Genomic DNA, 242500 nt, shown 5'->3' with positions numbered 1-242500 from the left:
TACAAACTTATCTTCCTTTATGTTTCCCTTTTGTATTTTGTTGATTTTTGAGAGAACAAAGACATTGATACAGGTTTGGAACTACTTGAGGGTGAGTAAATGATGACAGAATCCAACTATCCCTTAAAGTGCACTGCATTGTGGGACTTCCATGTCGTGTGTTTTGTTGTATAGGACTGTGGATGATTGGAGCAAAAAATAAAAAGTTCATTTTTGGCTCAAAATTCACTCTTTTTTTTTTCTTTTCTTTTTTTTGGAGAATTGAGAAGGGTTTTTTAAACCTAGACTTTTTTTCCAGTTATAAATTCAGAATTATGAAATTTAAATTTTTGCGAAACTTAAAAAGCATGTTCTATATAGTATGAATGTAATCAAAACATACTACATTCGTCATGTCTAGGGATCCACAGAATTTTCGGCCGTCGATAATTTTCTGCCGTAAATGGCGTTATTGATTTTTGGCCGAAAGAAAAAGGATGAAAATACAAACCGAAAGTATATGTCGTCTTGCCGCTTGTCCTCAGCGTTAAAATTGAACTCTGCTGCCTGCTTTCAATAAAAAAAATTCAATGTGGGATTATTTGATTGGTTTGTGGTTTTTCATTTCAGATTTGTTAAATTTCATGAAATTAAAAAGCCTGATATTAATACAATCAATTATACAAAAAGTGTTTTAAAAATAATATTTTTTTTTTTTTTTTTTTTGGGCCAAGTGCATACTGATGTTTTGATTTTGGCCCAGAAATTTCATTTCAGTGCATCCGTAGTCACGTCATTGTCAGTTGCAGCGTTTCACTGCAATATTTATTTTTTTTGACTACTATGAAATTGGACGTACTGCTCTTTGCACTGCCTACTATATAGTAAGGAATATTCAGATGCAGCCTAAAGCTTTGTCTCCTGTGCATAGTACTTATGGTGTATATGGTGCACTAGTTTGCACTAGGGCATACTGGTGTTGTCATAACTGTTGCCTCATACACATCACTGTGGTTAGCGTTTGGTAACTTTTGCTGGTTTGTTTTTCTTTTTTCGATTGTGAAAGAAAGGTAGTCAACCACACCTTCACTAACAGATATGCTTGTGTTTACATTCCCAGCTCTCAATTCAGCTGTGTTTATCCCGAAGTATCTGCAGCGACCAGATGTATCTCCTTCTGAGCGATCTGTTGTGGCTGCTGTAGTTTGAGCAGGTGGTCTAACAAGGTCTCTCTCTCTCTGGAGTTGGTAGTAGTGTGATTTGATTGTACCAAGTGCATGTCTAGGACAAGTGTCCCCTTTGGATCTCTCATACGATGTATAGCTTCAGTGACAGATGAAGGAGTCAGAGAGGTCTGCTTTTAACCTTCTGATCTCATTCTGTGATAACATTAGGACCGAGAGCAGCCAGGGACGGCTAAAGCTTGCATGCTGTGAAAATATCCACATGTTGACCAGCCGTCGGCTGTGCTTTAGTCTCATGAAGCTAGCCGTTTGATAGTCTCATCTAGATTTAGCTTATTTTGGTAGCTTATAAACATGTTTCCACGGCCTTCGGTGAGTGTGTTGCATTCGTTGCATCTCGTGCATCTTTGACAAACACAAGTGACATGCTGTTGTGGTAGTAAAACCAAAGGGACAAAAACATGAATTAAACAGTGAAACTGTTACCTAGTTACGGTGGTAAACAGCTGTTGCTAGTACTCAGTGTTACTCACCATGCAAACCTATCGCAAGTCAGAACCAAGCCATCAAACCAAGCGAGAAAACGGCACCGGTGACATTTTCGAGTGTTTGTTGCTATTCTCAGAGCGGTCTCCACATTACAGTGCTGCGTGGAACAAAGTGAGTGTGATTCGCTCTAGCAGCTTCTGTGTGTATTCTCCATTTGTCTCTGTCCCTTTCTGCTCATCGCTGACCTGGTTTATTGTGAGCGTGCCGTGTGTTGGTGAGATGGTTCTCTGTGGGCTTGTTCTGCACCTGCTTATTCCCACTGGAGCAGCAGAAATCATTTGCAGAGAGGCTGGATATGACACTCTGGCTGTGTCAACTTAGCGGGCTGCCTGCTAGAAATGGACAATCACAACAACTGTCAATTGTTTTCGTTGATATTGTAATCATGCTTGTAATTTACATGATAATACCTTTGTGGGCCAACTGAACGCTGTATTATTTATCTAGCCTACACATCAAAAACAAGATGAAACGTGTTTAAATTGGTGTATTGCAGTTTTATGCATTATTAAATCAAGACGGCGACTTAACAACTTCTCATTGGTCCTGCTAGCTTGATTAACAGAAGTGTTATTAAACAAGGCAAGAATTTGTATTTAGAAATTGACAGTGTAACAGTATTATAATTACTGACTGCAGGCCCAAAATAGGGTTGCATTTAAAGTTGCTTGCCAAAATTTTGTGAAATCCACATGTAGGTAAAAATTTCTCAATGCATATTTCATATCGGTTCAATGTAATTTCACCACTTTGACCAACAGAAAGCTGCTTTGTTCAAAAGTTGCATCATGCATCACTCTGCTGTTGAGCATGGACCTTTTTTTTTTCTGTGTAACTTCAAAAATGTGGCCATATGTTCATTCTGCACACAGTTCAGACTCTCATGAATGATTTATACCTCGTCTAGTCTTTATTGATTACAATAGGATTGTTCTAGATTTTTTCCACATTGCTTCCAGTGTATTTACAGTGTGGCCTACATGTGACATGTAACAAATTGATTCCAATAATGATTCCAGATTATCCCTGATTCTTTTCGCTTTGGTTTTTAAAGATTTTTGAATGTTGAGTGAATATAATTCTATCAGTCAATCAGACGGCTGTTGCATTGTTCAACAGAAATGTCTGTGATTGGTTACAGTGGAAAAACATGATGTAGCCTACGTAGAAAAGTTTGGAGCAATGAGATTAAATCTAAATATGTGACCCTTGACCACAAAACCAGTCATAAGGGTCAATTTTTAGAAATTGATACATCATCTGAAAGCTGAATAAACAAGCTTTTCATTGATGTATGGTTTGTTAGGACAATATTTGGCTGAGATACAATTATTTGAAAATCTGGAATCTGAGGGTGCAAAAAAATCCAAATATTGAGAAAATCGCCTTTAAAGTTGTTCAAATTAAGTTCCTAGCAATGCATATTACTAATCAGAAATTAAGTTTTGATATATAACCTTTCTGCACAGTCCACATAATGACTTCTGCAAAGAGTTAATATGCATATGCACAAGAATTTACTTCATATCAGAATGACTTTCAAAGATTAAATCTTCTGAACATCCAGATCCAGCGACTAAAATTTCCACTGGGAAGCACATTGTTATAACCTGGAAATTGTGTGCCAGACCAATGTAAACCTTTCAACACCTGATTCCTAGAAATCCTAGCCAATCAGTGTAGAGCTTTCAAATTTTTCGGGAGCTGCTGGCTAGGGGTCGACCGATATGGAGTATTACAGATCAAGTAGACCCTTATTTTGAACCTTGTGTAAAATGAAAATTAATGTCAAAATTAAGAATAACGAGGACTCTGACAAAAACTCTCTTTAAATACTCTTAAATAATTTTATCAGCAAAACTGTTTTGAATATTACCGACACCGATAACCATAAAAATGCTTCATAACGGCACCGATAATCTGCCAGGCCGATAATCAGTCGACCCCTACTGTTGGCCAGCTTTCTGTGCAATATGCATCAGAAAGTGAGCAAATGATCCAATATTACCCTATCTTGGATGGGTAGCTCACCACTGTCACAAGCTGGCCTGTGTGTATTATTTAGCTGTTCACCTCAGGATAGACTCATTGTTAGTGCGGATGCCAGGTTGAGGAAGCCTCCTTTAGCAGTCAGTGCCAGCGTTAACACAATACAGATGCTCTGAGGTACAAGCGAGCGTTGTTTAGAGCCATAACCATGTGTGCAGTAGGAAATGAGCAATAGTCGAACAACAGTCTCCTTACACATGACAGTGTTTGGGTGAGGGACGGAGAAGATCTGATGACAAAGAACTCTGTGGTTCTGTAGCAGCGGGAACAATGGCGGATTGGCGAGTTCATCTTGATATGTGTGTCACGTCAAGCCGCAGACATTCCTGCACTCGCCGTGGCTGTTGTTAAACAAAACGAGAGAGCAGGAGAAAGACCGATAAAGACAGAAGAGGGGGAAGGGGCCAGACGGGGGAAGAGAGAGCTCACTGAGGGAAATGTTACCAGACGAGGGGTTGAGCGAGAGAACGTCAGACACACATGTGTTGGGCAATATTTTGACTGTATGTTGAGTTCAGAGAAGCACTGAACATGTGAATCATTGTCAAGTCATATTCTGAAACCGTTTTAAAATGATAGTCTACTCTTAAATGGGCCATTTACATGACACTATTTTTTCACCCCAAATCTAAGCGTTAATTTGAGATAGATTAGTAATTAATGCATGGACCTTTTTCACATGCATTAAAGTGGAAGTCATCATGGTGTAACTTCAATATTAGTAAATGGTAACTACAACAAATGTTTGTTTGTTTTGCATTTCAATTTGCATAAGAAATAATACCATTCCACCATAAACTTTCCAAAAGAGGGAAAAAAAATCGGGAAATTGATTATGTTGGTCAGAAGAGAGAAAAATTACCAGTTTCCTCAGCCATTGTATTAGAAACAGTCATGCAGGAGCTGTAACTAGCTTTCTGTAATTCCAGTGTAATATAATTCAAAGTTTAGAGTTATAAATATACATTAATTAAAAAAAGATGATTTTTTTTTATTTAACAGTATTAATAATTGTGATAAACACTTCATAGTCTGTTAAAAGGCTCCATTTGTTTGCATACTGTTTGAAAAAAAAATTAGTTTTTTTTTTTTTTTTTAAGTAAAAAAGGTCATAATGTTACAATTACAGCTGTCCTGATATCATAATAAAGGAAGAAGCTTCAAAATTATGTTTAAAAAATCTTGAGAAGAAAACCATATTCTTTGGCATACATTTTTATTATCAAACACTAAACCTTTTGTTAAATTATTAATAAAGAAATATATAAATGAGTATTTAAAAACATTTTGTCTTCTAAATCAAATGTGGTGCAACCCAGCAGAAGAAAAAAGTCATAAAACAGGAAATTATGTCTATAAGTGTTGTAGTACGAGATAATAAAATATCAGATTAAGTCAAGGTTAGTTCAGGTAAAATGTCATGTGGTGCGACTCCACAAAAAATGTGATGTGATATTAATTGATTAAATACAATTTTTAGGGCTCGTCTGTGCAAAATATAGCAATGTGTTGTTTAGTATGTTGCAGTTTGTGGTTGCTAAGGTATTTTGGGTGGATGCTTAAGTTCTGAAATATTTGTATGCGTTTTTCTTTTTTTATGTATTTATTTACAGTGACTCCTTCACTGTAAATCTATTTTTGCTCCATTTATCATCCACTAGACTCAGATCTCCTCAAAAGCTGCACAATATGCGGCATCATTAATTTCAGATGCACAAAAGTCTTTGTGTATTTTCCACTCTGTATCTGTATTTCTGTATCGCTGAGCCTGCATAGTGTATTAATTCCTAGAATCCTGCACAGATTGCATGAGAGTTTAGAAACCCTCATTTAGATGGCAGAGTGCTTGGACTGGTTGACCCGCGCCCATCACAGTCAGGGAGCCGTTTCCAAACCAGAGTTGTTCTGCTCATTCATGTTGTAACACAGATCCCTCCAGCTTATCCCCATCTCTTTCTCTCTCTCTCTTTCCGCAGACGGCTCTGAGCTCCTTTTTCCAGGAGGCCAACATCCCCAGTCATCACCAGATGGTAAGTGTGCTTAATTTGGAGACAGAAGGAAAAAGAGCAGCGCTGTGTTCAGCATCCTGTCATTGTCATCAGGCAATATAGCATCTGAGAGAATAATGAGGGGCTGGACTTCCTGAAGGCCACAGATATTATTAAAGAGCCTGAAATACAGTTATCATGCTAGTCAGGGCTTCTTAGAAACAGTCCGAATGGTTTTTCATGCCCAGATTCCAGCATCACTCTGACTCTCAGATGAAATCTGACGTCATATACAGGGCAATTTCTGGATGAGTTGATTTCGCTACACAGTTTCAGTAAATGGTCTTAGTCAACTCGGAATGAAGTTTTGAATTGTTTGTATTTGCGCTGGATCGTTCTTTCTTTCTTTTATGAATAAATACTATTAAAGCAAATGCAATATGGAGAATATTATACTGCCATACTAGTTATATCTAGCCAAATTCAAAGCATTGCATATATACTTTCAGGCTGAGGCAATCCCAGAATGTTTGTTGTTAACTGAAACCATTAAAAACATTTTTGTTAATTGAAATAAAGTTGAAAAACTTCAAGAAAAATTAGAAACGTTGCCTTGGCAACTGGCAAGTAACTGATACATGTGAATAAGTTACTAATTGAAATAATAGTAAAACTGTAATAAAAGTAAAACTATTCAGAAATATGTATTTTGAACACACAACGTGTGTGTGTGTGTGTATGCATTATTACTTTATTTATAAATGACAAAACACAACAAAATTATAAAAAATTCTACTGAAAATTAATTTCAATTTCAATTAAACCTGGAAATATAAAAATAAAGTACCTTCAAATATGAATTAAAAATTATAATAGTATGTAAATAAATCTAAAATAACACTGATTGCGACAAACATATTGCTAATAAACAAGACCAAGCAAGCCGATTATCATTGTAATAAAAATATTAAAAATTACAATGTTTATGTGCACTGTAAAATATCATGGTATTAGCTTCAGCAACATATCAAAATACTAAAGTCTCACATGTTTGATACAATAGCACCATTTGTGTGTCTTGTGAAGTTGCAGCCTATGTAGAGCATTTTGAATCTGTTATTTCACTTTATTGTTCAAAAACAGCTAGATGGAGCACAAAGAGATGCTTGTTACTATTTTTAACTTGCCAACTGTCTTTATGAACACTTATGATGCCAAACTCTGGGGGGAAAAGGGCTATGTGACGCAATGACCTAAGAATTTAGATGACTGTAGCATCGATGCTTTAAAGGGGCTGAATTTAAGAACTCCGGGTTTTAACATGCTGACAGTTTCATCCCCTTTTAAGCAGTCTGGGACGAATAGACTAGTCGAGTGTCAGAGATTCTTCTACAGTCTAAACATCTCCCAGCCGTGACTCCCACTCATGTGTCCACATCCTGTCTTCCTGGATATGTAGCCTCATAAATCAGCAATTTGAAGATGTGCTGGACAAAACCCTCAGTGATAGGAGCTGACCAGCCGTTGACCGTTCGATCAGTCATGTGCTCTGGGGCTTGATGAAGGGATTTTTCAGACACGCAGCTGTTTTTGAACTTCATCAGACGGCTAAAACACGCGCTGTTCGTCAGTCTGCTGAGGGTTATGCAATCCGTTTTTCTTCTCACAAAACCAGTCCCCGTGTACAAGCCGCGATATGATTCTTGCTGCATTTTAAAAGATTGACGTCAGCCTCCACCCAAGACATGTGCGTTCCTGAATCTGTGTGTGTGTGTTTTTCTCTCTGACTGTATGTGAGGGGAGTGTGTTTGAGAGAGGCAGAGGCAGGAAGTCTATCTGTGTTTGTTTTGATTTTGAGAGCAGCCATTACATCATGCAGCTGGAGACCATATATGGGCAAATGGGCGGAGCAAAGACAAGAGCAGGATCTGATTGGATCAGAAGCGCATGCGTGTATGATATAGATGCAGTCAACAATGAAGTCATTTATAAACACATGGGACCCATATCCTGAGGGCCGCAGATGCACATGCTTACGAGTCACTTCCGTTTTGTTCTCCACACAAAATAAATAAATAATATACACGTGTTATTTTTATCTTAAGTAGACTGTTCGTATCTTTTTCTGTTTTTAAAGATTTGCTTGAATAATTTATTTTCCTTCTGAAGGAATAATTTGAAAAATTTTCATATTAAGCCATCAATATACACATTTTACAAATAATTTATATAATAGTTTCCTGAGAATTACAAAATATTTATTTCTGCTAAATTGGGTGGGTTAGTCAGGTTTTGTAGTTATTTGATGAATGCCAGTTATGTTTATCTGAATTTCCATTAAGAAGAATATTCATAAGAACAGTTTTCGATATAAAATGTAGTTTTTCCACAGTATTTATGTTTAATAATTCCAATAAATGACTATTGTTAATGTAATGCAAAATGAATCAGAACAAACAACATAAGACATACAATACAGTTTAATAGTTAGATTAGCATTAAAGTTAAATAAACATTTACATAATGACTGTTTGTTGTCAAATTACAACATGGTGTGAATGCAAAACTTTCAAAAAGGTAGGTGGATGCATTAAAACCACTAAAAGAAAAGTCTGACTTTAGAATTATGTAAACATTGAATTGATGCTAATAGATTTGTGTTTGGTCTAGTCCTGTCACAATGTTCTAAATAGAACAGAGACAATATATATACGTTCTTACTTGCCATTTATTTGTGGAATTTACTAGCAATTTCTGAGTGAAATTTTTTTTTAAGTTAATCCCACACCATATTTTCCAGTGTTCGAGGTCTGTAGTCAGATCAGCTGTGGCAGTAGGGCCCAAAGTCACGAGTCTGGACCTGTCTTCCTGTAGAGGAACCTGCTGAACTAGGCTGCCCCCTCTTCTCGGCAGCGCTGGGCCTGTTATTGGTACACGTCTGCTTTGACTCTCTCGAGGCGGTGCAGGGCGCCACAGAAAGTCCCGCGGGCTTCAAACCAGTCCTCTGAGCTCCTTGCTGGGCCCAGCGCACACTGTTTTGACTGTCCTTGAAAAGAGAGTCACGTAGCAAAACACTCCACCCTCCGCCAGCCTGCGCAGTTTAAACCGCTCGCTGAAGCCTGTAAACATTCATGCTGTTCGTCAGCGTAAATCATACATTTACTGCACTGTAACAAAAATACAAGCTACACGTTACTGCTTTTACTGAGAATCGGCCCAGTTAACTTCCATTTGTGACATTATCGCTTGACTTGTATTGAATCTGGAACATTCCTTTATTATCTGCGATCTCTGTCAAGACTATTTGAAACATCATAAATCTTCATGCAATCTTCTCAGAGTTTTTAATGTTTCCATGTTGGTTTTACCATAATTGTCAGATTCCAACTTGTATAAAGCATTCACGTCTTCATAGAACCCGTAATTACAATTTACAAACTCTGAATTTTCAGACTTGAAACATTCAGAATGTTTTCAGGAGGAAAATATAGTTGGTCATAATATAAAATGGATTTTAATGTAAAATGTAGTTAAATAGTATATTAAAATTAGTATGTTATAACATTTAGTAACATATAAATGTTACTTGAAATAAAAAATAAATAAATTAAAACTATTTTATTTCAGCTAGTTTCCAAGATAATATTTCTTGATGTACTAAAATAACTTAAACTAAAACTGAAATAAAAATGAATAAGAACTGTACCGGCAACTTATGAATGACAAAAACATACAACAAAATGACTAAATCTTCAACCAAAATGAAAATGGAAAATATAACACACAAAAGTTCAAAATATTATTAAAACACTGACCCGTTCACACCAAGAGCGATAGCTATAAAGATATGGTTCTAAAAATCGTTCTCAATATTAAAGAATAGCAGAGTCCACTCCACAGCTATAACGATAAAGACACAGAAACGATATCGTTGGAATCACTTTCAGAACGATTATTTCCTGCTGATGAACGATAAAAACATTGACACCCAATCAAAATCCATCCTGCCATAACGAGCTTGAGAAATTAAAGCGGCAGATGAGCGTGCGCTTAGAAGAAACAGACGATATCGTTCGCTGGTGTGGACGCTAATATCGTTATCTTTATAGTTATCGTTCTTGGTGTGAACGGGGATTAACATAGAGTTAGATATTCTGCTAAAACTGCTTCATTTATAAGTTTTATTAAGAAGGCATTTGCAAAACAACTGTAACTTGCTTAAATGTGTTTTCGTCTATTGATTACTCAACTTTTTTTGTAATTGTACAAATTCCGGTATTTTCGTTCAACGCCACTATTTGTGGGGAAAATAGCTCATTACAGGAAAGAACTACATTATTTTGAAAATGGCTGATATGCTAATTTACTTAGCGGTGTTATTACCTTTTAACAAGTAACGAGGTATACACTGAGTGATTGTGAAATGGCCAGCGGATACAGAAACATAAATCAAAATACAGGGTGTTGCTTCAGTGAGTGTAGTTCAGCTGTGTTTTTCCAGACGCTGTGTTGATGTGAACACTGAGGAGGATGAAGATGTGACCTTTGAGAGTGTTTATATCCGCACTGAAGCTGCTGTCTGGATGACCTACTTAACAGACGGATGTGTGTTTGTCCCTTTGACCGGCATCAGAGCTGCTCCACCGAAATAAAACTTAATAAACTCTTCCTGCTCTTATATCAGTCACCTGATCTGTGTGTGTGTGTGTGTGTGTGTGTGTGTGTGTGTGTGTGTGGTGGTTATTAAAGGAGCTGTTATCAGGAGCTGAAACTGCTGTCAATTATGTGGCCTACTTTTCCTTCATAACACACGAATGGCAGAGAGAGGCTGAGAGCTCCTGTGCAAACGAATCTCACGCTTTATGGGAATCATGGGACTGATGCTCAGCACAGTGTTGTTCAGTCTGTTGTGCAGCGAACACATCCTTTTAAGATCTCATCTGTAGCTGACATATGCATCTGTGTGTGATATAATTATAAACCTCACATGGGACATACTGTGAGGCTACTATTATATTATGTCGTTCACATATTGTAATGTAGCACAAACTGCCCTTTTCAGACCACTTGTGGAAAACTTCATTTTCATTATGTAGAGGTTGTCCAGTCAGTCATGAAAGCAATTAAAGTACAGGAAGCCATCCTGTTTATTATTAAGGGTCAGAGGCTGAGATGCCATGCACCAAAAACAATCTTGTTTCACAAGTAACCTTGACTAACATAAGACATATCTGCCCTTACATGGGTCAATAATGTGACTTATCTGTTCATTTTATTCAAATATAATTCATACACATGATCACCTTGAATGCACCATGTGCATATGTTAATTTCTCTATTACAATTCGTTTTGACATTTCAATTAAAATTGATAATGATTCAGCTGTCCCGAAATAACAGCGAAAAGCCTTATTAAAAAACTAGTTCTTCAAAAGATGTTGTTTGGCATAACCTTTTAGTAGTTTTTCTTAGAAATAACATTTTTGTTTTTAAGGTAAACAAATATGTATTTAAAGTCTTAAGGCTAGATTAATCTGAAAACGCATAATCCAAGTCATATTTTAACAAAACTGCTTATTAATATTTGGACAGACGTTTATCCACCAAGTAAAAATCATGTGGTGTGACCAGCATGCATTAACAAAAAAACTAACAAAAAACAGGGAAAGATACAGACCTTTATGACTCTGTTTGAGTTTCTTCAAATATTTGTATATAAATAATTATTATCAGCTCAAGGTTAGTTCAGGTTGTAAAATATCATTTGGTGAAAATCCCTAAAAATAATTATATTTATGCATTCATAATATTTGATATAAAAAGCATTTATTTATTATTTTAACAGTATGGTGTAAGGAAAATGTTATTACTTTTTATTTGTTGATTTATCATATGACATTTTTAGGTATTAAATTAAAACATTACTTGAAAATAGTGTCATTTTTAAAACCATAAGAAACCAATATAGCAGTATATACCATATGAATACAGAGTAGTCACATTTAATAAAATTTTATTTTGGTATTTTCCCTTTTGATTTTTTTATAGTAATTTTCTGTGTAGTCATTTTTATATATATATGTATATGTGTATATATATGTTCCTTCTGTTTTTTTTTTTGTTTTTTAATCTATTGTTATCTAACTAACATAGTATCAAATTAACTGAGCTGTTTTTGTTTGTGTGCAGATGTGCACTCCACGCAACACTCCCGCTACGCCGCCCAACTTCCCCGACGCCATCACTATGTTCTCCAAGCTGCGGACGTCTGAATGTACGGGCGGCAGTGGAGCCGGCGCTTCAGCCCAGGTGTCTATGACGTGTTCTCCTCCTCCCCACTCCTCAGCACAGGGATTCGGCTCTTTCTGGGCCTCCTCGCCCCCCAACCACCAGCCTGTCTGGCTGCCACCGTCCTCTCCCACAGGCCACCACGCGCTCCATCACCACCACCATCACATGCACCAGCCGCCCATGTGGCCGCCTGTCTCCCAGCCCGCCAACGGCCAGCAGACGCCCGTCATTTCAGCCCTGCACGGCCAGAGATGAGACTCTGCGGCGGGGAGACGCGGGGAGGGCCGGAGGTGTAAATTGGGGTGAGGATACACAGTTTAACGGGGTGGGAATATACTCACTGAGACTTTGGATGGCGAAGGGGGAAAGACGTGGTACTCTTTCTTTCAATTTTCTAAAGATGAACAATCTCTCTTCTTTCGGAGATCTCGTTTTGAGCTTTTACCTATTGTCGATTTAATTTCTGTCCAAACCTGGGAAGAACCACTATGAGAAAAAAAAATGATGGACGTTATTAAGAGGTGTTAGAGTCCCAAAGAAGCCTCTTTTGTTTCATTATCCAACAGCGAAAGAAAGCCACGGAGTCGTCGGCAGTGGCCGATCAGGACGAATGTGTGTGTGTGTGTGAATCTTCGTTCGTTCGACATATTCGGACTCTCTCCTTCTTTATAGCGCTGTGTCGGCAACACGCACTCGCAATAAAACGGCTGACAAACAATAAGACTGAATCACATATCATGGTGGTCGTGCCGTTCTGCATCCCAGGAAGCATCAGGAGGATGTTTCTGTAGAACTAGTGTCTGAGTTCTTAACAGAGCCTGTTATGAGATGATTAATCACCTTTTATTTGTTCGAAATGCACATTTTCAACTGTGTTGAGTTGAATTTATTCAGAATCAACAAAAACTATTGGTCCAGATATTAATGGAAAAATCAGGAAGCGTTTGCAATAATCCTGGTTAGAAAGTTTATTCTTGTTTGATAAATTCGCAAGTTTTAGCATGTTTGTGGTTAAATCAGGAAAGCTTGTTGTGTTTAAACTAAACTCGTCATGGAGGAATATAGACTAGAGTTAAAAAAAAAGTGTTTTTTGTTTGTTTTTTCCACCCCCAAGAACTAAAAATGCTAGCAGACTGTTGTGAAGGCCTGAGCGGTCTGATGTTTGGAGGTCCAGCACAGCCGGCGTAGTAAAGCTCAGCTCCACCTACCTCAGCTCCAGCCGTGGCCTGATCCTACCTCCGGCGGCTGAATGGGCTCTCTGTGTGAGCTGCTGCGACCGAGGGCTCAAATACCTCACGCTCCCTGCCAAACGCGCTGTGTGAAAGCAATGAGACGTCTCCGTGGACTAGGACTGATCTGGTATCACATATTGGCGTTTGTGTTGTACTGATTATAATGTAATCGAGCGGGAAGGCTAACCCTAGACATTGATTGGCAGTGGTTTTCTGAGATGACGTGTTTCTTTAGTTTCGCATGATGTCACCTTCCCTTCATTCGTTCATCTTAGACAATCACTTTTGCCGTCTTGCGGTTTGAATATGGACCTCAGTCAGGCTGGACACCACATTTAATGAGAAGCGACTGTAAACGAGACTCTGAGGAGACAAATGTAAAAAAAAATTCAACATCGTTCTGTTACATCAGTTGTTTAGTTGATGAAACATGCCCCAAAAACTTTTTGGTTTTGGTCAAAATTACTATGTGAATTATTCATAGCAATTAAGCAATATTGCATAAATTTAAATTTCAGTTTAAGCAAGAATGGATCAATGAACAATGCACACAGGAATTTTTGTTCATAAATAAGGCAAATAGTTAAATTATTTTGTCATTTATTGCGGTGAATTAAATAGTCGCAGATTTTGCCAAATATTTATTTGTGAACCATTTACACATTCTTAGTTAAATTGTCATTATATAGATAACTAAAAAACAAAGAAATCCATTCTCTGTTAAATCAACGCTATCTCATGACTAATTCGTATGTATTTTACAAGGTGGCTAATTTGTACGATTTTCGTATGATGTTGTTTGATTTCTGAGGGGTAGGGGTGGTCATTCATACGAAATCCTACAAATTTGCGATTTTTCACAAAACGTAGAAATTTGTGCGAGTGAGGTTGTATGAATTTTTATAAATTAGCCACCTAGTAAAATATATACGAATTGGCGTGAGATCGGGTTGGTTAAATTGTACCGATGAGCTGAAATGCAAAGAAAACAATTGTGAACTATTTACTAAACTGTTAATTTTACCCAAATTCATCTTGCTTGCGTTTGTTCATGATTTAAACGTGACTGAATTTACAAACTATTTGTACATTCTCAAATACATAGTTGCGTTCAATTTAAGCGCATACAGAATGAATTTGCCAATCTCTACAAAACCATACTTTTGTAAATTTTCATATAACTTAAACACAACCATAACGAATTTGTGCGCACAATTTGTAAACGCATTGTTAAATTGTACCATTGAACTTAAATGCAAAATTTTTTTTTTTTTACGAATTCATTCTGCTTGCGTTTAAGTTCTTTTAATCGTGACTGGATTTATGAACTTTTTGTACGTTTTCTGATAAATCATCGCTTTAATTTTAAGCGCATACAGAAGGCAAATGTTCATAAATCCGAGCTTGTGTAAATTTTCGTGATAAAATACATCTGTTTGTTCTGCTCCTTGTTTACGAAACTACGTCCACTGAATAAACTCACAGCTTCCTTCAGTTGTACCAAACTAAATATGGTGTCTAATTCTAACTCTGGTTTATTTTAAGCATTAGCCATTTTGATTTAATCATAGATGGCTACGTGATCATTCAGCTTCTGTTTTGGCCCAGAAAATGCATGTGAAATGCGAAAAGCACTCTTGGTTTTGGAAAACGCCACTAGAACGATTATTGTTTGGTCTTCCGCCACATCTGGTGGCTGTTGTTTGCTGTGTAGAAAGAAACCTAGCATGTTGGTCTCCAAAGGTTGACAATAAATGTTTTGTAGCCATCTGGGCAGTAGGTCATTCCTGCGAAGATGATTTCTGTTGAAGTTGCGCAGGAGATGCGAGTCTGAAGTCAACGGCGGTGGCTCTGATGTCAGTGTCTGGAGTTTGTCTGACCAGTGCCTTGTGATCTTTGAAGTGTCTCCATTTTATTCAGCTGTCGCTCGGTTGGATTCCCATAGCAACAGGGCCAATACTCTCAAATGTCATTCTCTGGAGCGCTGAAAGGCACAAGCATTGATTATTTGAACCGTTGCGCTGCCGTAGGTCTCAGATCTCAGACTGTCGTGATTCAGTTCTTCGGGGACGTGTCTGTTTACACTGCGGTTGTGATGATCAACATACGCCGCTCGTGAGTCATCGAGAGGCAGGAAGACTGACCAGTTCCTTCATCAAGAAAACAAATTCGTTAGCGAACAACCTTTTATATCGATTTCCCTCCTGTGCGGTTTGTTCTTTTCCCTTGTTGAGATTTCTATTTATATGACAAAAAAAGCGAAGATCTGAAACCATTTTGAGGTCATTGTGTTTTTATTAAGGTCATAATAAATGATTTAATGACTAGTGTGGTTTGTGTGATTTGTCTTGAACTTGTAACAACTGTGGATTTCTTGCATGCAACAGCAACCCATTTCCGATAATAACAATTCTGTTTTGTAACTGTCTAGGTATGTTAACACACTCCAGCCGCTCGCTTAACAATCACACGATTGCACGACTGAAACTGGGACATCATTACACAATTTCACACGCTAGCAAGTGTTGATGCAAGCATAATGTCAGCCAAACATGACACCGTTAAGAACACTTATGACTTGCTTCTGAAGAACACAAAAGCAGATGTTTTGAAGAATGTTCTTTGCCATGCAGTGAAAGTTAATGCGGCTGAAACTCTGAAAAGGGAAATTACATTCGTAGAAGTAATGTTGCGTAAAAAGTCAATGCAACAGTTTATACAAGAATGGATCCATGATGTACACATGAACACATTTCTAACAAACATTCATAAATCTATCATTTTGTAACTGAATTTGTGTAAATTTGCACACATTTAAGTTGTTTACACTTAGTTAAATTGTCATATGTGTAACTTCAGAACAGAAATGTATACATGGTTTGTAAATCCATTCTCTGTAAAACTGTACCATTGAACTTAAACAATTTATCCAAATTCATTCTGCTCTCACATTCTTGGTTACATTTTCAGATTTTAAGCTCGAGCACAATGAAATTGTAAATGTTCATAAAACCATAATACATTACTTGATGGTTTATGAGAATAAGAAATACAATATTTTATCAAAATTTGGTAAATGAGATTTGAGAGATATGCTGTGGACAACTTTTGATTTATGACTTCAGAAGACTTTTATGGTGGTTTATTTGATATTATTTATTGTGCTTGACAGTGCCCAGTATCCGCCCCACATTCACTTTGTATAACACAAAGCATTTCTTTTTTTTACATTTTGCACTTAGTATCTTTGTTAAATTAATTTAAACTAAAATTCCATGAAAGAATCGGATTTTGGATCGGAATTACGTTGGGAGAACGTTGTCATTTCTGCATAAACCTATACAATTACATACATTACTGTCCTTGGTATAGTACCATGGTGTATATATCATCACCGTTATTTGATCTGTACCATATATTACCATTTTGCATCAGAATAATATCATTGCTCATTAATTACAATGTTTTTAAAATTACCTTGTCAGTATTTTGACAACCATATGGGATTTTTTTTCTCTCTCTCTCTCTCGATGAAACCCTGTATCAGTAATTTGGAAATGACGTCTTTGATGCGCTACAGGAAGTGTGTGGTCTGCACATGGTAAAATTGTACACTGTGTACCTTTGTATCTGTGACCTCAGATTGTTCTAAAAACTAAATCCAAATTGGAAATGGGGTGACGATGAAGCTAAATGCACAAGGTCGTGAAATGAGTCATTAGTCGCTCCAAACAAAACTTAAAACATCAGCATTTACATCACTTTAACGCAAGACCTCAATTACGCTTATGATACATTTTTTGTAAATTGACATACGTGTAAGATTCAGTGTGACTTGCAGACCTTCAAACTCATCACCAAACACCAATGACTTGTATAGACACTATATGGACAAAAGTATTGGGACACCCCCTTCTTTAGAACAGAAAAAGGCACTTCCAAAACTGTCAAAAATTATGGAAACATATATTTAAAAACTATATTTCCATCTCTGCGGCAACAGTTTTGGAAGTGTCTAAAATGACTGTACCCATATGTACAATCCATATTTGGTCTGCATTTAAAGTCACACCAGAGGTGTTCAGCTGGCTTTCTGCAGACCAGTCAAATTCGTCCACACTGACTCAATCAATCATTTCTTTTTGAACCGTGTCTTATAAACAGAGGCACTGTCATGTTAGAATAGAAAAGGGTCCTGACCAAACTGTTGCAATAAAACTAGAAGCACACAATTCACTAGAATATCATTATATGCTTAAACATTTTGGCAATATAGTGTATTTCCAACACCGCTGCATCACTGGAACAGATTATCACCATTAATACTTCAACGGAGTAATACATCTGACAGATATAATTGCTGTTTATTAAAGCAGTAGCTGTATGCTGTAAGAGGTAGATTTGAGGTGAAACAGACATTAATCTATTCCAGATACTTTGTACTGGTTTGAACTGATTGAAAATGTTCACCAACAAGTACTGGGTCAAATTCAGATCAACACTGCAAGAGAGTTTAGAATGTAAAAGTGAATTAATAATCACATTGGATGACAAACAATGTTTTGCATATTTAATATGACTGACGCTTTCGCAAAAAACATTTATTAAATCTTATATAGATATAAGATATTCTCAATATTACAGAGGCACCTTCTGTTTCTCATATATAGTCTGTGTTGCGCACTGCTGTAAACATTTCATTCAGACAATGGAGCGGCTCCTATTGGAAGATCTCTAGAGTGATGTCACCGGCTCCTCTTCTGATTGGTTGAGTTCTTTGTGGAGCTACAGTGCTTCTTTCGGCTCTGTGGTGGTGTCATGGAATGAGGTCTGAAGCGGGACGTCCTGGGAAAGGCAGTTCATAGAGGACAGGGGCCGGTCTTTCATCGAGGTGCTGGATGCTGTGGGAGTCGGGGGAGGGGGGTCAGAGTTCAAATGTTAAAGAGCATTCAAGTGTGAGTTACGATCACAACTGCATCACGTACAACTCGTGAACTGACAAACATGTGAGGCATCTGTCAGACACTTACAGAATGACTTAAAAACATCTCCTTTAAAGGGCCTTATGAAAGAGAAGTGTACTTGAATGTGCACATTTTATCTTTTAAAAAACTGTATTGGCAGATTATATCAAATAACTGAAATAAAATGAAAATGTTGTCATTAATTACTCACCCTCATGTCGTTCCAAACCTGTTAATCAAAACTCAAAATCTTTTGTGTTCCGAAGATGAACTGAGGTCTTATGGATTTGGAACGACATGAGGGTGAGTAATTAATAACAACATTTTCATGTTGGGGTTTCATTTTTCTAAAAACAAGAAACAGTTTAGCAACCTTAGCAAACACCACTGATCATTTCACACATGCTAACTCGGGAGCCGCCCAGAAAAACAGCCTGTCTTTGTTTACCACTGAATATTTTGACTCCTCTATTAGCTCAGGCATGGATAAGATATACACACAGGTCATAACCTGGCAAGCCTCAACTTGAACATAGCCAGGGTATTTCAAGTTCAAAGGTCAAGAGCAGCACCTTAGTGTTTGCAGCTCTTAAACACCGTTAGCCTTGTAACTAAAATAGGTTGCGTAGTAAACAGCCAGTGTTCATTTACAGCCAACTTTAATGGCTTTATTCTCATCTGCTGTGAGTGTGTTTAAGGTCAGCTCCTCATAACCCACCTGAGCGGCTGTGGTGAGTCTTGGCACTCTGTGGCCGTGTGGGACTTCCACGGCCAGCATCCACTCCACTGGACCTCTGGGACTGTGAACGGCTGACCTTGTCTTTGCTCTTCCAGTTGCCTGCAAGAGCATCAACGATTCGAATGGCAGACATGAGAACATTGACAGCAATTCATTCACTACATGGCACAAGCTGATTGGCCTCTGCTGATTCTGCAGTCAGTGAGCTGCTCGTTCAACATTTAAATAGTCTGGTTCAGAGTTCCTGCAGCATGCTATAGAGTTCCTCTGAAACCCTCCACCTCCCCCAGCACCACCTGTCCAAATCTGGCACAGGATTTAGGTATATACTGTATGAAGGGGTGAACATAAGTTTTTTAGTCTGGTTCTCATGAGAGCACCAGGTGATTTAGTTTGGTGCTCACACTTCACGTAGTGTGACCTATTAAATATAACTACTAACTAGTGCTGTCAATTGATTAAAAATTAACTAATTAATCCTGAAACTAATCGCGATTAATCCCACCTAACATTAAAGTTTTTAAATATAATTTAATATTGCAATAATTTCACATTCAATCTTCAAATGAATGTAGAAACAGTAGAAACAACATAAAGACAGTATATTTTTAATTTCTTTTTTATGACTGAAGGTAAGTCATTTGGGACAGGGCCTATCTCTGATACCAATACTACTGATGTCTCTAGGAAATTGTTATTTTTTCCCTAATATTTAACCATTGACTGACTATATGCAATGTTGACTATACTAACATTACTGTATAATTGACAGCTATCGATTTAAACTTTTATTAGACTTTAAAATATAACTTCTAATTTAAGTAAACTTAAAACAATCTTCACATAAACCCATTGTAATAAATGTCATATTTACCTGTGCCCTTCAGCAAGTACGAAATATACAGAAATTAAATAAAGTTATTATCAAACACTAACTTTTTTAAATTAAATTAAAAATAATTTAAAATAGTAATAGTAGTATTATTGCACTTAGATGATAAACAAAATAATAAAGTGTGATAATACTATCATATTTTAAATTAAAAAGCGAGTATTAAATAAAAATACAATTCTTATATAGTAGGCTTAAAATATAGATATGCCTATTCATGCAGCAGTAGACATAAACTTTTGTCTGACAAACCGTTATTACTATTTCTTAGTGAAGAAAACATACAGTTCACTCATGAATCTCTAGATGGCACAGACTAAAGGTCCAATCACATCATTCATTGCATGGCGCATGCTTGACTGCTGATTCTGCAGCCAATGAGATTGCTTGTTCAATATTTAAATAGTCTGGTTTAGAGCTCACTGTAAACTGGTCCTGCAGCACGCTATAGTGTTCCTCTGAGACTCTCCACCTCCCCCAGCACCACCTGTCTAGATTTATGAATGACTATTCATGCAGCAGCATATCGTACATGCTTACAGCAGCATATCGGTGTATCTATTGGCAGTAGCAAGTCCTTCAAGGCCAAATCAAGCTCAAATCAACATCAAAAAGCAAACAATATCAGAGTGTCAATTTCAATAATCTCTTAAATTATCAGATAATTTGAACATTTTATGACACGGCTTAGGTTATAAAATGTCATGTGGTCTAATTTCCCAAAAATGATATTCATGAATTACTGTAATTATATTTGTAGAAAAAAGTCTAGTAATAATAATAATATTATATATTATTATAATATATATATATATATATATATATATAAAATATATTATTATTCAAGGTGCAGGGAAAATATATTCTAGATGTATTACATTTTGCATGATGGTTCCACCTCATTTTTAGTCATTAAACTTCTGAAAAAGGTATAAAAGTTTTTTTTTGAAACCAGCATAAATACAAAGAGTACATTTCCAAGAACTTGGCACATGTTTTAAACTAGATTTGAAAAAGATTTGTCCTTTTCTTTGACCCACATTTGTTTTCCTGAAGAGAATTAAAACGCTTTTTCAGTCAAATTTACAACAAAATCAGAGAAATGTCAATGGTAAGAGACTGTGAGGACATTTTTTACGAGGCGATGGATTGCTCACTACATGAATCATTGACAAAAATGTAATTGAATCCGAAACAACGGTATAATGGTCTCATGGTAGGTCTGTCTGGAACGGTTTCTACATCATTGCTCCTCTGTGGAGATATTTTCTTCAAGAATGTGACTGTTGTGCTTTGTTTGGAAACAGCAACTTCTGACCTTCAACACTAGACTCGTTTTCTCATAAATCATCTCTTTACTGCATGGCATGGATAAGCTTTTTGTTTGCTCGGTCAAGCATGATATGGCTCATCTGCCAAGCAACTGTCTTTTGTTTGACTTTCAACCGTTTTCCTTTGATTTGGTGATACAACGAAGGGCTAGGTCTGAGACCAATTTTCCTCCAGGTCTGTTGTCCCTTCCAGATGGTTTCTCGTTGCTGCTCTGCTATTATGTAACACAGAAATGTTAGGTTCTTTCCAGCAAGCAACATTAAACTAGGCCCCCTACCAAGTCCAATCTCAAGCCCTACTGTTCTTCCTTCAGTCCAATTTTCCTCAGTCCTGAATAAAACGGCACCACAACCAACCACTCTACATAACTCTAAATCAAAGTTTCAGTAATCTTCTCTGTCTGCTACCAGGGAGCTCTTCTTCTCCCCCGTCGTCCACTGCGAGATAAGCAAAAAGTGGGTCAAGTGTGCAGATGGATATTATGATGCTATCATATTAACATGCGTTGCGTAACGAGTCGTGAGGGGAAGCATATTAGGGTTGTGAGCCCCTGTATAGACTTCAGTCTGGACGTTTTCCTGAACACGACAGAAGTTCCTACCATCAATGAACAGCTTACAGCTCCAGAATCAGTCATTCATGAGCTCAACTGTTCCAGATCTGGACCGAACAAACACAACGTTTCTTAGGGGAACGCAGTACTTTTGTAAGAGAATGTAAAAGATTGGCAAGCAAACAAAGTTTTTAGAGGGAACACAATATTTTTGAAAGAGAACGTAAAGGTTCATTAGGGAATGCAATACTTTTGCAAGAGAACACAAAAGTTGCAACGAAAAAGCATTGAAATACAATACGAAATATGCCTAAGGGGCTCCATACACTTCCATAACCAGTCCTCTCAAATTCATGATATTTCTATTTCTAGGTGCTCAAAAAATAATAATGTTATTGAGAAATCAATGAAGGTAAATGGACACTGAGGTGGAGCTTCACCATAAAGCACCATGAAAGATGTCTATGTAACTCGTGTGCTTTATTCCAAGTCTTCTGAAGAATTAGCATATGCAAAATTGAGATTTGAGAGCTACAGTGGAGAAGAAAGCTTGTTCATATGATTTCAGAATGCTTAAAATATTGCACAGAAATCATATGGACAATGCATGGTCAATAAAACAAAATAGCAGTATGCAGGTTTGGAACATTATGAGGGTGAGTAAATAATGACAGAACTCTCATGAACTTTTAAAGCTTTCATTACAGTAAATGGAGGCTTTATAAATGTTTAGAAGTGATGGGAATGGATACTGTGTCATACAGGATATAATGATGACCGAAATTGATGTCTAGGAAAACAGACATTTTTCCTATTTTGAGATTTCAGTTGTGATTATGAAACATGCCGAATCGTGCAGACCTTAATTTTTGGCCAAAGTTAACATACAAAGCTTGCTCTCATTATTCCCATCCTATAATTGAATCCATCACTATGGCAGGTGTTAGCCATACTGATTGTGTCATTTCTAACACAATAATCCCAAGCACACCACATACACAATGCAAGCGAGCAGCGAGAGTGTTACTTAATCCCATTGAAAACCTTTGGGAAATTCATAGCTTTGGGAGGAATTTAAGGAGGCTTTGCAAGAAATTAAGCATGATACATGCACAAAACTTACTGAGTAATGCCTAGGAGGATCAAAAACAATGGTGAACCAATGAAATATACTATAGTCAAAGTGTGCTTTATTTCCTGTGAGTTACTTGTAACTTGCATTTGCATAGTTAAACAAAACCCATATTTCATGATTGGCTGTCTCTGTGTTTTATTCTTCCCAATATAACACACTTCTCATAATTTGATGGTTTAATAAAACTTGTAAGGTCATTATTGTGCAAATATTCCCTCTGGCTATTACTGTGTGTGGAGGCATGTGTGACGCGTGATATTACCTTCTCGAGGAGAGATGGTGGGGAATTTTGTCTCAGAGAGTCTCAATGCTCTGCTGCTCATCCGGCCCTTGTAGACCTGTCCATCCAAACCCAAGATGTCCACCTCTGCTGCCTGAAGAAACACAGCTCACGGTCCATACATACTCACTGTTTATGACATTTTCAAAGGATTCTGTGGCAGACCTTTGTGGGCAATCCAGAGGACACGGGCCGATTCTCCTCTTCGCTCTGGATCAGATGGGTGATGTGCTGAAGGCGGGTGTAGCGGCGGCTGGGGTAGGTGAGGGTGTGGCTGCCCCCACAGTTACGGGACAGGTAACTGTAATCGGCCATTTCTGGGATCCTCTCACTGCACAACATACAATAAAACATCACTCAACGCTCTTAAAGGAATAGTTCACCCAAAAATGATAATTCTGTCATTAATTACTCACACTCGTTCCAAACCCATAAGACCTTTGTTTATCTTCAGAACACAAATTAAGATATTTTTTATGAAATCCGAAGGCTTTCTGACCCTCCATAGACAGCAAGGGTACTACCACGATCAAGACCCAGAAAGGTAGTACGGACATCGTTAAAATAGTCCGCATCAGTGGTTCAAAGATATACACTATGCACTTAGGCACTATGTACTCATCCATATAGGATATGAATTATATAAGGTTATTTTGTGATTCATAATTAGAGTTTGATAGCCCTTCCTCCTTCGCTACATAATTAAAGCTGCGACAGTTGAGTGCATGAAGTGTCCAACATTCCACACTTTTTTTGGGGGTTATTTAAGTGCACTTTTTATTTTTGCAATTTTCAGTGTGAACAGACTACTCGCACTATTTATACTCCAAAACGTCATAGAATAGTGCATAAGTACGCGATATGGGATGTACCTGTTGAACTATCCCTTTAAAAAGATTCCATAAAGGGGTTTTCTGTTTCCCCAGAGAACCTTTCAGTGATTAGTTCTTAAAAGAACCATTTTTTCTTTAGTGTAAAGAACATTTATTCACTATAAAGAACCTTTAATGCAATGGAAGGTTTCCATGGATGTTGAAGGTTCTTCATGGAGCCATCAAAGCCGATAAAGAACCTTTATTCTGAAGGATATATGAGAGTTTTAAAATATACATTTTCTCTAGATATCTGTGGCTCTGTAAAACTGACATCTACCTAAGAAAGCTTTGCTTTGTGTGTCACGAGTCTAACTCACTGCTTGCTCATGGTCCGACTGCTGCTCCTCTTTGCTGGACCCAGGTTGGGCCGGTAGCGGGTCCGTGAAATTTCTTGCAGACCCTGGCTGTATGGGAGATTTGGGGTCCTTGATTTGGGACACTGACTGGGCTCTTGATCTATCTGCCTGCATATTAAAACGTGGCTATGCTCTTCCTGCGCCGAGCCTCTGTCAAAACAAGCCATCTTAAAGTTATCCTGTTTAGTACCTGGTTCCAGGCTGAGACAAATAAATTTGACTTGATATTTTGGATCGAGTAAAATAATAAATATTTTATGGAAATATAAATAATAAATATAAATAGGTAATAAATATTTATTCTGATAATGACTTAATATTTACTCTATGCTATTCCACCCTAAAACTGACTTATTGCTATAAACTACAATACTATAACCTTGAACATGTAAAGCATACTTCAATAGGCTTTTCTCTTAAGTATATCTTGATGAAAGGATTAAGAACATGAATAGTCCAAATATAAATATAGACTTTCTGTGGATGTTCTTGCTAGAAAAAGTGTGCTGGTGTGATTTTATTCTTAACAAGAAATGCCACCTGTTTTGATATTTTGTTATATTACACAAAGAGCTGATACATTTTTAAGCGTGTCCAAATACTTTCTGTTAGTTTCTCAAACACTGTCCTAAAATACAAAAGTTTTTGTACATGCAGAACAACAAGATATACTGTGGAGCAAGTTTGGGTTGTGATTCCCCCTGCTGGACAAGCACAGTAAAAGCTGCAGGGGGATGTGTCTCACCTCCTGCAGTGCTGTCGCACCTGCTCCAGCTCATACACAGTGTAGGGCCGGCTGGACTTGTGAGGGGGCAGTCCTGGGGCAGAGGGCAGAGTCACCAAGTTCCTGTGAAAACAACTGAGATTGTGAGAGACGTTACTATTGTGTTTACAAGGATATCTAATGATTACACTGACAAGTGACACAGGCTAGTCTTAGAAAAGTGAAATTGCACTCATCTTTTTATTGTGCTTTCATATGCCCTTTTGTTGTTTTATAGTTTTATCGTCATCACATTGTTGTCAACTAGCCTCCTGCATTTTGACCACACCACACTGACTAATATCTCAACCAAACTTTGCTTTACTGCTTATAAAAAACATAGACATCTTTCAAATGCACCCAGGGTTATTAAACTAATTAAAACCATGAAAAACACATTTGTTATTTATAAAATAAATTAAACTAAATGTTAACTCAAAAAAAGGTAACTTTTTTATGTATTTTTAAATACCTTTAATACATTTTGACAAATGTATTAATGCTGATGTTACAACTGTTCATTGTTAGTTCATGTTAGCTCAGGTTCATTAAATAAAATTTGATTTGAATAATGTATTAGTAAATGTTGAAATTAACATGACCTAATATTAATGCATGCTTTACAAGTATTTTTCTTAGTTGTCATATTATCTAATGTAGTTAACTAGTGTTAACAAATGAAACCTTACTGTAAAGTGTTACCAAAAAGTGTCATGTCAGTTGTCCTTTATAATATTTACGTACTGTCCTGGTGTCATCATATCCACGGGACGATCACAGGAGATGCAGTGAAACCGGGACACTAATTGTCTTTGACACAGAGTAAGAAAGACACAAAGACAGTGAGGCTTGTTTCCATACAACCACCATCGTGTTTGTCAAATAGAGGTTCTTCGGTGACTAATGTAACATTACAGAAACATACGCAATGATGCACATGCTTGGCAAACGCATTCCCAGCATGTGCACCTTTTCTGGCTTTGCATCATGAATTCAGCTCTAAATGCAACAACAGATGTTTTGACATACTTGTGTAGAGGACTTCAGGCATTAGTGTTCAGACAAAACTTAATAATAGACAAAAATAAAATTACACTTAAATTATAAATCAAATTAAAAGTGTTAGTGTTGATTGTCAGTATATATATATAAAATAATTATATATAATATATTAATTAGAAAAAGTGAATCTGGTGCCTCACTTTCTGAGTCCAGCAGCGTCGTCCTGCTCAGGGATCGGAGGTGTCTGCAGATGCTTATGAATGGTCCTCCAGCTATCATCAAGCTGTTTCTTCAGAGGATCCAGCTCAATCCGGTTCAACTACAGTACATGACACACAAAATCATAATCATGATGGAAGTGCAGGGATTTATGAGATTGTAACAAACAGCCAATTTAAATTATTATTTAAAAAAATTTAATGTAATTAAATTTACAAATACAAATACAAATGAATGTGTATTTGGGTAAATCTCACAAAAACATGTCCAGGTCACATTTCACCCCAAATGAAAAGCAAATTTAAAAAAGAAATGCCTTTTTTAAGATCCTTTTCATTACATTTTATGTGAAACATGATCATCATGCTTAGCTCCAAAATGAGTCGCTATATTTATGGAAAAGATAGAACAGTGGGAAATTTAAGTTATACGAGTTCATAAAGGTTTGAAGAAGTTTCAAAGATGGTCTGTCTGTCTCTCACCTTGCAGTCCATCTCAGTGGCGATCTTCTCGATCACCTTGTTCCAGTCCTGCTCCTGACCGCTGATCTTACTCAGCAGATCCTGTAACATGTTATTGAGCTGCTCTGTCATGCTGTCGAACTGCATGCGGCTCACCTTGTTCTCCAGAGCCCGCTTGTCTGCTTTCTGAGGAGCAACGAGATGACATCCATTGACTGGGAGTGACATTTTGGTCTGATGGGGACCACAAAGAGTTGATGAATTTGGATTGTTTATGAATATCTGTCTTTCGGATATATCTGTCTTTCGGATGAGACGTTAAACCGAGGTCCTGACTCTCTGTGGTCATTAAAAATCCCATGGCACTTCTCGTAAAGAGTAGGGGTATTACCCCGGTGTCCTGGCCAAATTCCCTCTACTGGCCCTTGTCTATCATGGCCTCCTAATAATCCCCATACACTTGATTGGCTCTATTACTCTCTCCTCTCCACCTGTAGCTGGTGTGTGGTGAGCGCACTGGCGCCGTTGTGCTGTGGCTGCCGTCGCATCATCCAAGTGGATGCTGCACACTGGTGGTGGTTGAGGAGAGACCCCCCACATGATTGTAAAGCGCTTTGGGTGTACAGCAATACACAATAAGGCGCTATATAAATGCATCATTCATTCATTCATTCATTCATTCATTCATGAACTGTATAAAGAAACAACTCACAAATTCAACCTCCATTTCCACCACTTGCTTGTCAGCTTTCTTTTCATCCAGTTCCTCCACTATCTTGAACAGACGCTGGAAAAACCACAAGCTAAGTAAACAATGGAATTAAATGATGTCTTATTTCACAAATCTGCCATGAGGCTCTCTGGTTACTCACATCGATGTGTGTTTGTTTCTTGCTGTGTTCCTCCATCAGGTGTTTGGATGTTCTGTGGAGTTCCTTACACTCGGACTGAAGCTGAATTATGGCTCGCTCTAAGTCGCTCACCAGATCAGTGCTCTTCAGCAAAACAACATCACACACTCATACAAGAACATTTCAGTGATCTTTTGGAACTCAGGAGACTTGAACATCTCAGTAAGTTTCATTTAAGTACTAGCTTTGTCTCAGATGTTTCCTAAAATCTCATCTCTCTCTGTCATGTACCTTGTTCCTGTCCTTGTGTCCCTGGTTCATGAGGTGAGAGGTCTTGTCCTCAGGTTTGTTGTAAGACTGGGACAACTGACTGACCTCCTGTTCCAGACCCTGACCTTCTGTCTGCTGTTGACCCTGATCCTGACCTGTACTCTGAGCCTGATCCTGACCCGAGCTTTGAGCCTGTTTGTCTGCTTTGCTGAAGCTTACTGTCTCCTGCTGTCCACTTTGTGAGAGTAGAGCGGATGAGGAGGACCTCATGTCCTCCATCATAGCCCTGGGGCTGTTTAACTACAGGTGAACCGTAAAAATGAAAAGAATGGTCATGAAAAATAATAATACAGTGGTCGGATATCAGGCCGATAAGGGTGGGTGATATACAGTATAGATTATTGCAAGATATTAGTTTAATGTGAAAAATGTATGCAGGGAAGAAATCATTTGTAATCTTTTGTAATTAATATGCAATTAATATGTAACTAATATTTGTGGCCTGTATGTTTTATTTTTTTTGCTTATCAAGGTTGCATTTATTTGATCAAAAATACAGCAAAAATATGAATATTGTTAAATATTATTACAATTTAAAATAACTGTTTTCTATTTGAATATATTTGATTTTATTTCTGTAATGTCAAAGCTGTATTTCCAGCGTCATTACTCCAGTTCTCAGTGTCACGATTCTTCAGAAATCATTCTAATATACTGATTCGCTGCTCAAGAAACATTTCTTAATATTATCAATGTTGAAAACAGTTGAAATCAGGATTATTTGATGAATAGAACGTTCAAAAGGCCGTATTTTCTTAATATAAATCTTTTGTAACATTATCATGTCTTTACTGTCAAAATATTTTAATATATAAAAATATACAAGGAACTGTGCATGCATGTAATATATTTTATATGAGTCACATTTAAGGACATGTCCTGGAACAGCCCAGCACTGTCTCCCTCATCTAACACACCTGATTTAACTCGTCAGCTCATTAATAGACTTTAAGACCTGAAGTGGGTCAGAAAAGGTAAAAAGGGTTGCGAGAAAATACGATGCATGTCAGATCCGCGTCATGTTCAGCAGTAGCTCTTAAAGAAATAACAGCCAAAAAAACCTAATAACCAGCTGCTGTGATGTCTGTTAATCAAAGGACAAAGAAAAAAAAGAGGTAAAAACTTTTATAGATTTAAGGATTCATCTAGATTTAATTTAGAATTTATAACTTCAATATCAATTTCTGTATTTCTGCTGAAAGCCACAGGTAAATATGACATTTATTATAATGGGTTTATGTGAAGATTGTTTTAAGTTCACTTAAATTAGAAGTTATTTTTTTAAAGTCTAATAAATGTTAAAACTGATAGCTCTCAATTATAGTCAGTGGTTAAATATGGTTTGTACTGATCCCAATCAGTCGTATTGGGATCATTGATACTGACCTTCAGTCATAAAAAAGATGCCATTAAACAAATATTTTTAAATATACTGTCTTTATGTTGTTTGTACATTAAATTGAAGATTGAATGTGAAATTACTGCTATATAAAAGTATATTTAAAAACTTTAATGTTAGATGGGATTAATCGCGATTAATTTCAGAAAAATGTGCAATTAATTCGTTTTTTTTTTAATCGATTGACAGCACTAATATACACACATATATATATATATATATATATATATATATATAACTAATTTATGATGAATGTTTGACATATGACCCAGACGTGTTCTGTCTGTCTGACCTGCTCTTGTATGTGTATGTCTTCACTGTATCTCCCTTCTGCTCTGTCATGCATCCTCTCTCTTATCAGCTCCTGCACTTTCTCATCCAGCTTCAGTACTGCAATCCTGCATGAGTGTGTGTGTGTGTGAGACATACAGTAAAAATACTTCTATTGTGCTTTCTTTTCTAATTTATTAACTGCTAATACAAGAATAAGTGGGATGACTTCCTCCAGAAAACTGAGGAACAATTTGATTCGGACATATTGTCAGTCTAAAATGTTCTAGATGTGTTTGTGCATCTTTCTTCTGATGCTGCATTCTCATTACTGTGACTAATGCAACATTTATATAACACAATGACCAATTTTGACCTCTAAATGCAAATGTTGCTGTTTCAAAATTGTGGGATATATTTTGTCCCATGTCTCTAATGAGTGACTGGTAGACTTGAGATGATTAGTACCTGATGTGAGCCGTCTGCAGGTTCAGCTGCTCTATCTGTGAGGAGTGTGTGTCCTGATCGCTGGCTGAACTGGCTGTGCTCTGTCCTTCAGTGTCTGAACTCTCACACACCTGTACTGTCCTCATGTCCATCAACACACTCTCCACGTCTGACACCTACAGGAGTCATCTAGACTGTAACATGCTGCTTATGCTCCTGCTTGAGTGTGTCTCTGTGTGTTGAACCTACATAAAACTTCCCCAGAAGTAAACTGAATCTGATCAAAAAACTCATTTTGGGGACGTCATTAAGGAAAAAAGTGGTTCAGAATTGAACTGAGAACTGAATTATTTTTAATTGAGGTAAAAAACAACAATTTGGAACTGAACTTGAAGCAGCATTAAAAATGCAAAAGAAAAATCAAAGAAATGCATATGCTTTTTAATTTAATAGTGTAAATGTAATAGAGTGCAACAGTTGTGTTCCGGTAGGGAAATGGATTTTGAACAATAAATTAGTATTTAAATTGTTAATTGATAGTTTAAATAATCAGTTCACATTATTTCAACCTATTTTTCAAAGAATCATGTTTAACAGTATATATATATATATATATATATATATATATATATATGTGTGTGCTCATAAGTTTGCATACCTCTTGCAGAATTTGCAAAATGTTAATAAATGAAACAAAATAAGAGGGATCATGAAAATTGCATGTTATTTTTTATTTATTACTGTCCTAAATAAGCTATTTTACATAACATGTTTACATATACTCCACAAGACAAAATAATAACTGAATTTATAAAAATGACCCCATTCAAAAGCGAATCTTAATACTGTGTGTCGTTTCCTGGATGATCCATGACTGTTTTTTTATTTTGTGATAGTTGTTCATGAGTCCCTCGTTGGTCCTGAGCAGTTCAGAACAATCCTCCAGCTCCTGCACATTCTTTGGTTTTCCAGCATCTTCTGCATATTTGAACCCTTTCCAAAAGTGACTGTATGATTTTGAGATCCATATTTTCATACTGAGGACTATTACAAAAGGTGAAAACATGTACTGATGCTCAAGAAGGCAACACAATGCATTAAGAGCCAGGGGGTGTAAACTTTTGAACAGGATGATGATGTGTGAATTCTTCTCATTTTGTTTAACGATCATATATTTTCATTTAGTAATGGACTTCAGAAGCTACATAATTACTTACATGTTTCCCAGAAGACAAAATAAGTGCAATTTAGCCTGATCATCCCATTTAAAAAGTTTACACCCCCCATCTCTTAATGCATTGTGTTGCCTTCTTGAGCATCAGTACATGTTTTCACCTTTTTTTAAATAGTTATGCATGAGTCCCTCAATTGTCCTCAATGTTAACAGATGGACTTCAAAAATAAAGGTTCAAATATGCAGAAGATGCTGGAAAACCAAAGAATGTGCAGGAGCTGGAGGATTTTTCTGAAGAACAGCAGGCAGTTGAACTGCTCAGGACCAACGAGGGACTCATGAACAACCATCACAAAATATAAAAACAGTCACGGATCATCCAGGAAACGACACACAGTATTAAGACTCAAGGGTATGTAAACTTTTGAACGGGGTCATTTTTATAAATTAAATTATTATTTTGTCTTGTGGCGTATATATAAACATCTGTTATGTGAAATAGCTTATTCAGGACAGTACTAAGTAAAAATAACATACAATTTTCATGATCCCTCTTATTTTGTTTTAATTTAATCAACATTGTGCATATTCTTCAAGGGGTATGTAAACTTATGAGCACAACTGTACATATATATATATATATATATATATATATATATATATATATATATACAGTGCCCTACAAAAGTATTGGAACAGTAAAGACAAAATTGCTCTGTTGGCTGTGGAGTCAAGACATTTACAAATATGATTAAAAGATGAATATGAGACAAAACTACAGAATGTCACATTTTATTATTGGGTGAATCAACACAGATGTTTTACCAGCTAAGAAGTTCAGCACTTTCAGAGTTTCATCCCTCTATCTGATGTGAGCATAAGTATTGGAACAGTTCCCTCACAGGTCTTTCTAAGTGATCAGCTGTGTCCTGTTGCATTAATTCTTCAGATATTAAAAGCAGGGAACGTGTCGTATCAGTTATATTCATTACTTCTGCATTCTGAATCTTGCATTCGATGATGACACACACAAACCAGGATGAAGATGAGGGAGCTGACTTTGAGAGAAAAGCAAGCAATTTGGATGCTAAAAGAAAAGAGGAAGTCAGTTAGAGCTCTAGCAAAAACAAAGGGCATGGAGAAATCAAGAGTTTGGAAACCACCAGCGACACCAGCAACCAACAACGACCTGATCGGCTGAGAAAACAACAGTAGTTGATGACAGACAAATCATAAAAGCTGTGAAAATGAACCATAAAAGACGTGTCTGTAAAATCACAAACAACTTCCAGAAAGCTGGGGTGATGCTCTGACAATTTACTGTCCTCAGCAGGCTTTGACACAGAATTACAGATGCTACACAGCAAGATGCAAACCTCTGACCAGCACCAAAAATAGAAAGGCAAGACTAGAGTTTGCAAAAGTTGTTTTTACAAGTTTTTACAAAGGTGAGCCAGAAAAGTCTTGGAACTGTGTTTATGGACCGATGAGACAGATGAACCTTTATCTAAGTGATGGGAAAGCAAAAATGTGGAGAAAAAAAGGGAACTGCAATGATCCCAAGCATACAGCCTCATCTGTAAAGCATGGAGGAGGTGATGTCGTGACATGGGCATGCATGGCTGCCTCTGGAACAGGCCCTCTCAACTTTATTAATGACTTAATGAATGATGACAATAGCAGAATGAATTTGGAAGGGTACAAAACCTTCTTGCCTACCAATATTCAAGAAAATGCCACCAGATTAATTGGGAAGTGCTTCATATTGCATCAGGACAATGACCCAAAAAACCCTGCCAGTTCAGTCAAGGAATTTATAAGGGCAAAGAAATGGAAAGTCTTAGATTGCCCAAGTCAATCTCCAGATTTAAATCCGATTGAACATGAATTTCACCAGCTGAAGAGGAGAGTAAAGGAAGAAACTCCCCAAAACAAGCAACAATTGGAATTGGCTGCATTAAAGGCTGGGAAAAGTATTTCAAAGGATGAGACCAAGAGTCTGGTGATGTCTATGGGTCACAGACTCACTGCTGTGTGTGTGCAAGGGATCTGCATCTAAATAATAGCTTTTAATCTTTTATATCTGCCTTATGTTCAACTGTCCCAATACTTATGCTCACATCAATGAGTGGGAAGAACTCTAAAAGTGCTGTTCTTTTTATTTGGTAAAACATGTATGTGTTGAAATGGCTATAAAATAATAAAATAATAAAATGTGACATTCTGTAGTTTTGTCTCATATTCATCTTTTAATCATATTTGCAAATGTCTTGACTCCACAGCCAACAGAGCAATTTTGTCTTTACTGTTCCAATACTTATGGAGGGCACTGTATATAGCCCGGCACTGGTTTCTTAGTCACCGGCATGAGTCTGTTTGACTGACACAAATAACACACTTCACTTATAAGAACAATATAAGTCTAGGTGAGGCTCTGTTTAGATAATTACAGATATTTTATAAGATAAAATCAGCTTCTTAAAGGATTGTCAAATCTGATACAATAACAAAATGAAAAGACAGGTTTAAAGGACAGTTTAGGGTAGGGATGTAACGATTCACTCAACTCACGATTCAATTCGATTTACGATTATTATTATTTTTTTCTAAATGAGATTTAAGAATTATATATATAAATTATAAATAAAATGTGTCCTTTTATTATTGCTTGGACAAAATGCTGCACGGTTCTTTGTGAAATTGAAATATAACACTATAATAATATACTAATATAGCACTTGCACGTTGTTGCTCTTATGTTGGTTTTGATTGCTTCTATTGTCCTCATTTGTAAGTCGCTTTGGATAAAAGCCTCTGCTAAATAACAAAAAAGGAAATATAATGTAAATGTAAATAACAAAACTAAACTGAAATTTTAAAACAAGCTCCAAATCAAATAAATAAGTAACAGAAATATAAAGAAATCTCTTCATATAAACAAAATAAAGCTTTGTCTGTGCTCTTTCCATTTAAAATTAGAGGCAACCACTGCATTTTAATCATGATCCAAACAAAGATGCTGCATACATGCAACATGAGCAGTTTTTAATCTAATTTAGATTGTATAATTTAGAAATTTGAAGCAAAAACAGAATGGTCTGACTTCAGTTTTGTGAAACTACTATATACATAAAAAATATCAGCATGAAATGAAACAGAAGACGAGCTGAATGAGATGCAGAGTCACTGTAAACAAAGCAGCGCTGCACTTATGAACTTTAATATGCATTATACAGAGGCAAGATGAAAAGAAAACTTTTCTAAGGACAGTAAGTTCCCCTCAGACATACATTATTTAGCATCTCAACCGATTTGAATCGTTAAATATATGAATCGATTTTCAACCGGTTCACGGTTAATCGTTACATCCCTACTTTAGGGTGTAGTAGTTATTAATTTGATTTTAAAATCATAGTCAGTGTGAGTGTTTCTGTCATACCTTCTCTTTATCGGCTAGCAGACAGTCCACAAGAGGCCTCAGATGATTCAGCTGCTTTGGCACATGGTCAGGAATCTGCCTCTCTTCTACAGAAATCACAAAACATATTAAGCAAAATGTCAAAAACACACTTAAACACACACAAGCTTAATAGTAACTACTGTGAATAAAAATTGTATTATAAAAGTATTCTTAACACATGCAAAATGCAAACATGCAATATTAAGTACCGGTAAATATGTTTCTTGGTAACTATAAACTACAGTTTATCTAATGACATAATATGGGAAATTGTTTCTTCCAATGGTCACATTAAAGAGATCCCTTGTGAAAATTAGTACAATTTAATATACTGTTAAAAACACATAATATGCTTTAAAATAATGTACTTGTGTGAACTGAATGAAATTGCAATTAAATGAAAATGTAATATATTGTTTAAATGTATATTAAATGCAATAAACTGAACTTTAGAGTGCTTTTTAAAGGTAATTACTTCGCTTATCTATTGAAATATGGCTAAAGTGTACTGATGAATGTACTGACACGCATTTATGGTAAACTAAAATATAATCTCATAAATATGTCATTTCTATTATAACTTGTATTTCATGCTTCTTAATATATTTCTCATTATAAATAGAAGCTGCAATTTAGTACATTAAAACATTTAATAAATTAATCAAATGAACTTAAACACACACAACACAGTAAATTTAATATTGAATAACACGCTACAGTTACATTATAATCAAATACTTTACATGTGCATATTTGTCAAACGATTAATAAAAGTTTTTGTTTACATAATATATGTGTGTGTACTGTGTTTATTTATTATGTATATATAAATGCACACATATACAGTATATATTTGGAAAATATTTACATGTATTTACATGCATATATTTATATTCATGTAATTTATATTATATATAAATATATTTAATATACAAACAACATATTTCTTTTTAATATATACGTGTGTGTATTTATATATACATAATAAATATACACAGCATACACACATATTACGTTAACAAAAACTTTTATTTTGGATGCGATTAATCGTTTGACAGCACTAATTTAAAGCATGGCAAAAGATTATTGAAACAGTGATTTAAAATGTGATTTAAAGTACAAACTTTTAATCTAACATTATTACAATGTAGAAAAGTGTCATAAAAATGTACTCTATTTAAATACACTTAAGCGGGCTCTAATTTCATTAATAGAAAAAAATTACTTTTACCCACCATCATGTTGTTTCAAACCTGTATGACTTACGTTCATCTGTAGAGCACAAAAGAATATATTTTGAGAAGTGTTTTATGTCCATACAATCAAAGTTTTAAATTTTAGTTTTGGACCCCATTGTCTTTCATTGTATGAAAAAAAAAAAAGCTTGATACATTCAAATATCTCATGTTCCACAGATGAAAAAGTCAAATGGGTTTGGAATGACATGAACAAATTATGACAGAACTATCCTTTTAATAAATGTAATTTATAACATTGGCACTTTTTCAAGCCACTTGAGGCTATTCTGCTTTCTGTGCGCACCATCAATATAAACATGAATATGTAAGTATTATAATGTATCATGACTGTGGTTAGAGTTATTTTTGAATAACAGAGACATAATGCATATCAAGCATGTTGCTGTCTGTGTCGTACCCATGGCATTGAGAAGATCAAGCAGATGTTGAAGCTGGGTCTGATCAGCCTTGTTCGCCTCCAGCTGCCCCACGCGGGCCTCCAGACTTTCGTGCCTGTCTCTCAGTCCGCCCACCTCCATCAGAGCCTCTACGGTCTCCGGGTAGCGCTCAGCCCCAATGCTGACCCGGGACAGTCGGCGGCCCATCACAGTGCACAGAGCCCCATCAGACAGGGACTGCTGGGGAGGAGAAACCCGCCGAGAGAGATCTACACCAGCTGTGCCACCTGTACCTGCTCTGTTGTCTTTGAATGGGATACCCAGGTTCAAAGGGTGAACGGGTGCAATGTTTTTAGCGGTGGAGAGGGTGTCCTGCAACCCCTGGGAATGCAAGAGGGAATGTCATTTACAAAAAGCATCTCATGAATGAGAATCAGCTTTTCCTTCAGCATATATTGTGCTTTGCTATAACACTGAGATGAATGACTTTGTTTTTGGCCTCGGTTTGTGTTTGTAGATGTTGGTTATGCATTTACATTTAGCAAATCATTCATTCTGGTCAATGTTTGCCTCAGCTGCAGCTGCTGCCTGCTCTAACCAAACAATGACTGGGATAAGAACCTGTGAGATTTAGTGTGGCTGTGAAAGGTTATTGGCTTCTGAAAGCTGCAGGACACACTAAACTGACTTCATGCTGTGTATGGAGTGATTACAGCTGGACGTGCCTCCTGAATCTTCTGCCTCTCGCTGATGAGCGCAGCCTGCATCACTTCCCATGTGACACACTGCGTGAGCTCCTCTGGAACGGGGTACTGGGCCATCTTGTCCTTTAGCTCTTTCTGAGAGAGAGAGGAAAAATGTAATGTGTTTGTGTGTTTTTTAAAGAAACACGTCACAACCATTTTCTGATGTCAGATAAAGGCAGCAAAGTTTCTCCATCCACTGAACGTCCATGTTATTGTTTGAGCACAAATCTTGAACATTTTAAAGGGATAGTTCACCTTATTTGGAACATTATGTCATGTTTTACTCATCAACATGTCATTCAGACTAGAGTAATGATGCTGAAAATCCAGCTTTGCGTCACAGGAATTTTAAATAATATTCAAAAAGTAAAATGGTTATTTTAAATTGTAATAATATGTTTACAGGTGTCTGTTCACTGTTCAGCTTCAGTTCACTGCGTATTTAGTGTTTTGCAATCGATTACGACATGCCCAAAAACTGATGCCATTTCGTGTGACTGGCTAGAAAACTGGTGTAAATGTGTGGTTAAATTTGCAGTTTCTTGGAAAAGTTTTCATTTTAATAAGAATCTACACAATCTGGAGTTCAATTGAAGTGCAGATTTAGCTTGAATTCACGCTGACCAATGGAAAGCTGCTTGGTTGGATATTGACTTCTATGTAAGAGATGCTTCATACATCGCTAAACTTTAGACAATGGACCTTCTTGCCAGTGAAATTTTGATGAAATGTTGCTGATGTCTCTGTGCTTCAACATCTTCACAAGCTAAGATTTTAAATGAAAAACAATGTAAATTTCAGTCTGCTCCCCACACAAAGCACATGACTTCAGAGAATTTGGAATATAGCAATTAAGTCATATGGACCATGTTTTTTGCAACTTTTTGGTACTTGACAGTCACCGGTTACTATATGCTTATGGAATAGAGCCCTGCATGGGCCACAAATGTAGGCCCTAGCCCGGCCCGTGTCCGACAGCTTATCAGAATTATCGGCCCGAGCCCGTCTTTTTTCCCCCTTCTCCCAAAACAGCTTATACTACTGTTTCAGCTATTAAAATAGTTCAGTTTGTATGAAATGGGAAAGTTAATATATTTTGTTTTGTTTTTAATGAAGTTAATTTAGAAAAATGTTTGGAGCTTTCTTTGTTCGTTAAATATAAGTTTTTGTTTTTTAAAGTAATGACCAAGCGGCCAGCGGCAGACAGAGCTGATCATAGCCTATGTTTGATCAATTTAGCCTTCTAAAATCATCACGACTTGCCTAAAATATAGATATAAAACAGTTTAAGAATATAACAATGTTGAAACGTTAACGTTTCTGCGGAGAGTGTAAGCTAAAGCGTGTCGGAGGACATGGAGGCGCCAGCACGATCACTTAGGTAAGAGTAATACATCATTCGGAACTGTAAAGGGTCTACTTTTATTTGTGCGCATTCACAATATCAATAAAACATTGTGCTTTCATAAAATAAAGAAAACAAACATGATGCGCTTTCTGCCGTCTCGTCTTGAACAGGAGCGCTTCTCAAAAATGAACTGAAACTCAACGAATACGTGCCTCACAGACATGATAAATATATCTATAGAAAGCTTTAAATTGCTACTTAACGAAATAAAACAAATCAAAAACTAAAACTATTTCATCACTTCTCTCTAAAGGCGTCTAATGAGGAGATGGCGAGTCAGGATCGGCAACTTCATCCTTGCGGCACGGACTCAGAAAACACTAGTTTATTAGTAAATAATTCAAATATCTCCTTACTATTTCCCCCTGACACATTCATGGTAATTACTTTTGCCGGTGCTTTGCGGCAAGCTTTAGCCTATTGCATGCATTTGAACGCAGAACTCTTGAGCTGCGCTGACGGCACGCTTGCTGCGGGACACTAAACACCATCGAGCCGCTCGCAGTAGCACGGTCTCATGTTGTTTCTATCTGCGCGACAATTTTTTTCATCACTAATTGATGGATATCTAAAATATAAAAATAAGGAGAAGCCTAAAACAGGCCCGAGGCCCGGCCCGCGTCTGAACTATGATGTGAAAATTGGCCCGAGGCCCGGCCATAGGGGCGTAAAAAAGTCGGAGCCCATCGGGTCCCAGCTTAAATGCAGGGCTGTAATATGGAAAACATCTGCTCAGACATTCTGCTAAATACCTACTTTTCTGTTCCATGAAAAAAAAAAACTTCTATTGGTTTGGAACTATATGAGGGTGAGTAAAAGTTTCAGTTTTGGTTGTACTCTAACAGCAATACTCACCGTGGTGTTGTCCAAATCTTCCACTTGGTGGCAATACTGCTCCATAGCCATGATACGGTCTACCAACTCATTCATGTTCAGCTGAAGATGACAACGTGTTATCAAGTCACACAAGTGCTAAATATTTATTAGCAGAATTGTTTGATTAATGATATTGGTGTGCATGTGCGGTCACCTGGCTGAGCTTATCGTTCAGAGCATCAACTACCAGTCTCAGATCGTCTCTGGACTCTTTGAGTTCCTGGATTTCCTTCAGCAGGTCTTGGATTAAGGCCATACACTGAGGAAGAAAACAGGATTTGAAATAACTTCAGTCTTTGAAGATTTAGAGGGTTTCATTTAATACCCCTCCTACTGGGCAACAGTAACTGGGAAATCAACACGCTCCTAAGAGGAAAAAAAGCCCATAATCCCTTTTGCCTGGGCTTTGAGGAGGGCTAAATCTCTAAAAGAGCACAGCTGAATCAGTTAAGCACATCCTCTCTGTGTCTCTTTATTTGAAAGGTGTGTAATATACTCTTTGTGAGAGCATAGAGAACTTCTGACCTTTAACCTCAACAGAGGTTACCATGACAAGGCCTGGGAATCACTCCTGAATCAAACAGAATGTGGTATTGCTGTCCACCCGCTTACTGATATGTTTGCATGACCCCTGATGTCTAACCTCTGTTACTCTTAGTGCTGTTTGTCTCCCTGTGAGACAATGTTAGATGAATTAATTTGTCTTGGGTTTCCCTTATTAGTTTGAAGGGATGACTAGTGTATGGAAAGAGAGGCGAAGATGACAAACATATGAAATAGATGATTACACTGCCTATCAAGACTGTTACTGAATGTCCACACACAGAGAGAGACAGTGTTGTGGATACCTGTGGATACATCCATAAAAAATGTCTTGTTAATGAATATACAACACCAGCAAAAAAGTACCTATTATCTGCTGTTAACCTGTTTTAAACAAAGTACCATAGTAATACAGAGTTTTTGGACACATACCGTGGTTATTTGGAGTATTGGGGAGTAACTATTTACATATGAAGGAATTATACAATTTAATTACAAAATAAATGTAGCTGTAATTTGTTACAGTTACTGAGAAAAATGTGTAATTAAATGAGTTACTTATGAAAATGTAAACGATTGCAATGGAGGGTTACATCTGAATATTTTCACACACATACACATTTAATTGATTCCTATCCCAAATTGCTGCTCTAAAATATGTGGCACCAGTGTTTTAGGAGTTTAGGACACAGAATAGGACACTTATTCGATAACTGTTTGATTTCCAATTAGGGTTTATGTATTTGCTTGATTTTTTGAAGATTAAGGTTAACCCGGCTTGTTTTAAATGTTTTAAAATTATTAACAGTTGAAAACATTCATTACAAATTTCCAAAAGTAATCAAATGCAATCAGTTACATTACTTTAATAAAGTAATTGAAATAGTTAAACTACTTATTATATTTTAGACAGGGTAACTTGTAATCTGTAACCTATTACATTTCCAAAGTAACCTTCCCAACAGTGAAAAAGTGTTAGTAAAGACATTTAAAATGTTACAAATGATTTATATTTCATATAAATGCTGTGGTTTTGAACTTTCTACCTATCAAAGTATCCTGGAAAATATATAACAGTTTGTGTAAAAATATTAAGCAAGTGTTTTCAATAGTGCTGTCAAACGATTAATCGTGATTAATCGCATCCAAAATGAAAGTTTTTGTTTACATAATATATGTGTGTGTACTGTGTATATTTATTATGTATATATAAATACACCCACATGCATTTATAGATTTAAGAAAAATTTTATATTTGTATATTAAATATATTTATATATAATATATATTATATAAATATAAATATATGCATGTAAATACATGTAAATATTTTCAAAATAATGTATATACTGTATGAGTGTGTATTTATATATATACATAATAAATATACACAGTACACACACATATATTATGTAAACAAAAACTTTCATTTTGGATGCGATTAATCGTGAATAATCATTTGACAGTACAAGTTTTCAACAATTATGGTAAAAATAATAAATGTTTCTTAAGCATCAAATAAGCATATTAGAATGATTTGAGATCATGTGACACTGAAGACTTGAATAACGATGCAAAAAATTTGTATAAATTACATTTGAAAATATATTAAAATATAAAAGTTATTTTAAATTGTAATAATATTTCGCAATATTGCTGTTTTAACTGCATTTGATCAAATAAATGCAGCCATTACTCTTAAAAGTAAAGGTGCTTCGAAAGGTTCTCCAAGCGATGTCATAGAAGAACCATTTTTGGTTCCACAAAGAACCATTCAGTCAAAGGTCCTTTAAAGAACGATCTCTTTCTTACCTTTTTATAATCTGAAGAACCTTCTTTCACCACAAAGAACACTTTGTGAAACAGAAAGGTATCAGTGTATCAGAAAACACATCAGGTACCATGTTCCCGCCACAGTTCTTTTTGTAAAGGACAGTTTTTTACCATGAACCTGACAGCCCATTTGCTTATGGTAATTAGGAATGATAAGAATCTAGTCCAGCCGCTCACGGCAAATTCAAACAATACACACAATCTGTTTAACAAGTCAGACATAATTTGTTCTTTAATGACATGAGTCATTTCTCTTCAGATATTTGCCTTGGCACAGCTTATCACCACACAGCCAAACAGTCCTGTGTCCCGTATAATTCTTGGGTCACTTTGTAACGGTGCCACGGTATCAGGGCACAGTGCCCGTCTCTAACCCACACCCTGCGATCAGTTGCTACAAGTAACTGACAGTCAAAACAACAGAAGTGAATATATAGTAGGGAACACCCCAATTTCATCAGACCTTGGAAAGAGCGTGAAACTGATCCATCGGTTTGAGTGGTATGCTACCGCACAACCTGCTCTAAAACACCTGGTCAATCATTCCCATCTGGACCCCCCTCAACGTCCCTCACTGAGCCGGAGTTTCCTGCGCGGTCACTGTGACACACTATGTCTCATCTTTGACGCCAGAATTACTGTGGATAACCTGCACAATGTGTAAGGTTCCGCTCCTGAACTCCATGTACAGCTGGCAGCTGGGCGGCAGGGGTCATCCGAGGGCGCTGGCGGATAACCATGGATGACTCCAAACATGTCCAAACGAAACATTAATGATTAAGAAGATGAGCAGGACCTCCCCGCGCACTCGTGTCACTGGACTGCTTGTGAAACAAATAACCTCTGCGGGAGGTTAATTACTGACGGCTTATCGGAGGATGGAGAAAGACGTGGAGGGGAGGTGATCACCGCTCAGGACAGACTGAATGTCATGTGAGATGTGTCATTAGTGTCATACTCGCTATTAGTGCTACAATAGTACTGTAGTTGACTTTCCTATTAAAGTTAAGATAGATGGGCTAAACTGTATGTAGTTACAGTGTATACACTGAAACAATTTTCACTTGCTTGTAAATTTCACAAATAAATACAAAGATACGCATAACGAGTTAAGCCCCGTTCACACCAAGAACGACAACTATAACGATAACGATATTAGCGTCCACACCAGCGGTCTGTTTATTCTAAGCGCGTGCTCGTCGGCCGCTTTAAATTCTGATTGGGTGTCAATGTTTTTATCGTTCATCAGCAGGAAAAAATCGTTCTGAAAGTGATTCCAACGATATCGTTTCTCTGTGCCTTTATCGTTATAGCTGTGGAGTGGACTCTGCTATTCTTTAATTCTGAGATTTTTAGAACTATATCTTTATCGTTATCTTTATAGTTATGATTCTTGGTGTGAACGGGCTTAAGACAACTTATGGACTGAACTTTTAAATAAATATGACGTCATTGTTTTCACAAATTTTGCATTTTTGTAGTTTACACAGACGATAACAATATAGTTTTCAAAAACTTGCACTTTGAAACCCTTTTTCCAAAGTCCTAAAATCCTAAATTTTAGTTGAAAATGCTCATGTAAATGCTCCGTAAAGTACTAATATGCACCCTTTAGGAGTAATTAAGGTACAAAGGCAAGCATACAGCAGAGAGTGTTTTGTGTGCACAACAAATTGATTTATCCTCCAGATTTTTCTTAATGCCTCATCATACGCTATATAATCTTCATATGGTAACAAGATGTGTTGAGCAGAACTGTGTTTGGACTAAAATTAGCATGCTGCACTTCTGAAATGCATCCATGTGGTGAACAGGAACTGTTAGTTTACGTCCTTCACTGATATTTAAGTATCTCAGGGGTTTGGGGAGTGTGACAAACGTGTAGTTTCTGGAACACGAGACACAGATGGTGTTATTTGAGAATGGAGCTCAGTGTCTGACGCTCATTGTTCTGTGGTCTGTCATCTACAGCTGAGACACATGATGAAACATTCAGCCTCCTGCAGACCCCCAACAGAGGAGCAGCTCACCGGCACTGAGACTTTTAAAATGAAGGGATTTTACATATTGATTTGTAAAGGGTGTTTTACCTGTATTTTGAATATTTCACTTCATTGCGTTGTGTTTAGGGTTAACAGAAATGGTCATTTTATAGACCATATTGAAAGAACTATTCATTTTCCAGAATGATGTATCAGGAAATAATTACAAAATAAAATTATATAATTCATATATTCAAATTTACAGGTTAATATTTGTTTAATTTTATCATTGTAATCTGAGAAAAGTGTAGGCTATTTTACATATCAGCATAATTATTCACAATTAATGTTCAGCTATTCATGTTTTGAAATGACTTCTCTTCTTGTCATTACAATCCAAACTAACATCCTGTGGGTGTGGCCATTTCAAATGAACCAATACTTCATATGCTAATTTAATTAACTGAAGTATTTAGATGATCTAAGTAACTACCAACACTTACATTACTTGAATTGTGCTCAGTCCTGTTTAACAAGTGTTTGATTTTAAAACAAAACAAAAAAAGAATAAGGAATGCGGATAAATTCACAACCTTCTTATTAGTTTTTTGGTTGCCAAAAAGTAGGAAATATGCTATCAGTAAGGTTATGGTTATCATTCACATACAGTGGTGGCCGAAATTATTAGAGCACTAGTATTTCCAGCAGCTAAAAAATGTTTTAAATCAGTTATTTCTATCTTTTGCTGTAGTGTGTCTGTAGGAAATATCAGTTTACATTTCCAAACATTGTCATGAATTGTAATAATCGAGTGAGATTTTTGTGCTCCACACAGAGATCTGATAATCATCATCCAGTCTGTCTGGAGAGACATGAAGAAACACAACAAACTGAGACAGACTCAATCCAGAAGAACTGTGGAGAACAAGATGCTTCAAGAAACATACCTGCAAAGTTCACTGTACTGTTAAAAGTTTTAGGCACTTGTGGAAAAATGCTGTAAAATGGACGCTGTCAAAAATAATGTCATGAATAGACTTTCTTTATCAATTAACTTCTATAAGTTAAATTAAATCAACATTTGTTGTGAGCATCCTTTGCGTTTAAAGTCCTTTGCACTTGAGCTTTGCAGGTATGTTTCTTGAAGCATCTTGTTCTCCACAGTTCTTCTGGATTGAGTCTGTCTCAGTTTGTTGTGTTTCTTCATGTCTCTCCAGACAGACTGGATGATGATGATCAGATCTCTGTGTGGAGCACAAAAATCTCACTGGATTATTAGAATTCATGGCAATGTTTGGAAATGTAAACTGATATTTCCTACAGACACACTACAGCAAAATATAGAAATAACTGACTTAAAACCATTTTTTAGCTGCTGGAAATACTAGTGCTCTTTGGACACCACTGTACAGTTTACAGTACCTTGCTTCATGTCCAAAAACATATTTAGATTTTTTGCACCCTCAGATTCCAGATTTTTTAATAGTTGTATCTCGGCCAGATATTGTCCAATCCTAACAATGCATCCATACATCAGTGGAACGCTTATTTATTCAGCTTTCATTTTATGTATAAATCTCAATTTCCAAAAATCGACCCTTATGGTTTTGTGGTCCAGGGTCACAAATGAGTATCATTCACCTACAGTACCTTGCTTCATGTCCAAAAACATAATGCTTCCATTCAATATGCCCTATGAAACATGGTGTAATCACAGTAAATGTCCAGAAAATATGGTGTTACCATGTTAACCATAACAATATACCACAATAAGCATGGCAGTGTTCTGTGGCGTTACCGTAGTTTTTTTTAAATATAGGCCTACTATGGTACTTTTTTGTTGTTTCCTCCTGCCTGCAGAGGTGACTCTTACCTTGGACACCCCGTCCTCGTTGGCCTGCGCCTTTCTGCGGAGCTGTATGAGCGTCCACATGTCGCTGAGCGCGGCGTCGGACCTCATGAGCTCCGCGGCGCTGGGCAGAGCCTCCAGCGCGCACATCTGCTCCTCCATCCGCCGCAGCTTCTCCTCCATCACCCGGTAGGGGCTCGAACTGTCCAGCAGCAAGGCTTTAGTCTGGGCTAGGCTGTCATGGTCGTGGTCCACCTCCTTCCAGGTAGTCGTGACCCTCTCAATCTTCAGATGTCCCAGGATGGCGTGGAGTAAAGTGTGCAGCGCGTTGAAATTGACAGCTCCAACGTCTGGGGTTCCTATGGAGAGCTCCAGCAGCTCATGCAGGCTTATGTCGGTCGACATGGTCGTCGACTGTTTAGTCCGGTTTAAACGACGATGAATAAGGTGCTGTCAATCACAGATCTGTCTGTTTGAGTTACATCTCTCCAAAGAGGCACGCGAGTTCCAATTCCGTCGGTTTTCAAACATAATCACCGAGTTTTAACGCTCTACGCTGTTTTCTCAGTTCTGTGAACATCGTGAAATTATACTAAGTTCTTTAGTCATGGCGTCTAAAATCTGTAGGTGTTTGTTCATCCTTTAATTCGCACGTTACCGGCAGCTTTGCTTTGGTAAATTGCATCAACATTGCTCTTCTATTTGCGCTCCCCCCGCCCACCGACGATGCTGATTGGTTAAAGTGCCTAGCGTCACTTGTCTTCTCAATCCTCATTGGATAACGTCTCTGTCGATCAAAAGAAATTACCTTGTGTTGTGGGCCGAGGCGTCTTGGTTGCTCAGCAACCGATTCAGTGACAGCATCTGTAGTGCACGTGAGAGCGGAGAGCGATGAACAACTGTTATGCAGATTTACATTAGATATATTTCTAAGGGAAATTATGCACGATAAAAGTAACAAACAGCCAGTGTGTACAAAACATGCATTCATAAATAAAACAAAACTAAACTAAATAATGCCGTTTTCTAAACTGGCGATGTTTTTTTTTTTTTTTTATAATAATAATAAAATATGTCAATTGACCTCATAAGCCAGTCAACCTAAAAAAAAAAAAAAGGTTTTCCTTCATATTCAAATTTTCCATGTTAAAACTTGTTACTTCTGTTTTTGTCTAAAAGGTGTCACAAATGCTTTGCTGCAGTTTATATTTACAGATTTGTCCATAATAGTTTTTTATAAGCAGCTGTTTAACCTTAATCAAGATTTTTAAACATGATTCTTACACCATTTATTAGTTCATCTATTTTTTATTTAGTTTATATATATATACAGTGGGTACGGAAAGTATTCAGACCCCCTTAAATGTTTCACTCTTTGTTATATTGCAGCCATTTGCTAAAATCATTTAAGTTCATTTTTTTCCTCATTAATGTACACACAGCACCCCATATTGACAGAAAAACACAGAATTGTTGACATTTTTGAAGATTTATTAAAAAAGAAAAACTGAAATATCACATGGTCCTAAGTATTCAGACCCTTTGCTGTGACACTCATATATTTAACTCAGGTGCTGTCCATTTCTTCTGATCATCCTTGAGATGGTTCTACACCTTCATTTGAGTCCAGCTGTGTTTGATTATACTGATTGGACTTGATTAGGAAAGCCACACACCTGTCTATATAAGACCTTACAGCTCACAGTGCATGTCGGAGCAAATGAGAATCATGAGGTCAAAGGAACTGCCTGAAGAGCTCAGAGACAGAATTGTGGCAAGGCACAGATCTGGCCAAGGTTACAAAAACATTTCTGCTGCACTTAAGGTTCCTAAGAGCACAGTGGCCTCCATAATCCTTAAATGGAAGACGTTTGGGATGACCAGAACCCTTCTTAGAGCTGGCCATCCGGCCAAACTGAGCTATCGGGGGAGAAGAGCCTTGGTGAGAGAGGTAAAGAAGAACCCAAAGATCACTGTGGCTGAGCTCCAGAGATGCAGTCGGGAGATGGGAGAAAGTTGTAGAAAGTCAACCATCACTGCAGCCCTCCACCAGTTGGGGCTTTATGGCAGAGTGGCCCGACGGAAGCCTCTCCTCAGTGCAAGACACAAAAAAACACCTGAAGGACCACAAGATGGTGAGAGATAAGATTCTCTGGTCTGATGAGACCAAGATAGAACTTTTTGGCCTTAATTCTAAGTGGTATGTGTGGAGAAAACCAGGCACTGCTCATCACCTGTCCAATACAGTCCCAACAGTGAAGCATGGTGGTGGCAGCATCATGCTGTGGGGGTGTTTTTCAGCTGCAGGGACAGGACAACTGGTTGCAATCGAGGGAAAGATGAATGCGGCCAAGTACAGGGATATCCTGGACGAAAACCTTCTCCAGAGTGCTCAGGACCTCAGACTGGGCCGAAGCTTTACCTTCCAACAAGACAATGACTCTAAGCACACAACTAAAATAACGAAGGAGGGGCTTCACAACAACTCCGTGACTGTTCTTGAATGGCCCAGCCAGAGCCCTGACTTAAACCCAATTGAGAATCTCCGGAGAGACCTAAAAATGTCTGTCCACCAACGTTTACCATCCAACCTGACAGAACTGGAGAGGATCTGCAAGGAGGAATGGCAGAGGATCCCCAAATCCAGGTGTGAAAAACTCGTTGCATCTTTCCCAAAGGGTCTGAATACTTAGGACCATGTGACATTTCAGTTTTTCTTTTTTAATAAATCTCCAAAAATGTCAACAATTCTGTGTTTTTCTGTCAATATGGGGAGCTGTGTGTACATTAATGAGGAAAAAAAAAAAAAAACTTAAATGATTTTAGCAAATGGCTGCAATATAACAGTGAAAAATTTAAGGGGGTCTGAATACTTTCCGTACCCACTGTATATATAAAACCAGTGTAAATACAAGTATTATATATATTTTTTAAATCCTTCTGAAAAGCTTTCATATTCTTTAACATCCTCATGTGTCATTGTCCCACACCAAAACACTTATTGAAAAAAAAAATAAAAGAAAAAAAGGTATCATATAGCTTGCAAAAAGACATGGGCAAGAGTCAAAGGCTCAAAAAGGACTTTAATCCCATATATACACACATTTATAAAAAAAAACAGAATATCCAGGCGCCATTACCATTTTTACAGTATGATACATTCAAGTATATGACCAGATATTCATGTCACATTTTCCCTCATCATCCTATAGATTGCTCTGAACGAAATGAAGCCGAACCGTTTACGCCGTAATGACGTACATGTAGCTCCTACTCCCAAGCAAATGAGCTCGTAACATATGTATTGTGAATGTCTTTCTGAGCTCCTTCTCAATGCATTATTATTTACAATGACATGTTGACTTAAGCCCAGCTTGATATTAGTATAGTTGCAATTACAAAAAATGATTCCCAAGTCATTCTTTCTCCATTTTCTATCGATTACATCAGAAATCGGTTTCATTGACATATTTGCTCACTTCACACAAATAAGGACAAACCTAAAAAAAATAAAGCAAATTTCTACAGAGTGCTTCAATCTTTGGCAAAATTGCTTTCTTAAAAAAAAGGCAACTGGCAAAATAATTCAAATAAGCAAGACAATCTAATTTAACTACTGACTGTGCATTGAGTGTTTCATGCTGATACTGATTTTGTAGTTGTGAACAAATAAAATAGTCTTTAATCATATTTCTCATCCATAGTCTCACAGTGTAGTGTACATTTAAGTGATTTACTGCATTTGCACTAAGACTTCTTTACAATAACAGAGTTTAAGTAGTAATAATAACTACTTAAAAGGAGTAATTCACCAGAAAAAAAAAATGCAGTCTTCATTTACATAACCTCATTTTTGGTTTTCATGGAACAAAAAAAGCAGAATTTTAGAGGACTCATTACACATCTCTTTTCCACACAAAATTCAAAGTGACCACATCTGACAAGCTCCAAAATGGACCAATAAATATGTCTAATGCACTATATTCCAAGACGTCTGATATCATATAATAGTTTTCTTTGAGGATCAGATTGAAATTTAGGTCAATTAATGCCGCAGCTTGCAAATCTCATTCCCCGTATTCAAACCGGTAAGTTGCATTTGCTTGTTTGTTTAAAAGGCATTCGTTCTTCAAAAAATTCCTCTCATGTTCCACAAAACAACACCCTACAAACCTGAGGGTGAGTAAATCATGACAGATGTTTAATTTTGGGGTGAATTATGTATAAAAAAAATAAGCATTGTTGGAAAGATAATTAGACCGCAGTGGTTTCTAGCATTGCACAGTATAATGCTATATGAAAACTTCAAAATTTGAACAAACATTTTATTGCATTACAGAACTTCATCCTATATCCCACATGAGGAGTAAACATATTTTAAGTGCAAGTAAAGAAAAGAGTCTATACAGCCAATTCGCTTGAAAAGGAGAATGGATACATGGCCTAAACCAAAGAGCTAAACCAGAGATGATAATGGCCATTGAAGATGGCTTGTAGATCTGCTCACTGAGGCTGATGGCTGGAGATGAGACGGTAGTTCTGGCACTTCAGTCCTTTTAACTCATCCTGTCAGATACTGTCATAATCAGAATCCCGTCGTCTGCTGATAACGCCCCACTCCACCACAAAGAAAGTAATGGTACCCAGAAAGCCCGTCAGCACCATGATGAGCAGCTGCCAGTGCAGGAGAAGATAGTTGCTGTAGAAGAAGGCCACGGCAGCTGTGATGGACTGCAGAGACAGTAGGAAGAAATATAGCATCATGGGCCATAAACACATACTACTCATACACATACATTTTCCTAATGTTTCATTCATTCTGACTAATAAACTAAAATAATAATGGACTTAAATTTTTTAAGAAAAATCTAAGTTTCATGTTGCATTTTTTGGATATTTGAATGAAATATGACCCAACCATTTTACGATAGGATTTTTACATTAAACTATTTAAATACTTCTGATGCTAACATTTAAAACACTTTAAATGAAGGTTCAAACCTGTACAAATTTAAAGACTGCGAATGCTGGAGCACTGTCCTCCCGGAACAAGAAGCCCACAATGCTGATGAGCTGAGTGTTGAAACAACTATCCCCCAGACCCAGCAGGAAACTGCATATCAGTGCCACAGTCACACTGACAAAACAAGCCAGAAAAGTGTTAATAAACAATTAAAGCATCTTTATGTCTGACTCTATTCTCACTGCTCATCCTTGTTGGAAAGTCCAGTACTGTAACTGCTGTCTCTTACCTAGGTTGGATAAAAGCTTGCATTTGTGTGCCTTCCTCTGGGGCCACGGGAGCATCACTGGCTATGTTGAGGAAGATGAGGTAGAATGCCACAATATGGATGAACAGGCCAAAAAACACCACCGGGTTTCTGCCGAAACGATGACACTTATCCAGGAACCCAAATACTCCCCCTCCTGGTCAAGCAGAGAAAACAGTTTATAGCATTTGCCATGTCAACAAAGAACTGAAACACAATAATTGTAATGCACTGACTTACCAAGTATTTCACCAACACCTATCAAAATTCCAGAGAGGCCGATAAGACCCTTGGCATCGTCTCCAAACTGAGTCATGGCCCCTAAACATGTCCCATACACCCCACTGTAAAAGGTGAGCTCGAGACCTGGACAGATAGGCAACCACATTGTCTCAACATTACAGTTCAGGTAGTCATCTACATCACTATAATGGTACATATCACAAGTTTTATAGTTTTTTTTTTTTTTATCCATGTATTGTAGTAATGCCTATGTTTGGATAATCCAGTGAACAACATGCTTTTAAAACAAAAAGGTGCTTATTTTGTTAATTTTATGTGTAACTTGGACACAAACAAAAGGAAAAGACACTTTTTGTTAATAATAATTCTTGTAAAAAAAAAAAAAAAAAAAAGACTCAAAACAGTAAAACTTACACTTCATATATTATTATATAGCATATAATAATATATGCTTATTCTTATTAGTATCTAGAAGAACAAATCCCCCTGCTACTAAAGGGATCCCCCAGGGTTCTGTTTTGGGCCCTCTTCTTTTTATAATCTGCTTTCTTTAGCCGTCATTATGGTGTGAATTACCGCTGCTACCAAACTGATTTTCCTTTGAGAGACTGAACTTACCAGAGTACGCAAAGGGTAGGCTCAGTAAAAGCATCTCTTTGGTCATAGCTAGCTGTATGGATTTCTCTGATGAAAAGAGATAATAGATTTTATAAATGAAACAAGAAAGTTAATAATGTGCTTTAAACCACAATTTTAAATCTTTGAATATATTTTAGATAATTTAGTACCACTTACTGAATGCCTCGAATGCTTGAGACCGCAGACTCTGGGATGGACTTTTAAGGAGTAACAAGAACAGGAAACAAGACAAAGAAAAAACGACAATACAATATGACTAAACTGGTCCAGAAAAAATGTCTTGAGTTGCAGAAGTGCATAAAAATATACACTTACACCACAGAGCTACTATCAGAGAGGTCTGCTGGTAGAAGTGACTCAGTATCAGCATCAGTAGGTGCAGGTTCTGGGTCTGGTCGCTGGATCAGGAAAAAAAGGAAGTTGCCTACCAGGCTGATGACAGTGAGTGTGATGAAAACCGTCTGACGGTCCTTATCTGACACCAAGAAACAACGGTTTTCAGCTTTTTTTGACCAGAGACCTAAATTATAATTCTGTCTAACCATTCAGACATGATTTTGCATTGATGTTTCTTTTACAGTCTCTTTTTGTTATACAAAATAAGCAAACAATTAATTTATTTCAACCAATAATTATTGTTACAATAATTTGTGGGGTGATTTCCACCACAGTCAAGTCAAGTCAAGTCACCTTTATTTATATAGCGCTTTTATCAATACAGATTGTGTCAAAGCACTTAACAGTATCAAATTGGAGGATAGAGTGTCAGTAATGTATAAAAATAAGATTAAACATTCAATTTTCAGTTAAGGCATTTCATTATTGAGTTCAGAGATGTCATTGTCTAGAAATTAAGTGTCCCCAACTGAGCAAGCCAGAGGCGACAGCGGCAACGAACCAAAACTCCCTCTGTGGCAGAATGGAGAAAAAAAAACCTTGGGAGAAACCAGGCTCAGTTGGGGGGCCAGCTCTCCTCTGGCCAGGAGATAATTGTTTATTTATTGTTTTAATTAAAATGAAATCAGTGGCTGCCATTGTTTATTATATAAAACGTACTCACCTGTTATGTGACTCTTGCCACGCCAGGCAATAAATATGTAGAGATTACCAAAGAATAAGCTACAAATAAAGAGAATAAATAAATCAATGTTCCTCATGTTCTCCTTTTCATTCCACACACCCTTAAGGAAAACAAGCAAGATGTACCTAAACTGCATCAATGCCCAAAATATTCCACTATTTCTCCCAATGGTGGAATCTTTGGAGTTGATGGTGAGTAGATTCCCCTGGGCTGTCCAGAGCACTGCAAGACACAAAGTTATCAGAAAGCTTTAGAGAGTGTGTGGCAACAAAATATGATTTCATAACTGAGCAGATAATGATAATCGCACCTGCAGCAGCGATTCCGAGCAACACAGATAACGTGTAGAATGATGAGGTGTATGGATGAATGAAAACAGCAATATAACCACTAAAAAGAGAGCACAGATTATGTCTTTTTAATAAATACTTTATCGTAAATACTAAGAAAATTACTATACTACTAATATTACTAAATTAAGTCCTTTAGGCACTTACCTGTAAACAAGTCCACTAAAAAACAAAGACAACTGAGGTCCAATGACAGCTATCACTGAGGGCGCTATAAGGTTAGACGCAGAGAATACGGCGTAGATAATCGCCATGCTAGAAAAGAAGTATAATAAGCTTGTGTTAAGGGTGGTATTTTAATGAATAGTGATCATCAAAATAAATACAATATAACTATTTCATTGTGTTTTATAGAAACATTAACCCAATACATCTCACATATGTACACACCTTAAAATAATCAATATTAATATATATTCAAAATACAAAAATGATGAATCAGTTTTTTTTAAAGATTAATACTGTTCATTAAACCATTTCAATATTAATGAACAGAGCGATTCCAAGAGGGTCGTCGCACCATTGCTGCTCGGGCCCTATATACAGTCAAGGCCAAAAGTATCGGCACCCTTGCAATTCTTTCAGAAAATGCAACACTTCTCTCAGAAAATTGTTCCAATTGCAAATGTTTTGGTATTCACGTGCTTATAGTTTTTGTTTGCACCGCAACAACACAAAAAAAAAAACAGAAGAAAAGTCAAACTTGATAAAATTTCACACAGAATTCAAAAATGGACTGGACAAAATTATCAGCACCTTGTCAAAATTGTAAGAAATAATTGCTTTTTCAAGCTCCTGTAATTTGTATTTAGACACCTGTGGCAAGTAACAGGTGTGGACAATTAGTAATCACACTTGCAACCAGTTGACAAAAGTTAACTCAACCTTTGTGTTGTGTGTCACACTGAGCATGGAGAAAAGAAAGAAGTGTAAAGAGTTGTCTGTGGATCTGAGAGAAAAAATTGTGGAAAAACATGGACAGTCTCAAAGCTACAAGTCCATCTCCAGAGATCTTAATGTTCCTGTGTCCACTGTGCGCAATATCATCAAGAGGTTTACAGCCCATGGCACTGTAGCTAACCTCCCTGGACGTGGACGGAAGAGCAAAATTAATGAAAAATTACAACAAAGGATTGTTTGAATGGTGGATAAAGAACCCTGATTAACTTCTAAACAAATTCAAGCTGATCTTCAGGCACAGGGTACAACAGTGTCAGCTCACACTATCCGTCGCCATCTGAATGAAAAGGGACGCTATGGTAGGACGCTATGGCTGACATAAAGGCATGAAAAAGCAAGACTGGAGTTTGCCAAAACTTTATGTGACAAAACCACAATCCTTCTGGGAGAACGTACTGTGGACAAATGAGACAAAAGTAGAGCTTTTTGGTAAAGGACATCATGGCACTGTTTACAGAAAAAGAAATGAGGCCTTCAAAGAAAAGCACACAGACCCTACAGTCAAACATGGTGGAGGTTCAAAGATGTTTTGGGGTTGACTGTGTGAACGGTATCATGAAATCTGATGATTACCAAAGAATTTTGGGACACAACGCAGTGGCCAGTGTCAGAAAGCTGCGTCTCCACCAGAGGTCATGGGTCTTCCAGCAGGACAATGACCCGAAACACACTTCAAAAAGCACTCAGAAATGGTTACAAACAAAGCGCTGGAGAGTTCTGAAATGGCCAGCAATGAGTCCAGATCTGAATCCCATAGAACATCTTTGGAGAGATCTCAAAACAGCAGTTGGGAGAAGGCATCCTTCAAAGAAGAATGACCTGAAGCAGTTTGTAAAAGAAGAGTGGGCTAAAATTCCAGTAGAGAGGTGTAAGAAACTCATTAATGGTTACAGGAAGCCATTGATTTCAGTTAATTTTTCCAAAGAAGGTGCTACCAAATATTAAGTTAAGGGTGCCAATAATTTTGTCCAGTGCATTTTTTGGGTTCTGTGTGGAATTGTATCAGACTTGACTTTTCTTCTCTGTTTTTTGTGTTGTTCCAATGCAAAAAAATAAAATAAACATGCGAGTACCAAAACATTTGCAACTGCAACAATTTAGCAAAAAAAGGTGCCGATATTTTTGCCCCCCCCAATCACAAATAAATTAATAAACAAACATTCGGTCAAAATGATCAAATTTCTCAGGGAAAAAAATGGAGTGTGTGCCGAATAAGTGTCCTAACTTAACACGGTCACATGCTAACCACATTCCTTTCTCTCTCTTTTTTTTTTTTTTTTGAGAGCAGACCGTGCTTCGTTGTTACATAACCACGGTCAATGTGATTAATGAGGTCAAAGAGAGATTCATTAAATTACAGCACAACATCAGCTGACCCGATTTTCATCTTTAACTCAGCCATCGTAAATCTCATTCAAAAAAGGGTGCAGAGGCCAAAACATGTCACATGGCCAGAGCAGAAATAGAGCATAACTGTGGGATTCTGAAAGTAAAAATCCTGTTTCTTGCCTATACGTGTTTGTGGATATTTTACAATACACTTCAATTACAATTTTTGTTTCATTTTTTTATAAATTCCTATGTTAGCAGTTTTATGTAACTGCTATTGTCATTTGCTTATGCAAATTAACTTTGCATAAAAGAAGCCAAGCGCACAGCCTCGCAACTTTATATACTTTACATTATTTTAATACCCATTGAAGGAAAAAGTTACTTCTGGCATCAAGGCTGAATCCCATAGAAGGCCACCATTGTACTCTATGTCACTCTGTTGACAGAAGAAATCAATGAAGGAAACGAATACCTTGTGTAGCCACTTCCATGAAACTCTGTACTGTTGAAACTCTTTATTACGGTTTGCTGAAAAAGTGAAAATGTTGGTTTGAATACATGTTGAGAAGCCTAGCCAAATCTGATATGATAGCATGCATCAGATCATGCATTTCTATGTCTGAAAAAGCTCAAAACCTACTTCAATATTCCCGCAGGTGCCAAAGGCAGTGAACATAACCATGAACCCCAAGCCCAGGATAATGATGTTGAGCAGGGCCTTTCCTTCTGGACTCATGATGGCTTTAGTTCGAGGACAACCTGAGACTAGTGAACACACACAGAGATGCATCAAAGTCAAGTGACACCTGACACAACTGCTTAAAAACATGACCATGCTGGTTTTCATGCGCTGCATATGATCACTGCTTCCTCATGAGATCAAACAGCTCTGAAGGATACCGAAACAGTTATTGTACTACATGTGTTTCATGAAATAATGCATTTTTAATAAACGATTAGTCATATTATTTAGGCTTTTGAATTGAGAGCGACTGCAGTAGTAATTGAGCTCAGTAAACTTACCGATTACTTGAGTGCGCTGCTAACAGCTAATTCATAACCTGTTGATCAAAGCGAGTTCAATATGGAAAAAAGCATTTTGTAAAGCTGGTAAACGTAAATATATATTTGTTTCCGACTTCTCGCAAAGGCTCTGAAATCAAAAATATCTGTCATGTGACACCTCTCAGCTGACGGTGACGTCTCCCCCTCCTCCTCCACGAACAGATTTATGGGTAATGTAGTTTTTCCGTAGGTGAGTGCTTGCTGTTGATAGGTATTCATTAAAAATATTTGTTTAAAAACATATAGTTTGCATAAACTGTGTAATTAGATATAATTTAGAGTATCTCTTAATTTGCCTTGTTGCTAGTCAGTAGAGCAACATACAAGCTCTCACATATCCTAGTCCTTATTTAGAAATCTATATGATTAAAAACGACAGAGGGTTCAGAAAAGTCCTATAGCCTAGTCTTTGCTCAAACGTCACGTTTGAAGGATTACTGCGTAATTTATGTTTAGAACAAAAAGCAAAACTCTTCAAATAATGTAACCTAACCCTATAAATTAAAAAAAATATACACCTTTAAACTTACAGATTTTATGCAACAATCATTACTTACAGAAATTTTAAAAAGGGATAAATATAAATTGTATTTTCTGAAAATAACTATTCATAAAACCAATCATTACAGAAATGTACAACAATGAAAATATTACGCCTTCCAAGATGATACTCACTTTTATCGGAAAATATACTTTTTGGCTTCACTGAACATTCTAGCGAGGATTAAAATGCTTTTATTTAATTAGTTTAATTATATATTTTGACCAGTCGTCACATTCACAAATACAACTTTTACAGTTTATTTTGTTGACTTGATATTTTATGCCCCATTGTTACATTTACGCATTTAGCAGACGCTTTTATCCAAAGCGATTTTATCAGTGCATTACAGTGCTATACATTTTTTGTCAGTATGTGTGTTCCCTGGGAAAATTATTGTTAATTCCCTGGAAAATCGTTGTTCCTTTTCTCTGATCTTTACATTATTAGGAAATATCTTTCTTTCTTTTATGCATTCTTTTATTTTTGTATACATACTTGTATAATCTGCATTTGAACGAAAGTGCATGTAAAATGTTTATTCAATAAAAACTCCATTCTATTCTAAAAACCCAGTGGATCACGTGGCTGGAAAATGCTAATTCTCTTCCGGGTTTTGGAACTACTACAGAACGTGCGCGCGCTAGCCGGAGGTACAGCCAGAGCCGAGCCCATCTGCTGTCCTTGACAATAACGACTTGTTACGAAGGTTTTGGGCTGTCGCTTTCCATTTCAGAGTCACTAATAAACTGTCTTTTTCAAGTGATAACATATATCTGAAAAAGTCATAGATGCAAACTTCTCACCTTTCAGTGGTAACTCACTTTTTTGTCACCTCTGAGATTTGCTGAGATCAAGGGTAAAAAAAACTACCTAAGGGGCAGATGCATAAACTCTTCAAACTTGTCTTAAAAAAAAATTTCTTCAAGACTGGTCATAACTTTTTAATTTCAGTTATGAAAAGGTAGATTGGTCTTATTTGTATTGGAAGAGACTGATTACCCCCTTGGCAACTTCTAGTTCTTCTTAAAGGGATACTCCAACCCAAAATGAAAATTTTGACATTAATCACTTACATCCATGTCGTTCCAAACCTGTAAAAGGTTCGTCCAATTTAAGATATTTTGGATGAAAACCGGGAGGCTTGTGACTGTCCCATTGGCTGCACGGTCAAGGCCCAGAAAAGTATGAAAAACATTGTCAGGATACTCCATCTGCCATCAGTGGTTCAATCTGAATTTTATGAAGCGACGAGAATACTTTTTGTACGCAAAGAAAATAAAAATAACATTTATTCAACAATTCATCTCCTCTCTGTCTCTCTGTAGCTGCGTTTCCATCCACCTATTTTTATGCGCATTTTGGAATATCGCATAAAAAAAAAAAATCGCTGGATGGAAACGCCAAGACGCGCATAAATTCTAAAAATGCGCATAAAAAACTTATGTGAACATTTGAGTTGGATACACTTTTTATCCGATAAGAAAAAATGCGCATAAACTACGATGGAAACACATTTACCGAATAAATTCCTCCATGCGCATCGAAACTGGATAACTTGACTAGTAGTAACACATGGACTATTTTGACGATGTTTTTCATACTTTTCTGGGCCTTGACAGTGCAATCTACTATGCAGTCAATGGGACAGTCACAAGCCTCCCGGTTTTCATCCAAAATATCTTAAATTGTGTTCCGAGGACAAACGAAGCTTTTACGGGTTTGGAACGACATGAGGGTGAATGAATATTGACAATTTTCATTTTGGGGTGGAGTATCCCTTTAAGACATGGCCCCTGGTTGTTTCAGTAAGTCTTGTATAGTATTTTCTTTACTTCAAAAACTATGTCTAAAAATGGTAGTATTTTATGTATTTGAGGTCTGACATGTGGGAATGGTGAAGAGAGAAAGGGCAAACATTTTGCATTTTAGGTTAGCATTGCCGTCTAATCAGCCAATGTTGTCTTAAATAGCTTGCATAGCACTTCATCTTTAATAACACGGGATTTTGACCAAATATATTCAGTCTTGATTTTTATAAAATGTTGCAACGAGATGCTAAAATTTATTATGTTTTTTGTTAAAAATTACAGTTTTGGACATACAAGGTAATAAAAAATATTTAGTAAAATTCCTTAAAGTAACTATAAATAAGCATGTAATGCAAATAGCCTATCTTTAAATAAATTCTGTGCCCCTGGTCCATGCAACGTTGTTACCTTTTTTCCCCCTTACCTGTTTGCATCTCTGAAAAATTATCCACTACAACTACAATTTAGAATATGTCTGTCTTAATGTCCTTGTTAATTTTAATAAGATATAACAAGTCTAGTGTAAGTTGACTAGAAGTCTGAGCATCTTAGTGTTTTCGCATGAATGCATTTACATTGCAATTAAAACTGCAAAAATATTATCTTCTAACTATATGCATAATGTTTAAAGTGTAACATAACGTGGAGACAAAATTAAATGTTTTTCAACCTAACATTAAAGGATTAGTTGACTTCCAAAATGTCCTGATAATTTATTCACCCCCATCTCATCCAAGATGTTCATGTTTTTCTTTCTTCAGTGGAAAAGAAATGAAAGGTTTTGAGGAAAATGAATGAAAATGCATGAAATGTTTATCGTTTTTAGTTGAAAACTGTAATGTAAACACCCCCTAAAACTTCTAGTAGGTGTAGACAAGTAACTATTTTGAAGAGTGAGTCATTGAATCATTCATTCAACTGATTTGTTCAAAATTGCTCATTCATTAGTGGAACAAAGCAAGTGACTGCAGTTTTTATTCAAACTCTATTGCACTAATCTCTGATTTTACTTCATCTACACCTACAGTCCGAGGCGTCGGAGGCGCAGCCGTTCCAGAAGCAGGAGCCGCTCTCGTTCCCGCAGCCGCTCCCGTTATAGCAGGTCACGCTCCTATTCCTGCTCTCGCTCCAAGTCGCACACGCCCCGCAAGAGGAAGTCCAAGTCTCCTTCCAGGTCTAGGTCACGTTCACGATCCAAATCCAGGTCTCGTTCCAGAAGCCGCACACCTGCGTCCAACAGAGACTCTTAAGTCCAGGTCAAGGTCTAAAAGACAACCGAAATCTGCTGGGGAAGAAGGGCCTGCATCCTAAAAACTCTTAATTGGTAAGAAAACACGACACCTACCTGTGCTGCAATTCACTGGAATAATATGCAGGAATAGAGTTCAGACTTGCAGTCGCATCGCACTGGTAAAAATTTGACTTGCACAGCAGGATTTGGTTCTGCTTTGACAATCCTGCGATTGGTGTTGAACTCGATGTGGAATTGTTTCCTCCGAGCTGCTGAATCCAGTATGGCAATGTAAAAGCAGGGCTGTGTGGTGCAGTTTGAGCTGTAGAGGGGTATGTGATCCAGCTACCTGCTCCTGCTGGGGTTGCTTTGAAGCAGATGGGTGTTTTGGTGGTGCTGAGGTACGTGCACGAGCACGAGACAACGGACAAACAGCATCCTGCCTTATGCTGGGTACACACTAAAAGATTTTTTAAATCTTATAAGATCTTCAAAATGTGAGAGACCACAAACATGAGGGGAAAAAATCCTAGATTTAACCGTTTTGCTCCTATAGTGTGTGGTGTCCTCGGGGTTCCCCCCCACACACATCAGGATTTTTGATGTTGAATATTTACGATTCACGATCGGGGCGCCTCCGTCACTCTTAACACACCTCACACCACAGGAAAATCTGATAAAATAATATTTAGAACCACCAAGATAATCGGGACATTACCTAGGATTGTCGGAAGCGGAGAAATCAGCCCAAAATCAGCCCGATTATCTTGTGGTGTGTACCCAGCATTAGTAAAAAGTGCTGCCAGCTGCTTACTTAAAGATGGAAATGTAAATAAACATAACTGTGTTATAGTACGAGTAATTTTATATCATGAACATAGTATAAAATAACCATACTAAGTATTTTATTTAAAAATGTATTTTTTACTATTTAAGATTGTAATTTGAGATTGATACACTATACACACATGAAATATGATTGCAATTTAAAAAAGCTGTTTTCTATTTTAATATACTTTAAAATATAATTTATTTCTGTGATGTAAAGCTGATTTTCAGCTTCATTACTCCAGTCTTCAGTGTCACATGATCCTTCAGAAATCATTCTCATATGCTGATTTATTATCGATGTTGAAAACAGTTTTTGCTGCTTCATATTTTTTTTGGAACCTGTGATACAAGGATACAATTTTCAGGATGCTTCGATAAATAAAAAGTTACAAAAGAACAGCATTTATTAAAAATAGGTTTTCTAACAAAAGTCTTTGTCACTTTTTATCAATTTAACACATCTTTGCTGAATAAAAGTGTTACTTTCTTTAAAAAAAAAATAATAATAATTTTATGACCCCAAACTTTTAAACAGTAGTGTATATACGTAGTTACAAAAGACTGAAGCAGCAGAAACTGTTTTCAACATTGATAATAAATCAGTATATTAGAATGATTTCTGAAGGATCATGTGACACTGAAGACTGGAGTAATGATGCTGAAAATTCAGCTTTGCATCACAGGAATAGATAATATTTTAAAGTATATTAAAATAGAAAAAGTTATTATAAATTGCAATAATATTTAATAATTTAAATTTTTTTTCTGTATTTTTGATCAAATAAATGCAGCCTTGATGAGTAGAAGAATCTTCTTTTAAAAAACATTAAAATTCTAATTTTCACATGTCTCATCACAAGTCTGACCACAGTTTTGTGTTCTCTCAGGTCTGTCTCATTGTGGGGTGATTCTACACGTGTGACCTCTGTTGGACCCTGAGGAACCTCGGATTGAAAACACAATGGCTACATGGGCCTAAAGGTCATTAAGACTGATTGGCATATTCGAACTGTTTGATATTATACAGCCCTTTGTTCTTTGTATACATTGTTCCTATTTACAGTGAGTTTTTTTTTTTTAAATATGTCGTTTTTAATTTGTTGAGTAGGACGAGCATCACAATTCTATTGGCCTTTTAAGGTAAAGCTGTTTGGGTGATGGTTCAGTGTGCTAGATGCACCTCGATTGTGTCACTTTTTTAAGACGCTGTATAGAAATTGATTTAGATTTGGCATTTGTGTTAAAATTTGTTTTAATTTGCAAATGCTTCAAATTGTTGTTGTGTTTTATTTTGAAATTATTTGGAAATAGCTTGTGTTCTTATTACTGTACATTACAGTCCTGATGTTAAACAATTGTTTTTTTCAAGTTTACTTAGCCTTTCGTGTGATATTTGGATTCTAACCCAATGTCTTGTGTATTTTTTGTGCACAGTTGTCTAGCTGTTGAGTTTTGCTGGTTAGCTGTTAAGGTCCGGTGTTGCAGTGCTGAGTGCTTGGCTGTTTCCGGTTTTCTCCAGATTTCAGCTGTTGCAGGTGTGGCCAAGGTCAAGCAGCATCTGCAAATACATTTTTGGTGGCATAAATGCTGTCGTCTTACAAAGTTTGTTTACTTTGTTCCGTAATTTGGAAAATTTGAGTATCTTAAACTATACAATGAACTTTGTTCTGTCGCTTTACTTTTGGATCTTCAAATAAATGAAATATTAAATCCTTACATCTTGGTGTTATATCAAAATGTGCTTAATTTGTGTATATTAGCATAATTTCTAATAAACATTTTGGTAATCTGGCATCTTTAAAGTGGAGGAGGAAAATTCACGGCAGAACTTTATCAGGTCATTATGTAATGTGCTGGATGGAGTTGGAAAGAATTGGAAAAAGATTTTCATATTACATACAAGTTTATAAAATTCAAACAAACGTATTAAACTTATCTCGTTATAATAATCATTTGTACAGTATGATTCCCTGGAAGCGTTGATCCGGCGAGATGGTTTTTGTTTGCATCAAATGTTTCTAATGGAACATTAACGCACTTCAGATCCCACTTATGTAACAAGGCATCTATGGACCAGTCCGCACTGCAAGAAAAGAAATGGAAAAAATGCATTGGTTTTTAAATAGGCATTATGGAAGGTGAATAATTGTGAATGGAGAACCCTTTTAATATACCTATCAGTTCCAAACTATATTTTACAAGATACCTTCAGGTGTTAAATAGTCTTAATTCGTCCTTCCTCAAATTAAGGCCTTATACAGTCTTAAATGAGAGCAGAAAATAGAATTCTTAAAATCATGTCGTTAAATGCTGCATAACAGATAAAAATATCTTTCCAATACAATTATCTAAATATCACTCCAGCACCAAGCTGCAACAAACGGACACTCTTCATTACCCTCCTATGGTGTTGCTTGAAACACTGGCTAAAAACTATTTCTTCTTAGACTCTCATCATGTAGGATCATGTATGTGCATGGGATACGGTATGAGGCAATACCGTTTATATTGATTTACAGTAGTTTGAAACGAGCATATCTGAAAAAAATATCTAGAGGAGGACTTAACTGCTGCGGAGAAAGTGCTTAATACAATTTGTTCTAAACATGTGACGGGCTTTATATTAAGAGCTTTAAAAAAACTTGTAAGATATAGTAGCCTATAGTTTATAGTTTCAGTTTAAAGCGGCTTGATCGGCTGAATGTGCCGCTGACAGAGATGCTTCTCGAGCTTACATTTCACAGGTATATTCTCAATCAGTGTTAGAAAGCTATGGAAATATTTCCATTTTGCTGTCAGAAGGCATGAGCCTTTTGCTTTGCGATTCTCCGCTAAACTTCACAGACTTCATTTAGAACAAGCGCCGCCACGGGCCAAACAGATGGAGCGCAATAATTCTGACTAAAATATACATTTTGCTTAAATATTTGTAGTTGGACAATAAATGTGACATATCTAGAATTTTAAACCTACAACTAAGTGTATTTGTATGATAGCACTAACTGTAATGGGGTAATCAAAATAGTCTTTTTACTCAATTAGTCTGTCCTTTTTTATTATTAAAATTTTTAGTTTAGTAAATTTAACCTGCTTTAAAAGCATTATTTTTGTTTTTAGAGTGCAATGTTACAATGTTAAAATGTAATGTGATTTTAACCCTTTTTTGCACATAATATATGCCTACATGATTACATTCACTTTATTTGTTTAATCCAAATACAAAAGAGTAGAAAATACTGAGATATATACCGTATACCGCAAATCAGCCAAAAATGACAGCGATATGAATTTTAATATATATATATATATATATATATATATATATATATATATATATATATATATATATATATATATATATATATATATATATATACATACTGTCCCCTCCAAAAGTATTGGAACAGTAAGGCCAATTCCTTTATTATTTTACAACCATTTGAAATCTCCTGAGGAAGAAAGAAACCACTGGTGTACTAAGTAACACCTCAAACGGGTAGATCAAGGAAAACATCTGCAGTTGATGACAGAAACATTGTGACAGCTGTAAAGAAAGACCCTAAAACAACTGTTAGTGACATCAGCAACAACCTCCAGAGGGCAGGAGTGAAGGTATCACAATCTACTGTTCGCAGAAGACTTCATGAACAAAAGTACAGAGGCTACACCAGAAGATGCAAACCACTCATTAGCAAGAAGAATAGGAGACGGGCCTCAAAAATTCAGTTTTATGGACTGATTTTATGGACCAAAGTGATGGAAAGGCTAAAGTTTGGAGAAAGAAAGGATCTGCTCATGATCCCAAACATACAAGCTCATCTGAAACACAGTGTACACAGGTGTACATTATAGTACACATTACACAAGTAATGTAATGGCTTGGGCTTTCATCGCTTCTTCTGGGACAGGCTCATTAATCTTCATTAATGATGTAACACATGATGGCAGCAGCAAAATTAACTCAGAAGTCTACAGAAATATTTTGTCTGACAATTTACAGAAAGATGCAACCAAACTGATTGGGAGATCCTTCATCGTGCAGCAAGATAATGACCCAAAACATAGTGCCAAAACAACAAAGGAGTTCATCAGGGGCAAGAAGTGGAAGGTTTTAGACTGGCCAAGTCAATCTCCACACTTAAACCCTGTAGAGTATGCATTTTACCTGCTAAAGAAGAGACTGAAAGGAATAACCCCCCAAAACTGAAAGAGGCTGCGGTGAAAGCCTGGAAAAGCATCACAAAAGAAGAATGCAAAAGTTTGGTGATGTCAATGGGTCACAGGCTTGATGCAGTTATTGAAAGCAAAGGATTTGCAACTAAATATTAAGTCTTTTTCACTTTAATCTATGTTAATTCTATCTGTTCCAATACTTTTGGTAACATGACAAATGGGTGGGTTCAAACAAAAGGTGCTATCTTCTAAGTTGTGTATCAGATCCAGATGAAAATACCTGTAAATAAAAGCTGAAATGTTAATCTCTCATCTCATATTCATCTTTTGATGTCAAACCCAAATGTTTACAGTCTACAGCAAAAATAAAGGAATTGGCCTTACTGTTCCAATACTTTTGGAGGGCACTGTATATATATATATTGGAAACTGATACTTTATTCGGGATTCATCAAATTCCTGAAGAAAAATAAAAGTATTTAAAAAAAAATATTAAGCCATATTTCACAAGCTACAAACTGTTTTTGTGAGTGTAATCTCAAACAAACTTTATTTTAAAATCTTTGTCCAAGAATTACACACAACTAGAAAAATCATGGAATCTCATTGGCCAGAAAGTGTGGGATTTTAAGTGTCTATGGAAGGTAAATGATAGTCAGTAATAATGCGTGTTTGTAAGATCACCTTCTCTCCTGGTAGGTAGTCCAGAACTGAGCATGCGGGTTTCTCCTCACAATAAAGGAGATGGTCACAAGCACATCTTCAAAATCTGTTCAAAGCAGTGTTTTGTTCAATGCTTAGAAACTTGTGTAAGATAAAAAGATAAAACAAGGGAAAAAACACTCACCTTCAAGTTCATAGAATACATCTGATCCCAAGATAACATCCACAGGTGGCAGTGAGAGGAGCTCTGGTGATACCTGTCCCCAGGTGAGTCCGATCACAGGTACGTTGGGGAGGTGGTTGACATCACAGGAGCGCCTGCAGTTCCTCAGGCAGAGGGGGAGCTCAGCACTGTCTGACAAAATCACGCGAGCTCCACACTTGGCAGCCACCACGCCAGGCAAACTCACTCCAGCACCGAGCTGCAACAAACAGACACTTCATTACCGTCCTATTGTGTTGCGGGTCAATTTGACCCAAATTCAATTTGCTTGAAACACTGGCTAACAACTATTTCTTCTTAGACTCTCTTCATTTAGGATCATGAATGTGCATGGGAAGTTTTGACAAATATATGCGTTTTGGAAAGGCTGTACACATTTTGGTGACTACAATATTAAGGTCTGTCGGACTCGCTCATATCTGCCAGGTTCAGCCATAGGTGGCATTCCTGAACCACCAGAGTGGACATCGTCTGACCGAGGGACCGCGCTGTGACTTTCGTTGTCCGAAGGGCAAGGTCCGTTGCTGTGCGCAGTTCCTGCATCAAACCTGGGTCAGAACTGCCCTCGTACAGCTGCCTCAACGCCTTGGCCTGGTAGGTTTGCAGCAGGGCCATGGCGTGCAGGGCAGAGGCGGCCTATCCAGCAGCTCTGTAAGCCTCGGCCGTTGAAACGGACGAGAACCCACAAGCCCTGGACGGGAGGTGTGGTTTACCCAGCCAGGCGGCGATGCCCCGTGGGCAAAGCTACTCAACTGATCTACTCAACAATAGCAAGCTCAACTGGAGGGGATCTCCACATACCCCTTAGCCGCCCTGTCATCGAGGGCAGTGAGAACGGAAGTAGCACTAGCTCTGTTTCGGGCAGACCTAGTCACTTCCTCATGCACGTCCGGGAAGAATGGAACCTGAGGTGACTGCCGATGATCGGCCTGTGCCCCCAGGAACCAATCGTCCAGCCTTGAGCATTCGGGAGAAGGAGGAGGCCTCCAGTGCAGCCCGGCGCTCTCAGCGGCCCGGGAAAGCATAGCAGTCAGTACTGGCAACGCCACTCTTCCTGACGGAGGCAGCGCAGCCGAATCGTCACCTCCAGTGTCTAGCTCATCCTCCGATGCAGCGATCGACATCCTGTCATCTGTTGGCGCTTCGGACGAGATGCTGAGATATACTGTCTGCCCAGATTCAGTCAAATGGAGCAAAGTTGATTGGGCGGCACTTCATAGTACAAATGGACGATGATCCAAAACATACAGCAAAAGCAACCCAGGAGTTTTTGAAGGTAAAAAAGTAGATTATTCTGCAATGGCCAAGTCAATCTCCTGATCTCAACCCGATTGAGCTACATTTCACTCGCTGAAGACAAAACTAAAGGCAGAAAGACCCACAAACAAACAACAACTGAAGTCAGCTGCAGTAAAGGCCTGGCAGTCTCTGGTGATGTCCATGAGCTCCAGACACTCATTGCCTGCAAAGGAATCTCAACTAAATATTAAAAATGAAAATGTTATTTATGATCATATTTATTTGTCCAATTACATTTGAGCCCCTAAAAATGGGGCTGTGTATAAAATTGTTGAAATTCCTATACATTTGAGCCCCTAAAAATGATAAATATGGACCTATGTGTATGTTTCAGAGTTGGCTTCCTTTAAAGTCATGAATGTGAACTTGAATTGGCCACATTGAGAGTCAAAGCATCAGCTAAGTGACTAGTAAGTGGGATGTAGTCACCTCAAGAACAGTCTTGTGTTGTAGTTCACTTCTTGCCATCCACACATACTGTGACAGTACCACCGCACAGGGCCAAACATACATCCCATACTGTGCATCAAGAACCTGAATTACAAGAATGTTTATTGTAAGATTATTAACAAATCAATTACATAAAGTATTAAAAACTTTGCTGTACCTCAGGAATAGACACAGTTAAGGAGCCTGCACAGTCCTCAAACGTGAATGACTTCTCTACTAGCGTTTGAGAAGATTCATTCATGCTCTTGCTAATGTTTTACCTCCCAGAACTTGACTTGGACCACATTTATTTTCAGCTTTCCAAAACAATTCCGGGTATTAAATCCATTAAACCAATCACACTAGTACGTTTAGGCAGCCTCTTTCTCTTGTGACGTTCAGTTTGCTGGATACTCAACAGCCAATCGGATTCCAAACTGACAGTGCAATGTATAAAGCCAGCCAATCAGATTCTTAGATTCTCCCTTAGGGGGCGGGAAATAAGCTATTTGCAGTTAGATTGCGCCATAAGGCGTGAAAGAAGCTTGCTGCCACCAGGTTATCTAACTTTAGTTTACTATCGAATCCACTCAGTATATCAACCTCCTCCCTCGCTGAAATAAATACAACTTTATTCCTGTATTGCGCAGAGCACTGTCGGCAGTAAAAGAGCCGCACACGCCTCTACAAAGCCTCCAGTGACTGACTAGACGCTTTGGTCTCCATAGACTTTCATTACATTACAGTTAGCACGCGAGCTACAAGCGTCGCCCAAACACAAGACGCGCTGAAACGCTGAAGAATGAACCATAAAAGTAAGAAACGGATTAAAGAGGCGAAGCGGAGCGCTAGACCCGAGCTGAAGGACTCGAGCGACTGGATCAAACACAATTACTGCGAGAGCTTTGATCTGTCGCACCGGACAGTGAAGGTAACGATGCCCAGGCGTTACCGGTACCGTAAAGCTGGACGCTACACGCAGGCATCTTGTAGTTTGTTGTTGAACTCAGACATGGTTTGGTGGCTACGTTCATCAGCGCACTTCCTCGTGCCAAAAGACGCACTTTAAAAGTTAATTGTCTTAGTAATGAGCATATTTTATGTTTAAGATCAGCTGTGTTTATTATACGTTATATTGAGGTGCGTGTAGAATAATTTAGATGTTTCTAGAATAGTACCATGGGTATATTATATCATAACACTGGTTCTGAATCAGGGGCCCGGGGCCAACTAGGAGACCTCAGCAAACTTGCAAGGGGCCTAAAAATGACTTCCAGTTATTTAATGATCTGGGTTTACACTATGTGGGGCTAACCTATATATCCAGGTTTTATCCAGTGATTTTTAGTAAATAAATTAATATCATTTTAAAATGTCAAGAAATAGGAATAATTTGGTCACACTTTATTTTAAGGTCCAATTCTTACTATTAACAAACCATTAACTACGACTAAGTTTTTTTACTTATTAATAGTTAGTAAGGTAGTTGTTAATTTTAGATATTTAGTAGGATTATGGATGTAGAATATGGACATGCAGAATATGTGCTTTATAAGTACTAATAAACAGCCAATATGATGATAATAGGCATGCTAATAAGCAACTAGTTAATATTGAGAAGTGTTACCTTGTTTTTTGCAGTTAAGTTGAGTTTTAAAATATTTTTTTGAGTCGTAATTGGGAGTTTGACCCCCTCTACACTAGCACGCTCTCTTCTATTTTTTTTATCCTATTTTTCTTTTTGTTTATTTAAAAAACCTTGACCCTGCAACATTATCATTCTGTTATTTTTATATTCTATCAACTTTTCTTTTTTATTATAAAAAAGACTCTCTAGCTCTATATTCTATTTCTGTTATATCTATTTTCCTTTTTTAATTTATTATTTAAAAAAAAACTGTACTGCGTTAGACTAACTGGGACTTGGCACAGCACTTAGCCTATATATTGTTGCTGTTTTGTTAGTTTGATTGCTTCTAAGTTGCTTTGGATAAAAGCATCTGCTAAATGATTAAAAGTAAAAAGTGTGTGTGTGAGTATACATAATATATATATATATATATAAAATCATCCAGTAAGTCACAAGTGACTGGAAAATCAAGTAAATTCATTAGTTAAAAAAAGAGTGGAAACTTTGACAATTAAAACTTTTCGAATCCTTAATTTGGAATCCTTAATTGTAAAAAAATTGTTGTTTTAGTTGCTTATTTTTATCTATAGACCCTCATAGTTTCTGTAAATAAATAAATCAATAAAAATTGGAAAACCCAAAGTTCTTTGAAGTAAAAAAACAAAAAAAAGAAACTAAAAAGTTTGAGAGTAACTGCTCTAAAACGGTGTTGTTATTTCTGTTTTGGAGTCTTCTTGACACCGTTTTCATATAATGGTAGTGTAGTTCTTGTGAACGCACAAAAACACCATTAATTGGTCAGTACCATTTACGTACTATATTCTGAAATCAGACAAAATCTGACCAAAATAAAAATCCAAATGCCCATCAACACAATGATATTGTCGTTGGTGTTTAGTTGAACAGATGCCATTGACACGAATCCTGCCAGCTGACTTCTCGAGTCTTACTGCCTACTAGAATTACTGTTGTATAGGAAGTGCTGATGATCATGCTCCAAAGGAGAAAAAAACACCCACAACAGCAAACTTGAGGGTCAGCTAATGACCTTTCTGCTAAAAAGCATTAGTGCGTGTCCTCTCTGGAAACAGATTAAAGTCCCATCAGCTCTGATAGATGTTGTCAAATGTAATTGAAGCTCATATGCAATTGAATCATACTCTGCGAAGAGCTCAACTGCAGGAAAATCTTCATGGAGTGGCTAAAAATAATCTTGACCAACGACACCTGAGCCTTTTTAGAGACCCTGTTTAAGGCAAACAGTGCGCTATTGCTCTTTTAGTGTCATGGGGTCCTTAAGTTTAAGGAGTTTTTCTTAAATTCCATTTCTTAAACCAAAAGGGATCTAGATCTGTCTTAGAGACCTATAGGACTTTATAGTACTGTCAGTACATTTTGGCTCAGAAACCCAGAACAGAGTCTTCATGCAGCTGTTGTCAAACAACAGTAGTTCATGTGACTTTTTACCTCTAAAATGGACCATACATTAAGTACTTATGAACTATATTCCAAAGTATTGTATAGCTTTGAGAAACTGACCAAATAGTAACATATTAAAAAGCCTATCAACACAGTGGTGTTATTGTTGGGGTTTCATGGTCAAATGCCATTGACATCAACCCTGGCAGTTGACTTTTATGATGCTTTTGATGGTCTCCTAAAGTTTATCTACTGTAAAAAAGAAAAACCGGCCTTGGGTTTTAATCTGAAGGTTAAATTCAATCACATTCAGGAACATGCGAGTTCCTTGTCCTGTTAACCAGTCTTCAACTTTGGTTTTTAGTGCTCTGGTGTATGTAGGACTTTCTTTAAAGCTGCTGTGAAATGATGATTGTAAAAAGCTTCACAGAAAATAACAACGGCTTGCCTGTCTTTGTCCAGGACAACGTGGAGCGAGTGGACACCCAGCGTCTCAGTCCAGAGGAGTTCATTCAGCGTTTTGAGAAACCGTATAAGCCTGTCGTTCTGCTGAACTGCCAAGACTTGTGGCCAGCCCGAGAAAAGTGGACCTTGGAGCGACTCAAGCGCAAATACCGCAACCAGAAGTTCAAGTGCGGCGAGGACAATGATGGCTACTCTGTCAAGATGAAAATGAAGTACTACGTGGAGTATTTGGAGTCAACCCATGACGACAGCCCCCTCTACATCTTCGATAGCAGTTTCGGCGAACATGCTAAGCGGCGCAAGCTTATGGAGGACTACCAGGTGCCAGTTTTCTTTAGGGACGACCTCTTTCAGTTTGCAGGGGAGAAGCGCCGTCCTCCATACAGGTAACGCTTCCTTTCTTTCCATCACTTCTCAGTTTCAGCCTTGCTGCTATAAAAAAAATAGATGCTAAACAAGCTGCAAATGGTGCTTACTATTGCCACAAATTGGGTTCACTTTAGTGTCCCATTTCTTTCAAAAGCATTAGAGGTGCAAATCCCATGTTTGAAACTGAAACTATTACCTAGCATAATATAACAGTATGAATATGCTACATTTATAGTATAATATAGTTATTAGTTATGACTTGAAATTAGTTATGAAAATGGAAAAAACAATATGTAGTATAACAATGTAATAAACTTTATTGAAAAGTATAATGCATTTTTTTTAAAAACATTTAACAATTTTTCCAAAGGAGCGAAATATGATGATGATAAATTTTCCCACAAATAGGAAATTCACTATAATATAATATAATAATTGTAATCATTGGCTTACATTTGATTGATTCCCCCAAAGAAGACATTCAATATAATATAACTTTTTTTAGTACTATATTAAACTTGCATTTTAAGTGTTTTATTTTTTTTGTAGCTAATGTTTTATACAGATTTTATAATGATTCTAATGTTTTATAAGAGTTTCTGACACTAATTGTACCCTACTTGTAGAAAGTAGCAGTTTATGTAGTATGTTTAGTCTATTAAGGCTATTTTTTCCTGTTCGTGTAGGTGGTTTGTGATGGGTCCTGCCCGCTCTGGGACGGGCATCCACATTGATCCGCTCGGGACGAGTGCGTGGAACGCCCTGGTGCAGGGCCACAAACGCTGGTGCCTGTTCCCCACCCACACGCCCCGGGAGCTCATCAAAGTGACGCGAGAGGACGGGGGAAACCAGCAGGACGAGGCCATCACCTGGTTCAACGTCATCTATCCCCGCACACAGCAGCCCACCTGGCCAGCAGAGTTCAGACCGCTGGAAATCCTTCAGCATCCCGGAGAGACTGTGTTTGTGCCCGGTCAGTTACTGCACTCAGCCGATTTATTTTCCATTGACAAGGTTCTCATATTTTGGAACTTTCACAAGGCAGAAAGATTAAAGATCATCTGGCATTGATCCTTGATTTTTATACTTGTGAAAATGTGTATGTGCAACCAGAGCACATGTGGAATCCCACAATGCAGTAGACTGATTTGACTTTGTTTTACAACTTCTGAAGTCGTAAATAGGAACAGTGTTATTCCATTCAACAATCTTCATTCTATACAACATAACACTAACATGCCCTTTCATGTCTGTTTTGTTGGACTAGTTTCAAAATGTTTTACTGTTCCACTATTTTGTGCTGAAGTGGATTATCAGTTCTAATATTTATCCTGTATATAAATATAGTAATAGTAATAATATGTTGAGTGTATTATGAGTGCCGAGTAATGCTTCTACATAACTTTAAACCACATGGCATTCAAGCTTCATGCCACATGGTGTTAATGAGACTGGAAAGGAATCCATGGCGCTTGTTCAGGCTTTGTCTGTCTTGTTTATTGACTTTAAATGGAGGTTGGCATTACAAAGAACCCATCTGAGTGGAATTTAGCTGCTCAGTTCAGTGAAAAACAAAGTATTAGTATGAAGGTGGATGACCTATACTCATAACATAAGCACACTTGGGTCAGTCACACCCATCATCCCATCTGAAGAAAACAGATCACTCAGATGAATACAAAAATATCTGACAGATACAGACTTGACTTTGTTCACAGTAATGTTTTTGAGGAACATCTTAAGTATTTTATCATAAGAGTTTTTTCAGTGCAGATTGTCAGAAATTCTAATGCTTGTTTATTATATGTAAACAGCAGTAGAGATGATGATAATAATGCAGTTTAAATCCACAATTGTGTCAAAATAATATATTCTTGTGCAACAAATCAGGCAGCTGTGATTGTAATTGAGGTTGAAACCTGTGTTTTGTGTAGGTGGATGGTGGCATGTTGTCCTCAATCTGGACAAAGCTATTGCTGTAACCCAGAATTTTGCGAGCACCACTAACTTCCCCATCGTGTGGCACAAGACTGTGCGAGGTCGCCCCAAACTCTCCAGAAAGTGGTACCGGTGAGACCCTGCTCTGTCTGACTCTGTACACTGATTTCTTCATTCACTTAAGATACTTTTTATTAAAGATGTTTATATTTTTGCGTCATGTCCAATCAAGCTGTAAGTGGGAAAATATGTGGCAATGTGTATTTTTGGAGAAATGGTATTTGTTTTGATCATTTAAATGGGTTTGTGATGTAGTTTGTCATGTGTGTCTCAGGATCCTGAAACAGGAGAGGCCTGATATTGCTGCTTTGGCAGATAAAGTCGACCTGCAGGAATCAACAGGCATCGCCTCGGACAGCTCCAGTGACTCGTCCTCCTCTTCCTCCTCCAGCTCCTCCGACTCTGATTCAGAGGTACAGCTTGTTCCTGCTGAAGCCCACACACAAACTCCTTTACTAGAGTCCTGACATGAGCTTCTGAACACCTCCATCTGATTCACCTGCTCACTGACTGACCCACCATGTAGGTCTAGACAACAGAGCTAAAATGTGTGTTTTCTTCCTCTATTTTAATAGCTGTTGATAATTGAATTAAGCTTTTTCTTTTCTTTCTTTTCAACACTCTCATTCAGTAAACATGTGAACCGTTGGTGAAAACATGGGCTGTACAGTTAACACAAGCTAGAGGGCGCCCTGAAATCATATTAAACACTACAGTGTGTTATGTTACTATTTGATTTAAATTAATAGCCTATTCAAATGTCAGAAATGATTCACAATCCTCAAAGAAAACATTTAATGAAGTAGTCATATCTGTATTTTCTATACATATTTCTGTAACACTATCTATTTATCTAAATGCACACACATATATAATAGTAATAAACAAATACATATTAAACAGTCTGAATGTAAAAATGTTTTGATAGTTTGATTCTTCAAGAACTCATTAAAAACTGTTTTCAGCATTGATTAATAATAATAAATGTTTCTTGATCTGCAAACCAGCATATTAGACTGATTTCTGAAGGATCATGTGACACTGAATCACTTTGATCACAGGAATAAATTACATTTTAAAATGTATTCAAATAGAAAACGGCTTTTGTAAAAATTGTAATTATTTCACAATATTGCCTTTTTTTTGGTGAGTATAAGAGATTATTATGAATATTCCTGATCCCTTTCTTTTCTGCAGTAATATGCATCTATATTTTTATACAAACATTCACCCCAAATTAGAAGAACCATCATTTCAATTAAAACGAGCCTTTCAAAATTCACATAAATTTGTTTAATTCAATAAATAACACTGATTGTGAATCTAGTTCAAACTAACCAAGGCATGCTTTTGACAGTAGAATATTTGAACATTTTCATTCGTATTCATTAAATCCCATATTTTCATGTGAACATGAGATGCTTACGTTCTCACATTTGTCCTTTTCCCTAAAGGCTGACTCGGGCTCTGAGGGCGACACCATGACCCATCGCAGAAAGAAGAGGAGAACCTGTGGCATGATGGGGAACGGTGACATCACAAGCCAGGACGACTGCGTGAGCAAAGAGCGCAGTTCATCTCGGTGACGTCCTGCTCGACAACAGAGGGGCTGCAGCCATAATCGTCTCCTAGAGCATGAAGCGTCGCGCTCTCTCTGTCTGTCGCCCTCAGGAGACTCCTGTCCATTAGATAAGAGGTTGCCACTGCGTCACGTCTGGGCACATGATAACAAACTCAGTCCTAGTGCGCTTTTAGAGATAAACACGAACAAAATATCCAAATATGTGCTCGCTGGAGGAGCGTTGCATGAATGAGTCAACAGCTGTGTGTGAGAAGAGAAGGGAAACCCTTCTTGTGTTGCCTTTGATGTCAGGCTCTGGACAGGAAGCTTGATGTCTCCTCTTGTCCCAGTGCCAACGTCGTTAATCTGCGTTTGATTCAGAACAGATGCCGTTTTTATATTTCACAGGGGTTATGTGCAGATTTGTGAGAGATGTATCATGACCCATCTACGGTAATATGGTTGACCTGATGTGTAATGCTGCATTTAGCTCTTTGATTCTAGAAAAGATATTATTTTATTACTGATTCTACTTTATTCTTGAGCTGCACTTAAACATGGGTTTCTTGTCTTTTGATTAAACTAGCCCATATTACTTAAAACGGTTAAACAGCAGTGATTTGAGGTCCCTTTACTCACTCTTCTACATAAAAATGTTGATTTAAAATGCCTCAAACTTTCAATTAGAAGCCCTTTATGGAGCGCCACACAACATGTGATTGATATATATATTTATTTTATATATATAGATGTTTCATTTGCGAAAACAACTCAGTTTTGAACAATTTTCAAAAATTGCAGTTGGGTTATTTTGATTAGGTAAAAAATACCTAAAAATACAGTATACAACTAACACAATAAAAACATGACAGCGTAATAAAAAACATGATTTTTTGGAAATTATCTGTTTTTGCAAATAATACACACTTCATATATATCTATCGTTTGCACGAATTAAGAATTTGCTCCCACAACCTATTATTTCCCTTATTTAGCCAAAAGTTTGAACGCACCTTTCTTCAGTTGGACCTACTGTGAATGCGCAAAATGTCCGGACCGTTTGAACTCTACTTTTCTCTTCTTTCGTCTATTAACAGTGAATTCAATGGTTAATTTAGCTCAGCTAACTGAAACACGAGGTGTTTTTCTTTTATAACCCTTCTGCGTAAGTGAAACACTAGGAGGCGCTTATTTATTATACAGTGCGCTATGAGCCACGCAAAAGAGGGGGGAAATCTTGCAATCATAATTCATATAATGTCTTAATATGTTTTCAATTCTTTTTAGTGGAAGGAAATAGCGTAACTCCAAAAATGGCAACCTGTCATGATCTAAATGTTTCAGGGCTGGACTCTGTTGTGGTGTGAGGTGATTAATGATCAAAGTGAGTGTTGTTGAGGGGTTTGTGTCAGTGCTTGCTTTGTGTGTACGAGTCGAGGAGAAAGATGTGGTTTAAAAAGTGCCTATTTTTACCTGATGTTGGTCATTCAGGTTGCTCATATTTCACATTCTCATATCATTTCTCAGAGCTATGGTTTTGAATTGCAAATGTTAGTGTTTTAATGAATAGCCTGTGCTCTTAGATGAAGCCTCCCACTCTTGTCGCTCCAGATCTTCAGTGTTTTCTCTAGGGTATGTTCTTACTTCAGCTCCTCGTGTTCAGCACCGGCTCGGTCATGTGACACTTTGATGTTGCTCAGATCAAAACAAACTTAATTATGAAAATTGTTTAATAAAGGTTTCTATGTATTTATCTTGATGTTATCAGTGTTTTTGTCCAGATATTGCGTGTTGTCCACTGGGCATATTTAACCGTTCAGGGTGTGACTGTACATTCAAACCACCGTGGTTGATTTTTTTATTGACCATTGCATGCCATATTTCCTCTTTATACGTCATTGTGGTTATTTATGATGAGATCCATTCAAAGGGGTCGCGCACCAAATACCAGCAGAATATCTCTTATCCCAGATAGTTTGTAGAGGTCTTTTTTTGTAGTGACTTCCATTGCACTCAACTTATCAAATGATGCAGCTTTTAAATAGCCTACTTTCACACAATTTTAAAACTTTTAAACTATGCCTTTGTTTAAAGAGCAATGAAATTTATTAGGAATAGCGTTCCTGTTTATAAGAAAACAAGTTTTTAAGTCATGCATCAGAGGGTTAAAGTTAGTTTTAGAGAGAATGCGAAATATATTGCGATCTAATATAGGCTATATGCAGTGATATCCATTAAAAATATAACCATACTGCATCAACATTATAAGGACAATTTACTGTATGCAATCTGGTCAAATTTTATATATTTCTAGGCTCCTATTATAAGTTTAGTAGTGACGCATATTATACTGTCCATCACAATAAAACATTTTTTTTTTTCAAAACATCCGAGGAAAAAAAAGAAAAACTTCTTTTGCGCCTTCCAGTGTTGCTCCTTTAATAAGGTGGGCTGTCCTGTAGAGAGTGACGCTCCTTTGAGTGTCATTGGTTGTGTCTCAAACCCTAATAACCTGCCTAACTAGCATTTATGGGTATCAGAAAGAAGCAGCATTTTTGGAATCCTTAATAGTTGCGTTTGGAACGTAAGTTTGATGCCCGTTTATTTTATCTGACCTATTATTCATGCACTTGAGCTATTCATAATTTAGCTGTTTTAAACAAGATAAATTTGATCAAATGCATGACTAGTTACAAATGCATTTTATTTATTTTAAGCGTTCAAAACGCAGGATCGTTCGTCTTTTGGAGCTCACAGGCGCGTCCTAGTGCGCAACCCTGAATTGCTGTCTTTGTAGGCAGCTGACTAGGATTTAAGACAAAGCCATTTGAGAAAGCGTCTCTGGCACATGGGCTTTATGAGATCTCTCGCTCAGAAGCGATCTAACGGGACGAGCTCATCCGCGTCTTACATGCCACAATAACCAGCAACCTTTCAAACTTGCACTTGTTTCTTAATAACAACGACAACAGCAGGCAATCATGACTATAGACGCGCCCGTTATTTTGTCCGCACTTTTCTTTACGATCATTGCCATTATAGTTGCAACAGCGTTCCTGGTGAAGAAACCTGCGCAAAAGAAAGACCAGAAACAGAAACCGCACGAGGAGAGATCAGAGCGGGTTACTGCGTATCACCAACCCACAGTGGAGCAACCAGCTCCAGCTCCAGTACAGAAGGAGGTGATTATTGAAAAGAAAAGAGAAGAACCCGCTCCTCCACTAGAAGCTGAAGTCATCCCCGTGCAACAAACACCTGTACAGGTAAGATGCGTCCTGGCCATTCAGTGCACCTTGCGTCTCCTCTACACTGTTTTTGGTTTAAGTGCGCATCACGCATGAGTCGGCCTGGCGTCTTTAGCCTCGCGGCAGGAGTGCAGGGTTTGTAAGGCGGTCTGTCAAGTTTCAAAACAGTTCAGCTTTTTAAAATGTGTCTCCAATCCAGTTCCGTTTTGTTGCGCGTTTTTCGACGCATGAACATTGCGTAAACGTTTCATTAAGAGTCGTTCCACGATATATATATATATTTTTTTCAATTGTTGATGTCAGTGGTGTCCCTGAAAACCTAAAAAAATAGCCACTATCGCAAAATTTGTAATAGTTTTATTAATGGTGCTTGTGTTGGTTTTAATGGAAACTGTAATGGACCCTGTGGGTTTCCACTAGTAGGTCGCCTTCTATTGGTGGCTTGTTAAAACTACTAAATCCTAATAGAATATGTCCCTAAACACACTACAGAAAACCATTTTTAATGTTTGTAACAGTAGGCTATTTGTAGTGGAAACCATATGAAAAATTGTGCCATTTATTTGCAGTGTTTGTACGCACCACTCCAAATTGGGGCAGCCTGTATAATTCGTTGTATAAAGGATGAAGTGGCAGCACTTGACCGCTGGCAGGGTTTATCAAAGGTTCACAGCTGATTGCCAAACGGTTTCCAGCAATACAAGATTTTTCAAGAGCTCTTTCAAGAGTTTTCATAACTGTAATGCAATAATGCATAAACTCTAGAGTCAATTTGTGTAGTTATGTTACTTTAACATTCATTCAATGTAGAAACATGGTTGCTCCAGTGAAGGAGAACTAGGCCTACAATTTCAATCCTTGTTTGGGAAAAAACGCTGACGATCTTTTCAAAACACTGTGGAGACGGCCATCTTGGCGTTGATTACAGCATGTTTCCTTGCTCAGCCTTTTTTAAACTCCATCCTGGTGAGAGTTCAGCAGGGTTTGTGAGTCTTGTGACCTTTCATATGAGAACGCGTTTGGTCTTGTCTTAGAATGTGCTCACCACAGCAGAACCCAGAGCTTTGGACGTGACGGACTCCAGGGTCCTTCTATATATGGCTTCAAACGTATATCCACTATATTTAAAGGTGTATATTATATAACATGTTGCCGTTGAGAGCTCAAGAAGTCTTGAGCACAGGTGTGTGTGTGTGTGACACTAGTGAGCACATGATCTTAAGTGAATACTAAAAGGATAGGTGCTAAAATGAGCTTCAGAGTTCCAGACTTCCAAAACTGACCCTTATTGTGACACCATTATTTCTCTCTCTGGTGGACTACTTGATGATCTTCGATTACATTTTTAGTTTAATACAATAACCACTTAAAGTCCATATTCTGGCTTTATTTTGGAAAGCAAACATTTACATAATCCACAGATACTGGAATATTCCTATATATGTAATAAAAAAACGTTTGTCCTCCTTGCTCCAATAATGTATTTTATCAGTAGCTTGACTTTTCACCACTTTTCTGTATCTAATATCACCCACAATTACCTTTTGTTTAGTCATGCGTATGTCTAAATTAATGTTTGTTTATGGATATTGTAAATAAGGTGTTTAAATGACCCAGAAATCTGGTATATGACATTTTAAAAACTGTAATATTTACTTGATCTGGTTTTGGCTCGTTCATACATTAACATTACATAACCAGAATATGACCAAATTCTGATCGATATTGGAATATTCTTGTATCAGAACATTCTTCTTTTTTGACTTTGGTTCCATTTACTTTCTGGAACCAATCAGTTTCACTTTACAGTTTATATAATGTTAATAATAACTATTATTATTAATTATCGATTTATTTCATAATATGGAACTAGTTCTGTATATCAATTCTCTAGCCATTTCCAACTCCTATAACATATATCAAAACCTAATTTTATTTTTCCACACTGGCAACACAGTGTGTATCCTTGCTTTTTTCTGAGCTTCATTCTCTTTGCTCAAAGAGGCAGAGGTAAAGGCTGAGGAGGAGATAGCTGTTGAGCCAAAACAGGAAGAGCCTGCTGCAGTCGCACCTGTAATTGAGGAAGTTGGCGTTGTAGAGGAGCAGCCTGCAGTTGAACCTGAGGTCATCCCCTTGCAAGAAACACCTGTCCAGGTAAGATGCGTGATTTGATGTACTTATTTCACAGCGTGTAAAGGTGCAATTTATATGTATTTTGTATAAATTCTTTAGTTTTTATTTTCTATTTTTATTACATTGGGATGTTCTGTGTTATGTTTTCTGTTATTTTTATATTTATTGGTATATTTTAGTGTCATGATGGTTTTATTTGAGTGGCTTGGTGTTTTGTCTTTGTGTATGACCATGTGCACTATCTATATTAGATTACCGCCCTCTCTGATTCATCATGTGGCTTTCATTTGTACCACCTGGATTACTGCAATTATAGGGCCTTTCGCTCCACTTTAGTTCCAGTAAGTCTTTTTGCGCAAACTATTTCCCAGTACCATTTAAAGGGTTGCATTCGCACCGACAGTGGGTACTAGGAAGTGACGTAAGCCGGTCGACAGCGACGTCATTTGTGCGCGGCATTCAACAATGGAAACAAAGATGAATAACGTTAACAGCAGGAGGATGGGGGACGCTGTGATCAGAGCTGTGTTTTTGTTGTGTCTCGCGGGTTTCACAATAATGGACGTGGAATGTCGATGTATATGTCAAGCGATTGGAAGAACGGAAAGGAGGACTAGGAATCTCCAACGACGATTGCCAGTGCTAATGTTCAAGTGCCTGCACTTCAGCGTCCGTCCATCTATCGGTGTTCTCCATACTTGCGAAAGAAGTTAACACAATGTTTACACGGCGTTTTAACTCATGGCAAGAGAGAGGGTTTTTTTGTACGCATTTGGCCAATCAACGTCTACTTACGTCATGGGTAGTACCAGTTGTGCTGGTTAAACCCTGCTCCGTAGTAGGAGCTAATTTGGTTCTCAAAAAAGGCAGTCCGGTACTAAAATCGCACCCAGTTCTGGCGATGCGAAAATGCCAAAAAGTGGGTAGTTCCACTATTAGTTCTGGTACTACGAAAAGGTTCCTGCAGTGCGAAAGGCCCTTATGAGCTTGTAGTTCAAGATTGGTATATTATTATTATGTAACTTAAATGCGTGATAGCACCAGTTTGACACCTTTTGAATGTAATGTGTGTACATGAATTTGTCTTGGACTCTTTGTCCAGTTTGACACAGACTGAATTTTGTTCCGCTCAAGGCACTTGTTTTCTCTTTCTGTGATTGATTTTCTCTTTTTATTTGGAACATGGATTCAAACCATAATGTGAAATTCATAACAAACTTTAACTCACTGTCCTGCAGTGTGAAATGTTTTCACTGAAAATGACATTGATGATGACCTACAGCCAATAACGGGGCAAAGGAAATCAACTCCCCTAGAGTCATCACCCCAACTATTCTTTCCTCCATATTCTTGTTGTTGTTGTTTTTCGCTGTAAATCAGCATACGGACAACGTGGAGCGCTAGCTTCTTTTCATTTGGAGGAATTCCAGTCTTGAACCAGAATTCCACTCAAGCGTGATCTTATGTCACTCCCTGTATCACTTCTCGTTCTGTAAACGAGACCGAGTTGTCTGGATTCTTCGTAGTGAAATAGTGTGTAATGTGTGACGACCCTCTCAGTCACCCATCTGGCATGTAATGTGCCAACCTTAGCAACTTTGGCAACAGCGATCTGACAGCTTTGAAAATCATGTAGTGTATACCTGGCTTAAGACAGCACCAGCTTGCCTTTTAATACACTTATAAAAATAAAGGTTCTTTTATAAACACCTATGGTTCCATTAAGAACCTTTAACATCCATAGAACCTTTCCATTCTACCAAAGGTTCTTCAGATTGTTAATGTTCTTCACACTAACAAAATTTAAGAATTGTTCACTGATTAGTTTTTTTTGGAACTCGGTTCCTCTATGGTGTGGCTGCAAACCCCCCCCCCCCCCCCCCCCCCCCCCCCCCTTAAGAGAACCTATTTTTAAGAGTGTGTATTCCTTTTGATAGCTGTGAAGTTCCACACATTAGAAATATTAGAACTGCCGTCACACCTTCTGCTCCAGTCCTCTCCATTCAGTACTGCAGGAGACACTCTGCTATCCATTACACAGTGTTATGTAACATTGATTTTTCTGCCTCCACTAGCCTGACTAAATAACCATGAGAGTGATAAAATTACGAATAGAGCCAGGCTGAATTTTGTCTAATCTCCTATAGCCAGACTTCAGACTAACTGCATGAAATCTGGTCTGCATTGCCGCTCATTCTGGCTGAGAACTGCCCACCAAAGAGGACAAGGGGCTGTTTGTTTAGAAACGAACAATTACAGTTCTTTTTATACATTTAGGGGCCGAATAGTAGACCAGCATGGGGAATAAATCAATTAAAAAAATGGTAAGGCAATCACAGTGAGTGGTTTACTTCCACTGCATATAGCTTCCACTGCACGGCATATTTATCAGTGAATGTCTTCATGCAGAAGCTTGGAATATATTGATGATATATTACTCTATTGAGGCTATAAAGTATATTTACATAACCTTTCTTGGTTCCTGCTGAGTTTTATTTTCAGCTCTAATCAATACCAGGCCATAAATTTCAAACGAACCTCAAGAGCGTGACAGAGACCCAATTTGCATACTTTTATTGCACATTATAAGTACATACTTGATGTAAAATAAGTACTTTGAAATGGATGAGCACCACTGACACTGGATGTACTAATCTTTAAAGCACTACAGATTATGCACAGATAGGGACTAAGGCCTTAGATTAGCTGGTTCAGGTGCGTTTGGTTAGAGGTGATACTGAAGTCTGCAGGAAGGAAGATCTCAAGGGGCAAGGTTGAGACTTGTGTTGATTGGTTTCTAGGGAAGAAATAAACTCTTGGACTGTGTTTGTTACTCATGGGGCAGTTCTCCAATAGATGTGTGACTTTGGAAGAGAGCTGGAAGATGGATCATCTCCAGCAGAACTTGCCCTGCCTCTTGCCTGGATGTAGTAATTTTCTAATGTTAAAGTAAACTGTCAAAAATATATTTAATGCATAGTTCTGACAGACACGGAAACATAAACCTTTAATATCCATTAATAATTTAATAATGTAATCATTTTCTATAAAACTTTGGTTAATGCCAATTGAGAAAGTCCACTTAATGACATACTTTCAACAGAAATGACAGTAAAGTGTATTTACCTTTACTATAAATGTTTCAGTACATTCAGCAGCAACTTTAAATATATTCCAAAGACAACAGAAGTTATGAAATAAATTAAGTTACATATAAATGTAAACCATATTTTCATTTAATTCCAAATGTCCAAAAACATTGCATTTGTTCACATTTAAGTATATTGTTTTGGAGTAGGGGACAATTCTTGCCATTGAGATGGGGAAAAAAATTTTTTTTCCCATAAGTACTAGTTTCAAAAAGTATGCTAAAGTGTTTCTTTTCACAAAAGGCACCATATTTTATATCATATACAGTATATCATCAATTTTGGATAAACTCCCCTTTAACCAACTTGTAAAAGCACAGCAAGCTGTGTTTGGTCACTTTTAATGTCAACCAGACAGTGTCTTCCTGTCTAAATAGTCCATTTTTGGACACTCTAACCTGAAAATTGTACCAAACTTTGATGATAACCAAAAGTCTATTTCTCATTTAATTGTTTCTCTTGTTTTACTTGGACATTTGTCACATTTGGAAGTAAAATGGGTTGAGAATGCCATTTCATGTTGACTTTAAACTCCGTAACCCCTGTGGTCCCCCATGATCTTTGGCTCTGTGACCTTTAGACGTGTTGACCTGGCATGATTCTTTCTTTCAGACCCCCCTCTGTGTCCCTAAAGACATGAGTTAATCTCTAGAAAGAAGGGCTTGAATTGCACAATTCTTTGCACTGAGCCTTATGGATCGACTGCAGGTTTAGAGAGTGTTAAGGAACTGGTTCCTAATTGGTTCCTTCATGACTCCGTACATTGTTTATCTGCTATTTTTGCCTCATAATCAGATTTTTTTTGTTCTGCTTTTGGATGGTAAACCAATGCCACAGAGTATGCAGTGTGTTTTTTTTTTTTTTTTTTTTTTAAGCATCTGGACCAGTTAGAGGAAGTAGAATTTAAAAATAAAGGAATTTGTCCAAAAATGACAATTACTTGAACACTATTCAAAGTGAAGCGTAGCCTATGACCTAAATCACACTTGCTTCAGGGGTTGGTTAATTGCGTAAATTTTTTCAGTTTATCTTTCTTCCCAAGTTCCTGTTCGGTCTCTTTCTCCCACAATTCCAACTCTCAGCTCTTCAAGATTCCTTTGTTTGGAGTGTTTTACCTTCCTTACATGGCAATGTGTATTCAGAGGGAAAACCTCAAAGAGGAAAGCTGTACCAATCTGCTCTGAGGTGCAGCCAACAACAATTCAACACCAGCAACAACAAAAAAACAGCAAAGTCCTCCAACGCAAAGCTTGTGTCTGTTATTTTGGCTGGAACATAACATGTGAATGAGTGACTAAACTGCAGGGTTAACTTAAAACCAAAGACGTCACCGTTGAATATGCGGACCATGAGCATCTGAAACAGGGCGAGCGCTCAAAAACATTCCTCAGCACTTTGTTTCTGTCTCCACGCCAGTCAGGCTCCTAACAGCAGTCTGTTGTGGAATCCGTCCATCTGCCTGCTGATTCGTCAGGCTTTCCTCTGACTTTGCTGGTTTGGAATTTCGGCCCATTACTGTTAACTTCCTTTTTCAGTGATCTGTACAAACATGGGCATGATTGATTTCTTCTAGGTGTGAGTTTAACTGGAATTAGTATCCTAAGATTGTGACCGGTTGTATTGGGACGTTAATGTTTTTATATCCTCAATGAACTGTATACATGAACATTTGGTTGAAGAATTCTGGAAAAATAAAGAGCATTTTTAAGGTTTTAAGGTTTATTAGCACAGTTTTGTTTGAGGTGTACAGTCTAGAGTAGGTGTTGAGTGTTATATTTGGCTCTATTCACATTTAATGTTCATATGAAATATACAGCCAAGTTTCCATATAACATTCCAACTGATGTTTATTAAAATTCATTAACTGAACCTACATTATAAAACTGACCCAGTTAAAACCACTCTGGTTCATGAGGTGACCAGATCACCACTCTCTAGCCAGTTATTTCCTCATGTATAGGCACAGAATGGACGTGTTGGCTTTAGTCTTTGCAGTGTGTTCAAGCGCAACTTTTTGGCCCAGACGCAGGCAATGCGAGGCGACAGCACAGTCGGATTTTGTCGCCGCTAGTTCTTTGATGTTGGTTTGGAGTCACAGCTTTTCCAAGGCAGTAGTCATTAAAGTTTAGAAACACATCTACAGTTATAAGCCCTTTCAGTCATAAGTGGTGATGTCTCTTAACTAAACAATGGTGCAGTGCAGTATGCTAGTAGGCAGGCACTGACTGCACATGATGACTATGACCTTATGACACAATGGCCTTTTTGTAAGAATTCAAAGCAGAGCTGAATTTGAATTTGTGGTGAATTAATTCAGTGTAAATGCTTTCCGTAAATGAGTGAAACAATGAGAGCTTATTCCAGTAAAGATGCTTTGGCCCACTGCCTCAAATTATTATTAATACATCTTTATTATTTTCTTGCTGGAAATATGGAAATAAGGAAGTGAGGAACATGTAGGCTAAATAAGGTCTTTACATGAGTAACTGATATTTACAAGGGAATTTTTTTTTTTTTTGTTAAAGTATCCTGCACATCAAATGAAATGAGGCACAATTTATGTTTCTGTGTCTGTCAGAACTACGCATTTAATATATTTTTGACAGTTTACTTTAACAGTTCATTTTATATATATATATGACTCCAGGGACAAGTAAAAAGCATAAAGTCTCTATAAATCCTCTCATGATCTGTTTGTCTTAGGTGATCTATCAAATTTAGCGTCACATGTATTCTCACTCTGACCTCCATATGTGGAAGCATCAAATATAGATTTCCCGTCATCCACTGAGAGAGGATCTGAGATGACCGTTAAGCCTGAGATGGCATCATATGCCATCTGACATCCTCGCAGGTTTTTCATGCTTTCTAAGAGCATCAGGGGCTAATGGACTGTTGGCAGTCATCACCACGAGGAAGAATCCGTCTCAAGCTGCCCTAATTCCCTCACCACCTTTGTGTTTATGTCAGGGGACAGAGAGCTGCGTAACATTAGGTAACTTTTTTTGGAATAAAAAATATTGAAATGTTGATTTCATATAGTCAAATAGATAGTTCTAGCTTTAAAACAGCACAACTGTGAAATCGAATTGTTATCTGTAGTGTCAGAATTTATGCTCTAAATTATAACATAAGTTTCCCGCCATCTGTAAAAGGAAAACAAATGGTAAAAGTGAATTTTTTTTTTTATTGCAATATACACTATATTGAGAAGTATTGTCAATACTGTTTGCCAACTGTAAGTGGTATTGGAAAGTGGAAGCGTTTCAGAACAGCAGCAACTCAGTCCAAACCAGAAGTCTATGTAAAGCATTGGTCTCAAACTCAATCATTGGTCTCAAACTCAATTCCTGGAGGGCCACAGCTCTGCACAGTTTTGCTCCAACCCCAATCAAACACACCTGATCCAGCTAATCAAGGTCTTTAGGATCACTACAAACTTCCAAGCAGGTGTGATTTGTAGCTGGTTGGAGCTAAACTGTGCAGAGCTGTGGCCCTCCAGGAATTGAGTTTGAGACAAATGATGTAAAGTTACAGGACAAGGACACCAAGTGCTAAGGTGCATGGTGCATAAAAGTCACTAACACACTGCTGATTCCATAGCTGAAGAGTCACAAACTTCCACTGGCATTAATATCAGCGCACAACTGTGCAGCAAGAGCATCATGGAATGGGTTTCTATGGCAGAGGAGCTGCTTACAAGCTTCACATCACTACGTACATGCCATCCATCCAGTGGTGGCTGCTGGTTTTTCAAAGAGGGGAAGCTCATTTTCGGCCTACATCATAAAAATTGTCCATTTATCTATACGTAAATTCTGCCCTATGTGTGCAGTTTGCTAGCTGGCTAGTTCACCCCTACGACGCTAGCCTGGCCTACTGAATGAATGAATGAACAAACGATCTAAAAAAAGATATTAAACTCGACGGAGGAAATGTGGGAAATGGGTTAAACTGAAACAAGGAATGTGGTGTATAATTGTGTGAAATGTATAATGAAAATTGGCTAGCAATTTCGCCAAGCAAATATCAAGAAATGGGTTGCAGCAGTTTGTCTTTTGACTACACTTGCAAAATCCACTATGGGACTGAGCTCGAATAGCTTCAGTGTCAGCGACTTTTTATAGTACAAAATCGCTGTCAATCAAAAGGAGATGCAGTCTTTCGACAGACTCTACAATCATCACGCAGAAGCCCGGAGTCCAGGCCAACCCACTCCTCCAGTCACCCCCAGAGACGCTGAGCATCCGGGGCCGGGACATAATCGCAGCATTTATCCAATGACCGTCTAGTTTCAAAGCACTGAAAAAAACTGTTCAAAGCAGCCCCATTGAAGTCAATGGACGCTAGGCTTCAACAGGGAAATACACTGTGACGCTACAGGAATATATGAGAAGGAAATCGAGTCACCTGCTATATGTAGCTGATTCTGAACGAATTCGTTTTCGAGATGAACGTGTTCTAACACATTTTTAGTCAATAAAATGTTAACGCAATAGTACATATTTGACCATTAATTTTTTGGCATTATAGGGGAAGCCGAGCTTCCCTTGCAGTCTTAAAGAAATCCCCACTGCATCCATTGTATAGAGTGATGTAAAGTAGGGCTAAACGATTAATCGGAATTAAATCGAAATTAAATCACGATTAGGCAAAAGCTGTGATTGTCATGTGTATCTTTCAATGAAGCACAGTCCTGTGATCAGTAGTAAGTCTCCATCTGAAGAATGAAACCCCAAATATGCACCACAGAAGAAAGGTAATCGCAGATCGTTCCAGGAAACAGAAGATGGAACTGCTTTCATTGATTCAACGTGACTTATAAACACAGGACTACGACAATATATGGTTTATCCGAGTTCTTGTAAATTTCATGTTTTACTGTTCAAATAGGGTGTTGCGTTTCTACTGACATTACTCTTGGTTGTGGTGTTCCACAAGGTTCGATCCTTGGGCCTGTGTTGTTTTCAATGTATTTGCTCCCCCTGGCTTCTATTTTTGAAAAATATGGTGTCTCCATCTATATGCTGATGATACCCAGCTTTATCTTCCTCTACAGCGTAATAAGTATTCACTTCAGCCATTGTTAGATTTCTTACACCGGAACGAAAACAAATCTGAAATTTTGTTTGGTACTAGGGAAAATGTTGCTTTTAATTTTGATCTTGGCTTCCTCACTTCATATAATACACAGTGTGCCAGGAACATTTTACAGGCATTTTATTTGACTCCAGTTTAAAGTTTGATGTACAGATTTCAGCTGTAGTTAGGCCATGTTTTTACCATCTTCGCCTTCTCAGTAAAATTAAGCCCTTCCTATCTAGAGAAAATCTTGAAACAGCTATCCATGCCTTTATATCATCTTGGCTTGATTTATTGTAACACTTTGTATTTTGTATCTCAGTCTTCAATTTCTTGTCTTCAGTTAGTTCAGAATGCAGCCTCTAGACTGCTTGAAGGGAAGCGAAAATATGACCATATTACTCCTATTTTAATATCCTTACACTGGCTACCTGTCAAGTATAGGATTGATTTTAAAATCGTATTATTTGTTTACAACGCCCTCAATAACCTGGCTCCTCAATACATAACTGATTTGCTGCTTCCGTATACCCCATCTAGAATCTTGAGATCTTGTGACCTTGGCCTACTCATTGTCCCTAGAGTTCAACTTAAAAATCGTAGTGATCACGCTTTCACTATTGCGGGACTGAAGCTTTGGAATAGCCTTCCTCCCTCTATCAGAGGTGCCCCATCTATCAGTATTTTTATCTAAAGACATATTTTTTTCACCCTGGCTTATAACACCCCTGGGTTTTTTACTAGTTTTCGGATGTACCGAAATGAAAATTCTTGGCCGAAGCCGAACAAAATGAAAAACTGGGCCGAAGGCTGAATACCAAACACGGTGAATACCAATGTAGGCTTATTATTTTTCACCATTGCATAAATTAAATCGCCAGAATGTGCTTTTTACTCTCTTGTCCTGCTTTTCAAATAAAAAATAAATAAATTGCAAAACGACTTAAAAATATTTACATAGCACTGAACATTTTATCAGACATTATACCAACAAAGCACAACTTAACTTAAAATTTATAAGTTAGTGAAATAATATTTTTAGGCCATTTTTGAGACCCCCTTCTTGAATCAGGCATGTATTTTTTTTTTTTTTACTGTACAAATAAATGCAGCCTTACTGAGCAGAAGAGACTTCTTTTTTAAAGCTTTAGAATGTATTACAGATCCCAATTTGAACACTATGTGAATGTTATAATAAATGTATAATGAGTTGTTGTAGGGTAATAATTATAGAGTATAGAGTTTTATAGAGAATTATAGAGTCCATATAGAGTACATTGCAGTGCCTCGAAGAATCTTATTCTGATTGTTTGTTGAAACTGAAGTGTGAATTAAGCTTGATTTCTGTGGTAATCAACAGCATGACTTTTTAATGTTGATGCTAGAACTTAACTGGAATGTTTCTTTTAATGTGCCAAGTTTCTATATTGCAATCTGGTCTCATGGCATAAATGTACCTGGGGGCACTTTTTAGCGAGACCGTTTTTACGTGCCTACTGCATGTTTTGCTGTAGTTTCAAAGAGAAATGTCCACTGAGTGGCGCTAAAACACGGGTTCAATACGTAAACCCTGGCACTTTTATTACGTTGATATAGGTACGTATGTGGCGGTTCAGAATTTAAATATCCGGGGACTGTCGCTAAAAATGAATGTTCTATCGTGTTGGAAATGTGCCTTAAACCAAACCAAACCCAACCCTAAACCTACCCGATAGTGTTGACAAATGCAAAACTGATATAAAAACACATTTGTTGATGCAGCCATGCTATTTGAGCTTCCTAATATGCCGATTTGAACTGTTTCGGAGCTCCTCGCCTCTCAAGTAAGTCTCCGTACTCCGTGAGCTACCGAACAAACCTACGGTCTATGAAAACCCATAGATATGAAGCTGGATACGTGTGATAACGTTCAAAAGCATCAGTTTTCAAATCTCTCAGCATATTAAAGGGGTCATATGACATTTCTAAAAAGAACAATATTTGGTGTAATGCAATGTGTTTGTGGTTTAAAGATGGGATAAAACATAATTTTCCACATACTGTACATTATTGTTACTCTATGCCCCGCTTTTCTAAAACGGGTCGATTTTTACAAAGCTCATCGTTCTGAGAAGCAAGGCGTGCTCTGATTGGCCAGCTATCCAGTGCGTTGCGATTTGGCCGAATACCTCAAGCGTGTGACAGGAATGGTACACCCCCTTACCGTATTGTGATGGCGTTTCCTAACGCCGACGAGACTAAGACAGTAAAACTCATTACAAACGAGGCATTTGCTGCATCTAGTGGGGACATAATTACTGATTATAATGGCTTATACTGGCTTTTTACAGTATACAATTACCATGTCTGCATTTGTGATTGGAGAAACGACAAACAACAAGCACTAACTTACACTGCTCAAAACTCGCATTTGAATCGTCAGTAGCAGAAACGTACTTGCAGACTGTGAGTTAGAAGCACCAGATTGACCTTGCCCCACTTTATAGAAACAGCCTTTGTGCAAGCCAAACACTGAAGTTTAATTTTTTAAATTTTTGCATTTGATTCTGCTCTTCTTGGTGCGTTTGACTCTCTCTCAACTCTTGAATCCAGTAGCAGAATCTTTTTCAGCAGTTTGTCAGTGGGATTTGAGGGTTACTTCAGTTACTCTCACACACACAAATTGTGTGTTTGTGTGAGATGGAATGCACCATCTGCTGGTGGTCAGCGGATGCCAGCATTCTTGAAGCGATAAAGTTTGGTTTCAGAGAGGGAATAGAGTTGCTATTCTGGTAGCAGCTGTCTTGTCACGTGGATAATAAAACACACAAAAACGCTCGGGACCCAAACCATATCTACAGTTTTAGAAACTGCATAGCAATAGTCTTGTGATCCTTCAAAAAATAGTGACTTTCTGTTAGTATTGCTCTCATTCTTATTGTCATTCTCTTTCACCAGCTTGTTGTCGGCATTCTGTGTCACCTAATCTAATAATGGCACAAATCTACAGTTAATCCTACATTTAACCTCTCTGGATAACCTTAATCCCTACAGACTTTAATTCAATCCAATCTCCACCTTGCTCTTGTATATGTAAGGTGGTGCTGCAGTACAGATATGTACCATATGCAGTACCATATGAGGAATTGGTATTGGTTTCAAATTCAAATCTATTCTGCTGATTTCCACCCTGTAAAAAGTGGTGAGGCTGCAGATTCGGTCTGGCTACTAAAAGGATTACTAAACTGGTATTTCCAGCACTCACTTGGATGGAATCTGAAATCTATGACACTGTTCTTTTTGCCCATTAGCCTCCAATCCCTAACCACCATGAATGGTCAGGAAGTCACTTGGTGGTTAGAAGGCTTGTGCACCTGTTTCTCGCAGGCTTCTGGGAGTGCATGTAAGCGGCTGAGTTAAGAGCTTTCATGGCCTGCAGAAGCGGTGAAGTGGGTTTGGACGAGGGTTAGTCAGAAGTAGGAGCTTTGTCCTCTTGTCATGGACAGGTGTGTGGTTAGGCAGGAGAGGAAGGACAACAGACTGCAGATGACAGCTGTCACGCAGGCACTCTACACCAGCCACATGGGGAATGAAGCTCTGCAGAATGTGCTGCTGGCTACTGAGATGAATGTTTGAATGTAGTGGCTAGTTGTTCTGAATGCAATGCGTGAATGGGATTTTTAATTTGGTTTTGTTTGGTTAGTTTTGTTCAGGGTTTTGTTCTGGGCCTTGGTTTGTTTTAGGTTTTGTTTTGTCCTGAGTTTCTTATTTTGGGCCTCGGTTTGTGTTGGATTTTTTATTTGATTTGTGTTGTATTCTGGATTTTGCTTTTTCCTGGGTTTGTTTTGGGTTTTGTTCTGGGCCTTTAATTATTCTGGGTTTCGTTTTGGGATTTATTTTGTTCTGGGATTTTGGGTTTGTTCTAGCACTTGGTTTGTTCTAGATTTAGATTTTTGTTATAGGTTTTGTTTTGGGTTTCGTTTCATTCTGGGCCTTGGATTTGGGCTATTCTTTTGGGTTTTGGGCCAGGGTTTGTTCTGGACTTTGTTTTGGGTTTTGCTCTGGGCTTTGAATTATTTTGGGTTTTGTTTTGTCCTGGGTTTTGTGTTGGGTTTGGGCTTTTGTTTTGAGTCGGGGTTGGATTTTATTCTGGGCCTTGACTTATTCTGGGTTTTGTTTGTTCTAAATTTTGTTCCGGACCTCGATTTTGTTCTGGATTTGATTTTGTTCTGTTTTGTCCTGGATGTTATGTTTTGTTTTTAAATATTATTTCTGATGTCCAACACAATAAACATAAGTTTTCTACATAAAGAATTCCAAGCATTATCTTGTCAGGAAAAAAAAAAACTTAATTTGACTACAAAAAAAGTAATGAATAAACAATGGATTAGTTCAAGATAATGGAGTCATTCACCCCCCCGAGCCACCTCAATGTCTCTATTAACCTGAATTCAACACACCTTATATTTACAGCATTAAACAGCTGAAAAGACTTATTCTTTCTCTCCACCTTCTTTGTCTCTACAGGCATCTCCGGAGCCTGAGCCTGTTCCCAAAGAAGTCGTAGCATCTGCAGCTGTGGAAGAGCCTGTCCCAGTGCCAGAGCCTGAGCCTGAGCAAGTACCCGCCTCGTCACCAGAACCAGTGGCCGCACCAGTAGAAGAGTCCGTGCTTGAACCAGTGAAAAAGTCTGTCCCAGAACCAGTGCCTGAACCAGTCCCCGAGGTGCCCATCCTTGAACCAGAATCTGAACCCACCCCTGAACCAGTGTCAGTGCCCACCCCAGAACCAGTTTGTGTACCAACCCCTGAACCAGCGCCTGCACCCATCGCAGAGCCAGCGTCCGCACCAGCCCCTGAAGCAGCGCCTGTGCCTGTCCCTGAGACCTCACCAGCAGCCGAATCTATTTCAGAGGTCCTAGAGAATAATGGTATGGACAACACTCTGCAGTAAATTTAAAAGTATGTAGTTTTTGTACTCTTTTTGGGTACAATCCTGCCATCGACAGGACAGGTGACCCTATGAAGAATGCTGGGTAACACTTTGTTTTATAGTGTCCTTGTTAGCCATGTTAAATATGCTTACTATGGTAATAACAATAAATTAGTAAACCAGTAATTAGTAATAGTAAACCAAGCCCTAATCCTATAGTTAAAGTATGTGTTGTTAATTTAAAATACTCGGCACTTAAATATATAAATACATTACAACAAGGACACCTTAAAATAAATTGTGACCAAATGCTGCTGAAACTTCTCACTGATTGTGTGTAGGAATACATTTAGAATAAATTAAATCATTTATAAAATAATTAATATATAATATAAAATAGTCAATTTTTTCTGAGCTGCAGGTTTCATTATGCTCCATAAGAGCGAGTGTTTTGAGAGCAGGGCTGTGAGTGCTCGCGGAGATAGGGCGACCCATTCAAGCACACTGGAGCTTTGTGCTCTGCGGCTGTAAACTGATGCCAATGTGTAACTGGGTCCCGGTCTCACACTTCCTTTGTTCTCCCAGTGGTACATTGCCCTCTAGGTTATACAGATTCTGCTGCGTTTACATCCAGACATCAGTTGGTGTGCTCAGATATAACCCTTGTTTGCAAAAGACCAGTGACTCTACTGCAAAAACATGTCATTTAATGGATTATAACCGCAACAGAGCTAGTTTCAGCAGCACATAACGTGTATATAAAGTGTTTGAAATAGTTTTCAGCTGCCAACAGCATGTGCAGAGCAGCCTTTATCCTTGGTTTAATATAAAGACTTCCTAGCTGCCAGTGCCAATGACTTGACAGGCCTGCAAGTGGATTAGATTTGGTAGGATGATAATCTGGGTTAGGAACAGGGCGCAGTGTCACGGAAGATTTTCTGCCCTTCCTGTGTTGTTGTCTGATCCGTTATGACGATACAGACACCTTCATACTGATCGAACACCTGCTTTTTGTATCCAGATCAAGCGAGGTCCTCTATAGCTCACTTAGACAGGAGACAGAAGTATTTGGCTAACATTTAAAGTGACTGGTAACAGAAATCATTTGGTGCTCATAAATGTTTTGGGATTATCAATGTTAAAAACCGTTGTGCTGTTGTTTTCCTGGAAACGGTGAAACATTTTTAAAGGATTCTTTGAACAAAAATAAAAAAAACAGCATTTATTTGAAACCAAAATCTTTTTATAGCAGCATAAATCCACTTAATAATTTTTTGTCAGGTAAGTGTTAAATCTGATACCGTGTCTTTCAGATGTTGCAGCTGATTTACTGACAGATGAGGTCGAGACCCCTGCAGTCGTGCCTGGTAATAAGAGGACCACCAAGTTTGAGAAGAGAATGACCAAGGAGGAGATGGAAGAGGAGCAAAGGTCAGTATTTTCCTTCTCCCTCAATCCATCCACTGAAGCCATAGCATCTCCGAAAAACACACAGCAGTGAAATCGTCTCAAGTTACGCATGTAAACCAAGGTCCTCGAGGGAACGAGACGCTGCATCCAGAGACGCTTTGGGGAACGCCTTCAGCGTGACCGGCTCTGAATACAAATTAAATCTGTCCAATGGATGGCGGGACGTCACGGGCGAGGTGACGTAATGACCAGCTGACATAAAAGCACGTGCGGTGAAACTGGCGTCAGCTTCTAAATTGAAGCAAGCGCTGGCAGGGATGCCGGAAGTGTGGCCTCGCGACGCTGCGTCTCGTTCCCTCGAGGAACTAGGGTTACATGCGTAACCTGAGACGTTCCTCTTCAGGAACTCGAGCTGTGTCCAGAGACGCTTTGGGGAACGAGATACCCACGGCACCAGACTTCCCAATCCCTGCCCCGTGTGCATCAATTGATGCAGATCTAAAATGGGACGCAATCCTCCATCCTCCTCGGAACTATGAAGTACCGGCTGTAGAACCCGGATTCTCTTTCGTGAGGAGGACCACCTCGATGGCCTCCTACCTTAAGAGAGTATCTACCTCTTGTTCCATTACCAGAGCCTGCTCGGGGCACACTAACGTGGAATTCACCCAGTTGAATTGAGGCCGACGAGAACCGAACTGGATTCTGTAGCCTCTCTCTACAGTGCGCAGGACCCACTGAGACATATGGCAGTAGTTCAGTAGTTTCTCTCGAGACTGGCCTCTGGTGTAATCAGAGCGGCTAGTGGCGAGCATCTCAACTCCGCTACGGTTCCGGGCGGAAGAGACTGAGATGTGCTCTTCTTACCGCCCCGACCCCTCTCCCGCGGGGGCGAGCTTGCCCATACGAGGAGCCAGCACGCAGCAGGGGCTGCTCTCGCCCAGCAGCCCTGTGAGCTAGAGAGCGGCGAGGGAGAAACCACTGGAATGCCGCCGCCTGCCTCCCGTCACCGAAAAGGCCAGAAGACAAAGTGGGGCGTCCAGATGGAAGACCGTCGCGGCCTTTAAATCCGATGGGGTCAACCAAAGATGCCTCTCCGCTGCCACCAGGGCTGTCACAGATCGCCCAACGTCTCCCTGGTGGCGCGGAGAGACAAATCAGTGGTTTTGCGGAGTTCACGATTGTCCTCCGCACTAAATCCCTTGCCCTCATCCAACTCCTTGAGCAGGTCAGCCTGGTATGCCCGCAACCCCACCATGGTGTACAGACATAAGCCACGTACCCCTTGCCTTCAGAGACGACGCAGCGTCAGGGGATAGATAGCTCGCAAGCGTCTTTTCCACACGCAGCATCGCTCTGTAACTGCGCTCACTCGTCCCCATCACATTACCGTAGTAATCGAATGAGGGGACGAAGAGGCGGGTCGAAAAATGTTTTCAGGCGGGTCGAAAAATGTTATCCCCGACCTCAGTGTGGACGTCGGGGATAAAAGGCCGGCTCCGATGTGGAGGTGAGTCTGAAACCGCAGAAAACGTCTAATACAACCCTCTCTGCGTTTTGACATGACACTCCACAAGCTCCTCATATTGGGGTGAAAGAGGGGGTGCAACATGCTCGGCGTTTCCCGTGTCAACCTCCTCGGAGGAAGACAAGAGAAACGCAGAGGCTGCTGCCTGAGGGGAAGTATCCGCAAGGCATGCTTCCGATCTCAGGGAGCGGTCATGGGATTCGACAGGTGAGGATGGAGATAGAGAGACTCGCTCGTCTCAGATCCCGCCGCGAACCCCACGAGCGCCGTCCCTGGCCAGGGACGATCAGCGGGGCAATCAGCCCCCTCGAGGGCCGATTGCAAAAAACGTTTGTAGGGAGGAACACACCGCCTGTATTGCACTTTGCTCCCATGTTAGTAACAGACAGATAACACTGAAGAAAAAAGCTGACGCCGGTTTCACCGCACGTTCTTTTATGCTAGCTGGTCATTACGTCACCTCGCCTGTGACGTCCCGCCATCCATTGGACAGATTTCATTTGTATTCAGAGCCAGTCACGCTGAAGGCGTTCCCCAAAGCGTCTCTGGATGCAGCGTCTCGTTCCTGAAGAGGAACTATATTTCACTGTTTTGTATTTCATATATATCTAGAAATGCTTGAATTGAACAGCATTTCAAGCATGTGAAGTTTGTATGTGATGTATTTGAAGCCTCCCCTCTTAAGTATGCAGAATGATGCTTTTTAGTGACTCTAGAGTGCTAAAGTTTTTGACGGGGAATTGTTTAGTTACATAAAATTTACCTGTGTTGTATGCTGTAGTTTGGAAAATGTCCAGTAGATTTGATGTCAGAGGAAAATTTGTTACTCCTAATAATTTTGGACCATTTGTAGCCGTGTAATGCACAGCCCTCCTCCACCCACTCCAGTACTCACTGTGGGTGTTTGGATAAGGAGGATGAGATGATCACAACAGCGCTCCTATCTGAAGCAGACTGTCTGTGGTGCTCGCAGGGGCTCAACGTTTGACTGGGAGGTTCAGGCACACTTTGGTGGGGGTGGGTGGGGTTTGTTTGCTAGACAAAATGTGTAGATTGAGCAGTGGGCGATCTGAACTAAAAAAAATTATTAGGTCACACTTTATTTGGATAGCCCACTTTAGACATTCGACTGACTATGGGGGCATTTACATGACAATTTTCAACTAAAAAACGATTTTGAAACTTCTATTATCAAAACTACAAAAACACAAATTTGTAAAAACAGTGATGTCATGCGTATTACATATTCATTCTATAGGAAAGCAGATGCGAAGTGTTTCTTTAGTCACATCACAACTACTGGCCTGGCTAGAATAAAGCATTTTAGTCGTTTTACACAGATCCGTGTGAGCGGGAAAGGTTTTGACAATGTTGTTTGTACGCAAAACTTTTCAAAAATGCAAAGGGAAAACTTTTCTTTTGTGTAAACATCGTTTTACTTTGTAACATGTCAACCAGCTCTCATTATTAGTAGACTGTTAGGGTTAGAGTAGAATAGGTTGATATGTACTTTATAATAGGTAGAGTGTCTGATGAACATCAAAATAAAGTGTTTGCAGATAGTAAGCAGACAGACTACTAATAATAAAGAGTAAGAGCTCAAGAGAAGACTCCGGCATTGTTGTTATTTTTCTGAATTTCATTCATTCCTTTTATCAAAATGACTCCTAAATCTAAATAAACCATTTAAATCCATAAATAAAATAATGTCAGCATTGCTTAGTCATTTATTATACACCAGTCTGGGGTTCCCATAAGTCAACAAGTTAAAAAAAAAATTAACAAACAAAAAAAAAAAATGTGATTTTCTTCTTGAAAATCACATGAAACCTGGTTTCATCCTTTACTGTACACTAAAATGTAAAACTTTGGGGAATTCAAATAAATTATATTGGGCCTTCCATTTATCAAAGAATCCTGAAAAAAAAAAAAAAAAAAAAAAAGTTTCATACTTCATAGTTTTCACAAAAATAATAATCAGCTCAACTGTTTTCAACACTGATAATATTAAAGGGGTAGTTCACCCAAAAATGAAAATTCTGTCATTATTCACTCATGTCGTTCCAAATCCGTTCATCTTTGGAAAACACAAATTAAGATTTTTTTTTTTGATGAAATCCGAGAGCTCTTGGAACCTCCATAGACGGCAACACAACTGACACGTTCAAGGCCCAGAAAGGGAGTTAGAGCATTGTTAAAATAGTCCATGTGACATCAGTGGGTTAACTGTAATTTTACGTAGCTACGAGTACTTTTTGTGCACAAAGAAATCAAAAATAACTTTATTCATCAGATCAAAGCACGCTCATGCGTCATGATACTCCCCAAAACGGCACTATAGGGTGAATTGTTGAATGAAGTCAATATTTTACCTATGTCCTTACTACCTTTCTGTGCCTTGATCATTTGAAGATCCTTGCTATATGGGAGGGTCAGAAAGCTCTGATTTCATCAAAAATATCTTAATTTGTGTTCAGAAGATGAACAAAGTTCTTACATGTTTGTAAAAACATGAGGGTGAGTAATTAATGACAGAATTTTCATTTTTGTGTGAACTATCCCTTTAATAAATGTTTCTTGAGCATCAAATCAGGATATTAGAAAGATTTCTTAAGGATCCTGTGACACCGAAGACTGGAGTAATGAAGCTGAAAATTCAGCTTTGATCACAGGAATTAAATACATTTTAAAATATATGCAGCTATTTAAAATTGTAATAATTCACAATATTCCTTTTTTTTTTTTTTTTTATGAATTTAAAGCAACTTTGGTGAACGTTCAAAAACAACAAAATGTACTGAGCCCAAGCTTTTGAATGGCAATGTATATTTCCTGCATATTTGTCATTTCCCTTATGGAGTGAAAAATTGTGCAACAAAAAATTATAATAATTAAAAAAAAAACAAATGAAATTAAGTAATATACATTTTTATTAATAAAAATAAATACATTTAAAAAAAACTTGACGACAAATGCCTGACAACAAATTATATTTTGAAGCAAGTTTTTCTCCATTCTTGATGTAATAAAAAAAAAAAAAGCCATTTACATGAAAACCAAAATAATGGTCACTGCTGCTGTTTACGAAAGCAGAATTTAAGGCATCATAGGTGGATTCTCATACACACTGTCAACTTGATCACAATTGTGCATGTAAATTCAGTCAGTGATTTGAGATGATTTCTACAGTTCCCATTTGCAGACGTCACTGTGTGTAGCTTTAGATTAGCAAGTTGACTCAATAGTCAGCACCCTACAGTAGGCTACTGGTCTGTACATAATGTCCTCTGCTCCTGCCCTTTATCTTTGCAGGATAGAGTTCACAAATGACTTTACAGCTCTTTAAACAACATCAGGCAGTATGCCTGTGTCAGACCACTGGTAAGGTATCATTTACTTCAGTTTGACCCCTGACACCCCCACAGTCTCACCCCTCGGCCTCCCCCATCATCACCATGTGCTGACACGCAGGGTGTAACGTGAATATCTTCCCTTCCACTCACTTTCCTTATTCAGCGACCATTCTTGTCCTGACATGCTGAGTTACAGTAACAGTTCACCCAGAAATAAAATTCTGTCATGTACTCACCCTGTTGTTTCAAACCCATCTGAATTGTAATGCATCTTAAATTTATTTATTTGTAAAGTTACCATTTATTTATATTTTATTTATTGGCAAAATGTATTTTTAAGCAACAATTCATTGATTTATTGATATTTTGATTTATTAAGTCATTTATTTATTTATTTTGTAAAGTCAATATTTATTTATTTAGTCACTATTTATAGTCACAATGAATTTTTTTTTATGAAGTCAATATTTATTGTTTGTAAAATTATTTATGTGCAAACAATTAATTTGTTTGTCACTATTTTTGTAATAACTTTACACAAATCAAATAATTGTGATTTACAAATAAAGTCAATATTCGTTTGTTTTATTTATTTATGCATTCCTATTTATAGGTTTTTTGTTTTGAGTTTTTTGTGCTTTTGGAGCTTAGCTGTATAAATGACTATCCACACACCTTATGTGGAAAAGAGAAACTTGTACATTCTACCAAATCTCTTTTTTTTTTTTTTTTTTGTGTTCCCTGAATAAAAGACTGTAAAATGTGGCATGAGAGTGTTAATAATGACAGAATGATCCTTTTTGGGTGACCTACCCCGTTAAAACTGTGATCCAGCTGTTTCATAGAGTTTTAGATCACTGTGTCTTCTGCACATTATGGGTTAAATATCATGGACCAGTGGACAGTCCAGTAGTCTCAATTTAAACTCTTGATCTCCTGCTGGTCATATTATGGGCTATGTACACAAAGCCGAGTGGCCACATGTGTTCTGCATCTGTCTAAAAGGCCCAAGAGCTCAAGGGATTCATTATTGTGACACATTCCAGAAAAAAACTAGGGAAGAGCTCACAAATACCAGTCATTCCAAAGCATTATAGGTTGATTATATAGAATAGTATTAATAGCCATTCTGTTGTATAATTACATTTGCAAGTCAGAAGACTTTTGATGGAGAACACATGATGCTACTTTGAATATTAAGCAAAATCATATCAAAAAGTATAGTTTTATTATATATTACTATATTGAAGGAGTGCATTAATAATCAAGCATTTGGACATCTAAGCCATTTAAAAATGTCTGAATGTCACTGTTGAATTACTAGTGCAAGTGTCTATTTATTGGTATTTTGAAATTTTAGCTGATCATGTTGATTGTCAATGAAGAAAAGTGAAAAAAGCTCCCATGGCATTTGACCTTTTTACGTTTTGTTTTTTCAAGATAAAATGACTTTCAGATATTTTTGGATGTGATTTGGTGTCCAAATACTTTTTGCAGTACTTGGATCCATTCATTCCAAAAAAAAGAGTTGTAAAATGATACTGTAAATAAAATGTCATGCAGTGAATTGAACGCATCAGGATGAGACGAAGTTCATATTTTAAGAATCAATCCCTTTTAGTTATTGAGAGTGAATGGGTGTTGAATTGGACACACTCCAAAAATTGGAAATTAGATGCTTGATATTTTATAAGTTTGTGGGCAATTCGTATAATAACAGAACATTAATAAAAACCTACATAAATGTCATTTGATTTAAATTCTACATCCTTGCAAACAGAACAATAATTCAAATTCAATCTAAATTCACTTTCAGAAATTGAATTTAAAGGTATTGTGAAAATTAACTTCTGAATGATGTATGACTCATTCAGCTCAGGACAGTTCTATAGTGCATTATTATAAAGCCCACTTTTGGGTCAGGATGCAGGAGGTGTGGCATGTCAGAATTTTTGATCAAGTGTTACGACCCTGTCTAGGGTAAGGCCGCATCATAAACTGGAATCAACTATCAAAGATCCTTTATACATTTATTTACAGAACTACAAGTGAAAGCACGACTTCAGGGGTGAGCAAAGGCCAAAACAACAAACAAACACCAAGCTAGCTCCTAACAGAAAATACTAAATTCACTAACAAAAGGAAAACAAAATAAAAATACAATGTTACCCTTACTCCCTATCTAATGAAAAACCGGAGAAAACATTTACAAAGAAAATGGCACTCACCCCCTACAGCGTCCAAGTGTGATTTAAGAGTATTTACAATACTTCACAAAATATACAAAAAAATGAGATTGACAACAACTCATCAACTCAAAACAGATCAACAGGCAAGTTAACAGCAACAACACACTGTAGCAAACACACAATAGCACACGTGCAATACAACAACAGGAAACCACAAGTCTCCTTGGTCCCATTAGCACCAATCAGATCTGGAGATCACTTTGGTAGGATCCAGTCCTATGAGAGAAAGGGTGGGACAAAAGAGAAAGAGAGAGAGAGGACCAGCAAAGCAAGACATATACACTATACGTAACACAAGTAATGCATGCATAATCCAGTGCTTTGTTGTAGTAGCCTAATAATTGATTGTCCCACTGAAAGATATGTTTAGAAGAGATTGACTGTACTTTGAACAAATAATAGAAGATATTATTTGAATTTGATCTTTGATGATAGAACGGAAGATGAGGGCTACCGAAAAGTTACTGAAGTTAAATTATAGTAAAGTAGCAATTAAATATCATTGGGAGGATACTTCCAGTCTTGTGTTCTGGTTTTAGACTTCCTGTATGCATATCTTTGCATGTGTATCATTGTTGTGCTCTGCATTGGAAACCAAGGTTTTAGCACATTCAGAAAATATTAAAGGTTAAAAATAAGGTTCCAAAAGCAGTGATTCCTTAGAAGATCCATTTTTTTTGTTGTTGTTCCCCAAAGAACCTTTCAGTGAACCGTTCTTCAAAGAACCATTTTTTTTAATTAGTGTGAAAAACATTTAAGAAATCTAAAGAACCTCCCACCCTTCTAATATTAAAGGTTCTTCATGGAAACATGGATGCTAATAAAAAAACTTTATTTCTAAAAGTGTATCATACGTTTTTTTTTAGTTTATAAAAAAAATATTTTTATACAGTAAGGTCCACATATGTTAGTTAGTTCATATGACTATTTTCCACCCTCTCTCTGATCCTTTGAAATAAAGTAGGCATCATTGATGTGTAAATGTGATGTCACGTGTTGATATCTGCAAAAGATCAAAGAAAATTAAATCCTCATGATGTCACCTTGAATATTTTTGTAAGTCACAGTAGCACATGCTTCAAATCATTTGAAATGGTACGGTCTAATATACTAAATATGATTGCATGAAAACAAATGTGTTTGGTAGGGCTCTTTACTAACATGACCACAAGCATCTTTCCTGAATGTCTCCACGACTCGCAAAACCCCAGAGCTGTTAACGCTGAGTGACGTGCTCCTTCATCTGTTCCACTAATCAATATATTCATCTTGCAGTAAAGAATAAAAAAGCTTAATCTACTCGCCCCCAGGCCATCCAACAAGTAGATGAGTTTGTTTCTTCATCAGATTTCGAGAAATTTATCATTCCATCACTTGTTCACCAGTGGATCCTCTGCAGTGAATGGGTGCCGTCAGAATGAGTCCAAACAGCTGATAAAAACATCCCAATAATACACCAGTAATCCTCCAATGAAAAAGTAGTCTCATCTGAATAAAAAGAGAAATATGCACACAATCAAGCATCATTTACAAGCAGAGACAGTTCAGTGTTATTATGGATTATGGACTGATATTTTGGCCAGAAGTGTCAGCTTAAAGTTAAAATGCCTTAGTGATGGATTTGTTTCTTACAAACCCACAGCTTTTCACTTCACAAGACATTAATTGATGGACTGGAGTGGTTTGCATTACTTGTGGATTATTGTGGGGTTTTTATTGGTTGTTTGGACTTTCATTCTGACGGCACCCATTCACTGCAGAGGATCCATTGGTGAACAAGTGATGTAATGCTACATTTCTCCAAATCTGTTTTAAAACGCATGATTTATTTGCTTCTGCATATTTAAATTCTAACACGCATCTTTTAAAGGCCGTTTTCTTAAAAAATAAATAAATAAATAAAGTAAATAAAAACATTTCTCCTGCAATGATCCAGAAATTTCCACTTCAGCAGCAACCGGATATTACAGATGTATTCCTGTCTATATTCTGAAGATTTTTTTAAGAATGGGTTTGTTCATAGATCATTCACCTGATTATATATTTAACATTTTATTCCTAAAAACATGGTGAAAATGTATTTATTTTAGTTTATTGCATTTGACGCTCTCTCGCTCGCTCGCTCTCTCTCTCTCGCTCTCTCGCGCTCTCTCTCTCTCTCGCTCTACTGTATATAAACGTAGAATTTCAGAAAACTTGTTATACAAAACAATTGTCTTATGTAATGATTAATTAACTGGTGAAAGTGTTTTTATTATTATTATTTTACCTTATTTACCTGCAGTGTCTTGCTTTTTGATTTAGGGTTGCTAATGAGACTGTTTAATTGAGTCTGTGTACGGTTAATGTTTCTCTGGGGTTTTGCTAGTGTGAATTCATGCATCTGTGTTTGTATGTAGAGGGACTGTGTGTTCCTGGAGACTGAATTGTGGAGTCTGTGGCTTTATGATACTGAATAATCTTGTTTTTATTTTTCAGAGATGCTGAGTAAGCAGAAGTCAGAGCAAGTGGGGAAAAAATGCTCCCTATAATGAACCTTGAGGACCTTCAAGGAGTGACTTTGTGCTTTTCTCTTTCTTCTTCTTTGTTTTCGGCCCGTGAATAACTTCTTTAAGCAAAATGCCAAAGAACATAAGATTTATCCGTTTTTTTTTTTTACACTTGGGTACAACTATAGACAACTATGACTCTTAGACTATGAAAAGCCTATTAAAACACTGTGATTGTTATAGTTAATTTAGTGTACGATTCAGAAGCTCTTTTGCAAAGGAAAGGGAGGGAACCAGAGGTTTATGTAGTTCTTTCTACTCTTAAAAAATGCTGGGTTAAATGCAACCCAACACTGGGTAAAATATGGACAAATCCAGCTACTGGGTTGTTTTGACCCAGCAGTTGACTTAAATTTTTAACACAACCTTCTGGGTAGTAAACCAACCACTGGGTCAAAACAACTCTATAGCTGGGTTTGTCCAAATTTTACCACCTGTTTTAAACCCAGCATTTTTTAGAGTCTAGATTTGAATATGAAATTCAGAAATTGGGATTTCTCATGACATGAAATAATCTTGTGCCTTTGAGCATCCTGTGTTCTTGAGTCAGCCAATTAGCATTCAGTCTCGCATTCTGCCCACCCTGCTCTTCTGAAATACCATCACACCCTCTTGTGGACACACACAGCTATGCCCATCGTAGGCTGATGGGAACGTGCTTGCACTGCAGAGTCAGACATGTACATGATGAAATGTAGAAACCATGTGGATTTTTGTTGTTATTGTTTTTGGATGTTATGTAAAAAAATTTAGGTGAATCTCATCAAACATAAAGAGTGACATTTCATACCAGAATCAGAAGGGAATGGATGAGTTAAAATTTGCATTAAGAAAAATAAAGCCTATTTTTTTTAGAACTTTTATTATTTGTTTGCATTCTAAAAAAGTAATATTGTACTGTAATAAATATTGATACATTAAATGATTGGTAATACAACAAATGCTACCATGTGTACATGCTTTTTTTTCTGCGCTATTGTAAAGAGAATATCATTTTGATTTTGCAGTGAAATGTGACTTTGATATAGGGTTTTGTGAGATTCACCCTAATGGCTTTTGTAATATCAATAAAGAGCTGAATTTGATGAATGACCGTTGTGGCATTATTACTTCTGAAACTGTTCTTAATGAAACACCAAACAGAAATATAATTTTCAACTGAATTTCTTTCAAATAAATGGACATGAATGAAAATGGTGATTTATGCATTTTCATTTTGTTCCAAACCTGTATGAGTTTTTTTACACAAATGAAGATATTTTGAATATTGTTGCTAACCAAACAGTTGCTGGGGTAGCCATTGACTAGGGTGGTAGCCATAGTATTTTTAATACTACAGAAGTCAATGACTACCACCAACTGTTTGCTTACCAACATTCTTAATAGTAAATGACAGAATTTAATTTTTGGGTGAACTATCCCTTTTTGACCTGAACTGAAGCCTTTTTGTGCGATTTTCTTTTTATGCTGTTGTGTTTGTGCTGTAGGGTACAGCAGGAGCAGCTGGCTGCCATCTTCAAACTGCTTTGAGCGAGTCAGGACACGTTTGGAGACGTGGAGGAACAGCTCAAACTTTGACCACACACACAGTTTTATATAGGACAGAACATGAGCAGGTTAACATCTGTAGCACTGTACTGTTATGCTTGGGGTCACAGACACTCTAGCGCTTTATAAAAGCAATTGTAGGATTGAGGGTAAAGCAGGATTTAATGCTTAATTTGGAAAGAGGTTAATGTTCAACCCTAAAATGTTAGTGTAAAAAGCTCAGTTTGATCTTGATCACGGTGTAAAACTCTTGCTGTATGATACACCGATACTAGTGTTCTCGTGACCATATTAGCTGAACTTTTTACTCATTTTCTAGGGTTTATTTTTTAGTGCGTGAATGGGAAATGTAAATACACGAGGCAGTGAGAACCAAAAACCTTAAACTTTAAAAGTGGTTCCAGAAAAAAAAAATTCAAGACAAATAGGCTATTTCAAAATGTTTCTGAAGTAGCCTAATATATTGTTTCACACATGCACTTCAGCTACAGTTTAAAGACGCCTAAAGAAGTTTTGTGTGTGTGATATATTGTTATATTAAAACGGCAACATTATTTTTCAGGCCTAAAACCACGTGGCTCTAAAACACAGATACCAGACACACCGGTTTCTTGTTTTTTGACAGTGGAAGATTTTGAGCTGAGGTTTGTGATTAGTTTAGAATGAGAAATGTATGCAGATAATGGAAGACAAGTGTTTACAACATTGTTTTGTCTGGTAGAATGGGTGTGATGGCTCTTTGAACTCTACGACCCTTCACACCTGGAGATTTTATACCCCATTCCTGGAATTAGGTTCACCTGGTGGGGGGGACAAAACAAAGATCGGTGAAGAAAGTCAAATGATGTTAGCCATTTTATTTCTTATTAAAGAGTTTGATTAAAAACAACTCGTTGTTTTGTGTATTGGAGAATGCATCTATGTGCATGCAGTTCACTTTGTAAAAGTGAATACATCAAATGTATTTTTTTCTTTAGAAGAATATGGTTGGCTGAAGTTAAAACTTCAGAAAATTACAAAATCGCAGGTTCAGGTTGCATTTTTAATAATGATCATGATTCAAATGCGAACAGTTTATTAGATAGTACCGTGTGAGGCTCTTTTTATATTACACAAAGACAACAAGAAAGAGATGCATAAAATATTTATTTTCTTTAAGATGGGTTACAAGACGGTACTATAGTAGCCTTAAATGTAGAACTTCAGTCAGTGTTGAAAATTAAAATGAAAGTTACACCAGAATGTCAAATTAATAATATTTTAATCGGAGTAATTTAGTGTTTCAAGTGTTTTGGTGGGACGTTCCCCCTCTGTACTTCCTCCGTGTTAAGCACTTCGCACATCACATGCCTTGAACCACTCAAATTGTTGGCAGATTTAAAGGATATGTTTGCCAATTTTCAACAAGGTTTGTATTGTTAAGGGTGTTGTCAGTATGTGTACATGAACAATGTGTACTCTTTCTCTGTTTCCTTTACCCAGTTTATCAGCTAAATGATCTGCTATCTGATGTAAAACGCATAACTTTTCATCTGACTTTAACGACTTCAGGGTTTTTGCTAAAACTGTTTTGTTTTCTAAATATTAGCTTGTCATGCTACCATGACCTTTACTAAAAGAGCTGCCAACTTTAATATTGTATATCATTTGTTTGTATATATTTTAGACGGATAAGAAGTTTGATTGTCACGATCTTCACAGGCAGTTCAGTTCAAGAATTGTGTTCTTTTGATTTCGTTTGACCCTCATATCGAATTGGGTCCATTTTAACCCAAAAGAGAGATATTTAAACTTAATATAGATATAAAAACTGCATAGTTTTAGTAAGGGAACTAAACTTTGGTGATTTAAGACCCTCGAAATAGACAGTAGACTGTCTGCTTAATATCTACTAACCCTTTATTTTAATGGGTCTACAATATACTGACTGAGAAACTTTGCAAGTATATGCAACTTTTTCTACTAACCCTAAACCTACCCTACTGAGAGTTAGTAGACATGTAGTTGCAAATTAATGAGAATTAGTTGACATGTAGTTACAAAGTTACTTATAGTTAGTAGAATGTCTAAAGTGGACTATCGAAATAAAATGTAACCAACTTTTCACATTTATCATATTTTTCCGTATTTTCATATGTTGTTTTTATGCTTTGTTAGAAATAAATATGTAGGTTTCATGAATTTTTGAGCAACTACGAGTTAGAATTTATTTAAAAAAATTATTTAATTCAATTCCGTTCGCTCCATTGGGGTTAATAATGGTAATTCTCAGATTATATATGTTCTTATCAATTTTGGTAACTCTTTAAGGTGTCCTTGTTACACGTTACATGTGCTTACTATTATAATAACAATAAATTATGCTTGATTACATGCAAGTAACCCTAAGCCAAACCCTAATCCTAACCATACAGTAAATACAGTAGTCAACTAATATTACTCAGTACTTAAATGTATAATTACACTGTAACAAAGACACCTTAAAATAAAGTGTAACTGAAATTTCAAACACAAGATCTCTCATAGTTTTATGGTGTGGTTATTGTGTCATTTTTAAATTTTAAATAATTTGTATTAATTCCAGGTAATATGGTAACATTTAACACTTCAAGATGTTTCACATTCACTAATCAATGAGAAGTTGCTGATCAGATACGATAAGGTTTTAGTTATGACTGTTTTGTAAAGCAACGACCCAGAATGTGAAAATCGTATACAGATTTTGAAGGCGTTATGAGGGTTAAGCTGTTTTTAGTAGGCTACACAATATATGCTAAACAAGAGGCTTTTTCTGTTTTCAGTTGACGTGGCTTGTATTCTAACAAATGGCGAAGAGGACACAACTCAAAATCAGCTCGTTACACCATCAGGTGTCCCATCGTCATGCGCACCTGATAAAACAGCAACCCCGGATAACTTCGTAACAGAGGTATCGTTACCTTTGAGTGCCAGTATCAGTGAGTCTGAGCCCTGTGACGGAGGGAGGTGTTGCAGAGACCCAGACTACAATAACCCAGAGTCTTGAGCCCAAGCCTGACGAATGCAACGCGTCCACCTTGAGATGTGGGGAAAAGCGGGAGAGGGAATCAGAAGACCCCTCTGATGTTTCTGTGAAACGGTGTTTGAGACCATCGGAGGAGAGAAGGAAAGAATGTATGTAATAATCATCCGTAATGATTGTGTATTTAAATGATTAATTGCATGCTGCTAATACAAATGAATCTTCCATGTCACAGTTCTACCAGACTACGACATGAGATGTGCCGAGTGATATATGTGTGCAGTGATTTTTATTGTTTTATTTTATGCACTGATAAGCCACTACAGACATGTGAAGTGAATAACATTGATTTGATCATATATTAGGCAGCAAGTGAACAGTCAGATCTTGACCTTCATGTGCTGGAAGCAGAAAAATGGCTTAACAAACACTCTTAAAAATAAATGGTTCTTCACAGCGATGCCATAGAAGAACCATTTTTGGTTCCATAAAGAATCATTCAGTCAAAGGTTCTTTAAAGAATGATCTATTTCTTACCTTTTTATAATCTGAAGAACCTTCTTTCGTCACAAAGAACCTTTTGTGAAAATGTTACAGGTTCTTTATGGAACCATTTAGACAAAAAGGTTCTTCTATGGCATCGTGAAGCACCTTTATTTTTTAAGAGTGCATATAAGTGACAAGGGCCAAGGCTAGACAACTGGGTCTCCAAAACAACAAGTCAGTATGTAGGCTATATAAGTTCATAAGCAATTTATTATACATGTATTTTAAATATAAAATTGGATTTTGTCATTTGTATTTGATAGGGTTGATGAAAATGGCTTCATATTTTGTATCAAAATACTTGTTTTTTATTTTTGTAGTTTTAAAATACTGTAAAATACTTTAAGAAGTCTACATGATGACCTGATAAAAATGTGGCGTCTAATTGGTGCCTTCTCAGTAGTTTGCCCAATTAATATGTATGTGTCCTCTATACTTATATGGCTCTCAATAGATTCAGTGCTTGGAGATGGGTTAATACTCCTTGACAAGTTCTGTTCAAAACAAAATCAAAACATTTTAATCGTTTAATAATTGTTGAAATGCTCAAATGTTTGTTTTCAACTTCCAAATAGGTGTCCAATGATTCATAAATAAATATTGTATGATTGTACCATAATAGCTGTTTAGTATGATCATGATTTTGCATACCATTGCATGAATGACTGCCTGACACACATTATATTGATTATTAACAATCAAATGATTAATTAGCTAGAAACTAGTTGCTATGAATACAGGTGCCATCAGTTCTCTTCTTATGAATGACTTGTTTGCCATTGAGTCAGTGTTGCTGATGCAAAGTAGGCCCGTCGTTACCAAACACCAAGTAACTAAATTAAATTTGCAAACTGTTAAAGGGTTACTCCACCCCAAAATGAGAATTTTGTCATTAATCACTTTCCCCCATGTCGTTCCAAACCCGTAAAAGCTTTGTTTATCACACTTCAGAAGTATGTGTAGCATGTACTATAATAATAGAATAACGTCATCAAAACCATTCAATGTAATTGAAGGGTGTAGCATCAAGATTTGTTTACATTGCAGTTACTGGAATAGCCAGAAGGGCATATTGTCATCATTTTTGGCATGTAGTGTATAAGCAGGTAAAGTGAAACTCTAGACACTCACAACTATATATTTATACTATATTATTAAATTTATGAGGGGATAAGTGAATATAATTGATTGTTTTATACAAATCTGTGGCAGTTTCAGTCTGTGTATAGTTTTTACCTGTGTTTAGACTACTGTTTAAAACAAATATAGTTTACAGAAACCATAATCATAGTTGGGTTGTTCCACGAAACCGGTGCCTTTTCCACTTGGAAAAAATGAAAAATAAAATAAAGTTTAATCAACATTTTTTAAATATCCATGAAATGAAGACAAAAAATTTAATGTGCCATCTTAGGCTATGCAATTTATTATTTTATGATTATTTTTCTACCTCTTATTTTGGTATTTTTGTCAACCCTGTTACCGACACAAGCGTTACTACTATAGCTTAATTAGAACTATGTGACACATATGAGGCACATTTTGGTCCCTATTTTCATTGGGATTGTTGAAATATTTCAAATTTTGGATTTGTGTCCTTGTTACCATTTAGGTATTGAGTAATATTAATTAAGTACATGTACTTACTATATGGTTAGGGTTACTTCATGTAATTATGCATAATTTATTGTTATTATAACAATAACATATTGGGGGGTGGTGATGGCGCAGTGGATAAGACACATGCCTTTGGTGTGAGAGACCCGGGTTCGAATCCACTGTGAGACACCAATGTGTCCCTGAGCAAGACACTTAACCCCTAGTTGCTCCAGAGGCGTGCGACCTCTGACATATATAGCAATTGTAAGTCAAGCGTCAGCTAAATGAATAAATGTAAATGTTATAATAGTAAGTACATGTAACGTGTAACAAGGACACCTTAATATATATTTATAAATGTTTATATATAAATAGTTGAGAAATGGCGCCTCCAATAGGTCCATGAATGCAATAGCTCAAGTCTATATCGTCATATGTGAAATTTATAGGCCCATTACTTCAAAATGGTACCGTCAAAATCTCTGAATCTTTTCAGACATTAAAGCCTCTAATGAAACTTTCAACGCACCCTCAAGGACAGCTGAGATTGTGTGGCTCGAATTGGGCAACCAGTGAAATGGCCTATTCAACTGTATAGTCACAGTATGCCATATTTATAGGTCCGTCTTCTAAATGGTACAGTAAACATGTCTGATATATAATGATACACACACACACACACACACACACACACATATATATATATATATATATATATATATATTTTTTTTTTTTTTTTTTTTTTTTTTATGTATTTATTTATTATAATGGACAAGCACACTGGGTATAAGCACCCTGTGAAACTTTTAACACACACTCGCAAACATGGTACAGTAACCAACAATGCAATGGCTCATTCAGTTTAATTCAAATTTATTTTGTTTAAAGCATTTCACAACACATATTGTTTCAGAGCATATTGCTTTTTTCTGTAACAAAACCAGAATAGTCTTTATAGGAGTGGGTGTCAGAAAGAACAGTTGAAATACAAATACTATATATGCATTTAAGCAAATTTTATCTGCATTTTAAAGCAATGAAAATGCCATCATTTTGAATCTGGAGTCCTCTATTCACAGGTGCTGGGTCATATGAAGTCTTCATAAGAGGCTAGATTTAAAAATAAATAAATAAATAATTACTGCATGCAAAGGATGACACGTTCAATCATTAATGATTAATAAATAATGTAATTAGATTTAATGTTGACAGCCCGTTTTCTCAGTGTTATTTGCATTTGAAACTTTTCCCTCTTTTCCTCGTTTTCCTTTGGTTTTACATAGCTTGTAAGCTCTGTGCGCGTTTTACTTTCACTTTCAAATTAGTGGCAATTCGGCTTCAAGCAGTCGTTTGTCTTTAGTTCACTTGAGTTTTTCCACTTTCCCTCACTTTCCTTTGCTTAAATAGCTTGTAAAAGCACCTAAAAAATACTGTGGAACCAAATAGGCTAAATGAAAAAAAAAACAAAACAAAAAAACCCCTTCCAACATCACCTTAGATAAATGGCAGGTCAACAGGCTTTTCAAAATCCGAAATATTTTTTAAAATATGCGCATTTACATTTCATTTTGAAACTCTTCTGCCATCTTCTTGTCCGTCTCGCCTCACTCTTGTTGTCAGTCAGCTGGACTCATTCTCCTCACGTGATAAATGAAATCTGATCTGTGATGCGCGTTGTTCGTTCGGTGTGCTGCATTGAGCAGCCGCGTTCAGTTTTAATTGTAATGTCTGTTCTCTAACTGAACTAAATAATTTTTATTACTATTTAAAAAATCTAAATGATGGTGAGGGACGGTGCCGCGTGGGCAAGTGATAACCGGTGTTGCGGTTTAACACCGGTATCACCGCCAACACAGTCTATCGCTAATACAGCGAAGCTGTATTAAAAGAATAAAGCAGCCGCAGCAGCAGCTATAGTGCTAAGCCCAGAACACGGAGCGTCGATGTCCCCATTCAGCAGGCATTTGAAAATTGCTAAAAGTTTTCCAGAGACAGCCATTAACGACAAAGTCATGGAATTTATAGTCTATGATGACCACCCTTTTCCCATGGTATGAGGGCTTTATTTTTGTTGAGGATGCACTTTTGTTTTTTTTGTTTTTTTTCCCGAGGTTGACAAATATCAATGCATTTTATTTATTATGTATTTGAAAAACACGTGACTTAAAAACTAACTTCCTCATCCTTGTGCACTAAAAAGGTTGAATAGATGCATTTCTTTATGCATAAAATACTTGAATATAAATTTGTTTTTAATGAGTTGTTAATTGCAGATAAAACATAGTTCTGTCATAATTCTGTTAAACCATTTCTGTTACAAAATATTGTGGTGCCTTACACCAAAAATAAAAATATTTGAAGAGTCAGGACTGATGTTTGCTATTATAATTAGTTTCATCAGTGAATCTTAGATTTTGTATTCTCCTGGGTGCACAAACTGAAGATTATATGAAAACTATAATAAAAATAAATATATGAACTTATTGGGTATCGGTATCGGAATCGGCCATGAGAAGGACTTAATTATCGGTTATCGTATCGGTTAAATTTTTTAAATTAATATTTTTCATATCGTGCATCCCTACTTTTTATAGTTACTGTTTTTAATATTTTTATTTTTACAGCTCAATATGCATTTCAATTTCATTTCTAATTTTAAAGGCCTTACATAGCCTACAGCTCCTTTAACCTCATTCTGTCACTCAGTTCCAGTTAAAGAAGTCTTATCTTATTCATTAAATCACACTGACTGGAATAACAAGTCAGTTTATTTAAAGATGAACTCTGATGTGAAGCTTCTTGTTCACTGGCCAAATTCCCATTTCCGCGTGAGTTGTAAAACTGGTTGTACAACTATTTAGATATCTGTGGTGGGTTTATAAACACAACATGCGCTGCCTCTACACTTAAAAAAGTTCTGTGGTTTCAGTCAAAGGTCCGTGTTTGGTTAAATTTATGAAGTCAACTGATTGTTCAAACATGGCAGGTATTGTCTTTCCACGCATTTGTCGCGCACAGCACTGTCGAAACACGAAACTGTGGCTTTGTATATCTATTGTGGCGGCATGTGTTTGCTTTATCTACTGGAATGTGCTGGGTTCGATGTCATCAGAAGACTGGAGCATATTTTACAGGTAGGTTCAGACAGACTTTCATCCAGGTGCGCATTATTAAGATCAGTGTTATTCTCATAAGATACACTAAAACTCTGTATTTATATAAAAAAAATCTATATGACTAAGATTAAAACATAAAGTTCACGCAAAAGTTAACTAAAAAATTTAAACAAAGCAAAACAACAACAAACGTTTGTCACACATTGAGAAGACACCTGCTGTCATAAGATGCCAGCATCTTTTAGAAACAAGGTACAACTGGTGTGATATCTACTCATCTATTACAGGTCAGTGGTGGTACCCTAAGCCTGTACAAAGGCTAAAAGGTACACAAATGAAAAGATACTAATATGTACCATTTAGGGGTAAATGTACCTTTTAGCATTTGTACCTTAAAATACGTTCCTAGTGACCTAGTTTTGTACGTATTCTGATAACACCGATAACACAGTAAGACTGAGCCAGAATAAAACACAAGGGCAGAGCAGTCTTTACTTTACTATAACTTTTAACCATAATATAATTTTCTACACTTATTTGATCCATTGTGTACTTTACATGCCATGTTAATGAGTGCACTGTTTTACTGAGTTTAAGCAAATGTTTTGAACACCGTGACCAGGCTTTTACTAATATGCATGCAGTTTTGGTTCTGTGTATCCTTTGCATAATAAACAAAAGGCTCATTCATATCCTTGTGACTGTACATTTTTCAAAACACTGATGTGACTTGCCAGAATATACCACAGTCCTGTCATGATCATTCTGATTTACATATGTACGAGTTAATTGGGGTATTACATGTAAGGGTTAATGGGACATAGAACGATATTTAAGGGTTAATGGGGTATGATGTGGTATGTAAGGGTTAATAGGGTATGGTATTATATGTAAGGTTTTATTGGTTATGGTACAGTATGTAACGGTAGGGTTAATGGGGTACAGTATGGTGTGGTATGAAGGCGTTAATGGGGTATGGATTATTATATAATATGCAAGGCTTCATGAGTTATCATATAAAATGTAAGGGTTAATGGGGTATGATGTGGTATGTAAGGGTTAATAGGGTATGGTATTATATGTAAGGTTTTATTGGTTATGGTACAGTATGTAACGGTAGGGTTAATGGGGTACAGTATGGTGCGGTATGAAGGGGTTAATGGGGTATGGTGCGGTATGAAAGGGTTAATGGATTATTATATAATATGCAAGGCTTCATGAGTTATCATATAAAATGTAAGGGTTAATGGGGTATGGAAAAGTAACGTATGGAATGGTATCTAGCAAAGTGAATTGTATTTAATGTACTACTGTTTTATATATTTTTAATACACTTTTATCTTGAGTGGCCTGAAGATGAAGAATAAAACAAGTGTTTCATTTTATGCTCATGCCCTTTATTTTTTTTTTTAAGTTTCAGTAAGTTATAGTATTTCCTATATATCGCTTACTCCTTCACATCCTCTTCCTCTCCTGCTCTTGTTAAAGAATTGACTTCACTTATGTTTTGATCTGCTTTGCTCTGCAGGGATGAAGTAAGCTGGATTGTAAACGATACAGCTGAAGAGGAGGTGAGCCGAATATGTGACTAAAACATGGCATAAAGCTAGCAAAGTGCACAACAATGACTAAGTCAGACAATTTCTCTCCACTCTCTCTTTAGGCAGTGCCAGCCTGCTCCTTGAGACATACCATAAAGAAAGAAAACAGTCTGAAGAGAAAGTTTAGCTTTTTAGTGCCTGTTCTGCAGTGGAATGATTCTTTTATTAATTCACATTGGCAAAAGCTCCAGAATGAACCGTTGCCGTATGGCTGGAAGGACCAGCATTTCCATGGTAAAGTTGGTGTAAACACCAGCACTTCAGACATGAATACAAAGCCATAAAACACTCTCAAAACATTTTTATTTCCTCCTTATAACAGAAATAGGCAAGACACTTTCTCTGCTTTCACATCCTGCCAACAGTCATCTGTTTGAGCGGAAAACATCAGATACTTGTGTGCGTTGTGCTGTGGTGGGTAATGGAGGTATTCTGAATGGATCCAGGCAGGGGAAAACCATAGACGGTCATGATTATGTTTTCAGGTTTGTGCATTCTATAAGAAAAATCCAATAAATTTCATTTTTGGTTGAACTAGGCTATCCCTTTAAGATGACGTAAAGTTAAAATAGTCTCTACCACCCCAGTTTAAAGTTGCACTCAGAAATATTTCCAGGAAAAGTAAGAATAAATAGTACTTTAGGGATTTTATTTTTTTTTTTCAAACCCATACATGTCATATAAGTAGCCTAATAAAACCAGTTTTATTTTACATGGAGCTGTTTTGCCTCATGGGCTCAGGCATGTTAAAATCACATGACCAACCACATCATCACTGTGTTTTTGGAATAAAAGTGCATTCAAGCCATGTTGCAATTACTGGAATTACCAGATTCCAAAAAGCAGTCACATCGTTGTAGAACTCGTTATTACAACTTAGATCAACTGGGAATTTTCTGCGAGCTACGACTTGTATCAGGGTCATTCTTCAATTGGGGTGGAAAAATGAGAGGCAGAATTAGTAAAAATGCTTTTGTTTTTTTTCTAAGAAAATATATTGCTATGCATTTAAAATTGGTTTAATATGCAATATCCATTAAAATGAAAGCTTAAGAACATTTTGATTTTTAAATAATTTCAATCAAACACTGGTGACAATCTTTACTATACAGTATTTGTCCCTCATGAGGGAAATTTGTTTTGAGCAATGAAATTTGCCTGTTTAAGAATAACCTTATCAAAGATAGACTGAAAATTGGGGTAAACCCCCAGACCAGGCCGCTATACCATACAGTAAGATAGATTCAATACAGGCATGATAAAACAACAACTTGACCCTTTGGGCCACCCCAAATAATCTGAGCCTCCTTAAAAAGTACATCTTTTGTTGCACCCTTCTACACAGGTTATCCACATGCACCTGTCTAACAGGCTCATTAATTATAATAGGTGAGTGGTTGCCTACCGATCTATAATCAAAGATAATTTCCTCTGTTTTACTAACATTTATTACAAGACTATGTTCTTTACTGCATAACACAAAGTCAGCAATCTCTGTAGTGTAGCGCTGAAGGTCCTCATACAATCGACCAAGAATGGCAGTGTCATCTGAAAATTTAACGACAATGTTCCCCGGATGGTGACTCCTATATTTATTTGTGTACAATGTAAATAAGCGTGGTGAACAAACACACCCTTGGGGAACACCAATACTAATAGGTTGACATTCAGAGAAAGACTGCTTGATTTTAACTTGTTGAGTCCTATCCGTAAGAAATGCATGGAACCATTTAATGCTATATGGATTAACAGCCATGCTATTTAGTTTGGAGAGCATAAGGTGTGGCTGCATGGTATTAAAAGCAGAGCTCAGATCGAGAACAAAGCAACCTGGCATAAGCCTTTGGATCCTCCAGATGTTTTAAAATGACCACAGTAAGGATCGCATCATCAGTGCCCCTGTTGATTTGATAAGCAAACTGATAAGGATCAAGATGGTCCTTAACCTCTTCCTTAAGCCTCCACACCATAATCCTCTCCAAACTCTTCATCACAATACAAGTTAAGGCAACTGGGCGACAATCGTTATGCTCCTGAGGATTAGGTATCTTTGGAACTGGTATAATAATTGATTTTTTCCAAATAGCTGGTATACTATGTAGATCAATCCATGCTGGGGCTAATGTCTTCAAAATGTATTTATCAAATATGTCAGATCTGCAAGTTATCAACATAACACCACAGACACTAATAAAGTGTGACACATTAAATTGTCACATCCATATTATGTTACAAATGCAATCTCTAAAACTCAATTAAATATGTATTTTAAAACAAAAAATGTATCTATCAACAGTGCACAAATTGTGCTTACATACAGAATACAAACATGCAAACATTTTATGATTTATTGGTATTTAAAGTTTATTTCAACTGTTGTAAAGTAGAGGGACACCACTTGCCACCACAAATGAAGAACCACTGATGATTCATTTCGGTGTTATTTTTAGACATTAATTGTGTTGTCATACAAAAGCATAATTCAACTCTGAGTAGAATGTCACCTGTTGTCTTCTCGAAATGACAGTAATTACACAAAAGTGAAAGGAACATGATGTGTGGCCAAATATGGTAACCCATACTCGGAGTTTGTACTCTGCATTTACCCAACCCAAATACACACACACAGCAGTGAGTAGCGAACACACACCCGGAGCAGTGGGCAGGCATTTGCTGCGGCACCCCGGGAGCAATTGGAGCTCATTTCATTTCAAATTGAAAAACAAACTATCAAAACATACACGGACCATTCACTTCCCCCACCTACAATTCCTTCTGGTACTTAGACTCAAAGCTGTGACCTTTGGTTTACAAGTCTGACTCTCTAACCATTAGGCCACAACTGCCCCAAATACCATCAGTGACTGATGCATCAACACCAATAGTAGTTACATTGCAGTTTATTATTTACTTTTAAGTAATAGTTCACTCTGAATAAATAAACATATATATATATATTTTCCCCTGAGTCCTAGTAAATTTCTGACCCTGTTTTAGATTAGTAGCCTACAGTTACAGTTAACTGCTATAACATCACAATCAATGGTAATAATAATTATCATTATTTATAGGGTAAATGGGGCAATAATCAAGGGGTTTGAGGATGATGTTGGGACAAAGACATCTTTCTACGGCTTCACCACCAACTCTCTCAAGAACTCATTAATGGGATATTACCGAGATGGCTTCGACAAAGTGCCAAGTGACCCGGTAATTGACCCTCTCTTTCACAATTTGTTTCATTTGTTGCCATCTGCTGGCCTGCTGATGAATTACAGTGAAGTCTTTGATGTTACAGGGCATTGGATATATTTTTATCCCTGCCGAAACTCGAGACTATGTGATGCTGGCAGCTGCCATCCAGGGTGTGTCTGTACCCTCGGGACCTGATAAAGGTGACAGGTAGGTTTAACAATAAGATTCCTACACATTGCTATTTACTTCACATAACAGGTTACAATCAATTTTATTATTATTGTAATCATTTCCTTCTTTTCAGTTCATGGATTTGAGTTGAATTGGCCAGGTCTCCTAAAACAATTAACATTGACCAAAACTGATTACTGATTATTACTTAATATATTGAGCTAATCATATAATAATATATGGGTATATCAAACATATGTACTAATAAAAACCATTAGAACATCCAGTAAAATCAGAAAATAGGCCATTCATTGTTGTGTAAAATATGTGAGAAGGCAATTCTACTTGTGAGCTCACACTCCAAAGTGATTAAAAAATATAGTAATAATATACTCTCTAGGATGAATTCACTGTTGATGTTTAAATGAAAGGCAATAAATGGCTACGTGTCCCTGAATTTAATTAAATGTATACTTGTGTATAACTAGGAGTCCCAGTGGGAGTCATACACTTCAATTCAAATATTAATGATTTATGTTTCTGGAAATTTGCCTATAAAAGTTTTGTATGATCATTTGTTTTTGGGTAAATAATATTGAACAATAAAATGTGTTATGAATTTCTTTACATTTTATTTTATTTCATTTCATTTTTATTTTGGTTCCTTAATTTCTTTTTTTTTTTTTAGTATTGATTTATTTTTGGCATTTTCACCTGACAGAACTGACAGGAAGCGAAGTGGGAGAGAGATAGGGGGGCGGGATCGGGAAAGGTCCTCTAGTCGGGATTCGAACTCGGGACACCCGTAGCACAATGGCACCGACGTATTTTCTTAAATTTAAACAATTATTTTGCATTCTGTTTGCTACATGAATTTAACTGCATTACATTGGAATTCTAAAAGGCATTCTGCCAGTTAGTGTTTGAGTTTTTATTTTAACCATTACTTTGAATACTAACTAACTGCTGAGTTTATTTGATTATTAAAACAGGCCCTCAGAACTTTTTGGATATAATCCCGAAACATATCAGTTCAAGATGATCCATCCAACCTTCATTCAATATGTGACTCAAAGGTGAGAACATTTTCCTACACATATACATACACAGTATATCATTTTGTCACATTTTTTCCTTCTCTCTTAATGTAATGCCATGGTATAATTGATTAACAGGTTCCTAAAATCTCCACAGCTGGAGCAATATAGAGATGTGTACATGCCCAGCACGGGTGCACTGATCCTTTTGGTTGCTTTACACACTTGTGACCAGGTCAACAACGTTTTTTATAAATAAACAGCATTTGAAATTTTTATTTATAAAAGCTTTTTATTTATTGTTAGAATGGCCCTGAAACCTACTGGTCCAGCTGTTGTTAAATAGATGTTGTGCTTGCTGGCTCTTTCCTCAGGTCTCTGCATATGGCTTTATCACAGAAGATTACAAAGACTTCTCAGACCATTACTATGACAAGGTGATGAAGCCTCTGGTCTTCTATGCTAACCATGACATGGAGATGGAGGGGCGTCTGTGGAAGCAACTGCACTCTCAAAAAGTCTTGTGGCTATATCAGAGACAAAAAAAAAAGGACATGATGTCACTTCAGTGAATCTTGGGACGTCTGAAAAAACAATTAACAAGACTGCATAATGAAATTGCCAAAGCAGTATTTTGTTCTGGTGTGCCCTGATTCTCCTGCATCCTTTATATGCAACATAATTGAGGATGTTATTTTTAATAAGCTAAATAAGTTATTTAACTCAAAGGGTTACTTGGAGAATTTCCAATCTGGTTTCCCATCACATTACAGCAAAGAGAACATGCTTCTATTCAACTAAATATTGAGAAAGGTAAAATATCAGTGCTGATGTTACTGATATTTAATGCTGTATTCTCAATCACAATACACTCTTAGACAAACTGGAAAACTGGGTTTGGCTCTTTTGGCCATATCCAGAAAGCAAGGATTCTTGTGTAAACATAGGTGACTTTAAATTAACCACAATGGCATGGCGTCCCCCAGGGTTCAATCATAGGTCCTCTCTTATTCAGTCTGTATATACGTCCAATAAGCTAAATAATGTGGAACAACAAAATTGCATGCTACAGCCATGCAGTTCAACCTAGCTCTATCTGCATGGGCATTCGGTCATTAACAGCAGATCAGATATTCATATATTTGGAATTTATTTGAAAGTGCTATCGTTAAAACCTAAATACACTGAAATGTTAATGGGATCAAATACTTCCAGAATCACTAGAGTTGAGACAGCTAGATATTGTCACGTTTATGTTCTGTTTTGGTACGGTTTCTGTATTCACATTTTCAAAGTGCCTTTGTCAATCTGTTTCCTTGGTTATTAATTAGCTCTACACCTGTTCGGTTTCCCCCTGATTGCCCTCACCTGTTATTTAAGCCCTGTGTTTTGCCCTAGCTCCTCAGTTCCGGTATTAATGTTGATTGGTGTTTATCGCCTGTGTTTCTCATGCCTGTTCCTTTGTGTGGATTTGTTATTAAATAACACTCTTTGGTTTATATTTTTACTCCTGCGTTCTACAGCCACATGACAGATATATCCAGAGGTCTATAGATCTTTCTGTGAATTATGTCCTATACCTGACCTTAGTGATTGCACTTAATTTATTTCCCATGACCAGCACCATCACATGCTAAAAATTATGTGTATTGTTATGCCAAATATTTAATATACAAATGTATCACTGGTATAGTTTAGCGTTCTTGTAGCTCAAACAGAGCTTGGTGCTGGCAACAACAAGATCATGGGTGCACTTATTATCGAATGAATGAACTTATAACGTATATATTAATTTGGATAAAAGCATCTGCCAAATGATTAAGAATGAATTCAGAATACAGGGTGATTTCACACTTTCTACCTCAACTATGGAAGTAAACCTGGCATTTAAGTCAAAACTTCATCCCTTGGATTCAGTCAGTGGATGACCCATAATAATTTGGAGAGGAGCTGATTAAATAGTCAAGGGAATCAGTTCCAGGTATGGGGTTTATGGGAAATGGAGTTCAGGGAGATAATAGTCAGTACTCAGGTTGAGGGAGCCTTCTGGTGGTGAGCAGGAGGATCTACAGAGGTTGCATTTATTTGATCAAAAATACAATAAAAACAATAATCTTGTGAAATTATAATTTGAACGGACTTTTCTATTTGAATTTTAAAAAGTCATTTATTTTAATTAGAATTATGCCTCCAGTCTTCAGTGACTCTTCAGAAATCATTCTCATTATGTTGATTTGCTGATCAAGAAACATTTCCTTTTATTATCAGTGTTGAAAACCGTTGTGTTGCTTCATAGTTTTGTGGAAACCATGATACACAACCGTTTGGGGTAAGATTATAAAAGAAAGAAAGAAAGAAAGAAAGAAAGAAAGAAAGAAAGAAAGAAAGAAAGAAAGAAAAAATATGACTTGATACTGAAGACTGGAGTAATGAAGCAAAAAAAAAAATCAGTTTTGCATCACAGGAATTAATTATATTTGAAAATGTATTACAAGATTAGTGTTTTCCTGTATTTTTTATCAAATAAATGCAGGCTTGGTGAGCATAAGAGACTTCTTTCAAAGAGGTTAAAACATCTTAAATCATCTTAAATCTACTTCCCCAGGATATAAAAGAATCTTGGATAGTTTGCCTACAGGATTGCCGTTTGCTTTGACAGAAAAAAGAGAAAATAATACAGGGTTAGAATGACTTGACGGTGAATAATGACAACGCTTTGAGGGGAACTATTTCCAAATATGTCACAGTGATGGACTTGATAGCACTTCATTTTGTTTTTAAAATATCCTTTGCTTTGTGCGGTAAATCTTACTCTATAAAATACCTTCAAAAGAAAATAGACTGTTTTTTGCTTCAAGGTACTGGTTTCCCCCTAGGTTTTAGCTTGTGTTCACTGTGATAATGACATTAACTGCTTTATTAAAACATGCCCCAGGTGTGCAACATCTGTTTGCGGGATATCCGGAAGATGATAGCAGCCCCTGATCCTTTGATCACCGCGCACCCTTATCTTTGTGGGAGCAGGTGAAGGGATGCAGAACCACAAGCATTATTCTCCAGTTTTCACCTGGTTCTCCACAGCACACAGTCACATTCAGGCACTTGTCAGAGCCATATTCACTATCCTGTTCCAGATGACTTCATTTGAGAGGAGACAGGAAGCACTTTGATCTTTGGCTGAAGAAAAAGACTTAGATCACAGTGTTTGTGTGCAGATGCAAGTTTAAGCATATAAATGAGCCATGAATGATTGAACTTCTTCAGTTTTATGTTAAAATATCCTCAGTAAATTGTACAAAACAAACTTTGAGTTCCATTAGTTTTAAATTACTGCACAACAAGTGAATGCATGTTTTTTGGGGATGAGCAATGGAGCCATAAACCCAAAGAAAGGACAAATTGCAAATGAGATCAGTTCTTTCTCCTAGACAGCAATAAGATTAAATGAAGACCTTTGCTCATATCTTTTGCTTCTCAGATTTTTCTCCTGAGAAATCCCCCAGTAATTTCACATGTCTCCTTTAGAGTCTCAAGAGCAATCTCAATAATGTCTCAAACCATGCTTGCATTTGCCAGGATACTAAAGTGTGAAATCAACTTGAAGATCTCAGTAGCTACGTTTCCATCCAAAGCTGTGAATTTAATTTATGCACATAAGAATATCGCATAAAATGTTTGAGAATAAACACTGTTTCCATCCCATATTCAATCATCACTTCCTGGGAAAGTGGTACAAAGTATTAATAATAAAAATGAAAGTTGCTGCAACCCCTAACAAAATAAACAACTTGCACAATAACAAAAGCTGACAGGTTATTTTGCATTCTGAATACATTTCTGTGAGACAGTTATGGGAGGTGACTATACCAATTCACTTTAATGACCAACTTTGGCTCAATCATTTTTATAATGATTAAAATAACACGTGTGATGAGATCGGTGCACTGGATAGTTTACTCTAATCATATGATCTGCTTAGGAAAGTCACACAATTTTTTTAATGCGTATCGAGGAATTTATTCAGTAAATGGGCTTCCATTGTAGTTTATGTGCAAGTTTTCTTTTCAAATAAAACATTATGTGCATCTTGGCATTTCCATCTTTATCATTATGGATTCTCTTATGCTTATCAAGGCTGTTTTTATTTGATCAGAAATACAGAAAAACAAAAATTTATTGAAATGAAATATTATTGCACTCTTATATTGGTTTCCTATTTTAATATACTTTAAAATACAATTTATTTCTGTGACACGTTCCTTCAGAAATCACTCTAATATGCTGATTTATTATCAGAGTTGATTAAAACTGTTGTTTTAATGCTTTTTGGAACCTGTGGTACTTTTTTTTTTTTTTATGAAAAAAAGTTAAAAAGAACAGCATTTATTAAAAATAGAAATCTTTTTTTATCCATTTAACACATCCTTGCTGATTAAAAGTATTAATGTCTTTTAAAAAAAGAAAGAAAAAAAATATTGACCCCAAACTTGTGAATAGTACTGTTCATTGTAACACAAAATGTATATTTTAAATAAACACTCTTCCTCTAAAAAAAACTAAATCAGCATATTAGAATGATTTCTGAAGGATCATGTGACACTGAAAATTCAGCTTTGCTTTACAGGAATAAATTATATGTCAAAGTACCTATAATAAAATAGAAAAATGTTATTTTAAATTGCAATAATATTTCCCAAATTTTTTTTTTCTGTATTTTTGATCAAATAAATGCAGTCTTGAGCATAAGAAATAAAAAACAAAACATAAAAAATTAAATTTTCAATGGCACTGTATGACTAGCCTATTTTATGTTGCTAATTTAGTAATGCTGTAGATACACATTGCACATTTATTTTAAATCATGATGATCCTGTAGCCTATATGAGATCAGATGAGGCTGGAGGAGCTCCGGTGAGTGTCGTCTGGAGGCAGAGCGGTGGAAGGGTCCCAGAGGGCGGCAGAGCGGCAGAGCTGCACCCTCCCACTGGAGCTCGACTCCACTCACTGCTGGAGCTCTCAAAACACGCATGCAGATCGCAGCCGACGCTCAGTTTGGAGTTTATCGACACGGACTGCCGAGAAAAGAGGACAGCGAAGTGTGTTTATCGACTAAGAGTTGACTAAAGGCGACTTTGAGCTCGTTGTTGTTGTTGAAGTGTCTGGACTGGAGAGACTGATCCTGGACTCGCTCTTATGGCAGCAACCCACGTCGAAAATGAATACTTTACACTAAATGAATGGTAAGTATTAATAGAGAAGTATTACTGATGCTAAATAATATTAGCTGTATTTCTGTTAGTTTGTGTTTAAATCGGTAGTTTTCGCGCTAATGTTTGATGTGATACTTCATCGAATTCTGGTTTCATTTTCTAGTTTACTCAAAAATACTAACTTTAATAAGAGTTTATACATGATTGTAAAGTAGCGATAAAGTTCTGTTTATTTATGTATTTATTTTTAATAACACTGGCGGCGGCTAATAGCCTACCAATTTACCTCTCAGTTCAGTTGTAGTAACTAAAATTGACTTACCATGGTGATTTTTTATATCAAATTTATATCAAGTCTACAAACTGAATAGTTTACGGTGCTCTGTTAGATGTGCTTTAACTTAAACTAGCAGCAGCTGTTGTTTGATTTATGGATGGTGCTATGAAGAATTATTATATATATCATTGTTTGTTTATTTTGGCACACATGTGATGTCTGTATTACACACCTACTGTATGGACTGAAGGGGTCGGCTAACCGAACCGAATATAGTTCTAAACCCCAGAAGACTTGATCCATCACAACCTCGGGTTACTCCAGGACTGAACCTGTTCTAGCATCCCCATTCATCTCAATTGAGGTTACTCACTGTCAAAGTATGGAGCCCTCACCCGTCATCTTTGCTCGGTTCCTGATTTTGCTTTTTATCTCACACTCTTAAAAATAAATGTGCTAAAAAAGGAAGTATTTTTGTGCCATATAAGAACTTATCTGAAGACTGTTTTCCCAGTATAAAGAACCTTTTGTGCATTTGAAAGATTCCATTGATTATAAAGGTTCTTTATGGAACCAGTAAAGAACCTTCAGTAACACTTTATTTTAAGGTGTCCTTGTTACACATGTTAAATGTACTTACTATTATAATAACAATAAATTATGCATAAGCCAAACTCCATTCCTAACCCTAACCATATAGTAAATACATGTAGTTAATTAATATTACTCAGTACTTAAAGGCATATTAATTAATAATATTAAATACACTGAAACAAGGGCACCTAAAAATAAAGTGTAACTACTATTTTTATTTACACCTGAGGCATAAAAGCCATGAGACTGATCATTCTGAAGCTGCAAGAAAGAAAATAACATCATGTCAGCACTAACTAAAGACCGCCCTTAGCTCTGATGTCCATGTAGAGCCCTTCATAAAAATCAGTCACTGGCAAAACATTACTAATAGAAGAATGAAACATTTGTGATATGGAGTAGTTATGATAGAGAGAAGTTGCATCTTTTTAAATTGATCTTTTTTAAAGCAGTACATCTACAGCTGTACAAATTTAGATGGACATTTTTGGAGCCTGCATTTTTCCTGCCAGTTTTTAAGAATGCGTCATGTTAAACATTGTCCGACTATGAAAAACGTCCAATTATTGAGCTCCGAGTATGTGTTTTTATTGAACACGTTTCATGTAAATGTCCTCTAGGAGGCCCATCTTCTTAGGGGATCAGGTTAAGCGTAAACCTGCCTAATTATTACAGTTTCATAAAGACTGATGTGTTCAAGTCATGCCGAAAAGATCGTATAAATCCGTTAAATGCACACAAATTCCATCACAAGTTGTAATTATGATGGGAAATTCAGGATTTTCTTTGAGCTCAGAAAATATTGATGGATGCAGCTTCTGCATTCATGGTAAATTTGTTGAAATGTAATATTTGTTTTTTCATTTACAATAAAAGTTGCCTGTACAAAATATGATAGTACATGTAGTAGAGTACAATCACACTAGAAATAATGGTTCCATTTAGAGAATCTTCAGAAACTGAGGAAAAACACAAAGCAAAAACATCATCATTTTGTAGTAGAGGTAATAAAATCTTTCTGTGTTTTTGTAGAGTAGCTACATTGCCATCTTGCTTGGCCCAATGTGATTTGAACACACCTGACGTCGTAATTACCACTTCCAAACTCCCAAATACAAACTTCCCAGAATTACTGGAGAAAACCATGATTAGCGACTAACCTATTGCTTATTTTTTGCATCCCTGAAATTAAATTGATGGTTTGTAAACATGAGGGCCAGTTACTGGGCTTGCCTAACCGTTATTCCTGTTTTTGAGTTATTTTCAGCAGTAAAAGTAGTTCACATTCACCTGTCCTGTTCCTCCCCTTTTCTTTTTCGAACTGTGGATTTCCGAACGATAAAGAGCACACTCATAAAGTTCAATCAAAACACCATAAACCCATCATAACAGCACTCCACCCTGGCTCAAAAACTCACACATTGGTTTGGAGCGACAATACTATTGGCCCTTAGGGACATGATTACAGCTATTGAGAGTGACAGCTTTGCTTACTCCCTTAGAGTCTTTTGGGTGTGTAGGCAAGATCGTGCAGTGTTATATAATGGAGGAGTGATTATGCGCCGGCCGTGTGGTGCTCATTTAATGCTTACGCTGTGACCGAGACACCAGCTAGCCTGACTGCTGAATGTGGAGTTGCCATGTGCTGCGCTGCATATGGTTATTGTTTTTGCTTTTCTTTGCCCCTTACTGACCACACTTGTTCATTTTTTTTTTTTGCTTTGACAGCATGTATGTTTGACGATTTTTTTGTAGTGAACATGTTTCTTTTGGCTTGTTTAAATGTTAATAATTACTATTACTACTACAGCTGCTCATATTTGGGGTTAGGCATGTAGACGCAGATACAAATGCTTGGCCAACAAATTTTAAATGTGCAGTCGCATACTTAAAGCCAACATTTTACTGACATAGTTACCAACAGTTTTTGCGGAAATCATGCCTTGGTCGTGTCAGATCTAACTAACATTGCTTCATGGCTAAAAAGGTCAAACTATCTTCTATTTTAAGAGACTTTATTGACTTATTGACACACAGTCATGTGGATCTACCAGGAACATCTCTTTTTCTAGTTTTTCCTTTGATGTGATATCATAACAGGTTGTACTATCCTGACATCCCCCCCCACACACACACAAAAAACACAAAGATTAGACATATATTGGTGGCTACATTTATCTTAAAGGTGCAGTTCACCTAAAAATGAAGATTCTACCATCATGTCATGTAATAATAATAATAAAAATAAGTGTTTTTGTCCATGCAATAAATGTCAGTTTGGTCCAGTGTTGTTTTGAACCCCACTGACTTGGCCAAAACCCAAAAGTTTGGGTTTCAGTAATATTTTTTATTGTTTTTGAAAGAAATCTCTTCTGCTCACCAAGGCTGCGTTTATTTGATACAGTAAAAACAGTAATATTGTGAAATATAATTACGGTTTAAAATAAGAGTTTTCTACTTTAGTATTCTTTAAGATGTAATTTATTCTTGTGATGTAAAGGTGAATTTTCAGCATCATTACTCCAGTCTTCAGTGTCAGTGGGTAATATGTTTACTTGATGCTCTTTGTTTGATTTTTTATTAACATTGAAAATGGTTGTGCTGCTATTTTTATTTTGAAAACTGTGATACATTTTAGATCCCTTGATGAATGTATAATTTATTTGAAATAGATTTTCTTATAATAATCCTTTTTATAAGACTTGTCTTTTGTAAGACATTATTTGTCATATTTCCTGGCTGAATAAAAATAAGTAATTCCTTAAAAAACTACAACTTTTGAACAGTAGCATATCTTTTTTTTGTGTGTGTTCCACAGAAGGAAGTCATACAGGTTTGAAATGACATGTGGGTGGCTAAATGGTAACAGAATTTACAGTTTTGAGTGAACTATCCCTTTAAGCATGAATAATCCACCTGTAACCTTTCCTTGAGAAGGAATTGTTTGAAAGGTGAAAAGAGTCTTTATTTGATCACAAAAGGCTTGCTGTCAGAGCTTCATAGTGGGCTTCTGTTCTCAGCATTACTTTCTCCCTCTTGCTGCTTTGCTTATGCACTGCACTTGGCTGATGTATTAACAGTACTATTTTTCTCGCCCACTACTTTTCCAGGTTTTGGTCTGCTTGTGCCACTCCGGTCTTCTAAACTTTCTAAACCACAGCATCAGGAGGGCCTCTGTGTTCTCAGAAACTGAGCTCCACGCGACCAAAACCGACTTCGTTACCCTGAAAAGGCTCTGGAAACTTAGGAACGAAAAACCGGAAGGCAATTTATAAGGCAAAATAGATTTTCCATTTCTCCGGCCTTCCGTGTCCATAATCAAATGGAGAGCTGAAGTCTGTTGATTTTGGTGACGTGATTGTTGGAGAAGCACAGATATCTGGTTGCTTGCGGTTCCCTCGGACGTCTGGCTGTCACCTACCCCGACTGTAGCACTACCGAAAGAGAGGATTCTGGGATAGGTTCATGCCGCGGTTGCGCCGCTGTATGGAGGTGTAAGGGAGCAGCAGGACTCTTGTGGGACGCTGGTGGAGTACTGGCTGGTGGAGATCATGGGAAAAGAGCAGGATCTTCTACAAGCGGTCAAGAATGGAGATCTAGCTACTACGCAGAAACTGCTGGCCAAGGTCAAAGCCAGCAAAAGCAGTAAGTAACAGTACATTACCTGTCTATCCTATCACTGCATTTGACATCATGTGTCTCCATGAAGATGTTTTGCAGACCATCATTGGCAATTGTTCTACTAGCAGGGTAATAAAGGGTCCACTGTGTGAACAAGTTAGAACAGTTATTATAGAACAGTTACCTAAAACAATTCTCAGTATGCATGTATTTCTATTAAATTATCTACATGGGTGCTCATGGCTGTACAGATTCTGCATATTTTCCCACATTTTGTCCATGAATTGTGAGGGACATTCTGCAAGATGGATTTTAAGAAATAGTTGACACATTAATCTGAAATTTGTCATGATTTATTTACCTTCAAGTCATTCTAAACCTGCGTGACTTTCTTTCTTGCATAAAACACAAAAGATGATATTTAGTAGAATGTTTATGCTGCTCTTTTTTTCATACTGTAAAAGTAAATGGTGATCAGGAGCATTAAAGATCCACAAATGACCAAAAAGCAATATAGAAGTAGTCCAAATTGCTTGTACACTATATTCCAAGTCTTCTTGAGCCATACAATAGTTTCAAGTGAGGAGCAGACTTAAATATTTAGACTACAGTGTGCTAAAATTTTCCTGTTTTGTTCCACGGAAGAAATAAGGTCGTGCAGGTTTGGAATAATGGTAAGTCAATGAGGCCATAATTTAAAATTTGGGTTAACTAACCCTCTAAATATGGGTAAGCATGATAATTGATGGTTGAAAGCAGGATCAAAGTAGCCACAATATTTAATTAACAAACATGCAATGGGTGGCGATATGAAGAACTTTAAATTCTGTGGAAATCTGGAGGAGCGTCTCGCTGCAGGCCACAAGATCCAGGGGGTGTGGTTGGATCCAGATCCAACTCCTCCCACCTTACATATACCTAAACCTACCCATCTCCACCCCCTGATCCCTAAACCCACCCCATCTCCACCCCTAAACCTACCCATCTCCACCCCCTGATCCCTAAACCCACCCCATCTCCACCCCTAAACCTACCAATCTCCACCCCCTAGATACCAATCTACCTCCTGGATCTTGTGGACTGCAGCGAGACCTACTTGGAAATCTGTGGCACTTTCTGCAGAATTGTTGCAGACATATTCATGACAAATAAAGTCATGAGAAACAGTGATCAACCACATTTGCCCTTATTTACTTACACAGAGCAAATTTACTTTTCATTTCATTGGTTGATGGTAAGAGCTTATTTCAGAGGGTCAGAGTTCAGGACTGCTTGTCTGCTCAACAGTGATCAATGGTGTCCGTTGTTTTGGTTAAGCGTATCTCTGTGCACTTTGACTTTCTAATGGTCTAACATGAATGAACTGCTTGGAGAACCCCACTGATGCCTGTTTTCCCAGTCCCACCAGTTAGTCTTTGCTGGAAGTGAATTGTTTCTGCAGGTTTGTGATCTCTGTACGAGCAGCGTGCTTGGCCTTTGGAACACCTTGCCAACTGGGTCGTGATAACATCAACAGACTCTGTGTTTGCATTGTACTTTTATATCTTTATGGCAGTAGATTGAGAGCGAGCTGTAGGCACTCAACTACAGCATGAAGACCCCATGTTTTCTGTGATGTGGTGCGGTGGTAGTCTGTAATGGGGAAGAGAAATGCTCCACCCCAAAAAGACCACCCAAACTGCCAGGCGTCAGAAGAGAAATGGGGTCTTTTCTCTGTTGTAGTCTGTTGTGATAACATATAAAGACAGTTGTAAAAGCAATATGCCACTAAAAGCTGTATATTACAGTGGTTTTTACTATAGTAAAGAAGTGTTGTTGTTAGGCACAATGTTATACAGAGTGGGTTATTGCTTTTATGAAGCAATAGTTCCAATTAAATGGAATAATATACACTTGATAACAAGAAATGTTTCTTGTGCAGTAAATCAGCATATTAGAATGATGAAGAATTATGTGACAATGAAGACTGAGTAATCATGCTGAAAATTCAGCTTTGATCACAGGAATAAAAAAATGGTTATTTTAAAGTGTAATAATATTTTGCAACATTACTGTTTATGCTGTGTTTTTGATCATATGAATGCATCTTTATAGTGAGCATAAGAGACTTTAAACATTAAAAACACACCGACCACAAACTTTTGAATGTAGTGTATAATAATACTAATAATTAAAATATAACATTTAAATTTAATGTAATAAATATGAAATAAATTAATAATAATCTGAAAGTTGAATTAACTTCTTAACTGCACTTCCCTTTTTATCCTATATACCATGAGACATTTTTGTTGGCAGAAAAAACTCTCAGGCTAAATGTAGCCTACACCTTCACACCTGGAACAACCTTAGCCCTAAATATACTGTGCACTTTGCAGGTGACCTTTTCACATGTTTGTGAAGGCACTTGTAATTATCCATTAGAACACAGGGGACTTTGTCTTTTGAAGTTTGTGTCCTCTTGTTGGGCAGGTGTCTGTAGTTATCTCAGGTTGGCTGTATATTTGCCTGTGCCTCATGGGAAAGAGTAATGAAACCAATCCTGAATCTTGAATTAACATCATAGTGTTTTGTTTTCTCTACACATCCTGAACTTGCCGTTTAAACACCTGGTCACCAAGACTTCTCCTTTGGGCTTTTGTTTGGACTTAAGCTTCAGGGTTTGATTTCCAAGGCCGGCGAGAGGTCAGTTTGATAACCCAGCACCACCTCAGCTATTCTAACACCTATGCCAAGTGTGTGTAAACACGCACAGATAACGCAGCCACTTCAAGAGACGGACTCGATCTCATGTATAACCTCATCTTTTGTCTTTTCAGGCCAGAATAAATGCCTGGCCCATTGTGTGAGTGGCACGCAGGCTGAGTAATTGCGCCATAATGTCATCTTTAGTGCGCTAAGGGTCATAAACGCTTTCATACAGTCATTAACACACGGTGTGCTTTTGTGGCCCTCATCCTTCATGCTGCAGAAGACCCGGCCAGCTTACTTGCCTACCCAGCATGCCTCCGCCCCACGTCCCTGCCGCTTTGTCTCAGTCCCCTGTGCCGCAGCCTGTCAGATTACCCACGATCCTTTACTAATTCATCACCTTGTGCTTTTGTACACGTGCTCATCAAGACTGCGCAACAAAAACAACACCCTCTATGGCATCCAAGTATTCGTTGCTGTGCTCCCCTTGACATCTGCCAGCGCAGGTTTGCTTTCACCCCACTTCAGACTCTCATAAATCACGATGAAGACCCAGATGGTGGTCATACAGACTATCGGGTATAGAGAGACCCCGGCACACGGACGCTTCTTATCATGTGCTGTTCATATCATGACCTATTTTAGATCTCCGTGTTTATATCTAGTGAAAGGCTGTGGAAAGTTCTCATGATGAGTCAGGAGCACGTCCGATATACGCCTACTGCTGACTTTGGATTTTGCTTGATGGACTTTTTTCTTTTCACCATCTCAATAACAGATGGAGGTTTGAGGTTGGGTGGGATTGTACAGTAATTTGTTTGTGTGTGTGATAATGCTCTGTGGTGTAATCCTCTATTATTTCAGATTTTATCCCAGACAAGTTGTTGTTAGTGCTGGGATGTTTGTTGGCATACATGTTAATCAAGGGAACTAGACGCAACATGAAGCGGCAAATAATAAAATACTTTTTTTTTTCTTTTTGCTGCTGTGACTGACAGGCACGTTTTGTTTTTTGGTTTCTGTTTTTGCTGCTTCAACTTTGTGTCTCCACCTAGAGTGAAATTTCATCCAAAATCCTGTTGTACATGCAGAATTTCCTCTGTCAGTGTAGAAAACTGTGTCACGTCCGGTTAGGCCACAGTGGACATTGTTGTTCAAAAGTGGGTTCTAATCTGGGATCATGTGACACTGAAGAATGGGGTAATGATGCTGAAAATTCAGCTTTGCACCACAGAAATAAAATACATTTCACAATATATTCACAAAGAAAACAGTTAGTTTAAACTGTAAAAATATTTGAAAATATTCCTATATTTACAGTATTTTTAATAAAATAAACACAGCTTTGGTGATCATTCTTGCTGACTTCAAAAACATAAAAAAAAGGTATAGTCACACTTTATTTTAAGGTCCAATTCTCACCATTAACTACAACTTTTGCCTCTAAACTCCTAATTTGCTGCTTATTAATAAGTTAGTTGGAAGTCTCACCCAAAGGCTTACTTCTGCATTTAGGAATAAGGTGGATACTAAAGTGTAACCAGTTTTACAGATCCCAAACTTTTAAACAGTTGTGTGCATTAGATGAAGATCCAACACGGTACTACAACCGTTTATCGTGACATAAATACTAGGGGTGCTCCGATAATCGCTTGGGGATGTTTGATCGGCGGTCTCTTAAAAAATCGATCTCAAGCTGATGACGTGCCTGCCATGAGAGATTTGGCACGACATGCAGAGCACTGTCTCAGTCTTTGTCCAGCGTGGGTGAAATAATCATAATTCTGAAGGTGAGGTACAATTCATATTTCTTAATTAAATAACTTATAAAGTAATTTGAAAGCCTTATGTGAGTGAATCACCCGCGCGCTCTCTCTCAAAATGCGCAAAAACACACTGCAAACGGAGTAGGCCTATGTGTGAACCTGGCATAAAAGGCCACCTCATATACAGCTCACAAAATCAGGCTTGTGGTGTGTGTAAGCTATTGCACGATTGTAAAAATAAAAATGCACTGCATGATAAAAAATTTAGGTGAGATAAATATATATTTTTGAAAAATTTCTAAATTTTTTTAATTTTTTAATCAAATTAAAAAATCCCCTCTCACAAGAGTCACCTAAGAGGGGAATTCAATCTCAAAAATGAAATTCAGGCCCTGAATAAATGTCTACAAATCCTGATTGGAGTATCACTATAAATAATTCTACATAATAAAAATAAGGCTTTAAAAAGATTGGTATCGGTGATCGGTATCGGCAGATAATGCTTTCTGTGATCGGCCTCAAAAATCCTGATCGGAGCACCCCTAATAAATACAACTTTGAAATGAACTACACAGACTCAGCAATATGCGTAACAATAATCAACAATTGTTTAAATTCGTAAGCAACAGCAGACGCATCATTTACAGTCTTTATAGTTTGAGAGTTAGGTTTCTGAATGCTTCTTGAACTTCTTTGGTTTCATGCTCTTGGCACTCAGTTATTCGCCACACAAAGCACATTGTGGTCGACACAAAGCATGTTTATCCTTATTCCAGAGAATAAACTGAGATAAAGTGCTATTGTTAGGGATTTAATTCACTGGGTTATCCAAAAATAGCATTACCTCACGGTTATGTAATATATAAACCAATTGTCTTAATAATTTCCTCATAGTTTTTTATTACAAAATAAGATCTTGGTCATACCACTCACTGCTAACCGCCAGCACCTTGGTGCATCCAGGGTGCAGACAATTCATCAAGTTCCCCATCAGTGTTTTCTCTTTTAATACTCATTTCAATGAATGTGGTTTTGATCATTCCCCCCAGATGGGGCGCACGTTTGTATGGGTCTCAAAGAGCCGGTGGTGGTTTCTCAGTTTGTAATGACGGCACTCTACATCAGAGTCACAGATGATTTCATTTGATCCTCTGAAAGAGCCACTGTAGTGGTTTTCATTCATTAGTTAATGGTTTAACTGCGTGTTTATGGGATGCTCCTTAATATCAAGCATCCCCCACTGCGACTAATGGCTGCAGGGGAAACTAATGAGATTTTCTCATTTTGGTAGGGGGCCACATATTGAAGGGGACGTGCTAAAACTTATTTTGACAGACTGTGAAATTCTGTCTCTGTACGGCAGTTGTCTGTCGAGTCAGCCACTTGCCTGCTAAATGTTTAATTGGTTCGCTAAAGAGAAACATTTTGAGAGCATATCAGGTGCTGTTCAGAAGATGAGAAATATCTCTATATAATGCGCCCTATTATCACCTGAATTATCTATCTGTGATCATTTTAACCAAACAGCCATTTAGATGCATGTTAAAAATGGAAACCTCTATACCATTCAAAAATTTAAGTTGTTTTTTCTTGGAAGAAGTCCCTTATATGCTCACCATTTCAGAAAATGGTGAATTTCAGAAAAAAAAATAGTGACCATGTTGTGACATCCACATGAAACATTATCAAATCACATTCTGAGAATAGTAAATCAGCATTCAAGCTGAACATTTGAATGGCTGAAATCATCCTGTTTGTGTGTATATGACCCACACACTGTTTATTTTATGTCGGGTCTTATCTCCTTATCCTGCATTTGTTGTGTCCATCAGACACACAAATGCAGTCTTTGGTGTGTCACACATAAGCTTTGAGATTACTGCAATTATTTTCTGCCTCTGAATGAGTATACAAAGGTTATCTTCCTGACACAGATGACTTGTACTCGGAAGAGAACTGCAGCCTTGCCTGAGGCCAGAATAATGCTGAATAAACCAGAGAACAGTGTGTGCCTCAAGCTCCGCTTTGCTGTAGTTTAGCTTACATGCACAAACAGCTTGTCTGTTTTTTGTTTTTAGGAATGGAAAGTTACTATAAGTGCACACAGCTCTTAAGTAAGACCCCAGCAGAGCTCCATAACACTGCAGTCAATTAATGCCTGAGCCCTGCCGCCGCATACAAGCATGGCTGTGTGTGACTACGCCACGTTTCTTTTCCACACAGGAATGCAGGAGCAGAATCTGGTAGTACATGTGGAAAAAGGGTCAATGTTACTTCAGAACACTGTATGCAGTATGCAGCTGCCTTGAGCTAGAGCGTAATAGTATTTCACAGATATTTCTCTGGCATTCCTCCTCTGAGCGTGCCAGCCATTGTCCAGGCTGTGACATAACCCTCCGAACTTTGAATGAGAGGGAAAAAATGCACAAGAATAGGAGAGATGATGTGAGCTAGTATGAATGTACGCCCCACAGCGCCCTCTGTGTCCTCTAATGGAGTTTGAATGAATTCAACAGGTACTGCAAGACTTTCTGTGTTGAGACAGCCTTGGAGCAGCAGAGGATTGGACTGTGAACTTAACACAATACTAGTGCACTGTGCAGCATGTTCTAATAGAGACCAATATGTTTTATCATTGACCGATGCCGGAACAATGAACTGGAACAGAAACCAATGCACATTCAGTAAAACAAAAGAGCACGTATGGACACACAAATCAGATTTGAACAGTTGCGATATACTGTGTGGACAGTCAGTTATTCAAATCAGATTCCATCGGGAGATGCACAAATCACTGGATTTGGGCTGACAATCTGAACGAGGCTTAAGCAACAGAGCGTCCGTTAAAGACGCAGTTATGACAAAGTAGTATGTCCCAAAGCTTGCCTACTATTCTGCTACATACTTAAAAGTATGTACTTTTTCTTCACAAAAAGAATACATACTTTTAGGGCATAGTATAAGTAGGTGAATTGGGACGCAGCATGAGACTTTTCACAACAGTTGGTGGCAACCAGTGACCTTTATGACACTTACTGGTCTTTATGAATGAGTCATTGAATCATTTACTCAACCTATTCATTCATCCCTCTTGTGATATTGTTTGATTATTGTGACAGTAGCTGTTTTCAAAAGCTTTTCTCATTGAGTAGTGTCCTTGCATAACACTATATAACCTTTTGTAACATTGTATTTATAGCTTTACAGGTGAGTGAACTGAAATAATCAACTCAATTACTTATAAGTATCAGGAAGCATTGATACATTTTTAATTGCAATAAATTTTGTCTATTTTTTTTTTTAATGACCATTTAAGCCATTTAACATTGTTTTTCTAGTGATATACAAAATTACATTCTAATATTTACTTTATCAAATATGAAAAATATGAAAATACAACTATCTGATGCTTAGTTTAAAATGATATTTTGAAGTGCTATTTAATTCCTCTCATTCTAATATTTTTATTCAGCAAAAATATATGTAAACCCCTTCAAACAAGCTCTGTATGTTTGGCCTGATTTCCTAAAAGAGTTTGATATTTGAACTTCAAAAATCCCTCTAGCATAGAGCTGACCTCAAAGCTAGTAGATGTGGACTTAAGGCCACAAAACACTAATTTTGTTTTTATGGGCTCTTTAAAGTGTCTTAACGGGAGAAATGGAAAGGCTCCAGCTCTTTTCAAATGTTGATGAACGGACTGGAGAGTAAACTGAAAGCACAGATGCAGCAGAAGAACAGGTCTACGCATCGCTGGTGCTGTTAATTTGTCACCTTATCTCCTGCAGCGCCTGCATATCTCAGACAGATACTGTCAATCACATGCCAGCAGCACATGATCTCAGTGGAATGGGAGTGGATTCTGGGGAAACCGATGAAAGTTTGGGATAGGAGAATAAAGGCTTTACTGAACAAAGCATGGGGTGTGAATTTCCTTTTCATCCTGTATGAGAACAAAATGTTCAGCATGTTCCTGTGTGTGTGTGTGTGTGTGGTGTTGAATAACAGTTTAAGCTGATGTATGCATTCGAAAAAATGACTTCTTTTGGCCAAGAAAGTAAAAACAGTATTATAACACAAATGAGCTCAAAAGAATTGTGTTACTGTAATAACATGTTTTTTATTTAAAAAATAATCAAAATGAATACATTAAATGTACAGATGTACATTATAAATACAGTATCTTTACAATAATTTTAATAGCTTTTTTGTGTTGCGGTTAATAGAAACAAGGATTTTAACTTCGCTGAAAATGTGCTTATTTGTCATGAAAATGTCACAGTAGACAAATGTCTGATAACTGGACGATTTCTGATTTGTAATCATGATAAGCTATCATCATTACTCCCTTGTTATAGACACTTTAACCCCAGGTTACTCCTAGAGGACTAAAGCAGTAATAAGTATACTGTTAGTCAAGTTGGATAAAAGCTTAACGACTACTGGCAAAGAATGCTTAGTAAACCACCTCCACATCATCATGTACCACACTGTCAGCAGTTCTTGGTCTCTTCCTACATGATAATCATCATCAGTGTGGTCACCTGTGCTGAAATGACAAAATGAATGTTCTGCTGAGTCAAAAGTCTGTTAATGCTGGATTGAGAGAAGTCACACAGAAACAGGCCTGCTGTAATTTTACTGACGCTCAATGCTGGAGCTTTGACTCTATTTGCCTTGTCCATGTGTATCACACACACCCACATTAAGAGCACGGATCATTTGCATGTTACATAGCTTCTGCTATCATCTTGTTTTGCATTCCACCTTATTAACCCTAAATATGCTTTCAAAACTAAAGCAGTGGCTGTAAGTGAAGTTTCAAAACGATAACTGGTTATTAACTAAATTTGAGGGATTACATTGCACATCTCCTTCTGAAATACCACAGTTCTTAAGCTCAATGACGCTCCAGCCAATTGAAGATCAATTATTTCACTTCAATATAGTTAGAAACTGATCCTAAATCAGTTGTTTTCTGTATACAAATGCAATACATGTTGCAAATTCAAGATCAGTTACTAAATTTGGAGTGCTATTTTCAGGTTATTCTCACATGCCACAAACATAATATTCCTTAGGTGCTGGTTGTAGTGGCTGAAACAGATGTTTCCCTCTTGTTGAATAATCTTCCCCTCTCATGTTGTTGTTCTTGAGACATAATAGGAAGCGGCAGGAGGAAATTACCGCTTGTTTTAATCCTAGTTGAAATGCATTCCCCTTGTGGGCACTGGCACAACCTTGCACCTGTGATCTGGATGGTGGCTTGTGCCATTACAAATATTAATGAAAGCAAAGTTCAGCCCTTCTAAAATTCCATATTCAACATTCTTATCCAAAGTGCTTGTTCGGAAAAGGAGCTGTAACCCTTTCACATCATTTAAAATGACAGCCTCTTATTTTTCTCCATCTTGACAGGCTGCACTTTAAAGCTATGGTTTGTTTTATTACTAGCTTCATAACCTGTTTGCACTTTACTCATCAAATTGTAGTTTTTGAGCTCTTGCACACATATCATTAAAGCGACCTCTTGTCATGAAGCAGTTGAGAAGTTGTTTTTCCTCATTTGGAATAGCAAGAAAATTTCCTTTATTCAGTGCTACAGTATTTTTTCATCAAATGTTATGGGTCTACTCTTCTGAAACGTGCAGAAACACCTCATCAGCAGCCCCAGACAAGATCTGTGGACTATTTTCCATGCTGATTTTTGGGGTAACTCTACCTAATGTATTTAACCATGGTACACTGTGTTAAATGAACTGACAGTGGTTTAAGTCGTTAATTTTTTTAATGTAATTGCCAATTTTTGGAAGTGACGTACCAATCCAATACCTGGATTAAAGCGATAGTTCACCCAAAAATTTAAATTCTGTCAATAATTTCTCACCCTCATGTCGTTCCAAACCCGCAAGACATTTGTTCCTCTTTGGAACACAAATGAACATATTTTTGTTGAAATCCAAGAGCTTTCTGACTAGACAGCAAGGGTACTACCATGATCAAGACCTAGAAAGGTAGTAAGGACATCGTTAAAATAGCCCATGTGACATCAGTAGTTCCAAGTGACAATTAGAAAGTAAGAATGTGTTGAATAAAGTCTTTATTTTTGTTTTCTTTGCACACAAAAAGTGTTCTCAAGGCGTCATAAAATGAAGGTTGAACCACTGACTATTTTAACAATTTGGACTATTTTAACAATGTCCTTACTACCTTTCTGGGTCTTGAATGTGGTAGCACCCTTGCTGTCTATGGAGGGTCAGAAATATTTACTTTGTGTTCCAAAGATGAACAAAGGTCTTACGCATTTGGAACAACAGTGTGAGTAATTAATGACAGAATTTTTATTTTTGAGTGACCTATACCTTTAAGTGTGGTCACAGGTGATACTGATTTGATACTAGTCCATAGTATTAAGCCCAAAAAAATGACAGGAAAACACCACCGAAGTAGTTCATACAACTTTTGCGCTTTGTTTGAGGAACAGATCGGAAATAAGTTTCCTTCCAGTTCATTAGTCTTATATTTTTTCCATTCTGTCATGTTGTTCCAAACCCATAAAACCTGATGTCATGTTCAAAACACACAAGAAGATATTTTTATCTGAAAATCCATTCCACCAAATCTTTCCTCAAAGTTCATTAAGACTTTGTAAAAGTAATCCAAATGAATTAAACAATTTAATCCAAGGCTTATGGGTGAATTATCCTTTTAATTAATTAAATATATACTGTATATCAGCATGTGCTCCATGCTGTTCTGTTCTCGACTACACATACTCAAGAATATTGTGAACACTCAATATAAAATACATCCCTGAATGTGCTCTGAGTCTGAACAGGCTTTGTTGGTAGGTGCACCATCAAATTGGAGAACCTATTTAATACAAACGCAATGGGAGGGGAATGTGTAGAACTTTGTGAATGACAGCCATTCTAGTTCTTTGAAAATCTGCTTTCAGCATGTACATATTCTCAGAGGACCTGCCCATCAGTCAATTTATGGTTGTTTAACCAGGAAAAAAATAGTTTTGCTCTCCTGTGAGCCTCCTCTCTGCTCTCCCCGGTGGCCGGCCCTGCAGCTGCCGGACCCCGTCATTTGGCACGGAGATGAAAGCATGTCTCGTGCTCCGCTCTGTCCTCCGTGACACAGCCTGACCACAGCACAGTCACAGACCTGTCCATTAACTGCACCGCTGGCCCTGTGACGGCACGACTCCGCTGACACAACAGACACCCAGAGCTGGGAAATCTGTCAAGCGGACAGTTCACACACCAGCGGACTTACATTACTGATTTATTAGCATGGGATTGGCTTCCTCCGTCTCCAGAGATCATTTTTTTTTATCCGACTTTAAAGGGAAACCAGGATTGGTTTCTTCAGGACATAAAAACATGGAATGTGTTTGGTTTGGATATCCATAGCTTTCCAGAGGCCTCAGATCCAAGCTTTGGCAGCGGCAGTCATCCACAATCTCTCTATAGAATGGCAGCACTCTTTGAAACGTTTTGTGACTTGCTGCCATTTAAAAAATGCAGCCTTGTGTTTAAAGTTGAAGGCGTGGCCGAATGTGAATTATGTTACTTTCCTCTCTGCATTCAGGACTAGGTCTCAAGTATGGCTTTTGGTGAAATCGGATGCTGCAGCTTTGCATTTTATCTAACACAGAACGGCCTGAGCTTGAAAACAAATTGAATCACCGTAAATTACTTTGGTATTTGCACTAAATAAGTTTGTAATAATGTGAGAGGCTTCACTGAGAAGTCAATGATTATGCCAGACTTTGAGACGCTGCAGGAACTGCTTTTACACTTTTTCAGTTTCAGAGAATTGTCAGATGTTGAACTTTTACATTGTGTTGAAAAAGGCCAATGGTCATTTGATTTGTTTGTTTTAGCATTGGTTTGCCAGCATGGAATGAGTTTGAACGCTCTCCCACAAAAGCCATTGGAAGTTGTTGTTTCCTAAGCTTAGGGGTTTGGTGTTAAATCTAATCTTGTGCTCAACCTTTGCCCTCTGACCACTGAGATTAACTTAAATTTACTGACCCTTTTAGGGATGTCACAGCCTGATCTTCTCTTCTGCAGTGGATGAAATGTGACATTGTGACTTGTGACATTCAAAATGAAAGTCAAAATGAAAGTTTGCTCTTGTCCTCAATCTAGTGAATGGATAAACTTTCCACATTCAGTGCCTTGTATTATTTCGTGATTTTTAACCCTTAAATACACACCTCGGGTCTTTAGCGACCCCGGGACGTCATTCACTACCCTTTACCTTCTTCATTTTTTTAAGGTAGACATCAAATTTCTTAGTATTCCTCAATCTATCCATTATACACAATATAACAAGAAAAAACTTGAAATATTACCACAGGGATAAATCAAAAGAATATCATCAGCAAAAATTTAACCAAATGGCTTGAATGGCTTTACTGCAGAGCAATTACTGTTCGCAATGAAATATAAGTGTCACTGTCATTTGATGGTGGATGTGGGGAATAAGCTGCCAGCGATCGAAATATTGATTTTGAAGTCATTGAAAACAATAGTTTTGAGAATATGGTTGACATCACGAATATGAGCCAGATGCTGGATGTACTGTGGAAGTGCGCTTTGAAGATGACAGCCATGGTAAAATCATCTGCTAAAATTGAACCCTAGTAAGTTCCAAAAAGTAATGAAATATGCTTTATTTTATTCTTTTGTAATTGTTCTTAAAATATCAAGAGAGTTTTTTGCTATTGCAACAGTTAGATGTTTATCCATGTTGGATATATAGGTCCGGGTCGCTAAAGACCCGAATATGTAATGGTGAAACATTCATGCATTTAAGGGTCAACTCTTTTAAGACTCTTTGGGCAGAAATGGACTAAATTTACTTCAAGTTTTTCTTCAACTGCATATTAAGTATTCACATTATTCGGGGAGGCAAGAGAAACAATGCCTCCCTCTGTAAATTTAACCGCTGTTGTCATTTTAGAAAAAGCAAGTGATTTATGTTTTTTTAATGTCATATTTCATAATATTTGTGTTGTTTTATTTTTGTACTGTGGATTATTTTCTCATCCATTTTTTGAGAAGGCACTGCCTCCCTTGCCTCCTCAGAGGAAACGCCCCTAAAACTAACCAATGGTAAGTGGTAGCCCCTAGCGTGAACTGTCCCGGTTTTAATAACAACTTTAGCCTTTTTTTGACTTTTTTTCGGAGGACTCTGATGCTTGTGCTCTGTGGCGTGTTTGAGTTGGCTGCACGTGTGACCACATGCTCCTCTGGGCCCATCTGCAACGATTATTTATTTACACGCTGTGATGCTTAACCCCGAGCAGGCAAGGGCATCCCAAACCTCAGCAGTGGGGCAGAATGAACTCATACGTATCCTGCCTCTCTTTAAACTAAATTCTAATCTATCTTCCGTACCTCCCTCAATCATACGCTGAGCCCTCTTGATTCTTCCCAGACGTCACTGTTGACATTCCCAAGGCTCCAGATTCAAGAAAAATGAGCCCTTGCCTCGTAAAATGAAACATTTTTGTGTCCAAATTATTTTTTTTTGTTGTTTGCAAATTACAGAATAGTGCTAAATATATGGCGGTTTAGAAAAAGTGTCATCTAGGGGTGACCAAAATACTGGGTTTAGGGTTACGTCAGGGAAACCCTGGAACTAACAAACAAACAGCTCCTTATCAGATCTGACAAAATAAAGTGTAGACGCAAAGTTTTCCTGACTGTCACCATTGGCGACTAGGTTTTAAATTATGGTCACTTATATTTGTTTTTCTTGTTGCATTTGCAACCATTTTAGTTGCAGTCTGGAGGTTTGATTAAAACATGCAATGTTTATGGCCTACAATACTGGAAAGACAGATATTACACAGATAAAGACTGGATTTATCTCTCACGGAGGACCTGCCATCCCTGTTATCAGGGCTTCATCGGGGGTCTTGAGAACAGGCCTACGTGAGTCTCTGCATTCCAGTGTGGAGAGCTTTAAGTGTGTGAAAGGTCTGCCAGCTCTCCTAAACAACAATCACTGTGAGCTGGGCCAGTTGTTCACCTTTATCTCTGTTCACAGGCGTCGTTTTGCCCGTTTTGGTTCAGTAATCATCTCATGGGAACTGCTGAGGTTAGTGTGTAGCAAAATTACAGGGTTCTTTTTAACATATTTGTACATTTTCTAACTTTGTGTTTCATATTTTCCCTTTCTTTCTTGGGTGCATATGAGAGGAATCTTCATTTTGAAGCAAAAGCAATCGTTGCCAAGTAGATGTTAAAACGTATATTTAATTATTTACCTACATTTTTAAAGCCTATAAAATGGAGTGTAGAGATATCCATGAGTACAGGAAGTGATCAGACAAACAAGCTGTTTTACAGAATCAGATCAAACTTCCCCAGCTTGACACATTGGACATCCATAGAACAATCCAAGCCCTCGATAAAGTACCACAGCACATGTACTAACCACTAGGAGCAAAAGTGTTTTTTGAATGACCTCACCAGGAGATCTTCTCATCTTCTGCTTGGAGACCTGGAAGTGTTTTGCTGGGGAGGACCGAACGAACACAATAGTCTTAAGTGATCCTACTTTTTGGAACAATGGTCTAGGGAAGGAAGTTCAATAAGGGGCCTATCCTTAGTCCTTGAAAGCCTGGGTGCTCTCGATGGGGCCTGTGTCAACAGACCCCCCACCTAATCTCGCCAAGGGTCACACTTGCTTTTTCACCCTCCGTCCCCACTCGAACAATCCCTCCATCTGTGTGGAGACCCAACCCCCCTTGCCTCTGGTTTGGGATGGCACAAACCGGAAAAGTGGCTCATAAAGGGAAGTGCATTCTTCCATACAGAAAACAACGTGTAAACAAAGAAGACCACCAAAGACATGGTAGGTGAACTGAGATGTGTTTGTATTTGCCTGCTGGAGCAGAAGTGCACTGCGCCACCCTGTCTCTCGCTGTGGACACTATGTGCGCTTTACAAATCCATGTGAAGAGCCAGAGAGATGAGCAAAACGATGAAGATGAGTTGTAATTTGCTGTCATTACGTAACCTGAGACTGGTTTGAAAGGGACTGTGCATTTGCTCTGATCAGAGTCTAAGATTTCTGTCTGTAGATGTGGAAAGGAGCCCAGGTGTTCAATGAAGTGCTGGAGGAAGTGTTGATGACAGGACATAGATGTTACCTCAAGCACAGTCTAGGACTAGAGAAAGCCTAATTCCTGCTTCCTATGATCTTATGCTTCCCATGACATAATCCAGCAAGTGCTAAGGAAAATGTGTACAAATGTGCACCCAAACCCCACATTTATGGTTTCGTTGAGCATTTCATATAATATATGTTGGAACACGGCTGCAGGAATTTGCCTACTATAGCTAAAATTGTAGGCAGTTCACATCCTTTTCCTCAAGTAGTATACTTAATTTTTGAGATTTAGGCCACTTCCTTGCTCAGTGTATTAGCACAGCAGGTCTCTGAAAGAGCCTAGTTTTGTGAGTGAGACTCTCGGTTTCTCAGCTCTGATATGGTACAAAATCCAGAGTGGTAGCTGTCGCCAGCTTCATTTACACAGCCCATAAGAGGACCAGGGGAAGTGTTTCTCTTTCTCCAAACATGTAATCTCCCCGCACTGCAGGCGTTCCATTGTCAGGTCAAAAGGACTGGAATGGAGCTGTGAACTTCCTGGAATCTGCCACCTCTGGCTTTCTGCTGAAATTCTTCAGGCCTCAAACATTTGAGACGGCCACAGATGCTAAGCAGTCCACCCCTGCCTTCCTTCAGTTTAATCAAGAAGTTTCTTGAGTAGTCATTACCGAAGAGGAAGGTTGTCAGTCATTAAGCCATTGTTTCAGTGGTCATGACTGCTCGGGGCGGTTTGGTGTGCAGCAAGGAGCCGATGTATAGAAATCAAGCATCAAACATTCAGCTCAAGGATCAAAGTCACACTTGATAACAGTCTGTAGGATACAGTTGCTGTGAATGCAAGCACAGCTTCTTGAATATTGAAATATGGAATTCTCCAAAATGGTTTTCCAAATCCATTTGGTCTATCCATTGCACTTGCATTTTCTGGAATAAAAAACACAGTTATACATTTACCAATAGGACAGGGGTTTACAGACAGGGGTTTTTCATTTCCAACATTTCCAAACACTCCTTCCTCAAAGATCCTAGAGGTTCAGGTGTGTTTAACTGGGGCTAGAGTGGCCCTCCAGGAGCACGTTCTCACTCTCAACTCGTCACATGTTGACGAGTATTGTATCTTTTGAATGAGATATGAGCACGTTAATGGAGCGGGATCATTTTCAGCGATATAAAACCTTGTTTTACTCTCTTCTTCGCATAAAGACATTGTATGGCTTCAGAAGACTTGGAATGCAACACGACTTGTTTGTAATTATTTTATACTGCTTGTTTATGGTCAGTTTTTGCAGTTCTTGCTGTGACTGCACTTATATTTGCCTGTTACGTGTTTTATATTGTTCAGAAGTGGGTAGGTTTAGGGTAAGGGTGGGGTCAGGTGCTCCAATGAAAGTATTAATTTATATTAAATAATTTCTATATTTTTACAAATGCATGCAAACCATTAAATTAAGACAAACAATGGAGGACCTGCACATCGAAAAATGCGACGCCAAGTAGTCCTGACCAAGCTTCAATATGTGACGAGTTGGGAGTGAGAACGTGTTGCCAGGAACAGCATTGGGCCTTTCAAGATTGGCTCTTGAAAGGTGAAATGGCCTTTCCTACAGCTGCCATAATGTTTTGTTGATTTCAGCCATACCTTAAAGTACAAGAAGTTGTCAGCTCCCCATAGGGCCATTGGTGTCCCAAATTTAAATCTCAGCTCATGGACCTTTCCCGATCCCGCCCCCTCTCTCTCTCCCACTTTGCTTTCTTACTGACTATCCTATTAAAATAAAAGGCAAAAATGACAAAAAAAAGAAGTCAACTTTGTTTCATATAGCAACTTTGACTAAAGGTGATTATTTTGTAAGGTGTGCAAGCTATACCTCAGTTTCCAAAAATACTGCCATGCATAGACACCAATTTTATCATAAATAGTGGTTTATTATAAAGACTTCCAATAAGACAACACATGTAGCCAAACCAATACTTATTTTTTCAACTAAATGGACCAAAATTAGACTTAAACAGACGCTTGGGTTACCAACTTATATCTTTAACCGCTATGTTACCAGTGCAACTCATCAGTTACAAGGTTCTCATTTATAATCCTGTCTGCATGTATCAGATTATATACAGCTCAGTCTTGAATTTAAGTGTCCTATATGTGGGGAGTCCGTAGCAGTTTTGGTTCGACTACCTGTGCAACAAAGCTTTTTGGAAGTGTCATATTTTAATATGGCAGTGCTTATGGCTCGTTTCAGATGGAGCACAATCTGTGTGACTCTACCACCAGAGGCAGGGTAAAATCATGAGCCTTGCTTTTCCTTTGGGTGTGTATGTTTACAGCTTGGCTCCAACGCATTGTCAGTTATAGTAGTGAAAGGCGTTGGCTGCTCTTTTGTAGTTGAACATATAATTGTGTACTTTTGATATAAGCAGTGGTTGCCTAAATTTAGTGTTTTCTTTCTTTCTTTTTTTTTAAAGACTCAAGTTTACAAGCTTTACTCCACAGAAACCTGAAGTTGGCTTTACAGTTCAACGAAATCCTTAATTATTGCAGAGTTTAACAAAAACAGCCAAATGCATTCTTGTGGTGGAAAACCCGTTCTGCTTTATGCCTGCCAGTTTTAGCAAAAAATTTTTAAAAAGTAGATATTTTCAGTCTTACCAGTGTGGTAACCAAAGAGGAGGTGCTTTTTCTTGCTCATAAACTGCATTAAAAATAACTCGAATAAACGTTTTGCACATGAACGGCAGAGTTTTTTTTTTTTTTTGTACAACTTGTGTAATCAGGTTCACAAACAAATGACTTGTTTTAGCAGGTTCTTTTTAATGAAATGGTCAAAAAACTCAGAAATTTGTCAGATACAAATCAGCTCTCTAGAAAGTACAAAATTAGTGGTTAATGGATTGTCACAATCTTAACCAAAATCGTTTATTTCCCTAGGTTTTCCATCTTTAAGCAAGAGCCCTTGTTTTACTTCAAAGCATCTCATTATGTATGGCAGGTAACTAGGTTCTATTGAGACCATGTCAGTTAACTTCTTCTGTGGATTGAGGTTATAGAGCTTCACTTCAAAGGCTTTTTTTGTGTTTTGGTCACTCATTGCTGTGACAGCTTCATAATAAGGATGGGCGATGGATCGTCACTGTGACTCCACATCGTGGGTTTATCCAGTGTCTGCGTTCTAGGTTCCATTCTACCCCAATGCCCCCACTCTCTTGAACTCTGACCTCGCCGAACTGGGAATACAAACACTGATTCACCTTTAGGCAGACACTGTGGGTTTCTCTGACGTTCCTGTGGTCTAGTTAAATTGTTTTGTCATTACTGGGAAAGATTCTGGAAATACAAAATGGAAGCTGGTGTAAAACAGAACATGTAGATTGAATAATGAAATATAACATTATCATGTTGCATTGAAAAGAATTTAGGCCACAAGTGAGATGGGCAATGTAGCATATTTTTGTATCTTCTTCCAGTATGCTTTTTATATATCTCAATGCTTATGTATTTATTCTGAAATTGCTAATTGTTTCAGAATATTATTATAACAAATCCCCCATGGTAAATTCCAAATTTTTGATGCCAAACGTGAGGGGGGGGGGGTCACTTTCAGAAGATGTTTTTTGAAGATGAATAGTTTTTTAAAGATTGCAAATATATATTTTACTGTGAAACTGCCACACTGAGATGTCTTCATTTTGACGGATGAAGCGAACAGTATTGGCTAATAGTCTTGAGACACTGTCCATGTTTTGCAGTGACAGAATTGTTTCCCTTGAGGGCCACAGCTGCTGAAGATCAGAGACCCAAAGATCACTATTGAGTGGTCTATTATTTTCTATCCTCCTGCCAGTTTAACGCCCCCTGAGCTGGTTGGTGAGGTCAGGCAGAGGTTGGAGGTTAATGAAGTGTCCTTTGTTGTTCACAGGAAGAGACAGTGTTATTTAGTCCTGTATCTCCTAGTAAGCTAACAGGAATCTCCAGAGGTCCTCAGATCTTCTCATCAGTCTGGATCCCAGACTCCCTCTGGGGCTCTCATGGGAAAGACCAATGTAAACTGCCTAGCAGTTACTCAAAACTTTAACCTAAAAGTTAAAGTGAGCAGTTTGTCATTTCTGCACTGCTGGTGGCATTTTCCATAGCAACCACCCAACACCTAGCAAGGGCTACATACACTTCAGACCCCTCTCTTCAAACCGTCCAGTTTTCTAATTACAAGTTGTTGTGCAATTTAAGCGAATATGTCAGTGTTTCTGAACATGGGACCTGATGGTTCATACATGCTGATGAGAGTTTATTCGAGAGCCCTGCAACCTCACAGGGTTATATAGACACATTCAACAGCGTCCAGTGAATGAGCAAACAGCCCTCTCATTTGCTTCATGTGACACATCAGCCATGAGCCTTTAGTACAAGAGAGAAGCTGGAGAAGGGAATTCATACTGAATCGATTGAGGTTGACAGCCGTGCTGCTGTGATGTAAATGATGATAGTTGAAATATCAGCCAGGCCAATTAATGAAAGGTTTTTATTACAGAGTATTGGGCATCCTTGTTTCTAGCCATCAGTCTGCCATTAGATCTAAACCACTATGGCTTTATATACATATATACACAAGCCCTAGCATCTTGATTGTCTTCATGTGAAGCTGATGCTTGCGTTCTGTTTTCTTTCTCTTGTGTCGCAGAGTTACTGGGCTCCACAAAGAGGCTTAACATCAACTATCAGGATCCAGACGGGTGAGTCATTGTTGTGTTGTGGGTGAATCTCATAAGAAATCAGGTCAAAACACAAACATTGTGAAGTGTCCAAGCCAGTCAATTCTTTCCTGTAAGGTCACAAGCACTGAGAAATCATCGGACTAGAAAAGCTGCCAGAGAACTATAGGTTTCTTGTTTTATGACACCTCAGTATACTGGTAGTATTGCTAGTATATCATAGTTTAATGACCATTGGGGTCAAAAGACAATGCCAACATGGCAGATAGTATGTCTTGGAGTGTATTCATAACACACACCTGCTCACCAATGGATGAGACGTTCCTCATAAAATAATCTGAAAATACATAATTTTGCATGCAAAGGTAATGCTCAATGAGTTCTTAATGGTCCAAAAAATAACAGAATATAATTTTGGTAGTACTTTAGTCTATGGACCAATTCTCACTATATATTAGCGGTTTATTAGTACTTATTCTGCATGACCGTGTTCTACATACCTAATCCTACCCAATACCTAAAATTAACTACCTTACTAACTATTAATAAGCAGCAAATTAGGAGTTTGAGGCAAAAGTCGTAGTTAATGGTTTGTTAATAGCAAGAATTGGACCTTAAAATAAAGTGTGACCATAATTTCTAATACCTTTATTTTGATTTTGGTGTGAAATATTGTTACAACCCTTTGTTTTACCAACTCCTTGTGCAAGGCCTCCTTAATCTCCCTCTTCAGCGCATTGAGGCATGTTTATATAAAAAAATTAGCAATTAACAATAAATCATCCTTCCGACACTTTTCAAATTGTTCTTCTGTAGGCGCGATCGTAAATTTTTCAAGTTCAAATTTCAACGTCATAGTAAACCCTCTACTTCCTCCCTCACCAGATGAAAACCACCAGGCAAACACGAGAAAAAAAAAGCAGCGAGTACGCAAATACACAATTTCATACCTTGTCACTAAACATGCCATACACTTAATATGACGAGCCCCCAATTTCAATTTCGCCCGGTCTAGGGGTAAAGGACGCAACATGAAATGAGAGAGTGGAAGCGGGGAATCTTTTGAGGGTTTTAATGAAACCAAACCAAAATACAATAGTCAAATAAATAAATAGGGAACTTTCTTCGGGAGTTGACCTAGCCAAAATAACAAACAAAACTCTTACTTTAAGATCCCTTTCCTAAACCCTAACCAAAATAAAATAAAAGTACAATATATGAACCTAACTTCCTAGCCAAAAACAGATCAAAAAGGGTTACAATAAACAGTAATGCAGTCAAACTCCTTACTTTCCCAAGCCCTCAAGATTTACAATGATATACAAACTATTTACAAGCTCAAGCAAACAGTGTCAAAAGGGAAATCCAAATCGGTGTCAGTAACAGTCAGTAGGGTCAAAATACCAAACAGTTTCCTACTTACAATCTGTAATTCTTTTCAGAGAACAAACAATGATCACTCTTAACTGTCAAAATTGATCTAATCTTTCACGCACGCACGCACAGAGCCACCAAAACCAACAATTCTCTCATCACAACAACACAATGGCTGCGTCCGAAATCACATACTACTTGTGTAGGTACTACATTTGAATTCAAGCGTACTTCTCGACCGTTAAAAAAGTACGTTCTATATAGTATGAATGAGGGTAGTATGAATGGAATTCGGACGTACTACATCCGCCATGTTCATGAAGTCATCTCATCGATTTACAACGTTTAAACTTTAATAAGTCAGCCGTTTACTTTGATTATTTTAAACAAGTGCAATTTAACCACAATGAACAACGTTTTTCCCTGAGGTACTTGCACTTGAAAACAGCCGCGTCGCCGCTTTCCGCCATTTTTCGAATATGACGCCTCCTCTCCCGTGGCCTCATGGGATAGTAAAGTGTCCATCGTATGCCTACTACAGAATTCGGGCGTAAGTAGTAGGTCATCTGGGTAATTATCACCTACTGTTTTTTGAATACTATGAATTCGGACATACTACTCGCCTCGCATACTGTTTTTCGCATACTATATAGTAGGGAAGTATGCGATTTCGGACGCAGCCAATGTGAACTCTCAAAGGAAGTGACATCAGGGCTTTATAAGGTGTGCCTGGAATCGAATGCACCAATCAAGATGAGCCAGTCATTAGCCTGCAGGAGCCAATCAGCACCATACCTGGACACAAACACTTTCAAAACAAAAGAGAGAAAGAAACGAGAGAATACAAAACAAAGGCTTGTAACAAATATGTTTGATATTTACATTGCCATTCAACAGTAAGGCTGAATGAATTAAAAGATTGGAAAAATAATGAAAAATAGCAGTTTTCTATTTGAATATATTTTAAAATGTATATTTATATTTATTTATATTTAATTTATTCCTTTGATGCAAAGCTGAATTCTCATCATCATTACTCCAGTCTTCAGTGTCACATGATCCTTCAGAAATCAGTCTAATATGCCGATTTGATGCTCTAGAAACATTTCTTATTATTATTATCACTGTTGAAAAAGTTGCGCAGCCCGTTATTCAAAGAGGAATGTACAAAAGAACAGCATTTACTTGAAACATCGAAACATTATAACATTATCTTTACTGTCACTTTTGATCAAATTAATGTATCCTTGCTTCATAAAAGCATTCATTTCTTTTAAAATAATAAACAAATAGTGACACAATTTTTTGAAAGGGAGTACAAATGAGCTGCTCATGTTCTCTCCACTGACAGCATCACATCCTCGTCCCGTCATGTGCAAGCATGTTGACTTCCTGTGTGATTTATCATCCCACTTTGACAGACATCCGAGTCAGCACACTGTCTTCTGCTAAATTGCTGTAAATGTTCTCTCTACACACCTCTAACTTCTTAGTCAAACCTCTGAATTACACCCCTCTGTAAACTTTTTAGAATAAGGTTACATGTCTATGATCCATTTTTCACTTGGCTTTATTATATTGAATTGTGTGGCCATTCTATATCTAATCATATTTTTCTGAATACTCTGTTAAGTGTACTTTCATGTAAGCTTTTTACATTTTTAATGTGCAAATATCCCCAGATGCCCTGAAATACACTCATCAGTCTTTGCTGCAATGATCATGTTTGGCCAACTTCATGTACACACTAAGTGCGCTACAAGCTATTAGCCTTAAAATCAGTGGATATAAGACTGAATCCTTTGAGCCAGATGCTTTACCTGTGTCTCGTCTTAAACTGACCACTATCGTTGTTCACACAGTCCATTAAAACATGCTATGTCAACAGTGCCCTCACAGGGCTGTAAAACGGTACATTGACCTCCTATATTAAAGTTGAGACTCTGGTGACATTTAGGTGCTTGTTTTTGGGTCGCCCCCCTTCTCTCTGTCATAAAGAAGAGAAAGGGGGGTGGTCCAGTCGAGGGGTCCGAGATGGCCATTCGTGGATAAGGACCATATGAATTAGATAGGAGTGTTTACAAAGCACCAAACAGCCATTATTGAGGCCGGATGGGAAAGGCAAGAGGAAAACAGGGAATGATGGATGAAGATTTATGGTAGTTGTTGAGTGCTGATTTGTGCTTTCATATATACGGCTGGTGTGAACAAATCTGTCACTATATGGCATTAAAGCACTATAAATAGATAACACAAAATATTCTTGGGTTAGAGAGATGACTGACGTCTCCGGTCTAAAGCGGTCCACTCTTAGTTTGAACAAGATGCATCAGTCATGTTGTTTTATTGTCTTTTACGTTGCCATGGTATCTACTGACCGGGTTTTGTTATATAACATCTCTATTTAATGGAAATTTACTGACAGAAGAGGAAAACAGGAAAAGCGGCAAAAGGATGTAGTCGAGCTCACTCAGAGTGTATGTAACACAATCATGCAGAGACCTGTAGCACTTATTAATGGGAATGAAGTGCATAGACTCACCCGTGTGTAGGCAGTGTCTTCAGGCCGTCTGGAATCTGAATCTTACAAAATATGCAACATATTTGGGTCATATATACAGTACTGTTCAAAATAAAAATGTATTTATACAAGGATATCTCATTACAGTTAAGTACCTTTCTCAAACAATTTTCAAGATTTTAATGCAAAATAATTAGTTTTTATCGAATAATATTTTTATTTATGCTGATTAAACATATTTTTCTAATCATGTAGTCAAATTTGCAGTTATTAGAATCTAAATTGAAAATAACAGAATTACAAAAAAAGAAAAAAGTAAAACATCTGTTTTTGCGAGGCATTATCGCAATGAGATTTTTTGGTAAAAATGAAAATGTTACTATGAAAAGTTACTTTTGAAAGTAATGCATTACAACATTGTATTACCTGAAAAGTTTTTCATGCGTTAGGCTACATGAAAAATAACTAATTGCATTACTTAGTTACTTTTTATGGAAAGTAATGCATTACTTTACTTTCGCATTACATTTTTGTGACTTGGGCTGCGGCTTGCTTACAGTATTTATTAAAAAAAAAACCCAAAGTTATATTTTTGGCAACTGCAAAGACCCTTTCACACCATAAGTGAAATTATTAAGCGTCATGCTCCCAATTTCTGTCAACAGAGTGATAGGAGAGGTGTATAAATATGAAATATGAAAACAAAGTAACTTGCATTACTTATTTTAAAGAGTAATATATTGTGTTGTAAATTTAAAGGTAATGCATTACTTTAGTAGCTACTTGAAAAAAGTAATCTTAAGTGATTGATTACTTTTTCAGTAATCCGATCTGATTACACTGTGTGTGTGTGTGTGTATTAGTGCTGTCAATATTAGCACGTTAACGCAATTTTGCAGTTTAATATGGGATTAGATCTCTGCCACAATTCTGCGTGCGAAAGATCATATTTTGAGCGTGCAAAAGTGTGTGATCATATTTCTTTCCGAGCACATTTTACCAATTCCAAACGACATCAATCTTATTAACTACTATTAATCTTGTATTTAATCATTTATAACTGATACACAATTATTCATGAAGGCTGTAAGTGAAAAATATCTTATATTTAGGTGTGCATAATTATTAAGCAGGTTTTCTTTTACATCTCATAGAGACGTCAGTATTATTGGTATCAGTGATACTCGCCACTAAGCAGATATAAAAAATATACTTTGTTGTTTGTACATTCATTTGAATATTGCATGTGAAATTATTGCAGTATATATGTATATTTAAATACTTTAATGCTACGTTCTAAAATAAAAAAATAAAAAATCAAATTGATATTTTATTTATTCTTTATTATTTTTTTTACATGTTTTTTGTCAGATGCACCCATCTAAAGGAAGCGAGAGTTGCAACACTGTTAGGAAAGCCTTGTTTCTGCATGCCACGCAATGATTTTGAAATATATGATTTTGTACTTTTGATTGTGAAAGTTTTTAATGCTTTTGCATGCCCAGGTCTGTTGGTAAAGGTAAATAATAGTGGTGTAGCGTCAAAGGTTTTGCTTGTCTTTGAGACAAATTAGTATTTGAGCCGCCTTTGACTTTCTGAGGAACTGTTGGGATTTGTATGGGGGGCGTTTCCATGGCAAACGTCCTGGAATGTGTGTGAATGAATGGCAAGGCCGGTGTGAGAGGGACTCTTTGGAGCCCTGTCCTTTGTCCACCCAGGGCAGCATCAAATCCGTCCTGACATCGCGAGAAATGAAGGCGAAAGTGGACAGGGCTTGTAACACAAGACCCTCACTGAGTTCTGGGAACTTTTCCGAATTGTGTGTTTGTGGGTAAATCAACAACTGCTCAATATCGCTGCGGGCAGCCACTGCACTGTCTGACTCACTCTTGATATTTCCTGGGGTGCAAAACTGCGTTTTTGTTTGGTACGATGGCCAAATGCAGCCAACTCGTGTAGCTGATGAAGAACATAATAATATTCCAATTAATTGAACAAGTTTGATTGTATGTGTGAACATTTCTAAGTATTAAGGACAGTAATTAAGGCTTAATGACATTTAATTATTGCTGAATATGTTTACAGTGTTTAGAAACAGCCCTAGGGTGTACCTGTACTAACATAATCCCTAAAATCTTTATTGTAGGCAAGGCTCAACAATAAGGATGGCCCAAGGCCAGATGGCGGTACTCACACTTGTTCTGTCAGGCCAGTGCTGCTTGTCACAAAATATTTTGTTTGTTTGTTTATGACATTTAGTTTTCTGTCACATGTCCAAAATTATTGCTAATCGTGCTGATGTGAAATATGTAATTTCATTTAATTTAGCTTTAATTACATTTCAGTTCGTTTGAGTAATGGGCTGAAATGTGAATTATTATTTACTGAAAATCTTCTGCATGAGAGCATCTGCCCTAGCTCTCCATGGCACATTTAATAGAGAAATAGCAATACACATTTTTGGTGGTTTTGCATTCATTTTGAAGTTCAAAACCTTCGTTCCCCATTTATCACATTTTTTATGTGAGCTTGAGCTTAAGAAAGGATGCTCCGATGCATCCTGTGTATGCTGCTAGATTATGATATTATTTTACTGGAAATAAGTCCTCACTGTGAGAATTGAACACAACAATTCTTACTAGCTACTAAAGCTATTCAGTCGAGCAGTGATTATTTCCCCCCCCCGTACTTTTGTTGTTTGATTCACCTTAAGGACACAGACAGCAGAAGGTTTATTAGGCTGCTGTCACTTTAAGACCTATCTAATATACTGACACACATCCCATTTATTTCTCAAACTGTTTATGTTCACTTAAGACATAACTGACTGCGTTTATCTTAATACTCTCTAAAACAGACATTTGGACTATTTTTGTGTGTATATAAAAGATAGAAAATAAAAATCAATTAATTGCACAAACACCCCCTAATCATCAATGTCATTTTCTTCTGGATATGATGTGATAGTGTGACCAGTTCCCTGGTAAAGGGGGGTTCACTTTAAGGATAAGGATGAGGTCTCTCTTCTCAGCTCCCAGTTTTTCCTAGAAAGCTGATGGAAGCGTGTGTAGAAGTGTTGAAGAGAATAGCACAGTTTCCTGTGCACATGAGAGAGAGCTCTTTTACAACACAGGTTTCTTTCAGCATCTACATTCCCTTGCAGGGCTCTCAAGTCCGGCCATCAGCAGGTCAGGTAGAGCTACAAAGACAGCACATAGCAGTGATTGTGCCACCTACCTAAGAGCGCCCCCCCACCTCAAAACCAGACCCACACGGACTATGCAGACTTTTCATGCACTCTTACTGGGATGATATCTATGTACTATAGAGTCGATATAAAACTGTGTTCTCAAATAAATGCTTGTTATCCAATGACCCCCATGATAGGGGTTCAATTCTGCGTAAAATTGAGTTGTGTGAGCACGGGTCCTGTGCGGGCCTGCTCATAACACAGATGAACTGACTCTCTTCCCCTCCTCAAACACAAATGTCCCAGTTGTGAGGCTGACATTCCCATCCTAGATTCTGGAGAGTTAAAAAAGTGATGTTATGCCTATTGCTTTATGCCATGGAGCCTCTGGCAGTCTCCATTTCTTGCCTTAACCTGCCCTCTTGTTGTAGTGCCATGGAATGTTCTCCGACTTCAATTTTTGTGAAGTAATTGAGTATAATTAATTCTACTTTAATAGGATCCTTTTTACTGGCAAACTACTAAGACCAGTGGAATTTATTTCTGGAACTTTAATGCAAATTCCTAATATAGCTCTCTGTACAAAGATTGTCTCTTTGGACCTTGCAGGGATCAAATCGGCCAACTTCTGGTTTTTAGTCCTGAGACTTAACCACTATGCCACACCACCCCCTTTCATCCTCCACTCATTTTCAGACCTTCACAGCTGTCATGCCATTTCTCATGAGTGTCGAGAATGTCCACTGTGAAGACACTTACGCGTCAAGCTGATTTACATCAGAGTGTTTCTGCTAAGCATGGCAAACTTTGTGTCTTGTGTGATTCAACACAATGTGAAAGTTTGACACCAGCTTGTGATTCTGAGGGTTGGAAGATCTTGCAAACGTCTAGCTCCTCAAAAGCTCTGTCGGCAAAGTCTTTGCCCTCAGCTGGAGTCTCAGTGTGTTCATGAAAATAATCAACTTGAGCCGTCATATTTATCCAGTCTGATCTATTTCCGCTCTACTTGTCTATGTTGTCCCATTTCACATCTAATAGACACAGCAGTCAGTTCTGAGAAGCCAGTCTGAGGCCATGCGTTCAGGAAATGAACAGCTCCTTTGGCTTACCCCATATGGATTGAGTAAAAAACCTCTGGCTCTCTGCTTTTCATCTGAAAAAATGCTGAGCCAAAATACCAGCATTGCAAAACAAACTGCATAAGATGTTCCTCCATGATTCTTGATAAGATGAGTCAGGCATGTTGTGGATTAAAGTCCACAAATAAGCAAAGCTTCCAGACTGATGCTGCAGACATCTAGAAATTTAAGATTTGATTCTTGCCCGAGACTTCCAAAAACTTGTGAGCTGCAACTTGTAGGCAGCTACTTGAGGCATCGTAGCTACTCAGAACAAAATGTCTTTTCTCAAAGACTGGCAGCATGACTTCTTTGCCTTTTAAGATGCCAACTTTTGGGCCGATTTCTAAAGCAACATTGCATATAATCTTCGCCAAGAAGGCAAATCCAGAATGCACTGAAAGGAACATCCATCCAAATGGTGTTCCAAAATGGTCCTTTACGAGGTTCTAGTAGAATACTGAAAGCCTGGCAGAAACTATCAAATAAGTTCCTCCGACTGGATGGAATCATAGTCTGAAGCTAATAAAAAAAAAAAAAATCTGAGACTGTGGCTATTATACACTATACAGTTTTCTATGAAGTTTGGCAAATAGCATTGACTTGTCCAAACTGCAAATCAGACCAAAAATCTGGGCAAAAGTGGTGTAGTGTATGGAGGGTTGCAAAGAGATGGAACATTTCTGGTAATTTTAGGGTGAAGACAGGCCTGTTACTCACCTGCGAGTGGTCTTGCTTTGATTTCGGCATGTACTAACAAAATACATCCATCCCAGACAAGTAGCATTTTCATTTGTCATGCTTCTGTAAACATCAGATCACATGAGGGTGTCTGTGCCTAGAGGACACTGTTTTTTTGTTGCCTGAGCTTGTACTGAAATGAATATATACCCCCTTATCATCCTCTGTTTCATTTGTTTTTTATTCGCCTCATGAAGCCTTGTAAATTTCAGACTTTAGTCTCTAATTGTGCCACAGCTTGAGCAATACAAGGCACTTTTACAAGACATTGGTTTGTTGGCAATCTCACATATACTGGGGTTTTTATTTTTCCATTCTCTTTATGACCACACATGGCCTCAAGTGGGGAATAAAGAAAGTGTAACTGTGCTCTGGTATCAAAATAAGCTGATAAAAGTTATTGAGTGGCTTCTTTATTATTTGGCTGTAGCCTGCATCTTTTCCAAAAGTATTGTTCTTTAGATGTCAAAAGTTCCTCTTTCCACTATTCTCTCCATCTCGTTAAAGTTTTTGTTTTTTTCCCCCACTCAGGTTTTCAGCGTTGCATCATGCTGCTCTCACAGGCACTAGAGAGTTGCTCTCTCTGCTGTTGGATGCTCAGGCTGTTGTGGACATCAAGGATAGCAATGGTTAGAACTGCCTCCTCATTACCTTCAGCTCTTTAAGTGAATTAAATTCCTAATCAATTTCTTATTTAAATGCATTGGAATTGAGGTTGCAAACAGGACACAGAATAATATAAATTTTAACGTTTTAAAATTCCCAACATTTTCTTCAAACATTAGATGAGAGTATTTAATATACATTCTAACTCATGTATTGAAATGGAGCCAATTCTTAAATTTTGTCCAGTCTTGTACAGAGCTTGCATAACTGTGTGTCAGAGATTTAATTCGGTATGATTTGCTCTGCAGGCATGCGGCCGCTGCATTACGCAGCATGGCAGGGTAAAGCTGACTCAGTGCTCATGCTGCTGAGATCAGGGGCCGCCGTTAACAATGCATCTCATGACGGGCAGATTCCACTGCACCTGGCTGCTCAGTACGGACACTATGAAGTGGTACGTACCCATTAGACCAATAGTTCCCAAGTAATTCCCCCCCCCAACACTGCACATTTTGCATGTCTCCTTTATTAAACACACCTGATTCAACTGAAGCTCATTGTAGAGACTCCAAGAGCTGAAATGGGTGTGTCAGACAAAGGAGACATGCAAAATGTGCAAAATATGAACCACTGCATTAGACTACACCCAGATGCTTCAAAACAGATTTCAAACAGAGCAGATTAGTTTACCACTATGGCTTAAATGGGCTGGCCTGACAATATTTTTCTACTGAAAATTGTTCCGTATTTGCTCTGTTTATACATTTGGTTCCAAAATCCCACCGGGAAAACTGGCCAGTCCATCCCTGTTTGAGAAACAGTGTTGCTGGATACAGCACCTGTGAATCAACTGACATCACCTCACTGAAATGCAAAGCAATATGATATCTGCATTGCGACATCAACAAGTGTCCCCAGATGGGATTTTGTGTATATTAGTGATGGATCAGAGATAATCTGCCTGATTTTATTATTATTTTCTGTCTCATGTCACATGTGAACAAACAAGTTGGTACAAAAAAACATAATTCTTCAATACTTTCCCTCTCTGTTTATCAGTCGGAGATGTTGTTGCAGCACCAGTCAAACCCATGCATTCTAAATAAGGCGAAGAAGACTCCTCTGGATCTGGCCTGTGAGTTCGGCCGAGTGAAGGTCAGTGAGCTCATCTATATAGGGACTTATCAGTGTTTCAGTACTAGTGTGTTTGTGCTCATTCTTCATGCGAGATGTCATTCGTTGCGTCACTGTCACTATGGTTACAGTGATCTCATAAATTACATCTGATGTGTGGGTGAATCTCACAAAATCTGACAAGAACATGTCTAGGTCATATTTCACCTCAAAATCCAAAGAAAAATAAGAAAGAAAAACTTGCTTATAAAAATGAAGCTCATTTGTTTGGGACATTAGAAAAATCACGTCATTATTCTGATAATTAAATTAGTCATAATTAATCACATATCAGTATTAGCTGAGAAAAGCCTCCAAATGAAGATTCAAAAACATGATAGACATTTAATTTTTTTTATGTCAATTATAGTTTCTTGTGTGTCATATCATTGAACATCTGTTACTGGATGATGAGAGTTGACTGTCTGTGAGCTTGCTAAAGCATGCATTTACATGCTACTTCCATCTTGAATTGTGTCAATGGTATTACATTTCCTTACTGTGTTAATTTGACAACATTTACTATATTCCTAAACTTATACTTCACAATTTAAATAATATATCAAATAATATATCAATTAGAGTTTAAATTGTAAATCATATATATATATATATGATCACCCCGTAGCAGATCTATGCAGGTGGAGCTGGGGAAGGTGAAGGGTTTCTGCGCTGCTACTGCTTTAGCAAACACTGCCAAATATTTGAATGTTGAGCAGCGAGCTCATTGGCTACCGATACAGAAGAGAACCAATCAGCTGTGCCATGTGATAATGATATCATATTGAGTTGGTCATATGGTCTATTATGTCATATGGACTGCACCATCTAGAGTTTCATTCCAGAACTTAGTATACTATATATATATATATATATACTGTGTGTGTGTGTGTGTGTGTGTGTGTGTGTGTGTGTGTGTATATATATATATATATATATATATATATATATATATATATAGTTCATTTGCAAAAACCTATAAACAGCACAAAAAAAATGATATTGTCCACTTTCAAGGCATCGCGAGTTCACGTTTTACTGCAAAAGCCAACAAGCGCCCGTGAACGGAAGCCGATAAGTCCATTTTAGCAAATCAGCACGCTGTATTCAGGTCAGGTGACAAGGCTACTTTCACTTTGAAAAGACGTGCTAGCTGAGAGGAGTTTCGTCGAGGATGGATAATTTCGATGAACTTGATGAACCTGTGATATCTTCTTCAGGGCGAAAAAGGAAAATAAAAGCTGAAACGTTTTCATGGATCCTTGCGAAGGGCGAAGGAAAAGCTCTGTGTATTGCATGTAATCACATCCATACAGTTTATGATCACAACAACAACAACCTTTGTCAGGCATCTACATTGTCATCTGAGGAGATTACAAAGATTAAATGAGTGTTTTTTCTTGTTTTTTTAAACTCTAAAACATGAAATGTGGAGTTATCTGCTTTTGCTATAAAACCCTAACTTTTAATATGTAAAAAAAAAAACATACTTTCATTGAAATTATTTTTTTTTAATTACCTGTATTTATTTAAGTTATTATTGCTTAAATTAAAACAACCCAACTGCAGTTTCATTGATAGCCTATTACCTGGAATGCGCAAAAAAAAAAGGGATTTCTAAAAAAAATACAAATTATCGGTTTATTATCGTTTTTTTCAAATGAACTCTTCATAGATAGATAGATAGATAGATAGATAGATAGATAGATAGATAGATAGATAGATAGATAGAGCACAGTCCATGGAGACACCTGTCTCTTTATGCCACAAAATAATTTTCCTCGTCTCTCCTTCTATCCTGACTGTGATTTGTTTTCCCTTCTGTCTTTGTGTGTCATTCATGTACCGGGTGAATAAGAGCTCAGATTTCAGTAACAGCTTTGTTTTACATGTTCTCGCGCACACATGCCCAGTGGTGTGTGATTTCACTTCAGCTGTGTATTTAGGCGTTTTCGAGGTGCTAGTTTAATGGCAGTGTGTGTATGTGTGGTATTTAATCAGCTGCTGTATTGAGGTATCAGGGTGCGGCTGAAGCAACTGGGTAATGTCTTTCTCGCCCTACGTGTGCTGATGCGCAAGAAATCCACTCGGTACTGCCTGCTTTGGGTGTGCCTTTAAAATGCACAGCAGTGAGGCTGTCTTCAGTGTGATCTATGATCGATTTCAATGTACGGTCAATAAAGTCATCATGTGTATGATTATAGACAGAAAAATGGTAACTCATAATTACCACACTTTTCCACATTTTTGAACAACAGTAAAGTCATATATTATTTTGCTCAAAGAACATCATGATATTTTTCCATGTATGCTGGCCATTTGACTGGTTTTCATCATTGATCTATAATAGAGACAAATTATATATAGATCAGTGATTTTCATACATCTTATTCATTTCATTCGTCTTATTCATTTAAAAAAAAATTCTATCCACCATCAGAAACGGTGGCAGACGTCACAACCTTGGCTCGTCTCTCAACGTTTGGCTGCTGTGCAACATTTTTCCTTTTTGCATAAAGTTGATATTTTTGCTGCTCTCACTGTTTGCTCTACTTCACGCCACTCTATCCCACAATTCCCAGTGCAAGTCTGACGCTCGCCTTCCAAACCGTAGAAAATGAAATGACTGGTCTACTCAGCTCTACTGACTGCTTCAGTGGACACACACCATTGGTGTTTGTGGCCCAGATGTTTTTGGGTGTTAATGGTCACTGGGACACGTTAGCATGACCTCATCCTCACCTGTGAGGCCTCTGAGAGCCAATGCTCACCTTCCCAAGAGCCCTCTGTCTGTGTGTATGTGTTTTCATAACTCTCTCGTCTTCCTGCCTTTTTCTTTTCTGTCTCTACACTTTCATTCAAAAATCTTGCTCTCAGTTCAGTTTAGCATTAAAACTGTACATGGCATTAGCAGAAGTGTACCTTATTTGTGTACCATATATTCTGTTTAAAGCCACAGTTAGCAGAATAGTGGTTTTGTCTAACATTTTGTTTGCCTGTGCTTTAGGAATTAAGTGAAATAGTGGTAGTAAAGGAAGTATGTGCTTTCATAATGCTTGTTCATTTTTACTTCAATTAATTAATTTGTATTTCAGTTTTAGCTTCAGTCATGTTACCTATTTCAATTAGTTGCCAAGGCATCATTTCTAATGTTTAAGTTTTAGTATTTAATCTAATATTTATGTTTTATTTGATTACTGAAATAACGATTTTTCAGCGTTTTAGGTGACCATAAAACACTGGTGCAAAATACGCCAATGATCTCTTTCTCTTTTGTAGGTGGCTCAGCTGTTGTTGAGCAGTAATATGGTTGCGTCTCTGTTGGAGGGAGATCGGAGAGATGGGTCAGACTCGAACTGTAACACTCCTCTGCACCTCGCCGCACGCAACGGACATAAGGACGTCATCCGGTGAGCTCTTGGAAACCTCTTGTGTGTGTAGCACATCTGTAGGCATCAGTCTCAGCTGTGCCGGGCTGGAGAGATGTGTGTGTCTCAGCTCTGCTGTGTTTTTACACTTAATTTGATTCTCCTGCCTAGGTGTTTTCCACAGCTGTTAGTACAGAAACACTGCTGATTTAATGTAAAAATGACCCTTAATAATACATTGTGATTGGATGACCCACATTCAAAATTAATGTGCATACCTCTGAACACACATGTATTCTGTATTGATGCTCCACGTTGCAGCTTTGCTTGTTAGCAACTCATACCTTCCCTTGTGTATTTGACTGTTTCTTCAGATGAACACAAAGAATGAACAATAATCCATCTCTGTGAGTCCATATAATGAGGGTTGAATGAGTGGCCAAATGCTTAACAACCAGTGTGGGGTGTAGTAATTAGTTACTGTAATTTAATTACTTTTCTCTTGAAAAAGTAAAGTAAGGGATTACTCTTATTTTTTTAATAATAAAAAAATGTAATTACAGTTACTTCTTATGTAATTAAACTTAATACTGTGTATAGACTGTACACTATTTATACACAATACAATAGTGGATTTAACATCAAAATTTAAAGTCTAACCTTAAAATGCATCTCTTCTGTGTTATTTGCGTGTGAGTTTCACAACGCGTTTGTGATGCTTCTCAGCATGCGTACATTATGCTTCTCAACACACATTACAAAACACTTATGCTGAGTTCACACTGCATGATTTTCAAAGTCGTTGGATCACTGTTGTTTTCACATTGCACGGCTATCTGGGGTAGCAGTCAGTTGCGGCTGTGTTCACATTGCACGATGGATCGTTGACAGGAGGTTACACACTGCATGACTTTACAATAGGAAGAATCGCCGACAACTCTGTCTGGTACGCAAACTACGTTTCATATAACTCCTCCCCGAACTTCCCGCTGCCCTGTATCTTGCTTTCTCGTTGGCTGTATTTTTGAGTCAAAACTAATTTCACACAGCAGGATTTTGAATCGCTGACAGGTCCAGATATTTAGCATGGCTGATATTTTATAGGCGTTGGTGACACTGCGTGATTGTCACTCACATGAACAAGCACCGATTTGCCTCCAATTTTGTGCATTTGTCGGAGATTTCGCAAAACCTGTCGGCAAGTGAAAATCTGGGCTAAAATTGTGCAGTGTGAACTTGGCATAACTTGATGCTGCACGACGCTACCAATGACGCTTCACAACACGCTTATATGATGCTTTGCAACACATTACGCTTCACAAAACACATACGTGACAACAGTTTCAGTGATGTTTAATGCGTGTACAAAATACGTACATGACACTTCACAACACACTTATGAGATGCTTCACAACACTCTTATGACACTTTGCAACATGTCAACATCACAACACATTTATGTCAGGTTTCCAACATGTTTACGTGACACTTCACAACAGTTTGTGATGCTTACAATGCACATAAATAATGCTTTGAAACACACATCACGCTTCGCAACACCATTCTTCATAATACTCTTATGTGACACTTCGCTCTGTGCTTACTTGGTGCTTTACTGTGCACTTCTGTTTATGTCAAACATTGGTTTATATTTCATAAAAAGCTAGTCAGATGACACCTTACCAGAGCTGCAATACTCTGTGAATGATTCCTTTAAATATGACATATACTTTGAATATATATATATTTTTTTGTTTTGACATAAAACACACCCGCTGCATTATCCCAGCAGCACAGCAGACAGACACTGTACCCGCACAGCAGAGAATGAGACTGGGAAAGTCCTGGTGCCAAGAGAGTCAGTGTTCTCTCTGACTCACGTTCCCCAACATGATTGTCCTGAGGGAGAGGAGCGTCCCAGTCTCCCTAAATATGTGAGGATGTCTGGGAAGAGTGCATTTCTGAGAGGATGTGACTCATGGCACTTCCTGTATCAGACCAACTCTTTATCGTGATATTGGAAGCCCATTTCTGCCACATAAGAAAGAAAAATATTTGGTAAATCATAATTTAATGTCATAATTATGGCATTAAAACTCAAACTTCTGTGTTGTATGACTTTTTATGTAAATCAAATAGCATATAAATGTATATAAAATAGAAAATCATGCTTTGGTAAATCATAATTTTTTATGAGGCCCGTTCACACCAAGCACGATAACTATAAAGATAAAAGTAAAGATATAGTTCTAAAAATCGTTCTCAATATTAAAGAATAGCAGAGTCCACACCACAGCTATAACGATAAAGGCACAGAGAAACGAGATCATTGGAATCACTTTCAGAACGATTTTTTCCAGCTGATGAACGATAAAAACATTGACACCCAATCAGAATCCATTCTGCTATAATGCGCTCGAGAATTTAAAGTGGCAGAGATCTGTATAGTTCTCTTCATAGTTATCGTTCGTGGTGTGAACGTGGCTTAAGGCTTCCATCGACATTCTCAAATTGTATGGTAAAAGTATATTTAAATGAAGTATATATTTTATAATAATCATGGTAGTATTTATTATATTGCATTTCAGTTATGCTCATTTAAATATTGTATCGAAGTAATGATAGTGTAATAAAAAAAATTACAAAAAAAACTTAAGAAGAATTTAGAAGGCAAAGTGCTTAATTATCATGAAAATAATGGCACAATTCAAAAAAGTTAAATAGAATCTGGAGATAATTTTCACATTTGACATTTGTGTAGTGTGATTCATTTTTAGTTTGCAAAGTAATGACATGTCTGTGTGTGTGTGTGTTTCCTACGGCTCTCGCACTAACAGATCCCATCCTAATGCCTGGCATTCCCAGTGCAACACTGACATTCTATCCTGCATTTCAACAGATGAGCGTCTCGGATTCCACCTGATGTGTGTGTGTGTGTGTGTGTGTGTGTGTGTGTGTGCGTGTGTGTGTGTGTGTGTGTGTGTGTGTGTGTGTGTAAATTCCACAAGTCTGTGGGTATTATAGGCCCTTCAGTATGTAAATATAACACAGAATGCTAAAGAGGATGTCGTCTCCTCTCTGTGGAGTAGTAGTTGACTATTGCCGCCAGTCCATTCATTGAGTTTCCATCTCCCTCTGTCTTCAGGCTTCTTCTGAAAGCAGGTATTGACATCAACAGAACCACTAAAGCTGGCACAGCGCTCCATGAGGCCTCCCTCTATGGGAAGACAGAGGTAGTGCGGCTACTCCTGGATGTAAGTTTTTTAGAGACGTCTCTACAGGGGTCACCGAACTTTCTAACATTAAGTGTCTTTTAATTTCAGCTTTTGAATCACTGTGCAAACCCCAATGTCCAAATTAATTTTCAGAACTGTTTATCGTAACATCCTGTCATATGCTTCTTTATGAGAATTTTGTTTCACAAGCAACAAAACGAATGTTTGTGTCCTCTGTATTTGTGTGGATCGAATCCAGAATCAATTTAGGAGGAATCAAGATGCATTAGTGATTTGATTTTTCCACGCTGAATGTGCTTCTGCTATTCGACAGACAGCATTTAACCCTCTTAATGTTTGTTTCTTGTGATGGCAGAATGGGATTGATGTCAATATCCGTAACACTTACAATCAAACAGCCCTAGACATCGTCAACCAATTCACAGCATGCCACGCCAGCAAAGATATCAAGCAGCTCTTACGAGGTGAGATGCAATCTGACATTTATTTTAAGACTATACTGACTGTATTTTATCTCCTTAAGCTTGGAGTGTGTTTGTGTTCATACTGCATATACACAGTATATGAGAGTGTGTACATGGTGAAGTTTGTGTGTTTGGGAATGGCCCTTCTTTGGTTTTTAAATGGTTATGGGAGACATTTAATCTGCCATTTAGTAAGCAGCTGTTTAAACTCAGGATTATATAACCTGCTGCTTTCTCTGTCTGAGCGCATGAAAGAGACAAAAGACATCTCCTGTGTGTGTTTGTGTGCAGATGCATACCGCAAATCTGTGGGGCCCTCCTATGAAACATAAGACAGGGCCCCACCCACAAGTACTGACATCATATGTGAACATTTGTATCAGGATGAAATTGTAATAGTGACAATCATTTTATCTTTCTGTTTACTAATTCCCTTTATAAATGTGGCCTTTAAGAATGCTCTTTTTTAATGGCATCATGCAAGATTCCTGCAGGCATACTTTTTAAAATTTAAACTGTGGTTCACACAAAATCCACCAGGTGATGCATGGATATTTTGGAACTGTGTACTTGCACATTTCAAAATGCAAGCCCGTCTGCTTTAACCAGAGCTGCTCTGTGTGTGTATGTGGGCCACAACGCTTCCCTAAACCTCTGACAGACTCAGAGAGTTAATTATTGATTCAGCCTGCTGTGTGTCCGTGTGTCAGCACATTCCTTCCACTGGAATAAAATCACAGAAATGACACGCTGAGAGCTTCAGATGGCGGGACCCATCTAATTTTTATGAACACTAATCTATAAAAAATGTCTCCCACAAATTCTCATAAAGAAAAAAAATATATATATAATTGGGAATGTACTTAACCTACAAGTTATTTATTTTTTTCCGAAGGAAAATATCAAATTAAACAAAAAATACTATATGTATTTATAGCCTTTTCTTTATAAGGAAAATAAAATACAGTTTGTACAGTATAAAAACCATTACACCTATGGAGAGTCCCCATAAAACATGGAAACAAGTGTGTGTGTGTGTGTAATTTTCTTATTTCTTCCTTTGGATTTTGAGCTGGATAATTTCATGAGATTTAGCAATGCATAGTAATGTACAGTATGTGGTATCTTCCAGTATCTGATTCCGAACTATGTGAATTTCTGGTTTTGATTCAACACAGATATATGTATGTGTGTGTGTTTTCAGAAGCTACAGGAGTTCTTCAGGTCAGAGCTCTGAAAGACTTCTGGAATCTTCACGACCCCACGGCCCTCACCATACGGGCCGGTGACGTCATCACGGTACAGCCGCTTACATGACTTCCTGAAACCTTGTGTGTGTGTGTGTGTGTGTACATCTGCGCTTCTCTTAAGTAGTATACCAAACCCCTGTGTTCCCAGCCAGTCTATTCAACTAGCGTTTCAGAAGCAGTTTCACTTGAACTGAGGCCAGATTGTTCTCTCTTTCCACCAGTTCTTTGTTCATTGCCTTGGTTTTTTGAGGGTGCTAAAGATAAACTGTAAAATAAGTGTTTATTGGTGAACTCAAACCAACATACATTTTCACACAGCATTGTCTCACAGGAAGTTGTGGGCAGAGAATAAGTACAGTCTAAGGGTCATTTACTGGAGGGTTGTATTTCATGAGCTGAATGATCTCGCTGTTGTTTTGTTGTCGGGCCTGCAGCTATTATATGCTTTATGCGTGTTTGCTTAGGATGGGCGGCTGGGGTTATGTTATCTAACTTTCAAAAGCTTTCAGATCATGCATTGTCTCTGAACTCCCAACCTCCTCCTCTGTTTTGACTGGTTGTCAAGGATGAAAAACAGCTGGATTAAAAACTGTACGTGTGAGATCACCGTGACGTCAGTGTGTTTTGCTGTTGTGATTGGCAGGTGATAGAGCAGCATGTGGACGGACGCTGGAAGGGCCACATTCATGACACCCAGAGGGGAACAGACCGAATTGGCTACTTTCCCCCCTCCATAGTTGAGGTCATCAGCCGACGCTCAGGTACAATAATAACTTCATTTATAGCAAGTTTTGAAGCTTCACAGCCCGTGGTCGCTATATGTTTTTGTTTGATGGATTTTATTACAGCTATTAACCCTGCAAATAACATTGTTTCCTTTACTGAATCAGTAACATGCTGACAGAAGTACCCTAGACGTGTCTCTGTCTTCCATCCTGCTGCTTCCCATGTAATAAATGTTCATCTCTAACCTCCATCCGCTTGCATTAACCCTCTGCTCCTGTCATGTGTGTGTCGTCCTGTAGGGGGCACCCTGTCACGACACGCCTCTCTGCCCACTCATAAGCAGCAGCTGCTCTCCAGGTCCGCCCTCAGTCCCAGCTTGAGTCTGAGCCGGGGCGGGACCCCTCAAACTGATGACTACTACACTCTGTACACCACTAACCCACACCTGGTCCTCCCACATGCCAACGGTCTGAGCACCAACCCAGGTATACCCACTCGGTCCCATCTCTAAGGGTGCTTTCTCACACGTTTCCACCTGGTCTTAAGAGGTTTTCAGTGATGCAATCACAAATGGTCAGCTGAGACTCGTACTGTTTCCACCTGGCTTTAAAATGCATCTCCTGTGACCATGGCTTTTCTTGAGACACTCTCCCATTTCGTCACACTCTTTATCACTTTAGTGGGTGTGCTAAATGTGATATATGAATACTGTTGACTGAACAATCCTATGTTACGTGGATTACAAGTTACTGGGAAAGGATGCAAATAAAAAGGATCTTGAGAGCAGCTGCGTAAGCATTGTGATACCCTCTAAAATGGCTGAAGACAGTAACTCGGGGGGGGGGTTGTTGAATAAAGTTTTGTTTTCTTTGCGCACAAAAAGTATTCCCGTAGCTTCGCAAAATTGAAGTTGAGCCACTGATGTCACATGGACAGTTTTACCAAAGTCCTTACTATGTTTCTGGGGCTGGGAACATTTCAGTTGCATTGCTGTCAATGGGAGGGTCAGAGAGCTCTTAGAAAATATCTAATTTGTGTTCTGAAGATGAACGAAGGTCTTACAGGTTTAGAACGACATGAGGGTAAGCAATTAATGACAGAATTTTCATTTTGGGGTGAACTAACCCTTCAAGGTTTTTTAAGATTTGCAAGCTAATAAATGGTTTAAACCCCTCCTCAGCAGCCACGTGGTCGATTTAGCAGCCAGACTTTATTTTGTGTTTGCAGACATGACGTAAACATGCACTAGCGAGTGATGCAAGCCTGCAACTTCCCTCCAAATCTTAACTCATAGCGTAAATAAAATCAGTAGGCTTTCCATAGTGAAACAGGATAGGACAAGAACCTGGTTTTGAACCACAGATTTGTTGCTATTTTATGTAATTTGTGCATTCTTAACCAAAACAATTCTTTCTAGTCTAGCTAGTGCAGTGCATTTCTAGTGCAGGTTTAAATTTTTATACTTGCATGTCATTAGATCCGTAAAAACAGTTCCATGGCTTTTAATAGGGGTTGGCAGTTTGACCAAAATCTAAGTAGTGATTAAGATCACAAAATATTTATTTTTGCTTATAAAAAATGGTTTATATATTAAATAACCATGTATTATTCCTGTTTTGAATTAAGTACTTCACTTATTTTCTAGATGTAAACCAAAAGATTTAAAATTATATTATTAGTCTTTGGCAGTTGGGGCAAACGGTTGATTATGGACCCTGGGTGGGCTCATGGTTGTCCTTTGTGACAGATATAGTAGAAACACTGTCTTTGAATATAAACACCATGCAGTAGCACACACTCATCTGAAGCCCCTGATTTGGGATGCACACACCCTTATATTATCCGCCCACAAAACTGAGGCCAGTGGCCCAAAAAGTGTTTGTGTCTGCTAGGTGGGTCTCCCAGCGATCTGTCCCAGCACATGACCCCCAGCATGGAGGACGTGTGGGTTTTGCGGAACTCCTGCGCTGGTAAGAACCGCTGCAATCCCCTCCTCTGAAATGCTCCTCCCCTGCGCCCCCTACTGGCTGCCACCCCCTCCCTGCTGCAGACAGACCCTCTGATTGGCTGGCCTGTCAGATGCCACACAGACCCAGTTGATGTGTCCGTCTCCAGATGTTAGAGTACTCCGAACCCTCTCGCTCCCGTAGCAGAACGTACTGTAGGTTGTGTGCTGTCATCTGTAAACCCCATCACCACATGCCTGTGGCTTTGCCCTGCTACCCCCACCCCATCCTGCCTGCTGCTTGAGTAGAAATCCAGCCCCTTGGCACAGTGGGTACAGTGTCCTCACAGCTGTGGGGTGGCACACTGGCATGGCAGTGCAGACGGCTGCTGTGATGGCCTAATCGCATTCATGTTATAATTGCATTGACTCACTAGACTAATGCCTCTATCTCTCTCGCAGCTGGGGACAGGAACAGTGTGGGCAGCACTGGCAGTGTGGGCAGCACCCGCAGTGCAGGCAGTGGCCAGAGCACAGAAAGCAACAGCGCCCCCAATGGACCACAGCAACACACCACCAGCCCTGACACCAGCAAGGTAACCAACCATTCGCTGTGTTCAGTCACAGGCATGATGCCTTGTAAGAAACAACTTAAAGAGTTCCCATTTAGAAATACCATGGAAAATGTGAGTTCCAGGTTTCCTGAAGTAGATAAACATTTTTCTAATTATGTTATTACAAATTTGAATCTTTACGAAATATTGAGTCGTGGTCTTACAACAGGTGCTTTTAGAGGTAGTGAGCGATAATGAAATGTCTTAATTTGGATAAAGAGAAATTAGAATGAAATGGTACATTTGTGTTAAGAACATTCTGGCGATCATCTTGAAGTGCTAATGTTGTTTTTTTTAGCAGGTAAAATGTTTTGTTGCATGTATAAAGAATTTGTGTTTGGTCTCATTTAAGACATTTGTGTACTACTAGCTATAATGTTTCAATTAAATCCAAGGATTCATACGTGACATGTAGAAGAAAATTCGTCTCATCACAGCTCTCTCTCTCCCATCTCCAAAAAAAAAACAAAAAACAGTTCCTTTAAATTCCCACTTTGCAATGTTTCGAAGTCCACAACTCTACATCAGACTGTAATGGACCCGTTTCCTGTTATTTTCATTAAACTTTTTTAGCTTCAGGCAAACATTTGTCATTCCAATGTGAACTAAAGTTTTATAGCTAAGGTTTCGTCTGACTTTTATTTCATTTTAAACAGGCAACGCCCTCTGTTGTGGATTTACTACAGCCAGATCATAACAAACTTCCAGACACATCCACAGGTAAAGAGTTACCGGTGCCATATTTACTGTTTGTATCTGTATACAGCTTACGGTGACAGTATTTGGACACATAAAATGTATGAATGTTACAAAATATCAAATCAATCTGATAAGTTCTGTGTGAACTTAAGTAATAACGGACTTCATACATCAACTTAAAAATTGGCATAACACTAGCTAACTCAAAGACATTGAAAATGCTTTCAGGTAAATCTTGGTGCATGTATTAACATGAGTATGTGTGGTGTTGTTTTGAAGGAGTTCCTCGCAGACCTGTGCTGCCCCCACAGAGGCCAGGAGAGCAGGGTTTCTCTCAACAGTTTGTGCATCCTCAACAGCTGCTGGAGGGCAAGGTCAGAAAACACTATTACAGTTAAGGCTTAGATAGACCTGATTATATTTTGATATGGCAAATTAATTTTGTATTGTTGTTGTAAGTTGTATTACAACTTTATGACATCAAAATGTCGATTATATAATTATACCACACCATTATACTATTAGTCTACAAGTATACTAATAATAAATGTGAGTATAATAACATACAACTGTTAATTAAGCCCGGAAATTAGATTATATAAAATATATCATAATAATATTCAAAAAACATAATGCATATGGAGAAGCCGTATTTTCATACAACAGCAGGTGTATCCTGCATTCTGCTTGCTACCTGTCTTATGTCTTCATGTCTTTTATCATTGTCAGGATGCTGAGGCCATCTATCAGTGGCTTAGTGAGTTTCAGTTGGAGCAGTACACTGCTAATTTCCTCAACGCTGGCTATGATGTACCCACCATCAGCAGAATGACCCCAGAGGTACGATCAGAGCACCAGTGTTTGGTTGCTTTAAGAAGTGCCACTCATTCTTGTTGCTGCAGATAGAGTTGATGTTGATAAAGTATTATACCATTTTTCAGGATCTAACAGCTATTGGTGTGACTAAACCAGGCCACCGTAAGAAGATTTCTCTTGAGATTGGCAACCTCAGCATTCCAGAATGGCTCCCAGAGTACATACCAGTAAGTCACTAAACACTACTATAGTATGCATATACATGTGTCTATGGTGTTTCTTCAGTTCACTCACAATTAAAAACTAATCTCTTAGCAGGATCTTGGGGAGTGGCTGAGCTCCATAGGTCTGCCACAGTATCATAAGAAACTCTCAGAGAATGGCTATGACTCGATAAACATTGTCCGAGATCTCACATGGGAAGACTTGCAGGAGATTGGCATCACCAAACTAGGTGAGTTTGAACGAAACACTGAATTAAAGTACATTGTGGTGGTTGTAGTTATAGGGTTACCAAAACCAAAGAAAAGCTATAATTGGAAATGTAAAAATTTTGAAGGTAGAACTCACTCCTCTGATCTCAAGAGGTGCACTAGAGACTGATGCTAAAGGCTGTAGTCTTGTTAACATGTCTGCCTCCCATGCTGGAAATGCCAGCTTGAATCCCACTCGGAGGAAGGCGAGTAGAACCAGAGGGTGGGGGACTTGAAAATTGTAGTTGCCTAAATATTGCTCTTGTGTACAACTAAACCTGCTTTCAAACGAAAGCAAGCATGATATGTAAGAAAATCATTCTTTTGAATTGGTTATTTTAAATGAATAGGTTCACTCTGGTTCATGATTAGAACAGAATTTGAATGACTGTTAAAAAACCTTTATCAATTGGTCATTGACAATTGACAAAGCCACAAATAATTGATGACATACATGGGTCAAAAAGTGTGGAAACCCTGTATACACTTCACCCTCCATCCATATGCAAAATGAAGCCAGGGGGAATTAGCTGTTTTTATGCCCATTCGCTCAAGGCAAATAGACTTTTAGGGTTTATTAAACCTGAATTTCGTAATTTAGTAAAATTTAATTTTGCTTTGATTTCTCAAATCAACTTTGAAATTGATATCAACTAATTATATCTTTGTTAAAAGTTCATCAATGTTTTATAAGTACAAGTTTAGTATAAGTTTCTTAGTATAAGGCCAATCACATTACCCCTGGGTAGCTCTTCCAGTTTTTGTTCTTACTTGCCATGACCTTGACAAGGACATTTAAATTTTTATTCCTCTAGCGTGATTTTGGGCAGTCTTACCACAGATCAATCTGATTGGTCTAAAGTCCTTTTCCAAATGACTGTATATTCAGCATTAAAAATACCCTGAGATTGTGCAGGGACATGCAACTTTCTCACCTTGTTGTATCATGCTTCCTAGGACATGGTGTACATTTTCTATATATCCTGTCAAGTATATCCTGTTTTGTTAAATTCTTGTGTGACATGTACAGAAAGTGTTAAGTCGGTGTGTGTGTGTGTGTGTGTGTGTGTGTGTCTCTGACAGGCCATCAGAAGAAAATTATGCTTGCGGTGAAGAAGTTGTGCGATATTCATAAGGCTCTTCTGCAGGCAGAATCAGGGCAGGGCACACTGCGGCGCAAAACCCCCGCAGCCTTGGACCTGGTCTCTATCGAGCCGCCTTCTGAGAGCGGCGACCTCCCCTCGCCCCACACGCCCAAGATGATGACTTTCCAGGACAGTGAGCTGAGTACTGAGCTACAGAGTGCCATGTCCTCCCACTATAGTGGCTGTCAGGACGGACTGGCCATCAAGAACGCTGTAGGTATGTCCTCTAGTCAGGAGAGCATTGATACGCGCTCGCGAGGCTCCGGACGCTCTCAGGAGCCCCCTAGCAACCCCTCTTCCACTTCCGCAGCGACCCCTTATAGCTGCTCCCGAGAGATCTTAACGAGCTCAGACAGTAGTCCTGCTAAAGAGCGCAACATTCCAGAAGGCCGTGACCAGGTCCCACGTCCTCAGCTACCACAGCAGCTGCTGTTCAGTGCGTCCACAGGCTTTAAATACCCCGCGGTGCCTGCCAAACCCAAATTGAGCTCTGCTCCTTCTCCACAAGGCTCTCCTGTTTATAAAACCCTCAATTATCCACGTTCACAATATAACAGTGCCACGCTTGACCGTCACTCTTCTAGCGTGACCAAGAAGCGCACACAGAGTCTGTCTCGGTATGCTTTGTCAGACGGTGAACCAGATGAAGATGATGATGATGAAGCAGCTCAGCTGGCCAGTATGGCCATGCCTTCGTATGCCACACTGAGCCGCAAGCCTACCCGTGGCCAGATGGCACGTCTTCAGTCCGCACCTGAGCAGTCCGTCGGCCGAAGTCACTCTTTTGCCATCAGGGCTCGGCATAAAGGGCCTCCTCCTCCACCACCTAAACGCCTTAGCTCCGTCAGCAGCAGCAGCACTAGTGTTGAAACTGTCTGCGACACCCCAGCATCACCTTCTGGAGGAGTTGAGAATGGCAGACCTGGGACCGTAAAGAGCATCGCAGCAGAGTTAGAAGCAGTCCTACCTGCGCCTACAGTGGAGCTCCTTCAGGAAACCACTACAGATGTTTCTAGTACCAATGAAGGGTCCAGGCGCAGACCTCTGAGTCAGACCGAATCCACCCCAGTGTCCGCCAAAGCAGATAGAGCGACAAAGTCTGACTCCGAGGAGGAGGATGGGACGAAGGATTCACGCCTGGAGAGCTCATCCTCGCCTCAGAACAGCTCCAGTGAGTGCATCCCCTTTGCGGAGGAAGGCAACCTCACTATCAAACAGAGGCCCAAAGTTGGCGGGCCTCTCAAGTCAGAGACCACTTCTGAGTCGCCAGAGAAGGCCAAACTGGCCAAAACCCCTGAAGTTCCAGAGTTCAACCTCAAAGAGTCAGACACAGTAAAGAGACGGCAGAAGCCAAAAGAGAAAGAGCAGTCAAACACAGTGTCTGACAGCAGCCCAGATGGCACATCAGTTCTAGAGACTCAGGACACAGTGAAACTCCGCATCAGCGAAACAGATATGAGCCTGCCATGTGTGGAGCTTCCAGCCAAATCAGTGAAAGCACCTCCACCTCTTGCTCCCAAACCTCCCAGTCCCCTGAATTCAACACGGCACGCCTCTAAACCAGATCCTGCTCCTATAACAGGTACAGCCTACAAATTAACAGGCTATTAATAACGTTAGTTAGCTTTTATTCAGGTTCGATGTAATGTATTTCTGCCCGGTTGCATGAAAGCTCTTATGCTAAGAAATCCCTAAGTTATAAGGTTAAGGGAACCCTTATTAAAACTTGAGTTGCAAGAGAAAACCTAAGGTTCAACTTAAGGAACCTTAAGTCTGTCATTAAATATTCCCCTTAATTATTTAAGGGTTCCCTTAAGCATTGTTACAAAGTCCTTAGTAACCGTTTCATCCTTAATAAATTTAATGGACCAAAACAGCTTCCTTAAGTCATCTTAAACTCAAACTAATTTTATGTTAATTGAAGAGGAGGTAGTACCAAGGCATGTTTTTAATGATCGAAATTGGTGTGATTTTAATGATCATTAAAATTCTACCTATTTGAATATGCAGTTATTGAGATTATTGATTTTACCTTCAGTAAATACTTCATCTCATTGCAGTCCAGTTTGATTTGTTTTCTGTGCTCTTGGTATTCTCCATAATGCATATTTTAGTACAACTGTTGTTTCGTTATGTGCTGTTTATTTTGAGATGTAGTAGCCTAACTAGAGCCCATTGCCGTATATTGCCAGAAACTACCGTGAAACACTTAGTATAAACACTTGGGTATGAGTGAGAGTTAAGACATTTGTTGCAATGCTCTTAAAGGAATCTCTTGCCACAGGGATGTTTTTCCCCTCCGGGACACCCTTAAATCAAAATTATTCAGACAAATACTGCTCTGATTAATATATTCTATACTTTGGTAGACTGCATGTATTATATTAAAGCTATTGGTAGCATCATTTTGCTAGTAAGTTACAGTACAATCAGTGAATTTATTCAACTTTTTTCTGTTTGCAGCTGTCAGCTCCAGCGTGACACTGAGTGTTGTACAGAGTGTTGCCTTTGCAGCACCTCAGTCTCCAGTCCCATACTCCCCCTCGACAGAGAACACGGGTCAGAGTGTGATATCAGGAAGCCTACAGGCTCTGATGGAAGGGGATCAAGGGTCAACACTGAAGCATCAGAGGCTGGAGAAGACCAGCTCATCCCTGGAGGAAGTACTGAAGGCTGTGGAGAGAAAACTAACTCTGGAGAACAACAACGTGGGGTGAGAGACAATCTCCACCAGCTTTCACACTTTTTTTTGAGGGATTTTCAGACTTTTTCCTTTAAATGTCATGTTTTTAAATTGTCACTATCACTCCTAATTAAACCTGTTGTGTCTCTTTTAGTGTTTCTCACGTTGTCAAGTCTGCAGGGAACATTCTGGATGACATCGGGAACATGTTTGATGACCTGGCCGATCAGCTAGATGCTATGCTGGATTAAAGATTCTCGTGGATGAGGCTGTTTATTTTTTGATGGCCCCAAAACAGGAGGGTAGAGATCTACGTATAGCAGCATGGTTTCTTCTGCCTTGTAATTCAGATGGAAACAGAGATGAGCTCTTGAACACAAAAGTGGGAACCTCCATTGATCTTTATTTACATGATGGACATGGACCGCAGTCTTCTGAGTAATGTCAGTCTAGATGTCATCTGTATTTGTTTGTTTGTTTATTCTTATTCCAGCGTCTAATCAACCAGCATATATATTTGTTTTACTTGAACTGTGGATTTGACCAAGTGTGACCCCAATGAACTTTACATGATGGACCCAGATGAAAGAAATGCACTTAGGAGAATCATTCCTACATTTCAAAACACCACACTGATTCAAAACATTTCTAGAAAGATTAATGGGATAGTTCACCCAAAAATTCTGTCGTCATTTGCTGGACCTTATGCTAAAGCGAGACATTTTGAATAAACTTTACGCAGCTCTTTTTCAGTTATAGTGACCAGCTGTCAAAACAAATAACACATGATAACAGAATTTTTTTGAGTGAACGGTTCCTTTAACATAACTACTTTTCAAAGCATTTTGAAAGAAGTAGTTTGTGATTTATTCATTTCAGCAGGTAATCAGCCTTTGGAAGGTTTGGTGCTTGTACCATATTTTTTCTTAATGATGTTGCAGATGAAGTTAAAATACATGACTGACATTTTTTTTGTATCAAAGTGTGGTTTTAAAGGGAACATGTTAAAAAAGCGATTCAAGTCTAAGTTACCACAAACTATTTTTGAAGTCTTTAAACTTTAGTATTTAAACTTTATCAAAATATGTATATTGTACACTAAAGGTATATTTGATTGGGAAGCAAACCTGTTTGTTGTACCAAAGTATATGTATATTTGTATTCAAATGTTAACGCTAACAGACTTGCAGCTAAACTAATGAAATTTAACCCAGTGGCATTTCCCCTTTGCGCATAATTTGATATGATGTATCTGATGTGGAATATATCCACACTGTTCTTGTGTGCCAAACATTTAAATAGATGTTTCTTTCAGGTTCTGTCTCCCAACGAACTGAAATATAATCAATGGCATTTGTTTAGCTAAGGCCGTTTTAACATTTAACTGCAGTTAAGGCCCATTCACACCAAGGACAATAACTTGAATCGTTCTCTGCAATGCGCACTTACATTAAACAGAACGTTATCATCCAGTAGTGTGGATGTCAATATAGTTATCATTCTTGGTATGAACGAGCCTTTGCTTATGTGAATATTATATATTAGTGATGTTCTTAATTAGGTAATATAACACACTGATATGATTCAGTATCAAGCCCCTCTTTGTTCTAATTTGTTAACATTTTCTATTAAATGAATTGAGCTATTTTGTCTTATTATTACTGAGCCATGCGATTGTCATTTCAGCAGTCACCTCTTCTGTCTGATTTGTCCAGCAAGGGATCCACCAGTCATTAGTAAGTTCTTAAATTGGAGCAAAAAGTCCAAACTAGAGCTATGCAGATGTGTTACTTTTCATCTCAAATCCTGAGGTTTCTGTAGCTTCATTATAAAATCAGTTTTTTAGGCTATAAGGGGCTATAATGCCCCTTTCCCAACAAGTCCGCAAATAGTTCTGAGACTCCATTCAAAATAGTTTCAGAGTAAACTGTCACACAAAAGTAGGAAACATCTCCGTAAAACCAGAAGGGAAGGAGCATCCAGCCTTCCTCAGTTTAAGCAATATACTTTAGTAGCTCAATCTAATATTTTTTTTCATTCTGGAGGAGTTGTTTTCCATAACGTGATATTCAAGACATTCCTGTCTGGCTTCAGACTGCATACTTCACTTTTAGCTATTCTCCATAGCCCAGTGAAAATGAATAAAGCATTATATGTGATTCATAACAGAGGCTAGTGAGGAATATAACTAACGGCCTGAAACTGTATATAGATAGTCTGATTTGTTGGAAACAAGTTTTCAAACTTGGAAGGAGATTGGTATAGTCAGGGTGAAAGATTTATACGAGGTCTGTCCGGAAAGTATCCAACCATGTAATGCGAAAAATAAGAGACATTTATTGAACAAGATACAAGAAACACTGACAATGACGCCTCAGTCACCTTCAAAGTAGGCAACTTGGGACCTCACACAGTTCTCCCAGCGTCTCTTCCACTGCTCAAAGCACGCTGCAAAAACCTTTGTTGGAATCACCATAAGCTGCATCATCATATTTTCCTGAATCTCATCGACAGTCTGAAATCTCTTCCCTTTCCAAGGTGATTTTAGCATTGAGAAGTCGCATGGCACCAAATCTGGGCTGTATGGGGGCTGAGTCACCTGGGTAATTTGATGTTTCGCCGAAAAACTCTGCACGAGATGCATGGGCGGGCGCATTGTTGTGATGAAGCTGCCAATCACCAGTTGCCCATAGCTGGAGCTGTTTTCAATGTATTGCATTTCTCAAGTCGTATTTTTCATATTCATGGCTGAATAGTTTCTGGACAGCCCATGTTTATTAATGATCGACTGACGTCCTTCCTGCAGCTTCAACAAAGATACAAATTGCTAACCTCTTTTTTTTCCATTATCTACAAATAAGAAATTTTTTGACATTTTGAGCAGAAACTTCAGCATATATATTTGGATAGGCTGGTCTAGGCATAGCTGAATACATCAAGATGACTATAACTTAATAACTGGTCAAAAATTCACCAAACTTTACATACAGGTTATCGTGTATTTCTTCACCTTAATTATGGATGGAATGGCGATTTGGATTTCCTTAACAATGTCTATGTAAAAGACCGCTACGATTATCTACGATTAATTTGTTTACCTGTCTAACCAGAAGCAACTTGGGCCTTTTCTCTTTCCGACCCAATTTTCCATAATATGAGTACAGTCTTAATTTCACATGAGTGTGCAACATTCAGAAGACTCTTCATAAAAATACAATTAAAGAGTTCATTTACAAAAACAGATAACTCAGTTTTTAACAATTTTCAAAAAAACGTGTTTTTTTCATTGTGCGTTCCAATTAATCTCAATCAAACTGCAGTTGAGTTATTTTGATTAGTTTAAAATAATAAAAAGCATGATTTTTGAATTTGAGTTATCTGTTTTGCAAATAAACTCTTCCATTGATTTTCTAATGCGTAACAAACTAAGGAATTTAAAAGCCCGGCATTGTTAAAATGTAACTACTAACTTCAATGTGCATGTTCCTTCTCACATAAGGAGCAAATGAGTATCTTGGAATCTTTTGTGACCCATTTAATGTTATATGCATTTAAAGCAGGGGTGGAAAATGTCAACCCTAATCAAACACACCTGAACAAGCTAATCAAGGTCTGAAGGGGTACTGGCTACAGACAGGTGAGGTTTTATCGGGGTTGAAGATGAAGTCTACAGGACTGTGGCTCTCCAGGACCAGAGTTCGCCACCCCTTTTGCAAAAATGGAGTGATTTTGCAACAATTTGTCAATGAAAATATATTTTCTGAACAAAATGTATTGTTACATACAGAAATAACATTCAGATGTGCACACATATAGAACGACACTGCAGTGATCAGAAGTGCAGATTATGTAATGCCATGTCAACACTGTACTACATAGAGGAAAAAAGAAAAGGAAAGCAGGTGTCTCAGAAAACTTCAGTGATTAGAACACAGACCATGATACACTAAAAGGAATTTACACTGGGCTCCAAGCATCTCAGGCCACTAGTAAAAATCCTTTTTCTGTTTAATGTTGTATTTTATACAAAATGCTTTATTGCAGATTAGATGTGAGTGTGCTCTCAAGATATTACTACGTTCAGTCATTCAGTATCATCAAACACACTCATTGGCTGATAGTCAGGATTCACTTCTATCCACTTTGGCTCAAAAAAAACATACAGTCAGAAACCAAGCTCACTGAACACACACACATGACAGAATCACGTCTGCTCAGCGTCAAACCTGCTGGATTAGTTACAATGGCTCTGTTCAGAATAGCATACTAACATAATATGACTATTTCTGTAATGTATTGCGTGCAAAGTTGGTGAAGTTGCTAAAATACTGTATCCCACAATGCAATGTGACCTAGATTTTACCTATTGTTTAATCAAATAACCAAGCTTTAAAAGACATATTTACACTGAATTCATACAAAATAAACTTTATTTTCAAGATGATAACTGGATGCTGTTCATTAAATTAAACATGCAATATAGTGTGTGTGTGATAACAGTCTAGCATATGCACAACACTATTCCTACTACTGTATTACTCTATTCTAAAACAGTATGCAGTATACAGTAATATTACAGTAAGTTAGTACTCCATTCTGAACACAGCCAATGATTGTAATACATCACAGTTGTAGAATGTTACATTCCATTTGCCCCGTAGCAGATGTAATCTAATATAATCTGTTAGTAATTCATATACATAATTCTGAATACATATAAATCTGTGTGTACATATACACACTGTACATACATCATATTGAGCCTAATTCATTGATGAATTTAACTTCATTATAAGATCTGCTCTGTTTTATCAAGTCTTAAACAGAGCTGATTGATGGATAATTGGATGGACGGATGACCAGAGGTCTATAGGTTACTGAAGAGTTCATTTTTCTTGCTCCAGTCCATGGGTGGAGCTCTCTTATTGGAGCGTTTCTGGTGAGCGCGCTCTTTCACCTGCTGCAGGGACAGATTGAGCTCTGGGATGGCATCTATGATGGACGGCTCCAAAGCCTGAGAGGAGAACAAATAAATAGAAACTTATGAATAACCTAAAATGGACACTTTCAGAGTATATTACAATTATGTGCTCAAGCGACAGTGGATACTTGGACCTGAACATTAGAGTTTTCTCAATCAAAACACTTCTGAGGAAACCTTTTTTTAACATTCATAAAGGTTGAAGGTTGACGTTCATTCGGTTATTTCAGAAAATGTTATGCTATGTTTGAAATGGAATACCAGCGGCTTACTACACATTATATGCTGTATATGGCATAGTTTGTGAAAGGGTATGCAATGATAAATGTCAAACAGTAGTATGCTAGATTGTTGTCACATTATGTTTCTATGTAGTCCCCAGAAATATTGAAATAGTACACTTACAAGTATACTACCAGTACATTGATATTAGTATGCTTCCTACATCAATTATATTTGGAAAATCTTTAAACTTAAATTTACTTGAAGTATGTTTCTTTATTGTAATACATTATGCATGTTTGATTTTGTGAGTGGCACATCTTTAAATGAATGTTTTTTTATTTTTATTTTGGTGTAGAAATGTCTGAACCCTTGGCATTTGGGCCAAATATGTCAACAAAAAAGTCATTAAAAATCACGACTGATGTTACTTCTACTTCATTTGCCCTCCGGGAAATGAACCCTTGAAAAAACATGAACGTTACCTGAAAAATTGCATTATGGGATTAAGTACCCAGTATGCAGTGTGCTCTTGGCACCTGCAGTAGTAGCTCAGTCTCACCTCAGGGGGCAGAGTCGTGAAGGAGGCATTGGAGGATGCGTTGGATGGAGACGGACTGATTGATAACTTTGAGTCCTTCAGCTCCACCTCTTTGGCCACATTTCCGTTAACCTGAACAGCAAAGAGACATTTCAGTAAAATGTCAGATCACCATAATAATCTCCTGAGGCGCAGTGCTTCGCTGTGTGCACTAGGGGTCAGACTTGAGCTGGTAAAGTGCTGAGCGTCAGCTGCAGTGTGTGGGCCTCAGGCTGCTGGAGACAGAGCTTCATTAACTGTACGAGTGGGCAGCATTAGCTGGGCATCAATACTGCTCCTCTGACAGTTGACAGCGCCCCCTTATTCCCTCCTGCCAGCTACATCTGACACGTCAACCATTAGCCAGAGGCTCTTACTTTCCCCCACAATCCTCTTTAGAGAAACCATCCCCACAGTCTCTAAACTTACAAACTCAAGCAATGAGTGGGTGACCGGAGAAGACGCCTGACACCTGATCTGTCCACGTCAACAAAAAAATGACGCTGAATTCAGGTAGTAGCCATAAATAAGTCTTACTGGCCATGGAATGACAGTGTCTTGCATATTAGTGTCAAACAGCGCAGATCATCGTGTCTCTTCATATAAGTCTCTGTCTCACAGTGAAACTGTACCTGCCACAAAAATGTACGGATATATCATGATTGTGTTTCATTGTGATGGTATAATGTGAGAAATATTACACATAATGTGTCCTGGTGGAAAATAAACCACTTTAAGTAGGGTGCGATTTGATTTTTATGTAAAAATAGCGACACTTTATTTTAAGGTCCAATTCTCACTATTAACAAAGCATTAACTACGACTTTTGCCTCAAGAAATTCCCAATTTGCTGCTTATTAAAGTTAGTAAGGTAGTTGTTAAGTTTAGGTATTGGGTAGGATTAGGATGTAGAATATGCTCATGCAGAATATGTACTTTATAAACACTAATAGATAGTAAATTTATTAAGGCATGCTAATTAGCAACTAGTTAATAGTGAGAATTGGTTCCTGTACTAAAGTGTTATCAATATGATTTTTTGGGTGAACTATCCCTGTGTAATATAGTTATATTTTCTAACTGGTTCTCTTATATTGGTACTTTGATTGAAATACTTTTAAATTTGAAGTCACAATTATTATTTTTTATATTCAGTGGCGGAAACAGGCGTCCATATTCATCCCTAATGATTATGATCAAAAGAACACATTCTTGCTCTTCACATGCACTGCATGAAGTCAAGAAATCTGTAGTGTATGCCACTAACTGACACATATCGGAACAAAGTAATACATATGACTCTCAATTAATGGCAGAGGCCTTTTTGAATAAGCCGGACTGAAATCATTTAAACCCGATTCTGAATAGAGATTGATCTGCAACCTCTAATGGGCTTCTTTCATGCAGTGACCTCAGAAATAATTGCATATAATACAGCCACAGACTTCCCTTCATATTTATCCAGAGAGCTGACTTCACGAAACACAACAATATGCTGACATTTCAATAATAGGCATCAAAACATGCAAAGGTTTCCAGTGACCTCTGAGAAACTTGCTGTAGTGTTTTTTCTGCTGTGAAAACCTAGGTTCAGACACAGGTCAACACAAACATCTCAAGCTGCTGTATTTATGTAGGAAAGAGCACATGGGATAACAAATAAAACCCAAGCTGGAAAGTGCACATGACTGAAAACTGAGAAAAGAATAGATCTCAGTATCCTTGTACTCTACTTGCTCTGAAACGGCTTGAAATTGTGATTTTTGTTTAGTGTGACGTTTCATTCAAAGTCAGTTTGATCGAAAATATCTAATTCCAGAACTTTTTTTGTTAAATGGAAACTAATGATATTTAATAACTACAAACAAACCAGGTTTTGACCATGATGCTCTTAAAATGTTATTAAAGCAACAATCCTCAAGAGGCCACGAATAACAGTGACAATGATGAATCCATTGTAATATTTGCTGAATCTTCTGCATTTATCTATCAATAGCCACCTTAAAAACCTTAAAAAAAAAATTTACTTCCATAGTATTTTCTTCCATACTACCAACATTCTTCAAAATATCTTCTTTTGAGTTCAACAGAAAAAACTAAGACAGGTTTGGAATGACATGAGGGTGAGTAAATACTGAAAGAATTGACATTTTTGGATGAACTATTCCTTTAATGCGGCCTGCTAGTATTCTATCATCTGAGTTGTTGTCGTACCTTGTCCTCCATGTCTCCGTTGACCACAGGTTCAGGCAGCGGTCCTGCAGGCAGAGAGAAGCAGAACAGGTCAGTCACAGATCAAACCTAGTGCATCTGCATCCTTCAGATGGGACACTTTCTCCAACACTGACTCTAACGCTCCTCATCAGAGACATCGAGGAAGCAAAGATTAAACAAGACACTTCCAGACCCCTGGACAATAGCTATGGCATTCACTCCTTCTCGGGTTGCAGTGAGCAGATGTCGACTCTGTTACATACTGCACCACAGATATGTACTTCATTTATTATTCAGATGACCATCATCACCGTGGTGAGAACGATGTTACCTGGATACCTGCCGACCCCCGGAATACTGTAGGGAACAAAATCTAGAGGCCTTCATAGTGGATTACACATTAACAAATGAACTGACATGAGAGACGAAGGATGTATGTGGAGATCTGCCGAGACTTGCTTGTGAAAAAGAAGTACACATACTGTACTTTTAAAGAGTATTTATTACACAAATAATATAAAAATGTAATACTCCGGGGCACTTAATTGCATGTTAATTGGAATTAAATGAAATAGCAAAATTAGTTCAACTTTAAAGTGCTTTTTGATACATTTAAGCAGGACATATTATATATAATTTCATAATTTTATTGTCTATTGAAATATGGTGCACTGACAAGCATTTATGATAAACTAAAATATACTTTAAATGTCATTTTTGTCCGCTTGTATGTTTTTTGTATTTAAATATGTTTGTAATCACACATTTGAAATTATGAAGTTGCAATTTAGTGCGTGCAAATGCATTACATAAAATATCATATCAAAACACTACAGTAAAAATTATAATCAAGTACTTTACATGTGCTTCGAGATGTTAGTCAACACATCTAAATAAGTGTACTTTAAAGCATGACAAAAGAGTATGAAAACATAATGATTTAAAATATACTTTAAGTAAAAATATATATATATATTTTACATTATTATAAAGTGCACTTAAGTGTAATTACTGAGAGTTGAGAAACTTTCTTTAAGTACACTGAAGTGGCCTTTTATTTCAGTATTCACACACACACACACACACACACACACATACTGTTAAGTTTTGAAGTACAGGTGCACATTCAATACAATTAAGCATACTTCTTTCTCACAAGGGTTGACATGATAGTGAAATAAATCCAAGATATAATCAATAAAACATAATAAACACCAAAATTCAACACCAAAATATACTAATAAGAATAGTTAAATTATATAAAATTAACTATTTTACTCAATATTTGTGTTATTTTTGGTTACTAGAGAATCAAAGCATTAGCTTAGCAACATGCTAATTTCAGAGTGTACTGAAATCTGAACTCAATTGTGAATTGAGTGTGTGCTTCTGCCTGCTTTAAGACAGAAGTGCTATTTGTATGACAGAGTTGCTGCCTATCAATATGGTTTCAAATTAGTCACTTAGAAGCCTCTATTTATTAGGATGCTGCCTTAGAAAGAAGATGCTTATACAGGCAGCTCAATAGGTGTTGAAACAGAGCTGACACACATGCTTTTGAGTCGAAACTGTTATTCAAGGTGTGTTACAGACATTCAGACGTGATTTGTGGATAATTATGTCCCTCCTTGTGTCCTTGCACATACAATTAAAAAAATAGTAACGTGGATAGATTTTATATTATTTTTTTGACAGGAATGAAAACGAAGTACAGTGCGTTCAATGGATTGTACTGTTTAACAACATACCAACTGTTCAGCTAATTAAATGTCAGACAAAAACTCCATCAAACAGTTTTAAAAGTACTGAGTTGTGAAAATTACATAATTTAGGACCTTTATACAGTGAGTGTCATTGTAAAGACCGTATGTCTTTCCATTTTCCTCCACGTTAAAGTCAATATTCGATACATTTATTAGCTGGTCATGACATAAATTGAAAGATTGAATATAACATAGCATATAGTAGGCTGGCAAGGTTGGTACGATAAGCATTTTTGTCACATGAGTCTCATGCTAACACATACAGAGTGTTATGTTTATACTTTCCAAGCAGTGTGACAGTTGCGTTTTTTTAAGCATTTATTTGTGGTGCTGCACAGTTGCCTGCTGGGCTACAACTGTAAGTCTTATACCGTAAGTTTGCATTTGCTTACACACTGAAGGACAAGTCAAAATTACAGTCACTAAACTGTTTAGTTTTGAAGGGTCACAACACACCATTCGAGGCCGGTGGAGATGCAGTGTAAGTGCAGTGTAAGAAGCATTACAACTTGCTTCATTATCGCAGAATTCAGTGTACTGTAATTGACTTGATTATGAAAAAATATGCATTAATTCTTACTTATGTTACAGTTCCAATAAAAAGAACCATACTGATGCCCATCTACAGAGTTTTCAGTAAAAAAAGCAAACTGGCAAGGCAGATAACAGGTTTAAAAAATAATCCCAGCACCCTTACCGTCTTCTGAATTTCTATCTTTCTACAGCTGTCTGAACACTACATGAGTGGCAGAAAACTGCAGGGAAGATACGATAACACTCAGCACTGCACAGATCCATCTGGCCCCTGATCGGCACAAAACACACACATCACTGGCTGTTTGGACACTTCAGACGCCCTTCAGTCTCAATACGGCAATCTGAAAGCCACTCCAGACCGGCACCTTGGAAACCACACAAATGCTGCTTCCAAATTTGGATAACAGGCAGCAGAGAGAGACAGTGTGTGTGTGTGTGTGTGTGTGTGTGTGTGTGTGTGTGTGTGTGTGTGTGAGAGAGAGAGAGAGTTAAATGTACAGCTATGTGGAAAACAGAATCCTAGCTTACTACTGAATACTGCATAGTATACATACAGTACATTGCACACATACTGCCTACACACGTGCAAAAATAGTAAGAGAAATAATAGATGGCTGACATTAATTCTGTTTCAATTGTCACCCCAGAAATTTATGAAGAACTGGAACGCCTGTTATTGAAGTTCTGCACATCCCCTGAGTGTTTGTTTGTTCAGTATTTATGAATTGTGCCTTCTGCTACCAATAATAATACAGCATTTACGGTTTCATTTTACACATTTAAAATTCATTGGAATTCACACATTTTCTACAAAATCACCACAAATACTACTATTCAGAAGTTGTATTCATCAAAAGTAACAGTAAATACATTAGAATTTGTTTTCATTTAAAATAAATTGTTTTGAACTTTCCATTTATAAAAGAATCCTGAAATATGTATCACAGTTTTCACAAAAACATGAAGCAGCACAACTGTTTTCAACATTGATCATAATAAGAAATGTTTCTTGAGCAGCAAATCAGCATTCTAGAGTGATTTCTGGAGGATCATGTGACACTGAAAACTGGAGTAATGATGCTGAAAATTCAGCTTTGTAGCACAGGAATAAATTACATTTAACATAATACAAATAAAAAAATATTTTGAACTGTATTTTTTACTTTTTACTGTATTATTATTATTTTTTTTAAATCAAACAAATGCAGCCTTGGTGAGCATAAAATACTTTTAAAACACATTTAAAAATAAATCATGCCTTTTTTACAAGACGTCTCAGGTGTCCCAGAATGTGTCTGGGAAGTTTCATCTCAAAATACACCACAGATCATTTATTATATCATGCTGAAAATGCCCCTTTTTGGTTGGAAACAAAATCTCACAGTTTTCATGTACAGTATCTCACAGAAGTGAGTACACCCCTCAAATTTTTGTAAATATTTAATTATATCTTTTCATGTGACAACACTGAAGAAATTACACTTTGCTACAATGTAACGTAGTGAGTGTACAGCTTGTATAACAGTGTAAATTTGCTGCCCCCTCAAAATAACACAGCCATGTCTAATGACACCTCTAATGTCTAAACCGCTGGTGAAAATAAGTGAAAATGTCCAAATTGGGCCCAAAGTGTCAATATTTTGTGTGGCCACCATTATTTTCCAGCACTGCCTTAACCCTCTTGGGCATGGAGTTCACCAGAGCTTCACAGGTTGCCACTGGAGTCCTCTTCCACTCCTCCATGACGACATCACGGAGCTGGTGGATGTTAGAGACCTTGCGCTCCTCCACCTTCCGTTTGAGGATGCCCCACAGATGCTCAATAGGGTTTAGGTCTGGAGACATGCTTGGCCAGTCCATCACCTTAACCCTCAGCTTCTTAAGCAAGGCAGTGGTCGTCTTGGAGGTTTGTTTGGGGTCGTTATCACGTTGGAATACTGCTTCAGTATGTCACAGTACATGTTGGCATTCATGGTTCCCTCAATGAACTGTAGCTCCCCAGTGCCGGCAGCACTCATGCAGCCCCAGACCATGACACTCCCACCACCATGCTTGACTGTAGGCAAGACACACTTGTCTTTGTATTCCTCACCTGGTTGCACGCTTGACACCATCTGAACCAAATAAGTTTATCGTGGTCTCATTAGACTACAGGACATGGTTCCAGTAAGGCCAATTTCCCAAACACAACCTCTGGATATGACGCTGAGCACGTGCACTCAACTTCTTTGAGTTCTGAGTGGAACCTGTCCTGTTAAACCACTGTATGATCTTGGCCACCGTGCTGTAGCTCAGTTTCAGGGTCTTGGCAATCTTCTTATAGCCTACCCCATCTTTATGTAGAGCAACAATTATTTTTTCAGATCCTCAGAGAGTTCTTTGCCATGAGGTGCCATGTTGAACTTCCAGTGACTAGTATGAGAGAGTGAGAGCGATAACACCAAATTTAACACACCTGCTCCCCATTCACACCTGAGACCTTGTGACACTAACGAGTCACATGACACTGGGGAGATAAAATGGCTAATTGGGCCCAATTTGGACATTTTCACTTAGGGGTGCACTCACTTTTGTGGCTAGCGGTTTAGACATTAATGGCTGTGTGTTGAGTTATTTTGAGGGGACAGCAAATTTACACTGATATACAAGCTGTGCACTCACTACTTTACATTGTAGCAAAGTGTCATTTCTTCAGTGTTGTCACATGAAAAGATATAATAAAATATTTAAAAAAATGTGAGGGGTGTACTCACTTCTGTGAGATACTGTATGTCTCTTTAAATGCAAATGAGCTGCTGCTCCCTACCCTCTTTCCAGAAGAGGATCAAATTGTACCTCTGTTTGTTTTTTGATTCTGAATATCATTTGCATTGTGCGTGACACTGCAGTTCTTCATCATCATCATAAAAAGTTTATTATTTGAATGTGTTTAAAAAGCCTTGTCATTTTAAACTTCTGATATACGATTTTCTGAGAGCACAGAAAATTGGCTCTTTTGTGTCAGCTGTTAAATACACACAAGGTTATGTCCAAAACAAAGTTCACATAAACACAGTTGGTTGTAAATAGCTGCATGTGTATCAGTACATTAGATCTGTGAAATAGTGTCTCTTGAACATGTGACAACACACTACTAACCCAACTCAACCAGGCCTCTTATTATTTTGTGTATGTCTTGGGCAGGAATTAAATGATTTAACATTGTGACATGCACATTCCTGAAAGTTGCTTACTGATATAGAGAATAACTCCTTTTGGAGTGGTTTTGTGCTTAGTAAATTTGCAGATCTTTTTCAAAACAGCAACATTATGTACAAAAGGAAGTTCAAAAAAAAAGAAAAGAAAAAAAAGCATAATAGGCCCCCTTTGAAATGTTGGCTTATATAAATTTCTACACATTTCTTATGTACATTTCTAGATATGCTAATTTATTTTTAAACATAAAAATGAATACTATTTTTCAATAAAGTAATGCAGCATAAAGCTGCAGTTAGACTAGATTTTGAGCGTGCTAAATTTCTTCGGATGCTGTAACTGTCGTGATAGGACCTCATGCTCTGCAGCGTAATTTTTAAAATCTTAAATTCAACACATAATTAATAATAATAAATCCAAATTGTGAAAATATAAACTGAAAAAAATGATTCATTGAATTTACTCAATTTTTGAAGGTAAGTGGTTGCAATCCATTTATTTTAGCTACATTTAAATAAACTAATTTAGTTGACTAACTTTCAACTTTTTTTATTTAAATGTAGCTCAAATAAATAGTTTGCAACCACTTACCTTAAAAAAAATTTGTATAATTTTTTTCTCAGTGTACGATCTACTCCAACCTGATCTCACAGCAATTCATACATATTGTACGAGGTGTCAAATTCGTAGGAATTCATTCGAATGACCACCCCTAACCACACCCCTAAACCTACCCCTCACAGAAAACGTACAAAATAGCACGAGTGAGGTCGTACGAATTCGTACGAATTAGCCACCTTGTAAAATACATACGAATCGGTCGTGAGAACGCGTTGTCTACTCCACTTTCCGGAGCAATGTTCCCAGTTTTATGTCCATCTAATGAAGGGTGTGACAGCTAATCCCACGGCCTGACTGTGAACTGAAAAGACCTATTCACATCGAAACGCAGATAAAGAGAATGATTCTGGCAGAAAACAGATTCGTCATGAGTATAAAATGACTCTGGGTGAGAACAGCAACACCCGAGACGTCAGAAAGCATTCGTCTGATCAGTCCTCCCGTTTTCACTCAAACAGATGGAGTCTGTATACGATGGAACTGATAAAATGCGATAGCAGCTAAGGAAAGTTTCCACTAGTGCTGACGCCAAACGCATGCTCTGTAAATAAAATGAGTAAACATTGCATCTCCACTCACTCATGACTAATCTAGTTGCGTCAAACAAACACACACAAATACTCTTGGTTTCCATGGCTGCTGTTGGCACTGCGCTTTCACTGGAGATCCTTGGCACTGAGTGACACAATGAGACGGACAAACTAAATTGCTTAATAGGAAACCCAAAACCAGTGCAGTGAGAGAGACCTGAGTGAAAACAGTCACACATGCCTGAGTGACCCCCTGCCAAACAATGACTCTGTGTCAGGCCAGCATGAGAGTTACAGCTGCTGCTGGAAACCTGCTGAAATCTTCTTCCACAAAACACTTTCACTTTATATTTTGTGTCAGGTAAGAGTTTTGTTTGTACCTGTGAGGTGTTCTGCAGTGGGTGTCACTCGACACTTCTTGAAGAAAGCATCTGTGTCTGAATCTACGACCAAGAGTGAAGTGTTGTCACCCCCGGCTTTAATAGCGGCCACCACCTCAGCATGCTGCTTCCCCTCCACCAAAACCCCGTTGACCTGAAAACAAACAATGACACACCTGATGAATACACAACTATGCTGCCTTCACGTGCTCTGGTATCAAATTTATTTTCAGAATTTCCCAGTAGTAAATACGACTTGAGAGGCCGTTCACGTCCAATTTCCGATTAGGAAACTCATATTTACGATAATTCAGAGAGCACGTGAAGGCAGCATTAGATAATACCAATTTAGGTCGACCGATTACCAAGCAATGCTTAATTTTGTTCAGTCTGTGGTGAAAAAACACAGCATTAGCAATTAAAGAAAAAATAACACTTAAGCAAAACATGGTCAGGTCAAAGTGTCAAAATAATTTTTGGTCCCAAATTTTTATAAATTTTACCGGTAGTCCACTGTACGAGTAATTTTTTGGGTATTATATGTCACAGTTTACTTTATTTTGCTATCCTCACTTATGTAAATGAACTATAGTTTCCTGCACTCACTAGCAAAAATATATAAAAATTATATCTGAAATCATTTTTTATTTGACTGTAGTTCACCTCAAAAAGAAAATTCTGTCATCATTTATTCACCCTCGTGTCGTTCCAAACCCATTTTTAAGACTTTTATGAAAGTCTATTCCACTATAATGCTGATGCATTAAAAAGTTCATAAAGAGGTAAACGTAATCCATATGAATTAAATGGTTTAATCCAGTGTTTTTAATAATCCAAATATATTTTCTTTATTCATTTTAGTTAGTTCATTGTCATTTTTACAAGGTTTTGTTCTTTAAGAATTAAAGGTTTTATTTTTTTTATTAATTTTTAAAGTTTTAGTTATGAAGTTAAGCTAAATGAGCTAGCTGAGAGGGTTTTTTTTTAACATATTTTATTTTGGTTAACCTTTATTTTATTTTTTATAGTTTAGCATTAGTTAACTATATTAAGACTGGTTTATTGTCTTTATTCAGTATGACAAACTGCATTACTTTATGTTTTTATTCACATATAAGCATTGATCAGTGCACATACATAAAGCGATTGTGTCTCTTCAGAGGACTTGGATTTAATTATATTCACGATCCCTTTTTTACTTTATAGCTTAAACATTTTGGTTGTGTGGACTTTCAGTAGAGGGACAAAAATGATGAGAGAATATTACAAATATCTTCATTTGTGGTTCAAAGATGCACATAAGTTTTATGGGTCTGGAATTGTATCGGCTAAAACATTATGTAATCAAAATTAATCCAGTTGTACAATTCATCTGCATACATTATTCCAAAGTAAACAAGTATTAGATTTATTGCTTAATATTTTAAATAATCCACTCAAACAATGTCACCAAGCCATAATATGTTCCATCTGCGCCCCAACAATCATCCAGCTCCACTTTAATAAGTAAGTCCCTGCGTTTGTTCTTGTTGAATGTCCTGATTCTCTCAAGAATATCTCACATGTAAGAAAAGTCAGTTGGGAAAGTTTCATGTTGGCTTTAATTTAGTGCGTGGCATTCGGTTATCTCAAAAATAAATGCAGTTAAGTTAAGATACAGGAAATTTGTTTGCATTGCATTGTGGGATATTGTGTACAATATACTTTTTTTGTATACTACACACAGTAGGGTATCCACATATTCCATGCATACAAACTATTAAATACTATGCTAAGTATACAGCATACAACATAGGGGTGGGCGATTTTCACTTATCATCTCTATCGCAGTTACATGCTCACATGACATTTTTTATTTAGACTAGTATTAGTTATTTTGTGATATTGACACTGGTAACAAGAATTATGAAATTTCTATGGTATCAAAAATAAAGACCTTTTTTAAAGCAAAAATAACTATATTGTGATATATATATCATTACCGTGAAATAAAATTACTCACGATTTTGGTCATATCACCCACCCCTAATACAACATACTACATAAATAGCAGGAGTAGTTTTGTGGTATGAGTTTTATGCATCTCTAAAAATAGTCTGCGATTGAGATTTCATTATTTTAATTAAACTGTATTTTTTGGCCGTTACCCTAACTTTTATTTGCATTATTTACATCTTCATTGTTCCAACAAAGAAACTGTTTATCAAAGCAAGGATTCATTTTTCAATATTATCAGTCTTCTTTCCTGCTGTCTGAGGAAAGGATATCCTGTGTCTTTGAATCACAAACATTGAAGCATTACATATTTACCAAAAAAAAAAAAAAAAAAACTTTTCTGTGAACTGAATAGAGAGGAATGTCAAGGGCAAATCTGACTTTAAATATTTATTAACATGAAATATTCATAAACACTGATTTATTAAACATAAATAAATAAGAGCAAGAAGTCAATCTACGTTTCACTTCAGGTGGCATTTAAAGGAAAAGTTCACCCAGAAATGGAAATGCCATCATTCACTCTTCAGTTTTTCTGACCTAATATTTCATTTCCTCTTTCAAACACAAGGAATGCAGTGATTCATGCTGTCAAACTTCAAGAAGGACAAACCAGGAGCTCATTTTTTAGTAAGATTATGGATCATTTCACTCCTTTTTAGAGTTTGACAGCATCTCATTTTGTGTTTCACGCAACAGTGAAAATAATATGGGGTGTGAACCATATTAGAGTGTGTGATAAACACTAAATTTTCATGACTAAACTACACCTTGAAGAAGAAGAAAGGACAGTGCTGGCATGTTCAGATAGCTTTATGTGCGATGCCAGGCGCTCTGGGAACAGTCTATAGGTGGAATGAGGGTGTGTCTGTTAGTGGAGCTCAGGCCCGGGGAGGAAACGGACAATGTGCGCTCAGCAGGAACAATAGCAGCCTGTCCAACACAAAGAGCCCGGCTCACAGTAGGAGGCCTGGAGGCCCCTCTGGGACAACTTCCATCGCTCTCCTCCCTCTGCTTCCTTCCCTCCCCTCACTTGTTCACTGGTGGCCCTTCTGTGGCTCTCGCTCCGGAGGAAGCGGCCAAATTCAAGACTTACAACTCGACAGAGAAAACCTTACAGAAATATACACCTACTCGTGGTTTATTTTCGGTATTATTTACTTTGTCTACAAAATTATTACATATCTGAATACATTCAGGAACAAAACACCATTGTGTGCTGCTCGGAGACAAACAGCAGTTCTGCCGTGAATTTGTTTGGAACTATTATTGTTTGCAAAACTAGAGCAATATTGACAATACTGTGCCTAAAATGTAAGTTACTCAGTATTAATTGTTTGTTGATACAAAACATAGTTGTGTTGGTCAGGCAATTGCATAACATAAATATTATATATAAAGCTTGACCATATCATATTTAGGGGCATTTAACTTAAACCATTGTTTTTTCATGTTCATGCACAAGTCAGTTTTTTAGATTTAAAAAAATTCTAAAAATAGACATCCAAAATGAATATAGTCATGAAATAGTACATTTAATTAGATAATGCATAATTTACATATTTAAACATACTATAACATCTCAGAAAAGTTGTAATGCAAAACAGTTGTCTTAATGTACTGTGATTAATCAACTGGGGAAGAATATAGTATATGTACACATATTAGTTACATTTTGTGGTAACACTTTAGTATAAGGACCAATTCTCACTATTAACTAGTTTCTTATTAGCATGCTTATTATTAAAATATTGGCTGTTTATTAGTATGTATAAAGTACATATTTTGCATGAGCATATTCTACATCCCTAATCCTACCCAATACCTAAACTTAACAACTACCTTACTAACTATTAATAAGCAGCATATTAGGAGTTTACTGAGGCAAAAGTCAGAATTGGACCTTAAAATAAAGTGTGACCCAATTTTTTTTTTTATCCCATTCACCTGTGGTGTTATTTTGGCGGTCTGACAGGGATTTGTAAAGCACAATTCTATACAAAGTTCAAACGGGTCACGTTACGATGCACTTGGTCATCACTGCCCTGTTTATTACACAAGTGTTTTTCATGGCAGTACTTAATCAGAAAGAGTTGTGCAAACCTAAAGTTGTATCAGTGCAGAAAACCAATCACATTTTTCTATTTAGTCACAGTCTGGAGTCCTGAAAACATAAATCTAGCCGAATGTGTGTTCAGACTTACAACTGATATGATGTACTGAACACATTCACAAAATCTGAAATGTAGTAGTAATATGATTATTGAGTGATGCTCTGCTATTGTTTGCTTATGTGATTTTTCTCACCAAAAGTTATGTAACCGCTCCAAAAATAATGGATTTTGGCCAAAGTCTAAAGAAAGCACCATGTGTATCCGAATAATGAAATTCCAAAGTGGACTACAACGATCTTACCTGTATTAACCGGTCTTTGGGCCTCAGGCCGGATCTCTGTGCTGGCGAGTCGTCATCTATAGCTCTGATGTACTGGCCAGGTCTGGACTTCTCACTGTGCAGGTTAAAGCCGAAGCCATTGGGGCCTTTCTCAATGACACATAGCCGGGGTCTGAGCTGGGTCTTTAAGTCCTGCAGGACAGATACAACACAACATCAGCACAATGAAACAAAAGCATGTGCCACTGGAATGCAGGAAGTTTGGAGTCTGAATGCCTGTGCCCTTCATCTTATAGGATATCATCTTATATATTATCTTAAAGAGCAGAAATCCTTAACTTCAGAATCCTAGAAGGCCTCTTTAAAACCTGAGGCCGGTTATATAAACTGCTTAGTATAGTCTTACAGGTCATCCGATGTTTGTAACTTTTTTAAGTCAGTTACATAAAAAGGTATACTGGTCTAATTTGAATAGAAAAAGTAAGACTCTTATCCCTTGACTAACTGCTATCTGGTCAAACTAGTTCTTAAGACACAGTGTTAACATATTGTCTGCGTTATGCAATTGCCCTCAGACCAAATCCAAATGACCACAATTATATTGCATAAGACACAAAAAAGAACACTTAATGCCTAATTTTCACGTGACTGTCATTTGACTGAGAACCTCTCCTTTGTTAAAAAAAGATCACCTTGGCAGACACCTAATGTTTTCAGACACCTAATTGCTTGTTATATACAAATAAAAATAAGGTTACACTTTATTTTAAGGTATACTTGCTATAGTGTAATTATGCATTTAAGTACTGAGTAGTATTAATTAACTACATATACTTACTATATGGTTAAGGTTAGGATTAGGGTTTGGCTTAGGGTTAGTTGCATGTAATTTATAGTTATTATAATAGCATGTACATGTAACATGCAACAAGAACACAATAAAATAAAGTGTTACCAAAAATAAAAATGCATTATTGTTTAAATTTATATTAAATTTATATCATAGTTTTTTTATGTGTGTTTTTTTTGAGCAACCCTAAGTAGGACTTAAGTACATCTTCATATGTAATTTCAGTCACACTTTATTTTAAGGTCCAATTCTCACTATTAACAAACCAGTAACTAGGATGTTTGCCTCAATAAACTCCTAATTTGCTGCTTATTAATAGTTAGTGACCCATTTGAACTTTGTATATAATTCTGCTTTACAAATCCCTGTCAGACCGTTAAAATAACAGCACAGGTAAATGGGATAAAAAACAAATGTGTCACACTTTATTTTAATGTCCAATTCTGACTTTTGCCTCAGTAAACTCCTAATATGCTGCTTATTATTTAGTAAGTTTAGGTATTGGGTAGGGTTAGGGATGTAGAATATGATCATGCAGAATATTTACTTTATATATATTTTAATAATAGGCATGCTAATAAGAAACTAGTTAATAGGGAGAATTGGTCCCTAAAAAGTGTAACCGTAATTTCATAATTACTTTTATTGTTTTATGGCAAATGACAAATATACCAACAAGCATTTATGGTAAAATAAAAGATAATTTCTATTATATTTAAATTTGTATATCACATATTTGTAATTAAAATATTGATGCAATTTAGTGCATTTAAAATATATCAACTAAAAATGTAATATCGAATAACTACATTTAAAATTATAATCAGGTACTTTACACGTGCTTTAATATGTTAGTCAACACATCAAGTGTATGTGTCTTTATAAAATTACAAAAGATCATTAAAACATAGGAATTTAAAATTTATTTAAAAGTTTTTAAAAGGGTACTTAAGTGTCAAAAAGTCATGAAAAAGTGGATTTTTATTCCATTATTTTATATGATCTGCAAGTACAGTTCATTAAATTATTTTGAATCAAATTTGTATTGCTATTTTCTTGTCTTTTAAACATACAGAACAACAACAGGCAAACGGACATACAACAATAAGTGGAAGATGAAATAAATATTTTTAAATAAACATATCTGAAATAAATAAATAAGATAGACTTGTCAGTTAAGACTGGGAATGAAACTAAGAGCACATTCAACACAATTAAGTGCACTTCATTTTCATAAGGGCTCCAGTCCTGTCTGCTGGGGTGTGCTGCTGGACAGAGGAATAGACCCAGACAGAAGGATGTTTTCCCTTTGTCCCGAATGTGATGGAAGTGGACAGCACACAGGATGAGGTCACCTGATTATGAGCCGCCCCTCACTGTTCTCATACGGCACACGTACAGCGCATTGTCATCCAGGAAAATAACACCCTTCCGCTCTGTTCAGCAAGTTGGGTCTTTTTATAGTTTTTCAGACAGTGATTCAAACTACTATTAGTGTATAGTGCGATGTTGATTATATTTAGCCTAGAGGACCTTACAATGAAAAAAAAAACAGATTTCAACACAGGCAGTTTCGCAATCACAGCCTTACTCGTAAGGGGAAACAATTTCACTTTCCTAGTTGGTACAATAAACCTAAGTCAGGGTAGGCGTCATATATAGTTTAACATAAACAAAAATGAGGCTGTGAGGGACTGTCTGTGCAATATCATACTTTTCTGTTTGACAAATATATGCAATATAATATAAGCAATAGTAAGAGTGAAAACAGGATGAACAATTACAAATAAGCACATAAAACACATCCCAGCATTCTCACTCTTACACACAGCGTTACGGCAAGCATTTCCTCTCTGTTGGGCTCAAGCGCAGGAAGAGCTGGACTTCCTGTGGACCACACCTGCTTTCCACTGTCAGAACCAATGCGGAACACCACCCGCCTTCATCCACCCTAAAGCACAGCACAACTCACACGCTCCATCGTAGGGCCGTCAACCCGGCGCTCTGCCTTGGGCGGTGCTCTGAGGATGGGCGGACATTGTGTAGACGAATCAGTCTGTGAGGGGTGTAACTATAACGTTTTAAAGGGTTAGTTCACCCAAAAATGAAACTTCTGTCACTAATTACTCATCTTCAGAACACAAATTAAGATATTTTTGATGAAATCTGAGAGCTCTCTGACCCTCCATAGACAGCAACACAACTACCATGTTCAAGGCCCAGAACGGTAGTAAGGGATTGTTAAAATAGTCAGCGGTTCAACCGTAATGTTATGAAGCTACAAGAATACTTTTTGTGTGCAAAGAAAACCAAAATAATGACTTTATTCAACAATTTCTTCTCTTCCGTGTCAGTCCATAACACAACTATAACAATAACGACAGAAGAACGATATCGAATGTTTTTTTTTTTTTCTAGCTAATGAACGATAAAACATTGACAGCCAATCAGAATCCACACATCTTTCGGGAGCTCAAGCGTTTAAAGCAGCAGATGACAAAACTGCACACTTACAGTTTAATATACAGAACTGTATCGTTCATTGATCTATCCATCCATTCGCTTTTAGAGAGTCATTCATTTAGGGCTGAATGATCTGGGGAAATTTTGGTGTGATTTTTCTGAGAAAAATTATGATTGCCATTTGAACTGTGATATAACATATTTAACATGCCTTATTGCTGTTGCTTTGGCATGCACTAAATATCAGATAAAAAAATCTCTCCACTTCAGTTATCATAGGATATATTCACTGATCTTTACACATTCAATATGACTAAATATGACTATCATTATTACAATAAATATTATCACTGTTGTAATAATACTATTGACTTTTTTAATAAAACATTTACTAAAAATAATTTTATTTTACAGAATAATAGTATAATAGTAACATTTATGCCTTTCTTTCATTTTTTTTTTTTTATTTGTTAAACCATCAAGCTTTTATTTTGGCACAAACCAACAGGTAGTGAAGCTTCTCCTTTGTGGGTAATAGATTTATAAACGGCTCTCATTTCTAATCTGTTGAAATGGCTGAGCCTCATTGTGTTTCCAGATGCATGTTATAAGAGACCCAAACTCGTGCAGAGATTGGGTTTACGTGGAGTAGCCAGAGTTTACTGTGAGATGCTGAACCCCCAGATCATGAGCTGCTCACGTGTAAATGAACACTGTGCCACTGTGCTTATTTTTATTTAATTAAATCGTAACAATCTGATAATGTTACTAAGCCATATCACAATTTTTATAAATCATCTAAGCCGAATTGAATGACTGATGACATTTAATTTTTGGCAGTATATGCTCTGCTGCTCTATCCCTAATGCACGCCGGGCCACCGGCCACATCATCAATTCAACAGAGGATGTGTTGTGCATCCCATGCGGAGGAATCTCAGAGAGGGCATGGCATCTGAGGAATCTGCTGCAATCACAAAAGCCTGTCCATCTTGTGAGGAGGAACCATTGAAATGAAAATGGGATGAACCAAGGTTTGGCTTCGACAGAACATCCTGTGTGCACAACCGCGGCCTTGACCTGAGATCAGCCCGGCCAACCCGACACAATCACTGCAACTGCCAACACCAAAAGCTCTTACAAATATGGAGGTAATTAGTACGAGCCCGGTCTCATGAAAATGTGTATAAATAGTACGCCAAATAAAAACGAGTCGTGGCCAAAAATATCCGCACCCTTGCAATTCTGTCAGAAAATTCAACCCTTCTCTCAGAAAATTGTTGCAGTTGCAAATGTTTTAGTACTTTTTGGGGGGGGGGGGGGGGGGTTTGCATTGGAACACAAACAAACAGACAAAAAATGTCAAATCTGATACAATTCCACACAGAACCCAAAAAAATGCACTGGACAAAATTATTGGCACCCTTAACTTAATATTTGGTAGCACCCTCTTTGGAAAAAATAACTGAAATCAGTCGCTTCCTGTAACCATGTATGAGTTTCTTACATCTCTCTACTGGAATTTTGGACCATTCTTCTTTGAAGGATGCCTTCTCCCAACTGCTGTTTTGAGATCTCTCCAAAGATGTTCTATGGGATTCAGATCTGGACTCATTGCTGGCCATTTCAGAACTCTCCAGCGCTTTGTTTGTAACCATTTCTGAGTGCTTTTCGAAGTGTGTTTCGGGTCATTGTCCTGCTGGAAGACCCATGACCTCTGGTGGAGACGCAGCTTTCTGACACTGGCCACTGCGTTGCGCCCCAAAATTCTTTGGTAATCATCAGATTTCATGATACCGTTCACACAGTCAACCCCAAAACATCTTTGAACCTCCACCATGTTTGACTGTAGGGTCTGTGTGCTTTTCTTTGAAGGCCTCATTTCTTTTTCTGTAAACAGTGCCATGATGTCCTTTACCAAAAAGCTCTACTTTTGTCTCATGTGTCCACAGTACGTTCTCCCAGAAGGATTGTGGTTTTGTCACATAAAGTTTTGGCAAACTCCAGTCTTGCTTTTTCATGCCTTTATGTCAGCCATAGCGTCCTACCATAGCGTCCCTTTTCATTCAGATGGCGACGGAGAGTGTGAGCTGACACTGTTGTACCCTGTGCCTGCAGAACAGTTTGAATTTGTTTAGAAGTTAATCAGGGTTCTTTATCCACCATTCAAACAATCCTTTGTTGTAATTTTTCATTAATTTTGCTCTTCCGTCCACGTCCAGGGAGGTTAGCTACAGTGCCATGGGCTGTAAACCTCTTGATGATATTGCGCACAGTGGACACAGGAACATTAAGATCTCTGGAGATGGACTTGTAGCCTTGAGACTGTCCATGTTTTTCCACAATTTTTTCTCTCAAATCCACAGACAACTCTTTACACTTCTTTCTTTTCTCCATGCTCAGTGTGACACACAACACAAAGGTTGAGTTAACTTTTGTCAACTGGTTGCAAGTGTGATTACTATATTGCCCACACCTGTTACTTGCCACAGGTGTGTCTAAATACAAATTACAGGAGCATCACATGCTTGAAAAGCATTTATTTCTTACAATTTTGTCCAGTCCATTTTTGAGTTCTGTGTGACATTTTATCAAGTTTGACTTTTCTTCTCTGTTTTTTTGTGTTTTTGCAGTGCAAACAAAAACAATTGCATTTTCTGGCAGAATTGCAAGGGTGCCGATATTTTTGGCAGTTTTCATGTTCATATGATACCAAATTTGTTGGCGCGCATATGATACGCAGTTTTCGCGTACATATGATACGCATCTACCCCACACCTTAATCCTACTTATTTTGGGTTGCATTTCTACATGCAGTTTACTGGGCGCCCAGTGAATTGTGTGTGAATGAAACACATCTGAGGTTGAATCAGTCAAAATCCAAGAAAATATCCAAAATACAAAAGTAAACGCCGAAACTGAAAAAATTACATATACTGTTTCACAACATCCAAATCAAGAGTCCTGACCTCAAAAGCACAGACATGACATGCTGTGATATGAAACAGGCTGTTCAAGCAAGATATGCAATGGAAAAATATCAAAAGACAAAAGAAACCACCTGGAAAAAAGAATCACAATACCTTTCCCTTTTCATTTTGTCTTATTGTCAAAATTATTATACCCTGCAAATGCACATTAGACAGACCAACCAGAAAATTAGCTTTTTTATGCTACATTAGAACTAAAGAATAAAAATTGAGACCATTGTTGCATACATAATACTTACATAGTAAATAGCTGTCTGCGGTCATAGTTGCTAAATGAACCTATATTAGCATATATTACACAACATTTCAAGTAGATGTTTTTGCACAGCCATTCAAGCCAATTCTGCAGTTTCCAAAGTGTCCATGAACATTTTCTCACAGCTGTAAATTTCATGACATAGCAAGATTGTATTTTGTAAACTGAGTCAGCTGATTTGATGTTAGAGAAGCTGATCTAAAGTCTGAAGTGTGTTTCCTGACTCTCATGCTATACATTGCCAGAAATGCAGACGAGTGGAAATAAACTAGATAAAATATATAGTTCATGCTTGCCTATTTTATATGTATAAAAATGTTGTATGTTTAAGAAACAATTTATTGTGAAACACTTCTTGTTGACTGGTGATCAACAAGATTGCTTGTTGCTTGATAAAGGATTGCTCAGAAAATTACATAACATAGTAGACACAATGAATCATAAAGCCCGAAACCAGCTTTAATTATTAGCTTTGCATATTCAAATGACTGTACCCGATACTATGCAGGCATGTAGCTTTGACTAGGCAAACATTTAGCAAAGGAGCGCTAGTATGAAGCCGCATGTTTAGAATGTGACAAGCTTATCAAATACAATTATACAATCAATTATACATCAATGATATTTCTGACACCCCTACATTGCTTACAATACTTGAAAATACATTCCAGGGGGTTTACGCCCCATCTTAGCCATGAGGCTATTCTGCGTTGGGTTTGCATGTTCTCCTCGTATTGATGTGGGTTTCCTCCAGGAGCTCCGGTCTCTCCCACAGTCCATGACTAGACTATGAATATTTGAGTGTGTATGTTAGCCCTGTGATGGATTGATCATCCATCCTGTGCTGGAGTGTCCAATCCTGCTCCTGGAATGCCAATATACTGCAGAGTTCAGCTCCAACCTGCCCAAACACGCCAGCCTGGACGTTTCTGGTGATCCTGAAGACCTTGTTTTGCTGGTTTAGGTGTGTTTAATTAGGTTGGTAGCTAAACTCTGCAGGATAGTGGCCCTCCAGGAGCAGGATTAGATGCTAATTCAACTCAGATTGTTGGCAGAGACTCCAATACCTGAATTGGATTAGTCAGATAAGGGAGACATCCAAAAAGTTGGTGTGCCTCTATAAACAGGGTTGAAAAACACTGTAGAGTCTACTGTAGACACATATGCTAGATGGGTTATGATGACTATGTTCTCTGTGGGTTTTCTTATACAACAATCTTGACCAACAGTTTACTAGAATACACTTAAAAGTAAACCCTCTGACAACAAATATTTACACATAGCCCTAATATATAATTCCCTAGTGAACTTCCTGTCCACTATTGCACATAATTGCACATATTACAGTGGACTGATCTCCACATGGTGACTGTATGACACAAGTCATATCTGAGCTAAGATATAAAGGCTTGATAAGACAAATTACAGCTTCCACAAAAATTAAAGATCTTTTTCAACAAGGTGAAAATCATTTCCGTTCACAGCTTCATTTCATCCTATCAGGTCCAAAGTTCACCCATATTAGACTAAATGGCCTGCAAATGATCAACCTCACTGTCAGGCTTGCCCAGCTCTAGGCTACAAGACCAAAGATGACGTAAAACAAAAACAAACAGTGTGTGTTCATGAGTAAATAATGAACTCGTCCTCTTGTTCTTGTAGCAGGTATTACTGAACTCTCCCGGAATAGTATCAGAGCTATAGAATAGACAAACATGTCCCACAACTATGTCCTATTATGTCTTTAACTAAACTGCAGACAGAGTAGGGTCTATTCCTTCTCTCTGGGAGCGAATCTATCATTCTCCATTCCCTCAGCTTGTCTGAGTCCGAGCTTATGGGTATATCCTTTGGGGTATCCTGTAAGGGAGGAGTGTCTAAGGGAACATTTACACTAGTGTTATTGAGTCACTTAAGTGAAATTAGAATTGTCTCTTCCTAAATCTGGCTCATGACTGTATTCATGTTAATTATGCAACCATAAGGTTCTGACCCCATACACACACACAAAAAAAACCACAAAAAAAAACCAGTAAGGAAACAGCCTAAATTACACCGGAAACCCACTTGGGGTATCTCAGGGTTCGGTATATGGCCCCTTCTTCTTCTCGATAATGTACACTCTGTGGGACCAGTTATTTAATTAATTAGCTCATCCATCTCAACACACATTGTCTATAACTGGTCATGCTGCTGTGCTTGTAGCAGTGTCATTGGCCAGGGTGGAGATGATACTCTTTAATTTAAGGTTGGCAGTTTGCCATTTCCAGCCAGGCTTTACTAAAGAAAAGATTTGTATTATTGTCAGAGTAGCTGCTATCCACAAATGCCAAGAGGAAAAAACGCTCTCCATCTGCCCTTCCTTTGACCAGCCACCCAAAACCATTGACCTGTCTATGAGTGTGAGGTAGGTTTGGCCCAATGTCACAATAGAAAGACAAAATCTCCACCCTGGGCAGAGAATACACACACAAGCAATCCTTCTTCAGATTAACCTGCATCCATCCACCTCCATCTATACAGACTGTGTTTCAGGCCATACCACACAGAGACTGATGTTTGTTTATTAAAGGTACAGTGTAACTTGATCTCTAAATCATTGGCTTTCACACTGACAACAATGTAGCAGGTCAAAAAGCTACAAATCTAGGGCAGAATATTACTAGATGCTGGTGAATCAAACTGAGGTGGACCAATGAGAATAAAATAAATCTGTTTTGAACATTAAGATGAATTTGACCTGAGTTTCACCTAGTTTTGGTTCACAGGTGAACACCAGCTTTTGTAAAACTGGTTTCACCAACCAGACAAAACAATCTCTGATGTCAAACAGACCAAAAGCTCCATTGTGAAAGTGCCCGACCAAACCAGTCATCAGAAGTGAGAAGAGTTTGTTCCATAAACTTCTCAAGGAAAACCATTAACATGAAAAGAAAAGCTTTGCTGACCACACTAACTAACAGATACTTCTGCATATACAGAGAAAAACAAAATAATTTTAAGTGAGTGCAGCAACAAGTCCAAAAGTATTTCCTTTGTCTGGATCTTGAACTTCTTGGTAATTAAGAAGTCAGATCCAGTGTCAGATGTTCTTGTTCTTGTACTTGTTGTTGGTAGACTAAGAGTGGGAGCACTGCTCCTAGATTAGTGCTTACAGAAAGGGGAAGCGTGATATCTGCGCATCCTTGAAAAACAATCAGAGGAAACCACTCTCAGCTTGCTGGAGTGCCTGCTCTGCCAGTGGCTCCAAGAACAGATTCCCACAGACTGACTACAGCCTCTTTGAAGATCCCCTTTCAAAAACACCCTGATCACATGATCTTGTGAGTGTTTTCATTATAAATGTGATTATATTCAATATCCCAAAATCAAAATATAAAAACAATTCATGTAAAAAAGACTACATTTAAAACAGAACGAAACCCATAATTCCCACAGTTTTTCCACAATTTTGATGAACTGATTTTCCATTAATTTTCAGATTTTTATAAAGAAAAAACAAATCTAGCAATTAAATATTTTAGTGCTTAGCATAATTAGAATTATGCATAATTACATTGAATATGAACAACATATTGGCAATGATTTTGCTGGATATATAAAATTAAGCAATGCCATAAGCATTTTAATGATTAAAAAAAACATTTTTATTTGGTGATTAATTCTTAAAGACGGCATCATTACACTGGTTTTGTGACCTGAAGGACAGGATCTGTAATAAGACAGGTATTTGAATAATGTGTGTGATTCAAACTTTAGTAACAAAATGGCATTAGAGTCAAAAAGTGGGAATAATTTCTGTGAATCAGTTCAAACTGGCCATTTGTGAATGGCTTAAAAATTCTACCATTTTTTGTCATCACTTGAAAATTGTCATCACTTGCATTTTTCATATATTAAAATGTTTTAGTAAAAACATAAGCGGGTAAATACTGCAGTTCATTGTCATGTATTGTTACATTGGTACATACAAATGAAAGTGATTATATATATTTTTAGTTTTAGTTTGTATTTATTAAAAAACAGCCTGGATTGGACAACTACATTTAATCTAATCTTAGTTCTAGTTCTTACATTCAATATTTTCAAAATAATATTAGCCCAGCCCTGCCTCCAGCATGTTTTTGAGAGGAAATGGCCATTTGGTCATGATGGCTCAAGGACGCCAAGTCCTTTTTGTGTCAGTTTGCTTTTACATAAAGGTAATATGCAGTAGATCAGGGGTCTTGTCTCGGTCACTGAGATTTCAGAGAAAATGTGCCTGGCCAGAGGATGACGTACCCCGGTTCTTCCTGACAGAGGAGTTACGCAAGAAACAACAGCTGACCTGGAGATTCACAGTCAATTTAACCCAACACAAAAGCACTTCCACGCAAGTAATTGCCTCAGAGAGAAGGCTTATGTAAGACCAGTCATCTGTGCATGATTGAAAAGCAGCCCTGCTATCCTCACGATTTCATTCCGACTTCCCCTCAAAGCAGCACAGGAAAGCAACAGGCTTTTACAATTAAAACTATGAGAAGAGTGATGTGGTGATCATTAACACATTGGAACACAGTCTGGGTTTCTCAGTTTATCTTTCAAATGCTCCTGCTGTAATACAAAAGTCAATTACAACTCTTGTATCACAAATGCAAAAAAAAGGAAACTTGCAACATCAGCAGGTTTAAATGATAGTTATTTAACCCAGAATAAACTTCTGTGTGAAGTCCTATGTGTAGTATGTCTTATAGTTGTAAAGAGATGACAGAAAATTATTTGGTGAAGCATAGGGAGCAGTAGCAGGACCTGAACTAACTGCTAGGCCACTGACGTGACTGTATTGTTTTAACTAAGGAGAAAATCAGTAAGCTTACATTTGTTTCACAAGTACTCACAAATACAAAACCTTTCAAAAATGTATCAGTTAGAAATTAAGGTGCTTTATTGTATTGATTGTGCACGTCAAATATTCAAAAGTAAAACTTAAGTGCTATTAAAGAGAGTAAACTTTCATGACAATGTCAACACAATTAAATAGAATGAAGCACTGAAAATGCAAATGTAAAATGAAAAGTTTTACTTTAAAGTACATTTTAAATCATTATTAATACATATTTCAAACATTTCATAATGTAATTATGAAATTACATATACCTCTGGTTTCACAAACAAGCCTTAGGCCTAATCCCAGACTAAAATGTAAGTCTGAGCTGTTTCAACTGAAAGAAACTTGCAATAACTGATCTTAAAATATGGCAGTGCTTTTGTTTTGTCTCAAGATGCACACCAGTATTTTAATTTTTTTCCCTAAGGCATGTTTATAAAAACTACTTAAATGTCCTAGTTGAACTATTGGTTTAACCTAAGCCCTGTCTGTGAAACCAGGCCATAAAAATGTACTTATGTCCCACTTAAGTGAGTCAAAAAAAATCAATTGGGTTCAAGTAATTGCATTTACAATAAATATAAACTGTAATGATCTTTTTGCAATTAAAATACAATTAAGAACCCAAATCATTACAATTAGTTCAAACTTAAGTATATTCTTTTTTTGCTGGGTACCATTTAGGTACTAACATGTACACTTCAGATAAGAATATGTTATTATTTATTATTATTTAGTCATTTAGCAGACAATTTTATCCAAAGCGACTTACAAATGAGGACATTAGAAGCAATCAAAGCCAACAAAAGAGCAACAACATGCAAGTGCTATTACAATATGTACTTTCATATGTACTATGCACTTTTAAGGTACTAATATTCACTCTTTAGGGGTAAATATGGTACAAAGGTGTACCTCATTCAAAATGACAACCCCAGTGACAGCTTGTGTACCTTTTTTCTCTGGGAGTGTATAGGTGATAAAGTGTTTGCTAGGCAGCGGTTGATAAGGTGTTCTGAGAGGCAGTTGACAGTCAGACAGATTAGATTTGATGGACAAAACCCTAGGGAAGCTCTAGGAGGAGTAACAATCACGTTTTTTAAGAAAATATATTAAATATTTTTATCATCAGCTATTGGAAAATATAGTACAAAAAGTACAGTTTTTTTGCAGCATAACTATAGTGGAGACTTATATTGTTTTAAGTACTGTATAGTTTAACATATCCACTCAACAATTTACTTTTCTTTCAGGCAGACCCCAAAATTGTCAATGTGACCCTCAGAGAAGCCATTCTCTCCTGGCGGCCCTCATCCATACCTGCCCTCACAGACTGTTTGGACTAGTGTATTTGCCACACAGGTGATCACTACAGGTGCAGAACACATCCACACACTGAGAGCACAATGCCAGAACGGCATTGTGGGTAATTTCGTTATGCAGATGACATGAGAATGAAAAGGGGGCCTTTTTTTGGCCTTTTTCCTCCTTGAGTAATGTGCAAATCATTATCATGAGAGCAGTACACACACACACACACACACACATACACAAAAGACAGTGTGGTTACAACCGTCTGAACAAAAAATAGAGCAATGCGTGAGAAAAACACAACAAGAGCTTTCTCAGACACCTGCACTTCATCTGAGCAAAATATCATCCTTTAGCTCTGAAACACAGACGATCTGTTCCCCAGGTGAGCCGCTTTAAATGACAGGTCACAATGTTCCTAACACATCCTGCAACTTGTGGTGTGAAATTGTGTTTAGGCTGAATGGAGTTGTTTGTCTTCTGTGAGAACCAACTGTCTTCCTGTGCTGGATGTCCTCCTCAACACGCCAGCCACCCACAGTTAGTGACTGAAGCACTAGGTATGTGTGATCTACCAAGTGCACTACAGTGTGTAGGTGTGTGTTTCACAGTTGTCATAGCACACTGTTATAATTGCTTGAGGAATACAAAGCAGTTATTTAACTGCACATATGGACCAAAAAAAAAAACAATTAAACTTAATTATTCGGATGTAATGAGACTTTTCTTTGAATAAAACATGACTAATAGAGACAAAGGTTAGGGTTAGGATTAGCTTTACAGTACCATGGTAAAGTGATAAACAATTACCATATGCATACACCATGTATTTGCATGATGCTCCAAGAGATTACCATGGAAGTATCATGGATGATGTAAAAAAGACCATATCATACTTTGTTAATGGCTTATGAAACAACTAGTTATTTCAGTGCTAGTATGTTGATATATTGTATAGGGGGCGTTACAATGCCACAGATGTGCCCAGATGTTTTGATTGGTGTTTAACAAGTACTTTTTCAATGATTGATAATTATAATATAACTTCCCTAGTGAAAAAGAGGTACACTTTTAGCATACCTTAAAAAAAGAATTAAACAAAACTAAACAAAAATGTGTTTTACTATAAATTTTTATTAAACACAATTAGCTGAATTGTTTAGAGTTCTTTTTAAGTTTCCCCCATTTAAGCAGAGCATCTTTATATATAATTTAATTACAGTATAATATACTTTAATGTAATTTATATTAATAATTGTCTTATGTTTATATTTGTTATTACACATTTGTAATGATGACGTAATTTAGTACATTTAAGATACATTTACTTTAAAAGTAATACTGAATACAACTACAATTAAAATTATAATCAAGTATTTTACATGTAGTTTAGTATGTAAGTCAACACATCAAAATAAGTGTATTTCAACAAAAAAATATTAATACGATTTAATAATGTACTTTGAGTGAAACTTTTAATTTAAGTGCACTTTTAAAAGTGTACTTAATTGAATTAAGAAACAGCCATGAAAGTGTCTCTTTTTAAGTGCACTTAAGTGGCCTTTTATTTAATTAATATTATATTGTCTGCAAATAAAAAAAAAAAAATCTACTTTTAAGATTTGAAGTACACCACAAGTGTTAAAAGTATACAATTAAGCACACTTCACAATGGTTTACATCTTTTATGTACATTAATAACACCATGGTAAATGATTATCATAATCATATATGATGTGTTTTTTATGATGCATTAAACTACACCGAATAATACAGAGGAACTAAGAATTATAGAATAGGCTACCGTAGTACTCTTTTCGGTTACACTTTATTTTGATAGTCCACTTAAGAGATTCTACTAACTATAAGTTCCCAATCGAAAAATTTTTATTGACGCGCGACCCACTCTCCCCTCAGCGCTTTGATCTGCCGGTGTGTTTACACGTGAGGATCATCAACACCCCTCATTTTCGAGCGGTTTGATCTTTTGGATTAAAAGAGAATACTGACGGCTTCAGATTAGACGCATCTGGCCCTGGCGTGTCAAGCTGGATTCTAAAAAATCTATGGAACGAGGTTATTCGCTCCAGTTCGCTCGTAGGTCACCTTGCTTCAGAGGTATTATTCACACTTCGGTACCGGACAACACATGTTCTTCGGTCCGGAGTACATACACTGCTTGCAAAGGTGCCGTGGAAACGGTCCCCTTAGTGAACAGCGAGTCGGGCTTTTACAGCCGATACTTCCTTGTTCCCAAGAAAGACGACGGCAGACCAATTCTCGATCTCAGACGTCTGAATCGGGCTCTCATGTGACGGCCGTTCAGAATGTTAACTTTGAAACATATCCTCATGCAAATTCAGCCCGAGGACTGGTTTCTGTCTGTGGATCTGAAAGATGCTTACTTTCATATCTGAATAATTGCCCCGTCACAGACTGTTTTTGAGATTCGCTTTTGAGGGAGTGGCCTATCAATACATGGACAGATGGGAATCCGCATACTGAACTACCTCGACGACTGGCTAATGCTAATTGATCGCTCACAGGTTGTTGTTGCTCAACCACCTAGAGCATTTGGGGTTGAAATGCGAGCTTGGATAACACCTGAACGTTCCCTGACTATCCAACGAGCGGCGGCGTCTTTCAAACTGGGGGCTTTGCGTCCCCTCAAAGCATTTCAGAGGATGCTCAGCCTTCAGCTCAGGCTGGGGCGCTCTGTACAATGGCAACCCGGCGTACGGCTCCTGGTCGACCCACGAGCGGTGCTTGCATATCAACTGCCTCGAAATCATGGCTGCAGCCTCCTCAGTTATTCCCCTGGGCCTGCTACACAGGCGGCCCCTTCAATATTGGCTAAAAATCCAAGCTTCATCCCACCAATGGTGCCTGGGTCACGTTTATGTCAAGGTAACCCATCGCTGCCTCAAAGCTGTAGCCCCTTAGACAACTCCTTGCCTGTTTCAATCAGGCGTACAGTTGGGGACGACCTCCAGAAGGAAGGATATCACGACAGATGCCTACAGCTCAGGCTGGAGTGCTCTGTACGAGGGCAAACCGGTGTCCGTCAAGCGAGTAGGTGACTTGCAAGCCCTGTTTGTCAGTGCTTCCTGTCTTGAGTTTGGACCCAATGACTGTAAGTCGTTCTTCGGCCATGCAGTGGCTATGTACCGTAGGTGCTCTCAACTCCGTTTAGAGCACAGGTTATCTCCCTTCTAGCCCTCCCCATTGCGGATGGTGAACAGGGACCTAACTTGTTGTGCCCAGTCCGGGCACTACGAGTGTACTTTGAGCGTTCTAAGTCTTTTAGACAAACAGAGCAGGTCCTTGTGTGCTTTGGAGGCCGCTCTAAATGGCTGCCGGTCACAAAGTAAGACTATCGCACTGGATAGTAGATGCTATCGCTCTGGCTTAAGCCTCAGCAGGAGTGCAATGCCCTATAGGTGTGAGGGCCCATTCCACCAGAGGAATGGTCGCCTACTGGGCCTGGTCCAGTGGAATCTCTATTGGGGAGATTTGTGCGGCCGCCGGCTGGTCGTCGCCGTCTACCTTTATCAGATTCTACAGTTTGGATGTCCCTTCCCTGCAGGCACGGGTGCTATCTACTTAGTGCTACTTTCTCCCTTCGGGCGGGTAAGGCTTATGACAAGCAGACCCCAGATACTTCTTGGGTCTCTTTATAGCTTGGACTCACGAGGCCCTCTCTGATCGTGCCTGAGCTGAGCTCGCGTGGGCAGGCTTAGTTCTGCTTCTGCTTATAGCACGGCGCTACTGGATGCGTTCCCCATTAGTAGTCGTCAATAAAAAATGATGACGCAACGGGAGTTCCCTTTCAATAGGGAACACTCCGTTTACTCACGTAACCTCAGTTCCCTGCGATAAGGGAACGAGCGTCGCGTAACTGGCCGTGCTATAACTGCACGTGAATCGATGGCTGTCGCTTCAGTCGTTGATTCTGATGAAATGGCGCGCTGGGCCAACTCCGCCTTCTGGTGGGCTCGAGCGCCATTGGTTTGTGCAGCTAAACAAATGTTAACAATTCAGGCTTCAGTAACAGAGTAAACAGGAGTTTCCCCATTAACAGTTGGCAATAAAAAATGACGACGCAACGCTCATTCCCTTATTGGATTACCATAGCATTACTTTGCAACTACATGTCAACTAACTCTCAGAGTAGACTGTGAGTAGGTTAGTTTAAGGGTTAGTAGAATAAGTTGACATGTTCTTGCAAAGTTTCTCATAGTCAATATGTTGTATGTTGTGGACCCATCAAAATAAAGTGTTAGGAGATATTAAGCTACTAATACTCTGATATTTGACATGTAGTTGTAAAGAGACTTGCTGTTAGTAGAATGGACTATCGAAATAAAGTGTTACTCTTTTCTCTGTCAGATAACTTATTTCATGAAAACTTGTGTTTTCCATACAAATGAGTATGGAACTTATAGGCTGCTGTATGTGTTACGGCAGGTATGGGCTACTTATAAAAAAACCCACTACAAGCTACTTAAACAAACAGCAGCTACTCACTAGCTATATTGTACTTCTAAAACTACCACGGTATTTTTGAATCAGAGCGTCAGTCAAAGCTCTGCCGGTCTCTCACCGTCTCCCAGCTCACGGATGTCCTGAGTTTCTCCTGCGCGGGAATGTGAAAGGGAATGATTTCTCCGTTCCTCGCCGGCACCGGCGGCGGCGTGTCGTCCCGCATCATCTCATCGCTGATCTCGGTCTCATCATCATCGCACTCGGGCACCGGAATGCCTTCCATGACAAACTCCTTCAAGCACTTCAGCTCGTGTTTCTTCAGCACCTGGTCGGTGTCTGCGTCCACCACTACGAGCTGCAGGCTCCCGGCGCTGGCGCGTATCCTCGCCACGACCTGCTGATGGCTGTCGCTCTCCACGCGCTCTCCGTTCACGAACACCAGCCTGTCGCCCGCGCGCAGACCGGACTGCTCGGCGGGGGAGTCGGGCTCCACCAGGCGGATAAACTGGCCGTTCTTGCCCTTCTCTCCGTGCAGATGGAAGCCGTATCCATTCTCGCCCTTCTCCAGGACGCAGAGACGCGGGCGCAGAGTCTGGCTGGGCATCACGCAAAGTCACCTGTTGATTTAATCTGACAAATAAATAGAAATTAAGGAAAAATGAGAGTCCTGCGCTCGGATATGCTCACGGATGAAGCATGTTAACCCGCTCGGCCTCAGTAAATGAAGGGATTTGTTGTTGATAAAGTATAAAGAGAAAGTTCTAGTGTTCGAGTGTTTGATCGGCAGCAAATCAGCATCCAAATCCAGCCCATGGAGGAGTGACTCTCTAGAACCTCCTCCTCCTCCTCCTGCTCTAATGGCTCTCTGCACTCATAAAATGAAAGAGTGACTTCTGTTATTTACTGTAATGCCATCAGCGCACAAATGTCACAAATCTCCCTCTGGAATTACCAGTTTTGGAAGTTTGAACTTTTAAAAAAAAATAAAAAATAATGTATTATCATGCATAAAAAATGTTATTTAAATATATATATACATATATATAACTGATTTATGCCATGTTAAATAATATAAATAAATGACAGCTGCAGTTATGGCTTCATTTCCTCCTGCCAAAGCCAAAAAAATGTTTCAAAATGTACACTTACAGAGACATCAGTGTGAAGATCTTGAGAAAACATGTGATATGAAGAAAATAAAGAAAAATCAAGGTAAGCAGAATATTTTCCTATCACTTATTTTCCAATGAAATAACATTTTTTTTAATCTTTTTTGTTATTTCTTGTGAGTACTTTTTGGGGTTTCTTGCCCTGTGAAGGAGCAGATGTGGACTACACATCAGAATTGACAAATCTGTCAATTTTATATGCTGCTGTATAGGAAACCAGGGCTAGTTGTCACATGGGTTGTATCTCAGGATATGAAACAAAATGTACAGCGCTCTCTCCACCCTCAATACCACGACTGAGGTTCCCTTGAGCAAGGCACCGAACCCCCAACTGACGCCGCAGCAACCACTGTTCCGTGTGTGTGTGTGTTCGCTGCTGTGTGTGTGCACTTTGGATGGGTTAAATGCAGAACACGAATTCCAAGTATGGGTCACTTGGCGGTATGTCACGTCACTTTCATATAGTGGTTTAAATTGTCACATAGTAATAATGTAAAGAGAAAATATATTTAAAATCAATAATAATAATAAAATGCCCCCTTTTCAGGATGCTGTATTTTTAAAGATAATGTTGTAAAATCCAAATAAGCTTTACAGATCTTTATTTGAAAGGGTATTTAAACAAAGTTTGTCATGCCTGTTCAATAAACCATAAACAATTATTGCACATGCACCTGTGGGACAGTCACGTACGGTTTACAGGAGGAAGAAAATTAAATTCACAGTTCAAACAACTTTCTATTGACTCTGAAAAACACCAGGAGAAAGATGCCCAGGGTTCCTGATCCCCTGTATGAACATGCATAGTCTCATGCTGCAGGAGGTAGAACACTGCGGATGTGGCCAGAGCAATAAACTGCACTGTCTGTAATGTAAGACACATAAGTGCTACTTGGAGACTGGAAAGACAGCTGATAGTTATTGCAGTGGCAAACCACATGTGACCATGTACCCTCAGTGTTGAAAGTGCCCTGGTGGAAGAGTGGAGTACCATCTCACAGCAAGAACTGGTGAATAGGGGTTCAGTCCATTAGGATGAGATGCACTGCAGTGCTTAAAGCAGATGCTGGATGCACTACTCACTGCAATTGTTTCACATTATACCATTCTCTGTGAAAACTGTTCAGTTTATGTCTCAGCTGTTGAACTTTTTGTCATTTATTACAAATATTAACTTTGCTTGCTGAATATATATATTAGCTTCCTTTTAAGATAATATTATTTGCATTTGTGACATACTTATGACAAGTACACTTCCTCCCCCATTCTCATTAGCATAATGCACAGTACAAACTCATTCTCATTATTGTAATGTACAACAAATAATAAATTCAAATGATATAGTGTTGGTTGTGCTGCCGTTAATTTATGCTGACTTGCATTAAAAATGTGTTTTTTATTGTTAGCCTAACTTACAATGTGACCTGAACATGATAAAATTCACTTGTTAGGTTATTAAAAATTGTGTTTAACGGCTAATTTGTTAAAGGCTCGATTAATTTCATTTTAACCAGAATAATCTTAACACTTAACCTGCATTTAAATGCTTCAGGTTCCTCTTCCACTGAGCGTCAGATTTGCAGTGCATGCAAGAAAAGCAGCCTCTTTTACTGCTGAGACTGAGATCCGTTTCTGGCTTGAAGAAAACAGCAACTCGATAGATATGATGTCCTTTCTTGCTCATTACTCTTTGCTATGAGCCAAATATTTAACAAACAGGTTCAGTCACATGACTCGCATCACAAAACAAACGCATAACCAAAATCAGTCTCGACAAGATCAAATAACATTTACATTTATTAATTTGGCAGATGATTTTATGCAAAACAACTCACAAGGAATAGTACAACACAAGCATTTACTCATTCAAATAAAGTTTGTTCATCTCTTATCCCAAACCGAGACCAATAAGTTAACCTGATGTTAACAATTCACTTTATTATTCAAAAGTACAGGACACACATTTGAAATTTCAAAGGTAAGGCAATTGAATTAAGTTCATTACTATTTATTAGTAATTCTCGGTGTGTAATATCGCCCCCCTGTGGCTTTAAATGTGAAATAAATGAAACTATGGAAAACACCGGAAACTTACACAAAAAAAAAAAAAAAAAAAAAAACTTACAAAACACTTAAGTGGTTGCAAATGGACTTTCTCATGGCACTTTGTGATCACTGTGAAAAATGGAAAGTGTAGGTATGAGACAAATCAAAATATTGTACGATACAATCCAGATTCACATTTCACATCAATCTCGAAGTCAAACAGCAACAGGTGTGAATGTGACATGCTTGCACGTGAAGCAAAAAGAAACCCATATTACCTCATAATCAGGCCTGACTCGGTCAAGCTATGTTATGATTGTTTTCAAGTCAATATATACTGATTGTAAACATAATACTTGACATAAGCTGATATTCTGACTCCGCAAGACACTCAAATATACAGTAAAGAACTTATATATATAAAAAGCTCACCGCCCAAGCACATTTGCGTGGCACATAATGTAATTCAATACTAATATATTTTACACTGTGTGTAGATAGAGGCTATAACCATCAGAGAAGAAACCCGGAAACCACGTTACACAAACAAACATACCTGGAATAATCAGACACACCTGGGTACTGTACACACCTGGATTAATACAGTTCATAAAGCAGAAACGTATTACTCTGATGCACCTCAGCAGTATTTGGCTGTATATTCCTGACTATAAAGCGAACAGGGGTCTGGGGGATCGGACACATCAAAACAAAGCACGTTTCATTCACCCACGTCTTTGTCTGGAGATGTGGAGCTGGTCACATGAGGCGGCCGCAGCAGTTGGACTTCTGCTTCTCGGACTCGATGTAATCATGGATCTTGAACTTGGGCTCGTGGGGCTGCTGGATGTTTCTGTGCTTGAGTTCTCTGTGTGGCAATAAAAGAAAAAACATTCTTCAGTTTCAGTGTAATAAATAGAAATAGGAGTTCAAGGCAAACTTTGAATGATGGTTTGACAAAGCCTTAAAAAACCTTGAAGCGCTTATGTTTGAATAAACTTGTGAAAAAGTGCGCTTGTACTGAATGTGCACTTGTAGTGTACTTGAGTCCTTTTAAAAACTACTAGCAAATAAAATATGACAGTGGCTATTAAGTGCAAATAGCATATTTTTTAGCGATGGATGCCATTTACACTAAGTGAAAATAGCAGTATTTTTTGCTATTTATACTACTACTTGCAAATAGTGCCAATTATCTGCACCTCAGTATTGTAGTACATTATAAAACAGTATGCAATAATAAAGTATTGAGTGTAAATTAATAGTTTTAATTCCAATTATTAAATGGATGCCACCTTATTGGGACAATAAAGCCCTCCCTACACCTACCCGATACTTTTATTTTCAACCTTTTGATTATTTTCTTCATTTTTATTGAAAATAAATGCCTTTCTGATGCGATATGAGATTTGAAAAGGGAGGGAAAAGAGTTTGGTAAAAGGTGGGCTCGAACTCGTGTCGATCGCGTCAAAAAGCATGTGCCTTACCATCTACGCCCTGAAGCTGATGCTGAATTGGCGTCTTTTTTTAGTGTTGACTAACCCAATCACACGTTGGTGGGTGACGTTAGTGTAAATAGCCTTTGCCAACAAGGCAGGCTATTTGCACTTAGTGTAAATAGACACTCCGAAATAAGTATGAAATAAAAGAACACTTATTTACAGAGAGAGAGTAGTAAAAGATAGACACTTTTATGACTGTTTTTTAATACTTTATTACAGTTTTTGAATGTTAAGTTTTTAAAAGTGTACTTGCGTCAAAAGGTTTTACTTTTAAAATCATTTGAATCCATTTTTGTTGATCTTTTAAAGTACAGATATTTTAATGCAATGTATAGTGCACTATCCAATATTACATTTAAAGTTAATACATTTTAAATGTACTAAAGTGCAACTTTGCTGCAAATGTGCAATTACGAATATATTTTAAATAACGTTTCATTAGAAATTGCATTCAATTATATTTTAGCTTATCATAAATGCATTCGGCAACACACTTTAACCATATTTTACAGGCATTAGAGGTATTTTTATACTTTATATGTAATAAGTGTTGCCGAATACATTTATGGTAAACTAAAATATAATTACTATTACATAAACACGTGATTAAGTCCTACATAAGGGGGTCAAAAAACACTTAAATTCAATTAACTGCATTTTATATAAATGTGAACTATAACACAACCATTTAATCTCTATTATATTAATATGCAATTAAGTGTCTGAAAAAAACATGGCTCTTTCACAAGGGATTTGCAGATTTACACCAAGTCTTTTGCATTAGTATTACAAAGTCGTTGCTAATAAGTGGTTGGCAAACCAGGGTGGAAAAAAATGGTGCAACTCAGAACTGGTTTACTCAGAAATTTGACAAATAATTTCAAAGAAATGGCAAGTAGCACATTGAATTAAACATGAAGTTTACATTTTGAAGTATAAAAACTGAAAGAGCATGTTGATGTTACTTGTTTCAATCTGTATACAAGACATTTGTGTAAAATTCACTAGGACAATCCTCAAACCTTGCTATGGCATAGAAAGCGAGTTCCACATTGACACCGGTCTTGGCACTGGTCTCCATGAAAGGGACTCCGTATTCCTTCAATAAAGAAACAGCAGAATGTTGCAGTTAAATAAACTATTAAACTGTGTAATAGCAGGTATGTTAAAGTCATAGACACTCATACCTTAGCCAGCTTCTCTCCTTCTTCATGCGTGATCACCCTCTCAGCAGCCATGTCTGACTGTACGAACAATTACATATTAATATAAAACAGCAACGTATGTGTGAAACTACCCTCAAATATAGTACATGTCCTTGTTGTCCTTACAGAATCAAATAAACCAACGAGAGTGAGAATAGAGGTCCAGTGGATGGAAAAATATACATTTAGACAAAAGTTTGCAAATGTGTCTCATGTTTTATATCATATTTGATACATTTTATGACTCTGATAGTATGAAATAGGAGAATATGGAGCTCATGCAGAAGGAAGAAAAAATAAAATAATCACATTTCATCAGAGCCCCGACTGAGCAGAAGTATGCAATTCGGTGCAGCAAGAAAAATTGAATTCTGACAGCTTGTAATGTAAATCAATGAGATCTTTAGAACTCAGAACGCTGGCCTAGTTTACTTTCACTGTAAGTGCATTACTGTAAACACTAGCGGAAGAGCTGAAATGTTCTGTGGTAACTTCATAATGACACAAATAAAGCTCATTCCAATAAAGCCTACTGCATCATATTTGATATGCAAATACCTAAGTGCTCTAAATTAACAACAAACTCTCCTGAAAAACCTGCTGTACACAATCTGCTGATGTCTTCTGCTGTCTGATAGATAGTTTATACTTTTTTAGCAAGTAAAAGGCCTTTTAGTACTATTGTAGGCTACATACAGTATGTGTCCTGCTTCAGGTTGTGATGCACATGCTGCGAATTTACTGGACTAGAGCTACTTAGGTTTGTTTGATTATCCATACAATTAATTTGAGACAAATCAAATATGATCCATCAGGCTTTTGAGAACATTTTATTTATTCATCTCTCCATTATCATTGTATTGCACTGCATTATATGTTTTGCCCCCATCAATAAATCCTACTGAACTTTGATCATAAAACTAAACATCTTGTTTCTTAAGACATTATTTGGAGATATAGAGTTACAACTGATATTCATATGCATTTTATGTAAATATATTATACTGTAATATACTGTATTATGCAAGTCTGCTATACATCTCTTTGATTTACATTACAAGCTAGTGGAATTTCATCTGACTTGTTTTGACTAACTGCACCAAATTGCCTTTTTTTTGGTCAGTTTGTGCTTTTGAATAAAATTGACTTTATATTAGGTGGCCTTTACTATTATGTACTTACGATGCAAGTACGAGCACCATATTTTCACTATATCATATTATAAGAGAGGTCAAAGCCTGATAACATTTTTTTGTTTACAATTTATTTTAAGGTGTAACAAGGAGGCTTTCTGGCTCCATTAGGGGGCGCTATCTAATCCAGTGGAAAACCAGTTAGGGCAGTTACACCAGAACACACCGTAACCACACATCAAGAGATAAAAGATGAACAAACGTTGTAAAACGTTTGTTAAACGTTGCTTCCGTCTAAAATGAATTACCGCCTGAAATGACACACTGACACACAAAAGGCGGAGAATCATAAAAAATAAAAAACTGATTTGCAGCTCTCTCTCTCTCTGTATGTTTGTGTGTGTGTGTGTCTGCATGTACATTAAAACATTATTTGCACCTTTCAAGAGGGGTTGGTTATCTGTTCACTCCTTTCAGGAAGTCCCACTTACCTTGTTGCCAAGCAACATGATGACCACATCCTTCTTTGCATACTCGTAGATTTCAGTCAGCCAGGCCTGCGTAGCGATAGACATGCAAAAAGAAAAAAAGAAAGAAAAAAACCTTTGAAGGACAAGAAACGCATCTGGGGTAGAAATGCATGTCATTTCACAACCCACACTAACAGCAGCAAGGAAATGACAACATCCAATAAATACATATCTAAAAACGTCCTGAAGTGTTTGTTTGTCTTACTCGGATGTTGTCGAAGGAGGTCTTTCTCGTGATGTCATACAGCAGCAGCAGAGCTGTAATGGAAAGCACAGCATGTTCAGATCACAGCGAATGATTCAGAGCTGAGCTTTATAGCAATTAAACACTGACTCAACAGTCTGCCATGTTCTTCAGGAGTTGTGACTGTACAAATTTGGCCGCAGTGTTTAAAGTTCACTGCAGTGATCTCTCACAGACTGAATGAAACGCTCTACTGAGAAACCATTTCTATACTATGATATGGTATATATTCATATTTGCCTATTTAAAGCCAAATGGTGACATGTATATAGGCAGCAGCTATTCGCACTAAATGAAAATAGCAGTAATTTCTTATAGATATGCTATTTGTAAAAAGTGCAAACAGTAATAGATTATAGTTACACCATTTCAAAATAGCAGGATTTTCTGCTATTTATACTAATTGCAAATAGTGGCAATTATCTGCACCGCAGTATTGTAGTACATTATAAAACAGTATGCGATAACATATTGAGTGTAAACTATCATTTTAATTCAAAAGAGTTGTAATAAAAAGACTTGTAATAAAGTGAAGGTGGCATTTTTACCCTGAGCGTCTCTGTAGTATGCGTGAGTAACACTGCGGAACCGCTCCTGACCAGCCGTGTCCCACATCTGCAGGAGAGGAGCGTTAACAGGTAAAGCATGTCATGAAGGGGTACATTTAGGACACTGGTCTGAAAAAAAAAAAAGTCCCAATTAACCTGAATTGACCCCAAGTATCAACATGTGTCATTTTTCCAAATCTGTTTTACAAAGAGAGAAACCTGAAACCATTACAAATCATTTGTTTTGTGATTTCGTCCTGATCTTTGAACAGGCAGGAGGCCAACCAAATTGAATTTTGTGAAAAACAATGCGAGCGGCACAAAACACACCACCACATGCAGTCTGGCTGGTTGCTAGGGCATTCCTAGCTGGTTGCTAAGGTGTTAGCTGTGAGTCAAGTCAAGAGTTCACTCCATAGTCGATGACATTCTGGTCGGTAGATACAGCTCTGCTCCGTCCAGTGTTGGGGAAAGTTACTTTTAAAAGTAATGCGTTACTTCATAAAAAAGTAACTAATTGCATTACTTAGTTATTTTTTATGGAAAGGAATCCATTATGTTACTTGTGTTTCTTTTTGTCTTCTGAGCTGGGCTTGCTCGTTCATTTTTAATAACAAATGAGGAAGAAGTTATATTTTTGGCAACTGTAAAGGCCCTTTTTACAACAAAACAAATAAGCATCAGGCTGAAGGAAGTGCAATGCGTCACTTATCTGAAAAAGTAACTCATATTTTCTTGTAAATTTAAAAGTAATGTGTTACTAGTTATTTGTAATGCGTACTGGCTCCCTCCTTGACTCTAAAGCATTGGGATTTTTGAAATCCGTTTTATCATCCAGCAGGTGAAAATCTGACCATAACAGCAGTCGTCTGCTCAAGTCGCATGATTTGAGGCATTATTCATGCCTATATGACAAATAGAACAGGACAGGAGTTCAATACAGTACTCAAATCAATGTAATTAATAGTGATGCTTGTCTTGTTTGCTCACCTGGAGTTTGACTTTCATGTTATCCACAGTCACCACCTTATTCTACAGGAAGAAGAAACACCCATTAACACACAAAAAGTACTTCGGAAACCACATTACACTTTCTTTTTCACAAATGAAAGACAAAATAATGAACAAGTAAACATTTTGTTATTCAAGGAAATAAACCAAATAGGAAAACAATTTAGCTACTACTAAAGTGAGAACTGTGCAATTTTGCTTTTGTGTGGCCAGGCTCTCCACATAGACTTAATTATATAGTGGAGATGAAATAACAGACCAGCTCCCCGCTTAATTTCCTGTTGACGTCAGCCGTTACTTCCTTTGTGAACTAAATGTTTTAAAAATCGCACCTTCTGCACTGAGAGGACCAGACTTAAGATGTTTCCATGTACCAAATGGCAGTGCAATCAGAGACATCAGTCACACAAATGGAAGTGAGAATTTCAGAGATGAGCAATTATCATCCGCAGACATTCACATATACAGGCCGACCAATCTTTCAATCCTGAATATGTACACAAAGACTGTAGTTAATGCTGACGGATCAGAAACGTAGGCGTTTAAAGCTCAACATGCAGAGAAAACACAAAGTAGTTTCATTTGTAGGTGCCACCAGTTACACAGAAACTGCACCCTTCACCTTTTCATCATGTCACATTATCAGCAACAGGAGAGTAAATGACACCACAATGCTTATGTGGTGGACTATAGAGTAACCGTAATCTCAAAGACACACTTTGGCTGCTTTCTCCTTCCAGGGAGTTCAGAGAAATTAAATCAGAGCAGAGCACAAAGCAATTCGAGGAAAACATTAACCGGTTCAATAAGAACGCAGGTATGTCTCCATTGTCCCATATCTGACTTGAATGAAAACACAAATCTTTTTCTTCACAGAAGTGCGTTCAGCAGAGCTCGGATGTGTCATTGTTTCTCCAAGCGCAAGCCAACAAAAGCTGCAGAATAAGATCAAATGAAATCCACTGATGATTAGGATTTGGTTCATTTTCAGAACGGTTTTAATTTTTTAAATACAGGAACATAAAGCTTAAAAAATGTTCTCTATATTTTTCCCAATTTTAACAATACGCAAGTACTGATATTTTTGCATTTGCTCTCGAAAGAAAGAAATCAAAAAGGTTTTTGTTTTTTCCTCCGGATGGAATAGCTAATGGACCCTTTTCACATTTCTGGGTTTCCCATAAGCAGAAATCATCATAGTTAGGTGAATTTCTATAGTGCTAAATGTAAACTAAATCTTTTTTGGCATTCCTATTTGTTCCAATAGCAAAAGGAAAAAAAAAAAAATCTAGGACAGCCTTTCTATAACTACAAAAGAGGAACAAAAATAGAGAGCTGGGTTATGTGGTCAGAAGAAAGAAAGATTTCAAATTTGCCATCACTCACTATGTAATTTAATCAGTAGGCATGAAAACACAAAGTAGAGGTGTTATAAATGCACAAAGGATTCACAAGCACATAAAAACATGATCATGAAGTGAGTGATCTGAATGAAACTCCAGGGTTTTGAGCCGTACAGAGTGGCTGTGAACCTAAACACCTCTGATTGGTCAGCGTGTTCAGCACTCAACAGACACGTCTGTGATTGGCTACAATACACAACGCTGTTTTTAGAAAGAAACCTGTTTTACATGGAAACCTTTGACGCTTTTCACAAAGCCCTTACACAAATAGATACAGGAACATTTGTGAGAGATGAGTGAAATTGGTTATAGACTTAACATTATTGCAATATTCCCTGCAAAGATATTGATAATATCACTCAAATTTCTCTCAGCCCTACTTATGAGTTAATGATTAATGTTAACTAAATATTCCCAAAACTAAATCTCAAACTCATTTTGTTCACTTTCTTCCACAAATCACACAAGAAATTACATTTTGGTCTGTTCCTTACACAAATCTATCATATGACTGTGTAAGACAAAGAACATAGTGAGTCATATGAATATTTGCGCTTCTTTCATGGTGGGTTTTTGAAGCATGAGACGCTTTGGTCACTATTCACTTCCACGTTTGGAACGGCATGAAGGTGAGATTACAATCTTATTTTGGATTGAACGATCCCTTTAAATTAGTGTCAGTCGTGAACAAATATTGATGGTACTTCCTCGAAAGTACTAAAAGAATCAATAATGGAAATGTTAAAAGACCGGGATCAAAGCCAGAATCGTTACATTCCTTACAATTTCCATTCCTGCAATGGCGATGATATACGACTATAGGACATTCATCTATCAGTTGCTCTAGGAATCTGCTTGATCTCTTCAAGTCTCAACCTGTTATTTGAGAAATGGAAACTTGACCTTGTTTCAGTTACAAGGCCCTTTTGACACCGGAAAGGATATCAATTTATGAAAAACATACATCTTTCAGGGCCTCTGCCTATCCAGCATAAATCAAGCATAGCCATCAATTTGTTATAATGGCTTTCCATTTCTCTGGCATCAGACTTGCTCTGCTCTGGCTCCCACACATCCTCATGCTGAGCAAGTGCTACAAGGAAGAGCCCAAAATAGACACAGGCTATAGTGCTGCCGCTGTGCCATTCAAAAAAAACTACCAGCACAGAAACGCTTCAATGTTTCCCTGAGCTGCAGCAGATGCTTCATTTCAGACAAATTTTAGACGTTGTCGGCAGGCGATCAAAGAATGAGGGTTTAAAAGGGTTTTTGAACTTCCTAAAGTCACCTTCTGTCTGAAAGCATGGCACTTTCTACTCAAATCTGACGTTCAAAACCGGTCCACATCACATGCCAAGCCTTGAACGTTTCAATGTATTTTATGCTAACCTTGCAAAAACTTGGTTTGAGGGCAAAAATCTATTTGTGGAGCATGACAAACTTTATTTTCCTCCAATAAAGCATGCGCCCTTAACGCCAACTGACAACGGCCTCTTACATTAACATGTAGGTGTATTAACTGTAATGACTCCAAAAAATGAAAACATGACTCTGATATATTTTTAATTCACCGTTTGAGAAAATAAACCCACAATTTTGATGACTCATCTTGCATTTAGGTGCGTATACCAATTTTTGTCCAATCAAATGCTCTCTACAGTGGCAATGTAGGTAGTAACTGTAATTAGCAAATGATAATATAATACAGGCCGATGAGCTCTTAGACAGGTCACACTCAAACTTTCAGTTTTAATAGGATATGCATCATTTCACTGGGTCTCTAAAGTCTTGGTGAAACTGAAGTAGCAACAGATCTTTTCTTCTGTATTGCGACAAAGTGTAACCGATTATTGTAAAAGGAAAAGAGCCCTACCAAGTCTCACATTACAATCTATTGGTTGTTGACTGGATTTTGAGATATGGCCGTTGCACTATTAAACAAATGCCAGTTTGCAGTCATTTGTGGAGGGACGGGGTTTAAGTGGACTAAATTACTCGAGGTCCAACATACGTCATACAAGTGCTCTATATTCACCCACAAATTTTGTACTTAATATATTAAATTGATTCTTTAGTACTTCTTAAGATAAACTTAAGATCATCTAAGTGTACTCAACTGTGCTATTTTGGGACACCATGAATATGAACTAAACCCCCGGTTTCACAGACAAGGCATAAGCCTAGTCCCAAAATAAAATGTGTTTCAATTGAAAGAAACTTGCACTGATTTATCTTAAAATATGTCAGTGCCCTCGTTTTGTCTCAAGTTGCACATCAGTAATGTTTTTTTTTTTCTAAGGCATGTTTATAAAAATGACTTAAATGTCCTAATTGAACTACGGCCTAATCCTGGCTTAGTCTAAACCCTGTCTGTGAAACCAGGCCAAAATGTATTTGTTACCACTTACACTTGAACCCATCTTTCATACACTAGTACACTCAAGTGTACAACAAGTGACTAAATATATTTTTTTTTAAATACAGAGATAGTATGTTAAAAGCGCATTTTAGTTCATATTCATGGTGTCCCAAAATAGCACAGTTGAGTACACTTAGATGATCTTAAGTTTATCTTAAGCAGTACTGAAGAATCATTTTTAGTATATTAAATACAAAATTAGTAGGCTAGTACGGGTGAGTTTTCATCTCACTCTGACTTTAAATACACCCCAGGTAAGTTTTAACAAAAAAAATTCTCTTTTTCTCCCCAACCAAGTGCTTGGCAGGTGCAGCTCAAGACCCAAAGTGTCATGGGGCGATGGGTTAATCATTTAGCCAGACTGAAACGTGAACGAGCATCAGATTGGCCTGTTATATCCAAACACTCCAAGACATCTTGAGTGGCACAATGGCTTCACAAATTTGTCCGAGAGGCTGCTGGACTGCACCAGCACCACTTCAGAAGACCACAGAGATTTGCACAGTTAAATGCCAATGGACAGTGAATACAGAGAAGCACACACACACAACGTCTCTATGATGGAGTGCCAGAACGGCTTATTGATTAGATGCTGGTTTTAAGTGTTAAAGGGTCATATCATTGTCATGAGACCAGGCTTTGTGTAAATGGTACACCAAATAAAAAAATAATTTTTCTCATGTTCCACAGAATAAATTAAGTAATACATACAACATGAGGGCAAGTAAATGACAATTTTCCATTTTGGGTAAATTCTCTCTATAAGTCTGTGAAATAAACACCCTCTTCACATGTGAAATGAGAAACAGCACTTTGCTGTGAGCTGCGGGTTTGCTTTCGGGTCTAATATAGTTTGTGATGTCTCATCCTTCAACAACAGCCTCTTGGCAAAGCAGCATTACATTGTGACATTTATGTGATTCATAAAACAATCTGCACTCAAATGTGCTACTCAAGCTGTTAAGATGAGATTGAAACAATCATAGACTTTAAAAAACAAAAAAAATAAAATAAGCTGCTCTGTCTTGACATCATAAGCATGCTTCTGTTGTTCGTTAAGAAAACGATGTAAAGGCTTGTTTACACCAAAGACACTCTATAACCATTCTAATTCTATGAGAACCCAGCTAACGAATGTTCTCAGAACACTGGTTAACATGTAAACAGAGTGTTCATTTGAATGTTGTTTAAAGTTCTAAAATGCATTTTTATTAAACTTTTTTTTAAAGAGCAAGCAACAGCACGCACATCGATCTCAAATGGGTGCTCGACTAAAAAACAAGTAGAAGCATATTTAGAAAGTCGGCAACACCAAAGCTCCAAATGTAGCAAAAAAAATTTCACTCCGTTTCCACTCTTCAGTACATAGGAATAGAGGTAGTCAAGTGTCCATGGCGCGGTGGTGATAAATTACTTTTACAATGTGAGGCCTTTTGGTTTTTTACATTAGATACGTTGTCCCCTAGAGGATTAAATGAGGACTTTGATATTCATCCATTTCTTTAATATATGAAATATCTATCTACAGTATCTTACAGAAGTGAGTACACCCCTGACATTTTTGTAAATATTTCATATCTTTTCATGTGACAACACTGTAGCAAAGTGTAATTTCTTCAATGTAAAGTAGTGAGTGTACAGCTTGTATAACAGTGTAAATTTGCTGTCCCCTCAAAATAACTCAACACACAGCCATTAATGTGTAAACCGTTGGCCACAAAAGTCCAAATTGGGCCCAATTAGCCATTTTCTCTCCCCGGTGTCATGTGACTCAGTGTTAAAAGATCTCAGGTGTGAATGAGGAGCAGGTGTGTTAAATTTGGTGTTATCGCTCTCACTCTCTCATACTGGTCACTGGAAGTTCAACATGGCACCTCATGGCAAAGAACTCTCTGAGGATCTGAAAAAAATCATTGTTGCTCTTCAAAAAGATGGCATAGGCTATAAGAAGATTGCCAAGACCCTGAAACTGAGCTGCAGCATGGTGGCCAAGACCATACAGCGGTTTAACAGGACAGGTTCCACTCAGAACAGGCCTCGCCATGGTCAACCAAAGAAGTTGAGTGCACGTGCTCAGCGTCATATCCAGAGGTTGTGTTTTGGAAATAGACGTACGAGTGCTGCCAGCATTGCTGCAGAGGTTGAAGGGGTGGGGGGTGGTCAGCCTGTCAGTGCTCAGAGCATACGCCGCACACTGCATCAAATTGGTCTGCATGGCTGTCGTCCCAGAAGGAAGCCTCTTCTAAAGATGATGCACAGGAAAGCCCGCAAACAGTTTGCTGAAGACAAGCAGACTAAGGACATGGATTACTGGAACCATGTCCTGTGGTCTGATGAGACCAAGATAAACTTATTTGGTTCAGATGGTGTCAAGCGTGTGTGGCAGCAACCAGGTGAGGAATATAAAGACAAGTGTGTCTTGCCTACAGTCAAGCATGGTGGTGGGAGTGTCATGGTCTGGGGCTGCATGACTGCTGCCGGCACTGGGGAGCTACAGTTCATTGAGGGAACCATGAATGCTAACATACTGAAGCAGAGACTGAGCCGCAGGGCAGTATTCCATCATGATAACGACTCCAAACACACCTCCAAGACGACCACTGCCTTGCTAAAGAAACCGAGGGTAAAGGTGATGGACTGGCCAAGCAATGTCTACAGACCTAAACCCTATTGAGCATCTGTGGGGCATCCTCAAACGGAAGGTGGAGGAGTGCAAGGTCTCTAACATCCACCAGCTCCGTGATGTCGTCATGGAGGAGTGGAAGAGGACTCCAGTGGCAACTTGTGAAGCTCTGGTGAACTCCATGCCCAAGAGGGTTAAGGCAGTGCTGGAAAATAATGGTGGCCACACAAAATATTGACACTTTGGGCCCAATTTGGACATTTTCACTTAGGGGTGTATTCACTTTTGTGGCCAGCGGTTTAGACATTAATGGCTGTGTGTTGAGTTATTTTGAGGGGACAGGAAATTTACACTGTTATACAAGCTGTACACACTACTTTACATTGTAGCAAAGTGTCATTTCTTCAGTGTTTGTCACATGAAAAGATATAAAATATTTACAAAAATGTGAGGGGTGTACTCACTTCTGTGAGATACTGTATGTATATAGCTTTTTTACAGCTCTAATAAAGGTTTTGAAGGTACTAATTGAATTTTTGTACGTAGGCAGGTATCAATTAATGCTGTTGAATTGCATATTTGAGAATTGTATTTTGCATAGCTTTATATGCTGTTTTTCTTTTAAAAAATTTTCCTTGTTTGATGTGTTATTGTTTTGGTTTATTTGTTGGGGTATTATGATGATAATATTGTGAGGTCTGCGACCTTTGATCACCTGGAGGTATAAGTGGTATAAGTGATCACCTGAGTGGCATATCAGTGTTGTTCATTTGTCTGATGAAGAGCCTGCGTGCTCGAAACGTCACACACTATGCAAAAGTCTTTTAAATACATTTTTTGCTACTTTTGGAGCTTTGGTGTTGCCGACTTTGCATTCTAAATATGAAACTTTTTTAAACATTTAATTTGGATGCACGTCTTATACATTTTTAGACATTACTACTTGTTTCAGAACATTTAGAGGACATGCATAACTAACGCTCCAATAATTTTTGCAAAATCAAACCATATTGATCAAATTGAAAACCATTTAAAATTCACCTGACATTAAAGAGCTTGAGCATTTAAAACAGTAGGCAACAAAACGTTTAGCTCTGAAACTTACAATACATCAAACGCTTATTTTAGTTCAACAAAAAATAGATTTATCATGATATGACCTCCATAAACGTTGTATAAAGAGAAGCAAACCAGCTCCATCCACTGCTGGCTCACCCTAAAGTCTATCCCCACTGTGGCAATGAAGTTGCCTCCCAGAAAGGCGCCATCTTTAAAGCGCACCAGGACGCAGGTCTTCCCCACTGCCGAGTCTCCCAGCAGCATCACCTAAAGGCATCAGGGTCAGAGACAGCTGTTAGGCCTACAACCACATCCTGGTTTTATTTAATGAGCTCTAAATGTTCACCAACTTTATGTTAATGTCAACACGGAATGACATTCACAACCCACTTTACTTCCATAAATTGACATTTTTGAGTGGAACAAGACAAAACTGTCAGGTAAGAATCAGTTTTATCTGTCGAAAATGACTGTGGTGTGGAAAGTGTGACAGGTGGTTAAGAAAAAGGGTTTGAAAACATGAGCGAATCAAATGATTGAGAGTATCATAAATGCAGAAAATCATGCACAAAGCAGAAACATGTATTTAAAAAGTAATTAGGGTTATTTTTGCTTCCATGTTGACTTTAACACCAAAACGCAGTTGTTTTTAACGGAAGAAAATGCTTTGTAACGGAAAGGAAACTCAAATTGTGAAATGTGTTTGCCCAATTATGTATTGCGTAATATTCTTAGCTGAAACTACCGCTGGTCAACTCCAACATTGCATATTGTTTATCACTTTAAATCTACGCATTTTCTTCACTTCGAATAAGACAGAGGCAAAAACTGCTCCTCTTATAGGACTAAAATAAAATTCTGGAATCTCTAAGACTTTTATATCATTGTGTCTCTTCAGAGTAGGCCTACATCAATATGTATTCAGATGCATTGAGATGACCTTCTCCCTGAGTCAATACTTATCCACCAGTGAGGAAAAAGTCAAACTACTATCACATTACTTAAATATTAGGAGGAAATGCATCAAATGTAAAAAAAATAGGCGGTATACTTTATATAGCAGTAGTTCTCAACTGGTGGTTTGCGACCCAAAACAGGTTGTGGGCAGCATGGGGAAAAAACAATGTTAGCTATAGATAAGATCAATGCAATAATAATCAAATGCAACTGACTAACATTATAGAATAAAAATAGGGTTACATTTCAAACGGGAGAACAATACTATGTTATATTACTAATTATGCTGATTTGATTATAATTTGAATTACTATTTTCTTTACTTTTGCAGAATCAGTCATTTTTATACTGTGTTTAGTCACCACTTTGGTCCAAACGCAAAACCAGTTTTGAAGAACCACTGCTGTATTTTACCATTAGACCGTGAACTACTATTAAATTTGCATGCAAAACAATGTTTTCAGCCATTTAAAGTGAATTCAGACAGTTGCACGGCTGTGAGCATGCCTTTGCATTCTTGAAAAAGTGATTACTGAGTAGAAGACGCACGCGCGCGCGCCACAGGTGCCAACTAATGCTGGGCAAATTTTTCAGACACAACAACAATAAACTAAATAATAAAATATAACTCACACCTTGAAGGCAATATCAAAACACTCATTGACCGAGGCGCATCGCTCCAGCATATTTCTCGACGTTCCGTTTTTAACCCCATTCTCCATCAATGCTGCTTTTCTGATTGACATCGCGGAAACAAATAACGAGGATCTTGCTTTCGATGTTCTTAAGACGCGCCGGGTGACTATATCACAAATGCATCACATAGTGTATCTAAAACGCGCCCAAACTTCATCAGATGCTGCCGAAGGATGAGGATATATGAAGAAACACAAAAAATGCATCTATCCGAAAAGCGTCCTCTTCATCATCATTAACGCGCAAAGACGCAAACCTTGATCGTTATCGTGCAGTTGCGCGGATAATCTCACACAGCAGAGAAGCACATGAGCAACAGGCTCCCGTGGGTAACGCGCGCACACAGGTGCCAGATCACATCTGATCACACTGATTGAGAGGAGGAGACCGACCAATGACACCCATCAAGCGACGCGACTAAACCAAACGCGTCCATCAAGTGTTTAGTCCGCCCTCTACTGAGCAATGAGTGTAACGACATCCACTATCATCCATCTAGGCTACTGTATCTCACATAATAACAAAATATAAAAAGAACAGTCTTAAAATAAATGCTTAACACTTGCTTTAATAATCATTTATATCTAACAGTATTTGTTTCTCTCTCGTTATGATCTGTAGGAATATTGCAGGATGGCTGTAAGGACCAATGATGTATTCATGCATGTCTTCTTTAAGCTCAGTCTTGACACAGTCCACCTAAATAGGTATTTATTTGTGCACAGAAAAAACATATTTCCAGAATATACTCTGCTCATATTCTGCACACATATTAAACACCCTGTTTCACACACAAAAACACTGAGACTAATTACAAAATATGAAAGAAAAAACAACAACAAACAGTGATGATCCAACCGAGGCCAGACAGATCCCTCTGTAATTATAATCAGAGCCTGCAGTAAAATGATCATTATCATATTATTGTAATCAGACGCTCTCTGTTGAGAAAGCCCAGCAGCTCTCTGCAGGGAGTTACGACAGTAGATAGAGGAGCAAATGCAGCAGGCAGAGCTAACATGGAAGTTAGTGATATTTGTGTGTCAGTCAACACAAACATGTGCGTTTAATATTAGTAGTAACATATTTAGATATAAGGTTAGCATGTAGAGGATAATAGGGGAATCGTTCTCTAATATAGCCTATGTTACAGCATTTTTTCCTCGTAAATTCCTACAAACTGCATAAAACCTTACATTTATACAAATGTAGCAATATGATATAATGCTAAATTACGTATGCAGGTGAAATAACTTATTTCAAAAAGTGAAACTTTCATATATTTTAGATTCATTACATGTAAAGTAAAACATTTCAAAAGTTTTTTTTGTTTTAATTTTGATGATTAGAGCTTACAGCTCATGAAAGTCAAAAATCAGTATCTCCAAACATTAGAATATTTACATTTGAGTTTCAATTAATGACCATCCCTACAGTATAAATCTCGGGTATCTCTTGTTCTTTGAAACCTCAATAATGGGGAAGACTGCTGACTTGGCAATGATCCAGAAGACAATCATTGACGCCCTCCACAAAGAAGGTAAGTCACAGAGGGTCATTACTGAAAGGTGTGGCTGTTTACAGAGCGCTGTATCAAAGCATATTAAATGCAAAGTTGACTGGAAGGAAGAAAGTGGGTAGGAAAAGGTACACAAGCAACAGGGATGACCGCAAGCTTGAGAATACTGTCAAGCAAAGCTGATTCAAACACTTGGGAGAGCTTCACAAGGAGTGAACTGAAGCTGGAGTCAGTGCATCAAGAGTCACCACGCTCAGACGTCTTCAGGAAAATGGCTACCAAGCCACTTCTGTACCAGAGACAACGTCAGAAGTGTCTTACCTGGGCTAAGGAGGAAAATAACTGGACTGTTGCTCAGTGGTCTTAAAGTCCACTTTTCAGATAAAATACAATTTTGCATTTCATTTGGAAATCAAGGTCTGGAGTCTGGAGGAAGAGTGGAGAGGCACAGAATCCAAGCTGCTTGAAGTCCAGTGTGAAGTTTTTGAAGTCAGAGATGATTTGGGGTGTCTACCAGGACATTTTGGAGCATTTTATGGTTCCATTTGCTGACAAGCTTTATGGAGATGCTGATTTCCTTTTCCAGCAGGACTTTAGCACCTGCCCACACTGCCAAAATTACTTCCAAGTGATTTGCTGACCATAATATAACTGTGCTTGATTGGCCAGCCAACATGCTTGACCTGAGCTCCATATGGAATCTATGGGATATTTTCAAGAGAAAGATGAGAAACAATCGATCCAACAATCCAGACGAGCTGAAGGCTCAATAGTGCCTCATCAGAGCCACAGGCTGATCGCTTCCATGCCATTCCTCACTGATGCTGGAGTTTGTGCTAAAGGAGCCCCGACCAAGTATTGAGTGCATAAATGAACATACTTTAAAGAACTTGAACTTTTCTGTTCTGCAAATCCTTTTTTTGATTGATCTTAGGAAATACTCTAATATTTGAGATACTGCATTTTTTATTTTCATGAGCTGTAAGCTCTAATCACCAAAATTAAAACCAAAAAAAACTTTTGAAATGTTTTACTGCACATGTAATGAATCTAGAATATATGAAAGTTTCACTTTTTGAAATTATAACTAAAAATTATAACTTTTTCACAATATTCAAATGTTTTGAGATGCATCTGTATTATTTAATATGAGGTAAAACAAACCTGTTCTGCTCCTTTTTTTTTCTCCCAGCAGTTCTCTTTTAATATTTGTCTGTCTTTATGTTTATATGGTGTTAAAAAGTCTATTTAACATCAGAAAGATGTCAACTTATTACCTAAAATACTTACTTATAAAACATGGCACAAAACAATGACTGTAAATTTCAAGAAAATATAAATTCATTTTTTATATTCTTGTAATAAAATTAATAATTGTGAGGTGACTGTGTAATATGTTCTTTCTTTCTTAAGTAAATGTATCTTGTTTTAAGGTTATTTTATTTATTTATTATTTTTTTGTGCAGTGTATCTGGTCCTGTGCTTTGTATCTTCTCCATGGAGAAAAGTGAAGTCACCTGAGTGTCCTGAGAAAAAATGATCTGTGACTTTCTGCAGAGAGACTCACCGTGAAACCGATGCCCACAGTAGCAGAGAAGGATCCTGGGATGAATTTTCCCTGGTCAAACTGCACTAACAGAGACGTCTTCCCCACTCCACTGTCTCCAACTAGTATGGTCTGTAACAGACAGACACGAACAGATGCACAAACAGATGGAGGGTCAACTAAAGATAAAGGTATTGTGACACTTATGTACTTGTCAGATGTTAGTAGATCATAGTTAATGTGATTCTTGCGTTTCCACTGTTAGGACACCTGTGTGAATTTGAGGAGAACTGATTTCATACATCCACTAAAATCACCAAAACAACAGCTGATTAAAAGACATTGAACACAAATGATGAAGAAAAGTGAAGTTAGTGAAGAGAAAACATCCTGCAGCATTTGAACACAGATGCCACTTAGTTTGCTATTATCCCTGCAAACATGACCTTGCGGGCACAGTGGGCTAGGGTCAGCCCACACCAAACCTAAATAGGCCCAGTGCGGGCTTGCCCAGGTGAGGCCCACATTAATCCAATGATGGCCCAGATGGTAACGTTACCTTTATTGGTAAGGTTACCACATCATGGTCCAGTTTGAATATGTATTTAGAGTTATTTTTGACGTGAGACCAGAGTCTGGACTATTTTTGATTGTTCCTGGTTAGGAAGAGTCTGGTGTTTGAGAGCTGAGGCGTGTTTTCATTACAAGAGGTTACAATATTCATTTGCTATCAGCCAACTTCAGCTATGGACAGTGTTTGGACATTGATGTACTACAGATACTTAACCTGAATTGAATGTGTTCTATTTTGTATTTAATAAATCCATTGATTTGAAATCTCTTTGACTACTGTACATTTTTGACAATACAGACATTAGTTAGGTGGTGACTGCATCCATTTCAGATGCATAATAACTATTTGTCCCAAAGACTTAAGTTATAGTAGCTGAAAAGTATTTAAAGTGAAACATGTATTGTTATAGATCAGGGGTGCATCCTGTTCTTGGAGATCTACCTTCCTACAGAGTTCAGTTCCAACCCTGACTAAACAAACCTGTCTGGAAACACCAAGTGCTCCTTCAGATCGTAATTAGTTGGTTCAGGTGTGTTTGATCAGGACCAGGTTGTAGACTATCCCTGCGTTCCATTCGGAAGGGCTCATCCCTATGCCCTAATCCCTTCAAAGGGTTTACCCTCCGGAGTGAGAGCTTTGAAGGGTTGAAGGGTGTAGGGGACCAAACAACTGTTTCTTGAAGTGCCCTTCTGCATCATTATACGGAGGCGGCATCATGAAAAGAATCTGTGCAAAGGATCATGGGGGCCCGAAGTGTCCATCAGTTGTACCCTTCGAAATCATTCCTTCCTTCATTCCGAAGGGCCCTTTGAAGTGGCTAATTTTGAGCACGTCGGTTTGGAACGACACTTCAGTATGGTGGCCATGATTGTTTTCACTCCGAAGTGCCCTTCAAAGGGCAATATATCCCATTTGGAACGTACCATAATAGTGTGGGTTAAGTGAGGGCTGCCCGTGCAGGGCCAGCACTAAGGGGCCAACGTTTTGCCAGTGAGCTAAATCTCAGAGGCCCTATGCTGGCTAGCCCTAAGTGGGCCCATAAAGGGCCAGTCTAGGCTTGTTTGCAGGGATGCATGCTCTCTAGGCTGAATTCACATTGCCACAACAAACCCCAACAAACATGGTTGCTGGGTTTTGCTGGATCAATGTGTTGATAAGTGTATGAATTTCTTTCTTCTGCTGAACATAAAAGATATTTTGAAGAAAGTGGGTGACCCAACAGTTTCTGGTACCCATTTTATTACATACTATGGAAGTCAATGGCTACCATCGACTCTTTTGCTACCAGAATTCTTCAAAACATCTTCTTTTGTTCCCAGAAAAAAGAAATTCGAACAGGTTTGGAACAACTTGAGGGTGAGTAAATGACAGAATTTTCATTTTTGGGTAAACGATCCCTTTAACATTACATGTATTATGTGATAACACATAAAAAAAAAATATAACATTGGATACAGCAAAACAAAATTCTCAAAGCATGTGTTAAAAATACAGTGTAAATTACATGCGTAACATGAACAAATATTCAGACAAGTGACAAACCCAGGGAATAATTAACTGTCTTAATTTCCCCTTCGCTGCATTCTCAAATCTACATAGCCTGATTTCTGTTGCACAGCTGAACTGTGATGAATAAATGAGCCTGAGCTTTAGTACGGAAGGGATGATCATAGCTAGAGTTATAAAGGCAGATTAGTCACTTTCATGTCGACACCTGCTACTGGCGTCAACAAGAATTAGTTTGGGGGGACAGCTTTCTCATCGAGAGATCAGCCAAGGTGTTTGTTAATGGTGCTGTTCGCAAAGGCAGGCATCACTATCAATGTTGAAAAAAACAGCATATGCTGGTTAGGTCTGTTTTGAAGCATGGAAGCTGATTTAAGTTGGTCCTGAGCTGGATATAAGCTGGTGCTGAGCAGGAGGTAGTTGCTCAGGACCAGCTTAAACTATAAACCTGCTGCCATGCTTCAAAACATAACCAACCAGCATATGCTGTTTTTTCAACAGAGATTACTAGCCTGTTGCTTATATTTGGGGTTTTAACTGCATCTTATTGGTCAGATGTACGGCTGGCTGATAATAAAATGAGTGAAAACATTCTCTAGAAAGGACTTTGTCATATTCACAGACAGAATATAATGGAGTGATAGTGATTTGAGGGTGGCCTCTTTTGACCTGTGGCACCTAGAAATGCAATATGCAAAAAACAGTCTTTACACATCAGAAAATGTACAGCGACATCCTGGGAACTTCCCAGTCCCAGAACGCTATTGCAACCACGTATAGTAGAGACGAACTAGCAACAACCCCAAAAATGCTACAATCAGTGTCACACAATGGCAAGAAAGAAGACACTCTACGCCTTAGCAAGCTCACTGCAGGCAACAAAAATACACCGGCAACACCATATCAACCAGTTAACCTTTTCACAGATTAAGAAATAGTCTAGCAACCATCTAGAAATGCCCAAACAATATAGAGCACCGTAACATCTGCATAGCAAATACACTCTCAGAAATAAAGGTACAAAAGCTGTCACTGGGGCGATACCTTTTCAAAAGGTACACTTTTGTAACTATTAGGTTCTAATGTGTACACTTTAAGTACTAATATGTGCCTTTAAGGTACCAAAATGGACTCTTTAGGTACAAACATGTACCTTCTGAAAAGGTACATGTTTTCTGAAAGGCTGCTTATGTGATATCCACATCAGTTTATTATAAGCAACAGAAGACTTTAACAGCCAATGATATTTACAGCTGAGGAGGCTGGATTTAATTTCTACTGTTTAGTCTTAATCATTTAACTCAGCCAGTTACATTTATCTTAAGAATATGGTGCCTGGAGCACAGGTTTTATCAGCTGGCAATTTTCAATCCACATTTAAGAGTGCCTGTTTTTACATTGCATCGCCTGACTTTCAGTCCACAAGGCTGGCCAGGAGTTCCCATCTCTCTCATCATCTGAAACAAGGAGATATAAACATTGTATTCGGTTTAACTGCTGTACACCGACACAATATCTCCCTTTCTACCGCATGCACCACACTAACGGAACTTAAATTATTAACTTGTAATATTGGCTTGAGAAAGTCAACATACTGTTATACTATTTAAACTTGAGATCTTGGACCTGATCTGTAGTTTGTTTCTATATCTTTTCTAACTGATGAGACTTAGTTTTTACATAATGATAAAAAATCTAAGATTTCCCATAGACTTGCATTGGCTGAGCAAAAATGCCCTCTCTAGACTTGCAGTCCACTAGAGGGAAATCTTTCAACTCCTCCTCATTTACTTTCGTTTTCAGTCAGTTAAATTTACAAATAATTGCATACTTTTCCTTTATGCTGCCAAGCAAAGCTAACATATTTGATCATGATCAGGTCAGGTAAAGACTATCTGACGTCCAGGGGCCAGTGTGAAAGATGCTCGGGACTGATCTGTCACACTCCCATGTAGTTTGTTTCTCCAAACTAATTACAGTAACGTGAATAGTTGTAATTCGTTACCTCCACCACTGCATTTAGAACACCTTAAGATCTGCAGCACTCAACAATCACCCACTCATTCTCAGCCGCACATAGAAATGCCTTAGCAACCAAACCAAACAATCAGTGCTGGGTAGATTACTTACAAATTGTAGTCCTTTTTTTAATTACTGGTTCAAATTACATGACAAAAATTGTAGTTAGTAACGTTATAATTACATATGTAATCTTGATTACTTTTAGATTACGTTTCACCTAACACATTTATCTAATTGATTAAAATGATTGGTTGACTTCCAGAATAAAAAACATGTTCAATTCTAACTTTCTTCAGTCGAAAAGAAATCAAGGCTTTTGACGAAAACATTCTAGGATTGTTCTCCATATAGTGGACTTCAGTGGGAATCAACGGGTCGAAGGTCCAAACTGTAGTTTTAATGCAGCTTCAAAGGGCTCTACACGATCCCATCCGAGGAATAAGGGTCTTCTCTAGCGAAACGATTTGTCATTTTCAAAAAAAAAATACATGTATATACATTTAACCACAAATGCTCATCTTGAACTAGCTCTGCGCTGCGTGTCTATGATTTTGCGCATTACGTAATCACGTTGGAAAGGTCATGTATGGTTATTTCTTCATCTTTTTGCTCTGGTTCAAAAAGGTAGGGCGAAAAACTTCAAAATCATCCACCATCGTTGTTTTACCTTTTTTGTAAAGGGCGTTTGACTTTCTTTGCACGTTTGCTTTGTAAACACTGGGTCGGTACTTCCACCTGTACTTCCAGTGTGTTACCCCTGTTGGCGTTGGTTGGCATTGGTTGGAGTTTGTTTTCACCCGACTGAACATGCTTATAGATATAGAGTTGGTCGGTGTCTGTTGGGGCAGTGTGAACATTCATAAGATTATGAATTGGTTTGATTTGATTTGGTATGATTGGTAAGATCACATGTCAATCTGACTCCCTGCGAAGGGTCAATTGAGAGGTATTTGATGATCATTTGAGTCTGTTTAGATTATATGAATATATGTTTATTCTTCTGAGTTTCATTAAATAATCAAATGCATTGAGTCACATAGCAATGCTTTGCACTGCCGAACAAACAAATACCTGTGGGATGATTTTAGGAGATGAATCGTGTCGAACACAGAGCCCTCAGGCTATCAAACTCTATTACTATTTCATTAAGATCGCATCCATATTTGATATTCCTTAAATCCCTCATCACTTATTCAGCTATGAAATGCTTGATTAAGGAAGAACACAACGGGACAAACCACATGAGGCACGTGGCGGGGACACGGAATGCTCATCTTGAACTAGATGGCAACACATGCATTTCCGCAGCCAAAGCACTATAGTCTCTCCTTCAGTGCATAGTGCTGAGATTA

General features: G+C 37.8%; 10 protein-coding genes across 17 annotated transcripts in view; 5 read left to right on the top strand and 5 right to left on the bottom strand.

Annotated features, from left to right (window-relative positions):
- The window catches only part of ubald2 (UBA-like domain containing 2), an 18891-nt gene extending 3294 nt beyond the window's left edge, over positions 1 to 15597 (top strand). Inside the window, exons 2-3 of the mRNA XM_079415347.1 lie at positions 5738 to 5791; positions 11939 to 15597. Of these exons, the coding sequence (XP_079271473.1) occupies positions 5738 to 5791; positions 11939 to 12295 (411 nt within the window). The 3' untranslated portion in view covers positions 12296 to 15597. The remainder of the gene's footprint in view (positions 1 to 5737; positions 5792 to 11938) is intronic.
- Positions 15598 to 17619: 2022 nt separating this feature from the next.
- LOC306869162 (glutamine-rich protein 2) lies at positions 17620 to 46365 on the bottom strand. The gene is made up of 20 exons (XM_079415791.1): positions 45672 to 46365; positions 39595 to 39699; positions 39420 to 39500; positions 37136 to 37249; positions 36431 to 36791; positions 34754 to 34839; positions 30162 to 30316; positions 29716 to 29821; positions 27986 to 28264; positions 27716 to 27838; positions 27556 to 27630; positions 26865 to 27029; positions 26364 to 26482; positions 25906 to 25971; positions 25144 to 25245; positions 24360 to 24548; positions 23333 to 23498; positions 23150 to 23261; positions 18955 to 19074; positions 17620 to 18173 (listed from the first exon to the last, which is right to left on the bottom strand). Exons 1-20 carry the CDS (start codon positions 46050 to 46052, stop codon positions 18058 to 18060), a joined length of 3021 nt encoding a protein of 1006 aa, XP_079271917.1. The 5' UTR covers positions 46053 to 46365; the 3' UTR covers positions 17620 to 18057.
- A 2340-nt stretch (positions 46366 to 48705) lies between these two features.
- Positions 48706 to 56720, bottom strand: LOC306862199 (UNC93-like protein MFSD11). Its single transcript, XM_079404929.1, has 14 exons — positions 56546 to 56720; positions 56163 to 56287; positions 55995 to 56050; positions 53378 to 53485; positions 53191 to 53270; positions 53006 to 53102; positions 52860 to 52918; positions 52115 to 52274; positions 51956 to 51996; positions 51779 to 51844; positions 51158 to 51283; positions 50900 to 51074; positions 50649 to 50784; positions 48706 to 50378 (listed from the first exon to the last, which is right to left on the bottom strand). The coding sequence occupies exons 2-14, from the start codon at positions 56256 to 56258 to the stop codon at positions 50217 to 50219; spliced, it is 1362 nt and encodes a 453-aa protein (XP_079261055.1). The 5' UTR covers positions 56259 to 56287; positions 56546 to 56720; the 3' UTR covers positions 48706 to 50216.
- Positions 56721 to 61776: 5056 nt separating this feature from the next.
- LOC306867716 (histone-arginine methyltransferase METTL23-like) lies at positions 61777 to 68362 on the bottom strand. The gene is made up of 5 exons (XM_079413550.1): positions 67967 to 68362; positions 67789 to 67893; positions 66022 to 66259; positions 65859 to 65943; positions 61777 to 63084 (listed from the first exon to the last, which is right to left on the bottom strand). Exons 1-5 carry the CDS (start codon positions 68048 to 68050, stop codon positions 62934 to 62936), a joined length of 663 nt encoding a protein of 220 aa, XP_079269676.1. The 5' UTR covers positions 68051 to 68362; the 3' UTR covers positions 61777 to 62933.
- Positions 68363 to 68578: 216 nt separating this feature from the next.
- LOC306867708 (bifunctional arginine demethylase and lysyl-hydroxylase JMJD6-like) lies at positions 68579 to 76982 on the top strand. Its single transcript, XM_079413541.1, has 6 exons — positions 68579 to 68719; positions 71300 to 71688; positions 72358 to 72644; positions 73606 to 73741; positions 73944 to 74082; positions 75124 to 76982. Exons 1-6 carry the CDS (start codon positions 68591 to 68593, stop codon positions 75253 to 75255), a joined length of 1212 nt encoding a protein of 403 aa, XP_079269667.1. The 5' UTR covers positions 68579 to 68590; the 3' UTR covers positions 75256 to 76982.
- Positions 76983 to 77756: 774 nt separating this feature from the next.
- On the top strand, positions 77757 to 106025 carry LOC306869153 (uncharacterized protein). 2 transcript variants are annotated; one of them, XM_079415781.1, is made up of 6 exons: positions 78094 to 78493; positions 80480 to 80629; positions 93346 to 93748; positions 95064 to 95181; positions 100001 to 100069; positions 104769 to 105926. In XM_079415781.1, exons 1-5 carry the CDS (start codon positions 78212 to 78214, stop codon positions 100032 to 100034), a joined length of 987 nt encoding a protein of 328 aa, XP_079271907.1. In that variant the 5' UTR covers positions 78094 to 78211; the 3' UTR covers positions 100035 to 100069; positions 104769 to 105926. The 2 variants fall into 2 exon arrangements, with proteins under 2 accessions (XP_079271908.1, XP_079271907.1); XM_079415782.1 differs by lacking the exon at positions 100001 to 100069 and having other exon boundaries at positions 77757 to 78493; positions 104769 to 106025.
- Positions 106026 to 114380: 8355 nt separating this feature from the next.
- st6galnac2 (ST6 (alpha-N-acetyl-neuraminyl-2,3-beta-galactosyl-1,3)-N-acetylgalactosaminide alpha-2,6-sialyltransferase 2) lies at positions 114381 to 123089 on the top strand. Of its 2 annotated transcripts, none has more exons than XM_079409763.1 (9): positions 114381 to 114667; positions 116178 to 116220; positions 116313 to 116484; positions 116573 to 116735; positions 119322 to 119460; positions 119549 to 119652; positions 120609 to 120692; positions 120792 to 120888; positions 121028 to 123089. In XM_079409763.1, exons 1-9 carry the CDS (start codon positions 114489 to 114491, stop codon positions 121223 to 121225), a joined length of 1179 nt encoding a protein of 392 aa, XP_079265889.1. In that variant the 5' UTR covers positions 114381 to 114488; the 3' UTR covers positions 121226 to 123089. The 2 variants fall into 2 exon arrangements, with proteins under 2 accessions (XP_079265889.1, XP_079265890.1); XM_079409764.1 differs by having other exon boundaries at positions 114393 to 114667; positions 120811 to 120888; positions 121028 to 122780.
- A 2474-nt stretch (positions 123090 to 125563) lies between these two features.
- Positions 125564 to 180467, top strand: LOC306868875 (caskin-2-like). 6 transcript variants are annotated; one of them, XM_079415312.1, is made up of 22 exons: positions 125603 to 125893; positions 129845 to 130379; positions 150631 to 150682; positions 160137 to 160234; positions 160520 to 160665; positions 161271 to 161366; positions 164664 to 164794; positions 167898 to 168006; positions 168344 to 168452; positions 169657 to 169751; positions 170346 to 170463; positions 170728 to 170913; positions 172321 to 172398; positions 172836 to 172969; positions 173644 to 173707; positions 173966 to 174060; positions 174416 to 174526; positions 174628 to 174729; positions 174821 to 174956; positions 176059 to 177702; positions 178584 to 178833; positions 178958 to 180460. In XM_079415312.1, exons 2-22 carry the CDS (start codon positions 130286 to 130288, stop codon positions 179052 to 179054), a joined length of 3945 nt encoding a protein of 1314 aa, XP_079271438.1. In that variant the 5' UTR covers positions 125603 to 125893; positions 129845 to 130285; the 3' UTR covers positions 179055 to 180460. The 6 variants fall into 6 exon arrangements, with proteins under 6 accessions (XP_079271439.1, XP_079271442.1, XP_079271438.1 ...); XM_079415311.1 differs by having other exon boundaries at positions 174818 to 174956; XM_079415313.1 differs by lacking the exon at positions 172321 to 172398 and having other exon boundaries at positions 125564 to 125893; positions 174818 to 174956.
- Positions 180468 to 182740: 2273 nt separating this feature from the next.
- Positions 182741 to 216300, bottom strand: LOC306866020 (Na(+)/H(+) exchange regulatory cofactor NHE-RF1-like). Its single transcript, XM_079410963.1, has 6 exons — positions 215555 to 216300; positions 198237 to 198407; positions 193827 to 193980; positions 186801 to 186844; positions 184569 to 184679; positions 182741 to 183817 (listed from the first exon to the last, which is right to left on the bottom strand). The coding sequence occupies exons 1-6, from the start codon at positions 216038 to 216040 to the stop codon at positions 183671 to 183673; spliced, it is 1113 nt and encodes a 370-aa protein (XP_079267089.1). The 5' UTR covers positions 216041 to 216300; the 3' UTR covers positions 182741 to 183670.
- A 2070-nt stretch (positions 216301 to 218370) lies between these two features.
- On the bottom strand, positions 218371 to 234441 carry LOC306862829 (ras-related protein Rab-37-like). Its single transcript, XM_079405843.1, has 9 exons — positions 233921 to 234441; positions 232485 to 232595; positions 224804 to 224845; positions 223814 to 223880; positions 223227 to 223279; positions 222983 to 223048; positions 221341 to 221397; positions 221176 to 221252; positions 218371 to 219519 (listed from the first exon to the last, which is right to left on the bottom strand). Exons 1-9 carry the CDS (start codon positions 234029 to 234031, stop codon positions 219411 to 219413), a joined length of 693 nt encoding a protein of 230 aa, XP_079261969.1. The 5' UTR covers positions 234032 to 234441; the 3' UTR covers positions 218371 to 219410.
- Positions 234442 to 242500: the final 8059 nt, after the last annotated feature.

Source organism: Barbus barbus (assembly GCF_936440315.1).
Source record: "Barbus barbus genome assembly, chromosome: 4".
NCBI lineage: Eukaryota > Metazoa > Chordata > Actinopteri > Cypriniformes > Cyprinidae > Barbus > Barbus barbus.
The sequence above is the reverse complement of the archived record's forward strand: the minus strand, read 5'-3'. Positions and strand labels throughout refer to the sequence as shown.

What these genes read in the sequence shown, in the direction of transcription:
- LOC306868875 (XM_079415311.1), top strand. Translation starts at nt 130,286, where the DNA reads ATGGGAAAAGAGCAGGATCTTCTACAAGCGGTCAAGAATGGAGATCTA. An exon ending in GGTCAAAGCCAGCAAAAGCA is followed by an intron (nt 130,380 to 150,630) that starts GTAAGTAACAGT and finishes CTTGTGTCGCAG; the next exon opens with AGTTACTGGGCTCCACAAAG. An exon ending in GATTGGCATCACCAAACTAG is followed by an intron (nt 174,957 to 176,058) that starts GTGAGTTTGAAC and finishes TGTCTCTGACAG; the next exon opens with GCCATCAGAAGAAAATTATG.
- LOC306862199 (XM_079404929.1), bottom strand. Translation starts at nt 56,258, where the DNA reads ATGAGTCCAGAAGGAAAGGCCCTGCTCAACATCATTATCCTGGGCTTG. An exon ending in GCACCTGCGGGAATATTGAA is followed by an intron (nt 56,051 to 56,162) that starts GTAGGTTTTGAG and finishes TCACTTTTTCAG; the next exon opens with CAAACCGTAATAAAGAGTTT. An exon ending in TTTAGTGGACTTGTTTACAG is followed by an intron (nt 53,271 to 53,377) that starts GTAAGTGCCTAA and finishes CTCTCTTTTTAG; the next exon opens with TGGTTATATTGCTGTTTTCA.
- LOC306866020 (XM_079410963.1), bottom strand. Translation starts at nt 216,040, where the DNA reads ATGCCCAGCCAGACTCTGCGCCCGCGTCTCTGCGTCCTGGAGAAGGGC. An exon ending in CATCCGTGAGCTGGGAGACG is followed by an intron (nt 198,408 to 215,554) that starts GTGAGAGACCGG and finishes TCTGTCCTGCAG; the next exon opens with GACTTAAAGACCCAGCTCAG. An exon ending in CCAAAGACCGGTTAATACAG is followed by an intron (nt 193,981 to 198,236) that starts GTAAGATCGTTG and finishes GTTTGTTTTCAG; the next exon opens with GTCAACGGGGTTTTGGTGGA.
- LOC306862829 (XM_079405843.1), bottom strand. Translation starts at nt 234,031, where the DNA reads ATGTCAATCAGAAAAGCAGCATTGATGGAGAATGGGGTTAAAAACGGA. An exon ending in GTTTTGATATTGCCTTCAAG is followed by an intron (nt 232,596 to 233,920) that starts GTGTGAGTTATA and finishes TGATGCCTTTAG; the next exon opens with GTGATGCTGCTGGGAGACTC. An exon ending in TCATGTTGCTTGGCAACAAG is followed by an intron (nt 221,398 to 222,982) that starts GTAAGTGGGACT and finishes TTGTTCGTACAG; the next exon opens with TCAGACATGGCTGCTGAGAG.
- LOC306867708 (XM_079413541.1), top strand. Translation starts at nt 68,591, where the DNA reads ATGAACCATAAAAGTAAGAAACGGATTAAAGAGGCGAAGCGGAGCGCT. An exon ending in CTCTCCAGAAAGTGGTACCG is followed by an intron (nt 73,742 to 73,943) that starts GTGAGACCCTGC and finishes TGTGTGTCTCAG; the next exon opens with GATCCTGAAACAGGAGAGGC. An exon ending in CCTCCGACTCTGATTCAGAG is followed by an intron (nt 74,083 to 75,123) that starts GTACAGCTTGTT and finishes TTTTCCCTAAAG; the next exon opens with GCTGACTCGGGCTCTGAGGG.
- LOC306867716 (XM_079413550.1), bottom strand. Translation starts at nt 68,050, where the DNA reads ATGAATGAATCTTCTCAAACGCTAGTAGAGAAGTCATTCACGTTTGAG. An exon ending in AACACAAGACTGTTCTTGAG is followed by an intron (nt 66,260 to 67,788) that starts GTGACTACATCC and finishes TGTTTGTTGCAG; the next exon opens with CTCGGTGCTGGAGTGAGTTT. An exon ending in ACTACCTACCAGGAGAGAAG is followed by an intron (nt 63,085 to 65,858) that starts GTGATCTTACAA and finishes CTTTTCTTGCAG; the next exon opens with TGCGGACTGGTCCATAGATG.
- st6galnac2 (XM_079409763.1), top strand. Translation starts at nt 114,489, where the DNA reads ATGAAGTCAACTGATTGTTCAAACATGGCAGGTATTGTCTTTCCACGC. An exon ending in GACTGGAGCATATTTTACAG is followed by an intron (nt 114,668 to 116,177) that starts GTAGGTTCAGAC and finishes TTTGCTCTGCAG; the next exon opens with GGATGAAGTAAGCTGGATTG. An exon ending in ATTCAATATGTGACTCAAAG is followed by an intron (nt 120,693 to 120,791) that starts GTGAGAACATTT and finishes ATTGATTAACAG; the next exon opens with GTTCCTAAAATCTCCACAGC.
- LOC306869162 (XM_079415791.1), bottom strand. Translation starts at nt 46,052, where the DNA reads ATGTCGACCGACATAAGCCTGCATGAGCTGCTGGAGCTCTCCATAGGA. An exon ending in GACACAAGGACAGGAACAAG is followed by an intron (nt 27,839 to 27,985) that starts GTACATGACAGA and finishes GTTTTGCTGAAG; the next exon opens with AGCACTGATCTGGTGAGCGA. An exon ending in AGAAACAAACACACATCGAT is followed by an intron (nt 27,631 to 27,715) that starts GTGAGTAACCAG and finishes TGGTTTTTCCAG; the next exon opens with CGTCTGTTCAAGATAGTGGA.
- LOC306869153 (XM_079415781.1), top strand. Translation starts at nt 78,212, where the DNA reads ATGACTATAGACGCGCCCGTTATTTTGTCCGCACTTTTCTTTACGATC. An exon ending in TGCAACAAACACCTGTACAG is followed by an intron (nt 78,494 to 80,479) that starts GTAAGATGCGTC and finishes TTGCTCAAAGAG; the next exon opens with GCAGAGGTAAAGGCTGAGGA. An exon ending in GAGATGGAAGAGGAGCAAAG is followed by an intron (nt 95,182 to 100,000) that starts GTCAGTATTTTC and finishes TTATCTTTGCAG; the next exon opens with GATAGAGTTCACAAATGACT.